The sequence below is a fragment of the Xenopus laevis genome, chromosome 3S (genome assembly GCF_017654675.1).
Source record: "Xenopus laevis strain J_2021 chromosome 3S, Xenopus_laevis_v10.1, whole genome shotgun sequence".
In the NCBI taxonomy this organism is placed as follows: Eukaryota; Metazoa; Chordata; class Amphibia; order Anura; family Pipidae; genus Xenopus; species Xenopus laevis.
The window spans coordinates 89,897,458-90,185,815 of record NC_054376.1 but is presented as its reverse complement, the minus strand read 5'-3'; the positions used below and the strand labels follow the sequence as shown (position 1 = coordinate 90,185,815).

At 38.8% G+C, this 288,358-nt stretch overlaps 6 protein-coding genes and 1 non-coding gene across 14 annotated transcripts; 3 read left to right on the top strand and 4 right to left on the bottom strand.

Annotated features, from left to right (window-relative positions):
* Positions 1 to 37,600: 37,600 nt before the first annotated feature.
* Positions 37,601 to 58,527, bottom strand: lemd3.S (LEM domain containing 3 S homeolog). Of its 4 annotated transcripts, none has more exons than XM_041587541.1 (13): positions 57,273 to 58,527; positions 54,040 to 54,068; positions 53,233 to 53,293; positions 49,485 to 49,552; positions 48,728 to 48,813; positions 48,512 to 48,651; positions 46,731 to 46,832; positions 46,548 to 46,650; positions 44,078 to 44,256; positions 43,893 to 43,974; positions 40,074 to 40,179; positions 39,909 to 39,987; positions 37,601 to 39,826 (listed from the first exon to the last, which is right to left on the bottom strand). In XM_041587541.1, exons 1-13 carry the CDS (start codon positions 58,417 to 58,419, stop codon positions 39,648 to 39,650), a joined length of 2,361 nt encoding a protein of 786 aa, XP_041443475.1. In that variant the 5' UTR covers positions 58,420 to 58,527; the 3' UTR covers positions 37,601 to 39,647.
* Positions 58,528 to 71,645: 13,118 nt separating this feature from the next.
* wif1.S (WNT inhibitory factor 1 S homeolog) lies at positions 71,646 to 100,282 on the top strand (the record flags this gene model as incomplete). Its single annotated transcript, NM_001090751.1, is given in 10 exon segments — positions 71,646 to 71,845; positions 71,977 to 72,116; positions 83,080 to 83,188; positions 86,111 to 86,251; positions 87,730 to 87,825; positions 90,138 to 90,233; positions 91,443 to 91,538; positions 93,945 to 94,040; positions 95,561 to 95,656; positions 99,475 to 100,282. Coding segments are annotated over 10 exon segments (1,125 nt in total). The 3' UTR covers positions 99,597 to 100,282.
* Positions 100,283 to 151,958: 51,676 nt separating this feature from the next.
* Positions 151,959 to 192,523, bottom strand: tbc1d30.S (TBC1 domain family member 30 S homeolog). 4 transcript variants are annotated; one of them, XM_018255987.2, is made up of 15 exons: positions 192,427 to 192,523; positions 191,162 to 192,060; positions 181,172 to 181,336; positions 170,859 to 170,920; positions 169,275 to 169,340; positions 166,760 to 166,885; positions 166,412 to 166,597; positions 161,941 to 162,109; positions 161,236 to 161,404; positions 160,862 to 160,967; positions 160,064 to 160,176; positions 156,939 to 157,078; positions 156,608 to 156,814; positions 154,720 to 154,779; positions 151,959 to 154,167 (listed from the first exon to the last, which is right to left on the bottom strand). In XM_018255987.2, the coding sequence occupies exons 2-15, from the start codon at positions 191,685 to 191,687 to the stop codon at positions 153,413 to 153,415; spliced, it is 2,850 nt and encodes a 949-aa protein (XP_018111476.1). In that variant the 5' UTR covers positions 191,688 to 192,060; positions 192,427 to 192,523; the 3' UTR covers positions 151,959 to 153,412. The 4 variants fall into 4 exon arrangements, with proteins under 4 accessions (XP_018111476.1, XP_018111477.1, XP_018111478.1 ...); XM_018255988.2 differs by lacking the exon at positions 154,720 to 154,779; XM_018255989.2 differs by lacking the exons at positions 181,172 to 181,336; positions 191,162 to 192,060; positions 192,427 to 192,523 and adding an exon at positions 175,800 to 176,226.
* Positions 191,963 to 226,015, top strand: gns.S (glucosamine (N-acetyl)-6-sulfatase S homeolog). 2 transcript variants are annotated; one of them, XM_018254062.2, is made up of 14 exons: positions 191,963 to 192,042; positions 204,454 to 204,513; positions 205,800 to 206,003; positions 206,156 to 206,221; positions 207,850 to 207,948; positions 209,511 to 209,678; positions 210,428 to 210,510; positions 212,222 to 212,340; positions 217,031 to 217,134; positions 217,811 to 217,912; positions 218,255 to 218,362; positions 219,489 to 219,599; positions 220,170 to 220,330; positions 221,802 to 224,709. In XM_018254062.2, exons 2-14 carry the CDS (start codon positions 204,496 to 204,498, stop codon positions 221,878 to 221,880), a joined length of 1,422 nt encoding a protein of 473 aa, XP_018109551.1. In that variant the 5' UTR covers positions 191,963 to 192,042; positions 204,454 to 204,495; the 3' UTR covers positions 221,881 to 224,709.
* On the top strand, positions 221,472 to 221,586 carry LOC121402305. Its single transcript, XR_005966731.1, has one exon. It is a non-coding gene; the product is annotated as a U5 spliceosomal RNA (small nuclear RNA).
* Positions 226,016 to 230,714: 4,699 nt separating the features above from the next.
* On the bottom strand, positions 230,715 to 248,022 carry LOC121402198 (adipocyte plasma membrane-associated protein-like; the record flags this gene model as incomplete). Its single annotated transcript, XM_041588631.1, has 9 exons — positions 230,715 to 231,153; positions 231,724 to 231,919; positions 232,341 to 232,501; positions 232,877 to 232,989; positions 233,829 to 233,978; positions 234,680 to 234,778; positions 237,885 to 238,006; positions 240,441 to 240,530; positions 247,817 to 248,022. Coding segments are annotated over 9 exons (1,344 nt in total), but the record flags the coding sequence as incomplete, so codon positions are not given.
* Positions 248,023 to 252,128: 4,106 nt separating this feature from the next.
* Positions 252,129 to 284,738, bottom strand: rassf3.S (Ras association (RalGDS/AF-6) domain family member 3 S homeolog; the record flags this gene model as incomplete). Its single annotated transcript, NM_001092028.1, is given in 5 exon segments — positions 252,129 to 254,840; positions 255,095 to 255,210; positions 257,744 to 257,996; positions 258,574 to 258,681; positions 284,336 to 284,738. Coding segments are annotated over 5 exon segments (735 nt in total). The 3' UTR covers positions 252,129 to 254,690.
* Between the last annotated feature and the right edge of the window lie 3,620 nt (positions 284,739 to 288,358).

Sequence of the window (288,358 nt, the reverse complement as noted above, 5' to 3'; positions counted from 1 at the left end):
GATAGTATTATTGTTATGGTTACAATATATCAGAGACTATATACCCTTTAATATTCTAATCCTCTGTGTTTATGAATTTTATCTATATAAAGCAGGAGTGCCCATACTTTAATAATGCGGGGTCTACTTATAGTGATGTTGTCCCATTATGATCTACATCCATAATATCACTGTTAGCATTCTGTTCCATGGAAATATTACTTAAATATTATATTGATTTATAATAGCATTTATATTACTATTTTAAAAAACAACGAATTCTTATGTAACCTTAACAGAATAAATATCTGAATGAAAAGAATAAAAACAGAAGGGTAATTTAGTGCAGCTGTTTGTTGACAGTGTCTTGAGATCTACTGATCACCAACTAAAGGTCTACTGATAGATCCCCATCTACCTTCTGGACACCCCTGATCTAAAGGATAAATGTAAAAATGACCAATACCACTATTAAATACAAGTAAAACAAACAACATGCACGTTTTTAGCAAGTCTTGTGTACTGTTTCTTTAAAAATGTACATTTGTAAACCTTTGTCGTATTACAAGCACAGACATTCTATGGGAGGGGATAACTTGCCCCAAGATACTAATCAGTCCTGAAATTTCTGTAGCTCACATGTCACAAGGCCTCACCTTCAATTTTCTAGACATTTTAAACAAGCAAATGCTTGTATTTTCTTGTAACCTGGAATTCACCTCACTTTAAACAAAAAAATAAGGTAAAATCCTTATGAATGGTTAAATGGTCCACTATACGTGAAATTCTATCCCACTTTCCCTACATCAAATGAGTGATGAAAACATGATGGGATGGTTGCTGCAAATGCCAAACTTACAGGGAAATATAGGGGTGATTCATAGACACCAGCATGGGCAAAAGAAATGGATTCTGCAAAACAAAACAGCCAGGATGCACAATGAAAAAGGTTAAACATTTTAAGAACATTTCTGAATGAAATTACTCTAAATGAAATATAAGATATCATTTTCCTTGAAAACAGGAGTCAATCTCTGACCTTTCTCCCTAGATATTTTACATGCAGACCTCAAAAAAAACCCATCCATTTACACAATACAGTAACTGCTTTAAGGAGCCAGGCTGAAACTACAAAGACAGGGAACTCTAGTGAAGCACAGGAAATCCCTTAGGGAAGGAACTGGAAACGAACTGGAAATCCCACATAACACTTGGTAGAGAAATGCAATGAAGTATTGTCACCACAAATGGATAGTTATATAAGTGGCTACAGAATCACACCACACACTAGATGTAGACTGGGATTATTAGGACACTCACAGTAGAGATTTCCACATAATTCCCTAAGATTGATGCTTAATGATGCCCATATGGACCTTAAGTATAAGGTTACTCCATGGTAACTCAATCCTTCAGTTTACAGACAGATTAGCAATAGAGCAAAATGAATAAATAACAAACATGTCATTAAAATATGCATATTATGGTTGGACTGGAAATATGACGTAGGTGAGGGTATAACACAAAACTTCTTCTGTACATCCGTGAAACCATGCTGTCGGCATTTGCATAAACACTGCCACTACTTTCAACAATGCATGTTATGCCTTTTGAACATCTGGAACAACAGGTCAGATTTCATAATAGAATGCAGAATAAAACTACTACAGACTTTCTAGAGACGGCATCTTTTAGAAAGGTTATGCTAGGCTATGTGGAATATAGCAAGGATGTGTCTCACTACCCATGTAAAAAAATATTTTGAATTATTCCATTATTGAAAAGCAGAGGTGCCCAAAAGTGGCTGGAATCGTGTTTTTTTTTTAACCCCCCCCCCCCCCATCTTAATTACACTGAATCGGTTCATTGCAAAATACGAATAGATTGTTATTTCTGTGAGATTCATGCATTACTATGGTAAGACGTGTTGCAATATAAGCAGTTTATTTACATCCAGTGTCTAGAGCTGACCAAACATGGTCCAATATTGACAAACTGACCACTACTCACCCACCTCCACAGCTTAATGGCCTGGGCACAACTATTGCCACCCCAACCATGCCTATCTGGAAGATTTCTAAAAAGATCCCCTGCTATTTGCCTATAATGTCCTCTAATGTACTTGTAAAGTGTAATCATGTCCCCTCGCAGGCTTCTTTTTTCCAGAGAAAACAACCCCAACCTGAGACAGTCTACCTTTATAGACTCATAAGTTGATCCAGAGACTAGGAGAAAGTAAATACTCTACACAGATATTGCCCTTGTTGGAATCAAACCCAAAACCCCATCAGTAATAATATCCACCTTACCACTGCACATGATTCGATATACCTAGTACATGTGCCACTATTTTAGAAAGGTGCCATTGCCCAAGAACCTGCAGTGTAATGCTATTGTGTACCTTTTGTGCTGTAATGACTCATATTGATCATAACAAGCAAGCATATTTACTTGATGTACTGTGAAATAGCTTACAACATCTCAGTTTATGTTTCTGGACCAATATTATTACTTTTTCTTTTATTTCTAAGAATGACCTAATCACTCATTGTTGGTATGCACTAAATCATTCTGTATATAATCCGGATGGCAAGCCTTTGGAGCTGAGGTTTTATTCGTCAGCCAGCTCATTTGTGGGGTTTCAGTGCCAGTCATTCACATTCAGCAAACAGTCTGCTATCCAGAGAAGAGAGCACTGCCATTTAGTTAGACCCCATGTGTGGTAAAGAGACTTTTCAGGTCATGAATGGAAACAAGGAGTTACATCATTAATACATTTGGATCAGAGGTAAGCCAGGGCTTCTTGCCAAGCTCCATGGTATAAATTAGACAACAAAATGGTTAGACCTTGGCAGGCTAACATTCGTGCTGGAATCAGCTGAGACAGACTTTATTCACTAAAAACACTTTTGGAAAGAGAACCCTCTTTTTTTTAAGGACACAGGGCTAGCGGCCAAGGACTAAAGCCATGTGAGGGCAGTTATTGAACATTTTTGACATTCCAACCACAAATGAGCCAATAAATATTTTCTCCACATGTGCTTCAAAAAGAAATTGGAGCAGAGTGGAAAGGAACTAAATTATGCTACCTTCTCACCCAGCCAAAACGTCTATGCTTACAATGACCACCTTCAGAACCAAGTCTTTCTGGCAAGCAGCCACTGTCTGAGGTCATGGTTTTGCTTACTCTGATACCTTCCAGTAAAAAAAACACCTTTCAACTTCCACACATTGTACAGTAAACTAAAAACAGGCCTTCCATGCAGCAAGCAATATGAGTTTCATTGACTGAATGTTCAAAAAAAGAACAGAGATTCATCTTCAGATATTGTATTTTTCTGATTGTGTTAAACTATACCCTAGGTTTAACTACATGTTATTTGCATTCATTTTTGCAAACCCAACAACTGTTTCTTCATGTTTATATGTGTTTATGTGCGATATATATCTTATTTATATGCAAACTCCATATTATACTATGACAACAACTGCACCAGTGTATTCACAATCACTTAATGTGCTATTGCTACAGTATATGTGGATTGTGAGTGTCTCCTCACCATCCACATATAGCAATATAGCAGTATATATACAATGGTGCAAAAGTTGTTTTTGAACCCAGGGTATAGTGCACTTTGGTTCTGTGGCCATGTCATTATGCTGCAGAAAGGCAGGCTGTATTAGTCTCTGTCTCTGGTACTGAAATTCTTTCTTCTCCTCTCTTCTACTCTGCTACCAATTATGTCCAATTTGTCTATGACTGACCATAGGACATTTTAAAACCGCAAACATGCACCCTGCCCCCACCAATTAGAGTTGGGTGGGGGTACTCTCATTTGGAATTTTATTCCAGGTGAGATTACCTACTTGATTTATAACCTTGTATGCTGCCCTGACTATTGCCTGTTTACAAGCCTTGCCTGATGGTATCGTACTTCAGTCCGGTTTGACCAGATCTAGAGTTCTGAAAGCTTCATCTATAATATGATTGGACCTCTAGCCTGCTCAGTGAAGCTTATCCAGTTAAATCTTGGCAACACCTTAGTAGCAGAAGTGGGACTCATTTATCAACAATGTCAGAGGGCCATAGGGGCTTCCCCCACCCTCTCATAGTGAATGCTGGGTTTTGGAGACCTTATGCATGAAAAAATATAAAGAAATGATATTGTCAAGAATTTATTTAGAGTAATATCATGCCTGTGGAAAAAACAACATTCACTTCAGCAACGAGCCAAAGCAATGGTCTGTAGAAAATGCTGCGAAGTTCAGGAACTCATTTGCAGTTTCTGACGGAAATCGCAGACATACAAAGGCTCATAATTCATATACAGTATAAATATAAAAGGATCAGAATCTTATACAAAAATGAGAAAATAGACAGCTTTAATTTCTATGCAACCATGCAATATTTGATTTTTGCATGCTTTGATTTAAAGGTTTATTGTTTCAGGATATGACTATCCCTTTAAAACTGGGCACTGGGTTATTTATCTGGATTAAAATATAGATTTGACAAATTAAAGCTTTCTGGTCAACCTTATGTTTTGTTTTGTTTTTTAGTCAAAAAGAATGGCCGCTATTCTTACCTTTCTGTCCCTTTTTCTTGAGTAACATGGTATTGCAGGGGAGTCAGTCTCTCTCTCTTAATTTGTTGTGAAAAGACAACTTTGCAGGGTTTTTTTCCCTACGTGAGCCTAGAAAACAATGAGAGGATAGAAGGAGATAGTCTTTTAGCTTTAAATACAAAGTAAATTGTTATGTTTCAACAATACACGTGACGGCATCATCCTCAGTCCAAGAAAACAAAACTTTTTTGCAAGAAATAGCTGAAACAGGTCAATGCATTTAATACAAAGCATTCTACAGCTTGTGTGAAACAAGTAAATAATTCTTTTTTGCTGTTTGCTTAAAAATGCAGTGTCCCAGAGTACTACAATAAGGGGCATATTTATCAAGGGTCGGATTTCGAATTTGAAAAACTTCGAAATTAAAAAAGACCAACCAAAATTAAGTTGAAGGTTTTTTTTGGCTGAATAGATCCGTTTTTGATCGAATAGGTCCGTATTCGGCCGAATTCGGATCGTATGAATCGAAGTAATAGCGCATTCGATCGATTTGATCAAAGTTTTTCCCCCGCAGTCCACCAATTGACTCCAGATAGGTTCTAGGAGGTCCCCCATAGGCTAAAACAGCAATTCAGCAGGATTTAGATGGCGAATGATTGAAGTCGAATTTTTAAAGAGACAGTACATGATAAATTTCGATATTCGAATTTTCGAATTTTTTTCAAATATGGACTATTCCCTATTTGAAGCACACAAAAATAGCTGGAAAATTCACCTCGACCTTTGATAAATCTGCCCCTAAGAGTGCCATCTTCTTCTTTCTGGATCTTCTCTATGTGACAGTCCAGGTGTGTGCGCATGCATGGTACAGTAAAAAGTCAAACTTAAGATGCCATAATCCAGCATTTTTACTGCACATAAGCATACAGCCTAGCACTACAAGAGCAAAATAAGATCAATGAACAAAAGAAACTAGGGCCAGTGCACTGGCTCATGTAAGCAATTATAATAACTGTGAGGTGCCTAATATTTGCATGTCCTTTCCGTCTCCTTTAATAAAGAGCAAACCTACCTCTATGGATATAGCTCTATAAGGAATATGGCAAAAGGCATAATATTAACATTTAAGATGAACAACTAACAGATACTACATCTTACCCTGTAATACAAGTATTTTAAAACTTCCCCAAGCTTTTGTCACTGCTGTGGGTCCAAAATTGTAGGGGGACCATCAGTATAATGAATTATATACAACTCTGATATATATGCTCACAAAAACCGCCACCTTTCTACAATTTTGGAGGAACCTTTTTTGTTATTTCCTATGATGTTTATTAAATTCTACTGTTACTTACAAAATTGATTTAATATGGCACATTTAAAAAATGATGTTGAAATGGGCAGAGTTGATTAATACAGAACATGCAGGTGTTTGGAAATTGTTCACTTTTTGTGCAAAAATACCAAAAGTAAATAAAAAGTGCAAAATGCTGCTAATTTCCCAGATAATAATGTCTTGTTATTTACAGTGCCCTCCTTCAAGGACCTTAACAGGCTGGGTTACAAAATGTCTTTTTTTAAGTACAACTCAGGTATTTAGTGACTAATCAGCCTAATACCTGGTTGTTATTTTGTGACTGACTAGTCCCAAAAGTAGCAAGTGCATGGCCACACCACTTCCAAAATGTCAAAGATAAAGTAAGTCATTAGGATTAATTTGTGTTAGTGATTTAAAGAAATCACAACACCAAAATGCCAATGGTAAATATTGTAAACTGTAATACCGGCATCAACAGACTGTCCGGAAGGTATCCCTCATTTGGGAAAGCTTTTTGTGATCTATAGACATGTATGCCCCTCATGTTAGGCATAGTTTTGTTGACCCACTGGCAGACCACAACTGTGTCAGATCAGCAACAAAACTTAACATTTGTATATAACTTAACAGCAACACTTGCATAACACAGTTGTATGCTACCAACCAGTTACAACACCCAAACCTTGTGTTATTTATAAATACATTTATTTTTGTAAATGGCAATAATAATATATTTCTTTTGACATAGCATTATTTCACATAGTACATTCACAAAAACAGGAATTTCAATTATCAGTAGAGGTGAACTGTGTGCTTTAGATTTGAACAGGATTGACTAAAATATTAGTGTTACTAATGTGTGTGTGCACCTATAAACAGGCCAATTGTGTTTGCAAAGTCTTGAGAAGAGGGCTTACCATCTGTATGTCATTTAGTTCAAGAGACGTGACTTCAGGTTTAAATTACATGGTTTTGGATTGCAATTTCCTAACATTTGAAGCTTTTCTGCTTTTTTCTTTTTTTAACGTTAAGTCATAAGGAGTGTTCATAAAAGCAGCTTGGAGCACAGATGCTTGCAAATCATTTAAACAAAGATGTTCTCCATTTTAAGGGCGAAAAGTCAAATATTGTTAGTCACCGAATATTCATTTCAAGTATTTGCAGAAAAAAATCTGAACTCACAACTTGGTTGTAGTAAATAAATAGAACATATTATTCCATTACTATATACCAAAATATAAAATGAGTTTACACAATGTAAGATCACCCAAGATATATTTTTGTAAAGTACACATGGCCAAATATGCCTTTCTAAACCACAAAGCTTTTCTAAATTTGGTGGCTGGTGCTAAAAGTTTTTATTTTGCAGCATCTTTTCTTTCACACCATTAGGTAACAAGATAAAACATCCTAATTCTGAACATCAGCAGTCTATGGAACAGTTTGATGCTCATTTTGCATAGGTTTACCTAAGTATGTGGCATGTAAGGGCCCGAAATATACCTTGTCCTTAATAATTTTATGGCTTACATTTCAACTAATTCAAAAACACACTCCCTGTTTGTTTTTGTGTAGTAAAAATGGCTAAAACATAAGCTGACCCCTGAAAACCATATCTTTTTTAAAAGTACACATTGTGACAAATCCAAAAATAGGTAAATATGTCTTTCTACTCCAAACTACCTTATTGCAATGTTTGCTAAAGTTAGGGGTTTTGATGACATTTCCAAAAAAACTCCTGAAAGCCTTTCTTTTCATTTCTGCAATTTGCAGAATTTGAAACATACAAAAATGTCACCCTAAATATGAATGCCAGGGGCCAACTGAACAGTTTGATGCCATTATGTATATATATATATATATATATATATATATATATATATATATATATATATATATATATATATATATATATATATATATATATATACCAAAATATGTGGTCTGTATGCATATGAATTTTCTTGGCTGCCAATTAATCTTATGCAAACAAAGTCCCCTGCCTGCGTATGATGTGTAATTAGACCCCCCCTAACTGCTATGACCCCTAAAACCAACATGAATCCAACATATAATGATTTCTTCCTACTCCAAACTTCCAGACTGCAATACTTTCCTAGAGTTTGTGGTCTAAAGGGTTGCCTCTCCTTCTATGTAAAAAAAAGTCCTGCAATATTTGTATATATGATCTTCTAGTGTATTTATAAAGAGTGATCATGTCCCCCCACAAATCTTTTCTTTTTTATCCATAACAGGCTTGTCATTTTTAAAAGCATGTATGGCTGAAGATTGAAGCCTATGTTTTGCATCTGGGAATGATGCTCCAGTTTTTGCGTAAATAATTGATGCCCAGTTAAGCCACTTTGTTTTTTCTTAACACTCTGGATTTAAGGATAAAGAAATAACCATAGGTCCATAGGTTACCACTGTAACCTAGGAAATGACAATTTGCAGAATTTGAAACATACAAAAATGTCACCCTAAATATGAATGCCAGGGGCCAACTGAACAGTTTGATGCCATTATGTATATATATATATATATATATATATATATATATATATATATATATATATATATATATATATATATATATATATACCAAAATATGTGGTCTGTATGCATATGAATTTTCTTGGCTGCCAATTAATCTTATGCAAACAAAGTCCCCTGCCTGCGTATGATGTGTAATTAGACCCCCCCTAACTGCTATGACCCCTAAAACCAACATGAATCCAACATATAATGATTTCTTCCTACTCCAAACTTCCAGACTGCAATACTTTCCTAGAGTTTGTGGTCTAAAGGGTTGCCTCTCCTTCTATGTAAAAAAAAGTCCTGCAATATTTGTATATATGATCTTCTAGTGTATTTATAAAGAGTGATCATGTCCCCCCACAAATCTTTTCTTTTTTTATCCATAACAGGCTTGTCATTTTTAAAAGCATGTATGGCTGAAGATTGAAGCCTATGTTTTGCATCTGGGAATGATGCTCCAGTTTTTGCGTAAATAATTGATGCCCAGTTAAGCCACTTTGTTTTTTCTTAACACTCTGGATTTAAGGATAAAGAAATAACCATAGGTCCATAGGTTACCACTGTAACCTAGGAAATGACAGACAGTTTTTGTGTTAATGCATTAATATATGTTGCTTCAGTTATGGTTTTCTTTATCTTTATTCAATCTTTATTGTATTTAAATAGACCTAGATAAATATAAATAATAATGCATGCAGGAGTTTGTTTATCAACTCTCAATAAACTACAACCTAATTTTTAGGTGACTAAGGGGGTTATTTACTAAACTACAAATGCAAAAATCATTGTGTCAGACTTTTTAAAAAAATCACGAATTTTTCGGAATTTATTAAACCCCGAGGATGGAAAAGTTCGAATCTGAAAATCTGGCATCTCAGATCTGTTGAGGTTGCATATAAGTAAATTGGAGAAGTCCCAATGATTTTTAATGTGCGCTGGGTTTTTGCCAATACCCCGAAGTTTTCAGACTTTTCGAAATCGGACAATATGGTGAAAATCTGATTTTTCACGTTTTTTCCAGATTTTTTCCCGCAAACAAATTTTTTGGGAAAGTGTATTAATAATTAAGCTCAAAAAACCCGTGCGGATTTGGTCAGAGTTTTTTTCAGAAAATATTGAGATAAATTCAGACTTTGATAAATAATCCCCTAAAAGGAGCTCATATATAATGTCCGATAACCAATGTTACAATTTTTAAAAAGCCATGGGGGCAAATTTACTTATGGTCGAATATCGAGGGTTAATTAACCCTTGATATTCGACTGCCAAATGGAAATCCTTCGACTTCGAATATCAAAGTCGAAGGATTTGCTGCAATTCGTTCGATCAAATGATTGAACGAAAAATCGTTCGATTGAACGATTAAATCCTTCGAACCGTTCGATTCAAAGTATTTTAGTCCATCGATCGAACGATTTTTCTTCGACCTAAAAAACATTAGAAAGCCTATGGGGACCTTCCCCATAGGCTAACATTGACTTCAGTAGGTTTTAGGTGGCAAACTAGGGGGTCGAAGTTTTTTTTAAAGAGACAGTACTATCAAATGGTCGAATAGTCTAACGATTTTTAGTTTGAATCGTTCGATTCGAAGTCGTGGTCGAAGTAGTCAATTCGATGGTCAAAGTAGCCAAAAAAAAAAAACATTCGAAATTCAAAGTTTTTTTATTCTATTCCTTCACTCGAACTAAGTAAATGGGCCCCATGGTGTCTCAATAATCCCTCACTTTCTCCTTTTTTTCATTCTGTACCCCCACCCTTCATCTTTTCCTACTGTATATATTCTGTTACTCCTCCCTTACCCACCCCCTTGTCTTGATTCTGTACCCCCCACCCTTCATAATTAAAAAACAACTGGATTAAAATTCTGGATTAAAATTACTGTTACCTTTATTATCTCTTTAATTATACAGAATTTCTAGGCATCACATAAAAAATAATAAGAAATGTCAAGCCACTTTGGAGTTCACTGAACTAGATATACAAATGCAACTCCAGAAAATGATACTGCTTTTTCCAATACTTCTTAACTTTAAATACTTGTGCAACATTGAATGGAGAGTATATTATTCATAGATGCCCTTATTATATAACCTGTATACTTTCCTCTCTGTTGTTGAACAGTTTCCATGTTTGCCTTGCCTGTGCTGATCATTATAACACATTTCTGCATCCTTTTTAACTCTCACTCTGCATAAGCCTCTGTCTGTGAAGAGAAGATTAAGGTTTGACATGCAGGAAGGCTGCCTCTGCACATTCGAAAGACCCTTGGGTGTCATTCACTTTAAACCCTTAATTCCCCAACTGAACAAAACACCTTCACAATATGTTAATGCTAGTAACCAATGGCATGAAAGCCCCAATTTTTAGAGTATTTCACCCTTTATAAATCTCAAATGAAACTCTTTGCTCAGTGATGTTATTTGTATCCAGTGGGACTATTTATATTTAAGTCTTTGAAATAGTTTAATTCCAAACTGGAACTTCTGACATTTACTTGTACTTTTTATGAATACCTACTTATTCAATAACCACTATAAACAAATGAATATATATATCCTTTTACATGATATTCCACTAATTTATGGCTAACATTGAAATGATGGAGGTTGTTTATGAATAGCTGGTGAATAACACATTACAAATGTATGCTGGATTTGGTTCAGGAGAATCCTCATATCATAGTTTATTTCATGAGAGTCTGTGGGGAATTCTGGAACTGACTATGGAGACAAATTTTTCTCATTTAATTGAATATGGCCCAATATATATTTAAATCATAAACCTTTTAAAAGCCTTTTGTGGACATGACATGGGATTTTCTTTAGAGGTTTGCTTTAATTTTAGATATACAACTATATTTAATTCTCAAGTCATGTCATGTTATTTTCTATTGTTACAATGTCTGTCATTCCTTGTTTACTGAAGAGGAATTTTGGGTAACAATAACATTAATAGATTGCAAGTTTTCAGCACATTGCAATTATTGCTGCTTGCCTAAAATGCCGAGTTCTGCCACTATGTGGTCCAACCAGTAAAAAGTAATAGCAGACTAAATCTGTAGGAAATGGCATTAGTGATGTTGCAGATGCCACTGAATATAGAAGGCAGAGGGTATGAACCCAGACTGCTTGGCTTGATTTACATAAAACAGGTTAAAAAGCAGCCTGAAAAAGATTGTACCCCCTATTGTAAAATAGAAGTATCCAACTCTTAGGGGCAGATTCATTAACTTCGAGTGAAGGATTCGAAGGTAAAAAGCTTCGAATTTCGAAGTTTTTTTGGGCTACTTCGACCATCGAATGGGCTACTTCGACCTTCGACTACGACTATCGAAGGATTCGAAGTAAAAATCGTTCGACTATTCGACCATTCGATAGTCAAAGTACTGTCTCTTTAAAAAAAAAACCCTAGTTCGGCAGCTAGAAGCTACCGAAGTCAATGTTAGCCTATGGGGAAGGTCCCCATAGGCTTTCCTAAGTTTTTTTGATCGAAGGATATTCCTTCGATCGTTGGATTAAAATCCTTCGAATGGAACGATTCGAAGGATTTAATCGTTCGATCAAAGGAATAATCCTTCGATCGTACGATCGCAGAATTTGCGCTAAATCCTTCGACTTCGATATTCGAAGGATTTCAATTCCTAGTCGAATATCGAGGGTTAATTAACCCTCGATATTCGACCCTTGATGAATCGGCCCCTTAATATTCTTGAACTACAAAAAAGTGTTTGGTCTGCAGACATGACACTCCTTTGTAATATCCTCTAGTTAGGGGGATACATTATTTTTTTTATAATGTGCAAGTCATACTTTGAAGAGTGTGACAGAAATGTCATCATTAAGCACCAAGTATAAGAATCTATTTTTCAGCATTTTTATTGTTTAATACAAGTTGTCTTATTTTTTTCAGAGCAGGGGATGCACCTTAATGTCTAATGTGTAATATAGTGTGGTGTGTTTGTGCCATTTATTACAGTCAGGGAGTTCTAAAGCTATGAAGAGTTAAAGAGCTGCCCGACTTTATTCTTTATATAATTAACAGCAGAGGTAGAATGTTTTTTTTTGTAAATTATATTTTATTTTTCATCAAAGAAAAAATAAAGCATTAACATGTTTGATACAGTCATTAAATATGGATGTTAACCAGCAATATGAGGTCTCAGTTACATATTAATATCCAATACTTATGCTCATAATCCATGTTATACATGTTAGTCTGTATATATAACAGTTGGCATTAAAACATTTATATAGAATCAAACATTAAGTGAAAGAAGGAAAAAAGAGAAAAGAGAAAAAAAAGAGAAAAAAGAGAAACCAACTAAAGAGAGAGCGGGTTGGGACCAGCAGGAGAGCGGGTCCTAGTTTGGTGGATGTAATTTTTATTACTAAACCCAGCGCACATCAAAAAATCATTGGAACTTCTCCCATTGACTTATATGTAACCATGACAGGTCTGAAATGACGATTTTCCGATTCGGACTTTTCCATCCTCGGGGCTTAATAAATTCTGAAAAATTTGTGATTTTTTAAAAGTCCAATTTTATAAAAAAAAATTTTTTTTCGTGATTTTTGCATTCAGAGTTTAGTAAATAACCCCCCAAATGTCAAGGTCACAACAGCAACAAATCATATGTGAAGACTTAGGGGCCCATTTACTTAGCTCGAGTGAAGGAATAGAGGAAAAAAACGTCGAATTTCAAATGTTTTTTTTGGCTACTTCGACCATTGAATGGGCTACTTCGACCTTTGACTTTGAATCGAACGATTTGAACTAAAAATCATTTGACTATTTGATCATTCAATAGTCGAAGTACTGTCTCTTTAAGCAAAAACTTCGACCCCCTAGTTCGCCACCTAAAAGCTACCGAAGTCAATGTTAGCCTATGGGGAAGATCCCCATAGGCTTTGGTAGCTTTTTTAGGTCGAAGAAAATTCGTTTGATCGATGGATTAAAATCCTTCGAATCGAACGATTCGAAGGATTTAATCGTTCGATCAAACGATTTTTCGTTTGATCGTTCGATCGAACTATTTGCGCTAAATCCTTAGACTTCGATATTCGAAGTTGAAGGATTTAACTTCGATGGTCGAATATCGAGGGTTAATTAACCCTCAATATTCGACCCTATGTAAATCTGCCCCTAAATATGTCTCATAAAAAGTAAACATATACCCAGTGGCCCTGTTTTTATTTGTTATATGTTCTGGGACATTTGTTTACATTCTTTTGGTTGAAGTTGATTATTTTCATTTCAAGCTCTGCTGCCACCGTAGCCAGAAGGAAGCTGTGCATGCTGCTTACAAATGATTCATTATCTAAAACACAAAGACATTGCTTTCAAGATAAAATGAATGTTAATGCAGGTACTGCATGGGAACACGCACACAAAAGAGGTTGAGGTTGCACTAACCCTAACTGTAGATGGAAAAGAAAAAAACTCTCCTGGTAGAGTTATTACAGCTATAGGGTCCAAGCAGGTATGAATGCGGGTCTGGGTTGCAGATTGCAGGTTGTGGGTACGGGTTGGGTACGAGTTCCAAAAAATGGACCTGCGCAGGACTCTACCCTGTGGAATGGCCATCAAATAGAATTATTAAATGAAGGTACAGACTTATCTGCTCAAAAGAAAATTGTTCCTAAATATATTTCGGGTGAAGTCCATGTCAACATGAGACGGGGCAAAAGGTATCCATTCCCCATGACCAGTGCTCTCACTTTACTTAAAGAGATACTGACACTGAAAAACTACTCTTCAAAATATTAATGTACATTAAAAGTTTCCTATACTGTAGGTCTTGTTGATCGTTCTTCACAAATAGGTCTGCTTTTATAAGTTATTGGTACTTCCTAAACCTGATCGTTTTGCCAAACTGACTGTCCTTTTGCAACATGTTAGTTTCTAATGCCAACAATCTACTGCTCAAATATGGCAGCCCCCTCATAGAGGAAGATTAGGGTTCACATTGGTAACGTAAAAGTATCAAGCAAATATTTTATGGCAAAATGATAAATAGCATGCAAAGACAATGTTATGATAGATGTAAAGTGTGGTGTCAGTATTTCTTTAAAATATGAATCTACATTGAATTTGCATTCTTAATGATATTTTTATTTCATATCCGCCAGATATATTAGTTTTTGATGAGACATTGTTTTATGTTAGAAAATAAATGAAGAAAAATAAAACATGAAATATGCTGCTTGCAAAAGTATTCAGCTTTAAAGGCACCCTTAGCAACAGCCTTTAGGTTAAGCAAAAACACGATTTGAACACATTTAACTTTGACACATTTTCATGGCTGATTTTCTCCAGGTTAATCACATGTTATTAGTTCACTTCAAATAGTGACACAGATCTTTAGATGCATTCAGATTAGGGTTGCAACTATGTCCGTATTATATACCAGCCAGTACTCTAGCAGGGGCGGCGGTACAGTGACTGGAGCAGGGACTGGCACAATCATGTGTTGGCATAAATAGATAGTTGGGGGAAATAGCTGTGCAGGGTGGAGGGGGCAGGACAGGGAATAACAAGTTTACCAGCAAGTAATTGCCAGTAATTTTGTAAAATTAGCTGGCGATATATCGGCTAAGCCAGTGACGTACCGTCAAGGCGGCGTTGACCCTAAGTAAGATCAGGGTGAGCCACTGCAGCATATTTACATTTTTGAAACATTTCATTTTAACTTGGCCTTGTGGTTGAAATCATTGCTGAAAGATGAGCTTTATTCTATGAATCAGGTTTTATCAGGCTTAAAAAAAGGTTAGGTACATGTAAAAGTTATTTTACATATATTTTGGACCGTCCATCCTTCCTGATAGATGAAACAGATCTGATGCTTTTAATACTTTAAGAATTTAGCAAAGAAATTCAGCAGGGTGTTTTCCGAGTGGAGTGAACACTGTATGTAAAAGGAAAAAGTTGTTTTTTTTCTTTAAAGAAATTATTTGGAAGACAGCCTTCCGGTAATTGAGTGATTTTCTCTCTGTTTTGCATATCTGTTATACATATTTATAATGATTTTCCAACGCAATCAAGGAGACCGAAAGGGTTTCCTTTTTAGCTGCTGACTCTCCAGTCCAGAATCAAGAGTCAGAGTCAGATCATGATCAGTTACTGGATTATGTATGGGACCAACTGATGGCCTGCCCAACCAATATCTGAATATGGATTGTTCAGATATAGGGCATTATGATTGGTTCCACCACTTTGGTGGCCAAATCGAGCAGAAATGTTATGGTGTATGGTTAACAAAATGTAAATATAATGAACTAATATTTATAGAGTGGACAGACAACCAGGCACATCTGACAGATAATGGAGAAGGTAATCATGGAAACCGGAGAAAACTGGTCTATCTACTCCCCTGACCAAACTAATTAACAGCAGGCAAGTGTTTCTGTTCAGATACATTAGAAAAATCCAACAATAAAGTTTCTTAATGGAGCACCCAACCAATGTTTCAGTCATTCTTCATGGATGTAATTTAATATGCTTTACTTCAATAGTAAAAAAAACCCTCTGTATTAAATGGTTTTCAGGCAATTGCTGGATGACCAGGTATTTTGAAGGATACTGAATTGCTCCCTAAGTTTTGTTTTCATTTTTAAGGTGTTTTTTGGTTTACCAAATCCTCCCATGAAAGTAAACTCCAGGTTTTTCTGATTATAAAACAAATTTAGCCCTAGAGCCTTTAATTACATATATTTTTATCTGGAGAATGTACCAGAATTTATCAGGTAACCTTGGCTTTAGTAATTATTCAAGCGTAGAAGACGGCACTTGGATCAGTGCCATAGTCAAGAAAACATGTAAAACAGAAATGCTTTGTTACTTCTGTGTAAATATAAATGTATGTTTTGGAGCAACAACAAGTGGAAATGTATTTCTTTAATGCTTTGATGTATTCAATTGTAGGTACATACTGATGACAATTACTTGACCAATACTAAACCCTTTTAGAAATACATTGCAAATATTTCTTTACAACAAAATCAGCTAGACAATGGTTTGGGAAAAGAATGTTGTTCAATTCTATACCTTGAACTTTTCTGGCGCATGAAGCTCTTACTCCTTCCACTGAAATGTGTAGGAGACCCCTTGAGCTAAACGAGTGAAGGAATCATGCTTGCCAACCAAATGTACCTTACATTTTAATTATTCTTTCTGATGCATTTGTTAAACTCCTTTGACTCATCATCATTTAATGAAAAAACAGTGTATATATCCAGCACAAGAGAAGATATAATAACACCTAGCATAATGGAAAGCATTGAGGAGTTTCTGGAAACCAGTTTCAGTGTCACACCTAAGATGTTGACTGGGAGAGTTGCAAACATTTATGAATGCTTGCCTTTAAAAAAGCCACACCAAATTCTATCTTTTTATAGAGATGAATATTTTATATGCACAAATCTCCCAGTAACATTGCTCCTAGGATATACTGACCAGCCTGTGAACACGGGCCATAGTACAAATATGGCCACTTGTACTGACGTCAGCACACAGTAGTCACACGCACAGTAGAAAATTGATCCAGTGACACAGATTTCATCACACTGTAGCCGAAAATATACTGTTTTCATGTGGTGCAATAATCTTGTTACCATCACCTCCAGTTTTTCCAAAACCTAATGGCTTAGAGGCATAGATTTGACCAGGGAGATACAAATTGAAATTTGAAAAAATGGCAGTTTACTCTACTAATGAATTTTAAGATTTACTCTACCCACATTTTCAGGTGGTGCGTGAGATAAACATGATCGATTGAGACTAGTATAGACAAAATTATCTCTTAGTCCGCACACGGTAATTTGACTTCAATTTTTTAGCCTTCATTAAATTAATTTGAGATCTCCCAGTTCATCAATTGCCCAAAAAGTTCAAAATGAAGTTGTAAAATGCAAAAATGTAGACTGTAAGCCCTACGGGGTAGGGTCCTCTAGCCTTTTGTTTCCTTGACACTGAGCACTTAATCTGTATTGTAATTATATTTTATATTTATGTGAATTGTACCGTATATACTCGAGTATAAGCCGTCCCGAGTATAAGCCGAGGTACCTAATTTTACCTCCAAAAACTGGGAAAGCTTATTGACTCGAGTATAAGCCAAGGGTGAGAAATGCAGCAGCTTCTGGTAAGTTTCAATCAAAAAATTTAGGGTTTCTGCTCCAATTGGAGGTGCCGGCGTCTCGTTTTTGGATGCCGGCGACCATTCTTGGACGCCGGCGAATATTCTTGGAGACTATTCTTGGACGCCGGCGACTATTCTTGGATACCAGCGACTATTCTTAGGCGCCGGCGACCATTTTTGCACTTGACCCGAGTATAAGCCGAGGTAGAGTTTTTCAGCATATTTTGGGGGCTGAAAAACTCGGCTTATACTCGAGTATATACGGTATTTCTAATAAAGCACTTATTGTTACTTTTTATTTCAATGACCCCTTGTTTGTTACTACTAATTTATTGTTTTGCTGTACAAGTGCTTTGCCCTCAAGGAGCGCTATACAAATATAAATATATATACATACAAAACTCAAATAATTAAATCACATGCTATATTGCACATCAAATATCTCTATTAAAGTGCAGAGTGCACATGTTTTGTTTTTTAAAAAATGTATTGATCAAATTCATATGGAAGTTCATTATCAAATTCTGAATTGTACAAAATCACAGCAAATTTCATTCAAATATTAGATTTTTGCATTTTACATTAATTCATTTTGAACTTTTTGGGTAATTAATGAACTGGGTGATCTCAAATTAATTTAATAAAGGCTATAAAATTGAAGTCAAATTACCGTGTGCAGACTAAGAGATGCTTTTGTCTTTAGTCTCAAATAGATTCGACCAGGCTCAGGTCCAGTGACAATGACACCAATGCACGTTAGCTCAATGACAAAATAAATGTAAAAAAGTAATAAAACTACAATTCTCAGCACAGGAATTTGAGTATTGACGTATGTGGAGCACACATTCCTTAGGCAGATGTGTGGTGATGCCACACCATCAATTTTTAATATTAATAATTTTAAGGTTGGTCAAATCTCTGCTAATCCAGTATGCAGTTAAATATGTCACAAAAAGTGGTGTGAAGTTTCCAGTATTAACGTTTGGACAATTTGCTATTATGTAAGTACGGAGCCGTAGCATAATTTACTTTATTCTCTACTCAAAACAAATAACAAACATAACATAATCTCAAATTCTGTGAGAACATAAATGTCTTCAATTCCAAATTGCTACTTGGCAAGTGCTGCTGTTTTTTAAAAAAATGTTTAAGATTGGAGAGACAATATTCAGTTTGGAGTTAATTTGGTTATTTGTGTTACAATCAAATATAATTGCATTGATAAACAATCGTGAAATTCTGTATGAAGCCACTGTTCTTCTATACAAGCTTTCTGATTCAAGGTATTTTTTCAAAGCAGTAGTCCATGCACAACACAAGTGATGCAGGAAAACGTTGAGTGGGAAACACAGAAGAACACTATGGAGGCGAGAGTCCTTAACAAACAAAATTTAAGGAAAATAAATATGGGAAGAGTTCTTTAAAAACCTGGGTGGTCTGCCGCAGAAAACATACCTGAGGAGCGTCAGCATGAACACTGCACAGTGAAATATGTGGGCACAAATAAGAGGAAATAGTGGATTAGCAGGGCGGTTCAGAGGTGGTTGTAATCTCTAATGAACATTGTTTAAAATGAAAGGTGGTTTTCATTCAGTTATTTATTGATAAGTTTTAATGAATCGCAACTGGGGACTTTACAATCCAACTTCCAATAAACTGCATCTTCCTGTGGTCCAACATGGCTGCAAAAATTGCTTGCTACTTCTGATATCTGGAATGCATTAAAGATCTGTTTAGCTACTTTCATTGTTTCAAGTGCTGGAAAAGATCTGTGATATATCAGGAAATAGTCTATTTGTGAGCAAAACTTTGTAAGCATGGGAGATTAACTCTAAAGAATACAAGAATGGAGTCGGTTTTACATACCAGCAGTTTTCTTTGCACTTTAAGTAAATAACATACAGCTCTAGTGCCATCTAGTGGAAATATTTGATATTCTTTAATATGTTTTTTCCATTACACTTTTCACCTGATCGTATTTGGACATAAAACATTGCTCTGTAGTTAATTCTGGTAACTATCCAGCATTGATTATAGATTAATCAGTTTTTTTGCTGAATACTGTAACAGTTCTATATACAAAATGGGAATACATTATGGAGGCATAGAAATTTTAAAGCATTCAAAGGATGCTAGCATATAAATAAAAGTACTATAATTAACCCCTTTGATATTCAAAATCTTGAGATGCTTGGAGTCATGATTAAAACACCCATAGGGCTGTGTGTTAGGGAGGTCTTGTAGGATTATGAAGAATCATATGCTTTAAATAGCACGGACAAGAGCTGAGTGAGAATAAAAATAAAAATAATCAGTATTAGAATTAAAAGGAACCCATTTATTGCAGCAAACGTGAAGGTAGTGGCTTCTTCTAATATATGTACAACAATTAACATTAATCTGCTATAGTCATTTTCAGCTAATACATTTTGTTGAACACATGTTGAATATTTTGTTTAATTTTAACGGGACAAGAACTAACCCCGACCAATATGAATCTCATTTTTATCTATATTTTTCATTCTCTATCAAGAATGATCCAGATAATCATGGCTTGTGCTTATTTAAAGTCTCTTTGCAATCAGCAGTTAAAAGTCAGCAAAGCACAGGATTATGCTAAATATCTAAAGCTAGCTATAGCAATGTTCTTTCATTATAACTGTTAACATCATTAGTTTTAATTTAAGATTATTCTTTGTTTTTGTATAACACCACCACCGCTTCTTGCCATGGATAACTTTCTATGATATTCAAAAAAGTAGTAGCTTTACTGTGGCATAAGGCTAGGGGGTCTCATAATTTTCTGTTACCTTGGAGTGCTATTCAGCCACTGTTACTTTAAAAGATTAAGTCCAGTGTTATATTTACCGCACCCTCACCTTCTCCACTTTCCTGCACTGGTGGTGCTGGTTCACCGCAGGCCCGGCAAGGCCCCTCAACAAATTGCAGTATAATCACGGCTCCGCACACACTTCATAATCAGCAGGTTATTTATTGTTATTTTCACCACCATCAACGTTTCGGGGGGTTTTCACCACCCTTCATCAGGATAAAACACCCAAGTAACACAAACCCTTATAAGTGCAATGCTCCTCCTTCTATTCCCATGATGCAACTTCTGGTTAACCCTTTATATGGGTTAAAACTTTATACATTTCTATTAGTGATATTTACTCTTTTCCATCCTTATTCTCATATATCATCAGTGTTATACAATAATTTAAATCACACACATAAATGTTAAGTTATATAAATAGTATAAAACGTTTATAAAAAATATGAAAGTGCATTAGTGCCCATTACTCACTATCGGTGACCACATTAATTTTCTCTAACCACCACCCATTTTGATAGTCCTCACATGGATATTTCTCATCTAAAACAAAAAATGGAAAAGACACAAAAATCTTAAACTTTTATAATTAAAAGCATATTAAAAGCATTGTGCGTTATCTTATAAAAAGCATGTCAAGCTGAAATTCTCATTTAGACCTCCCGGAGTTAATGTCTTAAGTTGCCAAATCCAGAAGGCCTCTCGCCTCAATAAAAAATTTTTTACATCATTTTCTACATCTTTCCTCACTACCTCCAGTACCTGCCATCTCAATTGAGCAACATTGTGTCTCATCTCGAAGAAATGTTTCGCCAATACTGTTTCTTTATTGTATTTCTCCTTTCCTTTCTTCCTATCAGTGTCAGTATTCCCTTCCTTTTCTTCTGGTTTGAAATTCCTTATTACACTCTTATGTTCGTTCAATCTCGTTCTCACCGCCCTGGAGGTCTGACCAACATAACATAACCCACAAGGGCATTTTAACAGGTATATAACACGCTCCGAGATGCAGGTTGCGAAATGCTTTAATTTTATATCATGCCCTTGGCTCGGATGCTTGCAAATTTCTCCTTTGATGATCCCATTACAGTGGCCACAATTATAACATGGGAAAGTTCCCACCCTGTTATATACTGGTTTTTGCATTGGTTTCCTTCTAAAATCCGTTTTTACTAGTCCATCTGCTATAGTCTTTCCTCTCCTATAGCTAAACAGTGGTTTCTCTGTGAACAATTTACCATAGATTTTATCTTTTTGTAAAATTGGCCAATGTTGTGTTATTACTTTCCTAAGTAGGGTTGAATGGGGCCCATATGTCGTTACACATACCACATTTTGCTTCTTAGGGGTTTTATCCTTATCCCTTACTTTCAAAAGGTTGTCCCTATCCATATCTAGGACATCCTTTTTAACCCCTTGCAGATCGTGTTTATTATATCCCCGTTCATGAAATTTTCTCACCAGATCATCAGCTTGCTGTTCATATAGTTCATCTGAGGATGTAATACGTCGAGCCCTGATGAATTGGCTCTTGGGTAGTCCCCCAGTGACCCCCCTTGGGTGAAAACTGTTTTTATGCAATAAGTTATTCTTATCTGTGGGTTTTTTAAATAAATCAGTATGGAAGCCCCCATCAATCAATGTCACTTGTACATCCAAATAATTTACTATCAACGGACCCTCACACATAGTGAATTTTATGGTAGTGTGGATGGTATTCAGGTATGCGTGGAACTCGGACAGTAAAGCTGGTGGACCTGTCCATACCATGAAAATATCGTCCACATACCTTTTCCATACTGCTATGTGGTGCTTGTAGACCGGATGACTCAGTACAAATAAATGCTCAAAGTTATGCATGAAAATATTTGCATAGGCCGGAGCCATATTAGCTCCCATACTGGTGCCCTGTACTTGTAGATAAAAATCTGAGTCAAACCGGAAGTAATTTCGCTTCAAAATAAAATCCAAGCACTCACAAAGAAAATTCACTTCATGTGATGGTACTTTATCCCTCAGAAGGTACTCCCTACAGCATTCTATTCCCTCATCGTGTATTATTGAGGTGTACAAATCCTTCACATCAATTGTACAAACAATAGGTGATGGTGGCAGTAACGGCGTTTCTCTAAGGGAGTTGAGAAATTGTGTGGTATCTTTCAAGCAAGTGTCCAATTTAGGTATAATCTCCTGCAAAAAGGTGTCTACATATATTGCCAATGGTTGTAAGAGTGAGTCTACCCCCGACACTATGGGTCTACCCGGTGGGTTGACTAAAGTCTTGTGTACCTTGGGAAGGAGATAAAAGATCGGTACCCTAGGGTTTTCTTTCAGTAGCAAGGCTTCTATTTCTGGGGTAATAATCCCTGTCACACATGCATCATTTAAGAATATCTGTATATCCGTTCTCAACCTTGCAGTGGGATCATTACTTAGTTTAAGGTAGTGGTCCGAGTTTGAGAGCTGTCGTTCCACCTCCCCTAAATAATCCTTAGTATTAAGGGCACTAATGCACTTTCATATTTTTTATAAACGTTTTATACTATTTATATAACTTAACATTTATGTGTGTGATTTAAATTATTGTATAACACTGATGATATATGAGAATAAGGATGGAAAAGAGTAAATATCACTAATAGAAATGTATAAAGTTTTAACCCATATAAAGGGTTAACCAGAAGTTGCATCATGGGAATAGAAGGAGGAGCATTGCACTTATAAGGGTTTGTGTTACTTGGGTGTTTTATCCTGATGAAGGGTGGTGAAAACCCCCCGAAACGTTGATGTGTGGTGAAAATAACAATAAATAACCTGCTGATTATGAAGTGTGTGCGGAGCCGTGATTATACTTTAAAAGATTAAGTCATGGGAAGGATTCCAGCTGGTAGTGGGGACTAGTCTGGTGATTATGTAATATATGTATATTTATAGCTGGAGTAAAGCCCAAGCTACAATGTCCTGTTCAAGCTGGCTAGTGCCTTGTGAGTACAGCAGACCCTGTATCAATGGCTTTGCACACAATACATTCAACTGTACTGCAGACACATTTACTGGCTGAAATCCAAGAGATCAGTTAGCTGTATCTGAAAGAAATACATGATCTGTGGGAAGATGTTTAATGCTTTCCCCCTAAAGAACAGAGAGCCATCAACAGTTGCTAAGGCTTGGATGAATAAAACAGTGTTGGCCCTGTTTAGCACTTAACCATACTGACAGGTTCTCCGTGGTGGAAACAAAGTCTTTTCCCAAAATGCTATAAACATTTTAAGACACCAGATGGAGTTTTGAGGCTCAATTTGGTGTGTGCACTTTAAAAACCTGGTGAAAAACTTTCTGAAGAGACGTTAGATACCGGGAACTACTACATAAAAGAACATGCTGCACCATTAACAGATATCTCAGTTCACATGCTGAAGTAACTTCATTGCAGCCTATTTAGAGGATTTTCACACACAACATTTTTAATTCTTTAGCTAATCTATGGGCATGCACATAATATCTAGTGGTGATGTCTGGAAGCCAACACGGAGTGAAAGGGATTGCAAGGGGCTAATGTCTTTTCCTGCCTGAACACTTGATTGCACAAGTATGCTTCTTATCAAATACACACAAGTTGTAGACTGTGTAAACCTACTATAGCCACTCAGGTGTTCAAACATTACCAAATATAGGGTAATCACATTGTGTATGACATCACAATGGAATCTCTTTGTTTACTATGCTATATAAGTTGTAGTACTACCCATAATAAATTGGAACTTGCTTTGTAACACACGAGCCTACTGTGCGTTCTTTGCAAGACCCCTGCACAGTGTATCTGGAGGGTGTAATCAGATGGTTTCTGCCGTGCCAAGACGAACCGGTTCGCACAGGGATAGCACAAAGATAGCACAGTGAAAGCCTGGGATTTCTCCTGTTCCTTTCACGGAGCAGCTTCATTGTCCAATACATTTTCACCTTAGCTCCGAGCTGAATCTGACGCATAGATATACACACATCTTTTATTTGTTTGCGTCTTCTGTATATTCCAGTGCTTACAGCTCCTGTACCTTCTTTGTTCTGCATAATTGTTCAAACACAGCACAAGTGGTCATACAGACATATTACATGCTAAGGATGCTGGGAGTTGTGGCACACAAGAACAAACAGAAGATTACAGTGCTGAAGTGTAGACAGTTTGAGATCAATTTTGTCTCTGTACCTTATTTACTTATCATACCATATCTGCTATTGCACAGGTTATGCATGAGGAATTCAGATATATTGCATACAAAGAGAAATAGTTTAAGCATCAAAGCTTTAAAACATTATAACTGTCTCTATGCATGACCTAGTGGCTTTATTCTACTATATATATATATATATATATATATATATATATATATATATATATATATATATATATATATATATATATATAGATATATATATATATACATATAATACACAAAAGCCATGAATATCCTGTAAATTATATCCTTATAAACGGTGAGTAGTGATGTCATCAGTTATAAACGGTGAGTAGTGATGTAATTTCTGTCACATGGCTCACTACAATTTGTGTATTATAATAAATAAAGTACCCCCAGTTGTAAAATATGAGGATATTAGAAGTTACCTCGGAGTTCCATGACCTGTATAAAAACACATTCGGCCTTCGGCCTCGTGTTTTTATATGGTCATGAAACTCCTCGGTAACTAATAATATCCTTATATTTTACAAGAGGGGGTACTTTATTCACTATATATATATATATATATATATATATATATATATATATATATATATATATATATATATCCACACACATGGTACATTATGAAGGTCTCTTACATATTAAATAACACCTTATACTTGATCCAAACTAAGATATAAATAATCCTTATTGGAAATAGAACCAGCCTATTGGGTTTATTTAATGTTTCCATGATTTGCTAGTAGATCCAAATTACAGAAAGATCCATTATCTGGAAAGCCCCTGGTCCCAAACATTCTGGATAACAGGTCCCATACCTGTTTTAAGAACAACTATATCAGTATTGTATAGAACATAAAGCGCAGTAGCGCTACATAAATAAAGACATGCATTAATACATAGATATACCATACATACATTAGGCACTAGAGTGGCATACAACAATACATCTACCTGAAAATCATATTGTCAATTTGAATAGCAAAAAGGTCACCTCAAAGGAAACTATACCCCCCTCCCCAACAATGTAGGTCTCTATAAAAAGATATGGCAGAAAACAGCTCATATGCAGAACCCTGCTACATGTAAATAAACAATTTTCATAATAATATACTTTTTAGTAGTATGTGCCATTGGGTAATCATAAATAGAAAATTGCCAAAAAAATAAGGGCCGCCCCCTGGGATCATAGGATTCACTGTGCACACAAACAAACCATACATGTTAGGTTACATGATCCAATTAACAGACATTTTTGTATTTTGTTTTTTTTTAATTTTACATTTTTGTATTTTGCTTCCACACTTCTTCCTGTTACAGTTAAAAGAAGAGTTCAGTATAAAAATAAAAACTGGGTAAATAGACAGGCTGTGCAAAATAAAAAATGTTTCTAATATATTTAGTTAGCCAAAAATATAATGTATAAAAGGCTGGAGTGACTGGATGTCTAACCGAACAGAACAGAACTCTACTTCATGCTTTTCAACTCTCTAACTCTGAGTTTGCAATGAGTTTGCAATTGATCCTCAGCATGCAGGTCAGATTCAAAAGCAACAGTTATGACCCATGTGGCCCCCCTCAAGTCTCTGATTGGTTACTGCCTGGTAACCAATCAGTGGAAACGAAGCAAGTTGCAAGTAATGTTCTGGCTATTATGTTAGACATCCAGTCTCTCCAGCCTTTTTACATTACATTTTTGCCTAACTAACTATATTAGAAACATTTTTTATTTTGCACAGCCTATTTATCCAGTTTTTATTTTTACACAAAATCATTTTTTACACGAAATAATTCCATTAAAGCTGTAGTACTTCTGGTCAGGTGATCTCTGAGGCAGCTCACAGACCAACACAAAATGGTGATGAGAGATAAGAGATGTAAAAGGGCAATATTTACTTAAATATATATATACAGGTATGGGACCTGTTATTCAGAATTCTTGGAACCTGGTGCTTTCTGGATAATGGATCTTTCTGTAATTTGGATATTAATACTTTAAGTCTACTAGAAAATAATTTGAACATTAAATAAGCCCAATAGGCTTGGTTTGTTTCCAATAAGGATTAATTATATCTTAATTGGGATCATGTACAAGCTACTGTTTATTATTACAGAGAAAAAGGAAATCATTTTTAAAAAGGTGGATTATTTGGATAAAATGGAGTCTATGTGAGACAGCCTTTCCGTAATTCGGAGCTTTCTGAATAAGGGGTTTCAGAATAACGTAATCCCATACCTGTACCAGTTGTTAAGATTCTTGAATATATGCCACTTCATTTGATATAAATTATCTGTTGCTTAAGTATTCATTTTGGGGTATAGTTTTCCTTTAAAACTTTTTCACATTGTTTAATCCAGTAAAAAAAAATTTTTTTGGTTACTTTTTCATGTCAAATTGTTCAGATCAGAACTTGTGTATTGCCATTACAGTCAATAGCAAATCATTTTATATAATTTAATTACACATAAAATAAAATATATATATAATATAGGTATAGGATTCAACACTGATCTCCAAATACACTCTGACCTTCGCCTCGTTTCTCCTCTTATCACTTCTTCCCATTCTCGTCTCCAAGTCTCTCAGGCCTCTGCTTTTTTCTGGAATTTTCTGGCTCAAGCTGTCAAGCTTCTTTCCTAACTTTCAAATGCTCCTTAAAGACCCCCCTGTTTAAAGAAGCTTATCCAATGTACCTTAATTAATCAGTCATAACTGTATCATAAATTACAAAATTGTTTCTAAAATCCTAATGTCTCAATTGTACCCTAATCTTTAGTTTGTAAACTCTCGCATGTAGGGCCCTCTAATCCTATTGTACTCTGTAAACCCTTGTTTGTTATCCACCATTTATTTCCTGTTTGTTATAAACTAAAGTAAATCACTGCGTAACCTGTCAGCGCTATATAAATTAGATCACCATCTCTTGAAGGAGAATTCAACCTGCAGGCAAAAAAATCCATACCCCCACCCCACGTAGACCCTCCCTTCCTCCTCCCTCCAGACTAACTACCCCCCCCCCCGGGGAAATGCCCCATATTTCATACTTACCCCTCATCGCAGATTCTTCCAGTGAAGTTCCACACGTCCATCTTCTGCGTCCTCTGTAAGCTGACTGCGAGATCGGTATTTCGCAGTTGGAGCAGTTTGCCGATTTGCGACAACTGCGAATGTGCGGAATTACATGAAAATTGCCAATCTCGCAGTCAGTTTACAGAGGACGCGGAAGATGGATGCGTGGAACTTTGCTGGAAGAATCTGCGACAGGCGTAAGTATGGAGTATAGGGTATTTCCCCAGGGGGGTTGTTAGCCTGGGGGAGCAGGGAGGGGGGTCTACCTGGGGTGGGGGGTACGGGGTTTTTTGCCCAGAGGTTGAATTCTACTTTAAGTCTGCTAAAAATAATTTAAACATTAAATACATCTAAAAGGATTGTTTTGCTACCAATATGGATTCATGCAGCTTAGTTACCATCATGGACAAGCTACTGTTTTATTTTTATTATAGTTATTATTATTAATTTTATTATTACAGAAGAAATCATTTTTTAAAAAACAAGAATTTTTTGCTTATAATGGAGTCTAATAGTATAATATGATTCTATGGGAGATGTCCTTTCTGGAAAACAATTTCCTGGATAAGGGATCCCATATATACAGTCCAATGTTAAATTAATATACCCAAGATTTTATTTTATTTATTGCACACACATATTGTTTTTGCTGTTACACTAGAGCAGTCAATAAAGTTTGATAAGTGATTGGAAGTTGCACTTTAAAAAACAGAAGTAGGGCTAAAGAATTTCCTTATATATTTTCAGCTCTGCAAATAGCACAAGGTGCTGCCCCCCCCTTCAAATTTGGCACCCTGAGAAAATGTAATTACGTAGCCAAGAGCTGCAGTCTTTTTGTACTAAAAAGTCTTTCTATGGCATTTCATCAAATACAGTAGCAAGCAGCCGTGTGCCTACCAAGTGCAGCCATGTGGCATATGTGAAAGCCTGCAGGACAGACTACTCTAGTGCAACAGGAATAAATCCAGTGAAGTCAATCTGCAGGGCAGCCAAAGAACAAAGGTGCATTCTACCAGCTATAATGTGGGTGCCCCAGCGTTGTGGCCTCCAAAGAACTCTTACTGGGTAATTTATGATTTTTGTAATACCATTCTATCAACTGCAAAATGTGCTCCCTCTTGTGGACAAATCTCTGTAGCAATACTAAAGAAAAGGCTCACTAAAACACACATGAAGATGTAGACAGTGCACAGAAATGTATTGCCATACGGCAGTTGGAAGGGTACGCTGGCTGGTCAGCAAGAAAAATCTAAGCCTGTAATGACAGAATTCCATGGAAATTGCTCCGAATTACATTTGTAGTTTTGAAGATGCACATGGTCATGTGTGCTGTGATTTAGCATCTTTTTATATTATTTAAAGGCTTTAGTTACTCTGGACATTTTTTCTCACATCGCCACTGCTGCTTTCCTTTAATTTGAATTAGGGATGCACCAAATCCACTATTTTGGATTCGGCCGAACCCCCGAATCCTTCGTGAAAGATTCGGCCGAATACCGAACCGAATCCGAACCCTAATTTGCATATGCAAATTATGGGTGGGAAGCGGAAAACATTTTTTACTTCCTTGTTTTCTGACAAAAAGTCACATGATTTCCCTTCCCACCCCTGATTTGCATATGCAAATTAGGATTCGAATCCTGCTGAAAAATGGCGAATCCTGGCCGAATCCCGAACCGAATCCTGGATTCGGTGCATCCCTAATTTAAACAGGAACCTCTGGATACCGCAATAGTTTTAGCTAGGACTGCATTGGATCCACAATTTTTCATGAAAGATTCAGCCAAATACTAACCCTAATTTGCATAGTGTGCAGAAACAAATTTGTGATTTCCTTGTTTCTGTGACCAAAAGTCACATGATTTTAAGGGTTCAGACATGTTTATATAAACTATAGTAGTGTTTCTGAAGCAAACACATCAGTTTTACCACTGCAGGGCAACACTACATTATATTTTCATTCCTTTAAAAAACTTTTATTTTTTGGTGTTACTGTTCTTTTAACAGAAAGGATTTTTTATACCTGCCCTATAGATGTCTATCAGGGAGGCAGTTGAGGAGGGCCCATACACAAAAAGGTCATATGGAGCTGCAGCTCAAGTTTCCTTAACAGGACCCATAACAACAATATTGTGTTATACAAACGATTTGCCTTATTATATTGCCATCATCTGAATTTGTTTGCATCATTTAGAACTGAAAAGTGCCAATATCAGTGCAATCATGCATTTTCTATTGAAAGTGGTTGTTCATCTTACAAACATTTTTTTTTCAGTTCAGTTGTTTTCAGACCATTCACCACAAAGACTTTTTTCAATTTCTGTCCATCTTTTATTTTTTTACGGTTTTCCTAATATTGAAGTATAAAGTTGAATGTTCGTGTCTCAGTCTGGCAGCTCAGTGATCCAGGAGCAGATTCAGAACTGTGACCATTTCCGCATTAGTTGAAACATTTCTCAGCAGTATCACCAACTATTTAATGAAACTCAGGGATTCTGCTCAGCAGGGACAAATGTATCAATTTATAACAATTAGAGTGGACGACCCCCTCCCCCAGAAAGTAATTGGAAAAAGTCTTTATTTCTGGGAAACAATCTGAAACCAGCTGAACTGAAAGAAGTGTCTGAAGGTGAACAACCCCTTTAAGTGAATAGCAGACACAGTTTTGGTAGTTTATTTGCTAGGAGAGAATGCACATTGTATTCTTTAGCTCTAAGGGCTATTCCACACGGGGAGATAGCCACGCGTTTGCGGTCGCGGCGACAAAGCGCCGCGCCAGTCGCCGCGACCGGCGCAGGCGACAGTTTTGTATGGGCGCCTATGTAAAAACGCCTGTGCTAACCACACGAGGCGATGCGCTTTTCAACAGTCGCCTGAAAATGCCTCGCCAGGCTTTTTCAGGCGACTGTTGAAAAGCGCATCGCCTCGTGTGGTTAGCACAGGCGTTTTTACATAGGCGCCCATACAAAACTGTCGCCTGCACCGGTCGCGGCGACTGGCGCGGCGCTTTGTCGCCGCGACCGCAAACGCGTGGCTATCTCCCCGTGTGGACTAGCCCTAAAGGGATTAAAGGAAATGTTCACCTAATTTGGCCAAATTTCCAAAACTGAACAGCTTGTGCCATTAAAAACATTTTTCCTAACTGATACTGGTTTTCAGTGCCTGCCTGCTAAAAAACAAACAAAACTTCATTATGGTTATTTTGCATTGCTGGCACAATTCAGCCAATTGGATCAATTGCATGCAATTTAAAGAGACATGCTCAATAGCATGTTGCCCCCCTACCCCAGCTCGGTGATAATCACAGAAACTGCAGGACCAGTAAAGAGCAGCTGCACCGGTTGATATCTTAAAAAAACTTAATGAATAAAGCCAGGGTCAAATAAATTTTGTTTTATAACATTTGTTTTCTTATTGAAATTTATTTTGTATACATGAATGTCATAATATGACAGAAATGTTACGCATAGAGATAATAAAAGACATGGATTACTGTGAATTTATGTTAGTATGTACACATATTAGGTAAAAAAAAAAACATACAGCATTCCAGATTTCAAGTCTACAAGAAATTCTAGATTTGTATGTTTACGAGAGATCACATACCAGGTTTTCAGAGAGAACTGTATTGTAGGTGAGTTTGTGAGAGGTCGGGAACTTTTGTCTATCCATGAAATATGTTGGAGGCTTAATAGAAACTCAGATATCTTTATTAAACAGAACTTCTATGGTTAAATCCTGTTGATAAGCACAAATTATGGAGGGTTTAATAGAACAATTATGGAATCCATTATCTGGAAACCCATTATTCAGAAAGCTCTGAATTACAGAAATACCGTCTCCAAAAGACTCCATTATAATAAAATAATCCAAATTTTTAAAAATGATCTCTGTAATAATAAAACAGTACCTTGTACTTGATCCAAACTAAGATATAATTAATCATTATTGGAAGCAAAATCAGTTTATTGGGTTTATTTAATGTTTACATGATTTTCTAGTAGACTAAAGGTTTGAAGATCCAAATTACAGAAAGATCCATTATCCGGAAAACCCCAGTGAGCATTCTGGATAACAGGTCCCATACCTGTATTTATTTATCTGGAATAAATACAACAAAAACAATAAAACATTTTTTAAACATTTTCATTTATTAAATAATGTGTTTTAGATAGGATTTTAACCACTGCGGTCTTATTACTTAGTTATAAAGACAGACCCTTAGCTATAAACTGCGACTCCACTTTTTCCAAATAATTATTATTTTATTATTAAAATGTATGTTTAGTGCGCCAGCATATTTTTCTCTGTTTCACTAAAAATATTCTTATACACTTATTTTTTAGAGTACATTATCCCTTCAATTGTATTTCATAGAGTGTGTTCAGGACCATGGAGAGTTCTCATATTGCAGCGATGCACTTCTGCATCCCTTCTCTTGTGAATTGCATGCAGTGTTGGTGCTAGGGAATCCAGGAGAAATCAACAGGGTTTCCATTGAGGCCTACATCAATTGACACACCAAACTTGTGCTTAAATGAGTATGCTGGAAATTATAACATCCAAACACTAAAGATCTTTATTTCCTAATGCACTTACACTCGCTTAATGAACCTATACATTTTTTTGCATATTTTCCTGATATGCAAAAATTAATTGCACTGTACATTTACCCACCTCAGGTTGCCATTTTGGGTAATCAGGCCTAGGCAACAAATATAATGGCTGAATTTCTTTCCACCTTTCCACTTGAAAGTGGTTATTGCTATTGGTCCACTGACACTATTAGAAAATATGAAATAAGCCTAGATAATAAATTCTTGCCATGAACATAGTTCCGGACAGGCAATTTATGGATTCTGGCAGTTGTCAGAAGGGCTGCTGTAAGATGGCATAGGCAGTCACTATTGACTGGGCATGTGAGTGCTATTTGGACCTCTGCATACATGAAATGACAGGGCCCCTTTTAATCCCAGTCCAGACCTGCTTGTAACTTGTATTGCTTCCTAATTGGCTCTAGAGAGCAGCTCCATTTATTGGCTAAACCTTTAGCCATGTGACCAGCCAAAGAAGGTCTCATTACAGCTGCATTAGCTGACCCAGCTTGCAAATTGCAAATAGTTATAAAATACACACTTTAAAAAAAACAAAAAAAAAAAAAAACATTTTCCATTATGAGCCACTAAGTATATTAAATGGGCCCATATAAAAGAGTCAACTGTCCAGCATTGCTAAAGACATTGAAGCAACACAACAGAACTTTACAAACCACTTATCTTTATTTTCATCCAATGTATTGCCTCCACCGCCTGAGGAAGCTTGATGCTGCTGCCGTACCCTCCCCCGCACACTCACCTTTATGCACTGGAGGGGGTCGAAGAGGGGGGTTGACAACTAGTGAGGCTAGCGTTTGAAAACTGGAAATTCAGCTCTTAAAGTTACAGGAGCAGGATTTTGCTTCCCCTAGTAACTAGTGGGGTGATGCCGCTGAGGGGAGTTTCTCAAGTCGCCTGATGGCACAGCGCCCATGTGCATTTCACTCAGTAAATCCTATCTCTATACAGTAATCTTTTTCAAACATACTGGGCAGTACACAATATAACCAACTCAAGCATGGGATGCATTGCTAGACAATGTAGCAGCAATATCTACTCAAAATAAATGCACACAACACTTATATCGAGCAGCCAAGACCTATAACCAACACTGCTCTAGAGCCAAATATGCTAGGATTGGTTTGCCACCAATATGGTTGCACGCAGCTAAGTTAGCCACCAGTAAAATGAACTGTTGCAGAAATTTCTGGATAATAAGTTTGTAGATAAGGGATACTTTACCTGTAGCATAAAACACATTTTACCTGTGGTTTACCTGTGGCAAAGTTTAAGGGGACCAGTGGCCTAGCTATAGATGATGCAGCACAAGGCTTAAGGGGGCCAGTGGCCAAGCAATAGAGAATACAGAGCAAAGTATAATGGATCAGTTAACTAGCTAAAGGGGATGCAGAGCAAAGTTTAAAGGGGAAGGAAACCTAGTCGGCGCAAACCCAACACCCTCCCTCCTCCCCCCTGGCCTACCCGTCCCGCTGGGCAAATGCCCCTAACTTGTTAATTACCCTTCTGCGCAGGTCCAGTCCAGGGAGTTCACAGATGACATCTTCTTCCACGCGATCTTCTTCCTGCTGTGAACGGCGTTTTGGCGCATGCGCAGTAGGATCATTTCGCCGGTACGGATCTACTGCGCATGTGCCAAAAGTCATGCACATGCGCAGTAGATCGTACCAGAAATGATCCTACTGCGCATGCGCCGTTCAAAGCAGGAAGAAGATCGCGTGGAAGAAGATGACGTCTGTGAACTCCCTGGACTGGACCTGCGCAGAAGGGTAAGTAACAAGTTAGGGGCATTTGCCATGAGTAATTGTGGTAGTTATATATGGAATTGTCACTGTGCAATCCTCCTATGAGTTCTGGGTGTATAATACATGAAATTGTCACAGTGTCTGGGGTATGTGCAATTCTGCTTTAAGGTATCAAGAGTATTTATACATGGCATTGCCACTGTGCCATGCTGCTATGGGTTCAGGGGGATTAATACATGGAATTACCACTATGTAATCCTGCTATGAATTCTGAGGGGGGTTTATACATGGTATTGCCACTGTGCCATCCTGCTATGAGTTCTGGGGGTATTATACATGAAAGTGTCACTATGCTATCCTACTATGAGTTCTGGGGGTATTTAAACATGGCATTGCCACTGTGTAATTCTGTGAGTTCTGGGGTTATTTATATATGGAATTACCATTGTGCCAGCCTTCTATGAGCTCTGGGTGAATTTATACATGGATCGCCACTGTGTCATCTGATGAGTTCTGGGGGTATTAATACATGGAATTGCCACTGTGCCATTCTGCTATGAGTTCTGGGGGTATGTATCATTGTGGTATAAATTATGGCGGTATTTATACACGGTATTGCTACTCTGACATACTGCTATGAGTTATGTGAAATTTATAAATGAAATTTCCACTGTCATACTGCATTGAGTTTTGGGGTATTACACAGTACATGAAATCGCCACTGCATTCATTTATAAATTTCCTGAGGGTGTATCTGAAAAATTGGGCTTGGTTTATTGGACACATGTCTTCCCTTATGGGTGTGGACTACAAATTCATGAAGTGGAACGCTACGCTGAAATTCTTTCCTACCTTAGTTTAACACTGAAGATCTGACTTTTAGGTTTATAGCAAAAAACAATGCCAAGCCTGAGGGGGTGGGGGCATCATGCTACATATATGGTATAGAAGGAATCTTTTGGGGCTTCGTAAATGTGTTAATAGTAATAATCCATATCTATGACTTACACTGTATGCAGTTATATTTTAGCAGTGATGTAGGATATGAAAGAGACACTTGATCAACTTGATGAAGAAAAAATCTGCAGAGACAGATTTTCCCACAGCATCATGCCTCCCTTAAATAAGGGACTTCTAACTTTTAACGTCCTTGGAGCAGTTTCCTACCAGCTTGTCTTTGTGTGCTGTGACCATGAAAAGTCTTTAAGAACCCTGTGATTTCTTGGAGAGTTCAGCATCCACACAGCTCATGTCAAATAAACATCATCTTTTACCTAAAGTGATCTCTGGTAACTAAATTCCACAACAAACTTTCTTATGCTTAATTGTAGTTATATTTTACATTTTTTGGACTATTCTACTATATGGGAGGGAAGATGGTAATTTATGCTTAGGAAGCTTGTGTCCAATTTATTTTACTTACTTTGCTTAGCCATAGATGCCCCACACGGAATGCACCCTAAGCGATTTGAAGAAGACCCTATGTCCCAAACAGTTCTCACTTCTGCAGGTCATATAGTAGGCCAGATCTCTATTAATTATTAAAAGAAGCTCTCAGTGGCTAGTAGGCAAACTTTGCAGTAGATGATGCACCAGCAGAGAATGCCTGCAGCAGAGCATCTGGCACATGAATAAACTGCTAATATTCTGTTTCTTGGCGTGGGAAAGGAGGTCATTTGTGGTGCCACTGTCAAGTGCACGTGCCTTCTGCCTTACACCATAAAATGTCCTTTGGGTGTCATTGCAATATGAAACTATTCAAATAAACTCACGATACTTTGTACAGCTTGTCGGCTTTCAGCCCAGCGTTTCTTCCGATCACGTGACTCAGCGTGAAATACCAGTAGCAGCAACAAAGATAAAGACGCAATGCTGATTTTCAAATGGTGTACCTACGCTACTCCAAATTTTTATTGTGCGGAATGCAGCCAAACGTTTCAAGAGCCTCGTTCTCTCTTCCTCAGTGGATAAGTGCACAAGTGAAAAAAAACAAATACATGCCATACAAATAGCCATTAAGTGCCTCCACCCCCCCCTCACACGTTTAAACTGTCCAATCGGCATACAAAGAAGCTGTGCGTCATTTTCGTTGATGGGGTGTTATATGCAGTCGGCTAACTAGCTAACTGGAAGTGATGTAATGCCAGCCAGGACGTTAGTTTTTCATTCTACACTAAATTTTTTAATTAAAAAAAATTGATGCTACAGGTCCTTTAAGTGCTGGGTAAGCATGAAATGGGTTAGGCTATAGACGGTGTTATTATGGGTTTTAATATGTTTGTAATCAATATTAGTACCTATGTTTGGTCACTGGACAAACTCATTGCACAAATGTATTTACTTTTTTGATAAAGAGGCTTTGAAGCATTCAGTATATCAAAATAATTTCAGACAGGGAGATTTGTATCCCGCAAGCAACAAATCTCACCAAAATGCTTTCAGCAATAAAGTAAATCACAAATAGAAAAACATATGCAACACTTTGTTTTTCGAAGTCGCCTGAAGTTTCCTTGCAACAGCAACAATGGAAAGCAGAGGAACCAAAACTCATTTCATTTAAGTCTGTGAGCCTAAGGGGGTTAAGTTCCTACAAGTCAGACTGTAATTGTTATCCTTGCAATCTGTGCAGTCAGGTATTGTCTGGGTGACAAAAACAAAATTGTAAATACAGTTTTTCTGGGCAGTTAAGATTTTTAAACCCAACTGCACAACTCATTTTTCATTTCAACTTTATACGAATTTGATCTGGAGACTTGAATTTTCACTTGCACAAATTGAGGTTTACCTGCTACAGAGATTTTCTAGACTTTTTAGAATCAAAACGTAATTTGAATACAAACTCTTTTATGTAGTGTTTCTCCACCTTTAAGTTGCAGAATTAGCTTAGCAAGCCAAAAAATATTTAGAATCCATTACGCACTTTGATTTTTAGCATGCACAGCAATTTACAGTATATACTAGAAGCTATTGTTTGAATACAGTAGAATGGACTTTGTACAGATTTAGGAGATGGTGCCCAACAATCTCTAATCGTTTGTCCAAATTTGTCCCCTATGAAAAGAACTATATCTCCTGTCAACAAAAGTATTATGATTATTGTATTATTTGTAGCCATCCGGATTACTGGAATGAAAGCAAGACTGTCAATTGCTGCAGGGACCACCCAAAAGAAGAAATCCTGAAAGGATTTAGGGTGTTGGCCATGTACACAAGCTAATAGAGTTACCCATGGATGCATGAATAGCATTATTGTGGGCAAATTTTAACCAGTCATCACCCTGAGAGAGCCATAGAACCCTAAATATTGTCTCAGCGCTTGATTAACTTATTCAGCAGATCATTTAGCTTGAGGGTGGGTAGGCAGAAAACTGAAGCTTGATCCTTTGGGATTTGCAAAGCACTCTTCAAAACAGACTTGTGTTTGAAAGAGGAGCTCTATCTGTTATTCTCAAAAGATGTGGAAATCCTTGCCACTGGGCCATACAATACATAATGAATTTGTGTTTTCTCTCAGACATAGTTTTGATGTCACTGTTCATGTTCAAAAAATGTTCATATCTTCTTGCAATGTGCTTTGGACAGGAAGTAAGAACCTGAAATTCTGCAGAATTAACTGGAATTTTATTGAGAAAATAAAGGTAATATATAGATAACTTTTTTCTACAAAAATGTATTTTTTTTTTTATACCAAGCACACTGGGCATTACAATACAGTAAATTTGATTACCAAACGCACGGTCTTGTGTCCCCTAAATAGACATGTAAGAAAAAAAAAAAAAGAATACAATAAATGGAATTCTTAATTACAGCAGCATTGCCTCAAAGAAAATCACATGGTCACATTGACCTAAAGGTACTGAATGTAGATGCGGTCTTGTACCATAATGAAGCAGATATGTTCTTCAGATGCTGTGGTCACAAACCAATAAAGAAAACAGCTCACGCGACGGCAAGTGTGCACAAAACCGTGCCTTGTTTTAATGCAATAAACTTTGCATTAAAAAAGAAATTAGGCAAAGCTCTGCAATTTTTATTTTTGTTTGGTTTTTAGTGTGTCAACCTCCCTCATTATATCAAGCTTAGATGTACTTTGAGGGCTGAGTGTGATGGTGGATTTTTTGTTTTAGCCACTTTAAGGAGCCTTGCTTTGGATGAAACAAGACTTAGGGCCACACAAGGGCAGAAAACCACTAGCGGAAATCCACTGTCTGATTTCTGTCATACGGGGGGCAGCAGCCTCCTCTCTTCCACAGTGATTCGGCTAAGCATGAACAGACTGGATTTCGTTGAAGAACCGCAAGTCTCTGCATTGTGAGCCGAAATCCGACAAAGTCTGTTTGCGCCAGGCCGATTTAATGTGGAAGAGAGAGGAGGCTACTGCCCACAGTAGTGGATTTTGGCTAGTAGTTTCTGCCATTTTGCGGCCCTGGCCATAGAGCAACACAAACGCAAAAGACCTTCACAAACCTTTACGTCTGCTGCAGTTTGGTTCTGGAGTTGTCTATTAACACTCAAGCTCTTACTAAAAACCTTATAATATTTTGAATTACCAGAAACTACAAAATGCAGCATACAAGAGTTGCGTAAATTTCATAGGAAATTTTCAGTGCCATTTCTGGAAATATTTTTAAAACAAGTATGTTTCTATGGTTCTTGGTGGTAGATTCAGATCTTAGTGTACAGTTTCAGTTCAAGCTAAATTAGGGCCTTCAACCAGACACTGGCAGAGGCTGCATGCAGCGCTCTAGTTACAGCTGCCTGACCATCCAGAAACGTCAAACGTTTCTTTGCATGAAGTTTTTGGGTATTGGATATTCTAAATGTAATCCAGAGCAGGCAGTTAAACCAGAAAACTTCTAAATAAATACAGCAATTCACAATATTGCCCAGCATCTGCCAATTGTTTCTTTATTGCTCACAATAATTTGAATTTTCACAATTGGTATCAGACCTTGCACAAAACCATTGTCAAGACATTTTATATAAAACCTATAAAAGATATTTTTAAAGTTTTCTAATACTTTTAAAGGTATTTGGCTGTTTGACCTTTAGGGGATGGTGCAGCCAAAATTATTATATAAAATAACGTTATGTTATGAATAAAATAGGAAGCTTATTCGCTGCTTTAAAGCAGACATTTGCACGAAGGACTTTTGCCATTGCCATCACTTACTTTTAAATTAAAAGAAAAAAAGTTCTCCATTTCCTGCAGAATCAGCTAGATTTAACCTGTACTTCAGCTGTAATATAAATCACTATCTACAGCAGCAGAAGTCTAAACAGTTTACCTAAAAGGGACAGTTATAGGATATGGGTAAATATTTGTATAGACAAATGAAACTGTAGGAATTCAATAAATTATTTTCTGCATTTCACTGTAGCAAAAACAGTCATCAGGGTCACAAACCATCCAGCAATATCTGAAAATTGTCTTAAAGAAAGAAAAACACTAAACGGTGCATTTAAGCCATTGCATTTCAATCCATTTTCCTGTTAAAAAAATAAGCGAGGTCTTGGAAATTTCTCCCCACCTTGGAAAAAGTCTAAATGACCTCTAACACCAGAGAAAATGATGAAGATGAGAGTCAGGGGAGGGGGGAAGGAAGACAAATAGTTCCCCCACAAGAAAATTGTTCTGCTGTAATTAACAGTCATAACGAATGCAATATCTTCAAGAGCATGACTGAGAATTTGAAGTGCCAGTCCGAAGATTTAAGTGTAACAGTGAGTTCATGTGTGTGTTTGAAGGCTTTAAAGGAGTGCTGCATGTAAGGGCCTGAGGGAAGCGATGATGATATCGATCTAATCGCAGGTATTTCACAGTCACCAGCTTTCCTAGACAAAGGAAAGAAAAGAAATGACTGTAGTTACACAATCTGGAATGCCTAGTGGAAGGGAAAATGTACACTTACCATCAAACCATGAGCCGTGCAGAGCTTTAAATGCCTTTCCTGCAAATTCTGGAGATAAACATTTCACATATACGCAACCCTGCAAAAAAAGAAAAGAAATAACTGCATGCACTGATGGATGTGGGGTGGACTGAGAATGGAAAAAAGTAAAGAGGAAAATGTTACCTCACGTGAATTCTTATCAACAGCAATGTGAACAATCCCCTCATTATCACTACATTTCTCTAATATTGCTTCTTGAATTGCCAAGTCCCAATGATCTCCAATTTCCCTGAAGGAAAATAAACAATCAATTTCTGATCTGATTCTAAACAACGACATTTTAAAAAGCACAACATCCTGCATTGTTTGAAGGGCACTATCTTTGCATAAAATAGTTCTGCTCTGATAAACTTCAGTTACTCTTTACTGCTGTCCGACATGTTGGAGTGATATCGCCCCTCTCCCCTCCCCCACGATGCCCATCAGCAGAACAATGCGAAGGTAACCAGATAACAGCTCCCTGGTAGATATAAAAACAGCACTGAAGTCATGTCCCACAGACTTCAGTTACATTGAGTAGGAGAAACAATAGCTCAGAAAACAATTCCATAGAGCAGCACTGTTTCTTTCTCAAAGTAAATGACCTGAGCGGTCTACACACCAATATTATAGCTAAAAAAAAAAAAAAAAACTTGTTGGGTAAGGAATTAAATTTTATATTGTAGAGTGAATTATTTGCAGTGTAAACCGTGTAATATAGAAATAAAAAATACACCATAAAAATCATGACAGAATCCCTTTAAAACTAGGTGTTTTTATTCATGTCACCTACGTGAAGCCGACCCTCTGACACTGCTAATGGATCCTCTGCAATTGTTTCAGTCACGCCGGGCTGGGAGTGACGCAATCATTCCATAGGCTGCAGTCCAGTTTTCATTTGTAATTAGCCAATGAAAGGATTGCGCCACCCTCAGTACGGTGTGACAAACAACCGCAGAAGATCTGTTAGCAGTGTCAGAGGGTTGGCTTCACAAAGTTTGCGGTGCTGGGGGTGGCTTTTGGATGAAAATATTTATTGTGCAGCACCTCTTTTATACATACACGATTTTATGATTTTTATAGGGACGTGTCAGTATTACTTAAAAATATTGACAATTCTAAATTTTAAACAAAAGAGAAGGGGCTCTTAGACATCCAGTCACTCCAACCTTTATACATTATATTTTTGCCTAACGAACTACAGTTAGGCCCATAAATCTTTGGACAGAGACAAACTTTTCTAATTTTGGTTCTGTACATTACCACAATGAATTTTAAATAAAAAAACTCAGAAGCAGTTGAAGCCTTTATTAACACAATCACTTCATTTCAGGGGCTCAAAAGTAATTGGGCAAATTAAAAAACTGAAAATAAAATGTTCATTTCTAATACTTGATTGAAAATCCTTTGGTGGCAACGACAGCCTGAAGTCTTGAACTCATGAACATCACCAGATTCTGGGTTTCCTCCTTTTTAATGCTCTGCCAGGCTTTTACTGCAGCAGCTTTCAGTTGGTTTGTTTGTGGGCCTTTCTGTCCAAAGTTTAGTCCTCAACAAGTGAAATGCATGCTCAATTGGGTTCAGATCAGGTGACTAACTTGGCCATTCAAGAATATTCAACTTCTTTGCTTTAATAAACTCCTGGGTTGCTTTAGCTCTATGTTTTGGGTCATTGTCCATCTGTATTATGAAATGCCTCCCAATCAATTTGACTGCATTTAGCTGGATTTGAGCAGACAGTTTCTCTGAACACCTCAGAATTCATGCGGCTGCTTCTGTCCTGTGTCACATCATGGATAAACACTAGTGTCCCAGTGCCACTGGCAGCCATGCACGCCAAAGCCATCACACTGCCTCCGCCACGTTTTACAGATGATGCGGTATGCTTTGGATCATGCGCTGCTCGGATGAGTAGTGAAACGTCTTCATTGATTACTCAGCAAGTCCAGTTGTTTTTAGATTTACCTATACTAGATATACCATGACCTGGATGAATGAAAATCTATAGTCATTTTGGATCATGAGCTGCTCCACGCCTTCCCCATACTTTTTTCTTGCCATCATTCTGGTAGAGGTTGATCTTGGTTTCATCTGTCCAAAGAATGTTTTTCCAGAACTGTGCTGGCTTTTTTAGGTTTTTTTTTAAAGGACCAGTAACATCAAAAAAATTTTTTTTTAAAATTCGTTAGTATACAACGAAAAATAAACACTAAGACAAATTAAATTTTTAAATTGCAAAGCCTTTATTAAGAAATAACTTACCAAAATTCCACTTCCTGTCCTCTTCAGAAACGGCGAAAGGGCGACCATCCTTCCTGCAGTGATTTCTCCTCCCTGGCTATTCTCCTACTCAGTCCATGTCTCCCAGCACTCAGCGCTGTGCTCAAGGTAGAGAGTCGGGACAGCAGCAGCAGCAGCATGTCCAACAGCAGCCCCCACAGCATTCCATCCAACTGGTCCACGAGTCTGGAGGCTGCATGCTGCTGCAGGAGAAGGTAAGGATTCAGGAAAGGAATCCTCCGCTGCGATTGCTTTATTTCTTAATAAAGGCTTTGCAATTTAAAAATTTAATTTGTCTTGGTGTGTATTTTTCGTAAAAATTTGATGTTACTGGTCCTTTAATTTTTTTTTTTTTAGCAAAGTCCAATCTAGCCTTTCTATTCTTGATGCTTATGAGTGACTTGCATCACGCAGTGCACCCTCTGTATTTACTTTCATGCAGTCTTCTCTTTATGCTAGACTTGGATATCGATACGCCTACCTCCTGGAGAGTGTTCTTCACTTGTTTGGCTGTTGTGAAGGGGTTTTGATCCACCATGGAAATGATTCTGCGATCGTCCACCATTGTTGTCTTCTGTGGACGTCCAGGTCTTTTTGCGTTGCCGAGTTCACCGGTGCTTTCTTTCTTAGGATGTACCAAACTGTAGATTTTGCCACTCCTAATATTGTAGCAATTTCCCAGATGGGTTTTTTCTGTTTTTTGCAGCTTGTTTTTGCATGGAGAGCTCCTTTGACCGCATGTTGTCTGTTCACAGCAAAATCTTCCACATATTCGAACCCCCCCCCTCAAATCAACTCCAGTGCTTTTATCTGCTTCACTGATAATGACATAATGAAGGAATAGCCCACATGTGCCCATGAAATAGCCTTTGAGTTAATGGTCCAATTACTTTTGAGCCTGAAATTAAGTTATTGTATTAAAAAAGGGCTTTAGTTCCTCACATTTTTATGCAATCTTTTTGTTCAACCGACTGAATTAAAGCTTATTTTCAGATTGTTAAAAATAAAAGCTTTTTCAATTGGTTTAATGTTCCTGTCATTGGCATTTTAATCTGGCAGCGCAGTGATCCAGGTGCAGATTCTGAACTGTTATAATTTGCTACATTTAGGAGCAGATTTATCAAAAAACAAAATTATGCAGTTACACAGAACCAAGCAGAGATCAGATTCAAATTGCCTGTTTTCATGGATTTAAATGCAAATACATAATTTGCTGATTTCAGTCCATACAAGTCTCTCCACTTCAATAATATTAGTCAGAGAGAACTAGTAGCAAGCACATGTGCCCTCAGCCTAAGTGAGGAGGTCTACAGTGTATACAGTGTCTCCCCTACTGGTTCAACTACCAAAAGAAAACACAATATTGATAGAGGAAAAGAAGTCCTAAATAGGCCTATTCTTAAAATGTTTTAAACTTATCAAAATTGCCTATGTGAAATGGTCCTTCTTCATTAACAAAAGAATAAACAGGTTAATTTAGCAATCATGTGATAGAAGACTAAGCCAATTCCACTGTGTGCAGATAATTATAAAGGAAGGCACTTAAATCCTACAGTGTAGGAGCAGAAACTTCATAGTCCTGTGCATCAAAATATTCTAATAATATGCACCAACACTGCAACCCTATTAAACTTTAAATGTGGGTTTCCCAAAAAAAAAATGTTTTAAATCATCTATACTTACATAACTGGATCAAACATGTTACGTATTTTTAAACAGGGAGTCAGACTATTTGGAGGAGAATTTCTTCTATCCAAATGAAAAGCTGCAATTGGAAAAAGGCAGTGTTTATTTAAAGCACATTTTATTACTACTTTTTACAACTAAATGGAGTTCAGCGTTTAATGGCAGTATTAAATTAGAAATACCTTGTCCTTGCCAAACTTTAGAAGGCATGACTGAAATTTTATCACATGTTGAAGATGGCTGAATCCATTTCCACACCTGGAAGTCTGCTCCACCTATTTTCTGAGTTTCTGTGCGTACTCTAGATTCATTGGCATCCAGAAATTCCACTGCCCGGTCCCAAACTTTCTTCATTTTCTTCCTTTAGAAAAATCACAAAGCAGAAACTACACCTCAAGGAAAGGAATTATTAGGCCTGCAATGCAGGATTAGCTGTAGTTGACATGCTACATGGACTGTTCCCACACAATTATGTAGAAAGATGCTCCTATTCAGAGTTTCTCAGCGCCACCTTCTGCCCATTTGTATCTCGTTGGGTCTCAGAGCCTGCAGGAGCATGTGCAATTGAAGCAGATTCCTGACTAGCCCCTAAATCCTGCAGGCTCTGTGTCAGTGAACAGACCTGAAGAAATACAAATGGACAGGAGATGGTGCCTAGGAACTCTGCTTTGCTGCTCTGTGTTTTGAGCTCAGTTTTCCCAAATAGTTTTCTACATAATACAGTATGCAGGGAGGGAGAGGGGCAAGATGGAGGGCAGTTGAAGGAGGCTGGTGTATCTCGGGGGGTTTAGTTCTCTTTTAAAGGGATTCTGTCATGATTTTTATGATGTAGATTTTATTTCTAAATTACACTGTTTACCCTGCAAATAATTCACACAACAATATAAAATTTAATTGCTGAACCAGCAAGTGTGTTTTTTTTAGTTGTAATATTGGTGTGTAGGCAGCCATCTTAAATCATTTTGCCTGGTCATGTGCTTTCAGAAAGAGCCAGCACTTTAGGCTAAAACTACTTTCTGGCAGGCTGTTGTTTCTCCTACTCAATGTAACTGAATGTGTCGCAGTGGGACCTGGATTTTACTATTAAGTGCTGTTCTTACATCTACCAGGCAACTGTTATCTTGTGTTAGGGAGGGGGGTGATATGACTCCAATTTGCAGTACAGCAGTAAAGGGACTGAAGTTTATCAGAGCACAAGTCACATGACTATTGACACCCATAGACTTTAATGGGCATTGGTGACATTTCGCTGGCGGCGAATTTTTGGCGAAACGAATCCAATTCGCCCATCCCTATTTGTGAGTTTAGTCATGATGGTCCTTTGGAGGGGTCAAACTGTACTAGCCCAGGGGCCATATTAGCGATACATCACGTAGACTATATCCACTAGTGAAAAATTAAAAAGATATACATTAGGGCACCACCTGTGGAGTGAGATAAATCCCTGTTAATTCAGTATTTTTTTTTTTTTAAAGTTTGACTCGAAAAAGTGTTGGCAAACAATTACAATGGCACAAACAGTAAGAAAACTTATTTGAAGTACCAATGGGATTCTTGATTGTTGGCACAACGTTAGGGACCAATTAACCATTCCAGTTGAGGAGGGGAATGGGTGCTTGAGACTAGGGTATGTAATAGGAGTTCCATTTTAAATGTTGTAATACATCCGATTCCCATGTTCCTCTATGAGGGGGGGGGGGGCGCTGCCATATTTGTGCAGCAGGAGTGAGTTAGTATTAGAAACTTTAACTGACAAGCTGAGATGGGACAGTGAGGCTGGCAGAACTATCAGCCCAAAACAACTAGCATAACCTATAGGCAACTTTTAATGTACATTTATATTTTGAAGTGTTTTTTTTAGTGTCAGAATCACTTTAAAGGGGAACTATTGCGAAAATGAAAATATAAAATTAGCGTCCGCATACTGAAATAAGAAACATTCTGGATACAGTTAAATTCTGTACCATTTCTGAAATAATCACGTTTATCTTCACTATTCCTCTCTCAGCATCTGTTTCTCCTCATTCAGGAGTTGGGTGTCAGACGAATGATCCAATATATCTTATAGGGGCACTCATTTTGCCTAGAAGATGTATTAGAGCTCACTATTAAAATCACCGGAAATCCTGCAGAATTTGTGCAAAAGGCAGTTGTTTTGTTAGATTTTGTTTGTACTGGAATCAGTTATTTGAGTGAGCTCTAATGCATCTGCTAGGAAAGGGAGCCCCCCATAAGATATATTGGATCATTTATCTGACATCCAACTGCTGCGTGAAGACAGAAAGAGAAACCGATGCGGAGAGAGGAATAGTGAAGATAAACCTGATTATTTCAGAAACAATGCAGACTTTTTAATTGATCGTATTAAGAAAGTTTCTTACTTCAGTATGATGAAGCTTATAATAAATTATCATTTTCGTGCTAGTTCCCCTTTAAAGTATGAAGATCTAAATTACGGAAAGATCAGTTATCTGGAAAACACCTGTACCCGAGCATGCTGGATAATGGGTTCCATACCTGTATTTCCAAAGATACCTATGAGGGAGACACTTTGGAAGTACAGGCAAGATTGGCACCCCACATTTAAATTTTTCCATCTAAAGATTTACAATGAAAGGAAAACTGGCTTAATTACATTTAAAATATACAAACCTGTCTTGAGGCAGTATTAAAGAATCACGCACATGAGGGATTGGTGTATATGGCTCCAAACCTTTATTTTCTTGACAAGCCTCATTGTGACTTTTTAAGACATCTATTAATAAAATTGAAGGCAATTAACACCAAGTACAAAAAGAGAGCTGTAAGTCAAAATAAGACATACAAATATCATACCTATAATTTTAACAACCATGTCATACATTTGCTTTGTTTCTTCCTCTTCCTTTGCCCAACGATATCTTATGTATCGCCATACACCGAAGAGCACACCAACTCCTAAAAAAAATAAACACTGTAAGAGCAAACACCCAGAACCTCCCTTTGTGAGGAGATATTTATTGCATTAACTTTCAGTACCGTATATACTCGAGTATAAGCCGTCCCGAGTATAAGCCGAGGTACCTAATTTTACCTCCAAAAACTGGGAAAGCTTATTGACTCGAGTATAAGCCTAGGGTGAGAAATGCAGCAGCTTCTGGTAAGTTTCAATCAAAAAATTGAGGGTTTCTGCTCCCATTGGAGGTGCCGGCGTCTCTTTTTTGGATGCCGGCCACCATTCTTGGACGCCGGCGAATATTCTTGGATGCCGGCGACCGTTTTTGCGCTTGACCCGAGTATAAGCCGAGGCATATTTTGGGGGCTGAAAAACTCGGCTTATACTCGAGTATATACGGTAAATTACAGTCAAATAACTTAGTTTAAAAACCAAAGGGAATATTTTGAGAGCAGAAGTAAGAATTCTACATCAGTGCATATTATTTTCAAGAAAACGTTTCACTTGGAACCACAATCGAGATTCTCACCGTAGGAGCAAATTCCCCTGCCTTTGTTACAGAAGAAATCACTAGAAGAGCCATTCAAGGTTAACAGCGAGAAAAGGTTATTTCCAAAGTCTGTTCCAAGGTGGTCCATACTCTTAGGGGCCTATGTATTATGCGGTGTAAAACTAAACTCGCCTAATATACAAGTGTAAAAAGTGGTGTCAAATAAACTGCCAATGTCAGTGTTTTATTTTTTGCCATGCAAACACCAGATTTGCTGCTGTTATTTTACACATCTTCATACCTGTAAGAAAGATCTGGAAGACGTAACATTTGACTCCATTTTTTACATTGCTATGGCGAATTATTTTTTACACCACATAATCTGCACCTTAGTGCAGTCCACTAATTTCTGCAGCTCATAACCAAGTCACGAATAACTGTAACCATAATTTCCTACAGCTTTTAGATATCCAAAACTGTACATTTCTATAGTCTCAGATAGTACCTGCACTGGTCTCCATTTTGATAAGGCCTCTGAAAATAAACCGTATTATTAATGGTTTAGAATGCCTTCTCACCCTTCAAATCCTTCATTACCGTGCACCTCACTTAATCTCTTCTCTAATGTATCCATACGTTTCTGGCCGACACCTCTACTCTCAGAAACTGCTTGGTTGCAATCCCCACTAGTACTGCGGTTTTCCTGCTTTAAGCCTTCTTGTTCTATGGCTCCTTAAATTTGGAAGGGCATCCCGAATTCATCTTGAGAGAATCCTATTGCCTCTTCCAAACTAAACTCAAAGATTACCTCTTGGAGTACCCACATAACACTGGCACTTATAATGTCAACCTCAGTAACCTGCTTCACTTATATCCTCCTATTTGTGTCTGTAAGGTACCGTTGAATTTAGACTGTAAGCACTATGGGACAGGGACTTCCTGACTCTTGTCTCTTTGGCACTTAATTCTGGGGAATCTTTATTGCAACTGTACATTGTATCTATTGGTATTTATAACTGTTATTTCTATCATTGTAATGACCCCCAGATCTATTAATTGTTCTGCTGTACAGTACTGCATACTACATAAGTAGCACTATATATTATATTAGCTGTGTGGTGTGTGTGTGGTGTGTGTGTATATATACATACATACACACATGTAATATTATATATTGAATCCAAGACTCACCAACAAGAAGAATGGATGACCTGTGTGCTACAGTGATAACGGCACGTTTGATTCGGCACATAAATGACATCTTGGGCAGAGTCGACTCTAGGTATTTCACACTGGTTATGTTTAAAATGGAACCAGGATCAGAAACGCACCTATTGGTTTTTAAAGAAATTGTCAACACATATTTTAAAGGATTCTTTTCACTCCAAAGCATAATGAAACACTTACTTGATACCAATATCTCTTGTGGCAGAGTGTTCTAAAATCCATGCCAATGTGTTATTAAATTCATTTTCATATTCCTGACCGAATGTCTGTAAACAAACAAAAATAAGGTCATGAAAACAAAGATGTCTTACAGAAAAGGCTCCCTAAACATCACTCGTGTAATTGAATCGTTAAACCTGAGGAGGCTGGGCTCTCTCTGTGAAGATATGACACAGAACATACTGTAAAAAAAAAGATCCTTCTGACTTAAAGTATGAATATACAAATTATGGAAAGATCAGTTATCCGTAGAACCCCTGGTACCGAGCATTATGGCAAACAGGTCTACTACTAACTACTATGGCAGTTACCCATAGCAACCAGTGATTAACCTACAGATGGCTGAATAAGAGCTAAGCGCTGAAAGCAATCATCTGATTGGTTGCCATGGTTAACAGCCCAGGAGCAGATTTGCCCACTGTTTATAAATTGCCCCCAGTGTCCAGAAAACAGACAAAATATATTTATACATGCAGCTATAGGACGAGTATGGTATCACAAGATGATATTAAATTACATGATTTGGTATGCATAGTACATGATTTAGAGAATTATACATACATCGTTTGACAGAATTAACCCTAAGATACTTGAAAACTGGGTTCAAAATTTACAAATTAATTATTTAAGTATTAATTTGCACTAAGCCTCCTGTACTACTACACAATTTCAGAATAGAATCTGAAGATAAATCTGTCTGGAGCATAAATATACCTACCCTTAAATACTGCTTTGCTTCTTGGACAGATATATTACGGTGATCAGTGTTCCCACATATGTAATCACCTGGAAAGATACAAACTATTAGACAGTTCATATTGAAATGAATGTTAGGAAAAATAGAACTTGTGGAAACATTTTTGCTATCAGAGCTCACGCTAACATTTTTATTTTTGATCAACAGTACCAGGTATGGATATTTAGGTTTTACAGTTTATCAGTACTTGGTGTATAGGTAGTGTGTGTATATTGTTCCATTTCAAAAAGATTATGTATACAAAATACAGGCATGAAAACTTTCAAACTGTTTCCACCAAGACCATCTGTTTTTACAATAGCAAAACTCACATTCCGACAAAAATACCTGTTGGTCATGCAACAAAACACCAAACAAAAAAAAACCTCAGTAGCTTCATATCCTGTGGGTCAAAAAGGAGAACAATTTACTCCTCAATAAATCAAGTCACATAGTTATATAGTTACATTAAAGGGATACTGTCATAGGAAAATTTTTTTTCTCAAAATGAATCCGTTAATAGTGCTGCTCCAGCAGAATTCTGCACTGAAATCCATTTCTCAAAAGAGCAAACAGATTTTTTTATATTCAATTTTGAAATCTGACATGGGGCTAGACATTTTGTCAATTTCCCAGCAGTGACTTGTGCTCTGATAAACTTCAATCACTCTTTACTGCTGTACTGCAAGTTGGAGTGTATCCCCCCCCCCCAGCAGCCTAACAACAGAACAATGGGAAGGTAACCAGATAGCAGCTCCCTAACACAAGATAACAGCTGCCTGGTACATCAAGAACAACACTCAATAGTAAAAACCCATGTCCCACTGAGACACATTCAGTTACATTGAAAAGGAAAAACAGCAGCCTGCCAGAAAGTATTTCTCTCCTAAAGTGCAGGCACAAGTCACATGACCAGGGGCAGCTGGGAAATTGACAAAATGTCTAGCCCCATGTCAGATTTCAAAATTGAATATAAAATTAAAAATCTGTTTGCTCTTTTGAGAAATGGATTTCAGTGCAGAATTCAGCTGGAGCAGCACTATTAACTGATTCATTTTGAAAAAATAGTTTTTCCCATGAAAGTATCCCTTTAACACCACAGCCTAGCTGCTATGGTCATTGAGCACAGTAACCAGGCTACATTCGAAACAGGGGTACTGCAGAAAAAAAACTTCTACAAACCAGGCACATAATGGTAGACTTTATCATACTAGTAGAAAATAATTGGAAAGTTAACCTTAAAGGAACAGTTCAGTGTAAAAATAAAAACGGAGTAAATAGATAGTATGTGCAAAATAATGTTTCTAATATAGTTTGTTAGGCAAAAATGTAATGTATAAAGACTGGAGTGACTGGATGTCCAACAACAGAAAACTACTTATTGCTTTTCAGCTCTCTAACTAGTTAGTCAACGACTTGCTAAGGGGGGTTACACGGGCATAACTGTTCAGTGAGTTTGCAACTGATCCTTAGTATTCAGCTCGGATTCAAATGCAACAGTTATGACCCATGCGCCCCCCTCAAGTCTGGTAACCAATCAGTGGAAACCAAGAGAGCTGCAAGAAGGTTTGGAACAAGGATCATTAACTGTTATTTAAAAAACAACAATATATTCTGCAATAAATGGGTGCCTACATTTAACAGCAATGAAGCATACAAAAACAAACATTAATTAAAACAAAGAAGGGCCCTGTCCAAAAGAGCTTACAATCTAGAATTAAACAAGTTATGTTAAAAAACCATAGCGTAGTGGAACATACAGCCAAAGGCCAACTCTGCAGAATGGTTAAGCATTTAACTGATGTGAATTTCGTAAAGGCGTGTAAAAAGGGCCAAGAGGCCACTATACAAACACAAGACCTGCAATGATGATGCCAAATGTCTAAGCCCATGAGAAACCCAAATTGGTAACTATACGGAGTCTAGGGCTTAAAGGAACAGTAACATCATAAAGTGAAAGCGTTTTTAATCTTTTAATAAGTAATGTAGCGTTGCCCTGCATTTGTAAAACTGGTGTGTTTGCTTCAGAAACACTACTATAGTTTATGTAACAAGCTGCTGTGTAGCCATGGGGGGCAGCCAATCAAGCACAGGACACACAGTAGAATAACAGATAAGCACTGAAAAATTCCATGTTTACTTCAGAGCTTATTTGTTATCTGCTGTGTATCCTGTGCATATTCTCCTATTTCAGCTTTGAATGACTGCCCCCATGGCTACACAGCAGCTTGTTCATATAAACTTAAGTATAGGTGAAGTACAGCAAGATTGCATTAAATCTGCAAGTGCCTGGCTCTACTTCACTTATACCAATATATTTGCCTTCTATGGACAAAGGCAGGGCAGAAGGCACATAAAAGGCAACACTTGGAACCAGTTATTTATACAAACTTAAGTATAGTTTCTGAAGCAAACATTACTTTTACCACTACATTATATTTTAATTACTCTAGAGTTTGGCATGACTTTTGACCTTGTTGCAAGATTCAGGATTATCCCTTTAAAAAAAAGTGTTGGATACTCAGGATTTTGCAATTCAGAATTCAGCCTTCAGAAGGAATTGAACTGAGCCTGGTCTCACTGAAAGCACAGGTGTCTGCCTTATCCATTTCTTTCTAGGAGCAGCTAGTACTCAAAGAGGGCATCGGTAGCCTCCCTCAAGATGCTTCAACCGGAGAGAAATTAAGAGATTCCCTCGAGGATAGAGATGTCCCCTAGCGGTGGCAATTAAAAATAGATACCCCCAACCTTTATTAGCCCTCACCTTTGCCTGGGAATAATATTTGGGACCAACAGGTGCCCTTTCATGACAAGTCAAGGTCTTTTCCTGGGATAAAGGAAATGGGTACTACCTCACCAGTTGCTTGTTTTTAGCAGAACCTCCTCAGGTGGAGACTTCCTGTGCTAAAATATCACTATAATTGTCTCAAGGGAGCATAGGTGAAACTGGACAAATAGGACAATAGGGGAGATGGGTGTTTCTGCCCCCTGATCTTATCTAGTTCATCTACAATGAGCTTTGATTCCTACTTAACCTTAGTATCAGCCACAGAAACCTGCGAGCCACAAGAGAGCAGAAGTAGTACAACAGAGTGGAATCTAAAGATGGTCTGTGACAGCCAGTGCTGTAGATTTCACACACAAAAAAAAGGGGGTGTCGGGCACAAGGGCTGCCAAAAATGAAGTTAAAAATATGTTTATTGTAGATTCATTAAAAAAAGAACAACATCTCTACTGGCCCTACGCGTTTCAAGCCCCCTAGGGCACTTAATCATTTGGCGGCCCTTGTGGGATTTCTCGGAGTAACCGACGCCCCCTTTTTTCATATGTTGCTGGTTTATACGCTTCCTAAGCGGAGGGTCTGGGGCTGGTGCACCTGGACCACCTGTTGTACATGGTGAGTGATCAACAAAAACAATATTGTATATCCTGTGCATCTTCTCTTTTTGGTGGTTTAATACTGTAGATTTCACATGCCATGGTATTAAAGAGGTTGATGGGATACAGAAACGCTACGATATTCACCGAAGAAGATAACCAGGGGGGTGGTGCATTTCTGCCAGCACTATTTTCTAGGGCTAGAGCACCACCCAAAAAAATGAGAAAAGAGAAACTGACCAAACTTCTTGTAAATAAGATAACCAGGGGGGTGGTGCATTTCTGTCAGCACTATTTTCTAGGGCTAGAGCACCGCCCAAAAAACATTTATACAAAGACTAATATAGGATACCTGCTGTTTTTGATAGTTTCTCGTGCAGTTTCTGTAAAGTATTCATCAGGTTTTTCTTACTCTGCTGAAAGAGAATGAGAATTTGATTTTATAAACCGCCACAAGACTTTTGTTGTGAAGACAACCTGTGAAATAAATGGTTTTTTTCTAAATTAATGTATCAAATTGTCAAATGTCTCCAGTAAAGTAGCAAAGGCAATGTGAGAATTTCCTTAAATACCTACTTAAGTACAAAATAAAAACACCAGATAAGTCAATGGAAATTAAACCTCATTTTGGGTGTTATTTCTTTAAGATACTAAGCCAGTGAACCCCAATCTTTTTTACGCGTGAGCCACAAATGCGCAAAACTTTCTCCGTCCCGACATCTAGCTCCTGTTTAAAAAGGTGCTTTCACAAAATTGATTGTTCTGCACATGCGAAGCTTCCAAAGATTATTGCATGACACATGCCCCAGGTCTTGGTCAAAGGGCAGGAGTGCTGCATCATGGGATTTTTTTTCTTTAAACTGTGGAATTTAAACAGGCAGAAGGGTGGAAATACCATCGATGTAATAGGGCTGAAGTACTCATGGGAGGTTTAAACTTTTGTATTTGACTTTCCTTTAAAAACCAAGCTATACCATATCATTCAAAGAAGCTTAGAACTATTATTCAGCCTAATGACCATAAAAACCCACAGGAAAATGGCATGTGACCCCTGGGCTTTCATCTGGATGGTGGTACAAAATAATTTTTGATATTTACCATGAGAAGCTGAAGATAGATTGGTTGTATAGAAAGCTTAATATAACATTTTTATACTTACATCAACATTAAGGTCCTCAGTACTTGTTACTAGAAAAAATAAAAACTGTGTCAATATAAGTGCTCTAACAATTTTACAATAAAAATACAAGTTTCTCATAATAACAGTAAAAAGGGGACTTGCCACCTATTACATAATCCCAAATCCTTTTCTGACAAGGTATTCAAGGCCAAAATCTTGTGGGGAATGTGAGGAGTGCAATGGCAGCTAGGATGTGCAGAACTGAAGGTGATTGCTGTGCTCGAGGATGGGGAAGGTAATTTATGATGGACAGCGAAGAGTTTTAAATACATTTATAAAAAGGTACGAATGTAGGTTTAATTTGAAAAGGACTTTTTATGTATAGCTTTTTATATTTGGGTGGCAGGCTCCCTTTAAAATCCATTTATCTTGATGCGACAGTTTAGAAATGTAATCTTAGTAAAAAGAGTACTTTTTACATTCAAGCAAACAAAAAGCTACTGCCAGCAGATAAATGCATTTAATGACTGCAGTGCTACTTGAGAGCATGTTGTGATCAGAATTTCCATGCAATAGGATGTGATTCAAATGGCCATATTTATATTTTACTTTTTGTCATGAAAATAGCATCCTTAGAATTTCTCAAAATATTTGGATTTAAGTTTAACTTTATGTTATATAAAGAAGGATTCTTCATGCTGATGGAATCAGTACAGATTAGCCTGTAGTCGTCTGGCCCTAGGGCCAAACGATTGGATTACAACAATTGGAATATGCGCCAACATGATTAGGACCACATCAACTAGTCAATGCAGTCCTCGATCATGGTGGAAAATCAAACCTGCCAGATTTTTGGCCAGATATCATTCAGGGAGGCCCATCAGAGAGTCACCGGCAGATAAACTGCTGAATCAATCTAAAGGATGTGAATGGGCTGCTTGAATCTGCGCGTGTATGGCCACTTTAAATGTGGGGGAGCAAATTATGCAGATCACTTAAAATTCATCGAGCAAGAGTCCTAGTGATACCCGTATTCCAGAATGTATATTTAAAGGAGACATTATAAGCAATATATGGTGTTGCTTTTTCATGGTGCAAAAAATTATCTTTAAAAATAGCCCCTTTATTGTAGCTCCCTATTCTCTGGTCCCTGTTTCAAATGAGGGGTGGGCGTGTCCTTGCCAGAAGCACAGTAGGAGGGGGACAGCCAATCACAGCCCTGCAGTCACACAAGCGCAGACAGGTTTCAGTTCCCTATCAGGTCCTGCTAGCTGCTGATTGGTTCCTGTCCTACAGTGCAGTGAGCTGAGAGCTGCTGGCTCCCCTGCACAGCCTGGGAATTCAGGGAGCAGGAAGTGGAAGAGAAGGGAGGGATTATTAGGGTTTTTGCTGAAATATTCAATAAATCAGCCTGAAACACTACTTTTTAAGCTTCATTCTATGTCTAAATAAGTATAATGCACTGGTACATTCTTATTCTTAACAAAGTACTCTCATTTAAGAGTACTTTTTACATTCAAGTGAACAAAAAGCTACTGCCAGCAGATAAATGCATTTAATGACTGCAGTGCTACTTGAGAGCATGTTGTGATCAGAAGTTCTTGTGTGCCAGAAATCCGATATAAATAATGTGGGACATGAGGCAGTAAACTGTAGAACACAACCCTACACACAGCTGCCACCTTTATACCTATCTGCAAGGAGGAATACCCAAAGTTGACAACCACAACTCCATATGATAAAATGAAAAAGGAGACCAATACAAACTATTAGATTATGAATTATAAATCACAAAAGAAGAGAAAGAGCTGACCCATATAACTGCACCCTCCCATCCACAGCATCCAAAACTCATGTGTATTTGTTAATTAAAACGCAACTTTTAATAACACATTAAAATTGATGTCCAGTGTGTGCCTTTGACAAAGCCCACAATTGGCAGGTGAAACGCGTGTCAGGCACACTTTTAGCGACTGGTTAGGCAGGACTACATATAAGGACAAAGAAGGGCAAGCTGTACCGATTAGGAGGGAACACTCTGTGGGTGAAGGGGTTGGAGGCTCTTTGGGATCCGAGGGCCAGTATCAGCAGCAAAACTGTGGTTTTGATGTGCCCGAGGCACACTATATATTTTTCCAAGCGTTGTGGTACAGTCATGGTTTTGGGTTACCGGCATTAACTAATCAAGTGAGCCTAGATTACCACTCTAAGCGGATGAAGGGTTTGGCATGGTGAGTGGAATCCTTCAGTTGACGTTGCCGGCAACTCCATTCTATTCTATCACTAGGACATCTTGAATATGCTAAATGCTAATTTTGGCTGGTAGTACTATCTTATTAAATAGCCGTAATAGCTTACAACCTATAGAACCCACTGATCCTGCCCTGGTCGATCAGTTTTCCTGCTGCTGATTTTTTAATGGCACACACTGGGCATCAATCTTAATGTCTTATTAAAAGTTATGTTTTAATTAACAAATACACACGAGTTTCGGATGCTGTGGATGGGAGGGTGCAGTTATATGGGTCAGCTCTCTTATCTCTTGTGATTTATGATTAATTATCTGACTCTGCACACCACTTTATGTGACTGATGGTCGGTGCTCCCCAATCTCCAACGCTCACGTAGATTATGAATTATGCACCTCAATAAAGTAAGTAGATAGTAACAAATATTTGCCCTTTAGAAGAGGCTACTTTACCTCTGAAAGATAGACGGCCCCTGTAATAGATGGATGGCCTACTCAGGCAAAGTCCCCGCTCATTTACGGACTTCACCAAACGAACGAGCCTTTACCTGTATGACCAGTTTTACTTACACTGAGGCAACACTATTATGACTACTGACACAAGGGGTGCTTTGACTGCTGCCGCCAAAAGGTGGAAACTACAGTAGTAAAAACACCCTTTAATGCCTGTCGTCTTCCCATATTAATCTACTGGAAAAGCAATGCATGAAGGACACACAGCAGTGACAGGGTACAATACTGAAAAACACCCATTTGACAAAGATACCGGCAAGTATTCATAGGACTTTATAGAACCTGCTACATCTGCAGACTTCATAATAACCCAATAAACTCCTACACCAGTGCAAGATGGCATGGGACATACATTATTGAATTACATATTTGTTTTTATTATTGGGATTTTACACCAAGTAGGGTGTGGAAATGTATAAGCAACCTGTGTCTCGCTGCAGGTCTTCAAATGCAGCTGCAGAGCGATGTGCCCACAAGGTGGACATAGAAGTGTGCCATAAGGAATACTTACAGTTTTCATTGGCAGGAAGACTGGTGCCTCTCATCCTCAGGTAGGTGAGCCCTAGCAGCAAGAAAAAGAGGCAGGCAGCTGTGAGGAGGAACATGGAGAGGTAATGGGCACTGAATCTCCCTGCAGCAGACACCTCGTCCCTCTTGAATTGCTGGAGGAGCGCCTCCTCGGGCTCTGCGACCTTATGATGTTGCCTCTTGGAGTCCGGGTAGTGATAGTGCGAGTATTTCGTGTGGTTGGGGGCTGCTGTGTGGTTGGACTGAGGCATCCGTGGGGGGAGGCTGTTGGAGGGAAAATAGACCCTGGGGGGATCCTTGTTGTAGCCGCTCTCCAGGTGATTGTTGCTTTTGCGTTTCAAATTCCCCGCCCCGTCAGTGTCTGCCGCAGTGTGCGACTTCCTGGCGGCTCCGCGATGTCGATGAGACACACCAGCCACCTCCCTCGACCAGCCTGGCCAAGCGGCCAACTCATCCCTGTCCAGACTCTGCTCCTTGGCCTGTTTGCTCGACCCCCGCCTACTCCGGCGGCTCGCTTGCTCGTCCTGCCCCAACTGCTCCTCCTCATCAGTGTCCGAGTAATCCCTGCAGTAAGAGTGCCGGCTGCCATTCATAGTCCGACAATTAGACGCCTCTTCCGTTCCTTCCTCTTCATCATCGTCGTCTTCTTCACTGTCCCCCCGCGGCCTTCGCATTTCCCACCAACCCGGCACCTTCCGCCTATCAGCATTGGCGTCTGCAGTACCCGGCTGATGCTGCACCGGCGATTTCCTCTCGGGCTGGGGTGTGTTAGTTCTGCTCCTGCGGCTCCCGTGCGCTCCCAGCCCTGCGTCTACATCTGACTCATCGGAGCTGAAGCCAAGGATCGGGGAGGGTTTCCCTGCTTCCCTCGCTAGGCTCTGGCGGCTGTATCTCTTATGCGTCACGTCCCCACCGCTCTTGAGAATTCCCTCACTTTCTGAAGGCGCCGCCACTGTGTTGTTGTTCGTAATTACCCGCACTTTCCCGTGCCGAAGTCTTTGCTCTTCCCTCAACTTCTTCAGTTTCTTTAGGTAAACCGGCCGTGTGCTGTCTGTAACAGGGCCGGGCATTATCCCCGAGCGCTTTAACTCGGAAAAGAGCTCCTCATCCGTTAACTGAGCGGCCGCCATTTTGACCACTCGGTCGGGCTCTGTCTGCCCCTCCTTCTACACGCTGGCCCAGGCCCGGAAGTGACGCAAGAGAACGAGACTGTGCACTAGACCCGCCGTTCCCCTATTAGAGCGCATTCACCTGGCGCCTTTGCAGAAGTATCTGTGAAGTAGGGCGGGTGCACTTCAGTGCCATAAAAATGTCTGTACTGCTCGCGTTGTCGTGCCGACTTTTCTACACTATTGGGCGTTGTAAATCAAACTATAATATCAGTAAATAGGCGAGGGTTTAACTTTTAGTATGTTATCAAATGGCCTTTTCTATGCAACTTTTCAATTGGTCTTCATTATTTAAATGCCTTCTTCTCCTGACTCCTTCTAGCTTTCAAAAAGGGGTCACTGACTCTGTCTAAAAAGAAATGCTCTGTAAAGCTATACATTTATTGTTATTGCTACTTTTTATTACTCCTCTTTCTCTTCGGACTCTCCCCTATTAATATTCCCTATTCTCATTCAAATCAATGCATGGTTGCCAGGGTAACTTGGACCCTAGCAACCATGTTGCTGATGTAAACTGGAATGCTGCTGAATAAAAAGCTAAATAACTCAAAAACCACAAATAATAAAAAATTAAAACAAAGGCAAATTGTGTCAGAATCACTCTATATCATATAACAGTATAATATATAATAAAATATTTTAAAATTAATTAAATTGAAATGAAATGAAACGTTAGCAAGCTTTCCTCTATTCTACATGTAAATATACCCCCACCCGCACTCTTCTTGCAGTTCCCCTATTGCAGGGTCAGCAACCTTTACTATCAAAAGAGCCATTTTGCCCCCTCTTCCACTAAAGAAAATTAGTCTGGAGCCACAAAACATAACACAGCTTTTAAACTTTTAAAAGTTTTAACCTTTTTTAATTTTAAGTGCAGTGTGTATGTGTAGGTCTACTATGAAATAAATTAAACACTTAATGGCCCTATTAAATGCTAGTGTTCTCAGGGCTGATCCTATCAAATGTGGGGCCCAATTGGGACCATGTTGGCGGGGCCCCTAGACAAAGTGTTGCTGGCTACTGACACACCAAGTATTTAGGAAAATAAGGGCATACAGGCACAAAATAGAAAGGAAAGGGGCAGACAAGGTAAGAGAGTGAGAGGGATGAAATAGGGGCACATAATAGGGGCACACAGGGTAAGAGAGAGAGGGAGGAAATAGGAGAGTGGACTGGGTCAATTAGTTTGGGGCAGGCTGGGCCGATTCAGCTTGGGAGCAGGCTTGGTTGGATTGGGGGCAGACAGGGCCTATCAAGGTTGGAGGAAAGCTGGGCCTATGAGAGTTGGGGGCAGGCTAGACCTATGGAGTTGGGGGATAGGCTGGCTTATCAGAGTTGGGGGTGGGATGGACCTATTGATTTGGGGATGGGCTGGACTCTCAAACTTGGGGGCAGGCCAGGCAGCATCATGTGCTGAGGGAAATATTATCTGTGCTGCCCTGTGGTACGGGGCCCCCAGAGGTGCGGGGCCCTAGTGGGCCCAATTGGTCCAATAGGCCTAAGGCCGGCCCTGAGTGTTCTCATCTGTTTAATGTGACTTCTGTTTCTGAAGCTCCGTGCTGATCTTTCCTCTCTTGTCTTGAGTGTGTGACCGCGGTAAGGACCATGATGAATCATCTTGCTGCGGCTCGGTCTTGCCTGTCACTCCTGGGACGTCTATACAGCCCTCGCTCCTGCTGGCGGCTTCCTGAGTGTGCGAAAATGAGGTGAAAAAACACTTGGTGATATAATCATTGTGTCTAGAACAGATCAAGGTGCAATTCGGTGCATATCTTATAATATATCGTGTTTGAACAAGTGAAGCACATTAAGGTGCGGCTTTCTTTCGAGTACATTCTGGAAGCGATCATTGGTGTGATATCTTCTCTTCTTCGCATGAGTTCATCAGGCAGCATCAGCTTGGCAGTGACACTCCCTGTCCTAACTGTCCACAGTCCACTGGGTCTGGCACATCATACCTTCTAACTGAGGACTTTACTGGCTAAAACTTCACTGATTCTGAAGCCTCCAATTGAACCCCTTGTTGCAGCATCACAGAAGGTGGCACAGGTACTGACTTTTGGTCCTAGCTAAACTGGGCTTATACTCGAGTCAATACGTTTTTCCAGTTTTTGTAGGTAAAATTAGGTACCTCGGTTTATACTCGGGTTGGCTTATACTCAAGTATATACGGTACATTAAAGTCATATGGACATCTATATTAGAGATGTTGGTGCAAATGTTAAAGTGGCCACTTTTTATTACAAATGTCCAAGGAACCTAAATAAAGACAAAATAGATCATATAATGCCCAAAACATGAGCCCACCCTAAAATGAATGTTCCATACCCCTCAAATGTCTGGGGTAAAATGTTAACCCAAAAAAGTTTAATAGTTAGGAATTTTGCAGGCAATCCCGCTTAAAAAAAGAAAATGTCGCCAGCGTTTTTATAACTTTAAAGGAATTGTTCAGTGTAAAAATAAAAACTGGGTAAAAAGATAGGCTGTGCAAAATAAAAAATGTTTCTAATATAGTTAGTTAGCCAAAAATGCAATGTATAAAGGCTGGAGTGATTTGATGTATAATAAGTCAGTCAGGACACTACTTCCTGCTTTTCAGCTCTCTTGGTTTACAGTGACTGGTTACCCTGGTTACCAGGCAGTAACCAATCAGAGACTTTAGGGGGGGCCACATTGGTCATATCTGTTGCATTTGAATCTGAGCTGAATGCTGAGGATCAATTACAAACTCACTGAACAGAAATGTACCATGTGGCCCCCCCTTCAAGTCGCTGACTAACTCAGAGTTATAGAGCTGAAAAGCAGGAAGTTGGATTCTGGCTGTTTTATTAGACATCCAGTCACTCCAGCCTTTATACATTACATTTTTGGCTAACTAATTATATTAGAAACATTTTTTATTTTGCACAGCCTATCTATTTACACAGTTTTTATTTTCACACTGAACTATTCCTTTAATGCGTTTCCGGCAGACAGGATATGATGTAAGTGACATAAAATTGAGGAAGATCTAGCTTCATTTTAGCAGTTCGCCTGCTCTAAGGTAGCGAAATCAACTCTGGTGAAAGAGGTAACGTTCAGTAAAATTCGCACTTTACTGAATTTGCGGAGTAACGACCGTGCGTATGAACGATTGGAAGTGACATCATTGGAAGTAGGCGTGATCAGGAAAAAAACTTGATATTGAGAAGACCCGTGTCCCGAACCGTGACCTGCAACCCCAGAGAACCACTGACCCTCTTCTATACCTGTTCCCGAAAATTCTACCTGCAACCCACAGGGTACCACAGGTTTTTGCGGGTAATCCACGGGTACCCGACCTGCTGCAGGACTCTAACATGAGTTAGTTCAGTAATCTGAAGAATTTGTAGTTTTCTGGCATCTTTACATCAGAAAAGTGTGAATTTTCAGCTATCAAATCCAAATTGACATCCGAAAAACTTGTATGATCCGTTTTTTTCACGATTTTATCTTTTTTTTCCTGCACAAGAAATTTTCAGAAAAATGTATTGATAAATAGTGGGGAAAAGATTTGGTACGAGTCATTTTCAGAAAATAGTGAGAACTTTTCAGATTTTGATAATTAACCCCCTTAATAAATCAAAAAATTTTAGAGCTCTTTAGAAATAAAGGAAAACCACACCTTTTTTTGAGATTCATGGAAAAAAACAAAATTCGGTTCTTAGTAAATGGGCTACCACATTGTTCATCATGCAAAAGTTTTTGGGTGGAGATGCTCTTTAAGGATGCTCTTTAAGGCAGAAAATAAGCTGTGAGACACAGTCATGGAATGCAAAGTTTTGAGCGATTGTGGGTACCATAACAACCGCAAATGGGCCACGTGTAGAACAGGAAAACATGCAGTTATGGAAACATGCCTCTGAGGAAGCCAGCTGATTGGCGAAACACGTGACGTCACACAGAGACCACAGGAAGAGCCACGAGGGGACTATACACAATGTCACAGGCAGGCCTGGACTGGGAGTCAAAATAGGCCCTGCCATTCCAAGTACGCAGGCCCAAACAGCCCCCAACCAGCCCACTCTATGGTAACTTTCTATGGAACCATACAGCAGCCCTTCTGGCATTTGCCAGGACCCACAGATTGCCAGTCCGGGCCTGGTCACAGGTCTCTACATAGGAGCCAAAATAGCCTGTGAAACATATATCTATGTGTGACTGAACTTCAAACAAATGTGCAAACCTGTTTTTAAATATATTTTTTTAATAAATGGTGTCACACTATTCTGGATTTGTATTTCTTTATGGGAACATGAGAAGTTGACTTGGAAGGAGTGAGAGATCTGCTAATACTACAGGCAATATGCTATAGTTCCAGTTTGTAAGTAGACTTTTTGGCCAAATGGTGGTGGTAACAGATTGGAAAAATCGTGCATATCACCACTAAAAGTGGAAGTTTTTTTTTAAAGTTTTTATTTTTAAATTTTCATAAAACAAATACAAATCAACAGTAAGAAGAAAGGGACAGAGAAGAAGAGAAAGGAAAGAAAGAAGGTGGTAAGAGGAGGCAAGGGTATTAGTTATTTAATACCAGGATAGCACTAAGATAGCATCAAATAGCTTGTATATCCAGCCAGGTTCCCCATATGGCTTAAAATTTTGCAGGGCATCCCCTCATTAAGTAAGTAAGTTTCTGTCTTGGGAGGGAGTCATTTACCAATTTCAGCCAGAACTGCAAAGAAGAGATTTCCAAGACATTAAGATTGCCTTTTTTGCATAGAAGAATAGCTGTAAGTAGCATGTTCTGGAGTAGGACCGGAGTTGTAATTCCCCTGTTAAACCCAGCAGACAGAGCTCTGGGGAACAGATATTCGGGAGAGCGAGTTTTTCATTTATGTACTGGAGAACACTGTTTTTTTCCAGTGCGCTATGGATTTCCCATGAAAGATCATGCCAGACTAATCTGGTTCTGCAACTGTCTGATCTATTGATGTTTTATTCTATCTAAATTTCAGCCAGGTTTAATCAGAATAATCTTTTTTATTATCTATCATAACATTATCTTTGAATGCTATTTATAATTTTGCCATAAAAGTATTTGCCTGATGCTTTTACATTACCTTTCTTACTACCCTGTTCCTCTATGAGGGGGCTGCCCTATTTGTGCAGCAGTAGTCTGTTAGCATTAGAAACTCTGACAGGTTAAGAAGGGACAGTCAGGTTGGCAAAACAGTCAGGTTTAGGAACTTCCAGTGACAATTACTTACAAAAGCAGAACTATCAGCGAAAAACGATCAACATGACCTATAGGTAACTTTTAATGTAGATAAATATTTTGAAAAGAAAATTTTGTGTCAATATCACTTTAAATCATGAATGACTGAACTCAAAAGGTAATGGGATTTATGCATTTTGGCTAGAGGATATACACTGTTATAATCAATAGTGTAATCTATTGTTATGTGAAAAACAAGAAAGTGCAAGTGCATTATACTCTTTTAAATAAATATCGAACATGCTTAAAAGGATAGTGTTAGGGTTGATTTATCGAAAATGTCTGCAAAAACCCTTCTAGTCCCACCCATCTGTCCATTTCCTGCTGCCTCCTTTCCCAGGCTGTGCAGGGCAGCTGACAGCTCTCAGCATAGTGCACTGTAGGATAGGAACTAGTGATGTGCGGGTCGGTGACCCTCACCCGACCCTAACCCGCCCTTCCTCAGCCTGTGCCTGACTTCCGGGTTCCTTTTATGAACCACGCGTCTATAAAAACATAAGTCAGAAACTGGCAGTGCAAGGTGGGAAGAACAGGAAGAAGAGTTCAACCCGGACCCGCCTGCCACCTGAAAATGGGGGTGCGAGGTCGGCCCAGACCCGCCTGACCCACTGGTATCGGGCCGGCCCACACATCACTAATAGGAACCAGGCTGACCTGACTGAAGACTGTCTTCACTTGTGTGACTGCAGGCCTGTGATTAGCTATGCCCCTCCTACTCTGCTTCAGGACACACCCACAGCTTATTTGAAACACAGGGACTGTAGCAAATCCCTAGCAAGCTCCAATAAAGGGCCCTTTCTTACAGAAAATATTAAATTTTAACCCAAAGTATTATTCATTATTGTCTACAAGATTGGGGGGGGGGGTGGCTATAATTATCCTATATGTCTGCTTTAAAGTGAAGGAACTTAAAGGGCACCTGTTAGCAAAATATAGAGCTCACACTCTGGTTGGGGGTAACAATAGTTTTTTTTTAAATGCCCCCGCCAGTGCTAAACCATTTTCACCAGGCTCCCGGTTCGAGCGGCCATGTTGGAGCACATGCATGTGCATAAGTTAGCCAATGCCACAACTTTAGAAGTGGCACGAGAGTCCTAGTGCTGGCGAGGGCAATTTAAAAAAAAAATCTCCCCCCCTGGGGGGGGGTTTGCCTTCCTCTGGATTAATCAACAATTAGGCAAGTTAAAAGGTTGAACTTGATGGACGTGTGTCTTTTTTCAACCCAATTTACTATGTTACTATGTAACAAAATTCCTTTGCAAATAAATAATAAAAAGTAGCAATAACAATACATTTGTAGCCTTACAAAGCATTTGTTTTTAAGATGGGGTCATTGACCCCCATTTGAAAGCTGAAAAGAGTTAAAAGATGAAGGCAAATTGTTCACAACGATAAATATGAAGCCCAATTCTAAAGATGCTTACAATTAGCCATTCTATAGCCATACTAAAATGTTACCCCCTTCAAGCACTGATATCAGCAACAGAGTATATCCACAAGTGTAAACATGATAGCTGTATAAAAAATAGACATTTGCAGGCATCCATAAAGCTTTACAGACAATGTTTAATCTAGGAAAAATCCCAACCGCTTTTCAGAGTTTGGTAACACCAAAAAGTGAAAATATTTTATTTACGTTTAAAGATCTCATTTGTCTATCCAGCGTCTGCAAATAAAGTATTTGTTGGAAACAGTTGCATAATTGTATATTAGAAATATTTTCCTCTTGTTTGTGTGTAGAGAGCTATTAGGGACATCAGACACATCTGTTGTATTTTGTATTCTTTATTTTGTACTGTATTGTATTCTGCATAGTGTATCTGTTATCTGCTTTACAGTTGTGGGACCTAGAGCCCTAAAGGAACTTGAATGGCAGCCCCCATGAGTCCATAAAAACCTATTTGTATACCGGTAAGTTATATGACAGCTTCTAAAGCAAGCCAAGAATTTATAACAGTTTATGATAATAGCATATTTGTATAAGAACACACTGGGTGATTTCAGATTTAAAGTGACACTGACACTAAAAAAATATTATTCAAAATATTAATGTACATCAAAAGTTACCTATAGCTCATTTTGATCTTTTTTCACTGATAGGGCTAACAGACTACTGAAGCTCAAATATGGCAGTACCCGAGAGACACATGGGGGATCATATGGGTAATGTAAAAGCATCTGTAAATACTTTTATGACAAAATTATATATCATGCAAAGACAATATTATGATAGATGTAAAAATGTAATTATCTATTTAAGTTACATATAAAGTTAGTCACAGTGGTCCTCATAATATACATAGATTTTTTATTTTAGTTGTTTATCAAAAATTTGCAGTTTTAGACTGCTAATACTAGATTTTCAGTGTGTCAGTGACCCTAACTCTCTATACACATTCTATGCACTTCCTGTATAGTCAATGAAGTAGCTTCAATTCAAATGCTCTCAAGGGACAATGGGCAACACTGCAATGTACATGTGTATGTGACAACATCCCATAATCAGCTTTGTATCCTCTACACTGCTCGAAATACTCCTGCCCTAGCTGGCCCAGTCGCTGTGCTTCCAGCACATAGCAACTTTGTCTCTTACTCAGGCTCGAACTGACTGTGGTTCTGGCAAATGGTGTGCAGGTGAGTGCTGTTTGTGCCTCTGTGTACTTAAATTGCCAGGGCCTATTTTGAATCCCAGTCCAGACCCGCCTTACTATTCATGCAGAGAGCACTTCTGCCCAGGTTCTGGCTGCGCACTTACCCCCTGCACCAGATAAAAATTCCAGCACAAGGTGCAGAGTTCTGCATTGATGGGTGCAGGCCAGCCTTGCTCTTACGGACAGTGTAAATACCCCTTATGAAAAGTGCAAAAAAATTACAGATTGTCTTTTTCTATTTTGCACATTCTAGTCATAAAAGCCATGGTTTCTGGTAAATGTTTTTTTAATTACATGGACCAGGGCAGTATTAAGAGGTTGAGGGGCCTAGGGCAAGCTATCCAGTGATGGTTGCCCATGTTGATAGAGGACTCTATAAACAGGCAATTCTGCATTCAGCACAGGGCCCCCCACTGTCCTTCTTAAACACAGAGCCTAACTGCCAGTATTCGCCACCCCTAAGTACAGATTGCAAAAAAAAAAAATCATGTTTACGCTCAAAATTCTTTATTGAATGCAAGTGTCCACCAGGTGGCAACAGTGCCTAGTTATTCAAGATTGTAAATCTAGATAATGTACCAAGGAAACTGTCTGCTTCTCCATCTCCTGTTTCCATGTTTATTGCTCTGCATTATTCTTTTTTTTTATCCTTGTTTATTGCTCTGCATTATTCTTATATGCCGCTATATCCTTCAGTGGTGTAAATGTGGTACAAGTGGTTACCAGGAACATTTTATAGATACAGGCAGTCCTCAGGTTACATACTGTACATGCGACTTACATACTGAAGATGACAAAGGGTGTCAATTTCTAAAAACAGAATCAATAGCAATCAATGCTGTAGATAGATAAGGGAAAACACTGTCAGCATCACTTATGTGGCTTCAGTTTGAGTCTGTGTGATTGAGAAGGTATGACTTCAGAAAGACTGGCTTACAGTATATCCTTTAAACAAAATCCTTATAGAAACAATAAATTCTTAATTCTGTTGGTACCAGGAAGGAAACATGGGTTAGGAGAAATAACTTTTGAATGACCTCATTCAGTCTTGCTCTAAACAAATCTGAGCTTATACTGTTGAACCTCAGACTTAACTGTAGCAAAGTAGTTCTCTAGCGACTGGGCAGAGTTTTCTGTGGTATTTGTGCACTATCATGGTTACAGAAAGAAAGAACACTCTCCACAAAGTCACTAATTGAACATGGCTTGTGGCTGTAAAATAGCTCTACTTCAAACATACTTAGAGCTGCCTGCTCTGTCTAGGAATTTCATCCTCATCCTTCTGGATTTAATTATCTTCTTTGCATTCCCATTAAAAACAAGCAGGGGTCCAAATGAATGAACTACATACACTACTAACAGCTATGTTCTGGCTTCCTCACAAAATAGTTTCTGCAGAATATTGATATCACCAATAGGTGGCGAAAGCAGCAGCATAATTCCACTAAAGATAGAAGTATAATTTTATTTATATTGCACTATTTGTGTACAGAGTACTGCACTTTATTGCAATACAATAGAACAGATAAAATAATTAGGGATGCACCGAATCCACTATTTGGACAAACCCTGAATCCTTTGCGAAAGATTTGGCGAATACTGAACCGAATCCTAATTTGCAAATGAAAATTAGGGATGGTAAGGGGAAAACCTTTTTTTCCTTATTTGTTTGGTGACAAAAAGTCTCGCGATTTCCCTCCCTGCCCCTAATTTACATGTGCAAATTAGGATTCGGCGAATCCTGGCCGACTCTGAACCGAATCCTGGATTCAGTGCATCCCTAAAAATAATACACTATAAATGAATTAAAAAAACACAATTACATTCAAGATTTAGGGGGTTATTTATTAAATATTGATTTTTTTCTGTTCAGAGTTGTAAAGGGAAAAACAATTTTTTTTGGAGAAAAAAACTCCCTGAGGCTGCAAAAAGCCAGAATAAAAAAGTAATCCATCTCAACCTTGCCGAGGTCATATAGAAGTCAATGGCAGATGTCCTTTTACAATTGTACAATTTAGATTAAGATAGGATTTGATCAAGTCTTTTCCTGTACCAGATTTTTTTTTATTGATAAATAAGGTAAAAATGTGCTCTGCGGTTTGTTTGAAGTGGATTTAATAAAATAATGATAAAATGTTCAGATTTTGGTAATTAGAGAAGTGTGGAGACATAAGAGAAAGGACACAGATACTGTAGATAAATAGATACATAGACAGACAGATAAACACATCAACTTTGACTCTTTGGGAGAGAAAATATGTAATGTTTTCTACAAACTTTGCACTTTCAATATAAATTAACAATTATTCACTATTGACGAATACCATTTTGTCTGCAATACCTTGTTAATTGTGTTAGGAAATCCATAAATCCCAAATCAAAATCACACTGGATGACATATCCCATTCCTACAGTATATTAGACAATGATACGGTAACTTAATAATTGTATTGTCCAAGACCAAATCCAGCCCATTGGTAGGGTTGCTTTAAAGAAAACTATATGCCAACATATCGTTGTGGGGCTTCCTAGTATGGCTTCCTTCCTTAAAAATAAGTCCACTACAAGGATGTTACTATGTAAAACATGATCACATTTATATCCAGTGGCGGAACTAATGGGGGTGCCCAGCGGGGGGGTGGGGTGGTAGTTACAATGTTAAATCGGTTTGAAAAAAGACAAAGTCCATCAAGTTCAACCCCTCCAAATGAAAACCCAGCATCCATACATACACTCCTCCATACTTTCACATAAATTATATATACCCATATCTATACTAACTATAGAGTTTAGTATCACAATAGCCTTTGATATTATGTCTGTCCAAGAAATCATCCAAGCCATTCTTAAAGTCATTAACTGAATCAGCATCACAACATCACCCGGCAGTGCATTCCACAATCTCACTGTCCTGACTGTGAAGAACCACTGTAAGAGGCAGATTTATCAAAGGTCGAAGTGAATTTTCAAATGAAAAAAATTAAAATTTCGAGCTAGTTTTTGTGTACTACGACTAGGGAAAAGTCCAAATTCGATTCGAATTGGAAAAAAAATTGAAAACGTGAATATTTATCATGTACTGTCTCTTTAAAAATTCGACTTCGACCATTCGCCATATAAAACCTGCCAAATTTATGTTTTAGCCTATGGGGGACCTCCTAGAACCTATTTGGAGTCAATTGGTGGACTTTGGGAAAACATAGAATCGAATTCGATTGAATGCGCTATTCCTTCAATTCATACGATTCGCATTCAGCCGAATACGGACCTATTCCACACAGTTTGTTTTTGCACAGTTAAAATATAATGTAATTCCAATCAGCTTTTCAGAACAGATTCATTTTAAATGTGCAATGGTTTAGAGTTTGTAAATGTAATTGCAATTGAAAGCAACATTTTTCTGGTCCTTTCCATACTCTTCTGACTCTGAGGTTCTGACTATTGAAACAACGCAGCAGATGCCAGCTGATTAACAGACCTGTAAGAAGCATGCAAGGAACTGTGGGAAACCGAGTGTAGGCTGCAGGGTCGTATTTATATATAGTCATCCAACTAACACCAGTAACATCTGGAAGTAGTATCCCAGAAGTATCCATCATAGTGGACCCCTCTCCCCAGGCCCGGTGCCTTGGGGTTATCCTAGATTCTGTCCTGTCATTCACTCCTCATATCCAGTCACTTATTAAATCATGTCACTTCCACCTAAGTAACATATCCAAAATACGGTCATTTATCACCCAAGATGCTGCCAAAATTCTTATTCACTCTCTCATCATATCACGTCTAGACTACTGTAACTCTCTTTTAATTGGCCTTCCCCTCCAGAGACTGTCATCTCTCCAGTCCATAATGAACACTGCTGCGAGGCTGATACACCTCAGCAACCGCTCCTCCTCTGCCTCGCCATTGTGTCAATCCCTGCACTGGTTTACGTTACCTTTCAGAATCAAGTTCAAATTAATGACACTGATTTTCAAAGCACTTCATAACTCTGCCCCACCCTACATCTCTGAACTCATCTCTATATACTCACCCAACCGCTTACTACGCTCCTCTACTGACCGGCTACTCAACTCTTCTCTCATTACCTCCTCACATGCTCGCATTCAAGACTTTGCAAGGGCTGCACCCCTCCTCTGGAACGCTCTCCCACGGTCTGTCCGACTTTCTCCCAACCTTTCTGCTTTCAAGAAATCTCTTAAAACGCACTTCTTTCGAGAAGCCTACCCTCACTCTGCTTAACTACCAACCGCAACACCACATACAGTACCACATTTCTCACCCACTTAATTCGATCTTGCCCACTCCCACACCTTGTGTATTACTCCCTTCCCTTTAGAGTGTATGCCTATGCATAGGGCCTTCCTCACCTTTTTGTACCTGTATTGATTGTGATGTATGTAACTCCATATGTTCTATGTATATAATTCATGTGATTTAGTTGTATAATCACATTTACTCTACAGTGCTACGCAATATGTTGGCGCTATATAAATACATGTTAATAATAATCCAAGGGAGGCAGTTTAAGCGGGTGGCCCTCGGGTGTCTATGTAATCTCAAAAACAATTTTCTTTAGAAAAATAAAAGACCTCCCCAGCCACCATTAGAGATTACCTGAATAAATCTGGAGGCAGGGCTGGGGTGAGGGAGTGAGCCGGCTATTCCTGGGGACATGACATAATTCGTAGAAAGTGTGACATCATTTCCACAAACTGGTGGCGCAGTTAGATCTGGTGCATAGGGTGGCACCAGACTTAAATACAGCACTGTTTTGCTGGAGCATTTAAAAATTGCAGATATCTTTGTAAAAAACTTTAAAATCATTAAATAATGTGTATTGCAAAGTAGCTTAGAATTACATTTTCCCTTATTAAGCAAAAATGTAAGGGCAATTTACAAGCAATTTCAGGCAAGACCCAGGGTTACCCTGCGTGCAATTCAAAAGATGAGGACTGGTGCCTCAGATTTTGCCAACTGCCAACCTGATTTAAACCAACAACCAACAACAACAAAAAAATGGTGCGCAAAGAATGCACACATTGGCAGAAGGTGCTGTATATTGATGCAGCTGATGTGACTTCCACTCCCACGTGTCCAGTTCTCGTACAGAATGAGGAGCTCTAGCAACCTCTGGTGGCCAGATTAACCCTGCTCTTCCTCTCAGCTATTTGTAGCCAGGCACCTCCCCTGCCTCACACACCCACCTTTCCTTTACTACTTCATTGATTCCAAACAGCCAAAAGCCAACCCCTTCAGTCAGTTCAGAGCAGTAAGCGGCACTGTTCAGCTACACACACAGGGGAAAGTAAATAGTGCCCGAAAGAGCCAGAGGCAGAGGGAGATAAATTGAAGTTGCTGCTCACAATGTCTCTAACAGGCTACTTTGCAGCTCCGCTATGCAGCATCTTTCTGTTTATTCTTGCACATGCAGATGCTGGGCAGCAGGAGGACAGTTTGTACATGTGGATTGATGCTCACCAAGCCAGAGTATTAATAGGTAATTGTGTGTGTTTATAGATATTATTCATACTTTGTCATAGTTTATATTGGGAACGTAGATTTCTTCATATTGAGCACAGAACCCTTTGCAATTCCTGATATTATATTCTTCTTTATTTGTCTTAACAGGCTTTGAGGAGGATATTCTGATTGTTGCAGAGGGGAAAATGGCACCATTTACGCATGATTTTAGAAAAGCCCAGCAGCGAATGCCAGCCATACCTGTCAATATCCATGCCATGAATTTTACTTGGCAGGCAACAGGGCAGGTAAGAAACAGTATGCTTACATAACATAATTATGCCTCTTTATAGGTCCCTGGTAAGGCCTCATCTGGAGTATGCAGTTCAGTTTTGGACTCCAGTCCTTAAGAGGGATATAAATGAGCTGGAGAGAGTGCAGAGACGTGCAACTAAATTGGTTAGAGGGACGGAAGACTTAAATTATGAGGGTAGACTGTCAAGGTTGGGGTTGTTTTCTCTGGAAAAAAGGCGCTTGCGAGGGGACATGATTACACTTTACAAGTACATTAGAGGACATTATAGACAAATGGCAGGGGACCTTTTTACCCATAAAGTGGATCACCGTACCAGAGGCCACCCCTTTAGACTAGAAGAAAAGAACTTTCATTTGAAGCAACGTAGGGGGTTCTTCACAGTCAGGACAGTGAGGTTGTGGAATGCACTGCCGGGTGATGTTGTGATGGCTGATTCAGTTAATGCCTTTAAGAATGGCTTGGATGATTTTTTGGACAGACATAATATTAAAGGCTATTGTGATACTAAACTCTATAGTTAATATAGGTATGGGTATATAGAATTTTAATTAAAAGTAGGGATGGGTGTGTGTATGGATGCTGGGTTTTCATTTGGAGGGGTTGAACTTGATGGACTTTGTCTTTTTTCAACCCAATTTAACTATGTAACTATGTAACTATACAGCACTAAATCCCCATGTACTACATATGTGTGACTGCCAAACAGGACCACTTGTCATTTGTGACCTATATGCTACAGAAAGGTTAGATCTGTCACTTGACTCCATAAACTGTAGGCTTCATTATTTCCAGTGTAGTGTGCCTCATGGTCTAAAATACTTTCACTACTAGATACATTAAAACCTATTTTTAACTTACAACAAGTAGCAGCTGCAAGTCTCAGTATGTGATAGGGACGGGTTGTCTGCTCATGTTGTTAATTATTGTTGATGAGTTGATGTCACCCACAAATGTCGACCAATTCATTTATCTGTTCATCTCTCTGTATGTCTGCTCTGTCATCTATCTGTCTGTGGGGCTCGGGTGAAGGCCATTTGGGGTGACAATATGGGAGGATGCCTACTAATTTTCCTAGATACTTTTATCTTCAATCAATTTATTTGATATATCTTTATTGGTATGCTTATCTATCTATCTATCTATCTATCTATCTATCTATCTATCTATCTATCTATCTATCTATCAATCTATCTATCTATCTATCTATCTATCTATCTATCTATCTATCTATCTATCTATCTATCATCTATCTATCTGATATATTTGTATTTTTCTGCATGTCTTTCTACCTGCATATCTATCTATCTATCTATCTATCTATCTATCTATCTATCTATCTATCTATCTATCTATCTATCTATCTATCTATCTATCTATCTATCTATCTATCTAATCTGTCTATCATCAATTTACTGTATTCTTTATCTCTATATCTATCTGTATGTCCATGTACATGTACCTGTTTATCTATCTATCTACATCTGTCTATAGACTCTCTACTTACTTTGCATGCACATCAAATGCCCTCTCATAGAATAATTCTTGGCAAATGTATCTGTTTAAGTATGAATTCCCCTTGCCATTTCATATTTGAAATGATGAAACCTAACACTGGCTTGTAAAAATGATGGTAAATGTATTATGTTATAATAGCCCAATCCCTCCAATAATAAAACATTCTAAGTGTAAAAATAATACTAAATCTGATATTTAATATAAAGAAAATCAAATGAACAGGGAAGCTGAATGGCTATACAGAGGTTTATATTACCTAGACATCACTTCAGTTAGCATTTTTTCTGCTTGTGCTTCTGCTAAACACCTGGTTCAGTTCTGATCTGTCATGTAAGAACATTTGTAATAATATTCAGAACTTCTGAATATTATTACAAATGTTCTTACATGACGGATGAATGGAATCGCGTATTAGTACAAAGTGAAATACAATCTAATGTTCCAGACTTGTATTTGCTCTGGATTAATGTCTCTGGAAAATGCAGCCATTTTTTCTGTCTGTCAATGAACATTTTTCCTTTTTTAAAATAATAAAAGGAAACAAACATTTCGGCCTATTATATGTTTAATCATTGGACTGGTAGCAAGAGTAATACTGCTGTGCTTCTTTTTCTCTTTTTTTATTATGGGCCCTAAAATAAATTGTCTACTTTTATCAGGTTACAAATAGAGACGATCAATTCAGAAAAGATTTCATTCAGTCTGAATAAAGGAGTGTTATATATTGAAAAGCAATTTTGTAGGTTTACCCCTTACTAGAGAGCAGATTGACAACTTGATTTGATCTTAAGATGATCATTTACACTCAGCAGCAGGTATAGGTCATGACGGCAGTGGTTTCTACTTTGAAACATGTAAACTGCAGGGTCTGCAGAAAATATCAGCCTGTATTCAATCAAGCTTCTCATGGAATTACAAATTTTATTATAATGTTCTTTATATTTAAGCCACTGGTATCCTTTACAGGACATATCAGAGAAACCCCTATACTCACCCTTTCTGTACTTTGCAAAGGCTTCTGGAATATTTTCATTCTCTGCATCGCAGCCCGACCTCCAATTTTCATGCACTTGCAGCTTCAAAGCAGTTTTAGAGGCACCCAGAATCTATAACTGTGCATATAGATGGGATATCTTGCATTCTATAAGGGCATGAGACTTTCACATCATTTTTGTGAATGATACAATATGCCCTTATGCATTAAATGATCTAGTCATCGGAAAACATGTTTTTTTTAAAAACGCATCAGTTAATAGTGCTACTCCAGCAGAATTCTGCACTGGAATCCATTTCTCAAAAGAGCAAACAGATTTTTTTATATTCAATTTTAGAATCTGACATGGGGCTAGACATTTTGTCAATTTCCCAGCTGCCCCTGATCATGTGACTTGTGCCTGCACTTTAGGAGAGAAATGCTTTCTGGCAGGCTGCTGTTTTTCCTTCTCAATGTAACTGAATGTGTCTCAGTGGGACATGGGTTTTTACTATTGAGTGTTGTTCTTAGATCTACCAGGAAGCTGTTCTCTTGTGTTAGGGAGCTGTTATCTGGTTACCTTCCCATTGTTCTTTTGTTTGGCTGCTGGGGGGGAAAAGGGAGGGGGTGATATCACTCCAACTTGCAGTACAGCAGTAAAGAGTGATTGAAGTTTATCAGAGGACAAGTCGCATGACTTGGGGCAGCTGGGATATTGACAATATGTCTAGCCCCATGTCAGATTTCAAAATTGAATATAAAAAAAATCTGTTTGCTCTTTTGAGAAATGGATTTCAGTGCAGAATTCCGCTGGTGCAGCACTATTAACTGATTCATTTTGAAAAAAAAAATTTCCCATGACAGTATCCCTTTAAGGTGAAACTTAAGCCGATTAAAACTTGGAGTGATTTTACATAAGGTTGTAATATGATCTCCATAGAAAGTTAATGTTGTGCTCCTCTGTGTTCCCATTTCTCCTTGGTGTCCTCTTAATTTTCTGCTTTCTTTTCTGCCAGCATCATCATGCTCATTGCCTATTTCAGTAGTCAGTATACATGCCAGCCACATACACTGCTGGGTGCCAATCTTGCTACTCCCTCTGCCATCTCCATCATGGAGAGGAGGACTGATGCAAAGGCAAAGGTGTATACGGTGAGCATATGACCTTAAGGGGGTTATTCACCTTTAAATTAACTTTTAGTATGATGTAGAGAGTGATATTAGAGACAATATGCAATTGGTTCTAATTGTTTTATTATTTGGGTTTTTAAATTATTTAACTTTTTATTCAGCAGCTCTCCAGTTTGCAATTTCAGCAATCTGGTTGCTATGGCCCAATTGCCCTAGCAACTATGCATTGATTTGAATAAGAGACTGGAATATAAATAGACTGGAATATATATAGGAGAGGGCCTGAGTTAAATGGAGAGTAAAAAAAAGCAATAAAAATAGATTAGTTGCCTTACAGAGCATTGTTTTTTAGAGGGGACCTTTGACCCCCATTTGAAAGCTGGAAAGAGTCAGAAAAAGAAAGCAAATGTTTCAAAATCTATTTAAAAAAAAAATAAAGACCAATTGAAACTTTGCTTTGAATTAGCCATTCTATAACATATTAAAAGTTACCTTAATTTTTACAGGTTTTAATAGCCTGACAGCCCTGTACATTTTCCAAATGATCTTCTTGCCAAAATCTAACCTTATGAGAAAAGAGTATAGAAAAAAATATAAACTCCTGGCATGAAGTAGTATAAAGAAGCACTGTCCATTTAACCCTATTATCAGGAGAAGACATTTTGTGATATTGCAGTGCTATAGAGGGCTCTAGAATATTCAAGGCAGTAGGAACAGACAGTGAAAAGTGTCTCTAAGCAGCTGCTTTACCCAGCTGCTCAGCACCCCACAGGCTTTCAGTATGTCACACATAGTAACTTAAAGGAAAAACAAAATGTATGTATAACCTTTCTAGTAAGTTCATCTAAAACAAGACATTGATCAATTACATTGAGGTGTGAATACAGCTTACCCTTTGAGTTCTGTTATGTGGTTAAGCCGCAAGGCTTGGCAGGAATACTGGGGTTTATTACATAAAGACTTTTCTGTGGAAACCACCAACAATCTGTGACACTCCACTAACTACAGCTACACCTATGTATTTCTCTTTATAGCCTCAGCTTGCACAGATTTGTCATTTTACCTTCATCACAAATGCAAACAAAATATTGCATATGTGAGTTCATATAACCTACGTATTACAAACTTGCAGACTGAGGTTACTGTGAACTGCAACTTCCACTACTGCCAGCTGAGAATGCTGGGATTAAAAGGGTTACAAAGATATAAAAGAAAATGCAGTTCAATGAGTAATTACATTTTTTTTTTAAATGAACATTGCCCTAATTGCATTAGCCATATAATCTAGATTCTTTCTATTAGAACTGTGATTATCTTGGAAGCTAATATAACTGAATTTTTCCATACTTGCTCCCTGGGGACTTTTATTAATACCTTCACTATGGTGTATGTCACCAAACATAGGAAATACCTTGTTTTATGAGCTCTAGAGGGAAATTTCCAGCGCGGAATGTGAAAATGTTTACATTTTGTGGGCATGAAATTTTTTCAGATTTTTTCCCCTCCTCTTCTTTCCAAAGGGGGGTTTGCATATCAAAAGTGCGGCTTCCAGTCTTTAATATTGAGATCCTGTTCATCTGTGGTATTTTGCATCGTGGTGTTGTAGACATGCCACCAGGGATCAAAGCATAATGTTGCTGAGATCCCACTTCATTTGGTAGAACAAGCATGTGTCTGCCATCTGTTGTATCTGATAGAAAACAGTGCTAAACGTCTGAAACTTTGGCCAAAAAAGACTTTAATGCTCAGAGAAGAGTAGATGCAAGGCACCTTGTAAGCTACATCTGGTTTCTATAGAAATTTACGTAGTATAAATGTAACATACACAACCTTTGTTCTCCCAACTGATTTAAATACTATCCTGTATGTTACACAAGCACAGAGATTATGTGCCGGGATAAACTATCAATAAGCAAGTTGTTTTGTGTCATTTTAAAATCTCTTTATGTAGTTGCAAGGTAGGACATTTTGAAAAGATATGTGCTTTATATACTGTATATGCTTTCTGGCTCTCCTTCCCTTTTTCTTCCCTTCCCTTATTTATATTTTGGCATAGAATATGCCTTTGACGATCCCCACCTCTGTTACTCTGTACGTAGGTTGCAGAAACAAGTGGAGGGAATGTTTCTCGGCCTGCACTTTTATTGACATATACAGCCAGTGAAACAGCCCAATGCGGCAGTAGTTGTAAGCTTTGGCGCTTATAGCTCCTAGTGTCCGCAGGCAGCAGTTGGCTGTTTAAAGATAGTCATACATAGGACTAATAACTGGATAACCATCTCATTGGTCTACAGGTTGTATACTCTGCAATATGGCCACACACATAAATGTTCAGGTTTAATTGACATGGCCAAAGAAGCATGGTCCCTTGCTGTTGTTTATTTGTTGATGTTGGATCGTGTGACACAAGAGAAGAAGCAAAGCAGTGCTCCATCTGGAATTTGAAAACTCTGGTTTAGGAGAGCAGTCTAATATCTGGTTATCTGTTAGTTTACCATCCAGTTTCATCCTAATCCCTTTTCTGTCCCTGCTTGCTGCTTTGCTTCACCTCCTTAGATGGATACTAAACTGCCTATTGCATTTGCTTTAACTATGCAAAAACACCATTTGATGGAGTTGCCATTAAGATCCAGTGTTACAAATCAATTCACATATATACCAAATAATATGGTGTGCCCACATTTTAAATATTACCAGGCTTGGTTCAACTTTTGTGATAAAATAGATTTATGTGTTTTGAACTGGAAATACATATATAATCTGAATAAATAGCCACCTTTAGAAATGTATTGATTCTTTTCCTTTAAAGAGATAGTGACACCAGAAAATTAACCTTATTTACATCTACCATAAAATTGACTTTGCATGCTTCTTAGCATTTTGCCATAAAGTATTTGCCCAATGCTTTTATATTACCTGTCTAACTCCCTGTGATCGACTATGAGGGGGCTGCCATATTTGTGCAGCAGGAGTCCGTTAGCTTTAGAAACTGACAGACTGAGATGGCACAATCAGGTTGGCAAAACAGTCAGGTTTAGGAACTTCAACTAACAATTACTTACAGAAACAAACCTCTAAGCAAAAAACAATCAGCATGACCTATAGGTAACTTTTAATGTACATTCATATTTTAAAAAGTAGTTTTTTAGTGTCAGTATCACTTTAAGCACAACTTCTGTTTAACTTTTACTCTATCACACTAGATTGTGTTTTTGTAATTTTTGTCATTAAGAATGTTGGATTAAGTTATATTTTGGGTCTGTGCAGGCATAAGCACTGTTTAATGAATTCCTGCCTGTTACAGTCTGCAGGGTTAATGCTATGAAACTGAATCTACATAGAAACAGCACACAATACAGTTCTTACATCTTACATACACATTTCAATACAAATAAATAATTTTACTTGTATTATATCCTATTACAATATTAGTTAATAATATTGTAGGTGGGTTTAAATCAGTAGTCAGTTTAAAAAATGCAAATAGTAAATTACATGTATTAAATTCTATGTAAAACATGACGACAGAAAATAAATTATTTATGAATGGCAGCACATGAGGAGCAGCTGTCATAATTCTGTCCTCACTGATGCCACCAATGTAGAGGAATAGATACACTGAAGCAAATTCAAATTAGTGAACTATCTCTTTATCTGTCTTGTTCTTTCTATAAAAGTGTCCATACACAAGCAGATTTAAGCCCCTCTAGACCAAATTGACAGCTTATCTACACATGTATGTGCCCTTCCAGACAGCCCCCCAACAGATATATAGTGAGAATTGGAAGATATCTGTCAAAATAGTTTAAAAATCTTTTTGGGCCAGGACTGCATGGCTTGTTGATGCAGTCCTCTCCTGACAAACCTGCATAAACCTCTGTTATAAACAGACTGTTGACCTGGTGGCAAAAAGATCAGATCAGCCTAATCTGGCCTGACATGTAGGTTTTGGCAACCTTTCCAAATAAGTCGATCTTGATGTGTATGGCGAGCTTGAGAATCACCATGATTTACACTGATGATGTTGAAATCATACTATATATTCAGTGATACTTTATGTGCTAGGCCTATATGTGCAGCAAGTGCATCCTGGCAAAGTGAACCCATTTACCCACTACTCATTCATGGCAATGGTTTAGTTTCTTAGAGGCTATTTTGTTGCATTGCTGCATTCCTCCCTTGTCTTTAGTCTTGCCTTGTAACATAGCCCACAGTTTGCGGATGGGGACATAAATAGAAGTTAAAAAAAGGCACCCCTCACCTCCGTCGCTTCCCCCCCCTCACCTCCGTCGCTTTCCCCCCCAATCTGTGCTTGGTAGTTGTCAGTAATTGCTGTCACTGGCCCTTAACAGTTTTCTAGTTCTGTTGAACAAATACCCTGCAATGCGTACAGTAAAAGTCATTTGACAAAAAAGAGTTAAATAAAGCATAAACAGTCCATAAAGGTTTAATTACAAAAGCATTTTAATTTTTGCCTTTTAACTTACGTGCATTTTAGATTTGACTTTCATTAGAAGAGAATCAGGCATTTAGTCTTTAGACTGCCCAGAGTGTTTTATCCAAGACATCAAAGCCACTGTGTAATTCTTAAGAACAAAGGCTTAATAGCTTGAAGCCTGTCCAAAATGATTCTGTAGCAGTTAGCCTTGTGTCTTACCTTTCATGGCTGGACTTAACCTTTTTTTTACAAACTGATAACATTGTTTTCAGTTTATCATCTCAGGAGCTATCACTGGGCAATAAAAGAAGAAAATTTTTTTAATATTTCAAGTTGTCTTTCACTGAATGTGTTACCACTAAAGCACGTTTTCTAAATGTTCTAGAGCAGTGCTGTCCCACTTCGGTGGTACCAAGGGCCGGAATTTTTCTGGCCTACAAGGTGGAGGGCTGATAATGGAAGTCAGTGTTGTCCACTCCCTGTTTTTAAAGCACACCCACTTTAAAGCACACCCATGTTACCACAAGACCATGTCCACATTAACGGTGGTAGCACACCAAAAAAAACAAATGGTTGGTGCTCATTGCAGGGATATAATTTATCACTCATAAAAACGTTGCCATATTTAGACCTACCCTTAAAGCCATATGCCTCCTCCTCCAGCACATGATTAAACACCTTAGGAGCTGGTAAGAATAATTTTAAAATGCTAACAAACCCCAGAACAAATACCAGGCTTATGTTCCACAGGCAGAGCAGGGCACACACAGGCAGAGAATGGCACACCCAAGGACCATAGGGCAGGCATAGTATGGCACACCCAAGGAGAATAGGGCAGGCAGAGTATGGCACATCCAGGGAGCATGGGGCAGGCAGAGTATGATACACCCAAGGAGCATAGGGCAGGCAAAGTATGGCACACCCACGGAGCATGGGGCAGGCAGACTACAGCACACACAGTGAGCATGGGGCAGGCAGAGTATGGCACACCCAAGGATCATAGGGCAGGGAGCATGGGGCAGACAGATTATAGCAAACATAGGGAGAACAGGGCTTTAGGGGTACGAACAATAGAGGTGTTAAAAGTGTGAACAATGCTGGGGGGATTACATGTGTGAACAATACAGGGGATTACTGTCTGACTTTGAGGTTTAAACAATGCAGGGGCCAGTTAATCTCTGTAGTGATACCTTTTAAATCTTACACATGGTAAGCAGACACAGCAGACAGACTTTCATGTGGGGGGCCAGTTGGACAGCCCTATTCTAGAAGAGGGCTGTCTTGGCCACATTTCTCTGTCTTCCATCAAATGTTAAACTGTATGAGCAATGGCATATTTTAGGAACTGATGCAGCAATATCATTTGTCTGATTTTCTAGGAAAATTGCAAGATATACATTTTGCTAGGCTATGGATACGTAAAAAATAAATCATAAAACTGAAAAAAGCCCCGTTTTCGCACTGCCGCGCACGTGTCCTCGTTTGCAAACGGATGCGAGGGTGCCGGGGCATGACGTAGCCGGCCAGGTTGCCTTGGGTGTCCAGCCGGCATTGCCCGGCACTGAACTACATGTAAAATTTTCCATCTGACATGACACAACTGTTGGATGTGAATGCAGCATGCTGCGTCTTCATCCGAAAAGATAAAAACGGATGGAGTCAGAAAGACTTTTTTTCCTTATTGGAAGATACTGATTGTCGGATGTAAATGCATGAATAAAAGATTCCATCTGACTTTATCTGACTATACATTGTAGCCGAGGGGGATCAGATTTTGGAGCATCCTACAAAATCTCTTGCTGTTGTGTGGCATTGTGTTGTGTTACATGGAGGATCAGATAAGATCTTACCCACAAAATCGAATGAAAAGCCCTTGTGGAATTTTAACCTTATGGCTTTTCTAGATGGTGCTTGGTAGTACAAAAACCTTCAATGTTAAAAAAAAGAATTCCCTTGCCTTTTACAGTATTTTAAGTATTTTTATGCATTTATGAACCTGGCATACATTATTTTGGACAATGTTAAGAAGCTGGGCAAATTTGGCCTGGGCTGTAATCAAGTGATTAAACCTTTCTCCAGATCAATGTAGTCATGTAAACAAAGATTAAATTCGGAGGGTTTGGTGGCCCTTTAAGTTCACCTTTAAGTTAATTTTTAGTATGTTATAGAATGGACAGTTACAAACAACTTTTCAATTGACCTTCACTATTTATGTTTAATAGTTTTTAAATTATTTGCCTTCTTCTTCTGACTCTCTACGTCATACTAAAGGATAACTCAAAGGCAAACAACCCCTTTAGGAAATTACCATCCCTACACTTGCCTTTTTTGTAGTAAAAACACTTACAGCATTCTAATTGTAGAATTAGTTTCCTGACCGGAATAATTAGATCAAGTCTAATTTAGAGCATGACCATTATACTGTTCAACCTGAAGATATCCCTGTGTATAATTATTACAGTAACAATTGTTATCTAATGTTCACACCACTGAAAAAGATATTATTTAAGGCTATATAACCTATTTGCTATATTCAAGAAACCTAACTTAAAATGTGCCCCAGCATCATAACAAATGTTACCCATGATTAGTTATCTTTTATAGGTCTGAGTTCTATAGAACTGGGCCTAGCTGTTAAATAATTTTTTATGTTGTTTTTTTTATGTTAAGTGAAGCAAGTCTGCCAAACATGACAGTATGGCCACAGGAAGACACCAGTCTTTGAAAATCAAAGTATGCGCTTTCATTTATTTAGATCAACTGGTATGGGAACACTCAATGGCAAATATAAGAATACGTTTTAGTATAATTGAATTGTTATTTACTAGTTTAATCATTGATGTTATGATCTGATTTTCACTGTTGTCTTTCACAATATATTTGCAAACTGTGTTTCAGGCAGAATACTTTTATGAGTTTTTATCACTGCGGTCACTAGATAAAGGAATCATGGCTGATCCAACTGTGAATATGCCATTACTGGGAACAGTGCCGCACAAAGCTACAGGTGGGTTCCTTTCGATTTAGTGCACTGGTTCAGGATCTCACAGTCTAGGTGTCACGTTCGGCACCCTATATCCAGAACCCAAACTAAGCTCCCTGGTCACGGCTCTCACTTCTGCCTATAACCGCCGCCTTTCACCTCGGGAGGAGCCCTCGGCTAATCGGATGCCGCCAGGTCTTATTTGAGAGAGGAGCAAAGCTAACGGTTCTGGACGAGCAAAGGGGCACGATCGTCTCACCAGGATACTGGAAGGAAGAACTCCACCAGGAACAGGCAGGCCGGGCCAGCACAAGCAGAGAATCGTCAGACAGACCAGAATCAGGATTGGAGATCGTAGAATAGTCGGAGGACAGGCAAAGGTCAGATTGGAGAGGTCAGAGTAGTAACAAGCAGGCAGGGACAGGATTGGAAAGATCAGAGTAGTCACAGGCAAAGCAAGGGTCAAAACCAGTAATAATAGATAGAATACAAGGAGGAAAGGCACCTAGGAACTTTACAAATAGAACCTAACAACGGGCAGTGAGAAATTCAAAAAGGTCCCTTTAAATAGTTTAAATTTCGTGCGGCCACGCACACCATAGAGGAACCGGCACTGCAAGAGACAGGAGGCATGCGGAGGGCGTCCCCGCCGAAGGCATGGCTGGCGCCCCCGCAAGCAAAAGGAAACACCACTAGACCACCAGGGTAAGCGGAGCTCATTACATTAGGGGTATATTTTTCAAAGAGTGAAGTTACTCTTCCGCCACTCTCCATTCATTTTTATGGGATTTTGAAAGACGTATTAATCAAAGGATGAACTTTCACTTTCAACCATTGATAAATCCCATAGCAATGAATGGAGAGTGGTGGGATTTCACTCTAGAGGTCTGTGGAGACCTCTAACTTCACTCTTTAAATATACCCCTATGGAAGACTTAGGAGAGGTGTAGCAGAGCCCAGAATCAAAGGCAAGACTTAGACAGCCTAGTATCAAAAGCAAGGAAGGCCTAGGTAAAATAAAGATGGCCAAAAAAGACAAGATCTGGACCAGTTGAGGCAACTTAATAACAAGGACAGAGGTGATGAGGCTGATGAGGTTTAATGATTGTGAACACTAAACATTGACTATAATGTATTCAAAAGTGAGTAGTCATACTTCCGGAAATTCACAAAAATAAACTTGTAATTATTGGTGGCATCTGGATATCATAACAATGTTAAAGTATGGATGACACTCAAGATTCACTGGGGCGAACTGCCTCCGCTGTGTTTTATTGGAGCAGTTAGTGAAGATACAAAATACACATATTTTGGGAGCTTTCAGCCTCTTTATCAATGTTTCCAATCACCATCACTTAGTGAACATAACATAACAAGAACATCAGTGTGTGCACTTGAATAATTGTTTTGTTTTATGTTTATTCCACTTAATGCCCTGTCAAATGAATTCCATATTTATTATGCCGGGGACAAGCAACACTGAGAATGAGGGTAAAGAATATTAAAAGGTGCTAATTATCTCTATATTATAACTTATGTTTCCACATTAAGTGTCAATGTTAACCCTACTAAACTTGTAATGTTTGTTAAAAAATAGCATCTTCTAACTAAAAGAATAGACTAAATACATTTTGGAACTATCCCGCATTATTTGTCACATGTTAACAGCATCATAAATAGAAGTTATTGGGCTCCACGTTAGTTTCTTGGGGTCTGCCATCCAGCACTCAAAGGTCTTCTCCTTCTATAGTTATGCCCTGCATGTTGAACATAGTTGTACATTGCAGCTGTAATTGCATTATTGAACAACACTTGCTTCCAACTAGAATGATTTTCCTTTAAAGTCCAACAGTAGAGCCTGGATTCTCTCAAGCTACTGCTTCAGAAAGATGGCACTGTATAGAGCATTATCGCAAGAATGATTCTCTCAAGCTACTGCTTCAGAAAGATGGCACTGTATAGAGCATTATCGCAAGAATGATAAGAACAGCTGCTCACCCTTAAAGGAGAACTAAACCCTAAAAATGAATGTGGCTAAAAATGTCATTATATATACTGAACTGATTGGACCAGCCTAAAGTTTCAGCTTCTCAACAGCAGCAATGATCCAGAACTTCAAACTTGTCACAGGGGGTCACCATCTTGAAAAGGGTCTGTGACACTCACATGCTCAGAGGTCTCTGAGCAGCTGTTGAGAAGCTAAGCTTAAGGGTTGTCACTAATTATCAAGCAGAAAATGGGGTTAGCCTCTAATATAAACTTATGCTACAGGGCTGATTATTAAATGCTGATGCTAATTGCAGTGGTTTCTGAGCTTTCATGTAGTAATTATCTGTATTCATTACTAATCAGACTTATATTGTGATATTTATATTTTATGTCTACTGTATATTGTGAGTGGGTCCCTAAGCTCAGTAAGTTGCAGCAGCACAGAACATGTGCAGTGAATCAGTAGATAAGAAGATGGGGAGTTACTGGGGGTTATTTAGAGACAGATCTTTACTGCTAAAGGGCTGTGGTTGCCGTGGGCTGGTACAGAAACCCAAAACATAATGTACAACGTTTCTAGCTACTTCTTTAGTTAAGCTTTAGTTCTCCTTTTAGTCTTATGTTATCGCCCAGGATTACTATGCACCCCACCTTCATAATAATTACATACAATCTACTGTACCATTCAGGGATCACCTCTAATATCCATTTATGCCAATTGTTTGTTGTACATCTGACAGCCACTTTAGATTTGTTGCTCATCTTGTCTGTTTTGGTAAAAATAATGTACATTTTAGACCCACCAAAAAAAAGAGTTTTTGATTATTTTTCCTTTATATTATAGTTCATTTTTTTTTTTTTTTGGTAAAATAAATGATATAGCCTTTTCTTTGTTTAATGAAAACAATGGTATTCAGTAGCAGTTCTTTTTCTTATATTTCTTATGATGTTTTCTAGTTATACAGGTTGGGTTTCCTTGCCTTGGAAATCAGGACGGTGTTGCTGCCTTTGAGGTGAATGTAATTGTTATGAACTCAGAAGGCAATGTGATTCTTCAGACTCCACAGAATGCTATCTTTTTCAAGACATGCCAGCAAGGTAATCAAGATAGAGAAATGTATTGTCTGTTATTTTTGCAAAATGTTTATAGCGATCATATATAGTCATTGTTATGTAATGCAGCTGAGTTTCCCTCGTCTAGATTGACTAAATATATGAGATTTTGAGTCAGGAGAACCAGGAATTACAAATGACTGCCTTAACAGACAGAAAGTGACAATACATTAAAACATTTCAGACCAAATTAATCATATAACCCCAATAACCAGAATCCTCTCTGGAACTAGAATAGAAGTTGAAGTAGAAGAAATTGTCTCACAGGCTGTGTCAGGATTGGGAAAATCAGCTTAGGCCAATGGTCAAGAGCAAGCCACCAAATAGTAAATTCCAACTTTTTGGGATTCTTGGGATTTTTCTCTTTGTTAAAGAACAATCATTCTGATTTAGCACCAACTTCAAAAATATATTAAAGTTTACTTACAAACCCAACCAGAGACATGTATGCAAAATATAAAACACAATTTGTGTTTTAAATAATTGTTTATTATAAGGTTGTTGAAGTTTGCAGTTGTGAAGAGGAAGAAGGCAAAAGAACTGTTGGAGTTAGGTTGAGGTTAGAGAGTCATGGAGGGAGGCTGTTTTATGAGTTATGAGGCAATGGCTTCCATCGAGTGAAAGGAATTCAAATGAATGGGTACAGAAACAGAGAGAGATAGAGTCCGTATAAGTGAGAGACGATGTCCAGTATATGAATGTAGTGATGTGCATGTGAGGATTTGTTACATTTAAACCATAGTAGTGATGGGAGAATTTGTCCCGTTTTTGTTCGTGGAAGCAACAATTTTGATGACAGTGTTAAAGTTAATGGGCATCCGAATAATGTTGATGCGCGACACTTTTGACGCAAGTAACTTTTCCGCCAAGCGGCCAAATTTTTTTGGCGACAGCAAATTTTCGCGCCAGTTTAGTGAATTTATTCGCTGCCGGCGAAATGCGGGAATTCGCCATCACTAAATCATAGTCTTTAAAGCAGGGGCACTGCCGCCATGAGTTGAGTTGAGAAACTTGCTTCAGTAGGCAGCAGCCTGCAAGTCACCAGGGGCAGCAAAAAAACTGATCCTGGTAACTAAGGATACAGTTACCCGATTGTTTTTACCAATGCAGAATGCCTAAACTGTGTCAAGCAATATGGCAGCAAAGCCGATTTTTGTATTCTATTTATTAGAATAAAAAACTCTAACATTTTTGTGGGAGCAGAAATCATACATCTATATAAATATACCTGTTTATATAATAGCTTTTTTGCTAAACAAACACAATTTATATATGAAGAGTTTTATATACTGCATATATTGCAGAATGGTGATTGGCTCATTTTGTTCCTTAACGCAAAATAGTTTGATAAGTGAAGATGGAATTCTGTTGATTGTATAATGAAGCCTAGCAATAACAAAACCTGATCTATTGCTTTAGAGATAGATAATGTATTTTGACCTATTTTGTTACTCTTCTTTTAGCAAAATGTACAGGAGGATGCAGAAATGGAGGTTTCTGCAATGATAGGCATGTCTGTGAATGTCCTGATGGCTTTTATGGCCCACATTGTGAGAAAGGTAAGGCCTTAGATCATTCAAACCTTGCAAAATAAATTTGGCAGCAGATTTTTTTATAGGTCCTGGTGCCCAGAGATTGGTCTCTCTGCAGGCTCTGCACCCCTCCTATCTTTTCTACAGGCTCCAGTTTTCCTGCAGTTTCCTAGCTCACAGGGTAATCTCATACTGTAGCTGTGCCCTCATACTCTTGTACAAGCACATTTCTTCACAACATATATAAGCACACTGAATATATAACTTTAGTGATGTACAGTATGTGAGTTTGTAGTCTTCTGTATGTTTCCACAGGATATTACCCACAGCATGATTGCCCTATATGCAAGGTTACTAATGTCATAATATTATAAAGGTATCTCCAATGCCTGCAACGTCCCTGGTAGAAAGAACTCTTACCAGAGATTATATAGACATGTACAACTGACTGGCTGTGATTGACAAAAAGCTGGTATGAGTTGGCCTGAAACTTACAGCATTCATGGCACTGGATATAATTTGCCAGAAAGCCTTCTGTAGATATATTTACTCTCATTCCTCACCAGACCACTACAAATTGTATTTGCTAGATCAAGTCATGTTGTGGCTAAGCCTCATGTGTGATAAAGTGCTCTTGCAGTTCATACTATTACTCTTCTTGTTGCAAGTGTTCAATGAAGTACTATGGTCAACACTCAAGATCTTCGTCAGTTCTGTAGCAACTATCACCAGTCAAACATTGCCATTAATGTGACTACAGATTAATTAGAGTAGTAGGTGCATTCATTAAATGTAGTGTATTGTGCAGAGTTTAAAAACTGCAAAAAAAAAGTCATCATTTGGGGGAACAGCCTTCATACCCATACACTTTTGGTACATAATTGGTACCGTTTTCATTATGTGTGTGGCGGGCTGACAGATATCCATGTATTATAATATCAATTACTCTTCGTTTTTTATTTTGAAATGATTTGTGAGCATAATGGTGTGATTTTTCTGCAGATAATTCTGGAACAATTTAAAGTTCTGCGGTTTGAAAATGATTTTAAGAAAATGTGCAAATGTAGCCTTCTGTTTTATATTTTGTCTTTTTGTCAACAAAAGAGCTGAGCAGAGCAACAATGTGCTGGCCCAAAGCAATCACTTTTTATAACATTGCCAGTGCCTGGAGTAAAATACAGCTTGTGTGCTTGCATGTGGCATGTCAAATTTAAGATAACAATGGCTATTGCTTCAGTACAATTCCATATAAGCGGGGGAGACGCCCTATAATTTAGCTGTAATCTCCATGTAATACCTTCTCCAAATTACAGGAACCATAGCATTCCTGGCACTCCAAGATATGCAGCTTCTTCTGTATTTTTGATGAGCTGACAACATACTGGATTTGATTAAAAGATGGTCATAATATTATAGCAGTATGACAACATTTAACTTTTAATATAGTTGCATGGGATTGAAGGATTCGGTTACCAACAGCAAACACCAACACAGGTAGTTAATTTACTAAAAAGAACAGGACTAAACTGGATTGAAGATAATAATGTAATGGACATCAGGATCAGTCAGTACACAATACTTTGATGTAACTTCTTATAATTTATGTTAGAAAGAAATATATGAATATAAGAATATGCATTCCCAATGCCTGTCTTAGAGGGTTGGGCGTTTAGAAATTGGAACTTCTACTGTGCTCTGTTGCCTGTCCAAATCCATTGAATAGATGTCTGTGCCAGTTGCTTTATACTGTGTTTCCTTTTTCATAACAAGGAACATGCCATGTTTTACTACCCAGCAAGATTGGGTGGGGAGTTTGAAGTGAGGGATGAAGCACAATCATTTCTATTATGTTGCTAGAACAGGGGAACCCCAACCTTTTTACTACCTGTGAGCCACATTTAAATGTAAAAAAATATTGCAATTGCAATTGGTTATTGGTAGCCCCTACGTGGACTGGCAGCCTATTCAACTTAAGCTTCCCTTCAAACCAGGAACTTAAAATAAGCCCCTGCTTTGAGGCCACTGGGAACAACATCCAAGGGTTGGAGAGCAACATGTTGCTCACAAGCCACTGATTGATGATCACTGCTGACCTGTTAGATACAATGCCAGCATCAGCAGAATTGTCTTCAATAATACATTCCTATTTACAAGTCATGGTCCAACCAGATGAAGTACAGAATATGGTTTGCAACAATAGGCTGTATCTAAGCTATACATTTTTACTGATTGGGAATTTTGGATATTGAACAATCTTGCTTTTGCCAACATTTCTATTAAACAGATGCAGAAATAAATACGAGCACATTGCTTTTTCTCTTTCCATTTTCCGGCTGTAGCACTCTGCATGCCACGATGTATGAATGGTGGGCTCTGTGTAACTCCTGGATTGTGCATCTGTCCACCTGGTTATTATGGCATCAACTGTGATAAAGGTACTTATGTTAATGGACATAACCCCACCCCTTATATCATATTTCCTGAACTACAGCTGTACTAGTTTATTAATAGACTTTATATATCACAGACAAGTGCTTTACAGGGAATATTTAATAGTACAGTATATGTTCTCATAACATAATTCAATGATTGTTGTTAGGAACTGGGTATTGTACCATTCAGCCAGTTGTCTTAAGCTTAGCCCTTCTGGGTCATCAATACAGTCCTGCATATAGTCCTGTACTAGAAAGCATGTGCCTTCATTGTTTTACTACATTGCAGTTAGACGACTGGCTTTTATAATTCTCTACAGTTCAAAAAACAACTGAAGTGTGAGTCAGGTGTCCTGATAGCCAGAACACCTGTCCTACAACTCCCAGCAACCCGGTTCAGACCGCCATCAACAGTGCTAGTGATAGCTTAACACCAGTTCCCCATAGCTTAAAACATAACTTTTAATAACTTAATAGTTAAAAACCACACACACCCTTAGTGTGCCAGGCTTCCCACGACCAAACAAACCCACTGCGTTAACTACGTCAGTGCTGGACAGTGTCCTTAAAAAACATTAAATAAAATTGCCCAGGTGGACGAGTGGATGGTCTCGTGCCAACTTGCAGCGTGACCAATTACATCAAAGTGTTCCCAAAAGGAAAGTCTACCCCATTCAGGACAGTAACCCCCTCCCTTCCATTTTCCAGGAGTACCTGCCTATCTACGTAGGGAGCGGTCAGAGCTACTCTCACCACCGTCCACCTATGCTGCCCAGCACTGACGTAGTTAACGCAGTGGGTTTGTTTGGTCGTGGGAAGCCTGGCACACTAAGGGTGTGTGTGGTTTTTAACTATTAAGTTATTAAAAGTTATGTTTTAAGCTATGGGGAACTGGTGTTAAGCTATCACTAGCACTGTTGATGGCGGTCTGAACTGGGTTGCTGGGAGTTGTAGGACAGGTGTTCTGGCTATCAGGACACCTGACTCACACTTCAGTTGTTTTTTGAATGTGATATATTGTATTCAACCTTGCAGACCAGCCATCAAGCAAACACTGGAACGTAGTGGATGCTGAATTAAACAATTAATTCTCTACAGTTACAAAATCTATAGATTGTAGATGATACAAAAAAGTAATCTACTCCTTTGTATATACTAAATGTGCATTTTATTATTATTATTATTATTATTATTTTATATTCATTTCCAAAGTAAACTGCACCACACATTGTCTGAATGGGGGAACCTGCTTCTATCCAGGAAAGTGCATTTGCCCCTCAGGATATGAAGGAGAACAGTGTGAAACAAGTAAGTGACCATATTACTTCAGTGGTGTGAACGTAATAAATGCAAGACAATTTAACCTCATTGTAGAGTAAAAAACTTTTATTTTAATGTATGTCATGATCAAGTCGATGCTTACAGGATTGGCAACTGTACTCATCTTTACAGAGTACTTTCTGAAGCTGGAATTTTGTAGATGCACTTCTCTAATGCTTTGCAGTGAGTAATATACAGTAACTCATGAACTTGGTCCAGTCCCTGTTTCACAAATGTTTTCAGTCCAATGTGAACCACACTATTATGTCACTGCAAAATTTATTTAAGGATGGTATTTGCAGCATCAGCATGGCAGTAAGAGCATTTGAATTGGACCTCCAAGCATAGAGAGGCCAGTTGAAAAGAGGGAATCAGTGATTAAAATGCATATTATATATTAATACATTGTTAATGACTTTTGTATATTATTTAGGTTTCAGCTGTTCAACCTGAGGCTTATTAGGTGCTACTGAACATGTCAATATAATGGCAGGTGTTATATGTATGTTTTCACACTTTACTTGTTAGGCATATTCAGGGGCGCTGCGCCAATGAGGCGAGTTGAGAAACTCACCTCAGGCAGCAGCGCCCCACTAGGTACCAGGGGCAGCAAAAATGCTGTTCCTGGTATATTAAGAGCCGAATTTGGCTCTACTAGTGCAGAAAGCACAATTATGCTCTCTGCACTAGTGTTCTGGCCCTCTCCACTGCCCTCGTGGTCCCCCAGTACCCCCTCTGGCGCAAAAAGGTGAGCGCACGGGGGAGGGGGCGGCAGCAACACCAAGCTGCCTCAGGTGGTGATGGGGCCAGGATCCCTGGGTATATTATGCTTTCTTGCACTTACTAGGCCCCATATTTTGCAATCAAAACATACAAGGGAGCCAAATGGCAAGCTCAGAGCAGGGAAAGTATTTATGCTATTTGTATCAAATGGTGGCAGTCATGCATAGTGTTTAAAGACTATAAGCCGTTCTTTAGGTGTAGTCTATAACAGACTGGGACAGAGAGGTCATCCATATATAACCCTAATTTGTTTACTGTCTCTTTAAATAGCAATTAACCCTTGGCAATCCAGGGCCCTGAGTCCCTTTTGCATATGAAAAATACTTGGAACTTGATGCACCAATTGGATGGCTCTCCAGCCTGTAACCGGGCTGGATGATGTCACAGACAGAAAAATAGGGGAAGGATTGTCTGATCCCCTTCATATAGATTAGTTCATAAGGTTCAACCACTTCCTTGAAGATTCTTTCCACTCAGTGTTAATTGAAGTCTATAATACTTCAAGTGGGGTAGAACATGGAAACCTAGATAACCTGTAAATATAGAACAATACACCTTTAGAGTTCCATGACCATGATATCACAAAAACTGTTGCAAATATTTATATACCATGGAACTCCTTGGTTTGAAATCCTCATGCTTTACAATAAGGTACATTATTTCAAGGGACAGCATTTTGAGCAGCTTTTTAACTGATTCAATCATTAGGCACTATTTCTAATAATAGACTGCTCATTATAAACGAATGTCCCAAAATTATTTGCTTAAATGCTGAAATGCCACATTGCAAAATTCTTATGAGTCCATAAATCGTTGAATGTAATTCTTTAACTTCAGCTCTGTTTTTATTTATAGCTATTTAGAAATTCATCACCTAATCCAAGTTTCCATGATCCATTTCAAAAAAAGATTTAGCCAACTATAAACCTGCGTGCAGATTCCCAAGGAATTTAATAAGAACTTAAAAAAATTACAGATTTTGGTTGGGGGTTAAGTTTTTAGCTGGAAGTGAGTAACTATGAGACCATTCAGGATGTGTATGGCTAATGCCCCAGAATTTCATCGCTTGCTACCTCTTTGTAATGAAGTAGATACATATGATTGTTGTGTAGGCCCAGACTGGCAATCTGTGGGTTCTGGCAAATGCCAGAGGGGCTGCTGTAAGGTCCCATAGACAATCACTATTTAGTGGGCGGGTGGAGGACTATTTGAGCCTCTGAGTACTTGAAATACCAGGGCCTATTTTGACTCCAGGCCAGGTCATTGTTATGCAAATACATATGATATCAAGAAAAAGAAAGTGAGTCAAGTTTTGAAAATCAAATCCTGCATCCAATGAGCATAAAATGCTTATATACAAGAGCACTGTAGTCTGTGGTAGGTCATGTCATTCCCTCAAATTATAAACAATGCATTTAACTATGTCTTAAGCATGGCCCATCGAGCTACTTCAAAGAAATTAAAATAAATGCACTGAACGAGACACCTGTTTTTAACTAGATGCCCTCTGTTCTTTGAGGGATGAAGAAGATTGGTGTTTACTTTAACTTATTTATTTAGGAACATAATGTTGAGGAACAAAAATAATTCTGTTTGTGTGGCATTCCTTAGGTAAATGCCAGCAACCCTGTAGGAATGGTGGAAAATGTAGTGGAAAAAACAAATGCAAGTGTTCCAAGGGATACCAAGGAGATCTGTGTTCAAAACGTAAGTTCAATTTAATCAGCAGAAAATTAATGTGTGTGGATTCAGTGATTGTGGTGACACTTAAAGGCTTTCCTTTGTTGCATAATGATTCTGATGTTGTAACGTAGCAAAACCAAACCAAAATGCAGTAACAACTTGGTTTGATACAAGGATCCTTATTTAATATGATGGGAAAGATTTAACTCTTTGTTAATTATGCGAATACACCAATGATATCTATGAATAAATCTGAAATTAAATTAAAAGATTCTTTATTTTTATTGTATTTATTGTATTGACTCTGGCTCAAAATCTGATACACATTAAAATGCAAAATGCACCTGGACACCCGTCTGTCTAACATTTCATTCCCAAACCAAGAGTTTATATGAACATGGTCCTCCCTTTGCTGCTAAAACAGCCTCAGTTCGGCTCTGCTAGGTGTACACCATATTTTGGAATATTGCTGGAAGGATGGGCACTTATGGGTTTCAGGCATGGCTTTGACTTCCAATTAATTTTAAAGTTTTCATTTGGGTTGAAGTCAGGGCTTTTTGAATCCTAGTTGGGTTCTTCCACTCCCATTTATGCAAGCACATACCATAAGGACCTCTTTGTGTACATGGGTACATTATTGGGCTGAAACATGAATGAACCTACCTTAACTATTGCCACAAAATTGTCATGAATGTCATTGTTCCTTCATAGCAGATTAATCCCTGCTCCACTGCCAACTCCAGCTCCATCCATATAACACCCTAATTCTGCCCCTGTTCCATGGTAAACACCACGGGGCAGATCTACTAAAGGGTAAAGTTGCCTTCGCTAGCGAAAAATTGGGCAGAAATACCATCCACAGAGACATTGCCAATTTACTAACAGGAGTAGAGGACAACCCAAACATCTCTGATAAAGACATATATATATGACCTATATGTACCTGCCCTGTTCCAATTGACTTAAGCACAAGTGTACTGATGAAGTTTCGCTAGGCAGAAACGAACGTTAGCGAAAGTTCGCTATGAAATGCTCATGCTGATGAACTTACATGAGTGAAAGTTTGCCAGTGTTTGGCTGCACAGACGCAACCTCGCATTTAAGTGAATTAGCGAATTTGCGCCTGACAAAGTGGCGCGAAGTGTGGCGGAGCCTCCGCAGGTGAAAATTTGTCCTTTAGTGAGTTTGCCTCCATGTCTCATAGTTTTAAGCATGTAATTTAAATATATACTTTATTTCTTACTTGTTTGTATGATCATCTTTCTGTATGAAGAGCCCTAAACAAGGGTTTGGCCAATCAAACTTAATCAGCCAAAAATCAAAACTGGATGGAAGAAACGTCACATAGTTCATGTGTGTAATTATCAGCCTAACCAAAACTGCTTGCTGCAGTTAACCTCACATATTAGTCTGATGGGTCAATACAATTTGCATCTCAATGTGTGGCTAATCCATACAGTATCAGTTCTGCACTGTCGATGATGTAGCATATGCCTATAAAATCATAATTCATGATGTCATATTTTGGTCTTGTGTATTTGCAGCTGTTTGTGAACCTTCTTGTGGAGCTCATGGAACCTGCATTGAACCCAACAAGTGTCAGTGTAAAGAAGGCTGGAATGGAAGATACTGCAATAAGAGTAAGAAATGGTTTTTACCCTAAATAGAGTCTATATAGAGTATTTAAAATATAATGTACTGTTGTCCTGCACTAGTAAAAGTTCTGTGTTTGCTTCAGCAACTATACTTTAGTTTATATAAACAGCTGCTGGTTAGCTGAAGGGGCAGCCATTCAAAGCTGAAAAGTGAGAAAAGGCACAGGTTACACAGCAGCTCTGTAATATACAATGGGATTCTGCAGTGTTTATCTGTTATTTACTATGTGCAATCTGCTTGAATGGCTGCCCCCATGGCTACACAGAAGCATGTTTTATAAACTATAGTAGTGTTTCTGAAGGGAACATGCCAGTTTCACTAGTGCAGGGCAACACTACATTATTTATAAATTACTTTAAAACACTTTAATTAATTTATTAATACTATTAACTACTGCATTTTGAAAAAACATGTTTTTTCCCATGGCAGTATCCCTTTAAGTTTTAATCAATAACTCAGTATTGATCTGTATTTGTATGTTTGTATGCACCCATCGTATGCTATCGTACAGCACTGCGCATTAAAAATACTAATAATACAGTAGCCAGCACAGCTACTTATACATACAGTACCCAGGAGAAGCATGTTTTATTTCTGGGCCAAAATCAAGTATGTGAAGTTATACAACAGTGGCATTGACTGAAAGTAGGTTAGTGGCCATACTTTTACAGTTTTTGTCTCTTGCCTTCCAAACTGGCCTTTCAATGACTGTTTGCTCACTGACCCTAACTAGTGAGCAGTGGATAGACTCCAAATCACAATGTAACATTACTGGTGTGAAAAAAGCACATTTGGCAGCAGTACATTTTGTACATTTGTTTTCACAGCATGTGCACAATTTCAGATGAATATGTATATACAATGTTGAAACAAATGCAAGTTGTAAATGTCAACAAAATAATTTTCAGTTGAACTTCCACTTATTTATATACAGTAGCTTAATATCATGCTTAATGCATCCCCTGTTTAGAATGAGAGCAGGAAAAGGGAATCATAAAATGTATTCATCTGTGGTGTTTATTATGTCCCGGGTTGGCAATACAAAAAGCTAGAATCACCCTCTATTTTCTGCGAGCGGTTAATTCCCCAATGTTCCTCAGAATTGGGGTCCTGTTACCTCTATGAGACCTAACAGGAGCTGGCCCACCACCTCAGGAGTTTAAGCTGGCAGATACATATTGGTTTCATGCCAAGACAAGCTTTCAATTTGATCATGCTGGCAGATAATGAGAGGTTCTATTATGGAGTGTGACAGATCATGAAAAAGAACTGTGCTTATATATCCTTGCACAGAGCCAGACTATTTACAAAGCCTGGAAGTATACTGAGCAAACAGTCAGACAGTGTGTGAGATAGAGTCTACACACATCAACGACACAACAAGGAACTACTTTAAAAGACATCATCTGGGCGTAAATGCTGGCAAGTCAGTACTATCTCCAGCCCAGAGGATTTCAAGTTAAAGGATTGCTGGAACAGTAAAAAAAATTAAAACGTTTTATTAAATAATGTCCAAGGATATGTCAGATTGTGCTTATTAATTCTGCATCAGGCATTCCAGAGTTCAAGTTACGGACTGCACAGCATCATTTGTTACAAAATGATGAAATTTGCGCTGACTTGATACAGTGCTGAGAGGGCTTCTAACTCTAAGCACCTTCAGGGCCAGGCCATGCCGGCCAGGCGCCCTAGGCAACCTGATTGTCAACCTGCATTCATGCTTGCCTTCCCAGCATGCACACACAATGACAGTGGGGGTTGGGGTTGGAGAGCTAAGGAAGCAGAAGAATCTGGTCAGTGAGTGGCCAGTACTGGGGGGAAGGTGCGAGGGCCTGGACTGGGGGTATGCACCTGGACTAGTGCTGGCCCTGAGCACCATCGACATGGTAGTATACTGTATTTAACATCTGAAAGCAAAACAGGATAAACATAAGAACTTGGTGGTTTTGGAATGGAATCTATATGGTTGCTTGTTTTCATGTCCTTATCTGACATTGCATCTGTGCTCAGTGTATGAAATGAAATAGTGTTAATGAATATAATTGTAATTCTCTCTGTCAATGACTCTCCAAAGTGGTCTCTCTCTCTCTCTCTCTCTCTCTCTCTCTCTCTCTCTCTCTCTCTCTCTCTCTCTCTTTCTCTCTCTCTCTATATATGTAGTTCAGTTTTCAAAACTAAAGAGCCTTAAACAGCCTTGTTGCTTTTCTCCTTATAGCTTTGAGCACTGAAGTACCACACTGCCATTATCACACCAATGAGACACAATTCCACCTTTATATTAAGCAGTTTAAGAAGAGGGACTAGAAACAGTTGCAACATAGGACAGAATTACTTGGGATCTGTACTAATGCATGAAATTAGAGTATTTGTGTTGCTATGAGTAACTGTACCAGGGTATAAAAATTGTCAATAAACAATAACAGTTTACTAAAAAGTGCTATTAAGACCAAGACTGTTATACTCTTATACAGTATGTTGCAAAATAATTTTTCTTGGGATGAAGTCTTATCAGCTCAGTGTTGGTCTTAAGCCTTCAATAACCCTTGGGCACATTTAAATTACCCCCAGACTTTAAGACGTTACATGTTCCATCAAAACTAGGACCTGCTGCCAACAAACTGAAGAGTTTTATTTAAAGGAACATGTATAGGTAATTTAAGGGACTTGGAACTAAAATCATACATTATCCTTAGATTTCCTTATATCTCAGCGAAAACCTTTACATAACTTTGGTTATGATTACTGTTCTAAGCTGCCGTGTATATATGATTTCACCCATGTTCTTAGTAATTAAGACAGTGTATTAGTCTTAGCCAAGTTGTGTTCAGCAACGAATTGTTTTTTAAATCCATAACTAAATTGTGTACATGCCTTTTAATAGCCTTTTAATAGCACCAAATCAAAGAACTCTTATGAACTCTTATATTGTCTTGCATCTTGCAAAAAAAAAAGAAAAAAAAGTGCTTTAGGGCACAAATGTACTGAGTACAGAAATACCCAGAATACTATGATTTGCTGTGCCAAACAGTGATGTCACAAATGATTCCAGATGAACTCCTCTTTGGTGCTTTGCTTTCATCTGACATAACTAAATATCAATTTAGGTACGCCAAATAAAATCAATATATTTATTATACAACTGGCTAAATGTGCAAACTGTAATAAAAACAATGCCTTGCACGTCAGAGATGCTACAAATGAAATCCAATATATTTAAAATAATGATTTAAATGAGAGAGATTAAAAAAACAATACAACATTAAAGCGTACTCTTGCCTCAGTACAAGCTTTTTCTGCCCTACTTTTGTTTCAAGTCTTTGATTTGGGGTTTTGAAGTGGCTGTTATGAACTTCATCCGTACTGAAAAATCTGAAATGTTTGTGGACCCTGGGGGGTAGTTTACGATGCCAACACAACTATGCAAATCCTAAACCATGCTACACTACCCTACACAAGAAACTATTTTGAAATATTGGTTAAGCTATAAGCACAGCCATCTGTGAAATCTGCCTGATGGCTGCTCATAAGTACAGATGAGAATCATTTAAAGCACAGATGATCCTCCAGCTATTATGAACTACAGACCCAGGCTAAACTGTTGTGGATAGGCTGGACTTGTAGTTTAAAACTGTTGGAGGGACAAAAAATGTAATGTTTGTTTTTGTGCCTTGTATATTGTGCAGCTAAATGTAAAAAAAGATATATATAATTTTTCAAGAATTACTTTGGGTGAAGTGTGAATAATGATGAAAAATGTGCCTTTGTATTTCATGCTCTCTTAAACTCTGGATAATATTTACAGAATACGGATCCAATCTCATGAATGCCCTAAGGCCAACAGGGTCCAGAAACAGACAGCACACGCCCTCACCAAAACGGACTGAAGACAGGCAAGCCCTACCCGAATCCAATTATATCTGGTGAACCCATATATCTGAAATATTTTTACATTGCACAAAATGCACCACCTTCATAAACCTTTTATGTGTTGGATGATACAGTGCTGTTTATTGAGACTCGGCCCAAAAAATAAAACCCACTGATATAGTTACTGCTCCTTTCCCAAACTTCCAGTGTGTCTTTAAAAGAATCTCTCTGCTATCGGTGGTTTCCAGAATAAACATTATATATTTTTTACTTCTGCATCCCATTTTAGGTTTCATTTATTATGGCTTACCAATTCCAAGCACAGTTAAGGTCAGGGTGTTGTAGATTTTAAATACATGAATTGCAGAAGTCTGGCTTCCAGTGGGTTGTTTATTTCTTTGCGCTTGTGTATTTACTGTAGTTTTGTATTAATTACATTTTATAATTTAAAAAGTCAGCTCGTTATTGTTTTTGTAATTGCTGCCAGTGCCGTGGATTCCTACTGTGCTGTAGTCTGCGGGCTGACCCAGCCCTACAAGAGTTTCTTTTGTACTTTTTTTCATAAACAGTCCATCTCTTGATCTCTTGGTAGAAAGTGGCTTAAGCTAAGATAGTATAGCATATTTTGCAGAGTTTGTATTAACGTCTTTGTGAGCTTCAAATCAATATGATATATTGATATCTTAATAAATATCATTGTTATGTATAAAATAAAAATGCCACTTACTGTTGAATATAATGTCCTTTGTGTCTGTGTTGCAGTATTATTGATCTGGTAAGTTTAAAATACAGTCTCATAGAGGCCATGCCTAGAATGTTGCTTAGAAATTCCACAGAAGGCTTTTGTGCCCTTTATATACTCTGTATGCCACTTCCACAAGTTGTTATTTTCCAGTGCTACTGATTATTACCCTTTAGGAATCCGGGTGGGCCGGCAGGATCTTATTGGCTGACAAGAAAGTGGGGCAGAAAACCCATGTCAAGGCCCCACCTTACCATCTGCCAAAAGGCAGGCAGTTTAGACAGGGCTGTGCCTTATAATGTTTTCTCTGTATGAAGAGATGGTTTTTTTTATCTCTTGCATAGAGTACATAGAAAGCAAGGGCTGAGCTCTTGTACTTGCATACCAAGGGTAGTAAATCACCCCTTGTGTTTATCAGCTTGTACAGGGACAGATTTCAAGATGCTGTGCCTCTAAGCCCAACCAATCCTCCCCCCTTCTCCTGCGTACCCAATACCCCCAACACTCGCACCCCCAATGCCCCCCGCTCTGTCCCTCCCAGCGCTCCTTGCACCAATTTGCTTCACCTGCCAGCTCTCCTTCTGCCCCATTACATTCCCTTGCGCTGGGGACTGGGTGGGCAGGAGACTCAAACCACTGTCAAAATCTCCCATCCAGTGCCCAGCGGTGTTTTAAGCCGCATGCCGCCCCCCAATTTTTGCTACATTAGTCCCAGTCCTTTGTGGCCTAGGGAGGCCATACTAACTACCTTGCTTGTCAGCACAATACATCAAAATAAGCTCTCAGACAGAAAAACTGACAATTTAGTAATTTGTTCAGGAGTGATGGAAGAAAGTCCTTTCAAGCAACAGTGTTAATTTGTTTTAGATCCCCATTCTTTCATTGTAGGAGAAGGCAAAGATTTTTAGTGTAAGGAAATTCTAATTCTAGCAGCATTCAATGTACTAACAAAAAAAATGGGAGAGTAGCGTATAAAGTTGCAAAGGTAAAATATTAGCTGGGTCACTGGGAATGTCAACATTTATAATATTTTCAGATAGGGTTCTGACTTTGTGCCAAAATGGCTGAATTTTAAGCATTCCCAAAAAATGTGGCACAGCAAGCCAACCATTTCCTTGCAAAACTACACAGTTCTGAGTCAGAACACCAAATCCTTTTCATTTGAAGTGGGGTTTAGTAGCACTTTGACAGTATTTTATAATTTATTTAATCCTATAACATCTAGAGCTATTCATTAAATTACAGATCACTATTCTGCCTGCCCCTCCTCAATATCTATGCCAAGGTCCCTTCTCCAGGCTTGGATCTACTGAAGTTGGGCAATATTCAGGTGCTGTTTGCAATGTTTTTGCAGAGGATGTTCTGAGGAGCAAATAGACTCCAGTCTGGCCGTCTCCAAGACTATAACAGAAGATTTGAACTTGGGAGAATGTAAGATGGTCTTCTTGGGAAAAGGAGGGAGAGTTGCATGCATTTCTCTTTGTTTACAAATTTACTGTCTTCTAGGGTGTATATTAAGTGAAGTGTAGGTTATTGTGTATTAGTCAGTTATGGAATTGGACACAGTGGCACCAACAGAAACTATGCCATACAAGGAGAAGCTTTGGCCACAAGTACATTTACTAAATGGCTTTGAAGAAAATCCCAATCCTTAGAACTCCTAGTTATATTTGTTATTATAATGTAACTAAAGCTACAAGGAGTGTCATAGCGTGCCCAGGAGATGTACTTCATTGGAAGGGACTGGTCTTTGACAAAGGAAGTGCAGACTGATACACATAGAAAACTCAGCTCAGTGGATTTCATTACCTCCCTTTCAGTTTAGCGGATGATTTAATGCAGCTTCTTATTTGGCATGGCATATAGGGGTGCCTACTGAGGGGCTATTTTCTTGTCTACTGAATAGAGCAAAATGTTAGTTTAAAAATTCTGTGGCTTTGCAAAATGTAAAGAATTCTACACATACGCATCTGACTAGCAACACCTAATAAAAGTACCAAGCACATTGAGAAAATTGGCAAGGGCAGGCTGGGAAAAGTCACATTTTTAATGCCACAAAAAATAATAAAACAAGAAGAACAGAACATTTTAACTGTTATATCAGCCAAAGACTCCACTACACCCGCTAACTCCTAAGGAATTTATTGTCATGCTTTGAAGAAAAATCCAATAGATTAAAATGTGACTGATTCACTGGTACATTGTGCTTTGAATAAAATCGCAGATCACAAAAGCTTCTATTAGCTCTTCAGCTTTTAACAAAACACACACTCCCGTCTCCAGTGTCTTCGACTGGTAATTGCTGTATTCTTGGAGTTTTCAGTTCTTGTTTTCTATGGAGAATGTAAATGACTATGTTTATGCATGTAGCATATACCTCCCCCTGAATCAAAGGAGTTGTTCACCTTCAAAGAACTAGTGGTTTTCAGATAGATCACCACAAATAACAACTTTTTCCAATTACTTTCTTTTTTCTATGTGTAACCGTTTATCTATTATTGAAGTGTAAAGTGTAATTTTTCACCTTCTAAAGCAGCTCTGGGAAAGGGGGGTCGCCGACCCTGTAAACTGTTCTAAACTGATACATTTAGTTGATACATTTCTTATCTTTGTCCCTGCTGAGCAGAATCCCTGAGTTTCATTAAAGGCAGCTGTTACAATTAATACAATAGTTTCTAATGTTCCAGAGATGCTGCTGAGAAATGTGTCAACTAAATGTTGCAAAATTGTAACCGTTCAGAGTTTGCACCTGAGCTGCCAGACTCAAACACCAGAGACAGGGACATGCAACTTTAAATTTGGATTTTGGAAAACCAGTAAAAAATAAATAATGGAAAGTAATTTAAAAAGGTCTTTATTTCTGGGGAACAATCTTAAAAAACTGAACCGATGAAAGTAAAACTGTAGTTTAGGGTCAGCAGGTAGAAAATGATAACTCACCACACAAGGAAGAGGCCCAGGTGCACCGCTCTGAGCCCTCAGCACGGGGAGAGTGCACATTCACAGTGAAGAGTTTATTGTGTCCACAGCTAAAAGAATGCACTTGCATGCAATCCTGGGGACGAGAGGGGAAGAGAGATGAGGCGGGGGTGGCCAGTATTGGCTGAACCTAGAGCTGCAAGGCAGCAGTATTAACCATAGCAAATACATATTTACACTTTTTAAAACCATTGACATGTAGGCAAAATGTTATTGTTAGGGTTTGGATGACATGGAATGGAGTCCATTTAAGGAAAATGATGGCTAGTATTATAGAACTATAAGCCTTCCAAAAATGTTGGTTATTTGTTGGCAAAAGTATGGATAAGTCCCGATAAAGGCCTTGTAATGAACAAGGTCATGTGTTGGCGTGATAGCAATGAGTTATCCAATATGGTTAATGTTCCAATGGTTGAATATATTGATTCAAATTTCGGCCTGGTCAGTTAGTGACCCCAATGCATATTTTGAAGTTTAGTGTAGTTCTTTCCCAGCTCTCCTGGCATAAAAGCCAGGTATGATGGTTATATTGGTGCTCTGGCGGTAATGTCTAAATATGACAGTTCAAGCTCGATTGAATTAAGTACCCATAGGCAATATATTGCATTAAATCCAACGACTGAATTAGCGAAAATATAATCGCAGTGTCGCATACTTCAGTTTAATTAAGGTCTACACCATAGGTGTGGATATTATGCCAATGTGATTCCAGATACTGAAAAAATGTCCCGCTCAAGCATGAAAAAATCGATATTGATATTGCCTCAGATCCTCTATTCCGCTGTTCGTTGTGCACGCCACAGGTCCTCGGAGAGGGGCCCCGTCTCCCAAGTGCAACACCACGTCTCAACAGACGTTTCGCTACCAACCTCATGGTTTTAACTTGGTTTTAAATATGATTATGGCATGGTTGTGAATAAATATTGCCTTTTTATTTACATGGTTTGATTACTCATGTGCTATTTATGGGCTAATGGTTGAAGACAAGGTCCCAATTTTTTGTATATATATATGATTGAACTTACCCTTTTGCATCATGTATACTACAATGTTGTTTGTCGAGGGAACAAACATTACTGGGGATCAGCACCCCAACAAGTTATGTAAGCAATATTCTTTCAATTTAAAATTAATCTTTAATTTTTGCCTGCAAATTAAAACGGTAATCCCATCTGTATTTTAATAAAGCTTTGACAATAATTCCGCTTTGTTGGTTCTGCATACTTTTTTATTTTTTTATTTAAATAAACATTTTTGGATTTTGAGATTTTTCCAGTCTTCCTTGAGTTTTATTGTTAGTACTAAATTAAACAATCCTGCTTGTAATATTGTTATAAACCAATGGATATTGGTCTTGGACCTCTTTGTCTTTGTAGAAGTGCCAGAAGATGTAATTTAATGTGTAATATATTGCCAATCAAAGAAAAAAAATCAAAGATGCTATAGTAAATGGGCTCAAGTTGTAGTCTCACACTTATGCAGTTTACTGCCAAGAACCAGCTTCTGGCATGGAAATGCACATTGTATCCAATTGAGTCTAATGGGCTGTAAAGTCTTTCAGTGCATTGCAAAAACATAGACCAAATCAGTCAACATGTTCTTGTTTTGATGCATTATAATACTTCCAGGGACAGAGTTGCTAAGTCCAATCAGGTTTTTGTACATGCAATGCAAGGAGAGATGATGCTTTGACCCAGGGTGTTTATCAGAGTCTGCCTTTCTATTGAGGTCTCTGTATTCTGACTCCTCCAACAAAAAAGAATACAGAAGCGACCTATTGCTATACACATGTATATAAACTATATATTGTTAAAGGCCATAATACTTTTACCATTTACTTATCTAGCGTGTGCTGGCCTGCCTGCAAAACTATATATATATATATATATATATATATATATATATATATATATATATATATATATATATATATATATATATATATATATATATATATATATATATATATATATATATATATACTGTATATATATATATATATATATATATATATATATATATATATATATATAGTAGGAAACCCGTGTACTGTTTCACACAGACAGTAGACAGTACACGGGTTTCCAGCTGATCTTACGTGTGCATTTATTTAACACAGCAGCTTAAACACCAACAGATGTACTGGTAAATGAAAATGTCCTTCTCTCAAAGGTCTCACAGTCTCCCAATTGGGCAATAGACGTCCAGAAAACAAAACAAACTGTTAACTCACAGTCCTTTGAAAGATTCCCTGTGCTTTTCTCCTGGAAGCAGCACGCTCCCCAAGCACTTGAGGCAGTAGCTGGTAGCCAGTCCATGCTACCAGAGAACTTGTCTCCTTCTGGAAAACTTGTGCCCAGCAAATAAAGTCCTTATGCTCCAAACACAAGTAACATGCAGTTACAATGAGAACTTTTTAATCCAGCCCTCCAGTAGTTCCCCTTTCCCTCTCTCAGACAGGACAGAGAGCAGCCTAAATTAAGCCCCCACCTTTTACTCCAGGTGAGGCTAACCATCCCTCACTGCTGCTCATGGCCTCATTTTCACAGCCCTCTGTACTGCTTCATAGAGGATTCTGGGAGGGATATACTTTCCATCTATGGATTTTCCAAACCATGCTACAATATATATATACATATATATATATATATATATATATATATATATATATATATATATACTGTATATATATATATATATATATACTGTATATAGAGAGAGAGAGATATGGAATATTTTCTGCATTCACATTCTTTGCCCCCATAATTTATTAGCAGTACTAAGCAGTGTAAGGAAATTTGCTATTTCATTTTATTGGTGCCCTTGTGCAAAACAATGGCTAAAAGCCTTTATATTTAGCAGTTGCTGAATATTTGGGAAATTGCAATAGCACTTGAAGGACTACAGACTTTCTGCTGTATTTCATTTAATGTTGCTGCCCTTTAAACCTATGCCACAAATTTACTATTCTACTACAAAAAAGTTGGTTCAGAATTCACTGGCATATATGTAAAACTAGATTTCCTGGCTTTCATTTAAAGTAGCAGCTTTGTATTTTTCCATCTCGCTTGTCACCAGAATTTTAATAAATATGTTGGCCATAACTGTGTAAATTGCTAGGCTAAAAGAAATTCCTAAAAGTAACCTCAAGAATTAAAAAAACTTACATCGCATTGCTGGCAAATTGGAAGAGGTTGTAAATTAAGCAGCAAATCGTAATCATATGTCTAAAGCATGCCAGAAGGCCATCAATTATTGAGGGTATAAAACAGGCGCAATCCATTTTCAATAAAAATTCTTAAACAACTGTAGAGCCATTTAGGCATCACTTGTGTAGTAACATCTAAATACTGTTTTGTTTAGTATTCAGATGTTTTAGATTATAACAAAATATAATAAAACACTCTATATATTGTACTTAAATTTTAATGGTTTACATTTTTTCCAGGTTATGTTATAAATGTTTATAAATAGTAGGCTGTTGAAAGCATCATGTCCATGACCCTGTAAGCTGCCATCTTGGATTTCTAGAAGAGTCTAGAAGGTCTTGCTGACTTTAGAGCATGTGGGACTATTGAAAGCCAATTTGTACCATGGATGGCAACTGATGACAATATTGTATAATGCATGAGAATAATGTATCTCATTTGAGAGGCATATTAAATATGACAACTACCTCTGTTTACAGTGTGTAGAATGCCCAAAACTGCCCAATGATCATAGGCAAAGCAAGTTCCAAGTCACAACCTGCTACTTTTTTCAGTCATCAACAATTATTCCAGGGAAATCATGAAGAGCCACTGTAGTGGTCTGTCATCACAGGATGAAGTAATGGCATTGTGTTGCTTCCCCTTGATAGGGTGTATATACTGTATATATAGGGATGGGGTGTGTTATCCGGAAACCCGTTATCCAGAAAGCTCCTAATTATGGAATTCCTGTCTCCAATAGACTAAATTCTTTCAAATAATCCACATTTTTAAAGTGGACCTGTCACCCAGACACAAAAATCTGTATAATAAAATTCCTTTTCAAATTAAACATGAAATCCAATTTCTATTTTTTATTCAAGCATTCATAGCTGTTGTAAGCTCATTTAAAAATCTCAGCTGTCAATCAAATATTGTCTGCCCCTCCTCTATGCCCTTGGCATAGAGGCAGGGCAAACAATTACTTTCACTTTCCATTCAGCACTTCCTAGATGTCAATGCTCATCACATACAGTATTCCCCCATTCTCTTTACCATTTAATTGTGTAGCCAGGGCATGGGGATGGACATCGGGTCCCCCATTCTGTGCACAAACAAGATTCTGAGATGATGCAAGGCTTTCCTTAATAACAGTGTGCACAAAATGGCTGCTGCCTTCTTGCTATAATATTGAAATCCCAGTCTGAAGTAAGCAAGATTCAAATAATTTATATAGTGTAATTAAAGTTAATTTTGCTTGACTAATGTGATAAAATAGGATTTTGAATAATTTTTTTGGGTGTCGGGTCCCCTTTAAAAATGATTTCATTTTTCTCTGCAATAAGAAAACAGTACCTTGTACTTGATCCAAACTAAGATATAATTAATCCTTATTGAAGCAAACCCAGCCTATTGGGTTTATGTAATGTTTTAATGATTTTCTAGTAGACTTGAAGATCCAAATTATGGGAAGATCCGCTATCCAAAAAAAAACCAGGTCCCTTACCTGTATACAATATATATATATATATATCTGAGATGTAATTTTTCATGTAGGGAAGTTTTATGAAAAGATCAATGAAAGAACCCAAAATGATGGTCAACAAACATCACAAGGAAATGCAAACGTGTGACTTTATTACTCCAAGATATAATGGAATGTAGGCTATGCTATTCTATCACCTGCTAGACGGTGCCTCCAGCTGCTTTATATGACATAAAATACATCTGTTTGTGTTTCCTATGAATTATGAATGTACACATTGCTAGGAAAGTCATTCATATCATTCTTCATGGCAAAATATTCAGCAGGGTCATCATTGTAGTTTTGTTGTGCCTGCATTCATCCACGGCATCTTTCACATTATTACTAGTTTCCTAAAAAACTGAGGCTTGATTTAATTATCCATGGCATCCTTCACTATTACGAGTTTGCGAGGCTTGATTTAATTATACTTGGCCTGATAGCTATAAATACATGTCATTAATGATTAAATATGAAAATGCATAACGTGTGCCTGGAATATAATTGCTGAAACAGTAGTTTTAGCTAAACCTACAAGTGACTGAGAATTCTAGAAAGGTATTTTTCTTAGAAAACTGGGCAAGCAATAAAAGTGAAACAAGAACTAATTCTTTTTGCAAAGATTTTGTTTTACTTTGATTGCCAATTCAAACAATAACAAATTAGACAAATAATCAATCTAACACCAATCCACTTTCAATCTGCTCCTCAATAGTCTGTTTTTGTTTTGGAAAAACTATTTATTGCAGCTTGAGATCGAAAAATGGAATCTATTAAGCAAGTGTCTGTAATAGGTGCAACACACGCAGCCTTCCAGAAAGGACTTAGGAAGTTCATGACCTTTCATTGGCAGTACAGATTTTGCCACATGCATATAGAAGTCAACCACTATTTCCCCCCATTTTTCAGAATATTAATATGTACTCATATTAATCCCCATCTCTCAAAAAGGGTTGTTTGCCTATAAATTAACATTTAGTATGGTATAGAAAGTAATGATTTTAGATCATTTGCAATTGATGTTCAATTTTTTTAAATTACTTAGCTCTTTGTTCAGATGCTCTTCAGCTTGGAATTTTGGCAGCTATCTGTTTGCTATTGTCCACATCAGGGCCGGAACTAGGGGTAGGCAGAGTAGGCACGTGCCTAGGGCGCAAAGCTGAGGGGGCGCCAGGCACGTACCTGCTCTGTCGCCTACCCCGTGTCCGGTCCTGTGTCTCCCTGACTGGCGCCGGTAATGTCTGTTTCAAATGCGCTTGCGCGCATGCGCGTAGTTTCGAGCATGCGTGCTGGTGCGTAGTCTCGCGCATGCGCGATTGAGCGCACACTAAGCCGGCTCCGTGCCCAGCCAGTTTGCCCAGGGCGCCTGGCCGGGTTGGCCCGGCTCTGGTCCACATTACCCTAGCATTCAGGTTGTGGTTTAAATGTGAAGACTGAAATATTAATAGGAGAATACCTGAATAGAAAGATAAGTAACAAGAAAATTACAACAATAAAATTCTAGCCTCACAGAGTTACAGTTTATGGACCCCTCTTTTGAAAGCTGGAAAGAGGCAGAAGATGAAAAACTATATAAAAACTATATAAAAAAAAGAATTAAGACCAATTGAAAAGTTGCTAAGAATTGGCCATTCTAAAACCTACTATGGGGCACATTTATCAAGGGTCGAATATCGAGGGTTAATAAACCCTCAAACTCAACCCTTGAATTTAAGTCCTTCGAAATTTGAATATCAAATTCGAAGGATTTAGCAAAAGTCCTTAGATTGATTGATCGAAGTAAAAATCGTTCGATTTTAAACTATCGGTCGAAAGATTTTTCTTCGATCAAAAAAAGGTTAGAAAAGTGCTGGGGAAGGTCCCTATAGGCTAACATTGTACCTCGGTAGGTTTAAAGTGGCAAAGTATGTTGTCGAAGTATTTTTTAAAGAGACAGTACTTCGACTATCGAATGGTCGAATAGTCGAACGATTTTTACTTTGAATTGTTCAAATCGAAGTCGAAGGTCGTAGTAGCCTATTCGATGGTCGAAGTACCCAAAAAATTTACTTCAAAATTCATATTTTCATTCGAATCCTTCACTCGAGCTTAGTAAATGTGTCCCTAAAAGTTATCTTGAACATTCCTTAAGTTAATCTATGAACAAACAGCAAGAAGAATTTCTGAGAATCTGAAGATCCCATAGAAATTACCAGAAATGAGGGCAACAGAGTTTTGGGTACAATATAAGACCCTTCATTGATGCTTAGCTGTACACTGTGGCAATAAGGGGTTTGATAAAATATTTTAATGTGTGTTACACACAGACAAACCTGCAGTTGTATTTAAAATGTTTTCCTATCAATCCTATGTTACATAGTGAAAGAAGTCCTGCAGCCTCTCCCAGGGGCGAATTTATGCACAGGCTACGGCTACCCTACGCTATAGCCCAGAGGCCCAGTGTGATCAGGGGCCCATCTCTATTTTTTTTTCCATATTTGTTTTTATTTGTGCATCACTTAGAGGAGAAGGCAGGCAAGGCCTGTGTGTACGTCTGCTTTCTTTTATATCCAGTGACGTCTCTGGTGTGAGCCAAACCCGACCCAGCGTAGAGAGCTCTTCATGCATCCAGACCCAGGAGTAGCCTAGAAAAGGGTCCCTGTGTGAATGTAGCCTAGGGCCCTACACAGGGTCGGACTGGAGGCCCAGGGTCCACCGCTGCTGCTGTCTCAAGGCCCCCCTCCCGGCAGTCCCCAGGGGCCCCCTCCTGAACTGCAGCCCCCTGCCTGTGCTGCATGCCTCCATGAATGTGCCATGCAAAAGACAAGACGCGTATAAGCAAAAGATGCAATGCGACGTGGCGTTAACAACTTTCCTTTCTGGGGCAGCTGGGCTGGTGGGGGCCTATGAGGGCCGGGGCCCACCAGGTTTTTTCCCGGTTTTCCACCGGCCCAGTGCGACCCTGGCCCTACGTGTACTTAATCCGCTACTGCCCTCGCCCTATTGTCAATATTTTATTCCAGAGTATGTCCGCAAACCAGTTTACTTTGACAACGTGCAGTATAGACACTTGTTTATGTTGTTTATAATACACAAAAGCCATGAATATCCTGTAAATTATATCCTTATAAACGGTGAGTTCTGATATCATCAGTTATAAACGGTGAGTTCTGATGTCATTTCTGTCACATGACTCATTGAAATTTGTGTATTATAATAAATAAAGTACCCCCAGTTGTAAAATATGAGGATATTAGAAGTTACCTCGGAGTTCCATGATCAACTAGCTACACTACCAGAGATCTAGACCAAGCCCTAAGTCTATCACCTACCTTGGACTCTTGCTGATACAGCAGTTCCATTTCTAACTCCTATTAACAAAGGATTGTTTTCCTAAGTAATTTTGGGCCACTGCAAAAAATGCTAAGGCTGCTTGACTGCCTGTCATGTACTGTTCTAACTAAATATTTGTTAGGATAGCCTGATAAAGAGTGGAGTGCCAATTTAAACATCTTTTCTATGGTTTTAATTACAAAAACAATATATTAAGGGGACAATAACTTTTTTGCTAAAAATAAACACTGATTTGTAACACCTGTTTTCTTGGGGTGAGATTTGTGTTTCAATAGAGAACTGCTTGAAAAACCATGTATGCAATAAAACTGTCATGCAGAGCAATTGAATCCATCTAAGATGTGCCTCCTTGTGGGGGACATATCAACAAGTTGGTGATCTGGGCAACTAAGTGGCGGATGACTCAGTTTAATTTCAATAAATATAAATTTCCTTTGAGAATTGAAGACAGCTTCAGATTTTTTTCTGAATCAAATGGAACTTAGATGAGTCTGACTTGTGCAAAATGTTGAACTTGATGGATTTGTGTCTTTATTCAACCTCAGCTGCTATGTAACTATATGATCATATGATTCATAAACTTAACACCATCAAGTGGCTGTAAAATCAACCTGATGATATAGAAAAAAAGAAATGCACTCTTCAATTCCATTTCAGGACCCAAACACTTGTAGATGACCACTAACGGATTGTTTACTACTTGAAACCAATATGTTATGCCTATTCTAATGTGTTTCTAATTTAAATGTGTCTCTGTTCCCATTTATCTCATTAGTAACTGAATCACTGCTACAAAGCCTATTTCTATATTCCTTGCCAAACAACTCTGTTAAGTTTTCCAGTAATTGTAATATTTTACCTCAATTTACAGCAGGTGTTAAGCAGCCAGTATACTGATGTACTCATGGCTTCTGCTGTGCGCCCAGTATTTAGGAGAGTACATTTTGTTCATAATGTTTCAGCGCATAGTCCAATAGATCCATTTCCAGATACAGATGTGTCTGGTGAAACATTTCATCTGAGTAGGCGATAGCACAAAATATAAATAAAAGTACCCCATCTGAATTCTGACATGCAAATTGCATCACAGATTTGCTCCATGTATGACTTTATAATTGGGCTGCTCTTGGCATTAATTTTTGAAGTTGCAGAATTTAAAAAAAAACATGTATTTGGTTCATCCCTAGTATTCAGATTATTTTTCGTAACCCTTTCTACCCTTTTATATAACTAATCTTGAACCGGATTTTCCTGTCTAAGATACTGTAAATTCAAGAGGCCCTGCCAGGTCTAGCAACACCAGCTATAACAGCATAAGTAAAAGGCCATCTTTAGGGTTGACTAAGTCCTGGAAAACAGATTCTGATCTATGGCCCTTCAGCTGTGGGCAGATTTATCAAGGGTAGAATTTCAAATTTGAAAAACTTAGACATTCGAATTCAAAAAGACCAACCGAAATTAAATCAGAGTTTTTTTGGCCAAATAGGTCAGTTTTCGATCGAATAGGTCGGTTTCCGATTGGTTTCGAATCATATGAATTGAAGTAATAGCGCATTCATTCGAATTCGATTCAAAGTTTTTCCAAAAAAAACCTTACGTTTTTCAAAGTCCACCAATTAACTCCAAATAGGTTATAGGAGGCCCCCCATAGGCTAAAACAGCAATTCGGCAGGTTTTAGATGGCAGATGGTCGAAGTCAGATTTTTAAAAAGACAGTAAATGATAAATTTCTAAATTTGAATTTTTTTCAAATTCAAATCAAATTTGGACTATTCCCTAGTCGAAGTATACAAAAATTAGCTCGCAATTCGATTTTTTTAAGATTTTTACTTCGACCTTTAATAAATCTGCCCCTTAATGTTCCATCACAGAGAATCATGAGCAAAAGCTTTTGTAATGTTTAACAACAATACAAGGCCCACAAGACTGATAAGATGCTTCATGTTGGCATCTTATCCTACTATACCTTCTACCCACCTCACTTGCTACCATCCTGCACAAAATGTGGGGCCCACAGAAGAATTCTTTGGGCAGATCTTTCTCTAAGACAAACACTACATTAGCTGTACAGACATGTGGCTTCAAAATACATACTATGTCTTGGGCCCAACTTTGACGTTAACAATTTTTGAACTAATGCCATTGCTTGGAGAATACAATCCTGAGCTGTAGAGAGTAAAATCAGGAAAATAGTCTGTGTGTTACCATGAGCAGATTGAGAAATATACCCAGTACACTTAGTACAGTAAGGGCTGGCACTTGTGTAACTGGCAGGGATATATTTACTGCACTAGTGTGCTATGGAGCGATTCATGTCTGCTAAACTCATCAACCTTTCTCTCTGCTATTGAACCCGTGTGTTTTTGTCATCACTGCTTTCATCTGGTTTAACTCCCTCTGAAGTGATGGCATGGTCCTTTTATCTGCCTTGATTCGCTGTGTATAGCATTATTGCAAATTCTCTTTATTGCTTTTGATTTGGCTTTGAAGTCCTGGTAACCAAAGGCAAAATATATATTTTTCTTTGACTACTCTACCTAGGCAGCGAACACTGACAATAACTCCAAGCTTTGTTTTGTCTCAGTCCCATTGCTTTAATCCAATGCTCTCAGGTTACCTGGAATCCATATTCATCATAACAGTGCTGCCATGTGAACACCCCAGCTGTACAGTTCACTTTATCATGTTTGCCCAACCACTGCAAAGTATCCAATGAGAATTTTGGTACTCAGTCCAACATAAAGCACCAAATTGACCTATGACTCCAGTATATCAACAGATAAAATAAGGCAGTGAGATTCCCAATGTTATAGATATGTAAACCCGAAATGATAAAACCCTATGTGTATTTATATACATGATAACTAAAACAGTGGTTCCCCTGAACCTAAATTGAAGTAATAAAGATACTTCTAGCTGGCAATTTGGTTGTACTGCTATGCATCTATCTATCTATCTATCTATCTATCTATCTATCTATCAACATCTATCTATCTGTGTGTCTATCTATCTATCTATCTATCTATCTATCTATCTATCTATCTATCAATCTATCATTCCATCCATTATCTATCTATCTATCTATCTATCTATCTATCTATCTATCTATCTATCTATCTATCTATCTATCTAGTGAATAATGTACTCCATGTTGTAAAATATAAGGATATTATAAGTCACCAAGGAGTTCCATGACCATATAAAAGCACAGTGCTGATAGCCGAGTATTTTTATAAAGGTCATGGAAATCGGAGGGGACTTCTAATATTCTCATACTGTATTTTACAGCAGGGGTTACATTATTTATTAAAATACACATGACACAAGTTTCAGTGGGCCATGTGCACCGATTACAAGTTTCATAGGTCATGGGCACTTATTATAACTGATGACTAATGAAAGCACTGCATATATTTACAAATGAGTCTTTACTCCATATTTATCTTTAGAAACAGCCCAAGCCCATATAAATGATAAAATATGGTCATATAACACCCTATATATTACATCTGTTTTAACATAAGGGAATATATACTCATTTAAGGGCTATCCCAAGATTAACTAATAGAGCTCCATCAATATAACAAAGGACTCTAACCCAAGACACACACACTAGCTACATCTTCTAGGCAAGAGGAGCCCCCTATAATATATATTGGATCTAACTGTCAATGATTATCTGACACCCAACTCCCACATGAAGAGAGAATGAATAGAAACAGATGCTGAGAGAGGGATAGTGCAGAAAAACGTGATTTTTCCAAAAATGGTACAGAATATTTGATTGATTGTATTTAGAAAATGTCTTATTTCAGTATGCTGCAGCTTATATTAAATGTTCATTTTTGTGATAGTTCCCCTTTAATTACTATACATTGATGCATTTTGTTTACTCCTTATGATATAATGCCCCTGAGTTGCCATGGAGCTTATTCTTTTGTAATAAAAAAACAGGTTGGATGTATCTATACTACAGAACATCAATACATAGCATTACTATCTATATAGAAATAATTGCCCAGAACACCAAGAAATCTTTCGGTTCCGGCACTATTTTTATTGGCATTTGTAATAGAAAATATAAGCTATCCACAAGCCAGCCAGCCAGTACCACATCTCCAATTAGGTAACCACTTGGCAGGTGGGGATTTTTTTGTGTTCTTTAACTAAAAATGAATCCTGTTACCAACCAACACATTGCCTTCATAGGTCAGTCGGTAAAATCCGGCATTTGGATGGCATAACAACAATGATAAATTTACCATTTAGTTTACACAGCTTTTTACACCATATTTTGGTGATATTCATTTCACACAGTATAATAAATAGGCAAGGGTTTGAATAAGGCACTACACACACATACACAAACAGAGATTCCTCCTGTAAATATGCACTTGCTTGATTCATTTAGGGAATTGTTTACCTTGAGTCAACTTTTAGTATGATCTAGAGCAGGGGTCCCAACCGTTTTTACCTGTGAGCCACATTTAAATGTAAAAAATTTAAAAAAACAAAAACAAAAAAACTCCCTTGGGATACCAAGTTTTGGAGCTAATTGTAACAGGTGCACCACTAATAACCAGATATGCCCCATGTGTCTCCACACATTTGAATAGAATAGAATTCATTCAATTTTTTTTACATGTCACTTTACTATTTACTCTTAAAATGCATTGTTATACTTGTGTGTTAAAATTGGTCTCCAAGTGGAACTCCCAAATGTGATTTCCTTGGAGCCCATTAGTTGGAGGCATATACGTGCCCATTTCCCAGCCTCTCCCACTGCCAGTGTATGAAGTTTCCACGCTGGCCTTACTGTCCTATGCTACATTTGAGTGTAATCCTGCTTTTGAAAATAGCACAAGGTGGCATGTTTTGTTAGAAAAGCTCAGCTGCTTAATGTGAAATGTATTGCTGCCAAGTATGTCAGTGATATCTACAACCTAGAGCAGCTGGAGAATCAGTGAACCGATTGACTAATTTGCAGGTCAGCACATGTACAATTTCTACCTTCTTTCTCTAGCAGACCTCCCAGGAGGGTGGCAATGAGGCAGCCATGATCAATGAATGGAAGAAAAAGAATGTTTTGAATGTGTTTCAGTTTGCTTTGGGACCTTTAAAAAACATTGACTCAGTACTCCATCCAGAAGGACTTTTGATCAGTCATTGCACCAACTGAAGCCTACAAAGAGCCAATGGATTTGATTCATTAAGTATAGAATAACCTTTTCAAAAGCAAGTGTGCCATTAAAGGTTTGATGTCTTGGTTCTTCTGTTTAGCTACCATGAACTTCCTGACCCATCCTTAACTGGATTGTAGCAAAGCCCTTCTGTTACAAGCATAGGATTTACACTTTCAGAAGTATAGTGATATTATAATATATTTAGGGTAGCTACACTACACTCATAGGTTTATGTAATCTCCCAATCATTGAATTGTCTTTATTTGATAAGTTTGTTTAGTGTCTTAATTCTTGGTTAAATGTACTGGTATGGCATCCGTCATCCGGAATCACGTTATACAGAAAGCTCTGAATTACAGAAAGGTTATCTCCCAGAGACTCGATTTTATCCAAATATTCCAAATTTTTAAAAGTTATTTCCCTTTTCTCTGTAATATATAAATGGTACCTTGTACTTAATCCAAATTAAGATATAATGAATCCTTATTGGAAGGAAAACCAGTCTATTGTGTTCATTTAATGCTTTAGTAGACTTAAGTACGAAGATCCAAATTACGGAAAGATCAGTTATCTGGAAAACCACAGGTCCGGCACATTCTGATTAACAGGTCCCATACATGTACTATATGCCTATGAACTTTTGTATACTTTTATTGCTAGTGTGGTTTAAAAAGGGCTAATATGTGGGTGCATTGTAAATGTGTATGATCTTCCAGTATCTAGTAGTATTAAGTCAAAGGCAACTGGACATTTAGAGTTTTTCTTGAAAATGTTTCACCGCTCATCCATGTTAATAAGTGTATGATCTTATTAACTCTTACAGTGTATGTTCTGTTAAACATGGAGAAGTGAGCAAAGTTTGGTGGCATGGGTCCATCAGCATGATTTCCTTTATAGCAGAATCTCACATTTTAATTGCACTCACCTTAAAGTAAAAGGGATAGAACCTTTTTTGTCCATCCACTGTTTACCAAGATTAATATAATCCCCCCTTTATTTATTCTTAGTATCACTTTTATATATAGTAAATAGAAGCCCAGGGGGCTGCACCAATGAGGTGAGTTGAGGGCAGAGCCCCACTGGTTACCAGGGGTGACAAATATGCATCTCCTAGTGCAAAGAACACAATTGAGCTTATCTGCCTTAGCATCATGGACACACATCAAGCCGCCCCAGGACAGCAGAGGGGCCAGGATTGCCCCTGTTAAGGCTAGCTTTATTGGAGCAGACAATCTGGAAGTCATTAAAAACTTTGTTAATTGCACATTTATGATCTTAAAGGAGTTGTTCACCTTTAAATTAACTTTTAGTATGATGTAGAGAGACAATTTGCAATTGGTTTTTATTATTTATTATTTGCAATTGGTTTTTGAGTTATTTAGATTTTTTATAATTTTTAATTTTTATAATTTTTTTTTTAGCTTTTTATTCAGCAGCTCTCCAGTTTGCAATTTCAGCAGACTGGTTGCAAGGATACAAATTACCCTAGCAACCATGCACTGCATTGAATAAGAGACTGGAATATGAATAGGAGAGGATTGAATAGAAAGATGAGCAATAAAAGTAGCAATAACCAATAACAATACATTTGTAGCCTTAGAGAGCAGTTGTTTTTTAGATGGGGTCAGTGACCCCCATTTAAAAGCTGAAAAGAGTCAGAAGAAGAAGGCAAATAATTCAAAAACAAAAACAAATAAATAATGAAGACCATTTGAAAAGTTGCTAAGAACGGGCCATTCTATAACATGCTAGTGCAAGTTAACCTAAAGGTGAACCACCCCTTTAAACCACTGTTTTTAAGTTTTACATGGCTCCCATTTTGGTCTCAAGCCCCTAGCACAGCTGTGAGCTGAGGGTGCAGCTTGTAGAAACAGTACCAAACTGTGGAAAACCTATGCTCTAAGGCAGTCCTTATCCAATGTTTTTTATTCAACGTCCCCTTTGAGTTCCAACATTTTGTCAGCCTTTATTATCTTTTTTTTTTTGTTCAGGTAAGTTTATTGGAATTGACATGGTTATACAACATTGTGATCATCATCATGGTATGCATAAACATATTGTCCACATGTTATCAAGTCAGGCATTTAGTACAAATAAAAGAGAAACATAAAAATTACAAAAGCATTTGTGACAGCCTGTATCTAGCCCCAGTAGTTCTTTACTAAACCTCGAGGAAACATCTTCAACCAGTGTCAGACCACCAATACTGGTGAGGGGGGAATTTCACTAGCCAGGGGTCCCAGATCCTATGGAACTTGTCCTGGCGGCCCTTTCGCTTAGCTAAAAGATATTCTGTATTGGCAAGGCTAGCCATTGCTGCCACCCACTGGTCCACACATGGGGGTGACGCCTGTTTCCAATTCAGGGTGATCAGTCTACGCAATTGGATTAGAGCTTTGCAAATGAATTCTGTCATGTGGGAATCTACTCCCAGCCCTATCTGTATACTTAGTAGGCATACTCTTGGATCATTAAGAGTTTCACACCTTGTCAGTTCACCTAGAATCCCAAGGGCCTTGTCCCAGTAGTTACGCAGAGCCGGGCAGCTCCAGAGGGTATGAATTAAGTCCCCTACAGCTTGGTCACATCTAAGGCACTGAGAAGATGTGATTGGGTACATTTTGCTTAACCTGCTTCTTGTGTAGTAGGCCCTGTGTATCAAGTATAGCTGCAGCAATTGGTGCCTAGGGAGAAATGAGACCTTCCTGGGGGCTCTAAGGGCTGCTTCCCACTGGGTGTCAGTAAGAGCACCGAGGTCACTCTCCCAGAGATCCCTGCACTTTAACTGGGTGCCCTTAGATCTGTAGGCCACCATGAGTTTGTACACCTTGGAAATCATACCCTGGGGCTTGAGCTTACCAAGCAAAGAAATGAGCGGATGTGCATTGAGATCAGTAGGTTTGCCTTTAAGCCACTCCATCAGCTTACCCCTAAGTCTCATGTAAAACAGCCAGTGTGAGGACGGTACGTTCCACTTATTTCTTAGTTCCAGAAAGGTAAGAGGGCCCCTGAGACCCCAAACATCTGCTAAGGTACAAATCCCTGTATCTATCCAATAATGGGGGGGTACGAGATCCGCCACTCCACCCAGTTTAGAGTTGTGCCAGAGGGGGGTGGATGGGTCAATTTGAGTAAACCCTGTAGTTTGGTTAATTCTGGCAAATATCCATTTGACATTCCCCAGGACTGGGTTGAGTTTTGCCCTGTTCGGTCCTGTGGGAACCACTAAGAGGGCTTGCACAGGGGATACCCCTGGGGGGAGTAAAGTATGCCATACCTTGAATAAGGCCGAGCAAGGGCCATTCGGTTTGAGAGCTGTCAGATGTGAGATCTGAAAAGCAAGATAAAGGGCCTGAAAGTCAGGCAGAGCCATCCCTCCCGCTTTAACCGGCCTTTTTAGTGCTACCATACTTAGCCGGCTCCTGCCGTTCCCCCAAATGAATTTTCTCATTTTCATGTCTAATTTAGTGAAGATACTGAGGGGGAGAGGCAGTGGAGCATGCCACAGCGCATACATTAGCTTAGGTTGTATAAACATTTTGATCAGTTGAATTCTGCCAACTGGGCCAAGAGGAAGGGCCTCCCATGCGTTTAGCTTCACGTCCACCCAGGCTAAAAGAGGGATAACATTCAGTTCGCAGTAACTTGATATCGGTAGTGCAATTTCAACACCTAGGTACGTAAACGTATCTGATAGCTGTAGGGGGCAGTTGGTGAAATCCTCAACAGCAGTTGGGGGGTCCACCTAGAATAGTGTGGATTTTGAGGGATTTACTCTCAACCCTGAGACTCTCCCAAACCTCTCAGTCAGGTTAATAATCTCTACTAAGGACTGTCCTCTGTCCCCGAGGTATACCAGGGTATCATCTGCGTATAGCTGAATTTTATCTTCCCCCGCCCATCCGGTCATACGTGTGTTTTGCCTGACCGCCACAGCAAAGGGTTCGATGGCTATTGCAAACAAGAGCGGGGACAGCGGACAGCCCTGCCTGGTGCCTCTAGTCAAAGCAAAAGGAGTAGTCAATGCAGCACCCACCCGCAATGCAGTAATTGGTTTGGCATATAGCAGCTGTATAAGGTTTATGAAATGGTCTCAAAAACCCATAAGTCTTATCACGTTCCACAAATACCCCCACTCCACAGTGTCGAATGCCTTGGCGACATCTAATGCCGCCACTGCACGACCTCCTCTGTTGGAGTGCTCCATAGTGAGGTTAACCAATAATCTGCGGATGTTCATGGCAGTTGTCTTGCCTGGCATAAACCCCAGTTGATCATCTGGTATTAGGAGGTGAATTACTTTTTTTAACCTATTTGCTATGATTTTAGCTAGTATTTTTGCATCTGCTGTCAGGAGGGAGATTGGCCTATATGATTCCGGTAGGGTTGGATCTTTACCTTGTTTAGCTAATAGTATTACCGCTGCTTCATACATAGACGGGGACAGAGCTTTCGCTTCTAAAGCTTTTTCAGACACCTTAAGTAGAAAAGGTGCTAGCGTTTTGGAGTGGCATTTATAGAGTTCAACGGGGAGGCCATCAGCCCCCGCAGCTTTCCCGTTAGGGAAGGAGTCGATTGCTTTGTGTACCTCAGTTAAGGTCAAATTAGAATCTAGATATTCGCTATATTGAGGGTCAAGATGGGGCAGCCTTAGCGAGCCAAGAAAAGATTCCACTTCTGGGAAATCTGCTGGAGTCAAAGTGGAGGTGTATAGCCTAGAGTAAAAGTCCTTGAGAATATTTTGTATTTCTAACGGATCCGAGGTTGGCTTACCGGTGGCGTCTTTTAGGAGCGTGATGGCAGGGGGGGTTGAGTGTTGCCTAGATAGGTGTGCTAAAAGTCTACCGGCCCTTTCCCCGTGCTCCAGGATGTTAAGTTTTGAGAATAGGTGTTGGTGTTTGGCCTTTTCTGTCAGATATATAGCAAGTGCATCCTGTGCCAATTGCAAGTCCCTGAACCCTTGAGTATCAGGAGCCGTGGTTACAAGAAGTTCCAATCTCGTTACTTCCCCTTCAAGCTGTTGCTGCCTATATGCGAGTTGGGCCTTATAGGCATTTATTTCTGAGTTAAAGAATTTTCTGAGGTGGTCTTTCATTATCTCCCAGGCTACAAGATGGTCATTGGGGTCATCCAGTGCCTCAATTAGGTCAGTAATGATTTCCTCTACTCTATCATGGGTCTGGAGGATATTTAACCAGATCGGATTTAGTGACCACCTGGGAGTATTCTGGTGGGATTCCATTCTGAGCACTAGTTCTAAAGGGGCATGATCTGAGATGCCTCTCGGGAGATATTTAATGCTTTTCACCAGGGGGAGAGCCCTATGGTTTAAGAAGGCATGGTCAATCCGAGACAGGGCCAGGTGAGAGGTGGAGAAACAGGAGTAGTTTCTTTCCCCTGGGTGATAATGCCTCCATGCCTCCTCCAAGCCCGCCCCTCCCGTTATGGCTGATAAGTTGTGATAGGGTGATGTGCCGGGTTTCCCATCCCTCCGCAACCTGTCTAATGTGGGGTCTAAGACAGCATTATAATCCCCCATAGCCACTACTGCGGCATGCGGAAATTGAGCAACAAATTGTATTAATTGTACGCTGATTCAATGCTCAAGAGAGAGACAATAATCGGAGTATATGGCGTCGCACAATCTAATAGTAACCTTGTGTTGGTATTGTGTCATTCAAAATTAAAGTAATCAACTGTGAGTGTACAAATTAAACATTGTGATTTTGTGAACGTGTCCTTGGTGTTTATTGAGTAGAAATTAATTAAGATAAACTCTTATAAATAGTGAGTAAAAATGATTAAAGTGCTTAGTGCTTGATGTGAGCAAGGTGGCGTATTAGAACCCACGACTCGGAGGTCAATATGAGAACCAGATAAAAAATAACTTTTATTTACTCCTTTTAAAATTCATGAACTGTGAAAGGGAAATAATTGATGAAACCATTAAAAACAATTAAAAGAAAGGGTGGAAATTCGATCCAATATGTGGGTGAAATGGGAGTAACAATAATTGTTACTCCCATTTCACCCACATATTGGATCGAATTTCCACCCTTTCTTTTCAATTAATCAGCTTTCTATTTACATAGGAGTAGTCAGCACATCTACACCGAGGTGTCCAGACCCTCGGTCCAAGGACCTCCCGAGGTATAGACATTAGGTTAGAAGGTGCGGCAAATACCCTCTTAATTTTTTGTATTAATTGTACCACACAGTCATCAGAATATGGGGGAGGAATATATATGGATGCAAACACTACTTCCTGAGCTTGGAGGAAGCCATGTACAAACACAAATCTGCCTAATTTGTCCGTTTTTATGGTTTCAAATCGAAATGGTACTTGTGGATTAGGAGCGCCACCCCCGAGGAATGGGTAGAATAAGGGGCATGGTACATCCAGCCAACCCAGGGGCGCTTAAGGGCCAGGTGAGTTTCTTGCAGGAACATAACCTTAGCGCCGGATTTTTTAAGGTAATCAAGAGCCAGCCTACGCTTAATACTATCATTCAGGCCCCGCACGTTCCAGCTAATGCACGTCAAAGACATTTGTACGAGTTGACATATTATATACCTAAGAGAACACAAATCTAGCAAACATGATGACATACCTGAACCATATGCAGCTGACACAGTCTAAGCTACAAAACATACCCCATTCCCAATCCACCCTCCCCACCCCTTCTGCCCCTTCCCCCAACTTGTGGCAGAATTTTACCCAAACTTGCATAACTGCTTAGGAGCGTGAACTCACGCTGGGCCAATATAGGCCGTGAACTGGCAAAAACACTTCACCCAGAAATTGGTGATAGACACTTGTAATCCAAAGTAAATGCATCTCAGTCTCGGACGCTAAAGGTGAACAGCACTAGTGTTGCGAAATAGGATTTTTTTTTTTTTTTTTTGAGGCAACACCTAGGGCAAAAAGGTCTTACCGTCCCCTTCACTGTCCAAGCTTTGTGATATATGATAAAATACTATTTTAAGGGCTGTAGCGGGCCTGCTGGTGCACCCGGTACTCAGGGTGGTATGGCACAGTCCCGACAGTCGCTGAAAGATGTGGGGCATTTTAGGAAAATGATTGCTTGGGAGATAACGAGAAAAAACAAACTAAGTGGAAGGGAGAACTCCCCCACCCACCCCAAAACAGTACTCACGGGGCACTCTCCAAGAGCCGGATTACGCCAGGAGGATGTAGTGTGGACCCGCTCCTTCTAAGGGCCGGCCATTTCATGCCCGGTTCTGCTGGGTATCCAGCCAGGCACTCAGCTCAGTGGGCGAGGTGAAAAAACGGGTCTGGCCTTCTGCGATGACTCGTAGCCTGGCGGGATATAACATCGCATATTGCAGATTGAGGTCACGTAGCCTCCGCTTCCCATCAAGGAACTTCGCTCTTTGGTAGTGATGGGCGAATTTGCGCCGTTTCGCTTCGCCGAAAAATTCGCGAATTTTGCGCGAAATTCGCGAAACGGCGAAAAATTCGCGAAACGGCGCCGGCGTCTCGTTTTTGACGCCGGCGCCCGTTTTTTCGACGCCGGCGCCCGTTTTTGGCGCCGGCGTCCTTTTTTCGGAAAAATTTTTTTTGACGCCGGCGAATTTTTGCCGCGAATTTTCGCGGGCGTTTCGCGAATTTATTCGCTGGCGGCGAAACGCGCAAATTCGCCGCGAATTCGCGCCTGGCGAATAAATTCGCCCATCACTACTCTTTGGCGCTGGACCTCCGCAGAGAAGTCTCCAAACACCGAAATCCGTGCATCTTGAAAGTTGAGGGCGTCCCGCTTCCTTGCCATCGTCAGTACACCGTCGCGATCCCTGGCGTTGAGGAGGCGCGCAATCAAAGGGCGCGGTGGGGCCCCCGGTATCGGGGCTCTGGTGGGGATCCTGTGGGCCCTCTCGATGGCAAACATTGTGGAGAAGTTGTTTCGCCCAAATTGATCTATAAGCCAGGCTTCTAGAAAGTTCTCTGGGGAGTTGCCTTCAGCCTTTTCAGGGAAGCCAATAAATCGAAGGTTGTTGCGCCGCAACCGGTTTTCCAAGTCATCCGACTTGGAGGTGCATGCGACCACCGCTTGTTGTAGGTGCTGAATACGTTCAGGCAAGGGATGACATAAGTCCTCCACAGAGGTCACCCTTTGTTCCAAGGCCGCCGTCCGTTCCCGCACCTTTTGCAGATCAAGCTTAATAATAGAGAGGTCAACTTTGATTTCCTCCGTCTTGGAGCAGATAAGGCTGTTGCTAGATTCCGTTGATGCTCTGATTTCCGCCAGCAGGTCTGCTAGGGTCGGTTCTTGCGAATTTCCATCTGCGTGGCTGTGGCCTTCCCTTGCATCTGGCCCGGGAGACTGCTCTCTAGCGCCATTTTGATCAGAGAGATTCTCCCGCGCATACTTTTCAAGCTTCGATGCAGCCTCCGAGGCTCTCTTTACTGCCCGGTTTTGCCCCATCAGTGTTCTCAGGGGTAGTCCGTCGGTAGGGGTTGCCTCTGCTGCCGTGATTCTGCTGTTCGTTCAGGATAAAATCAGGGATAATGAGACCAATCACCGGAGCTGCACTAACTCACGTCTGTTCACATGCCGCTCCAAGCCACGCCCCCAGCCTTTATTATCTTTTAAAAGAGCAACTGTTATGAAAATATTGCTGTGCTGAGTTTCAAGAAAGGCTGGGCCACCCTGGGCATCACTCAGGATCCCCTAAAGGGTAATCCCACCGTTTGGGAGTTAGTAAAGAAAGCCATACTTATAGCAACCCTCCTGGTATCCGACAAACAGAAATCCATATGAGGAAACCTATTGTTCTGCTTGTTCAGGCTGACTGAACACTTAGAATGTCACGGATCAAAGAAAACCAAAATAGATGCAGCTTCTTCTTATTTACATTTGGTCAATTTACAGAGATTTTCCATAGAGGTTGATAATCCGTAAAGGGCACCCATTTGGCAAAAATATTATCCCCAACCAAAGGTGCGTGCTAGTAGATCCCACTTTTATTTAATATTACCCCCCACCAACACTAGTCCATTGGGTAAATTCACTAAAGGGCGAATTTTCGGTAGTGACCACTTCGTTACCAGTATGCCAATTCACTAAAATACGAAGTTGCGTTTCAGCAGCCGAATGATGGTGAATTTTCGCTAGCGTTACTTCGTCTATGTGAGCACTTCATAGCAAATTTATACTAGCGTTAATTTCTGCCTAGCGAAACTTCACTAGTACTCTTGTGCTTAGGTCAATTTGAATAGGGCAGGTACATAAAAGTCGTATGGACGTCTTTATTAGAGATGTTGGTGCAAATGCTTCTAATGGCCAATATTTATTCCAAATGTCAAACAAAGCAAAATAAAGACTATAGCTGGCCATAGATGTTGAGATTTTTAAAAGATCCGATCATCATCGTGAGACCACGATTATCTCGGAACGATCGTACGAATTGTCCATCAACTAAAAAGACCAATTTGCCAGGAAAACAAAGGGGAGCTGCCTGCTTGGCCCTGCAAACACAGATAGATTGCACTGGGACCGATAAAGATTTTTTGACCTGGCCGATCAATTTCCTGACAGATGTCGGCCGAAAAATCGTAAGATGTTCGATCGTTCGAATCCCACTAATCGCACGATAATTTCGAAGGATTGGTCGGACTTCACTAAAATCGGTCGTTCGGCAAGAGAAATCTTTGCATCTATGGGGACCTTAAGACTAAAGAGATCCTCTAATGCCCTAGACATGAGCCCACCCTTAAACAAATGTGGCATCCGGGTAGGACTGGGGGGCCCTGGGCCCACCGGGACTGCTGACCAGGGCCCCCCCCCGTCCCCCTTGCACATATGCAAACGGCGCCCCATTGGCACACATGCGCACATGGCGCTGCGCGCTGCCAAAAATAATTTAAAAAAAACCGAGCATCAGGAGAGGGGGGTCTGGCCTGACGGGGGCCCATGAAAAGTCATCAGCGTTTTTTAACACTTTTATGAGTTTCCAGCATACAGGATATGATGTCACTGACATAAGATTAGAAGATGCAGCTTTGTCTTATCAGTTTGCCTGGTCTGATGTGGCAAAGTAAGTTCTGGTGAAAGGGGGAACGTTCAGTAAAATTAGCATCTTAGTAAATTTGCAGAGTAACGGCCGTTTAACAGAGCGAAAAGCTGCCTGGCGATAGGGTGCGAACAAATGCTAACGACGGTCAGTCGTTAGATGGCGTAGACGGTCCTCTACGCCTGTTAGTGAATTGCGATTTCCCTGCAGATGAGATTTCCTCCGAATTTTTACTAGCGACGGCCACTTCGCCCTTTAGTGAATATGAGTCTTGCATAGCGCATGCACATAATGCACTTCTGACATCACATGCATGCGCATAATAAGCAAGTCCTGGCATTCGCTCATTATGTGCATGTGTGTGCCCCAACATGGCTCCACGCACTGGGAGCACTCTCTCTGTAATTATTTGATTAAAATGGAGTCTATGGGAGATGGCCTTCCTGTAATTTGAAGCTTTCTGATAACAGGTTTCCAGATAATGGATCCCATATCTGTACCACAGATTTACTACAGCATTTAGGCTGATGATACAATGTTTTTTTTCAATTAGATAAAACTCACATGAAGGTGACCCCCCTCACCTCATATTGACTTAAATGGGAAACATTGCTATCAAAGGCATTAAAACATGTCAGCGGTTTACGAGGCAAGACTTTAGCGTTGATTTATTTTGATCTAAGAGAAAAGATTTTTTACTACCGTATGTAAAGGGTTAATGTATTTCTGGTGCAGTCACAAGATGTGAATACTATTTTTTCCAATACGAAAAATGAAATATGTGGTTCATTAGTCACATTGGGTTGTAGTGTAAGTGGGCATTAACAGCACTAAATGCCATAACAGATGAGTGAAATGGCTTTGGTTAAACTGTAAAAGAGACATCTAAAGAAACTGGAATATTGAGTCATTTACAATACGGGAATCATATGGCTTTGTCCAAACATCTTTTAGTCCTTACATCTTCCAATAAATGACTGGAATCTGGCTGCTACAGAGACTACAATTTCTTATTGGGGCCTTGCAAATCTGTTTCCATCTCTTTAAAAACCTAAAAACAAATTATTGAACAGCAAGGTACAGATATAGTAAATAGGTTTGCCACCTTTTCTTGAGGCCTTCCTATATTTTTCTGCATTTGCCCTGTTACTAACATTGGGACCAAGCTTCATTTTTACCGGCCAGGCAGGTGGCAACCCTAATATTAAAGCAAGACTTTTTATTTTAGATATAAGGAAAAGAAATTATTTTTTTTGAAAAAAATGCTGCTGTACTGACTATTTAGAGGAGTTCTAAAGTATTCTGTTTTTCATCTGTGACCAGTAACTTAAATTGTATACAAAATATGCCCTTGTTATGCCCACATCACGCACTACACATACCTTTGGACTATAGGCTTGTCTCGCCTTTCATCTTCCAATTGTGATATCACATGCAGGTCTGGATTAACACAATTCCCCACAGTAACTAGCAATTCAGGGCAGACAGTTTGCTTCTCCAGTGTAACTGTCCAGTCTTTCTTCATAACTAGACCTTCCATGCCTTTTACCAGCTTAGTATCCTTTCTTTGGACTTTCTCTATTTCACTATTATCCCTTGTAAGCAGGGATACAGGACAATATTCCTGCCGCTCACTGGTATTGCTTTTTAAAACAACGTTTATTATCCCCTTATAAGTGACTTGCATATTTTAAAATTCCAAATATATGACCTTGCTTTTATCAACTCTGAATCTGACACTAAATCGTACACTATACCGCTGGACATTGCTGGTGTCTTTGCAATGTATTGTATGACAGCCCATATGTCAAAACTGCTTCATCTATATAAAACATTTAACAGAATATATACCTTTCTATTATTACCGGTACATGCAAATGGATAATCATAGCAGTAAAACTGCTATTTTAAAGAGGTAGTTCATTTTTAAATAAACTTTAAGTATGATGCAGAAAGTATTTAAGACAGCGACATTTTGTGCATACTGCTACTAAAAAATGCCTTACCCTTTAAACAAAATAGGGATTGTTTGTCCATATATTGCAATATGTTTAAGATGGCCAACTACATCAAAGTCATCTCATATCTGGCCAGTCCTATGCTCAATTTTCATCTGATTCATTAAGAATTCTATTGCTTCATTATACATTTTACAAAGGGACTAAGTTTTACCTGCAACTTACTTGCTGCTTTCAACGAAAACCTCCATACTTGGCTGCCCTTTTATTAGACACCAGTGGGATCACCTGACTATAGCTGGGAAGCATGGAGCTGGACACTGCTCCTGTATAACTATAACAAACAAGGGAAAGTTGTGCTCACCAGTTGTGCTCACCACAAGGGCAGCCAAGTATGGAGGTTTACTTTGAAAGCAGCAAGTAAGTTGCAGGTAAATCTTAGTCCCTTTGTAAAATGTATAATGAAGCAATAGAATTCTTAATGAATCAGATAAAATGAAGCGTAGGACTGGCCAGATATGGGATGACTTTGATGTAGTTGGCCAGCTTAAATATATTGCAATGCACAAAATGTCGCTGTCTTAGATATATTGATAATGGGTTGAGTGCAGAGGACTCTTGTATTTGTCTATATGTATTTTGTGGTCACAACCTCAATGGTTTTAAAAAATAGTGGTGAGCATAACTTTCCCTTGTTTGTTCAAATGTTACTAGCAACCATGCCTTGATTCGAATGAGAGAATCTTAATAGGAGAGGGCCTAAAAAGTAGCAATGATAATACATGTGTAGCCTTACAGAGCATTTGTTTGTTAGATTGGGTGAAAGGCCCCCATTTGAAAGGTGTAAAGAGTCAGAAGAAGGAGGCAAATAATAAAAAAAACCTATAAAAAGATAATTAAAAGAAAAATTGAAAGGTTGCTTAGAGTGAACCACCCCTTTAAGCTCAATGTCTAGGGCATGTGGACCCCATTCTTTGTCTATTGTATTTTCAAAATTCACTATTTTTTATACATTTTTCAGTATTTTTTTTCCTTTTTCAGTGTCTTAAATGATTTTGTGTTTTTATTTATAGGCACATTACTCTCCCTGTGTAAACCCTTCAGTTGGAAGTTCCATAACTATAAAGAAAAATAATAGCTGACAGAAAGGTATTCCTTAGCAGACCTATAGTACAATCTATTGCATGTACCTTTGCACACACACTGAACTTTCCTATTGTAAAGGACTACCCTCTAATGCAAAAATCATCTTTGGGTATTTGTTATTGTTCGCTGCTAATTTATAGGGTGATTATAATCAACATTTAATTATTCCTTATTGATAGTGTATGTGCAGCCTGCACCTAGAATATTATTCTTTTGGGGAAAAAAATCTCAAAATTGAAGCCTACCTTTTATAAGTATAAGTTTCCAGCCTAAGTCATAGTTTCCATCTTGGTGAGGTGTAGCAAGATCACACCTCTGCCTTCCAGACCTTTCCTTTGCCAGTCCCTAGACATTAAGTTACTTTCTTGCGTCAGTCAGCTCACAGACGATGCTATGTTTTTGAACATGGCACGCTTTACATTCCAAACACATCATCACCTTAATACTGAATATGGAAAATACTTTTTCTGCTCTTAAGTAATATTGTAATGTTTTAATTTCATTTTAATATCTCTCTATTTTAAACAAGACATGTCCAAATATATGGTGTACAAATATTCACAGTTTTTACACTGCTTATTTAAATGTAAATAATAATTTTTATATGTATACCTCTTTTTCAGGAGCAGATACACAGAATATAGCAAATTGCTAGGTTTCTCATCTATTGTGTGATGGAAAAATACTAGGAGGTAATTGTTTTTGTGTCTGCTCCAACTAATATAAAAAAAAGCAGAGGGAATAGCTTGAATTTTAAGGATAAAGTATTACAAGTTTGGGACCTGGGGTTTTTCCGAATAATGGATCTGTTCGTTATTTGGATTTTCATACCTTAAGGGGCAGATTTATTTATTTATGAATTTCGAGTTTATGGGAATTTCTAAAACTCCCATCAACTCCCATAAACTCGAAATTCGAAAAAAAAAATGTATTTAAAAAATAAATTATTTTAAAAACTAGTGAATAGTATCGAGCTGCAAATTTGAATCAAATTCGAACCGAATTCGAGGTTTTTCACCCAAAAAAAATTATATTTTTTTTAATTTTTTTATTATCAAAAGTCCACCGAATGACTCCAAATTGATTGTAGGAGGTCCCCCATAGGCTAAAACACCAATTCGGCAGGTTTTAGAAGGCGAATAGTCGATTTCCAATTCTAAACCAGACAGCACATGATACATTTCGAAATTCGAATTTTAAAAAAATCTAATTTGGACTATTCCCTAGTCGAAGTACACAAAAATAACTAGAAATTCGGATTTTTTAAATGTAAAAATTCACCTCGACCTTTGATAAATCTGCCCCTCTACTAAAAAAACATGTAAATTTTAAATAAACCCAATAAACTGGTTTTGCTTCCAATGAGGATTAATTATATCTTAGTTTGGATCAAGTACAAGGAACTGTTTCATTATTACAGGGAAAAAACAATTATTTTAAAAAAAATTTGATTATTTTATTATAATGGAGTCTATGGGAGACGGCCTTTCCTTAATTTGGAACTTTCTGGATAATGGGTTTCTGGGTTAATGGATCCCATACCTGTACCAAAATACCAAGTTAGGTCACTGGAGAGTTTGAAATGCAATTGTGAATAAGTAGTTAAAGAGAGATTCATATCTTGGCTAGGGACTGGGGAATAGACAATACTGGCCTTTGAGCAGTCAGACTATTGATGATGAGTACAGTACAAGAACATCCATGTTGCTTTGACTTATATTCTGCCTCTTCTACTTCTCAGTATCTGGTTTTAACAAGAAGTGGCCAACATGTTGCTTTCCAACTGTATATCCTACACTTTGCTCAATCCGAATGCAGCAGCCTCTGTAAGCTAAGGTTTATGCCCCGCCATGCCTCTATGTATAAATAGTAAGTCATATTCCCAAACTAGCCAATACATTAACCTGCAATTCAGCCATGGCTTTGTGAACATTACCTTTACATGGTTCCATATGATCAAAATTTGATGCAATTCACCTAGAAGTTCATATCTGCCCATAAAATCACATATGATCCGATCAATTACCCAGTGGCTGGATTTTAATGTCTGCTGTTGACCTGCATTCGGTCATCTGACATTCATTTGTGAATGCAAAGAATTATATGCATGGAAATTACTTCCAAACAAAAAAATGTTTAATTATCAGTAGGTGGGCCGACAGTAATATATTATTATCTGTACCAGCTTCAGCATCCCGATACTCTAGCCCTTTGCTTTTTTTGGAATACTTTGTATGTACTCGAGTGTTTGAAGTTGCTGGAGCTACATCAATCAGCATCTGTCAAAGAATTCTGCAGAGGATTAAGCCAGCCTGGCTATGAGTGTTACTATGGACGAGATGCAGTGTATAAAAGTGCTGCCATAACTCATCATCAAAGTTAACCATCCAGTTTCCCCTGACCAATATACCCTAGAGTGCCAGCTTTAAGAATTTCACATTAATATCACAGATCATTTACCTTTTTTTCATTCACCGTTATTCCTTTCTTTTCTTTTGTTTCATTCCATGGAAATTAGACAAGCATTTGTATATACTGACCCAACAGAAATAGCAAAACTCCATGTGTTGGTTAAAGACTGTTGAGGGTAAGACACAGTCAGTGAAAGAAATACAAGCCAATCAATAGAAAAGTAAGGAAAGTAAGTACTTCCACTTTGCAAGTGATACATTTATGTGGCCCATAATGCATTACTCCATTGCACTGGAGCTTATAGGGAAACAAAACAAGAGGATGCATGTTTGGTAATAATACGTGGCAACTGGTCAAATGCAGATAATTACTGCAAAATTTCAAGCGATTTAAACAAAAACAAAAAAAAAAAACACAACTTCTAGGCTTTACTGGATGGAAGCGGTGATATTGGTCTATAATAAAGCACTGAATCCTTATTTTTTCCATTATATGAGGATGCATGTTTGTGCTGGTAGCTAATGGCAACACCATCATTTTGGTTGGCTTTATGTAACATTTAATAGCAAATCAAACATTTGAACCAAATGTTTAGTAAATTAAGCCAGATCATGGTTGGGATGGTCGAATTAAAATTTTTAGGATAATAGGAACAATTCCAATAAATAGCCCCCAACGTGTATATATATGACACAATCCCTCAGTAATTGTGCTTTGCAGAGCCAAGTGGCAGGTTTGTGTAATATCAGGCCCAGATACACACATATGTTTGTACATTTGTTGGGCGCTACATCTTTAAGCTTGTGGAGTAATGAATTCTACTGGCAGGCCCTTTGTACATTATTGGAACACATTCAAAATGGATGAGAGGAGACCCTGTCGGTGGGATGGCTGGCATTTTTTGAAAGTATTGTGTTTTGTGGCTGGTATAATATTATGGGCTCACACTGCAATTTGGTAGTGCCAGATATCTTCCATATTACCATAGTGCAAGAAAGAAGCATTTCCTACAATGTCCCATGCTACTGGCGACTGCAATGGCCAAACTGATTTCCATATATCACACGGTAAAGAAATATTCGTATGCTTCTCTATGATATCATATCTCTATGATATTGCACTTAAAGAGAATCTGTATCAACATTAGTATTATTTCAGTTGCTGGAAATGGAAATTGCAATTTTTCTGATTTCATGGTACAGGTATGGGACCTGTTATCCAGAATGCATGGGGTTTTAGGATGCAAAAGCATCCAACGCTGCCTTTATGTTCACACAGCACATGTTTTAGTACAGCTATTTGCTTTTTGTGTGACTGGATAGAAATAAAGTGAGTGAAGGTGGTTAAGACTGATGGGGTGGTACTGCTAGCGGGGCAAGTAGCAGACATACAGACCAGCTACAAGTACTAAAAAGCAGCCCTGGCAAAAAAATCAAAGCAGCCCACCTATAAATTGGCAATCAGCCCCCCTCTACAAGTTGAAAAAAAATAATGGTAGTCAGGTTCGGCCCACCCATCAATGTTAAAAAAAACATTGGTGGCTAGTTCCCTGTAAGTTAAAAAAAAAAACACTGGTGGCCAAGGTTCCCCCCATAAAAGTTAAAAAAAACATTGGTGGTCAGGTCCTCCCCCACAAAACTAAAAAAAAACACATTGGTAGCCAGGGCCCCCCCCCCCATAAAAGTATTGGTACCATTGTTATTCAGTGGAAACTTACCTTTGAAATGTGGCAGCCAGTCTTAGTCCTCCTGGGCTTTTTCTTTCTCCTATGTGCTTTCCTCTTTGGCTCTTTACATCGGCTTTGGATCCCATTTGGTGGTCTTGGCTCCCATTTGATGGCTTTGGCTCCCATTTACCAACTTCACTTCAGCTGCCCATCACCAGCTTCTCTTTGACCCTGCGGTTCCCGGCTTCCACACTTCCCCGGCCCACTTAAAATAAAATGAAATGGCCCACTGGACATTTGCCCAAATGGACTGATGCCCAGTCCAGACCTGCTTAGTATTCTACAGTTGCATGGGAAGCACCATGAGGATTCACAGCAACATCCAAGTACTACTAGAGAATTAAACATGTCCTGAAGAACAAGATCAATAGGAAAAACAAGATCCAAGCCATAAAAACGTTCACCCTGCTAGTTATCAGATAAGGAGGACATGGCGGCTCATCACAATGTATGGAACTTATCACTGCAAAACACCCAAAGACTGTACACCAGCTGAAAAGAGGGCTGAAGGGGTCTGGATGAAACCCAGAGCATCCAGAAGTAAATCAGTAAAATGGCACCCTAAGATGAGCTGGTGAGAGAATGCCTGAACCACAGAAAGGCGTGGAATATTACAGGGCTAAGATTCTGTGGGACTTCTAAATGGACTGGAACTAGGGGAAGACAAAAAAGGTACATGCCTAGGGTAAAAAGCTTGGGGTGCACCAGGTACGTACCTTCCCTGTTGCCTACCCTTAGTCGAGCTGAGTGAGTTCCGTATTGCAATGTGTGTCTGTTTGTGTATGCTGTCTGTGCGTGTATGTTCCGGTATGCACTAGATAGATAGATAGATAGATAGATAGATAGATAGATAGATAGATAGATAGATAGATAGATAGATAGATAGATAGATAGATATTATCTATTTTGGGCCACACCTAAACTGCTTGTAACTTTCAATAACTAAATTTCATAGAACTAAACTGTAAAATATTACACAATACAATACAATTATATTCTAACCTTTACTGTCAGTGAAAACAATAGAATATTTGTTCTATATTCTGTGGGAATAGCATGTCTATTTTAATGGAGCGTATCTTGTGATTTGATGTGATTTGATGTGGAACAGATTTTGGTGTTTTATTTGATGGTATCTCAGCCTCTCATCATTGTTTTAGAAGGAAGATTTGTATCCACCAATGATGTATTGTTTAAAATGAATTACACCAGCGAGTGCCGGCCCATCCACATGCTTCTTTTTAGTGGTTACATTAAAATAAACAGGCAACACTGGCAGCAGACTGGAGGGAGCCAGAGAGGATGTGCCATCAGCAAACCTGTTAGAAGCAGAATTAAACATTAAAGAGAGGTCACAGAGACAGAGCAAAGTAGGGACTGAGATTATTTAATTACGGGGGTCAAATGTTTCAGTAAGGAATTTCATTATGACAATGAGTGAAAGATTACAAAGTTTATAAAACTAAGTGTATGGTAACAACAATGCACATGGAATCTAACAACTGATGCCAATATTATATAAATATTAATGGGACCGTGGGCTAACGCTAATCGTACAATTACTCAGGGCATACAACTGTGCCACCTATGTGCCTACCACCTGCCTTTCACTTCATAAATTAATATTATTATTATTATTATTATTAATATAACAAGATAATCTCCCACAGCAGTTTACAGAGTCAATGATCCCTGTTATATGTTTTTACTTGTACAGCATTAAAGGGGTTGTTCACCTTTGAGTCAATTTTTAGTATGATGTAGAGAGTGATATTCTGAGACAATTTGCAATTGGTTTTCCTTTTTTATAATTTGTGGATATTTAGCTTTTTATTCAGCAGCTCTCTAGTCTGCTGTTAGGGTCCAAATTACCCTAGCAACCATGCATTGATTTGAATAAGAGACTGGAATATGGATAGGAGAGGGACTGAATAGAAAGGAAAGGAAAGTAATAATAAGTAGCAATAACAATACATTTGTAGATTTACAGAGCATTTGTTTTTTTTCATTTGATGAATCGTTCCTTAAATAACGCGTCTTAAATAATGCACAAAACTGTGCGTTTAGGAATATCGACCTTTTGTGAATCAGCCCCTAAAAGTTAACTTTAAAATATAACATAGCACTTTCCAGAGAGTTTAGTTGTGCATATCAGTTCCTGAACAAATGTTATGTGGGGCTTAGTTTTCCCTGCCAAAGGCCTATGCACAAACAAAAGTCAGTTCCATCAAACACCAATGAATATCCTTTGAGACTATAGAAGGATACCATACACTAAAACCCATAAAAGCCAGGGAGAACATCCAACTTGAGTGTAGTTAAAGCTATGGCCTCAATCAATTCCAGACTCGAGCAGTGTAAATCAGCAATGCTCACACCGTGTTACACATACACACATTAATCCCGATATGTACAAATCTATCCAGCAGTAACATTACAGTTGTGCGTGGGTTAAGTAAGGTAGGAGGTTAAATTGTGTGTATGATGTTGGGCCAACCAATGACATCTTAGCCCTAAGTCCGCAATTGCACACAGAATTCATACCTGATAATATCATTAGTCAGTACAATTTAATTTTTGGAATTAATGTGACTAACATTTTATGTATCGTCTGCATGTTTTAGATAAATAATGTCAAATGATAATTGTATCCAAAGTATCCCGTGGAGTCCTTTATTGCATTTGCTTATTTCAAAAATACCTGTTCCAAGTATGTTGGATAAGATCTCTATGACTTGCTATTGGTTCGGCATACAGTATACCCTGTATGTATGTATGAATACATATATTTGTATGACGTTACTATGATGTGCAGGGTATTACAATGTAGGGTATTTTTTTACAGGAAGGACAAGCATTTTAATTAGTAAAATAATAAATACATATACGGTAGATACTGAAATTAAGTGCCATGTGGTAAAAGATACAGTAGGACTCTGTCCTGTAGAGCTTACAATTTATGAAAACTTGCAAGATCTTATTGGTTATTTTATGTGTGGCACCAGAATTATTTTTTAATATACAGTATCTATCTGGTGGCCCCCATATTTTATCTCTAACCCTGTAATATAGCTGTCAGTCAGAGGCCTTTCATTTTCAAGTCATTAGACAGTATATGATAATATGTCTTTTAAGCAGTCGTTTTAGTAGGGCTGGTCTATTTCTCTCAATACATTGTAATTTACTAAAAAAGCTTGGCTAATTAAAGGCTTTGTTCTTCTTTAATGTTTATTAATGCCTTGTGCAAAAACATATATTCAGCCTAAATGCAGCCATACAGAATGGCCTAGGGAGGTTTGTTTTTATGAAATTTTCCTATATTAATGGTAGGACCCTGGCATATTACTGCATCATACATGGGGAGTACACACAAAATCAATACAAAAATAAAAAAGGTTACAGGTCAATCTAGTACTTAGAACTAGGAGAAAATCTGAGAATATTTTAAACTGCCGCTGGAGGATATAATGTTGGCAAATGCAAGTGAGGGGCTTCTTAGAAAGATAATGATTCTGGGAATCTGTAAAACATGGGGGAAGCAAATTTGGATGCTGCCAATACACCAATACTATTGGCCCTTTTTATGCTCTGTCTTACTGAGTCTATGAAATACAACCCACAGATGTTGTTTTACAGCTATCAGCAACCTCAATGGCCTTTGTATGTAAATGCGGTGCTAGCAGTTGTACTGTAGTCCAACAAGATCAAGAGGGCAGTAAATTGACTATGACTTGGTTAGGGAGCCATTACAGGTGCCACAAATTCAGTCAGGGTTACAAGATCTCAACCTGAAAGTGGAAGAAATAAAGAAAATAAAATAAGTGCTGGTTTGAGAGCAAATTTGAGCTTCAGGGGCAGCATCTGGTATAATAAATTCCATGAGGAGAGCAGGAGAAACAGCAGCCTGCCAGCTGGAAGATCTATACTTAACATCCCTGTGCTTTCAACCTCTTTTTCCCTTGATCACCCAAGTGCAGCAAGAAGATCACAGGAAAGAAAAGCCAATCTTAAAGTACATAATTGTTTAACTCTGCACCCGATGGTAGAGAGATAGTATATACTGTATGTCTGTTTTTTGCCCACATCACTGGCACTTCAGTGTATTGAATATAAGCTCTTATAATCAAGCTGGTAATGTACCCCTGTAGTAAAATAGAATAGGATTTCTAACCAGTTAAAAAAACAATAAAAAAAAGAAATGAAAAAGCTTTGTATATTATGTCTTTAATAAAAGTTGAAAAAGCATCGGGTTTCTACATTTCAGTGCCATAGTTTGTTCAATGTATGATGTCCCAGCAAAAGTAAGCTAACTCCAGTGTAAGAAATACTAGGATACCCTGAGAGGGTGGGGAACTACGCACCCTGGTGGTCTAAGGGTTCGTGGGGGATCAGTGGGGACACCTGCCGCACCCTCAGCAGGGACGCCTGCCACTCTGATCTTTACTGCTGTATTGGCAGTTTTCTATGGGGCACGCGTGGCGCGCACGTCCTCCTCTAAAAGGTGGAGCGACGTTGGCGCGTGACGTCTGCGCGCATGGCTCCAAATTCAAACTGGATTTAAAGGGACTTCAGTACTGTGTTCATTGCCCATTATTTGGTTCGTCTTTGTGAGTTCCTGGGTACGTTCCTGCTATTGTCTTGTATCTGATTCCTGTTTTGACCACTGCCTGCCTGACTAATCTGACTTCCGTGATCCTGACCCCTGCCTGGTAACCGACTATTCTGAAATCTGTATTCCGACCTGACTCTTCTTATTGATATCCTGGTTTTGACCCAGCCTCGTTTTGATTTTGATTTCTGTCTGCTCCCTGTACTGTGACCTTCTGCACAAAATACTTTGCTAATGATCGTGCCCCTCTGCTTGTCCAGAACCCTTAGCTTGGCTCCTCTCTTTATAAAACCTGGCGGCATCCAATTAGCCTAGGGCTCCTCCCGAGGTGAAAGGCGGCTGTTAAATGGCGGAGGCAAGAGCCGAGACCAGGGAGCCTAGCATTGATTCTGGATTTAGGGTGCCGATCTTGACAATATGTCTTTCTCTTTCTACAAACAGGAACTCATTTATGGCAAACTTTGCCACTGACAATTTTGGGGTGGGCGTGGCATCACTTCCAGCCCACCAATACTATGGAAGAGTTCCAAGTGTCAATAGGCTCACTGGCACAATGTTCATCAGAGCAGACTGTGGGGGGGCATTGACAGTCAGCACAAGTGTGCCATAGTGCAGAAGCAAGTTTGGCCACAAGTACCTTTAATGGATCACTTCAATACATGCGCTCATTTGCATCCAGTTCTCTTGTGGTTGCAGTTAGCTTTGTAGACTGTGAGGCTTCTGTTTTCTTATTCATATATGTCATTGTCCATCTTTCTTAGCATGCACTCTTCTATTCATCTAATATTCTGACTAATATTCAAACTCCAGACTGGTTACTAGGGTAATTATGCCCTAGCAACTAGCAGTTCAAATTCCAAGATTATTAGATTTAAAGATTGTAAGAAACTACACAAATAAAGACAGATTGGAAATTGTCCTGCTATATTAACCATACTAAAGGTTATTATAACCTAAACCTAACTCCTACCTGTTTAATACAGGTTCCTTCTGCTTTCTTTACTATCATTATTATTCTTTGACTAGGACATACTAATAAATAGTACATATATGATTGGAATGCCCCAGAGTAAAGAGATACTGGGCCAGAGTATACAAAATGATCTACTCAATAACAGGAATACATGTACACAGGCCCTACTAGGGAATATAATTACAAACATAAATAAATATATGAGAAAACGAATCACTCGCCCACATATTTACAGCAAAGTTAACTATAGGTAAGGCTTGGAAGTCCCCCCTGCTTCCAATTTAACAACTCAAAATTAAAAAAAATTGGAAATTAAAGAGTATTCTACAAGACAGACAAATATAATTTCAAAAAACATGGGACCACTGGGTACAATATGCCACCCCATCTGGCACGGGCCATGTCCTCTTTTTCAGTAGGATAGTTAGGCAAGAGTGGGTTCCACTGATACTATGAAGTGAGGAGGGAACAGGATACTACTGAACTATGAAAAGGAGAAACTATGATATAGGGCAAATGAGAAGGAAGTGGAGAAATAAAATAAATAATAAATAAATAAACAAAGTTTATATCTACTAAGTACCCTGAAAACTAGAGAAAAGCTAAAGGAGGCACCCTGTTGTGTTTATTTTGATTTTGAAGTTAATTATGATTTTGATCTTGAATTTGATTATGAAATAATCTCTGCTTTAGCATTAATTACTACTAAAAAATGACAAACAAATGAATCATGCACCCTGATCATTTTAAAAAGGCAGATAGGTAGGTAGTAGGCCAATGCAACATTCTAATAAAAAAATATATATATTAAAAGTAAATACCCATAAAGCCCTTGGCACATAAACTGATGCTGATAGAGGTTGATATAATTACACTAAAAACAGACATTCATGTTATTGGAACTGAAAAGAGCATCAAACAGGGAAGTAGAAGAAAATGGCAAGCATCTGTTCCTATAGCAGGAATTTTATTTTCATTCTACTTTAAATGTCTATATATAAACTCACCCCGTGTGTTTTACTGGCAGGAATCTGTCCGATCAAAAGGCACAAAATTCAGTTGTTCTTAGAAGTCGATGCTAAATTTGTACATTATTGCTATCATTAAAGTTTATTTATAAAGCACCAAAAGCAATGAAGAACTGGGGAGAAGACAAACACTACGACAGAAACAAAGCATTTATAAACCATGGGAAAAGCATAAACCTGAGCTTACAGGGCCATGCCCTCAGCAGCTTACAAATCAGGGGTTGGACATCTAGTGTAGATGTTTGGTTCTTATATCGCTGTGTGTATTATATTTCAGCTTCCTGGTTGTAAAACTCACCCCTGTAGTTTTTTTACTGGCAAATAAGTTGAAGCCATTTCAGTTATATTATTCCCACTAGGAGGCTTGTACACAGGTCCACCTGCTTCATCACCCAATCCCCCCCTCCCCTCTGTAAACATGAAACAGGTGAAATGAGAAGGACAGTTAATCGAGATCAAAAGGCAGTTTTAAAAGAACGGGTTAATCCATCTGGAATCCCTTAGAGCTGTCAATCACAGATACAAGACCCCTTGGAATTTTAAGTGGAATTTTTCTTTCCCTTCTTTTCATGTTGGAGGAAGTTCACATGAACACTTGGCTACCAGTTGGCACTTTTTTTTGGTTTTTGAAAGAGGGAACTATCATTCAGCTAGACCTGCACTCATACAAGCGTTTAACTCATTAAAGGTTCTGCAGGGACTTATCTGGCACACTCAGGGTTAAGGGTATTCCATGCAGATATTTGTCTTTTGCCCTTTTTTTATTTAAAGAAAGTAAAATCATTCCCTGTTTTATTTTATTGCTTCCTGCTTCACACAACCCCTACACCTTGTGCTAATGAAGCAGAAAATTCTCTTAAGGAAATTGATCTTGATTTCTAAAATATGCAACTGTGGCCCCTCCCCCGTTATTAGGATAAAACACTGCTGCTAAAACCATAACACAGTTTCTCATTTTATATTGTCGAACTGAACAATAACACAACATTTCATTCATCTGTTATATCTGTGATGTATTATGACTTCACAGAGCTCATATACTAATTAGTGATGGGCGAATTTATTCGCCAAGCGTGAATTCGCAGCGAATTTGCGCGATTCGCCGCCAGCAAATAAATTTGCGGCAAAAATTCACCTGCGTAAATTTTTTTTTTCAAAAAAACAGCCACCAGCGTCAAAAACTGACGCTGGCGTCAAAAACGGGCGCCGCCGTCAAAAAAACGGACGCCGGCGTCAAAAACGAGACGCCGGCGCCGTTTTGCGAAATTCGCAAATTTTTCAGCGAAACGGCGCAAATTCGCCCATCACCAATACTAATGGATCCCTAATCCTAAATCGCAGAGCAATTGACATACTAAGATTTATAGAAGAGACAATGTGAGACACACATATAAATTGACATGTATAAAGTTTGGACACATCAGCGCTCTCTTCATGATCAAAATGTGTCTTTTACTTTATACCATTCTAGAAATAGATACACAAATAGAAAGATGAAGGCAGTGGTGCTAAGTGCAACTATACTGGAGAGCAAGGAGCACTTATGGTACCATTAAAAGGGAAATTTACAGTACTGCAAGTGCAGTGCAATAACAGACTGTTATAGTGTAACATAATTGGTGCAAAAGATTGCTCCATTTCTAGTAACCCAGAGCAATTGCTAAGCAGGGAGCATTTACTAACTTACTGCTTGAAAACTAACACCTGATAGTTGCTATAGAATGCTACACCCTGAGCAAATATTGTTGCTGACTGTGCAGTTATTTGCTTTTTTTACACAGTATATCCAGGTGAAAGAAAGGTGTTTGAAGATTTTTTTGCCATCATCACTTTCAAAACCTAGAGTCTTTTAGAGTAACTGGACCCTTGTAGTGAGAAGCTGAAACATAATCTAGTACACAAACTTCCCAATTTAGCTAAATATTGTTGTCTACAATAACCACGTACAGCATTGCAGCAGAGCAGATAATGACAATAAAAATACAAATGGAAAACAAGGTGCTATTGTCATGATTTGCGAAAAAACTGAATGCATACTTATTAACAGAACAGTCTTTGAATTTGACTAATTCCTGACATCAAGTCCATGGACTGTTGTGTGCCACTCATAATAAATCTGTGTAATTCCTCTTACACAACATTGGGATGAGTATGGTCCCTGTAATGGTTCCTCATCACCGATTTGTAGAGACATGAAACAAAGGGATTATTGACGACTTATGAACCACATCTAACGCTATATAATATAGTGAATAAAGTACCCCCTCTTGTAAAATATATGGATATTATAAGTTACCGAGGAGTTTCATGACCATATAAAAACACGAGGCCGAAGGCCGAGTGTTTTTATACAGGTCATGGAACGCCGAGGTAACTTCTAATATCCTCATATTTTACAACTGGGGGTACTTTATTTATTATAATACACAAATTTTAGTGAGTCATGTGACAGAAATTACATCACTACTCATCGTTTATAACAGATGACATCACTACTCACCGTTTATAAGGATATAATTTACAAGATATTCACGGCTTTTGTGTATTATAAATGTAATTAATCATTATGTATTATAGGTACTTGAGAAGATATCAGAGCTCTGATACAATGATCTGAAGACTAGTTTGACCAAGGAGCAAATAGAGATGAAGAAGTTCTTTGTGTTGAATTGTATCCTCTTCAGCAGGACATTTTTGGATCTCATGTCTTTTCCACCTGTTCAGTTGAAGAGACTGAAGGATTACTGTGGGAAGTATGAATATATATGGAAAAGGTCTGTAATCATTAGGTAACTAATAACGTAATAAGAAAAAGCCATAAGGCACGATGACAGAAAGAGGAGGCTCCTCAATTTTGTGAAGACTTGCCAGGAATCTTAAATTGTTCAAATTCCAGTAAAACATCAATGGGGAAACTGCAGTGGAAAAGAACTAGCTCAGTTCAGGTGCACCTCAATTCAATGAGGAACGCAGAATGCGCACAGATGTGTGCCTGCTGGATGTGATCAGAGGAGATGAGATTACATTCAAGGAACATTTCAGCCACTGTATAAAAATAACTCCCCATCACTGACATAGTTTATGTATTACATTGGGGAGTTTGCTTTTTAGAACCTGCTCTTCTTTAGGTGAGGATTGTTTCTGAAAGCAGGGGTCTCTGTGTGTTCAGAGCTATCATATGGCAATACTTAGAACAGTCTTTGTTGGGCAAACAGTTCTATCATACCTTTTAAGCTAAAATTGAATGGGCTATGGCTATGTAATATATATTTCTCAGAAATCCTACAGATTTTTTTTAGCAGTAATTTTTCTGTTTTGGTGCAATATTGTAAATAAAGTTCCATCCCTCATATACTGTAGACAGAAGCACTCTAGTTGGCCACTTACTCTTTCCCAATTGTTTAAAAAATGTAGGCTATTTTAATTATGTTTGTGAAGTAATATTTTCATAATTTAAAGCTCCATATACAAAAATTACAGAAAACACATTTAACCTCACCATTTAAATTCAAGATACCAGAATGCTGGCTTCCTGGTTATTCTTTGATCTATGCCACATGACATTGTCAAGCTAGATCAAAGATCCCTGTGTGGGAGTTAAAAAATGGAAAAAGCAGCACAACAAGATTAATGCAGAATTAGTTGACATATATATATATATTTCTAATTTTCGTTCTGTACATTACCACAATGAATTTTAAATGAAACAACTCAGATGCAGTTGAATTGCAGACTTTCAGATTTAATTCAGTGGGTTGAACAATAAAGATTGCATAAAAATGTGAGGAACTAAAGCCTTTTTTTAATTTAAAATTCATTGTGGTAATGTACAGATCCAAAATTAGAAAACAAGTTGTCTCTGTCCAAAGATTTATGAGCCTAACTGTGTGTTCAGGACTAGAAAATTGTGCATAACAAACATACCTATTTAAACTCCAACATGGCGCCAAGGGTTGAGTGACATACTTGGTGGGCGTGCTCTGAGCTTCTTATACACATATATATATATATATATATATATATATATATATATATATATATATATATATATATATATATATAAATAACAAAAAGAACCGCACTCACAGGACTTGATTTGGTGCAAATAAAGTGGTTTTATTCCGACGTTTCGGCTCTGACACTCGAGCCTTCGATGTTCATTTCCTGAAGAAGGCTCGAGTGTCAGAGCCAAAACGTCGGAATAAAACCACTTTATTTGCACCAAATCAAGTCCTGTGAGTGCGGTTCTTTTTGTTATTTATATTATTATATAACCAGCACCCAGGCAGTTGACCCAGTTTTCGAGTGAGTGCTCCAGCTTGCTTGTTATATATATATATATATATATATATATACATACACACCGTAAAACTCTGCACACATCGTTATGTAATCATTCACCATGTATAGATTGCCAAATCCAGAACTCCAATAAGAAACGCACACCGTTTCTTTCGTCATGATTTATTTAGAAAAGGTAATAAACATTGCATCGACATGCATATGCAAATTAGGATCCGGTTTGGTATTTGCCCGAATCTTTTCCCACCAATACAACGCAGGGTTCCCAGGTTTGGCACATTGCCAGCAGGTAGATGCCATTCTGAAAACCTTGTCATCCAATACACCCAAATCATATTACTATGTCTCCTAAATATAAAGGTGCTTTAAAGCCTCTATAAAATTTTTTGGGTGGATATAGAGTTGTAGACAACTTATGGCTATTGTATAATGCTTAAAGTATTAGAACAAAATGTATTTAATGATCTACCTTATTGCTTCCAACTAGGTTAGTTATACAAATCATTCCAAGCTGCTCCCATACAGGTTACTTTTACCACTAGTTCTCTGTAGTGAGTCTGCCATGGACATGCTCATGAACCTAAGGGCCTGCATTGGCACTACTCAGATTGTATTATCAGTACATGCTTTTCTCATTTTCTGGGGCTGTCTAGGAAGACATGTCAAACTCTCATTTCAGTTTAAATCTGGAGAAGATTCGCTGGCAAACTGATGACATGTTTTAAAGGTTTATCTTTCATCAGTTTGGGATTTAGAATTGCAGCAGGGCATATCAAACAGGGGTCAATCCCCTTTCCAATCACACGCTTTCCTACATTTTCTTCCCCACTGTTGTGTCACTGCTTAAAGGAAAACTATACCCTCCAAACAATGTAGGTCTCTATAAAAAGATAGTGCATAAATAGCTCAGGTGTAAAACCATGCTTTATGTAAATAAACCATTTTCATAATAATATACTTTTTTAGTAGAACGTGCCATTGGGTAATCATAAATAGGAAACTGTCATTTTAAAAAAATAAGGGCCACCCCTGGGATCGTATGATTCACGGCGCACACAAACACACCAAATAAACTTTACTTGTTAGGTCACATGAGCCAATTAACAGACAGAGTTCTGTCTTTTGCTTTTAATATGCTGCTTAATTTGGTATAACCAATCTGTTGCTTTAGTATTAATTTTGGGCATATAGTTTTCCTTTAAGGCCAAGTACAGTAAAATGGAAAGTTCAGCATAGCCCCCAGTTCTCATTTAAAGAAGCATTTAATGCATATTTACTTTCATTTTTTTAGAGGCTCTTTTTCAGTTTAAGAGAAGATCTCCAATGGAAATCACACATTGATTGCAGGCTGCTGACAGGTATTTGACTGGGCTCTGGAATAGAATAACCTTTACTCTCTACTGTGGTTTATACGAGCCTTGAAGATGCTAAAGATTTGCTGCTCCTTAATATTTGCCAAAATCCATCTATCTCGTTGCTGGCACCATACTGAATTTAGCTTAATCTTGAATATCAGCATGTTACTCATCAATAGGCCTGCAAACTTGTCAGTAAGGTCAGGGGCGATTCTAGCCATTATGCCGCCTGAGGCCGCCCCCGCCCCTCCCCACGGCACTCACCTTTACAGCACGAGAGAGGGCAGGGGCGGTCCATGTCGCTTAGTGCAGAAAGCGCAATTCCGCTCTCTGCACTAGAAGAGCTGAATTTCCGGGTTGAAAACCGGAAATTCAGCTCTTAGTTACCAGGAGCGGTATTTTTGCCGCCCCTAGCAACCAGGGGGGGCGCTGCCACCTGAGGCGAGTAGCTCAGCCCGCCTCATTGGTGGAGTGCCCCTGAGTAAGGTGGTCATGTGTCGTACTGGTAAATGTATAAACTGGTGATGGTAAAGCTGATTACATACAAAGATTTGGTTGGGCAATTTGGCCAGTTTTGACCTTACTGCCATCCAACTATACCTCCATTATAATTTATACAACAAACTTCAAAAGCATAAACTATATATGTGCATTTATACATATGGAGATGCACACGCAAAATAATTAACTTTTCTAAATTTCTTCCCAAATACCCAAAGCTGTTTCAGTATACATACAAGCTGGGGCATTTTATGGGCAGAGACACACATGTGGCAATTGGGGGAGATTAGTCGTTTCTTCATGAGGCAACTTCGGGCTACTCCAGAAAATGAAGTGCTCCGAGTGCCATTTTAATTCTAGCAGGTGGGAAGGCAGTTTGGGGGAAATAAGTCGCCCTGAAGAAGAGATTTGTCACCAGGCATCTAATCTCCCAGAATCTGCCTGTGTGTCTCTCTGCCCTAACACTAAAAAGACTACAAAAACATGCACCTACTACTTTGACATTTGAGTAGATAAAGTCCCAGATGACATATCACATTCTGGCTGAGCCACAATTGTGCAGCAGATGGGGTATAATCATTCACACCAAGCCATTCCCAGACATTCCAGTCCAGAGGAACACAGGTGGGAATTATCTATGCACAGAATAATCCCAGACCTCGAACTGAAAACAATACATGCAATTCTCATGGATCAAAGCATCTGATTATCTGAATGTCAACATTTCTACAAAAGGTTATACGTTTCCAAGCATGGAAAGGTACTTCAAAGGCACAGTCATTTCAAGAAATGCCCAGATTCCCAAAACAATTTTAATAAGGAGGAGCAGATGGGAAATATTTTCATTGAGCAAAGTTAAAAGTAGTTTAAAATAATTTGAAGCAATACTAATAGTGGCCTGGCAAGCCTCAAACTGAAATCATTTTCAAAACCTTCAGAATTCTGCTTACATGGTCACAGGAATATCTAATATTCATTCAAGCTGGGTGAAATCAACATATTTTCAGTAAAATGACACAATGGTGACCTCTGCTGTTCCAAACTTGAAAGGCAATTTAGCAAAAAAAAATCTGTTTTTAATGAAGCCTTCTGTATAAACTGACTATTCTTTAAGACACATTTCTGTAGTGCTTCACAGGGATTATACATTATTCCCACTAGTCCCTGCCGCAGTGGGAGTCACAGTCACACATACTAGGGTTAGTTGTATCAGAAGCCAGTTACCTGTATAACTTTATGTTTTTGTGCTGGGGGGAACTGGTTCACCGAGAGAAACACACACAGACACAGGGAAAACATACAAACTTGTTGCAGATCGTTGCATCCTGGCCAGAATCAAACTCAGGACTCCATCACTACATGTTACTGTACTACTTTTTGATGGGTACTTACTGTAATGCATTTCACAAGACACCGTTACCTATGGCCAGCCCTGATTAGATTAAATGTTAATCTTCTTTGGTTTACTCCCGTTGCCAGAAACACAATATCATTATACACTGATTGAAATGTATAATGAGTCATTTGTTGTTGTTGTTTAAAATCTAGGTTGGATGCTCTATTCTGGAGCCAGCAAGAAATGTTTTCCTTTCTATTTGCCCTTCTTTGTAGATGATTCAGAAGAAGCTGGAGAGATCAGCATCTGTGATAATGATCAGGAAATGACTAACCAGGGTCCGTGGGACATTATGGTTTTAAAAAGCCAGCAGGTTTTTGGATCTATAATATTTAGGGTATGTTCCTTCATTGTGGAAACAGGCTTTGATCCTCTATCCACCATTGCAGAGAAATTCTTGTTTGAGGGGAGAGCTGGACCTTCAAGTTGGACAAACAAAAGTTCTTGTTCCAATCTTCTGAACAAATGGAATTGTGTAAAGAATATTACAGGGCATATTTATCAAGGGTCGAATTTAGAGTTTATGGGATTTTATAGAAACTCCCATTAACTCCAATAAACTCGAAATTCGAAAAAAAGACCAATCAAAATTTAAATTTTTTTTTAAAAAAATTCAAAAATGTTTAAAATGACATAATTTTTAAATTTGGGTGAATAGGATCGACCTGCAAACTCGAATCTAATTTGAGTCCGTTTCGAGGTTTAAAAAATTGAATAGTCGAATTTGAATTCGTAAAGAGACAATACATGATAAATTTCAAAATTCGAATTTAATTACTTTTTTTTAAAACTCGAATACAATTTGGACTATTTCCTAGTCGAATTACACTAAAATAAACTCAAAATTTGAATTTAAAAATTGGGTAGATATCGAGTCTAATTTTGTTAGTGATCATAATCTGTTACAACTTTTCTGGCTACCTAAGAGACTCCGGCCACCTATTACTCACATGTTGCCGACAACTCGGACCCTGTTACATATCTGGGATGTCATGACCAAAAAACTTAACCTTACCTCTTTTCCATCGCCTCTGACTCCCATTGCAGCCTTGCACCGTTTGATCCCTAACATCAATCTCCAAACATGGATTACTAAAGGTATCACTGATATTGGACATCTGTACTTTGCGAATTCCTTGAGGAGATTTGAAGATTTAGCTGAAAAGTACGACTTACCACTCTCTCATTATTACACTTACCTCCAGGTAACTCATTTCCTCAAATCTCATCTTCCGAATGTGAAAATCCTACGTCCTAAGACTAGAATGGAATACCTTTGCAGTAAAGCATGGGACGGTAAAGCACTCATTTCAGATTGCTACCATCAGCAACTCCAGTTACCAGATGACTTCCTCTTTCCGTATATGCAAAGATGGGAGGACGATCTCCAAATTCATTTTGCCCCTGGTATTTGGCAGCATTCCATATTGGCCCCCAAAGGTGCAACTAACTGCACAAACCACATCGAAACACATCTGAAAGTGCTTCATCGCTGGTACCTTACTCTGCAAAAGATAGCAAAAATACACTCCCAATATTCTCCTTTGTGTTGGAGGCAATGTGGGGAAGTTGGTAACTATATTCATATGTGGTGGCACTGTCCGTCAGTTAAACCGTTCTGGTCTGCCGTCTTTTCCTTACTAAACAACAGATTGGACTATACCTTGCCTTGCCTGCCCCAAATAGGGCTCCTACAAATATATCCTGAAAACTCTCCTAACCTTAACAGGAAACTCTTGTTTCACATTTTCAATACTGCAGCTACGTTAATAGCGAAATCCTGGAAACAAAAGGAGACTCCTAATATACAGCACTTACTCCAACAATTGGAATTCAGGGAACATATGGAGAGAATGATTGCAAGATCATTGGAGTCCAAACTCAAATGTAGCCAAATTTGGGATCCGTGGCACTCTCTATGACTCTTGTGAGGTTATGCCCTCTGCCATTGCTACTTCTGGTGGCAGTTGGATTATGGGGAATAGGCTACGTACCCTGCTACCTTGCCTAATATGCCGCATATGCCATGTACTACCTAGGATTTTTCTTTTATTCCATGACGCCTTTGTTTTGCTTTATTTTACTTTCTTTTCTTTTTACTTTTCTTCCTTCTTTCATGTACCAAACAGTTTGCATATTGTTTGTATTTATATGTGCTTTCATTATGTACCATCGAGTCAAGTGTTTGTTCTGTACTCGTTTATTACATAATAAACATACAAGTTTCAAAAAAAAATTTGAATTTAAATATTTGAATTTTCAATTTGACCCTTGATAAATCTGCCCCTATGAGCCCTGAAAATTTCCCCAAGTAAGACGATCATGAGTCCTGAAAGGCGTATTCAGGTGTTTGCTGAATGTACCTGGCTGGGAAATGGGGTTTATAGAAGTGAAGGAGATGGGCCATTTTGCAGTGCATGGAGTCCCTGAATGAACTACCATTTCCAGCAAGAGAAACTGAGAGGGGGGGCCCTAAACTTTTATTTGATTCAATTTCACCATGTTGCCTTAGGTTAATATTATACTTTACATAGTTCCAGTTGGACATCTGGTTAGTGGTAACATTGCAGACTGGATTCAACAAAAAATACACTTTGTACATTTGGTAGAAAGAAATACAGATAGTAGGTGTTAAAAGTAAAAGCTGTTGTACTGTACAGTGGTGGGGTTTGTATATACTGTACAGGTATGAGACCTGTTATCCAGAATTCTGAGGACCTGGGGGTTTTTGGATAAGGGATCTTTCCATAATTTGGCTCTCCCTACTTTATGTCTACTAAAAATTCATAAGTATTACATAACCCCAATAGCATTGTTTGCCATACTGTTTTATTTATACAGGGAAAAATAAAATCATTGTTAAAATTCTGAATTATTTGAAAAAAAAAACGAGTCTACGGAGAGTAACTCTGAGCTTTCTGGATAACGAGTTTCCAGATAACAGATACCTGTATGCTTTTAATTACAATTGCCTAGTGCCACTTAATTACAAATGTGTAAACCACAAGTACACATCCCAAATAGATCAAGAAAAAAAGAAATCTGCTGTTCACAAGAACTTGCTACTGTGTCTTGTCCTTGCCAGTATGAAGGATTAATAAGGAGCACTGCTTAAAAGGATGATATCATTTACTTTTTTCAGATAATTGTATCAGAAATCAGGAGATCCCATATTCCAAAGTGATTAGGAATTAGCACTAGCATTTGTGACGGGAGTTGAAAATTTAGGAGCCTACAGGGATGGCATAATAGGGGCCTCTTTAGTCAGGACATGCGAGAATCGTGGCAACAAAAAAGCATGAGGTTAACAGTCACTGCTGTCTGTGGCTAAGTATGGAAAATGCTCTGTATGAAGGGCACTTGGGGGTGACAGGCAACTTATAATTCTAATTCTGCTTATGATTGCTATATTGCAAATGTTGGGTATTTTGTCAGCTGCGAATCTCCTGTTGAGCTCTGTGGCAAAGTGTCCCTTGTGCCAGAGGCTTGCCTATAGCAGTGTAAAGCGTTTATTTCTGATTTCTTTTTAGAAAAACAAACACCTGTGTTTATAGTTATATTTGCATGCAATTTTTAGTGATTTAGACATGCAATTGTTAGTGATTTAGACATGCCAAGTACAACCTGTTCTTGGAACAAGTGGGAACTGTTGCTGTCTTACTCTATCATCCACACTGCCATCCACGTGAGTAGGGTTTAACAATTGCCTCCGAAATCTACTAGTGATCTGAGTATGATTTACTTCCCTGTCCTAAATACACTGTTTTTTTGTTTTATACTTTCAGAAGTGTTCGACTGTCTAGTGCAGTGATCCCCAACCAGCATGCGAGTAACATGTTGCTCTCCAGCCGCTTGAATGTTGCTCCCAGTGGCCCATTGACTTTAATGCAGCAGATGCTGGAGAAGGAAGTAGAGTTTTGGTTTTGTGTATAACATACAGTGACAAACTACATAGGTGTAATCAGCTTGTTCCTTGTATTTTTCTTTTGACATTAAGTGCTTGCAAAGTTAAAGAAAACACCACAAACAAAGATGCTTAGGTACTTTATTACCAAGTGGTGCCTGGCCAGACAAAAACATAAGCTGTGACATAGATCACCATATTTCGTTTCCACCATGCATTTTGGCACTATGATTATGACAGGACGGAGGATACACAGTGGTGGAGACAGGTAATGAAATTGCACCTGCAGGAAAGTAAGTTTGTAAGTGGATACAGACTCAAGATAACTAAGAACATATTATCTGCATTCTAGAAGTCTCTTTCCAAAAATATGCCAGAACACAGAAGCACAAGATGCAAAAAAAATGCATGCAGAACTGAGGCAATCATTCCCATATGCAGCAGTGTGCAACCCTACCTATTGCGCCTGAAATAAATAATGGCACGTTCCAAGCTCAGCATGGTTCAAGACACATGATAGCGCTCATGATGTCCCAGGAAACACATTTCAATAAAGGTTTCCAAAACTCATCATTATGAAATCAAAGGACATGAGCATCCTAAATCAGTATCTGTATCACTGTAAATTAAACAGCATGTAATATAACAATAAGAATATTTTACTCCTCAATCAAGGTGCAATATTGAAATATTATATCATGTTTTCCTCTGGGGAAAATCCACAGAAATACAGGTCTCCAAAAATGTTCATTACTTTCTGTTTGTGTAATAGGTTTGTAGTAGAACAGATAAAGAAAATGTGTATATGGCTTTTGTGTGTCTATTACATTGTTGGCAACAACTGGAGTATATACACAGACATACAGTTGACTGGCATCATCATGTACTGTATGTCTGTATTATTAATAACTGAAAGGAGCACAAAACCAAACATATAGAGCAAGTTCATGACAATGAACAGGATTTTCAGCTACAATTGGTCAGTTTCTTTGTTTTAAATGTAGAAAAGCTTTGCAGTGTTGTGCATGCTCGGAGAATTTACAGCTTACTGTGTGGCAAGGATGTGTGTATGAAACATTGTCTAGTATTGTATAAGAACTTGGATATATACTGGCCAGGCGGGGAATAAAACTTCCAGGCCTCTGATGCCATACATTTTTGTGCTCTAACATGCTGTCTATTATAATAGCAAGCAGTTCCTGCAGCAGTGCTCCTTTAGCATGTTCATACATTTGAAAAATCTAAATAAAGTCCATTTTAAAGTTGAAATGTGCCATAAATAGTAGATGGACTGTACCAAGAAAAAAATACAAAGTTCAACCCAATAATATACATGATCCGCACGGACTGTATTTTTGAGAAAAGTATCTGATGTATGTTTCAACAATTATCTTTCAGAGATGCAACCTATATTAAATATCACCCACAAGTCCCATAGCCCATAGGTGGATAACAAAGAACCACGACTCTGCACCACTGAAAACACCAAACTTTGCCATGAAATGGATGAAACAACAAAGGCTTCAGGCCTATGAAGGAAAAGAACAGTGTCTCTGCTAAACATACAAAACTAGCACCATGTTACCGCTTCTTGCTACCAGTGGTACCATTTGCAGCTTTGTTGAAGGTTTTGCTCATATGTGGGAAGTGAACCGTTGGGGTTCTACCGTTTGGCCCATACAACCCCAAATTTCTGGCTGTGGCAGATTTTCTAAGTGGTTTGACATTTGGGAAAGGGCTAAATACTTGCACCTTGGGAGATTTTTTGAAAGATTCACATTCACTAGAGGAACTATGGCAATCAGATTGCGACTCCTGGAATGTCTGACTCATTTCCAAACTGACTTCTGTTTTAGCATCTGGGCTCAGCTCCAGTGCCTCCAGCTTGCTCTGCACAACAGTTACATTTGCATTTTCATCCTGGTAAACAGGCTCTGGAGAGTGGCCATCAACCTTCATAACAGTTCTGTCCAAGCTGGTTTCTTCCCCTGCCAAGGAGCAAGGAGGCTGTGCATTTTCCTCAGTTTCCTTTGAGTTATCAGTTTGATCTTTGGGGACCTCGTTCTGCTCCTCTATAAGTCCTATGGTGTCCCCATGGCCAAGCTCTCCTTTGGCCCTTGCAATGTTTTTTCGATGAACTCTTATATGGGTACGCCAGGGAGAGTTCTGCTTAGCTTTGGTTTCTTCATTGGCCAGGAGGGATGATTTGGATGCTGGCAAATGGACTATATTTTTAGACCGGTTTACTTGCTTCAGTTTCTTACCAAGTAATAAATGATTAATGACCGGAGAATGATTAACCTGAGATGGCAGAATACAGCTCACTGGACCTTTGTCTGAAACAAGAACAACAACAAAAAATGCATCAGAACAATGTAATATCGCCCCATATTGCAGCAATAATTTGCACTCATGCTTGATATTAGACACTTAACCCAAATCACACAACCGAAGGATTTCAAATAAATATTCTTTATTATACAATGTTATACAGCTATGGGACCTGTTATGCAGAATGCAGAAAACACCCAATAGGCTTGCTTTATTAATTATATCTTAGTTGGGATCAAGTACAAAGTACTGTTTTATTATTACTGAGAAAAAGGAGATTATTTTGATAAAATGAAGTCTATGGGAGACAGCCTTTCCATAATTCGGAGCTTTCTGGATAACGGGTTTCCGGATAATGGATCCCATACCTGTAGTACATTAATTAATTATTAACACCACCACCACCAAAAAAATTTAATAAATTGATTTTATTAGAAACTTTATGCAGTCTTGATTATTTGAGTCTCAATACAGAGAGCTCAAGAATAACTTAGTATATGAGCTACAGAAAGAGATCCAAGACCCGACATATAAACAAACAGTAACAAAGTGAATACCAGTATTTGGCTGATGCCTGGGATCTAATGGGATCCCAGAGGCTTTTTCTTCTTCATGCCCTGATTAGATAAAAACAAACATTAAAAATATATCTAATGGTTTTACATTCTTATATGTAATGTGTTTCTAGTAATGGCATTTAATAATCTTTCAGTTATGTGCCTATTAGTTCTGTATATATTACTTATATGCGTTTCTAATAAGACATTCTATTTGATGGGCATAAAGCAAGGTGCACATTTATAATTATCATTCTATAACCCAGTTTCCAAAAAAGTTGGAACACTGTGTAAAAAGTAATTAAAAAGAGAATGGGATGACTTGCAAATCATAATTTATTGCTTTATGAAAAAATCTATGTTCATTTTTAATTTGATGCCAGCAACACACAAAAAAGTTAGGGTGGGGCAACAAAAGACTGAAAAAGTAGTGCAATCCTTAAACAAAATAAAAAATATAAACACCTGGTGGAACATCTCACCAACTGGCAAAGTCAGTAAAATGATTGGTTATTAAAGGAGCATCCCATAGAGGCAGCGTCGGCCAAAAAGCAATACTGTATGGCCATGACCTCTGGGCCCTCAGGTGGTACTGCATTAAAAACATTCAGGACTCTGTAGTGGAAATCACTGCATGGTCTCAGAAATACTTCCAAAAACCTCTGTCTGTAAATACAGTTTGTCACTGCATCCACAAATGCAAGAAAAATCTCTACTATAACATGAACAAACCATAAACATGACCCAGAAACACTGTTGTCTTCTCTGAGCTCATGCGCATTTGAGATGGACTGAGGCAAAGTGGAAAACTGTCCTTTGGTCTGATGAATCAAATTGTAAAATTCTTATTGGAAATCATGGATGCCACGACCTCCAGGCTAAAGATGAAAAGGACCATCCAGTATGATATAACATCAGGGCATGATGGTGTGTGGGTGCATTAGTACACATGGCATGGGACATCAGGGAAGGCTCCATTAATACTGATTGATATATACAGGTTTTATAGCAATATGTGCTGCCACCCAATGTCTTTTACACTTCAGCAAGACAATGCCAAGCTGCACTCTGCCCATATTACAACAGCAAGGTTCTATAGTAAAGGAGTCCTGCTGCTAAATTGGCCCCCTGCTTGAAATGCAGAGCCAGGCCCGGACTGGCAATCTGTGGGTTCTGGCAAATGCCAGAGGGGCTTCTATAAGATGCCATAGAAAGTCAGTATTTAGTGGGCTGGTGGGAGATGTGTGTGCTTCTGTGTGGGCTGATTGGGCCTCTGTGTACCTGAAATGCCAGAGCTTATTGATCTCCTCAGGTCCCAAGTGGTTACAAAGTGTTGTTAAAAGAAGAACTGATGCAACACAGTGGGAAACATGCCCCTGTCCCAATGTTTTTGGAACTTGTTGCTGGAATCAGATTTAAATGAACCATATATTTTCTTGATTTCAACATTCAATATGTTGCCTTTGTACCATTTTCAATTAAATATATGGTTTCAATCGTTTGCAAATCATCCCCTTCTCTTTTTTTTTTACATTTGACACAATGTCCCAACTTTTAGAAACGGGGTTGTATATTTATGTTGGAATAAAACTCTTTACAAGTTGTGGTGTTTATACAAATGGCCCGCGGGTGTCACTGTGCACAGGACTTGTACTGTGCATACACAGGACTTTCTGTACAGCTTGAAAGTGAAAGCTTACTGTTGTGTAATGGCTGCATGACTCTGCTAATAAAGCACTGTTATACTCTACTCATCCTCGGCTACCCCATACATAACACAAGTCACTCAGTAGCACCTCTTAGTAAAAAGGAATACAGTAAATAAAATAAATAACGATGCTCCTTTAACAGAGGTAACTGCTTTTATACCATTACATTTGTGTATTACCTGCTGCAATGAACACTTGGTTAATTTGCTGAAGTTGTCTTTTCTTAATCCTGGAGTACTGCTGCTTAAGAGCATTGATATCGGTGGTCATGCGCTCCATCATCATGCTATTGAACACTGCGTGATATTCACTCCGGCAGGAATCAATTGCTCCTGGACTCAGTTCAGCAATATTGCTAGCTTTCAGGCTCTGGTCTTCTTTTTGATCTGAAGGGAGGTAATTAGGGAACACTTTAATGCAAATAAAACGATACATCAGCAACTTACAGAACGTTCAGACACCTACTTTCAAAGTAAAATAATACTGTCATTTTCATTCGTGCAGTACTACCTTTGATTTGCTTCTGGTATTTCTGTAGTTCTGGAGCCAGAAAACCACTGAATGGTCCAAGGCAACCAACAGAATTAGCATTGAAATCATCTTCATCGATTTCATTTTCTTCATCACTGTCTCGCATTTTGATTGTCCGTCTGTATTTCAAAGGCAATAAAGAAAAAACAGACTATTCACATACTTTAAGTGGCTAGCGATGACAAAGTTAAGTAAATACAAAACTATTTTAAAAATGTTTCATATTTTAATGTTTCCTTAATAAATTAATTTCTTGTTTTGAAGTGAGATAATGAGCCCTGTATAAACAAATCACCCCTTTTCCTAAGCTGCAGCCTTAGAGCCTTACAAATGGAGGAAAATCCGCCGATTTTATATTGGGGCTATTTGTGGGCTAGTAATTTTATTTATTGCCTGTGATTAGAATGTGAAAACATTTCAGCTTTTTGTTCAATGGAAGAATACAAACCATATATAGTTCTGAATTAAAAGAATAGGTAAAAAGTAGTAGCAAAAATGGTCATGTTGAAAAGGGGGGGGGGTATACTGGCCCTTTAACAGATCAGCAAACAAAAATTCCAGGACAGATTTATAAATCATCAATATGTTACATTTATTGGTCAAAGAAAATGTGACACTGATAAAAAAAAATGCACTAATATTTTTAAAAGGTATGGTTTGTTTAAAGTTTTCCAAACACCCCAGTTAAAAGTGCTATTGAATAGGGATGCACCGAATCCAGGATTCGGTTCGGGATTCGGCCAGGATTCGGCCTTTTTCAACAGGATTCGGATTCGGCCGAATCGTTATGCCTGGCCGAACCGAATCCGAATCCTAATTTGCATATGCAAATTAGGGGTGGAGAGGGAAATTGCGTGACTTTTTGTCACAAAACAAGGAAGTAAAAAAAAATTCCCCTTCCCACCCCTAATTTGCATATGCAAATTAGGGTTCGGATTCGGTTCGGTATTCGGCCGAATCCTTTGCTTAGGATTTGGGGGTTCGGCCGAATCCAAAATAGTGGATTCGGTGCATCCCTGCTATTGAAGCAGAATACTGAGCTCAAATCCGTTTTACAACAGTGAAAATATATATTTTTATAAATATTTAAAAATTTGGCATGAGGCAAGCCATTTTCTTAAATTTCCCAATTCACCACCACCAAATGTTTTTGTAAAAACTTTTTTTTAATTTATAGGGGGCCTGACTACCAATGCTTTTTTAAAAAATGTTATGGGGGCCCTGGTGCCAATGATTTTTTTTTTAAAATTGTAGGGGGCCCTGACCACCAATGTTTTTTTAAAAACTTTTATGTGGGACCCTGGCCGCTAATTTTATTTTTTTTTAAATTATAAGGGGGCCATGACCACCAATGGCTTTTTATAACTTGTGAGTAGGGATGCAACGAATCCACTATTTTGGATTTGGCCGAAGCCCCGAATTTTTAGTGAAAGATTCAATACCAAACCGAATCCTAATTTGAATATGCAAATTAGGGATTTGAACGGGAAATTTTTTTCACTTCCTTGTTTTGTGACAAAAAGTCCCCTGATTTCCCGCCCCCAATTAGCATATGCAAATTAGCATTCGGTTCCGCTGTGCAGAAGGATTCGGCCGAATCCTGCTGAAAAAGGCTGAATCCTGGATTCGGTGCATCCCTACTTGTGAGTGAGGGGGTTTAACATTTTTACCGCTGGTGTCTGGACTTTTTACTGTGTGGAGTGGGCGGGGACCAGGGGGCCCACAAAATTTTGCTGTACAGGGCCCCGTGATTTTAGATGGTGGCCCTGCTTCCTGGTCTGTAGCAGACAAGAGTGCTACCACAAAGTCTACACCACAATAGCTTGCACTGCCTAGACTCCAGTTGTTGGTAGTGTCTGTAATTTTTGGAGCCCTCTGATGTGTGAGGTCAGGGCTGGAAATAGGGGTAGGCAGAAGAGGCACGTGCCTAGGGCGTAGTTGCAGGAGGGCGCCAGGCACCTATTCTGCTGCCTATCCCTGTTCTATGCCTTTTCCCCTCACCGCTTGCTGCTTCCTCTCAGCCCAACTATGCGCTTCCTGGTTATCAGTGCTCAATATCACGAGCATCAGCCATTGGCAATCCTTGCCTTTTCACTGCCTGAGGCGGCCTTCCTTTGCTGCCCCCACCCCTCCTCACGGCGCTCACCTTTTCAGCGCCGGAGGGGATCGGCGCGGTGCATGTCGCTAGTGCAGAGAGCGCACTAGAAGAGCCGAATTTACAGGTTTAAAAACGGAAATTCGTCTCTTAGTTACCAGGAGCGTCAAAACTCGCCTCATTGGTGGAGCGCCCCTGCCATCAGAAACATGTGTGCACCCAACTGTATGCACAGGTGTGCCATGAGGAGGGGACTGACAGCTGGCTGGGTTGCCTAGGGTGCCCGACCGGCTTGGCCCGCCTCCGGCGCAGGTCAGCAGTAGTTATTAGAGCTTGAAAAAAAAAGGCTCCGGTATAAGAATAACACCCATTTGAAGAAATTGGAGAAGCTGAGTAGTAGTTTAAGACCTGAAGATAATTAAAAAGCTGAGGCACGGTCTGACTGAAAGTATTATTTGCATTATTTGCATTGTGCTGTGCTGGCTGTTTCTGCAAGCACAGGATCATGCATAATAAACAGAGATGGCTGCCTATTAAAACATTGTCTGAAAATAAGATTTAAAAGTTAGATTTTTTTTAACAGTTTTATATAATGTTAAAAACGACACCGTTAGGGTAGCGGCACACAATCTAGCCAGCGGGAAGGCTTTTCAGGGAAATTAGTTGCCAAAAGAAGAGGCAGTTTGTCACTGGGCGACTAAATCTCCCCGAATCTTAGTGTTTGCCCTTACCCTAAAAGTCATGGCAGTATCCCATTTAATTAGGGTAGTGTAATAAACTAGATAAGCACTTAACAAGATAACATTACAGAATAAACAGAAAGAACACATTTTAAGGCCATGGAATGCATAATAGTTTTGGGTGCATTGCCGCTACATTTTTACCTACTAAAAACAAAGAATTAAAATATCTTCCTACAGTTCTATTAAATATGCAAAAATGTTCACATTTACATGTCTGTGCTGAAATTATACAGTGTGCATACAGATATTACTTTCATGTTACTTACCCAGAAAATGAAGCTGACTTAACAGGTGCTGGGAAAGGTGTTATATTATATGTGTATTTTTCTCTCAGTTCTGCCAACTGTGGGAAGGGAAACTGGGCCATCGAGTAAACAGTCTAAAGGAGATTAAAGAACCAATTATATTTCAGACTCAATAGGAAAAACAATAGCAATAAAATTCTACCCTCTAACTCCCTTAGAGAACATATACAGCAACAAAATTTATTTTATCAACTAATATAATCAATATAATAAAACAAGTTTATCTTATTCTGCACATTTTCATTGCCACTGAGATAGTTATTGTTATATTTATTCTGAGAATTGATCAAAAACTAAAAAACAGTAGACACAAAACATCAGTATGGTCAATAGATTTACTAGAAGTCACATAGCTGCTCCCACAGACCCCAGACCTTACAGAAGATCTGAATCACTCACACATACATAATGGAATTATATTGGTCATGCCAACCTGTGGCAGCTGCTGGGGATGAAATTTCTATTGAACTCCCTTGGTACCAGCCTATGATTAAGTGTCCATGTGTGACACGAAACGCATCAGGCAATACTCTTTTAGATGTAGTATAAAATAAAGCATTATACTGTATTTAATTTCTTGGCTCTTGGATTCCATTTCTGTTGGATGTTCCGGATTGGTGCCTGCCTATTTACCATTTTTGTCCCTTGGTACCAATATGTAACCGTGATCATCCATTATATGAAAAAAGCATTTAAGCATCAGTTTGAGATAAAGGAGTATATTAACACAACTGTAGCAAATTATAAGCATTTATTTACCTGCATTAGATCATTGCTGTCTATAAGACTGTCTTCGAGCATCTCCTGAGTCAGTCTTCCCATGGTACTATAGAAATCATCTGAATTCTGACAGCACTCCATCTGCCTAAAAGAATGAAAACTTCAAAAGTGACCAGTCTGCTATTTTAAATGTTTAAAATACTGAATCATGTAACTTCTGCCATGATTGGGAACAGTGAGGGATGCAGAGCAATCTATTAACAACAAATACATGCAATTAGATTATATGTTTGGTGCCGTTTATTGTGAAAAGCAAAGTGATGAATCAATATTTCTGAATTAGAACATATGCATTTGAGATATCAGAGATGTAAAAGAAGAAGAGAAAACAAAAAATACTTTTCTGCACTTACTCTCCTAATTTGGCCCAGATAGCAAGAGATACTCGCAAAAGGATCTCAGAACCTTCAAAGAACACAGAATCCCAAATCTTCAGAACAGTGTGGTTAGGAAGGCAGGTTGCAAACAGTGTCAAAAACCACTGCATGGTAAAGACATTTGTAAGAGGGGGCTCATAACCTCCTGAAAAACAAAAGATTACACAAATGAGTTGTATTAAAAGACCAATAAATGACAAGGATATTTGTCATTGAGTAAAACTGATGTGTGGTTATGTGTAGTAATCTCTGCACAGGAACTTTAAGCTACATATAAATAAATATAAATTGGCTTGTGGAATGGCCGTGATGAATCCGGCTCCAATATCAGGTTGCAAATATCGTAAAAACTTGAACTAAATAAGGATTTATTAATTTATTAATTAACAATGCACCAGAAATGTGTAGATCAAGGCCAACAAAATGTAGCACAAATTACTAAACACACTCAAACACTTTATTATTAACCTATAAACATGTAGATGACTATATGTATTTTATGATCAAAGTAATCTTAATGCTACTGCAATAGTGTATCTGGAAATCACAGAAAATGTTACTATGGTACCCAATGCAAGAACCATAAATGGTCTGTGAATCTAAACTACTGTGTAATAGAAGCTGTGTAGCCTTTAGAAAACCAAGCTCTGCTGAGTACTTATCCAAGGTAGATAAACATACCTCCGCTTTCTTTGTTTGCAGTCCTCTGAAGCACATCCAGGTGCTGGGACAGTTCAGGCAGTTTCATTGTCAAGAGATCCCTAAACACAGCCATATCCACCGATAATGCTCGCAGATTGTTTGCAAAATAGCTATCTGGTAGCACTTTGTCTATGAGGTAAATCATTACCTGAAACAACAATCTCTACGTTAGGAAGCAAATATCTGTCAACTTACATTATCGCATTGAAAAAGAATGTGTTTTGTGAATCATACATATTATATGTTATATTTGAACTTCTTCTGCACACATACAGTACTTATTCACTATGTGTCAAACATACTTGGGTAAATGCATTTGAAGTAAAACTGAAATGAATATCTACAAATACTTGTGAAAATGGTACTGAAATCCCTGCCTGGGAAGCATAGAATCTAGAGGGACAAGTTACTCGGTAACAAGTGAAACACAAACTAAAATTAGCCTGCGGCATAACCATTTGGCATGCTGGCTTAAGTAAATGCTGTTTGTTAATGTTGAAATTTGAAATTAAAGGGGACCTGTCACCCTACTAAATAATTCCAAATTCTTTTCTATCACGTTAGTTGAGCAAAATAAACTTTACTCACACTATATTTATTATTTCAATTTTGTTTCCTTCAGTCTTGGAATTACACAACCACAGCAAGCAGACAACAGCCATTTTGTGGACACTGTTATTAAGACAAATTGTGTATTACTCCAAAATCTTGTGTATGCACCATAATGGGGGAACCTAATGCCCATGCTCAGTGCCCTACACAATTATAGGGCTGAGGAGGGAAGGGGGAATGTAATGGGTGCAGTGACATGTAGGAAGTGCTGAATGGAAAGTGAAAGTAATTGAATGCCCCGCCTCTATGCCGGGGTAGATGATATTTGATTGACAGCTCAGATATTTAAATACCTTTATAACAGGTATGAATGCTTTAATGAAAAAAATTATTTGTGTTTCATGTTTAATTTGCAAAGGACTTTCATTATACAACTTGTTATGCGTAGGTGCCAGGTCCACTTTTTATTATTAACATTATTATTAACATGTATTTATATAGCGCCAACATATTGCGTAGCACTGTAGAGTAAATGTGATTATACAACTACATCACATGAATTACATACATAGAATATATGGAGTAACAAACATCACAATCAATACAGGTACAAAAAGGTGAGGAAGGCCCTATGCATAGGCATACAGTCTAAAGGGAAGGGAGTAATACACAAGGTGTGGGAGTGGGCAAGATCGAATTAAGTGGGTGAGAAATGTGGTACTGTATGTGGTGTTGCGTTTGGTAGTTAAGCAGAGTGAGGGTAGGCTTCTCGAAAGAAGTGCGTTTTCAGAGATTTCTTGAAAGCAGAAAGGTTGGGAGAAAGTCGGACAGACCATGGGAGAGCGTTCCAGAGCCCTTGCAAAGTCTTGAATGCGAGCATGTGAGGAGGTAATGAGAGAAGAGTTGAGTAGCAGGTCAGTAGAGGAGCGTAGTAAGCGAGTGGGTGAGTATATAGAGATGAGTTCAGAGATGTAGGGTGGGGCAGAGTTATGAAGTGCTTTGAAAGTCAGTGTCATTAATTTGAATTTGATTGACAGAATGGCGAGGCAGAGGAGGAGCGGTTGCTGAGGTGCAGTGTTCATTATGGACTGGAGAGGTGACAGTCTCTGGAGGGGGAGGCCAATTAAAAGAGAGTTACAGTAGTCTAGACGCGATATGATGAGAGAGTGAATAAGAATTTTGGCAGCGTCTTGGGTGATAAATGATCGTATTTTGGAAATGTTCCTTAGGTGGAAGTGACATGATTTAATAAGTGACTGGATATGAGGAGTGAATGACAGGGCGGAATCTAGGATAACCCCAAGGCACCCGGCCTGGGGAGAGGGGGTGATAGTGGAATTGTTAACTATGATGGATACTTCCTGGATGTTACTGGTGTTAGTTGGAGGAAAGAGAACCATTTCAGTTTTAGAGAGGTTTAATTTAAGGTAGCGTTGCGACATCCAGGTAGAGATAGCGGACAGGCAGGAGGAGACGCGAGGTACTTTAAGGTAGTTTTTTACTAAGCATAAGGTTTAAGCAGGGCAAGAGTTGCAGACAGTCTAACATTTTAGTTCATTAGAGTATCCATTATATTTTAAATTTCTTTTTCACCTTACACCTGGGGTGCCCAAAAGGTAGATCAGGATCTATCAGTAGACATTTAGCTGGTGATCAGTATATCTCAAGACGCGGCCACATAACTCCTCGTTGACTAATAATATATTTATAAATTACAGTAGGAGGTACATTGTCCACTATATAAATTCTCTTATAAATCAATATAATATTTAAGTAATATTTTCCATGGAAGAGAATGCTATTGCTTTTATGGATGTAGATAATAATTGGACAACATCACAACAAAAGTAGACCTCACATTAATAACCTATGGGCACTCCTTCCTTACACATTGTGCATGCTTTCTAGCCATTTCCCCAATCATACTAATAGTGGGTGCTTGTGTATGAAGCAGAATTAAAATCTAATAATAGGCCAGCAACACAAGAGGCAAAAATGTGCCAACCTGGCAAATACAATTGTTCTAATGGATGTCAAGGGAGTACTGACTGTCCAGTTCACATAAATTATGAAAAACAGAAAAGGATAGGCTGGGGAAAACAATGCAGGCTCATTTGGCATGATAATATTATGATGATGCAGATAATCTACCCACTGCTTGGGAAATGCTGAACAGCAAGATTAGTACAGTTTAGCACAGCAGTAACACATTATACTGCCTCTCTGGTAAGGGTGTTAAACATTTCATGGGACTGAAACGAGAAGAGATTATTATTGTCAGAAAAGCTAATAAATCTACAGCTATTGTACATGGGAAAATACAAGTACATACTGGGACAGCACATACTGCAGTAGCTGCAAATACTGTAGATACAAATATAATTACACAAGTTAAAACACAATCCACACAAAAAGATCTATATACAGTTGCATCCTGGTATGATAAAGAGGGAATAAATTGTAACGCCTGGCATTGTTAACAAGAGGTAATATACAGTCGCTTACACCAGGGGTCCCCAACTTTTCTTACTTGTGAGCTATAGTCAATTGTAAAAAGAGTTGGGGATCAGCACAACCATGGTAAAAATTTCTGTGGGTGCCAAGTAAGGGCTGTGATTAGCCAATTTGTTAACTTCTGTGCAGATTGTTAGCCTGTGGTTGACTCTGTTTGGCAATGTATCTTGTTTTCATTCAACCCAAACTTGCCAGATATCTAAAAATAAACACCTGCTTTGTGGACAGTGGGAACTACACCCAAGGGTTTGTTGAGTAACACATTGCTCACAAACCACTGGTTGGGGACCAATACTTTTCCAGCCAGTGATCCTGGCTGGAAAAGTAAACTTGTGCTCTGGTAAGCAAAGACCATTGTCTGAGTCATCATGTGGATGTGGCTTAATAGTATCTAAAAAAGGTATTGAAAACAACAGGCACTTCCAAAGACCAATCTTCCAGACAGACTTGTAAGATCATTTGTAGTTTATTTCAGTACACAACCTTACGCATTTCATATCTTTTAGACACTTAATCATATAAGTCTCTGAAAGATACGAAACGCGTAAGGCTGTATCCTTTTGTACCGAATTAAACTAATCATCTTACAAGTCTGTCTTGAAGATTGGTCTTTGAAAGTGTCTGCTCTTTTTCAATACGGTTATATGCTCCCTCAGCTGAAGGTTCAGGGTGGTGCACCTGGACCTCTTCTTACAACTGGTGAGTTTTTACACTTTGAGACCCGAGAACTTCTTTCTAACTGCTATCAGCTTGTGTTCATTATATATCTAAAAAGAGTGTCAGTTTCTCTGGCTGCTATTGATTTTTCTATTATGAATTTAAAATTATTCTCATTGTAGTTAGAAATAAGAATCAGGTTGTGAACCCATTAGAAGGCCAGATATATATTTATACAGAAAAATGGTAAGTTACTGGGATTTTTTATACAAAATATGTAACAATATGAAACTATGGGTTTGTGCTACACCTAGGTTTGTTGGCTGCAACCTTTTCTAAGAAGCAGGATGCCCAAAAACGTTATGTTGCTCTATGTTTTATGTTGCTTTATGTTACTTAACATTACTCATGGAGACCCATCTTAATTATCCATTCATCAAAGCCTTCATTTTTGCCAGCCTCATCACTTATCCATATATCTAAGCTTTGGGTTATACAGTTGGTTTGTTGACAGTTATTCTTTTATACTTTGCTTTATTTTTTGCTGTATGTATATTAGTAATTTCATAATGCATCTGTTATTAATATCTGGTTGATATGGACTACCTTTCATCATACCCTGTAGAGGTAAGGTACCATAAAAATAAGTGGTATGTCTCTTTATGGTGTACTTACAGACAGTTTCTAATATGATGATTTTATGATAAACAGCAATAATTTTACATACCTTTAAAGCATCTCCTTCATTCCCTTCCATGACCTCAAGTATAAGTGCTGCCAGTATATTAAATCCTTGGCAGTATCCAATGGTTTTGTTCCACCTAGCATAGGCAAGCAACACTCGTTTCAGTACCACTCGATCCTGTTCAGCCTCTTGTCCACAATAAGAGCTACAGCCTGTTCTGTGAAGATCCTGCAATCACAAGACATAAATTAAGAGTATACTAAATGTTCAATACTAATCCTTAAAGCATTACAGATCTAATGGGTGTTATGGACACTCCCTTGGGCACAACTAGCTAATACTGTATGTTGCATTGTATCTACAGTGATAATACTAGAGCCAAGAATTTACCTTTACAATTTGTATTCCCATTGAGTCATCATCTGGATTACTCCGGTCATTAAATGTGAAGCGCATTGTTTTATCCCAGTCAATTGAAATGCTGTGTAAATAGTGATCGGCCAGATTGAGCCATACCTGAAAATTAATATAATGCAGTGGGTTAAAGAGAACATAAGAAGCAAATTATGTATATTTATACATTTTTATATAGAGGACTGTGCAGAAGTCTTAGGCACTTTAGCTCTCATTAAAGTTTGCCCTAGATGTTTATTTTATGTCTTCTGCACTGGTGTGTCAATGGAAAGGAACATATGTTAAATCTCCAAGCCTTCTTTTTACACATAAAGCAAAGTAATACAATAAGGTATTCCAATGTCCCTAATGGCAATGGCACACAAGGAGATTAGATGCCTGTGATACAAACTTCACCTGACTTTGGAAAAATGAAGCCATGCATATGGTTTCCCACCAGCGATTAACTTTATAGCTAATGGGGAAGCATTTGGAGGACATTAGTCACCCAAAGAAGAGGAGATTAATCCAGCAGCAACCCCCTACTGTGTAAGAATGCTTCATTACTTAAAGGGGTTATTCACTTTCCAAACACTTTTTTCAGTTGGACAAATCAAAATGGAGCAGGCACTCAAAGAATCAAAATGGAGCAGGCACTCAAAGAAGGCAGACTTCCACCAGGCAGTAGTTCAAAGTGAAAAGAATTTATTGTATCCTCAGCCTACTTTTTTCAGTTGAGTTGTTTTCAGATTGTTCACCATAAACAATTCATTTTTTTAATTGCTTGCCATCTTTTATTTTTTACAGTTTTCTTAAAATGTAAGTTTAAAGTTGAATATTCTTGTCTCTAGTGTTCCAGTCTGGCAGCTCAGTGATCCAGGAGCATTCTGAACTGTTACAATTTACTACATTTAGTTGATACATTTCTCAGCAGTATCTGTGGAATATTAGTAACTATTGTATCAATTCTAACAGCTGCCTTTAAAAGGGGATCGCCATACAAACATAAGCTTTTTTAAAAGTAAACAATTTCAAGCAACTTTGCAATATACATTAATTAAACAATATGCAGATTTTTCATGATTTTTAGTGATTTGGAACAGTTCCCTAAGCCTAGCCCCCTGCTCTCCTGCTGATCTTTCTGACTACTTTGCTGAGCTGGCTGACTATTGTTACTCTGTATCAGCAGCCATCTGTCCTTAGCCTGCATCCTCCAAACCCCACAATTCCCTGAACACGTGATTTCAATAAGGAAAGGAACATCACAGTGCAATGCATTATGGGTTATGTAGTTCATGCATGCTGTCTGTAAGCTGTGGAGAAGTTGTTACAATTTGTAACATCAGTGTTTAGACCCTCTTTCCCTGCCAGGATTTGCAAATGATGCAGAAAGAGAAGAACTGTTAAACAGCTGGATTTCAGCATAGAAAATGGCATTATTCATACGTTTTGAAGAAACAGGTAACTGTGATGGGTATATTATGGGTTTCTGTGTTATGTGGGCCTCTTTATCAAATTTTGGTTTGGAAGCCGGAGTTCCCCTTTAATGAAACTCAGCAGGGCTAAAGATAACAAAAGAAGCAGAAGAGTTCAACCCCAACCTGCCCGCGACCCGCAAGAGGAGCAGCAAGGTCCGCCGGGTTCCGCGAGTATTGGGTTGGCCCACACATCACTCCCTCCTCCCAGAGCTGGTTTAGAAGGTGAAAAATTAAACTTTACATTTCAATATTAGAAAAATGGTTACAAATAGAAAATAGAAAGTTATTGGAAAAAGTCTTTGTTTATGGCAATCTATCTGAAACCAACTGAACTGAAAAAAGTTTTGAAGGTGAACAACCCCTTTAAGTAGCCAGAAAGAAGACTTGGAATGGCAAATCAATGCAGGGCATGCTCGGATATCACTATGGGTAATCAAACGTCAATTGGATTAAAGTAAGGACAAATCCTTATATTTTCTTACAGATACATACAGAAATATACAATATTCTGCAGACTTAAGTGGTCAGCAGCACAATTTGAGAGAACAGTGGCCCTTCAGCAGGGCTAGTTACCACAGAAGGCTTATGGGCTTCCTTCGGTTTCTCTTCCCATTCAATTAGCTTTTGTTCTAGTTACTGTGCAACATGCAGACACACACCCACTAGCACAGATGGCTGTGTTCTGCATAATATGGCTAATGTATTATTTATATAATTACACCACTACATATATGCTATAAACACACAATTTGAACTACTAAAGGAGGCATTTTATGTGAAGTCAATTATTATATATAACATTAAATATCCCCCAATAGCTTTTTGCCTCCAATAACGATCAAGTAAAAGCTGTTTTATAATTACTGAGAGAATATTATGTTGAAAAATATGAATTATTTTATTAAAATGTACTCTATGGGAGATGGCCTTCCCATAATCCCCACGTATATATTATTTGACACAGGAAATTAAAGGAATGCTTTTAGTTGCTTCACACAAACTCTCTGAAGTCAAAATATCCCCAAAACACTTACTCTCTTCCTCCATTCCTTTGGTATCCCAGTTGGCAATCTGGCCACAGCTTTGAGAGCATCATACCACTGTAAGCAGAAAAGTCGTTATAAGCCATAGAACTATGAACAGTGGACGTGCAGTGTTATCACAACTACCCAAAGCATTCAGCAGAACTGTACGCATGCTTGATTTGTACACTGCCACAGACATGAAACAATGAGATAGCCAATAGGTGTATCTAAAGTGTGTTTAAGATCACATATATAATTAAGAAAAGTGTAACTTTAAAAACTGAATTGAGGGAAGGCTTACTGTCCCAAAAGAGAAACCATCAATTATATAACCATTAAATTATTATGGTCTGTTACCAAATTGCCAACAGTCTTGTAATTGTTCACTGTAAATTATTAATATCCAATGGTTCTTATATTGAGTTCTTTTTAGTTTATCCCAAACTCTGCACATACATTAAACTACCTATTTCTCATCGACCCTGAAACATTCAGAAACGTAACAAATACACTTTTACTTAAATAATAATAATTTGATTTCCTTCCTCCTTGGATGACTTTAAATCATAAAAAAATGTATTTTTCAAAAGCAGCCTCTCAGAGTTATTTTTGGTTTTACCTGCGTAAGTAAGGATTTACAAAATAGTCAATAGCAGTCCGGTACTTACATTGTTAATCCTTTTATTTCATCTACCCCAAAAATGGTTAAATTAGGATGACGTAGACAGGACTTAAGCCCACTAAAGGGAAATCTATCAACCCACCAGTATAAAACCACTAGAGGAGGCAAATTCAAATAAGGCTTTAAAGTTAATTAAAAATAAACCACACACCTTTCAAAATGAACTTATGATCTGTACTATTATTGTGTTTCTGGCAGTCTTTGTTTCTATAGGGTTTTTGTGTAATGAAGGAAAGCATTCATTTTGTGTATCTGATCATGCATGCAAGGCTGCCCAAGCAAACAGTTTTTTCTACTCCAACTGTTCACAATAGGAGGACTATGATTATATAAACAGAAAGCTTAACATACTGGTAATCAAATTACTTCTGAAAGCCAGGGGAAGAAAGATGCACAATATACTCTGCACTATAATAGCACAGATAATCAAAAGTAAACATTTAGGCCAGTGCTAGTCCTGCTAAAAGAAGCGTATGGAATTACGTCATGGATACTAGTGGAATAACAGCAAGATAACTGGTATGGTAATGTTTTCAAGATGGGACCTGACCAAACAGATTGTATTGTAAATACAAAAAGTACAATTTAATCAAAGCAACACACAAAGTGTGAATATGCAATATATTTTTGCTTCCCCCACAGTGTTTAGTTATGCAATAACTATGGCTATGATTTTTCATTTATACTGTAAAACACTAACCACTAAATAGAGATCAATCAATTCTGTGCTTTCATAGATTGTAGCATTTTTCATAACGAGGGTTTGAATTGAAGAAAAAGGAAACCTAGATAGAGCAATTCATTCCACAGCCAATCAATCAAATATATCCATATATTGACCTGCTCATCTGGAGCACTTTCAAATGATTTCCACAGTTTTTTGTTTTTTTTTAAGAAAAAGGAAACTGTACCTGCTGAAATCCATTCTGACCCAGAGATGGCTCAAGAGTAAACTTCAATTTGGTGTCCACTCCTGTGGGAGATAAAAGGAGTTTTTGAGAAAACAGCTTATCAAACATGTGAAAAGTTGATAAACTAAGACAGAATGGCAGTTGAGAAAACTGATTTTGTTGGTTTTTTTTTTTAAAATAAGGAATGAAATTATATTAAAGAAAATAAGGAACAGAGAATAAGGAAAATAAGGAACAGAGAAATAGGAAAAGGGCAAAAAGAACATATACTTATGTATTAAATTAACTTATTCACCATGTGTGTTAAATTATAGCTTTTTCACCCTTATTTTAAACAGGAAGAAAAGAGAACAGACAAGGGTGGGTGGGTCCGTAACTAAGGGATAGTGAGGTTAGCAACACAAATCTTACTAAATCTTACTAAATCCGGATTTGTGTTGCTAACCTCACTATCCCTTAGTTACGGAACCCACCCACCCCTGTCTATTCTCTTTTCTTCCTGTTTAAAATAAGGGTGAAAAAGCTATAATTGAACACACATGGTGAATAAGTTAATTTAACACACAAGTGTATGTTTTTTTTTTTTTGCATCACAGTAAAAAAGTGTTTTAGTAAGGTTTGGAGAACACTGTGGGTGTATTTTACTTAATATTGAAACTACTACACCAATTCTCTAGTTGAAACTCACTCCTTGTGAGTATATAAAACCACCGGAAAGCAACAATCTGAATTTGTGTTGCTAACCTCACTATCCCTTAGTTATGGACCCACCCACCCCTGTCTGTTCTCTTTTCTTCCTGTTTAAAATAAGGGTGAAAAAGCTATAATTGAACACACATGGTGAATAAGTTAATTTAATACACAAGTGTATGTTCTTTTTGCATCACAGTAAAAAAGTGTTTTAGTAAGGTTTGGAGGACACTGTGGGTGTATTTTACTTAAACATTGAAATTACTACACTATATAAATTTTCTGTTATCTCCCCCCTCCTCTCTGAGGGATACAGCAACATCGTTTATTTCTGTGAAGTTTTTGTTTGGGCAGAGGAGGGCCCTAAAAGAAGTTGCTGGATTTTGGGGGAACTTCAATCCCGGATTCGTTTTTTACATTAGGAAAAGGGCAATACAGATTTTGCAAATTGTAGATCAAAAGCCATCTGTTATCTACAACTCCCATAAGTCAACAAACGGCTGTTAAGTTGTGATGGGAGATGTAAATTATCCAAAGGTGATTTTATCTGGACTTTTATAACACACCTTGTTCCTTACAGTGAACATGTCTTTTCTGTGGCTCTGCTGTTGTTAAACCACAACTGCCAGTGGTTCTGACAACCTTTAACATGAGTAGTTTTAAGGACTTGGATATTTACAAAATAGGCAAGTCTACAGGATGAAAATTATAGCTACAGCCATTTTTAGGCGTTAAATATAAATATAAACGTAGGAGTTGCATATGGTATTTTGCATTGATAGCCCTAAAGAATTTTCACAGCCATTGTCTAGAATTTAGCAAAGAATGTTAGCCAAGAACAGAAGCAAAACTAGTACAATTCTCTGAGCAGGTGAGAGGTGCTGTCCAGTGCTGAAATCTTGCTCCTATAGTCTGACAGTACTACTGATAGACATCAATGGTATAGGTCCAGTGCCCTAAGGCGCCAAACTTGGCACTGCCACTTCAAACTTTTATAAAACTTCCTATTATTCGTTACCTTTCATAGCCTTCCTCTCCTCTCATTATGAAAAAATTGAAAGCCATCAGGAGAAGAGCAAGGCAAAACTTACCACTACCCCAGGTTTTACATAATAAAAACTGCCTGTATCTGTTACACATATAGGGTCACCTACTGATTTGTGCTACTGGATAACAAATCATTTTCCTCCATTTGAACAGGTAGCCCTCCAACTGATAAAGAACATGCACTGCCTGTGCACCCAGTGGCTTGTGGTTGTTATTCAGAAATGCTGGAGGCCCACCTGTTTACATGGGGTACATACTTTCTTGTCATTATTCATATGGTGATTTCCCAGCTGTTACATAGCAAAAACTTCCTGCACCCTTGGATGGAAGTATTCAGAAACATCTGGAGGATCATCTTGTACTACATCCCACTGGAATATGGCAAGAAAACATGTGATGCAGATGCCCCTCCACAGCTGTTGAACTGCATACACCCTTGGCTGGCATCAGTAGTTCCTACCTAGTAGTATTATCTACGATATATCACAGCAAATGAACCCCTGCCTGTAAGATCATGGTTTAAAATAATAATGGATAAGAAACACAGTATTAATTCCAGACATACCTGTGAGATGAAAGTGAGATGAATCCAGACAGTAAACAATTTAACCCCTTACATGCCAGTAATATTTTGTTGAATGCATGCTTCCTATAATTAAGAACAGCAGAAAGGCAAAACGTGGAGGCATAATAGTCAGCAGGCACAGACTGTTCCTGACCCTGATCATGGCCCTATTTCCACAGGCTCAGCTACAATTATAGTTCCAGATGGCTACTAACAAAGCTAATGACTGTTATCTATGCCATGGGATGACAGTAGAAACAGAACCATCTCCAATGTTATCTGTATCAAAATGGCCAAACAACATAGGTCCAATCTATATCTAGAACCTGATGGATGAGCAGCACAAGCAATAGTGTTTTAACTGGTTCCAGAGTGCACAGCAAATGGGGGTAGTCCTGGAGATGCAGTTCCTTTTCTTTAGCACATTGCTCAGGATATAGCCCACTCCTCCTGTGCACTGCCTGCTCAAAACACTTACCCCCATGTCGGAGAGTGCAAGCCAGTTTCTTGTACCTCATCAGGGAGCAGTACTACCCACACAACTCACTTTTCTCTGCTTCCTTAAGGCAAAAGTGCTACTGCTTATTCCTTTAATGTCTGGCATCAACCAGACAATAAAAGGAATAAGCAGTGTCTGGTTGATGTAGTGTGGTTTCCAAATGAAGCCTAGGCATATTTAGTTCTCTCTGCAAGAATCACTGGCTATTAAGCCGGTTGCGACAGAGTCAGCAAGTGTGTGTGTGAGAATGGCTGCTAGAGAGAGCGAGAGAGAGAGAGAGCATCTGCACTGCAGAGGCAACCAAACAGGACTGCAGGAGCGACAACTGCTCCTCCTCCCACCAATGATATCACCAGCCTTCACTCATCGCTCTTCCCACATCCACACACCAGTGGGAGAGGTAGAGCTGGGAACTGTGTCAGGCTCCATTCACTACAAAACAGTTTCCAAGCAATGAAAAACAAAAATTTTGGACACTGCACCCAGGCAAGTTGAACCTAGTGACGTGAGTGCCGACTCTTGCAAAGTCCTTGATAAAGGTCCTAATGTGGACCAAAATGTTAGACACAAGTGGTATGTGAAATAAAGAGTTTTTTGTTTTTTGAACAGAAGATAGTGCTGGTCCTTACAGCGATACCGCCACATTCCTATAAAAATCATAGGAACGTGTCCATATCTAGCAGCTGCTGCATGCAGAATATTTTCAACTAAAATCCCCCCCAAAGAATCACTTTAACAACTACTTTCTACATTCTGCAATAACCTTACTGGCAGGTGTGGAGTTAATTTAGTGCTCATTCCGTGCAGTGATCTTACTGGAATGTCAAGGAATAATGCCATGATTGTTATAAGTTTTGTAGTGATTTCACTGGCATGTCTAGGGTTAATGCTGTGATTAATCAGTGATTTTACTTGAATGCCTACAGTTAATGCAATTTTAATCATCTATTTTCTATAGGGATGTTACTGGCTTATCTTGGGCTAATGCCTCAAATTTCAGTGTGGCACATTTTTTGGGGCCCCAGTATAACATTTGCTTTAGGCCACATATTGTGCGATAGTGCCTGTATGATATTCTCTACATATACTGTACATTTTGTAATCACTCCTATGGAGCCAAGAATACATAGTGCACATTTTGTACCCATACTTGAAGCAAATGGTTCTGCCAATATTCAAAACATGTACAGGAGCTGTGTTACCAACTTCCTCCACTGAAGATAAAGATTTGCAACAAAAGGAAGCTTTGCCTTTGCAGCACAAAGAGGTAATTAGAAAGAAATCCTTGACAGATGCGGAGGGGATTAGCTCTCATGGATATTAAACACTGTATTAACCCTGTAAATGCCTGTAAGATCATTGCTAAAAATGGATAACGATGACAACATTAACCACAGACATGTCAGTGAGATTGCTGCAAAAAATGAATAATGATCATAGCATTAAGCCTAGACATGCCAGTAAAATTAGTGCAGAAAAGAATTATAAACTGATTTAATCCCACACACAAGTAATATAGTTATATGCACAGATCCAATCAAGAACAGCAGAAAGGCAAAACAGACAAGCATAATGTAAGCCACAGATATTAGCACGCTCTTATTGCTCCTGACCCTAAGTGTGGCCCTGTGTCATGTGAAATGCCACCTTGAGGTCGAGACACTGTGTGTGCAATGGCCCCTCTGCCTGTAAGGTTTGCCTTTGTCCTTTCGTGATGGCTTTCTTTTTCCTACCCTGGGTATCTTATGGAGATTGTAAAGAGCAGAAAGGCAGTGAGAAAAAGCAAATGGAGAGAAAGGCAATGAAAGGAAATGGAGAAAAGGCTGTTTGCTAAAGGGCTCTACAATTCAGGGCCTTAGGCATCTGCCTCAGCCGTCTTGTCTTTCAGCTGTCCCTGTTCGTTTTCCAAAGGCTCAGCCCCAAATTTAGCACCAGATGGTCATCAGACATAGTTAAGCACCACTCTCTTCCATTTGCACCAGGTAATGGTCAGTACTTTAACTCTTCAAGCTACAAACAGATCCATCATTAATTCCAAATGTATGAATCTCTAAACAGCATAAAGATACACCGGGCACCACAGCTCCTGCCTATGCATAGAACCCAGTTGATCAGCAGTGCACAGGTGATAGGGTTTTACCTGGTTCCAGAGTGCAGAGCAAGCGGGGAGCAGTCCTGGAAATGCAGTTCCTCTTCTTCAGCACATTGCTCAGGATGTTGCCCACTCCTCCTGTACTCTGTCTTTTCATGCACCTACCCCCACGTCGGAGGGTGCAAGCTAGTTTCTCCTGCCTCATCAGGGAGCAGTACTACCCACACAACTCACAATCTTCCTCTGCCTTACGGCAATGGTGCTTCTGTTGATCCCTTTAAAGTCTGGCATTCACCTTTAGTGTGGTTCCCAAACAAAGCCCAGGCTCACTCAACATGTCAGTCGGTGAGAGGGTGGCTGCTAGAGAGAGAGAGAGCATCTGCACTGCAGAGGCAACCAAACAGGACTGCAGGAGCGACAACTGCTCCTCCTCCCACCAATGATATCACCAGCCTTCACTCATCGCTCTTCCCACATCCACACACCAGTGGGAGAGGTAGAGCTGGGAACTGTGTCAGGCAGCAGGGCCATTCACTCTAAGAGACTGTATCCTAGCAATAAAAAGGATGTAAACCTACGCTCAAACCAAATATGCACAATGGACTTCATGCAATGGCTTCACATTTGAAAGAAACAATAAACATTGTTTATTTTGCCAGTACATGTAGCAAAGGGTTTCATTATACACTGGACTAGATTATGCAGAGTAGTGTAGGAAGACACATTTAGGCTTGTTTCCCACTCAGATGATTGCCCTGTATAATATTTTTTTCCTTTATTAATGTATCTAAAAACAGAACTACCACTGGGTGGATAGGGCAGCTCATTGCACAAAAATAATCTGAATAAATGTGGAACTAAGTCATTCCTTTGACCAAGGTGTGTTCCCATATAAAACAGACCCAAATTGTGAAAGTTCCATATTAGCAAATGATCTAAACATATAAATATGCTGTTTGCTTACATATTCAAGCACCCAATAGGGCACTCAACAGGGTAACCAGGAGGTTGTTTATACTTCAGTTTGCTTACAAGTGTGTGTCCTTCCTATTTTTTCGCTACATTGTCTGAAGGAGAACTGACTTTTGTTACATTCAAAAGTTAGAATGAGGAATGCAGAAAGGGACAGGCAAATACTTCTTTCAACTTGCAGTCAGGGCTGGATTTCGCCTGTGGGTGGCCTGAGGCCGGCATTATCCACCACTCATCGGCACATGCCTGCTTGCACCTCTGCCCCCCTCAGGATGGCGCACATGCATGCAGGCAGAACATGCAGGCAGGTATACTTCACCATCCCCCCACCTCCCCAGGAGGTGTAATCATTTACAGAGGGGTCAGGAAGCACAAAGACCTTTGCTTCTAGACCCCAGAGTTCCCCACATGTGGCTGGGCGGCATGCTGCCCCTTTATCTGTATCACCCTACGCCCGGCCCTTTGTGGCCTTGCCACAAATCCGGGTCTGCTTCCAATCACTTTAAAACCATTGAACATGCTTAATTAATGTATACTGGAAAGGTGTTTACAATAGATTCTTTCATTAGACAAAATGTTATATTTGTGTTTACATCCCCTTTAAAGTGAAACATTGAAAGAAAGTGCTTGCAGTGACTGCCCATCAAAGGCACACCAGCAGTTTCTGAAGCTATCACATAATAATAAGGTGTATAACTGCAAGTATTAACATTAGTAACATACTGTATATAAAACTCTAAATCACACAACGCACAACTTTGGTTTCCCGGTGTGACATTGTCTGTTGCACTGAGAAGTAGGGATACCGTAAACTTTACTTGAGCCTACTATCAGTCTAGACAGGTAGTTACGTCCCTTCGCCAGAGTACAACTTCGCTAGGTGTAAGGGAACGAATTACTGCTAGAGTCTATCTCCTTCGCTAGCGAATTTTCACTAACGTTAAAGTTAGTGACTTTGACCTTTAGTAAATCTGGCCCTATATGTTAGCCAACTATTCCTCTGTGCATAGTTATGGCATAAAAAAATAATAACATTATAGGGCTTATTTATAAACGGTGGGAACATTTGCACCTGGGCAGTAACCCATAGCAATGAATCAGTTATTAGTTTTTTTCAACCAGCTGCAAGTTGCACAATTAAAGCAATCATCTGACTGGTTGTCATAGGATACTGCCAAGGTGTAAATTTGCCCAGTGTTTATAAAAGTGGCCCGTAGTATGTCCAATTTTATGACGCAAGTTAAAGACAGTGATTTTATTAATTATGACTTTCCAGCCAAGAGTTTAATGAACACAAAGATGAAGCAGGTATTATGGAAAACTGCCCAGTTTTATGATAAATAAAAAATTGACACTTATCTAAGGATCTAGTGTTTTCAATAAGGTTGTTAAATGCATTTAGTAGAAGCTAGACAATGGAGAAATTAGGTGCTTGGCTTCAACTGATTTTATTTTGTACATTATCACTTCCATTAATCACGGCTTCCTCTTTATGTCCATTAAACAGTCCAGCAGTGCACTTTAGCAATGAATCAGAAGCATTAGGCTTTTTTTCTGGATATGCTGCAGCATCATATAAAGTCGCTTCTATGGAAACACCTGCTTAAGTCTATAATTGAATTACCCATCCTGTTAATTTTGGACGCCAGACGCTTAGGGGCACATTTACTAAGGGTTGAAGTGAATTTTCGAACTCAAAAACTTTGAATTTCTAAGCAAAATTTGGGTACTTCAACCATCGAATTGGCCAAAATTCGATTTGAATTGAAAAAACTTCAACTTCGAAAATCGAATAACTGTCTCTTTAAAAAAACTTCGAGACTTCGCCACCTTAAACTTGCCGAATTGCTGTTTAGCCTATGGGGACCTCCTCTAAACTTTGGCTAAGTTTTGACTAGTCGAAGTAGTCTTTCGTAAAATCGTTCGAATCGTTTCATTCGTATGATTTAATCGAACGATTTTTACTTTGAGCGAAAACGGCCGTTTTCGATAGAAAAAATACTTTGACTATCGAAGTATCAAATTCGATGGTCGAATTTCAAAGTTTTTTAACTTCGAAATTCGACCCTTAGTAAATGTGCCCCTTAGAGTGCTAAAATATGGAGAGTCATACCACAAACTAAAAGTTATAAGAGGGGATTTATTTGATCTGTTACATATGAAAAACATTAGGGCTAATATTCCCTCTAATACCTTCTCTGCTATAAGCGCGAAAAACTAATCTTTTGTACACACATTTTAAACTTGTGTGAGCATTTTTTAAAAACAAAATTGTGTTTTCACAGAAACTGCCCATCAGAACAACCTTAACTTGAAATTGACATTCTCCCGCTTGGTTAGACTCAGACTGTGTGGTCTTGACCCCCAACACTGTACTTCTATAAATATGACAGAATTTGCAATCAGTGTGAACAATACCCTACATGTGGCCTCACATGGTAAGATATAAGAATCCAATAATAATCCACTAGACACTCACAAACATAAAACATTGTACACAAAATCATGCTTTCTGTTGAATTATTACTATACCTTACATAACTTTCTGCAAGGCTGCATGGCAACAGAAGAAATACAGAAATGTTAGTGGCATCAGTCTTAGACTTAGAATCTGCTTTCTCTCTACAACCTCAATTGATGAAGCTGAATATGTTCTCAGCATTAAATACATGGCCGTAAAATTTGCAGGAATAAAAGTCTTCTTGGTCTAAAGAATTTGCCCTCATATGTTGGGTCATTCTCCTACTGAGCAGTAGGAGCAGTTTAGTCTATGGGTGTTGTTTGGTTTGAAACACACAGGAATACAATGCTTCTTAGATCCTTGAAGCTATGGGCAGATACGCAATAGGCTGTCTGAGATCAGAAATCCAACCACAGTCTGTGTAAGTGCACCCAGGAATATAATTCAAGCATTATTTCACTTTGCAGTTTACAATTGGATGTATACAGGGCTAATCACTGCAAGAATTAATTTGGGTTGCATTGCAGTTTATAAGTAACTATGATGTCATTCATTTCCATAATGATTATGAAGAGCAACCTTGTGATGACTTTTTTTCGTCTGTCACCCCAATTATTGTTTGGTTTCAAATTGAAGAAGAAGCATCTAGAATAAAAACCTTAAGGGCATGGCTTTGAGCAAAACTTGTGTCTGACTTAGAGAACTTTTTTCTTTTTAGTGAAGCAAAGCATTTGGATTAGTGGGGTGTTTGCAGTCAGTAAGGAGCTAGGGAGGGGAAGAGTATGGATTTCAGATGGCCTACCACGTATCTCCCCATAGCTTTAGGAATGTTAGTACCTACACTTTTGCTGGTACATTTATATTGGTCAGTTTTGTATTCAGCATTTTAGTGCCATTTTACTTAAACAATTACTTAAGGGGGTTGGTTAGCTTTTAGTATGATATAGAGATTGATATCCTTAGAATTTGATATTGGTCTTTTAATTATTTGTGGTTTTTTTTTAAATTATTTCACTTTATGTTCAGCAACTCTCCAGTTTAGAATTTCAGCACTTATCTGTTTGCTATGGTTCAAATTACCTTCGCAACCATGGAGTGGTTTGAATGAGAGACTGGTATATGAGATAGAGAGGAGCTACATAGAAAAATAAATCATAAAAGGTAATATTAACATTTAAATTGTAGCCTTACATAGCAATAGTTTTGGAAAGCTGGAAATAGGCAGAAGAATAGAACCACCTCTTTTCAGTTCACCCCTTATATGGGGTCACTTTAGTTTGCTTATGTTTTTCATATAAGATTTGTTTTAAAATAATACAGTACTGTAATCAAAATAGCTATAATTAAAAATCCTTATGTGGAAATTTGGGAGATGCCATTAGACTATTTAAGGTGTTGTTTACCTTCCAATACTTTTTCCAGTTTAGCTGGTTTCAGGTAGTTCACTTTTTCCAGTCACATGAATTTGTGACTGTTTTTCAAATATTGTAGTGTCAAATTTCATTTTTCACCTTCTTACATGTTTGTAAAGCAGCCCTGGGAAGGGGTCACGACTCTGTCAATTGTTGTAAATGAATACATATTTTGATACATTTCATATATTTGTACCTGCTGAGCAGAATCCCTGAGTTTCAATAAAGGCAGCTGTTAGAATTGATACAATAGTTGCTGATATTGCACAGATGCTGCTGAGAAATGTATCAATCATGTAACAAATTGTTCAGAATCTGCACCTGGATCACTGAGCTGCCAGAGTGAAACACCAGAGACAGAAACATTAATTTTTAATTTTGTAACAAAATAAAAAATGGAAAACAATTGGGGAAAAAACTATTTCTGGTGAACAATCTGAAAACAGCTGAGCTGAAAAAAGTGTTTGGAAGATAAACAACATCTTTAGGATCATCTGGTTCGCATTCATTTTCTGAAGTGTTAATAGCACATAACCTTTGCCGTCTCTAGCAATACATGACAAAGTAATACTTACGGCGTTTTTGTGATACAGCTTGCAGACATGCAGTAACAATGTCACAATTCTTTTGCAATTTGTGCTGAAGTCTATCCTTTTGCTTCACTTGACGCAGCAGTTTTGCCGACTGAATTGCAATGCGGTGATTAAGTTCTTCCTTTATGGCTTTTAACTCATTGGGTTCTGAAAACAGCAAAGTAAAAGTATTAATTTCTACAAACCAAAACACTGATGCAATATGTTACAATGCTAATTTCAGGAAGCATAGCATAAGGCCCATAATTTGCCCCAAAATATGTCAGAAATTGCATATTTTTACAGCATTTTCCAGTCAGCAAATAACCACCCCCAACTGCCCGGTAAGCATTTTTGTACCAGCACTTCATGATATTTATTTCATATTATTCAAGAGATTTTGTTAAACTGATCTTTTATGCTCTTATTTCTAACATTTCAATTTCAGCCCGGACCAGGGGAGTGCAGAAAAACAGTGTGGGACTGGAAAGAATAAGAAGAAGAAAGTGAGTAAATCAGGGCAGTGCAAGAGTTGTCTCGGTCCTGAAAAGGCAGACTATGCAATTGCATTAAGGCTCTTACAGACGAGCGGCTTTTTCAATGGGGCTGTACTCACACAGGCGCATTTAGGCGCCGAAAGCAGGTTGAGATGCAACATGCTGCATTTTTCCTCTATTCGACACCTACATGCGCCTGTGTGTGTACAGCCCCACTGAAAAAAACTGAATGCGTCTACTCCTGCGATCCTGCGGCTGAACACGTAAAAACGGAACGCAGGGGAGCGCAGCTTCAAATGCTTGTCTGTAAGAGCCCTTATGGTAGTGCAGAGAGGTTTTAGGGACCTGACTGAATACTGTGTGGGGAACACGATACCTCACATAAGCATGAAAAACTGCCAACCTCTATGTGTGTTGTATCACCTAGTGAAAGGGGTTGTTCACCTTTGAGATAACTTTTAGTATGGTGTAGAGCAGGGGCCCCCAACCTTTGTCATCAGTGAGTAAGATTCAGATGTAAAAAGAGTTGGGGAGCAAGACAAGCAGGAAACAAGTTCTTGGGTGGTGCCAAACAAGGGCTGTGATTGGCTATTGATGGCCCTATGTGGACTTGCAGCCTACAGGAGGCTCCGTTTGGCAGTACATCTGGTTTTTATGCAACCAAAACTTGCCTCCAAGCCAGGAATTTAAAAACAAGCACCTGATTTGAGGCCACGGAGACCCCAAGGAGTTGGGGAGCAACATGTTGCTCACGAACTACTGGTTGGGGATCACTGGTGTAGAGAGTGATATTCTGAGACAATTTGCAATGGTTTTTGAGTTATTTAGCTTTTTATTCAGCAGCTCTTCAGTTTTTAACCAAACTGGTAACTAGGGTCCAAATAATACATTTGTAGCTTTACAAAGCATTTGTTTTTTTTTTTTTTTAGAAGGGAGTCATTTGAAAGCTGCAAAGAGTCAGAAGAAAAGGGCAAATAACTATAAAATTATACAAAATAAACAATCAAAACCAATTGAAAAGTTGCTTAGAATTGGCTGTTCTATAACATAATAAATGTTACCTTAAAGGTGAACCACCCCTTTAAGGAGCTGACATTGCCATCTGGATAAAAGAAACATGGTTTTCTTAAATGGCCATGATTTAACATCTCCAGGGTCAGACTGCCCCTGCCACAAAGTCCCCTCCGAACCTCCGCCACAGCCCCCCCGCACCCTGTTTTGCCGTGAACAGGGTCAGAGAGGGAGGTAGGGGGCAGCAAGGGCAAGTAGTGGGCCCGGGCTGGTCAGAGCCCATAAAAGCCAATCCCCACTGGGATCGCAGCTGAAATCAGTGCATAGAAGGTATTCACTGGGGGGACAGAGGGGGATTTGCTCATGGAGCAGGGGCATTGAGGGTAGCGGAGGTAGGGAGGGGGGCCCGCGGCAGGGGTGCAGGCCTTTGATATGGCAGCCAAGGTGGGCCCACCATCCCCAGTCCAAATCTGTACACCATCAAATGTTATGTATGATGCAGCATGCAGAGTTCCCCTTCAACAGACTTGTCGTATTGGATTGCAAAGCTTCCATGTAGTTTACACATCAGATTTTTTATTAGTCCAATTATATTTTGACCCATATGATAGCAGGATGCCATCTGTCGATCAGACACCATCCTACCAAATATTCTGTGTAGTTTAACCCTTAGATGACTATTAAGTGTTTCTGTGGCTTGCCATGTAATATGTGTTTGTTATATTCCCATATACGACACAGCTCCATTCAGGAAAATAACTTTAAAAAGCCTTTATTTGCACATGGCTTTTAGATCTGCGACAAACATGACGTTTCGGGCTCACCTGTAGCCCTTTTGTGTTTGTTATATTAACGGAGTGACACAGTTTGCTGACGCAGTTCAAGGTCTAGAACTGTTGCAAATGTTCTACAGCAGTACAGACATCAGTAGCTTCCCGGTTTCCAGTTGCCTTACACATACTCATAAGGCAAACATTGTTTGTCTAAGTGCGTATCAAGCAGATAAATCACTGGTTTTAGGTAACATATGGTGAGTTTGGTGACCTTCTCCGTGTCTTCTAATGTCATGGTTACAGCAGCATTATTCTTAGAAAAATATATTTAACACGACATGAGTATTTATCAATTGTGAAATAATAATTTGCTGACCTTCTAACATACTGTAGCACCTTGCAATAATACTGATAATATGCTGTTGAGAGGAGGCTCTGCTTCAAGTCAATTACAGTATTTATACCAGGCACATATTTCAATAGGAGTTAAGTGTCAATGCTCAATTATTAAATGGAAGTCACATGTACCAAAATAAATGAAACAAATTTACAATATTGATTTAGATTCTGATGCAAATCTCCGTTATCATGAAGAAGTATACGTATATATGTGCTGAAATGTGTACTACAATTGTATAGGGACAGTCTTATACGGACCATCAAGAAAAGACAAAGATGCTGTACAAAATGAGCACGGATTGATGTTTTCCATTAGCTGGCATGAGCTGCTACAAAAAGGGATCACTTATCACCTTCATATACACACACTTAGGTCTATATGCATTCACAAAGGTCACCCAGCTGTACAGCCTGCAAGTCATACACAACTGTATCTAAAAAATATTTCCTCCTCTAACAATTCCCTTGCTCTTTCATCTTGCTATTGTCCCATCTGTGTGAACGTTGTGCTTAGTGTACAGTAGCAGGGGGAGAAGAGACTGCCAGGCAGAATAACACAAAGAAACAGCAGGATGTCAGAGACAGAAATATTGTTTATTGAAGGGATTCGGTCATAATTTTTATGGTGTTGTTTTTATTTCTATATTACACTGTTTACACTGCAAATAATTCGATCTACCATGTAAAATTTCGTTCCTGAACCAGCAAGTGTATTTTTTTTAAAATTTATAATATTGGTGTGAAGCAGCCATCTCAGGTTATTTTGCCTGGTCATCTGCTTTCAGAAAGAACCAGCACTTTAGAATGCTAAACTGCTTTCTGGCAGGCTGTTGTTTCTCCTACTCAGTGTAACTTGAACATGTCTCAGTAGGACTTGGCTTTTTATTATTGAGTGCTGTTCTTAAATCTACCAGGCAGCTGTTATCTTGTGTTAGGGAGCTGTTATCTTGTTACCTTTCCATTGTTCGGTTGTTAGGCTGCTGGTGGGGGGGAGGTGAGTCATATCACTAACTTGCAGTACAGCAGTAAAGAGTGACTGATGTTTATCAGAGCTCAAGTCATAAGACTGGGGGCAGCTGGGAAACGGAAATGTCAGATTTCAAAATTAAATATAAAAAAAAATCTGTTTGCTCTTTTGGAAATGGATTTCAGTGCAGAATTCAGCTGGAGCAGCACTATTAACTGATGCGTTTTGAAAAAAACATGTTTTCCCATGACAGTATCCCTTCAATAGAAACACAATATAGAAACCTATTACACACACATGTATTGGGAGAATGTCTATGACTGATAGTGCTCCTCTTTCCCCCTCCTCTCCTGTTGTGTCTGCCCGGTGCAGATAGTAATCAGGAATTGATACCAAACACACAATGGTGTCAGTGATGTAACGTCATGTCTGACGAAGGGGCAGGTCCCTGAAACGTTACATCACTGACGCAAATAAACATGCAGGGGTTAACCCCGCTACACTAGCATTTGTGAGAATGTCTACCCATTACTCTGATAGATATTCTCCTCATACAAAAACATAGATGTTGGTGCCGGGCACACTGGCAAACTCACGTATTGATCAGACCAGGAAAATAGTAGATTAAAAATTGAAGCTTTATTATATAGTCATCTCTCGCCAGATGACTATATCGAAAAGCTTCCATTTTTAATCTACTATTTTCCTGGTCTGATCAATACGTGAGTTTGCCAGTGTGCCCGGCATTTAATCTCAAAAAAATATATACGCTTTAGATATCTTGAAAACATTTTATTGTGTATGTGAGACAATGTTGCAAGGTGCTTCACAGGTAATGAACCACAGGATCCTAGAGTTTTTAATGAGGCCCACTAGGATTCAGAGCAGAGAGCTTGTTGTCTTAACTGATATAACGGAGGTCAGGATGCATCCAATGTTTTGTACTGGGATACTCAAACATCTTGTATCACCCCTTTGTGTTATCTAGCCTCCCCACCACTTAGGGTTGCCACCTTTTCTGGACAAAAATACAGGCCTTCCTATAGATTTATATTTTTTTCCCTATTAATAACATTGGGATCAACCTTCATTTTTACCTACCACCACTGCATAATTTTGGGACAGGCTTTGATAAAAAAGGATGTAACAGTAATATCTATGCCTTTTGCCTGAGTTCAGAAGTGTGAAGGCTTGTGAACACTTGGGACTTATACTGTATTTAAACATGAAAAACACTATACGAAGAGTATATAAGGAAAGATAAATATTTTAAGTCAAATAAATGACCATACCACAGAGAACAGTCATAACTAAACCAGAAAATGACTAATCCTTTCACACTAATCAATATGATCAGTAGAATCACAGACCATATTGGGCAATAGCAGTACCAGAACAATGTTTTGAACCCAAGCTTTAATAATAGATTTTCTGCTCTGGAATGATTTCTCTCTACATGCCATACGCACCAAGGATTAATGATTCAAATGGCTGAGCAGCATTAAGCATTGCTACCCCATAGATCAGAATGGTGGTTGACTGCTCAAAGCACTCAAATACATTCTGACATATTGACACTGGCATCATCATAGATAAATGAGTCAATTTGTTTCCCATCAGGCAAACATTACATTATAGGTAAAAAAAACAACAGATGATTATTTGCATCCAAATATTGCACTTTCCTTTGCATTTATAATGAGTCATGTTGTAATACTACTAAAATGAAGTTGTGCAGGAAGGGATTTAAGATCCTATCTGGTGTGGTTTCAAGTGTCCGAAAATGTATTCCCTTCAAAGGGTTGTTAATTTAATATGTTTGCCCATGCATTCTCAATATGTAAATCTTATTTGTATAAGGTACATTTACATAAGAAGTGCTGCTGGTTTTGCAGGATATCTGAGATGTACAGAAAACTGTGATGGTCCATATGTCCCACCCTTCTAGAAGTTCCACTGTATATTCCCGGCATAGGTTATACTATGTTTGTAAACCATCCAATCCCAGCAACATGTTGGACTATCCTAAAAGAATTTAATTAAATCAATAATACACAACATCTCACTTCCAATTACATATTTGGGACAATGATCCAATTTTTAATGAAGGACTGAAGACTTTTTGTATGCTCTGGGATTATTTGAGAGCCTGCAGGCTACTTTTTGTAACTTGAAAACTAATTTTTAAAACTAAAGCTCCACATTCCAGTGGGTGTACTTAAAGCAAATAAAAATAAAACAAATGGTACAAGGGGAGTTCTACCTCACAGCTTTTCAACAGAAAATGTTACACGTTTCTGCAACTAGTTTTATATCACTAAAGCACGACTCCGCATTCCAGTACTATTTGTCAGCAGAAGTGCCAGTCATAGATAACACTTTTTACATTTAAAAGGCAAATTAAGGTTTGATTAAACATATTTTACTTTCTCAACTATATTTCAGCCAGTAAAGAGCATGGGAGACCATCCTATTCTACAGAACTGAAGAACAGGTGGGTTTAACTGAAAATGCCAGCACTGGCACTATATAGCTTCATTAAGACAAGATTTGGTGGAGACGGTGTATAGTTAAAAATGATGGGATTGTCATTTCACATTTTCAGATTAAAGCATCTCTAAAAATGACATACAGTATGTGTATGTAAAAGATGTGATTCAACCTCTTAAATGAATTCAGTTACTGCACATGCACAGAATGTGAGCTCTGCATAGGTAAGAAGACATGAAAAATGAAGGGTGGGGACCCTCACACTGACTGGTTAGGAGGTGGTATTAAGCTCCCCATAGACGCAAAGATTTTTCTTCGAATCCTTCAAAATGATCGTGAAGTTTGTGGGATTCGAACGATTGTACATCTTACAATTTTTCGGCCGACATCTGTCAGGAAATTGATTGGCCAGGTTAAAAAAATCTTTATGGGTCCCAGTGCAATCTATCTATGTTTGCAGGGCTTAGCAGACAGCTCCCCTTTGTTTTCCTGGCAAATTGGTCTTTTTAGTTGATGGACAATTCGTACGATCGTACGATCGTTCCGGGATAATCGTGGTCTCACGATGACGATCATTACACATTAAAGAGATGCCAATGTTACAGTCTTCTAAGTCAGCAAACTACAATTGCTAGAGTTAACTTATATAAAACTGTGACATGTAGTTGGTAGTAGCTGGGAAGGAAATCTGACAGCTGTTTAAAAAGGGAATTAAAGAAATAACAAGATGGTCTCCATGTTTCTCTTAAAAGTTGGTTACAATGAACGAATACTGTCTCACCCTCAAAATCCAGAACACACGTTATTCCTTGCAAAGCAGGAAGTATTTTTCCCTACATTTTTAACAAAACACATTTATTTTTCCACTAGCTTGGCAACTTGGTGTTTGGAGTTGTATTATGTGCCTTTTTCTGTTTGGCCTTGACATCCTGGTGACAGCACGTATATTCTGTACCTACACTGCAACATTTAGCTGGCTCCCAGCCACATGCAAAGAAAAGATGTGGCCAGTGGTCAGACTCTTAGGGTCAGGGTAAACAGGCAGATTCGGGGAGATTAGTCGCCCGGCAACAAATCTCCTCTTCTTCGGGGTGACTAATCTCCCCGAATTGGCTCCCCTGCCTTCCGCCTGCTATAATGAGAAAACGCCAGTGCAATGGCACTCGTGGCACTTCGATTTCCAAAGTTGCCTCATGAGGAAACTTCAGGTGACTTCGGAAATCGAAGCACCGCGAGTGCATTGGTGCAGGCGATTTTTCATTTTAGCAGGCGGAAGGCAGGGGGAGATTGTCGCCCCTGAAAAAGAGGCGATTAGTCGCCAGGCAACTAAATCTCCCCGAATATGCCCGTGTGCCCCTGCCCTTAACGTCTGCTAAATGCATCTTGCACTCAGCAGCTAAAGGTATTGATAAAAAAAATTAAGTGCCCAGATAACAAAGTCTTCATGTTCTCATCAGTGTCATTATCCTCCAAAAGGTTTTTCTCTGAGCAGGCCTAGGAAAACTCAGGCATTGTGTTTTTCAAACACATAGATCCATACCTATTGTCTCATAAGAAAGCCTACTCAGAAAATATGGGCTTCTAAACAATGTCATTTAAGTTTACTTTTTGTGCTGTAAAAAAATTATAATTTGCTCCACCATCAGAAGTGTTGGTTATATTTAATGATATGTAAGAGGTAAATATGTTTTTGCTTGTTTTATAGTTCTGGAGGCAAGGATGCTAATAAATGTACATTGGTATGCATGATCTCTGTTTAGCTTCTTTATTTACATAATCTGTTAAACAGAGTTGAGAGCAGTCACTCATAATCACAGTACTTATGATCATAATATACAAAAATAAACTTATAACATTGGCATAAAAAAGTAAATTTCAATTGAAATATCAACATCAAGTTTAACGCACAGATTTGCTGCAAGACTTCTCACAAACAGTAGAATTATGCAGGTAAAGTTGTGCACACCTTCTGCCACAACCTGGGGCACAGTAAATGTCAAGTTTACGGTGATGTGTATTCTAAAATCAGCTGTAAAAGATTTAACAATATATTTCACAAACGATATGGTCTCCCCCATACAACCCATCCTATATCATGTACCCAACTGACATCCATATGCTCCATACTGAGACTTCTGTTACCTGTTTATTTGTAAAAAGCCTATAAGTTTAAGCCTATTCCATATACAGGTATGGGATCCATTATCCGGAAACCAGCTATCCAGAAAGCTTCGAATTACGGAAAGGCCGTCTCCCATAGACTCCATTTTATCCAAATAGGTACTTGATATAAGATATTAATCCTTATTGAAAGCAAAACCAGCCTATTGGGTTTATTTAATGTTTACATGATTTTCTAGTAGACAAAGTATGAAGATCCAAATTATGGAAAGATCCATTATCCAGAAAACCCCAGGTCCCGAGGATTCTGGATAACAGGTCCTATACCTGTGATAATCATTGGCGGGCAGCGCTTCAAATCACCTTCTGCAAGAAGTAATGAGGTGCCCTAATCTCAAGTTCACAATTTATTTGCTAGAGCACCACTGCTGGTTGATAGGGTAATTAAGCTATAGCAATCAATTAGGAACTGATATGTGAATTGCAGAATAAAAGATATTTAAAAAAAAAATAATAATAATTGCAAATTATCTTAAAATGCTATCTAGAGCAGATTAATTAGCTATTCAAAGCTTTACACCTACGGCTTTGTGCCTTTTTTTCTGCCCAAGAACACTTAGGGCTCTTACACATGAGCGTTTTTACCCTGTGGCTGAACGCCGAAAAACGTAACGCAGGGGAGCGCAGGAATAGACGCATTTCATTATTTCAAATGGGGCTGTACTCACACAGGCGCGTGTAGGCGCCGAACGCAGGAAAAATGCAGCATGTTGCGTCTCAACCTGCGTTCGGCGCCTACATGCGCCTGTGTGAGTACAGCCCCATTTGAAATAATGAAATGCGTCTATTCCTGCGCTCCCCTGCGTTACGTTTTTCGGCGTTCAGCCACAGGGTAAAAACGCTCATGTGTAAGAGCCCTAAGTGTTCTTGGGCAGAAAAAAAGGCACAAAGCCGTAGGTGTAAAGCTTTGAATAGCTAATTAATCTGCGTCTATTCCTGCGCTCCCCTGCGGCTGAACGCCGAAAAACGGAACGCAGGGGAGCGCAGGTAAAAACGCTCATGTGTAAGAGCCCATAGTCTTCATATTTAACAAATGCCACGTCCTTCTACCTAATTGTATGCATTCCCCAGGGGAAATTTGTGTACACAGAAGGACTGCAACTGGTGCATAAGTGTATATCTGGCATATAGTATATTTTCATGTCTATATTAGTATACGGTATATATTATTACTCTGCCACATACGCCTGAAATGAGCATGTGGAGGCCTAACCATCCAAAGAAGGGGGTAGTTCACCTTCTGGACATATGTTCATGTCTAAAATTAACTCTTTTAAAAGATAACTTTTCTAATTGATTTTATTTTTTCTTGCACCATCATAAAGTCGTATTAAAAAGAAAACTTCTTTGTTTTGTATCCCCTTGCTTATTCTTTTCATTCCCTGGTAGAACAACAAAACAAACAAGGGCACGTAGCAAACAGCACATGCAATTCTATATATCTTCATGTTTTATGATTATTACAATGCTTGTGTCTGCAGAACAGGATATCTAACCTGCAGGTCTCCAGCTCAGGCGTTTTGGTTCAACAAGAGCTAGAGGGTCACAAATGTAAATTTTTGCTGTAGGAATTGCAGTTTATTCATAATTTGCAAAAAGTTGGACTTTTAACCACAAATCAGAGAGAGAGAGAGAGAGAGAGAGAGAGAGAGGGAGAGAGACCTAACACACTCACCTTTCTGCCTCAGGTACTGCATCTGGTGCCTGCTGCTCTGCCGTTCACTAAGCTCTTGCAGGAATCCAGACTCGGGGTTGCTCCTGCCCAGGAAGGCATCAGATCCAGATGCTTCAGTTGAGCTGTCCACACTATCCTGTTGGCGAAAATAACAAGAGCCTGCCCCACCACGATAAGTATCATAGAGCTCTGTAAGTAGCCCATTTACTAGCGATGACGTGCGACTGCGGCCTTGCTGCTGGGAATCACAGAGGGAGATATCAATATCATCACCGCCACTGTTATTCCCATTGTCTTGTGTTTCACTTGCCAAATCCTGATGATTGGTAAGTGGCCAGGCAACTTGGAATGCACCAGGCCAGGCACTGAAGTTTTGCTGGAAAGCAGTCCCTCCATGGCTCTCATTGACAAATGCATCACTCTCCACATCTCTGAATAAATCCTCGGCTTGCTCGTCCATCGTTTCTCTGAATAAATCCTCGGCTTCCTCGTCCATCATTTCTTTTAGAGTTAACTGTGCAGACATGATTCCAAATTGCTGCCCTGGCAAATGTTACCAACATGTCATCCAGTGAGACGCAAACATGAAGCAGTGACACACACACCACCCATGCCTGAACTGTTCCTTCCTTTTTCACTCCACAAGCAGCTCCCAACTTTCTGACTCCGATAGCAGTTCCTGGAGCGTACTAAACAAAGCAACAGGGGGAGCTGACACTTCCAAAACCGTCCTCTCCCTATAAAGCTCCTTTATTTTCTTTCCCTCGCCTCCCTCTGACTAAGTGGTGCAAACCAGTCTGGTAACTTTCCCAGATACTTGTCTAACAGGTGAATAAGAAGCAGTGTGACGTGTGCATCATTCCACCTGCAGCAGCTCAAAGGTATGCATGTCAGTCTACCTGCATTGGATAAGGAGGGAAACACAAAGCAGCAGTTATTAGCAAACATTTCAAAATAATTCCAAATAAACCCACTGGGACTTTAGTTAATGTATTGTTAGTATTATTATCCGGAGTCCTATCCTATTTTGCTTCATTGTTTTACAGAAATTCTTCCCAGAGAAGCTCACTTTTTAGCAGAGATACAGGCAAAGTCGTGGGTAACATAAAAAAAAAGATATAATGTAGCTGTTATATAGGGATCAGGGAATTCCTGTAATGGTGCTGCACATCCTGCTTCCTTCCCAAGAAAATTCTGAAAGTCAGCTGGCACTTGTGCAGCCCAATCAGATATTCACACATACATACAATATCTACGGCACTTACTGCCACTGCTTTGTTTGGAGGCGACAGATAAGAAGGTGAGATTTGCGTCCCAGTAGCAGCAAGTCAATGTGCCCAAGCCTTACAAACCTTTGTGGGAGGGGCCAGGGATTTAGGGGCTGGGGGAGGGGGAGTCAGGGGTTATAAATTGGGTGGGAATGGTTTGAACTGCAATGTACATATTAAATATCTATAGAAGGCTGTACTTATGGAACTAGCCTTGGGGCTCAGCTACATTGCATTATGTGCTACTAGGATATTCAAATCTTCTGTAAACAAAGCTACACCCCTCTGCTTGTGACTGGGTAAAGGAAAAGTATTCTGGAGAGCAGTCACCTTTACTTTGTGCTGTTTTGGACATCTTTATAATAATTCCAGCTATCAGGCCTTAGCACGTAGAGGGGTGTTTTGTTTTCCATTTAGGGTTTACATAAAATCAGTTCATTTTTTATAGGGTTCTCTCAACCCTCCATGTGATGTGATTTATAACCCCCAACAACTGAAAGCGATACATTTTTTCCTCCAAGTTATGTAAATTAGGCTTATCCAAACACTATAAATTTAGTACATGTCTATTTCCATTGCTGGCAACACTGCCACATACACTTGAAATGAGTATGTGGAGGAATAACCACCCAAAGAAGGGGCTAGTTCACCTTTTGGATATGTTACTAGATGTTACAGATGTTACTGGGCTCCACAGAAAATACATTTTAGGGCCCCCAACATATCCAGAGATTGTCCTGTTTTGAAATATATGTCGAAATTGCTCATTTATAAAGGCCCCATGGGGCCCCCTATACCTCCTGGGCCCCCCTGCAGCCACAGGGTCTGCTTCCTCTGTAGTTACTGCCCTGCTGGCAGATTTCACGTGAGTTTAATTATCTATACAGCTCTAAACTGTACATGCGCACACACACTCTCTCTACTCTCTCTATCTATTATCTGTGCTGCTGGTTCGGATTCTTGAAATAATGTAGCAGAAGCCAGCGTATTAATAAATCTGGTTAGACGCACTTAAGGCATTGTGGATAGAGGAGTCATACTGTAGCCGGAGGATTGCAGGCTTCTGCTTCTTTGCTTTAAGAGTAAAAGCCAGCAGTGCAGAAAGCAGCAAGGCTATTCTACATTTGAACAAATACTTAGGCTCAGTGCTCTTATGCAATGTAAAACCAAGAACTATAACCCTTTTGAAATAAGTAGCCCATTGGCTGCCATGCTAAACACAAGGAAAAGTGTAGCCTACCCCTAGAAAGAGGATGGGACTGGGAGCATACATAATGCTAAATGTAGATCCCTTCATAAGCTTAAATCTGTTTGAATATCTGAAATACTATCCATGATTAAAAAATAATGTTAATCGGTATTTAATTAAACCCTGACCTTTATCCAGGAAGTATGTGTCCTTTATATACTTTATTCTTGGCATGTGAGTATTTGGTCTGATGATTAACACTGCACTACTTGTTTCCTTTAGTCCTTCTTTTCATACTTTTTACTTCCTCCTGCCTATGAATTTTTCTGATTTACTTGCTTAACCTGTGTATTTTTTCCTTGGAAGATGGAATATGTTAAAACTAATCAAACGAAAAAAGGCTAAAACACACCATCCACCATAACCAAACGACAACTTAATACAACCTTACAACCCCCCTGTAGAACCTTTGATAAAGCAGGGTCAGTATACAATTGGCTTTCCTCGTGAGGGACTTGGCCATGGCAATACACGGGCAGATTATGCATGGAATCATGGGTTACCTGTGATTTTGTCTTTCTCAAAGGACACACACGACCCTTCCTCATGGGCCCCCTGTTCCCCCCGTTTGGAGCTCTGCCCCCTCTTTAGTTATGGCCACTACATATAGATGGAAATATACCTGTGAAATTAGACCTTGGGCATATATAGTAATGCACTGCCACTTAAAACAATTATAGGACATAAAAATATATGCAAAAAAACATACAATAGGGTGGGATTTGGAAAACAGTGGATAGAGCAACTGTTCTCCAAATTGCTTATTCATAATATATCTATGGTTGCCATAAGAATAAAACTAATTGGTCAGGCCCTTTCTTGCCTGCACAGAAGTAGGTGGGCCCAGATACTATGTAGTATAGAAAAAACAATTTAAAAAAATTAACAAAGCGTCATTGGTTCTCATTGTTCCCCCAAACGAGTGAATCTTTCCTGATATGTCCACATTGGGGTGGGTGATTCAATCGTGGGCCCTAGGGTCGATCGCATCACATCGAGGAGTATATCTTCCCTTTAAATTGTCTTACTGGGCACCAGTGTTAAAATTAGAAGGGTCTGGTCCCCCTAGCAAAATCATTTTAGGGTCCACATAAACATTGGGAACAGGGCAGCAGTCCCATCTGTTTTTTTACAGTGGACTTTTGCAGGCTTCACATTGTTTATTATGTGAAATGAGAGGTTGGCCCAAAACAACACAAGGGGACCACACATGGGCTCAGTCTGATTGTAAGTTGTATGGTACTTGTCCAATTCTCATATTATTAGCAACTGAAGGTGCATATTGGAAACAAAGTGTTAAAAAAGCATAGCGTTTACGGTACAATGTTCAGTAATCCCATTTCCTAGAATAAATAAGAATAACAACAGGATAGCACATACACGTAACACTTTTTTTTTTCCATACGTGGGGCATCTTGCCTTACAAGTCTTCACTATTTCAGCAATGAAATGCACTGTTACTGAATCACAAGGTAATTGTAATCTTGTTCAAATAATTACCTAGGTTGTGTGTGGCTCCTACTGTTAGTGCAGTAAAAACATAAATCTTGTCTGTGGCAGCTGTAACATGAAAACGTTGTCTACTGCAGCTATGAAACTAAAATAATGATTACACAAACTGTACTTTTGAGACCAGATTATTTTCATTATCTGCAATAAAATATTTTATCAAAATATATAGTAATGATGGGCTGTGTATATGCAACATCACTGACCTTTTTCCTCTGGGAATAAATAAGGATGAATGAATTGGTTAAATAATGAATGAATTGGTTAATTAATGCATTGATTAATTAAGGGTTGTACAGTATTATGAATAGGGTTACAGCCTTTGTGGTTTTGTACTGGACAGGTTAAAGTTAGGCCCAGACCTGACAGTCTAAAAAAAAAATAAGTGTTAAGTAGTAATTCATAGGTATATGACTAATGCAAATGTTCAACCCAGGCCACATCCCTGACGACCATACTCCCTGCTCTGACTGGTTAGGGAATTTCGGATTTGTGAAAATTCTGACAGTAGGTGAGAGGTTTGGTAAGAGGTTGGCATACCAGATTAACTTCCAAAAAGTTTGGGTGAGTTAACGTGTACATGTCTGCCTCTATCATTCAAGCACATGGTTTTCTCCATGCCAAACAAACGTGCACTCACGTTTGTATACCAATGGGCCCCCTTTCTGCCTGGGGCTGCCGACTGCTATAGGATTGGCTCTACTGGTGAGCTCTGCACTTTTTGGGACATGAGGAGTTGCCATATTATTAAGTACCAAAAAGCTGTGTATTGCTGAATCACACAGAACTTGGTGCTAGGTACTAAAATGAGAGCAGTCCCAGGGCACCTAATAACTAATTATTAAACAAATGATCAGATGGGTGTATGATGTTTTCCAAAACTGTGTTTTCTACTAAATGTGTTGTTGGGTAAATAAATCAAAACTTGAAGTTTGGTGCACTATAGACATTACCGCCATTGGTTTGACATTAGTAACACTAAATGGCACCTTGAAATGCCCCAAAACTACGGGCTAGTTCAGTTCAGTAGAGAACAGTTTCTCCAGCCACTGTTTTCCAAATCCCACCCAGTAAAATCAAATTAATTGGCTGCCATGGTATTAGAAGAGAGCCCAAAAATCTAGAACCTACTGAGCTTGGCATTCATGCACTTGACAAACCATTTCATCACTTATGGTAGGGATGTCATTAGAGTAGCCAGATGGTTCCTGCTGTGCCAAAGATGAGTTCAGACTTTCAGTTTATACAGAAAATGTGCATCAAGAGTAGTCTTCACCCTAGCCCCAAGGCGAATAGGTGGCAATATGAGTATAAATTCTTGCCAAAATAAGCAAAGAAAAACTTGCTGCAAGCACTTTTTTGTAACGTGTCCGCAAGAATCTGGATATACAGTATGAACACAGGGTGAAAAGAAATGCATAAAAATACAGATAAGATGCCAATTACTATCTAAAACATGCAGATGTCACGCCAAACATGCAGATGTCTCCCAGATATGCCCACCGCCAACAATCGAATCACAACGAGGAGAATACAGGCGTTGATGCGGTCCTCGATCCAACGGGATTTTCAAACCTGCCCAATCTGGCCAACTTTCGGACAGATATCGATCGGGGGAAGTCAGTCAGAGGGCCCATACACTGCCCATTAAGCTGCTCTCTTTGCCCAGTTCTCTTGCATGGGAGCAGGTCAAGGGGCCACATTGTTAATGATAGGCAGGAATTAAATGACTCAGTAAGCCTAATGTCATCAGGAAGTGGTTATGACCAACAGGTCCGGACTGAGAATTAAAATAGGCCCTGGCATTTCAGGTACACAGAGGCTCAATCAGCCCACACAGAGGCCCAAACAGCCCACTAAATAGTGACTTTCTATGGGACCTTATAGCAGCCCCTCTGGCATTTGCCAGAACCCATAGATTGCCAGTCCGGGCCTGATGATCAATCAGAGATAGACTGTCATGGTTACTTTCAATACATGGAATCAGGTGTGTCTGTGTAAAAATACAATTATATTTATTACGTTTTTAAGTTCAGGTAATATTTTTGTACCTTACTCCAATCACGGAGCATTAAGGGGAGACCATCCTTTTATTTTCAAGCGGATGGCCTTTTTTTGTCCTGTGTGCAAAGATGTTTTTAAGTAAGCGATGTTCTCCTCTTGCTGCTCCGTGATTCAAGTATGTTTTATAGATTTTGGTAACTGCTTGGGATCTCAGTACATGTGTAACATGGAGGAAATGTACTAGCCAGTAAGTGCTCCCACTAAGACTGTTTTTTGGACAATATTTATGCACTTTTTCTACATAAGCCCTATTGAATGAATGAATCAAAAATGGGGTATATTTTCCCGTTAAATGGTCTAAATAGTCTTAAGGTGGCCATACACGGGCAGATAAAGCTACCGATATCGGTCGTTTGGACCGATTTGACAGCTTATCTGCCCGTGTATGGGGGCTTCCGACGGGTCTTCCCGATCGAAATCTGCCCACGATATCGATCGGGAAGGTTGGATTTTTACCCGACCAACCCGTCGGAGCCGCTTGGCGCATCGTAATTCGTAATTACGGCCGAACGCTCGAATTACCCCCGATATAGCCACGCAGTTTAGTGGCGATGTCGCCAAACGAGCGGATCTTTGAGTCTATGGCCACCATTAGTCCCAGCCCTTGAGTCCTGTGCACACCATCAGCCGCTTGCCACTCCTACCCCCTCCCTGGCTGAACATCAGTTATATATAAGTATCATCTAAGAATCACAGAGTTCTGCCAGATTGGCTTCGTTTTGCTGGCATAATAACATTGGTTTCAGAAACTGGCAGAAACACTCTCATTCCAACTTTTTTTTTTAAGTTTTTATTTTTAATTATACCATGAAGACAGAAATTGTTCAACATTGGAGGTTATGACATAGGATAGGTTTAAGTCAGGGCTTTGCCCCATTGTGTTACTGCAGCACTAACACTGGGTCATTTTGTCATATCTTGACAGGGGTAATTCAACCTTACACACTTTGAACTTTAGTTATGATATAGGCAACACGCAGGCCCGGACTGGCAATCTGTGGGTTCTGGCAAGTGCCAGAGGGGCTGCTGTATGGTTCAATAGAAAGTTACCATATAGTGGGCTGGTAGGGGGCTGTTTGGGCCTCTGTGTACTTGGAATGGCAGGGCCTATTTTGACTCCCAGTCCAGGCCTGCAACAGTGTCCTTTTTTCAGAATAGTTGGCAATTAGACTTCATTTTTTAAGGTTTTTACATATTTACATTTTCTATTCTGGAGCATTGAGCTTGGTTAAATTTTTCTAGAAAACTGCCACTGGTTTGAACTAAACAGTCCTGGATAACTCAATAGCATTTTCATTTGCAGGCTGGAAATAGGCATGGGAAGGCTGTTAATTAAAAAAATAATAATAATAATACATAAATACTAAAGGCCAACTGAGAACTACTAAATACAAAATACTAATAGGTTGCTATTCCCTTCACAGCTGTGGCTAAACATTAGATTGTGATACTGAGTGCTCAAGTGCAGCTATATCAGCATACCTCCCAACTGTCCCGTTTTGAGCGGGACAGTCCCGCTTTTGACAGCTCAACCCACTGTCACAGATTTGTACTGATAAGTCCTGAGTTTCTCTTTGATCTGCTGCACTGAACAGCCAGAAACAGATACAAAGTTTCTAACTTAATTGGGTCTTGGCAGACAGTCCAGAATATATATATACTTAACATACTTTTGTAACAGTTTTATAAGATAAGAAAGAAGACTTTCATTTGCAAAACTGTAATAACACATAAAAACCACAGAAATGCGTTCAAACTTTCTTAACCTGCCAAATTATGTAAAATGAACATTGTAATTAGGGGGAGTGGCCACAAAAGTGGGCATGGGCTAAGCGCGCCAAATCTTTTTGTCCCTCTTTATGTTTCCTAAATGTTGGGAGGTATGTATCAGGGGTGTCCAAAAGGTATGTCAGGATCTACCAGTAGACCTTTAGTTGGTGATTAGGATCTCAAGACACTGTCAACAAATGGGACAATATCACTAAAAGTAGACCTCACGTTAATAAAGTATGAGCACTCCTGAGCTATATAATCCCCAGCACTATATAACATGGAGGCAGTGTCGGACTGGCCCGGGGGGACACAGGGAAAAAATCCGGTGGGCCCCGACTCTTAATGGGCCCCGCCAGGTCAGTCCCCTCTCCCGATCGGATTAGGTAGGAGTGCGGGGTCGGAGGGGGTCCTAGACATTAGTCCTGGTGGGCCCTGGGCCCCCCAGTCTGACCCTGCATGGAGGGAATATGCACTTTAGGGTAAGCTATAGCCCTAATGAGAAGGCACCCTGGAAAAATTTTAGTATGTTATAGAATGGCCAATTCTAAGCAATGTTTGAATTGTTCTTAATTATTTTATTTTTTATAGTTTTTTAATTATTTACTTCTTCTTCGGACTCTGTCCAGCTTTCAAATGGGGGTCACTGACTCCTATTTCAAAAACCAAATGCTCTGTATTGCTACAAATCTATTGTTATTGCTATTATTATTATTTTTTTTATTCAGGCCCCAGCCTATTCATATTCCAGTCTCTTATTCAAATCAAGGCATGGTTGCTAGGGTAATTTGCCCCCTAGCAACCAGATTGCTGAAACTGCCAACTGGAGAGCTGCAGAACAAAAAGTGAAATAACTCAAAAAACAGACACATAATTCAAACTAACTGCAAATTGTCTCAGAATATTATGCTCTGCATGATACTAAAAGTTAACTTTAAAAAGAACAAGACTCTGGGCTGGGGCAGCACCACATTACTACATATGACACGGTGGAAGAGGCTAGCTATATTCTACAAGAGTTAGCTGTCTAGCTATATTCTACAAGGCTGAGTGTTAGCTGTCTGAGTGTTAGCTTTGACTGACACAGGATTATACCATCAACAACATCTGGGAAGCGTCACATGGGGAGAGATCCTGGTTTAAAGGAACAGTACTGACCTAAATACTCAGGAAAGGACAACAGAGAGGGCCCCTTCTGCTTTAATATACAAGAGCCTCTCCCATACACCGCCCCTTCTCCGCTTTTCACTCCTCCTCCAGCTCGCAAGGAGCACGTGATCGCTGTGTAAGAGAGCAGCTGACGATGTGTGTGTATTGGGGAAGAATCGCAGCGATGAGATAGAGAGAGAGGATGGCTCGGTGTTTACTGCGCACTATGCTTCGACCTGGCACCGAGGCGCCGCGGATCTACCTGCTCCTCCTCCTCCTGGGGCTCCTGGGGCCGTCACTTCTCTATGTGGAGGGGAGGTCTCGGAAGGCAAATATTGTGCTCATTCTGACAGATGATCAGGACGTGTCTCTGGGCGGCATGGTGAGTTCTGCGGCCACTGCATTAAACCATATATATATATATATATAGGGCTTGTAATGGATAAGTACATTGGCATCTCTTTGGGGTTCATTGACCTCGGTGTGACTTGTATTAGTTAGCAGCTCCTGTATTCATCCCAAATAGTTATTGGGAGCAGCTCAACTAAACTCTTCTAGGCATCACTACAGGTGTCACATATGGGGCCCCTGTTTTATAGATTTCCATAGCCTCAACCACTTACTGGTGGACCCCCTGTCTACATTGGAACATCCCACACCTTTAGCCTATATCCCTCCCCAATGATTGGTTCCCTATTTACTGTATTTTCACCTGTGCTAAATATCACTGTCATAGGGAAGTCAGGTGATTTGTTTTCATGCTTCCTAAAAGCACTGTAAATAATATGTTGTAGTAATGTTAGACTGATTAGGTATTGACTACACTCGCTCACCCACCAGAAAACGTCATTATTTTAGTTCATTTACTGGTTCAGCTCAATGCTGTGACCCTGCAGCTGCTGGAATGGTGACTATAGAGAACTGATGAAGACTGATAAGAAGAACAATGGGGTATCTGATACTGAATGGAATACAATACCCGTGGCTTCTAATCTAGCTGCATTGTCTTACTGAGGACAGATAGTGTCCCTGGATGGCTGAATCAATTTATTGGGTGCATGCAGTTTTTATTACTACTGCTTAATAATGTTTATTTACAATGGTTTACATAGCTGCCCCATTCAACTTTATGACTAAGACAATTGTCATAAATGTATACTGAAATGGCATATCAGTATTTATTATTATTATTAACATGTATTTATATAGGGCCAACATATTGCGAAGCACTGTAAAGTTAATGTGATTATACAACTAAATCACATGAATTATATACATAGAACATATGGAGTTACATACATCACAATCAATACAGGTACAAAATGTGAGAAAGGCCCTATGCAGAAAGAGCTTGCACTCTAAAGGCAAGGGAGTAATACACAAGGTGTGGGAGTGGGCAAGATTGAATTAAGTGGGTGAGAAATGTGGTAGTGTTTGTGGTGTTGCATTTGGTAGTTAAGCAGAATGAGGGTAGGTTTCTTGAAAGAAGTGCGTTTTAAGAGATTTCTTGAAAGCAGAAAGGTTGGGAGAAAGTCGGACAGACCATGGGAGAGAGTTCCAGAGGAGGGGTGCAGCCCTTGCAAAGTCTTGAATGGGAGCATGTGAGGAGTTGAGTAGCAGGTCAGTAGAGAAGCATAGTAAGCAGTTGGGTGAGTGAGCTCTACTAGGCCCAGAGCAATCATGGGGTCTGTTTATAGTTGCACTGCAGTTGATAAAATTTACTGATACTGTAATTATGGTGAAAGACCTACACCCATACTGTCCTTACCTTCTCTTAAAGGAGACATTTTGTGTAAAAAATAAGAATGTACCAGCGCATTATACTCATTTAGATATAGAAGAATTGTGCTTACAAAAGTAGTGTTTCAGGCTGATTTATTGAATATTTCTGCAAAACCCCTAATAATCCCTCCCTTCTCTTCCACTTCCTGCTCCCTGAATTCCCAGGCTGTACAGGGGAGCCGGCAGCTCTCAACTCACTGCACTGTAGGACAGGAACCAATATTAAAGATAATACTCATTTTTAGCACCATGTAAAAGCAACACCATATATTATTTATAATTGCCTACAAAATTAGGGGTTTTTCATTTATCCTATATTTCTCCTTTATTTAATGCTTTTAACTTTCCCTGGATAAAGAGCCCTCAGCATGGAGCAGCCAAGGCTTATGGTGTGTGCAAATATTACATCTATTAAATCTCATTTTTGGATGCATTCAAAGTAAAATCGTTTTAAAGGGACAGTATACCCTTACAAGCCCTGTATTCCTTATGTTCAAATCTCTTTCAGTTGCTTTCTATTTTACAGTTGTTCTAATATTTAACTTTTGAGAATGAAGTTTTTGCTATGTTTTTCCTTTCCCATGTTTCTCAGTAACAGCTCAGTTAGCCATATAGCTGACATTCTCAATTGTTACAGTACAGTTCCCCAGGTTTACTTAGAAATTGTTGCAAAGCAACTGTTACAAAAGCGTTCTGGGGAAATATATGAACTAATGGATCATATTTTAACTATTTAGAAGGCCAGTGACCTGTGTTGCGTGTGATTTAGCAGAGGCAATTCTCAGTATTGTCAATGGCAGGGTATTTTCTGCTGTTGTGTAGCAATGACAAGTAGCTGCTACTAAGTAGCTCTGCATGTCTTCACAGACATTTCACAGACATTTCTTATTCCTATTGGGTATAGAAATAAGCGGTTCCAATGTGAGGCCTTGAAAAACCTATAGAACAGGAGCCCCACATATATCTGTCACGCAGGCCCGTCTCCCGACCGTACAAGGACCAATAAGCTGTTTGCAGCTTTTATCAGCCTGTGTATGGCCACCTTTAGTGCAGTGACTGATGTGGAGATTTGTTGCATGCAATTATTTATGCACTACTGTAAACAACATATCTCCTGAAAATGCATCTTCATAGGAAATAATGGAACTCGCTGGCGGTAACATCACTATATCGCAAAGTTTTCTCCTGAGGCAACTTGGGGCAATTTGGAAGAATGAAGCATTGCATTGGCTTTACTGCCGGCAATTTCAATTATTTCCAATGGAGAGGCATTTTCAGGAGATTTGCAGACGTGCACTTTTATCGCAGGCAACAAATCTCATCGGTCACTGCCCTTAGACTTTGGACACTATGGGCACATTAATTCCTATACTGTACTAAAATTGAAACTGTAGAGATGCTGACAAACTAATTCTGAACCAATCATTACATCTGCGTTGTGCAGCTGCTATCAGCAATTAAACACTGACCGAATGTATTTGTGCTGTTCAATGACGAGAGAGCCCTGCTCTAAGATACCCTAAAGTTCTCTGCTCCTCAACGATTGACTAAACTGTAAAAAGTTCACATAAAAGTTCACTGAGACTATTGAACCTTTGATTCTAGAAGGGTTTATTTTAAATGCTGTATACATTTATAATAACAGGCGTTGTCATACTGCTGTCATAAAACTATATATCCCCCATGAGCTGTTGCAAAGCAGTTCCCTGGCAACCAAATTATAATAAAACATGGTGGGATGCATGTTTGTCTTTATCCCACCAGCAACTAGCTCAAATGAAAACAATAACCGGAATCATGGTCCTTCTGGAAAACGAACCACATGGTAAAATGCCTTTTAAAGCCCAGAGATCTGGTACATTTTGTAAGTTGACTTTAGCAGATGGGAAGGATCTGTGGCTACAAAAGAAGCCGTGGTAGAATATCCATGTTATGATCTTCTGGAAACATTTTCTCATATAGGTTAATTACATATTGGATGAATGAATGACTTGTAGTGGCAGTTGTGTAACAACTAAGCAGAATCCACAAGGTTTTTTTTTTGTTTTTTATAGACCTGAACTTCGTAGTTTAATTACAGAAAACAAAATTTTGTTCCCAGTTGCCTAATCTGTTTTGGTTTATATCGCAGTAAAAGCCTGATACACCAGTGAGTCTTAATTATCATAAAGCTCTCCTAAGCGATGTCCTTGTTATGTTTCAATCAAATATCAGAAAGCAGTAATTCTTTTTATATTCCTTGTATATATGAAGTGTTTTATTATTGTTTGAAGATTTGTAAAGAAATTTTAAAGATTACACTGCGCCAAGACCCATATTTGTAATTCCAGGACTTTAAAAATGACTTTTGTTACACTAAAAAATAGTTTGTGATTTTTTTGCATCCCCAAAAATGATTTGGCTACAGACTGGCATAGATTCATTACACAGCTTTAAAACATCTTGTGTATCCAAGTGTCGCCTTTCATCCTGTAATACGTTTGTGCCTTTTTTCACTGTAGACCCCGCTGACGAAGACCAAGGAGTTAATTGCAGATCATGGAATGACCTTTTCAAATGCTGTAAGTTTTTATATTTTTTTTTTTTACTGTTGATTTTTCTTAATAAAGTAAGATCATATTTGGTAACACTGTACAATTGTGATCAAAATTACAGAAGCTTACAGACTAAAAAAGATGATACTGGGCTTTCAGAGGTGAACACCCCACAATGGTTAGTGACTGTGGTTATACAAAGTATAGGCCATGAGTAGACTAGCTTACTTAAATTGAGGCAAGTAATCCTGCTTCTTTCACTTTTATGCTGCTCCCATGCAGGCCGAGAAACATCCAGAGAGCAGAGTTCCTGCATCACCCGGGGACAGACACATGGAGTGGATTTTAATATAAGAATGGTTGTGAGTTACAGCCCTAAAAGCCACTCTGTGTGTCTGAACGCTGGCTGATGTAGTGCCTTTAGATCAGTGATCCCCAGTGGCTCATGAGCAACATGTTGCTCACCAACCCTTTGGGTGTTGCTCCCAGTGACCTAAAAGCAGGTGCTTATTTTTGAATTCCGGGCTTGAAGTGAAGTTTTGGTTGCAATAAAACCCAGGCATAATGCCAAATAGAGCCTCCCATAGGCTGCCAGTCTGCATAGGGCTACCAAATGGACATCGCAGCACTTATTTTGCACCACTCCGGAACATTGTTCATGCTTGCGTTGGTCCCCAACTGTTTTTCCATCTGAATGTTTCTCACGGGTTAAAAAAGTTTGGGGACCCCTGCTTAGATGGACAAGATAGAGCAGATGCCAGCGTTTAAATGTAGGCTAGTGTGGCATTAGGTTTTGGAGCAACATATGCTGCCATGCAGGAAACATCTTTTTTTTACAGTAAAGGCTTATTTCAGCAAGACAATGCCAAGCTGCATACTGCATGTGTTATAAGAGCATGGCTCTGAGGTAAAAGAGTTTGGGTTATAATTGTCTGGCCTGCGGTACAGACTTGTCACCCACTGAAAACATTTAGAGCATTATGAAATGAAAAATACAACAAAGGAGGCCCCCAAACTGTTGAGCAGCTGAAATCCTATATCAGACAAGAATGGCACAACATTCCACTTTGAAAACTACAGCAATCGGTCTCCTCAGGTACTAAATGGTTACAGAGTTTTGTTAAAAGAAGAACTGATGCAACACAGTGGGAAACATGCCCCTGTCCCTATGTTCTTGTAAAGGTAACTGGCATCCATTTCTTTCCTATTTACACTTTACTCTATTTGTACCAACTTTCTTGGAAATGGGTATGTGCAAACAATATGTAGCACTGGTTTTGGTGGAGAAATGTTAATGAATATTTCTTTTTTAGTATGTAGCCAGTGCCTTGTGCTGCCCAAGCAGATCCAGCATCCTGACTGGGCGATATCCACATAATCACCATGTCCTCAACAACACTATATCAGGAAACTGCAGCAGCAAAGCTTGGCAGAAGACTCAGGAGCCGTACACTTTCCCTGCCCTCCTTTACTCCATCGGCTACCAGACTTTCTTTGCTGGGAAGTATTTAAATCAGGTGCTTGTTCGGATTTTTTTTTTTGTTTAAATCTACTTTCACTCCCTACAGCTGTATAATAGGCCTTTATCAAAGGTAAAGAAACCCCTCTGTCAATGTGGCCACTTGTTTCTGTGTGTTAACATGAATGTATTTAATGTTTTTTATCTCAGTATGGCTCAGAGGAAGCTGGAGGGATAAATCACGTGCCCCCTGGCTGGAGTTACTGGTTTGCGCTGGTGAGTACTGTCCTACCCACATGATCTGTTGCTGTAAAATCTTTAGATAATATTCTGGAGAAAACAACTTCAAATACAAAGTTGTGCTAAATGCCAACAGCAGTCACTAATTTAGTAATTCTGTCATACAAATTGTTTCTTGGGAAACAGATGTGACTTTTCAGTCATTTGTTTTTCTATTGTACGTTAAAATATTATAATATGCGTGTGTGTTAACCTTTACATTAACTGTTAGTATGCTGTAGAGAATGATAGTCTGGTTTTTTTTTCAATAGTGTTTTATGAGTTATTTAGATTTTTATTCAGCAAGTATCCAGATTGCAGTTTATGTGATCTTGTTGCTAGGGCCCTAATTACCCTAGCAACAATGCACTGATTTGAATAAGAGACTGGAATAAGATTTGGTGAGGGCCTAAATAGGAATATGAATAAAAAGGTAACAATAAATGTGTAGCCTTACAGAGCATTTGTTTTTAAAGAAGAGGCCAGAGACCCCTGTTTGAAAGCTGGAAAAAGTCGATTGAAAAGTTGCTTAGAATTAACCATTCTATAAGATACTAAAACTTAACTCAGATATTTATGCTATATGTCAGGCACTGTCTTATTTCTCCTTGCAGCTTGCTGTTGAGTTATTATTATTATTACCATGTATTTTTACAGCACCACCATATTGCGCAGAGCTGTAACATAAACGTGCTTACACAAAGAAATCACATGAATTACATAGATATAACATACAGAGTTACATATATAACAACCAGTACCAGTACAAAAGGGGAGTAAGGCCCTGTGCAAAAGAGCTTACAAACTAAAAGAAGAAGATAAAGAGACACAAAGTGTTAAAATAAAAACACAATTTCGTCTTGTACTTTAAAGGGGTAGTTCACATTTAAGTTAACCTTTTCAAACTTCTTTTTTAATTATTTACCTTCCTTTTTCTGCTCCTTTACAGCTTTCAAATGGTGGTCACTGACCCCAGCCGCCAAAAATACTTGCTCTGTGAGACTACCTTGTTATAGTTTTTTGCTTATTTTTTTCACTACTTGGCTTAGCATTCAGACCCCCTCCTATTCATCTTTCAGTCTCACGATCAAGCCACTGCCCGTTTGCTAGGGTACACTTGTCCCTAGCAACCAGATAATTGATGAAATTTCAAATCTGAACAAAAATCTAAATCATTCTAAAAACACAGATTAGAACTGTCTACATAACACTGAAAGTTGATATAAAGGTAAGCTACTCCTTTAAAATCTGCTTGTCCTAAGTGCTTCAGTCTGTAACTTTGCCAGCAGCTCCTTGTGTGATACTTAGATGCGCCAGCAGAATGCAATTATGGGCAAATTGTTTGGAGTGTTTGCTTTCCTAATGCACACTATTGTGTTTGAGAGGTGAATCAGAATTGGTTAATCATAAATGGACTATGGACAACAAAGACACAGTGTTCTCATTGTAATCTAATGGCCCTTCTGTATTTGTCATCTAGCCTAATATTAACATTTGCTAACAATGTATAACCATTTTTAGTATGTCAAGCTGAGACTTAGACTTAGAGACAGTAACAAAGTAAAGAAATAAATTGCTTTACATTCTTTTAAATATAATTGAAATCTGTATATTTTATTTTATAGGAGAAAAATTCAAAGTATTATAACTACACTCTGTCAGAAAATGGCCGACCAAAAACCCATGGGGAAAACTACAGTCAGGATTATCTGACCGATGTCTTGGTGGGTGAACAGTTTCTTTTACCTTGGTAAAACGCATCCTCAGCTAACAACAGGGGGATATCTTCTGTCACATGATGTGCTCTACCATGTTGCACCATGTGTGCCCTAAATCATTATACACTGCCTTCTGGATTAATATCAATTGAGTCTTCTCTGAATGGTGTTTTTATATGTCCTAAAATGTTGGTGTTTTGAAAAGAGGTTTCATGTCTTGCACATGAAGGGCTTTTTTGGTCCTTTTAGCCCTTCTCACCCTAACCAGGTTTGGTTCTCTACCTCACTACTCCACAAGTCCTACTATTCAGAAGCAATGTTCTAATATCTTGCACTGATGAGATCTAGCAAGACTGAAACAGGCTGTTTGCAAGATTGTATATATGACTGAACTATTAGGTTGTATCTGTGTTATATGTATAGTTGGCCACTGGGACATAAAGGAATGATTTGCATGTCTCCACCCATCATGCCTTATGTGAGAATTAAATTCTCATTTTTGGTATTAAGGCAGTGCTCTGTATATGGCACGAGGCAAGTAAATAACTTCTGTTTTCAGAAGGACTTATGCTGCATGTCTTGCACATGAAGGGCTTTTTGGCTCATTTTAGTCCGTCTCACCCTAACCAGGCTAGGTTCTTTGCATTCGTTAAAGGAACTAACAGACAAGCAAACTCTAGCAACTCCTTACCACCACAAATCTAAAAGTGTGTAAATAACGTATGGCAGAAATAAGTGTAGAATAGTGTAAATTATTAAACGGTATATTTATCCGTAAAGAGGCAGTATGCCGCCAGTTCAGTTAACAGGGCATGTGCTGAAGATACTTTTGCTTATTGATCTGTTTTGTTTTTTGTTTTTGTTATTTCTCAAGCTACACTGGGAAACTGAAGTTGCTCTATGTTTGTGCAGAATTTACATTAAACTATTTATAATAAGGGTACACTAATCGTCCATCATTCTACATTACCCCTTATAAATAGAACATGGATCCTATTTATAAAGTTGCTTAAAAAAACCAAAACATAAAACCCATCACACATGGTAAGCATTTGATGCACAGCTTTTTATACATTGGTTTTGTTTTACAACACTTCAATATTGGGCAGCATATCGGTTACCAAACATGGTGTTACTTTTTGTAGCACAAAACCTACAGTGTCTAAAGTAGTGATCCCCAACCAGTGGCTTGTGAGCAGCATGTTGTTCATCTGCCCCATGGCTGTTGCTCCCAGTCTCTATATGCAGGTGCTTCTTTTTGAATTCCAGACTTGGATGCAAATTTTGGTTTCATAAAATCCATGTGTACTGCCAAACAGAGGCAGCCCTTCTTTGGCACCCAGGAACTTTTTTCATGCTTATGTTGCTTCCCTACTGTTTTTACAATTGAATGTGGCTCATGGATAAAAACGGTTGGCTCTAAAGGGACGTATTTCTTGGTGATCTCAGAAAGAATTTTAACATATTTATCAGTATTTAGCATACAAGTTTTTTATTTGCGTTTATAATATTTCAAGTGAAATGCAGCTGTGCATGTTAAGTATACTTCTCCATATTTGCACTTACAGTCCAATGTCTCGTTGGATTTCTTGAACTACAAATCTAACCATGAGCCATTCTTCATGATGATCGCAACACCAGCCCCACACTCTCCATGGACTGCCGCCCCTCAATATGAGAATGCCTTCCTGAATGTCAGTGCTCCCAGGGGAGGCAATTTCAATGTTCATGGAAAGGTATGTTTTATATCAGAACGACGTCTCTAAACTGCCCCACCCGTATTTTTTAGCACAAACTGTTATTTCACTATATCACAGTTAGTACCAGCACTAGGCTATTGTGATTAAGGTAACAGTGGAAGGGGCTTTTTTAATTTTTTGGACACTTTAATAATGTATTCTATGACTATCCACCCTCATCTTACTTATGGAAGACCCACTTTGACGTCTGTATTTTGGACTGGATACACTTCATTTACTTACTAACTGTGCAGTTGAATCATATTTTAAATGTAACAAACGGATTCATAAAATAATTTTCAGTTAATCCGCAAGTTCTTACAGGCCGAATTTGCTAGATATAACCTCTGTGCAAGGCGCATAATATGCAAACAAAATTAGATGCAAATTACAAAAATATTCCTTGTTTTGAAAACTCAAGTATTCCAGATAATAAATTCTATATCTGTACTTGGAGTTGGAGTTCAACACCAGCTGGAAGACTGCAGGATAAACATCCCTGTCATAAAGCAACTCTTTTTATGTTGTTTTACAGAGTCAAAGTAGATATACTGTGTGTAACCTCCAAATAAGGGAAAGTTGTGCTCACCACTAATTTTTAAAACCATTAGGCAGGGGTGCAATGAGGCTGTGACCACACAATACTTATAGACAGAGGACTTTTGTATTTGTCTAACCTCCAGATAAGCTTCTCTCCACAGATGCCTGATTTGCTCTTACCACCTTTTATTTGATTATTTTTAAAGGACAAGCACTGGTTAATTAGACAGGCCAAATCACCAATGAGCAATTCATCAATCCAGTACTTAGACAATGCATTTCGGAAAAGGTAAGAAAATGTTACACGCTGCAATCTGCTGATGAATTATCCGTTTGTCACCTGACTATGCTGGCATAATTATTATTGAATAGATATACAAAGCTTTTATTACAAGATAGAATGCTTAGGGATCCAATCAGTTTTGCACAAATTGCGCTTATCTTGTTTTCTGAAAGTGAATTTATGATAAACCATTTTTATTGCAACAGTAGTATGCGATCATACAGGGGCAATGTTACATACAGGAACACTGTTACAGTTCTTCAGATACAGCCAGCATCTTGTTTGGGAAATGATGTATTAAAAGGAATCTGTATTGCATGCCTGTGCAAGAGGGAATTCATTTTGCTCATCCAGTAATTGCCATGTTTTGCAGAACTTTTATTTTAGTGTTCTTTATGTTGAGCTTCATGTACATATTTGTTTTTTAAAAAAAAGCTAAGCAGAATCTGTCATATTGTAAAGTGAGAGGAATTATTCTATCAAAAGCATTTCTCAGTTCTAGGAATATCCTGTATAAAATATCCTTTACTCAGCATGAAAAGTATTTAGCTTTTGTTCTTTTCTGGGACAATAATTAAATACAAATTCTTGAATACAAATAACGAGTAACTTCTTAAAAGGGATCTGGTCATCGGAAAACATGTTTTTTTCAAAACGCATCAGTTAATAGTGCTACTCCAGCAGAATTCTGCACTGAAATCCATTTCTCAAAAGAGCAAACAGATTTTTTATATTCAATTTCGAAATCTGACATGGGGCTAGACATTTTGTCAATTTCCCAGCTGCCCCTGGTCATATGACTTGTGCCTGCACTTTAGGAGAGAAATGCTTTCTGGCAGGCTGCTGTTTTTCCTTCTCAATGTAACTGAATGTGTCTCAGTGGGACATGGGTTTTTACTATTGAGTGTTGTTCTTAGATCTACCAGGCAGCTGTTATCTTGTGTTAGGGAGCTGTTATCTGGTTACCTTCCCATTGTTCTTTTGTTTGGCTGCTGGGGGAAAAGGGAGGGGGTGATATCACTCCAACTTGCAGTACAGCAGTAAAGAGTGATTGAAGTTTATCAGAGCACAAGTCACATGACTTGGGGCAGCTGGGAAATTGACAATATGTCTAGCCCCATGTCAGATTCCAAAATTGAATATAAAAAAATCTGTTTGCTCTTTTGAGAAATGGATTTCAGTGCAGAATTCTGCTGGAGCAGCACTATTAACTGATTCATTTTGAAAAAATGTTTTTTTTCCACGACAGTATCCCTTTAAGTAGAGGTTTATTTTCTTTATCAAACGCATAATTAATTAGCATACCCCAAGGTGCTATTTTTAGTAATTTTCTCTATTTTATCATATCACATGCATGTTTTGTTCATGAATGCACATTTGAAAGATTTATAGAAATCAATTTAGAGAATTAAGTTGGGTATGACCATGTTGTTTTCGGCTGCAAAATGGATGACACTTCTTTCACCTAAACTCCATGTTTTCCCACTCACTTGAATAAATCTACACCATGCATAGTAAGAGAAGTGCTGGGGTATTAAAGGAAGACTGTAAAATACTAAAGATATAATTTTGTTGGTGCTTGACGGCAATGTTGGCTAGAGTAGTGTATGTGCGTTCGTGTGTGCCAATAGTTTTAAAAATGCTTTATGGCTGTGTCCTCCCATTACTTGATGTATGCTGGTTGTTTAGGCATATAACTAGTCACTTTATTATACAGATGGCAAACTCTTCTGTCTGTTGATGATCTGGTAGAGAACCTTCTGAAGCAGCTAGAAGTCCGCGGTGAGCTGGATAACACCTTTATCTTTTTTACATCAGACAATGGATATCACACAGGTAAGGCCATTCCATTTTAGAGTATATGAATTGGAAATAATTCTTAACTGCCACTTTGAAGCAACAGAAATATTGTATGAACCATTCGTATCCAGCATGGCTGCTGCAAATGGAAATAGGGCTAAATTAAAATGTTGCGGGCTAAAATTTTTCTTGGACAGGTTTTACAAATATTTTCTTCAAACGTTCCAAAATAAATCTTGCTTTACACTGTAGAGCAGGTTTTAAACCCTTTTTTGAAGTCCAGGGAACCAGGGCCATATGTATTGATAGGCACCCAAGGGCCTGTGCCTATATAATTGAATACATTTATTTGAGAAAAAAGCAAAAAACCTGCCAGCCATTGCAACTCAGCTCTCCCCAGTGGCAGAGCTGAGGGAGTAAGGAGTATAGGGCCTACTGAGCTAATAATAGGAAGTGATGTGTGACATCATACACAGCTGTATGTGTGACATCATACACAGCTGTATGTGTGACATCACTTCTGAAAGTTAGGTGTGCTTTTAGGTCAGGGGCCTAGGGTGGCACTGGACCTAAAACCATTGCTGCAGGGAACCCCATAGTTCCTAACAAGGTTACAGCTATAGCAAGAGCCGTAGTTTCTCGAACATCTAGTACGTTTATTATATAACCCAAATTACACTCTAACTGGCCTTCAAACTAGGGGTCATTTACATTGTGCAAGGAGGATACAACAATCTAGTACAGTTTCCAATAATCCTATACAGTTTGTAGAATGGTTGCCAACTGAGGCTACAACTTGGAGGGGTCCACACTTAGAAGAGCAGAATTTCTGTTTTAAAAAAGGTACTTTGGTTCTTTTTTTTTGCCCCTGCTAACTGGCCACTTGCTGCCTTCTGAGCCAAGGTTCTTACTTATGTGCCCCTTAACGCTACTGGACTTGCAGCAGGGGCAGTTGTTAATTCCCCTTCATGAGTATCTAGGAGACCAAACATCAGATATTGGGAACCACCACTGTAGAACCTGCATGTGCATAACCTGTTCCATTTCTAACGAAGTGAGAATGATCTCATTCTTTGAGAAGCCGTGGAAGATGAGGAAGTAAAAAAGGCAAAAAGCCAGACAGACTGTCCCTAATTGTATAACAAGGAAGTGAGACATGCTATGTTTTCTGTTGTAACTAACATGGGTGTGCACTTTCATTTCTTATCTCAGTGCCCGATAAACACATCCACCATTATTGTAACTCATTATTGTAGTTGCAGACAAATACTGTTCTATAAATAGCCGCAATGGTTTGAGCTTTTTTCAGTAGCAAAGGGTTTGAAAAGAGCTTGTAATGTATTTCTTCTTGTTCCTCTAGAATTTTAATGATACCGCTTGTTTTATGGGTCACTGGCTTAATGTTCTCTACTGGTATTTTTTGACATTTTGAGATTTGCTTTTAGTATATGTAACATTAATCTTAGCTTTAGGTTCTGGGTATTTAAAGGGATGGTTCACCTTTCAGTTAACATTTAGTATGTTATAGAATGAGCAATTCTAAGCAACTTTTCAATTGGTCTTCATTTTTAATATAGTTTTTGAATTATTTTCCTTCTTCTTCGGGCTCTTTCAAATGGGGGTCACTGACCTTATCAAAAAACAAATGCTCTGTAAGGCTACAAAGGGATTGTTATAAGTAATAAAAAGTAGCAGGCCATCTCCAATCCATATATTCAAATCAAAGCATGATTCCTAGGGTAACTTGGACCCTAGCAACCAGTGCAAACTGAAGAGCTGTTGAATAAAAAGCCAAATAACTCAAAAACTACAAATCATAAAAAATAAAAACCAATAGGAAATTGTCTCAGAATTTCACTCTCTGCATCATACTAAATGTTTATTCAAAGGTGAACAACCCCTTTAGAGCGGTGGTTCACATTTAAGTTAACTTGTATATGTTATAAAATGGCAAATTCTGAGCAATTTTCAATTGGTCTTCATTATTTATGTTTTTTAAATTATTTTCCTTCTTCTTCTTACTCCTTCCAGCTATCACATGGGGTGTTACTGACCCCATTTAAAAACAAATGTTCTGTAAGGCTGCAAATGCATTGTTATTGCTACTCATTACTCCTGTTTCTATGCAGGCCATCTCCTCTTCATATTCCAGTCTCTTATTCAAATCAGTGCATGGTTGCTATGGTAATTTGGACCCTAGCAACCAGGTGGCTTGAATTGCAGTCTGGAGAGCTGCTGAATAAAAAAGCGAAATGACTCAAAAACCACGAATAATAAAAAATGAAAACCAATCGCAAATTGTCTCAGAATATCGCTCCAACCCCTTTAAAGGAACAGTTCAGGGTAAAAATAAAAATAGGATAAATAGGCAAAATAAAAAATATTTCTGATATAGTTAGTTAGGCAAAAATGTAATGTATAAAGGCTGGAGTGACTGGATGTCTAACATAATAGCCAAAACACTACTTCCTGATTTTCAGCTCTGAGTTAGTCAGTGACTTATAGGGGGAGCACATGGGACATAAATGTTCAGTGAGTTTGTAATTGATCCTCAGCATTCAGCTCAGATTCAAAAGCAACAGATATGACCCATGTGCCCCCCCTCAAGTCACCGATTGGTTACTGCCTGCTAACCAATAAGTGGAAACCAAAAAACAGGAAGTAGTGTTTTGTTCTGTTATGCTACACATCCAGTTACTCCAGCCTTTATGGATTATATTTTTAAGAAAAAGTAATGTAATTGAAGTATACATAATATGCTATTTCCCTTATTCTCAAATGCTAATGTTTCCATCTCCAAAAAGCTTCACTGGATCAAAAAGCTGAAATACTTCCCTTAGCATAACTGCTTGGCCTCCATATTGCTTCTCACCTCCTCCTCACTTGTTATGCAAGCACACTTCATAGCTGCTACCCATTGACCATTCACATTACAGCCATGTAGGTTGTAATGCTTAGTCCCAAGCCATGGTTACTGCATATGCAGCAATGTAAACATTTGTAGGGGTGGATAGAATAGCAGGGGAGGTTTCTACCTGCTGTGAGGAATGCTGGTATATTAAATTAGGATGCTGGATTCAAACATTGTGACACAAAAGTGTAAGTAACATAGGAAAGCAGCATTTACATTGGCCTTTTGTTATATTTACTTTTCCTGTAACGTAAGTATTCAGCCATATGAAAAGATGTGGCATAAGTTAATGCATGGCTAGGTTCAAACCAGTTGGATTCAGTAAATGTCTTAGCAATGTATGCTGGTTGAGAAAGGCGTTTAGCGAATTTTCAAGTCTAGGGGTTGATTTGCTAATATTGCTACTGAATTGCAGTATTGCAGTAGTTGTCTGTAGCACCTAAAGTTTAACACCTATGTTAGGAAATCAGCCCCTGATATTTAAAAATAGTTTATTGATAAAAAAACAAAACCTTTAACTTTGTATAAGGACTGAGTTACTATAGACTTCAAACTGATTAAAGGTATAATAACACCAAAAAAATGAAATTGTTTTAAAGGAAAGATAATATAATGTAGCACTTCCCTGCACTGGTACAGCACTACTATAGTTTAAGTTAACAAGTTGCTGTGTAGCCATGGGGACAGTTATTCATGCGCAGGACATGCAGTAGATAACCGATATGTTCTAAAGAATCCCATTGTATACTACAGAGCTTATGAACTGTGTATCCTGTTCAGCTTTGAATGGCTGCCCTCGTGGCTACACAGCAGCTTGTTTAAATAAACTAAAGTTGTTTTTCTCAAGCAAACACACCAACTGTACCAGTGCAGGGCAACACTGCATTATATTGTCGTTCCTTTAAAACGCTTTCTTATTTTTGTGTTTCTGTTCCTTTAAGTAAGTAATGAGATCTATTTAGGCCCGTCACAGAATTTCCATTTAACACAATTAGTTATTTCATAAAGTAAACACAAGAAATAACTCAAGTAGCATGAACGAGGAAGAGATTTACGATAAAGAGTAAAGATGCCAAACTGTGGCTTCTGGGCAAGGAAGAACAACAATTTTCCCTTGAGCTACAAGGCACTTTCTTGCAGTTTATATTCATACAGGTGCAGCTCATGATATTTTCTCCAAATCGTGAATAGTGCTTTTAAAATATCTTTTTGATGCCAGAGCTCTTTCCTGGGTTTCTTTAAAGGGTAAAATTATACGACTCAAGATCATTCATATGTAGAAAAATGTGCATAAATACTATGTGGGCTTCCAAAGATAAATAGAAATGTTTTTTACGACCATAAATAATTTTTCAGAAATTCTGGGAGTTGTCACTCTGCTTTTCATGGAATCTGTGTATCGCCCACTATAAAAAGCAGAGGGACTTCAAGTCCCAGAATCCATCACTTTACAATGGAAAAAGGTGAGCGGTGTGTTGAATTACACTGTCGACTTAAGAAGGATTGGTAAATGGTTCCTATAAGACTATCACGGTCCTTTCAATCTGAGGAATCATGTACTTGTGTCTGTGTAAAAAATTAAAAAAAAGTTCAGTGTTTATGCATCTTTTCTATTTCTATAGAAACCCAACTGAATAAAGTCAAGTCAGATAAGGGAGTATGTTTTCCTGTAACACTTCTGTGTCCCTTTCACTTCTGTGTCTTGTTAAATTTCTCCCATCATGATTTATAAGCTATTTGTGATTGGGGCAAATAGAAAACTGTGTTTTGAGTCACATCAAGTGTCTGACTTAATGATTGTTTCCTGTATTGCAGGCCAGTTCTCACTGCCGATAGACAAACGGCAGCTCTATGAATTCGACATCAAAGTTCCACTGCTTGTTCGAGGGCCTGGGATCAAACCTAACCAAATAACTAAAGTAAATAGGAGACCCTTCTGTTGGTGATATTCACTGTTTTTTTAACTCCTTTGCCAGTTAATAGTTAGGTCTCACTGTATTATAGTACAGGTATGGGACCTTTTATCCAGAATGCTTGGGACCTGGGGCTTTCCGGATAATGGGTCTTTCTGTAATTTGGATCTTCACACCTTCAGTCTACTAGAAAATCATGTAAACATTAAATAAACCCAATAGCCTGGTTTTGCATCCAATAAGGATTAATTAAAACAAGTACAAGGTACTGTTTTATTATTACAGAGAAAAGGGGAAATCGTTTTTTAAAAATTTGGATTATTTGATTATAATGGAGTCTATGGGAGATGGCCTTTCTGTAATTTGGAAGTTTCTGGATAACAGGTTTCGGATAACGGATCCCATACCTGTATAGAACTCAAGATTTAAGCAGATTGTTCTTAATTCAGTTTTAAATAAACGGGGCAATGGCACACAATTTTGGGAGCTTTGAGCACAATTTGTTTAGTAGCCCTAAACGTTTGCATTCATAGAGTAGTCATGTAATCAGGAATGTGATGGCATAAAGTAATTGTTGTAAATGAGAACATGCAATCAGCTCTTGTTACTGATGCTCTTGTTACGTAGCAATACGTAGCAATATTTAATCAATACCTGATCATTTTTTACTCTTCCTTTTTAGTCACTGGTTGCAAATATTGATCTAGGCCCAACCATTCTGGACATTGCTGGCTATGACTTGAACAAGACTCAGATGGATGGGATGTCATTCCTTCCACTTATGGCAAGTACAAGTATCAATATATCATTGAATGTAAACTAATTAAGAGAAATGACAATTGTGTTTAGAACCAATAAGCTTCATATCCGTGTGCTTGTGGTTTGTGTCAGAGATACCTGCCTTTGATTGGCAGCAAACAGCCTAACCTTGTATCCTCTCCGACCTTTTTTTAAAAAAACGATTTTTAGATAAGGACATCAAGCCCAAGTAAGCAGTGGCAACATAAACAGAAATGTGGTTAGACATTGTAAACATAATCATCAGCATTTCATTGGTGCAAAAGACTAGGACACCATTTACACAAGCATCGTCAAATGGTATTAAAATGTTCCATTTCTTTTTAAGATAAATAACACTAATGTAAATTGGCGAACAGATATTTTGGTTGAATACCAAGGGGAAGGAAGCAATACATCAGACCCAAACTGCCCAACACTGCGCCCTGGAGTTTCTGTAAGTATACTCTTATGTTCTCTAACCAATTTCATTTGTATTCCACTTGCTTGTTAAAGAGTGTCCAGCATAGCTGGTCATTTTCATTATTCATTTTACTGGAAAGTGCTATGTCTATAATTCAAATCTTTTACAGACTTGACAAAATCTAAACTCAATAATTGACCCATCAGTCCCATCACCTTCATTCCAGTCCTATGAGAAATGGAGGCAGGAGCTCCTGAACATGGATTCACAATACTCTGATGAGAGAGCACACAGTTTATCTTTATTCAAAGGAAGAACTATACCCCCTATATACTTTAGCAACAGAGAGTTTATATCATATTAAGTGGCTTTTTAACAAACTGTAATATTTAAGTAAATAATGCCCTTTTACATTTTTCCCATGAGCCCACATTTTATGATATTCTCTGTGATCACCTGACCAGAAATACTGCAGCTCTAATTCTAACAGGAAGAAGTGTGGAAGCAAAATATAGTACAGTGTCCATAAATTGGCTCATGTGACCTAACATCTATGGTTTGTTTGTGTGCATTGTTGGATCCCAGGGGATGGCCCTTATTTCTTAAAATGACAATTTTCTATTTAGGGTAAGCTAATGGCACATACTACTAAAAAAGTATATTATGATGAAAATATGGAGACCTACATTGTTCGGGGTATAATTTTCATCTAATAGCAAAAACAGACAAATTCAATTTGACATTTCGCTGCTTTTATATTACTACCCAGTGCCTCAACCAGTTCAACGGTTGACTTGTTAACCAAGCACGGGGGAAATGGGAGCTACCTCTTGCTGAGCTGTAAACATTAAGCATTCTTGTGAACCTGTAGCACTTAGATGGAATGTATAATTGTTGCGCTTTATGTATTTTATAGTTCCTGCACCCTCTCCACCCTCCCACGTTCTCCACCATTAATTTCTCATTTTAATTGTTTTATAAAAAAAATGTATTAAAACATTTGGAAAAAAATATATCTATCAGTAGAAGAGACGATGCAACCCAAAGGCCATCATGAATAGGATGAGTGGTGCCTCAATATTTTTTACGTTTGTGACCTTATCATGAACCGTGTTTTGTTTCCTGTGGGTGTAGCATCTGGAATTTTCTTGTTTCCTAGCAATGTTTTCCTGACTGTGTATGTGAAGACTCGTACAACAACACATATGCCTGTGTGAGAACCATTGCAGCTGCCTACGACTTGCAGTACTGTGAGTTTGATGATGCGGAGGTAAGGAACAAGCACGTTAATCATAATGTTCTGTAATTGGGACAAGATATTTATAATATTTATTCATAATATTACATGGGAAAGAAGGTCTGAGCAAATCCTGTGGCACTGCAGAAAACAAGAATTTTATACAAAATATTTTCTGTTTTCGCTTCTGGTTCTGAAGATTGCCTACTGATGTAGGTGTAGCCAAGTGTATCATTGTATAATTATAAAATGACTGCACTGTATTTACATTATTTGGGTCTCTCTCTCATAGGAACTATACTACATTCTGCACTTCTGAGCTGTGTGCTAAAGGGAAGCCATTTCCCTTCCAATTAAATGGCTTCCAGCAGGGATAGTTATCAAAACGCTTACGTGCGATCAACCATAGCTTTATCATTTTGTGATCAATAGTCATAATTTCTTCCACCTTCTACTCACTCATTCCTTTCAAGCACAGATGCCCTGGCCTGATAGCAGCCGGCATTGAATAAATATATTTGAGTTCTGCATTTCATATCTGCAGTTCCTGTATGTACAGCTATACTAACCTTGTGATAATCTCATTTAAATACTGAAATGCAGGTCTTTGTGGAAGTGTATAATATAACCGCAGATCCAAACCAACTAACAAACATAGCAAAAACCATTGACCAGGAGATCCTGGAGAAGATGAACCATCGCCTTATGATGTTACAGTCTTGTTCTGGGCCATCATGTCACACCCCAGGAGTGTTTGATCCAAGGTAAGCTGTTTATGTCAGCTGCTAGAAACCATGCTTTATACAATAGGGGCTCTTCAATCTCATCCACCATTGATGGAACAGGGCAGGGGCTTTTTTTTAGCTTGCACATAGTTGGGCAGATTTCCAAGAGAAAGTTAATGAGGAGTAACTTGTTTATTTCAGAAACGGTTCAAAATTGATTGATTGTAAAAAGTTTCATATTTTCACAAGATTAAGCAGAAATGTAATGTTTGTTTTATTGAAAGTTCCCCTTTATGGATCCTCTGTTGTTTGGTATATTGTTGAGAAACTGCACATATAGGAATCTATATGTCAACCAGTATAAATGCCTGTAAAGATGGCTGCTTTGATATAAAAAAACCTTTTCTTTCGAAAATGCATTTATAGTTATTTGTCAAGCCAGGGCTGTGGGAAATCCGTTTGCACTGGCAGACAGACAGGCGTGTCTAGGTTAAAGGAACAGTAACACCAAAAAAGTAAAGTAATGAAAATGTAATGTGCTGTTGCCCTGTACTGGTAAAACTAATTAGTTTGCTCCAGAAACACTACTATAGTTCATATAAACAAACTGCTGTGTAGCAATGGTGGAAACTGAAAAAAGGCTATATGGCACAGGTTAAATAGTGGATAACGGATAACACCATTATGTTCTACAGAACTTATCTGCTGTGTAACCTGAGCCTTTTCTCCTTTGAATGGCTGCCCCCCATTGCTACACAGCAGCTTATTTATATAAACAATAATAGTTTTTCCGAAGCAAACACAGAAGTTTTACCAGTGCAGGGCAACACTAACTTATTTTCTTTATTACTTTAAAATACTTACCTTTTTTGATGTTAGTGTTCCTTTAATGATTCTCTGATCCCAGAGCTTCTATTTCCTCAGAATGCAAATATTCACCACCTAAAACCTGCCGAGTTTGAGTACAAGTCAATGGCAGAGGTCCGTTGAACAATTTGAATATGTTTATTGCCTTCTTGAAATCCGGAGGAAAACTCGATTTGTACGATTCAAAATTCGATTCTAATTTTCGGGTCAGGACTATTCGATCAAATATTAGACATTCAAATTTTTTCTTGAATAACCTCCCATTAGAGTTGTGAGTATATTCGAATTTATTAGAGTAAAAAAAAAATTCAATATACTCTGGTTTCTCTTCAAATCGAATAAATCTTTCGCCTTTTACTAAAGGTTTCCGTGGAGAGGAACGACCATGAGTTTCGTTCAATTTTTTGAAGCCTGGTTCACATCAGGCTATTGGCAAAGGCAGACAAAAAAAAAGGGGGGAGGGAAAGAAAAAAATTCACATAAATTCAAATTCGACCTTTGATAAATCTGCCCATAAGTGTATTATTTCTATAGGTCTCCTGCTTCCCACTTGTTATACTTTATCAGAAACCTTGCTGATTTAACCATTTACCTATGTTTATTGCCATTTCAAGCAGATTAACAGACAAAAACACTCTTTTAGGTACAGGTTTGAGCCTCGGTTGATGTTTAAGGACCAAGTGGAACAAGGACACACCTTAAGCAGAAAGACTTTGCGGTAACTTGCACGTGACTTAAGAATTCTGCTGGTCCCTGTCTGCTGGTCAGTGTTGGGATGGCAGTGATTGGGATCATTTACTTGCTGGCTGCCTGTGTGAATTGAAACACTTCAGATGTGTTTTTTAAATGACTGGTCCGAACTTCTGGCGTTTGTCTTCTCTCGCTACTGGATTTTTGGAATCTCTTTTTTTAATTTTAAATGCAAATCCTCCCCTCAGATAAAAGAAAATAGCACAATGCCATATTCCGTTTTCTTTTATAGTCATGGAGAAATGTTTTCCACTTTAGTCAGAGGAAGAGAGAGGATAATAGCCAGGCCCTGTGATTATATGCAGCGCTTATACTTTTATAGTTAAATCATAATTCAATTATCAGAAAACTATTTTAGGAGTGTAACATAGAAAATCACCCCAATGTTGCATGATGCAAGTACAACTGGCGCCATTGCTACATGGTGGTAAGTTACTGGGGCAAATTGACTCCAAATTGCAACATATAAATAAAAATGATATCTCCCTCCTCCCCAAGTGACCTCACGTTGCCTTGTAATTAAAGGTTTTAAAAGGAAAGGCCCAATGATTTTTTTTTTACCTTCCTGTAACTCACAGTGCTATCAAGCATCTAAAATATGATGTTAAAGGGATACTGACATTGAATTATATATACAGATATGGGGTCAGTTATCCGGAAACCCATTATCCAGAAAGTTCCAAATAAGGGAAAGGCCGTCTCCCATATACTCCATTATATTCTCATTTATTACATCATAAATTGTGACACTTGTTTTCTGTAATGATTTCTATTTTCCCCTGCCAGCCAAGATTACCAGCAGCAGCTCAGCAAGCCACATCAGTGACTTTCTAAATTGTTACAGTTGAATACATTGGTTGATATATTTTGCGACATCATACTGAGCATGTCATTTATCTGATGCTACTAAGAAATGTATCGCTTTGTAACAAATGAGAAGGTTGGCTGTTTGAGAGGGAAATTCCTTTTTGAAACCTACATTTTAGAAAAACTACAAAATGATTTAGCAAAAGTCATTATTTGTAGTATGCTATTTTTAAAGAATACATATTGTAAAGGTGAACTGCCTCTTAAAAAATACATTATGCAGTGGTAGTAGTGCTTGAAAACAAATCTTTGGACAAGGTCTGCGACTTCAAAAACCATAATTCTTTGTACACTGCAGATGATTTTCAATTTCTATTTTATTGATTCTCTCTCTCTCTCTATATATATATTTTTTTATCCCCTGAACATGTTGTATTTCTATGCATCCTATGAAGTTTGAAGAGATGCAAAGCCATAAAGCTTTAAAGGACAGTACCTAGCAATAATAACATTTTATTGGTACAAAGACATTATGTAGTTGCTGGCCTGCACGGTATCTCTTTCACTGCCTCTATACTCATTGGTATAAAGCAGGGCACTGCTTGTAAGCAATGTTCCAAAAACTTTGGGTTGTCTCCTGTGGGTGTATGGTGGGGAACAAAATAATAGGGTCCAGCCTGAAACATAAATATTTCAGAAACAGCAGGATCACTGATGCAGGAATATTTTATATCTATTAAGCTTGCTATATACTATCTGGGCTTTCAATAAATTCTGTACCCCAGTGAGGGGGTGGAATGGAAAAAGTTTTTATTTTTTTATTTGAATAGATAGATACAGTGTACATTATACTGATTTTGTTTAGTGTGTCCTGCTGCTGTAGGCTCCAGTATATCCTGCCCTGTTGTAGGCCATAAATATGTATTGTATGTCCTGCTCCTCGGAGGCTTGAGGGGAATGTAGATACAGTTACAAAATGAATATAAGTTGGTGTAAAGTTGTTGGCTATCTCCAGTATATACATCAGGTATGTCCCCACATAAGTCACAGAATTACTGAGCATAATGTTATGTTATTGGGATCTGTCCAATCAGTTCTTTAAAAGTCATTTTTTCGGGACATTCCCAAAGAACCTATGGGCTAATATACAGTATATGCTATTAGAGGGTAACTTGGTTTTGAGTATATTATGATTAGAAATGCTGAAGACTGACTATTAAATTGTTTAAGTAATTTCGTTTAACAATATATTGGATATATACAGTTGATATTTCGCTAAAAGAGGTTTTCTTTCTTTCACTACCCCGTTATCTCGTTATAATATATTGAATCATTGATTGCTTTAAACTTGAGGATTGGCTTTGTGGAAGGGAAGATCATATAGTCAGTAAACTATATTCATCTATGTTAAGCTATAATTTACTTTTAATTGTGAGTTTTTGTTATTATTTAATAAAAATGCATATCACCTTAGTTACCATAGACTAGTGGTCCCCAACCAGTGGCTTGTGAACAGCATGTTGCTCTCCAACCCCTTGGATATTGCTCCCAGTGGCCTCAAAGCAGGAGCTTATTTTTGAATTTTTGGCATGAAGGCAAGTTTTTGGTTGGATAAAAACTTGTACTCTCTTGGGGCAGCAATAAACATGTCTGACTGCCCATAGTGCACCATGACTGCTTACTATTATTGTTCAGAATAAGATGGGGGCTGGCAGATGGTGAACATATATAAAAGAGCCTGCAGTATGACTATTTGCCAATTAAAGACTGATCAAGGTGTTAATCCCTGTATAGCCCAGTCATATCTTACCATTCATTGGCACAGGTTGCCTGCAGCAAGCCAGTTGTTTGTATGCTTTTAAATACAGCTAATAACATAACTAGCGTGAATGATTGAAGAGGGCTGGGTTGTGGCTGAATGTGCCAATATCACTTTAATGTGTAACTTTTGGGCAAAACCTCTTATCAACAGATGCACTTTGTATGTATTGGATTGCAAAGCCTCTATTATAGACACTATTGGATATGTGAAAGGGAATTGTGTTGCTTATGGGAGAGCCTGGTGCTATTCTTCAGCTGCAGGATGGGTGGCTGGGCACAGTGCTACCATATAATGGAACTTGGCTGACAACAATGCAATAACCAGATATAAGGGTCATGTATAGATCTATAGCAGTTCCTTTTCATACACCATGCTATTTAGATAAACAATATAATTCCATTTAGATAAACAATATAATCTCTGTGGTAGAGATGCCTAAAGCTGGCCATAGATGTTGAGATTTTTAAAAGATCAGATCCTGATCGTGAGACCACGATCTTCTCAGAACGATCGTACGAATTTATCATCAACTAAAAAGACCAATTTGCCAGGAAAACAAAGGGGAGCTGCCTGCTTGGCCCTGCAAACATAGATACATTGCACTGGGACCGTCAAAGATTTTTTGACCTGGCTGATCAATTTCCTGACAGATGTCGGCAGAAAAATCGTAAGATGTACGAATACCACTAACCGCACGATAATTTCGAAGGAGCTTAAGAAGTCTTAGATGGGGCCCCTGTGTGACGAGTTCCTCTAGAAAATCCTCCAGTAGCCCTACAGTGAGATGAAGCTGCAGCCTAATTTGTGTTTCATACCATGGTTGCCTTTTAAATCTGACCTTTATACAGCCTCCAGAGGAAAGAGTGCACTGGAATATCAGTTAAAGACCCTATCCCCTTTACATTTCCAGCTAAATTATCCTTACTATAGAGGAATGCCCTAGCTAGTTCTGACTTCTGTAATCTCTCAGTACAGGCCCAGGGATTTTCCCTGTGATGAAGTGTGCAATGCAACCTGCTCCAACTGACCATTGGAAATATATCTATGCAAATCCAAAGGGAAAATAAAACTGAAAAAAATTACACATAGCATAATAAGACATGTAGACAGATGTGCAGCAGGACATTAATAAATTGTGGCAACAAAATGATCATTATAAAGTGTAGAAGTACAGTAATGCATTGGAGTCCTTCTCCCAACACTTCTAAAACCCGACCTCCCTATAAGGCACCCAGGTGTGTGTCAGCATACAGGAAGCACCATTGTGCACAACATTTGATTGCACTGATTGCACTAGTAATTTGTAGCTGCTAGAAGTTGAAGTTGTTTTTCCTTTTGAATAATGAATTTTTTGTTTTCATTGAATCTATTGTGAAACCTGCCTTTGTGTGTTTGTGTGTGGCCATTTTTTGTAGAAAGTGCCATTTGACTGACCCTGTTCACTGCTGCACTTTTTCAATAAATGATAATTAACTCTTGTTGTGGACTTTGTTTTTTAGGATATGATGGGAGGAGGGGCTGGAGCAAGGAACCAATTACAACTATGCCCACTCCCAGAATAACCTAGATATTATTTAAGGGGGACATGTTCTGTCTGAAGCAGAATACTTGGAAGGCTGTCTTCTGCTACTTGTGGCCAGGCTAACAATACTCCTGATCTTTCTGTTTACTTGAATGGGAAGTGGCAAGTATTACGCACCCACCATATATGGGCTAAAAAAGGGAAGATTGTGTCATATTTACTGTGATCTTCCTTTCCTAGATAAATTCCATTTCAGTACTCATCCGAAAATACAATGTAAAAAATACAGTCTCTTGAGGCTGAATTATCACATGTGGATTTGCAACTTTTGAGACCTGTTCGTTCACTCACTCTTTCCAAGTGTCGGATAATCTAGAGAGGGCTACAGTTAGGCCCATAAATATATGGACATAGACTTTTTTTCTTCTAATTTTGGTTCTGTACATTACCACAATGAATTTTAAATGAAATGAAAGTTGAACTGCAGACTTTCAGCTTTAATTCAGTGGGTGGAACAAAAAGATTGCGTTAAAAAAAGGCTTTTAGTTCCTCACATTTTTATGCAATCACTTCATTTCAGGGGCTCAAAAGTAACTGGACAATTGACTCAAAGGCTATTTCATGGGCAGGTGTGGGCAATTCCTTCCTTATAGAAGCTCTCTATTCAGGTGACTCAAGCCATTCTTAAGCTGCAAAAACAGAAAAAAAACCTTCTGCCAACTAGCGGACATAGCGGACAAACGGACATAGTATGAAATTTTGTTATGTCACAGTAAACACCACCATTTTTCACGTACATCATTTTTACCTACTACAATTGTATGGGAGAAATATACTGGTAAATTTTCAGAGAATTTGGAAAAATTCACCACATTTCTCTTGCAACAGTATACTTACAATTTGAGATATATGCCTGGTGACTGAGGCATCCACTCCAGAAAACTTAATTGAAAAACCAGAGATGGAGAGGGGCAAGTCAAAACTCCAAGTTTTGGGTTAAATCATTGACTGATTTAACATTACACCATGCACACACTCATACCACCACACACACACAATGCTTTTGGCGAGAGGTTAACTAGGAAGTAGAATTTTGAGTAAAGCACTTTCCTGTACTTAGCATGGCAGTGGGCCAATAAGGGGTCAATCCCCCGCCGGAAGGCAGCACAGGAAGTACAATAAAAGTCCATCCGGGTCCCCCCGCGCCCATCTCAATTCTCCTGTCGAAGTTACCCCCTATACCAGAGGTGCTACTCTCTCCCTCTAAAGCGCTTGGGACAGAGGTCTTTACCTTTTGTGTGTTCCAGGGGAACCCGGCGGGCTTCAGGCCTTTGTTGCCGACGGCACAATCAGCCGCAATGCTGCCTTACTGGAGGTAGCGCATGCGCGATAAGACGCCGAGCGCCCATCCACCTAATGGCGCCTCCGTTATAATGCTCCGGATTTGCGCATGCGCCTTTTCACGCTGTTTCAAAATGACGTGCGCATCACAGGTTAGTCGCTCAGACGAACAGGCTGGCGTTCTTTTCTCTGGCCAGATATTTCAGAGGCTGAGGATTTCTGTGTGCACCTGTACTCTCAATTGGTCCCAGGTGTAAGTGATATAGAGGTTAAAAATGCTGGGAGCCTTTATCTTTTTGAATTTCACCTAATTACTTGACAATGTTATCAGTTTTCCTCCAGACTTTGAATCTTGAGCTGCAGACGCTCCACGGGGAAATCAAAAAATCCTCCAACTGGAGGGAACTGAAGGCCATTCTACTAGCGATCCTGCACTTCCAAAAACATCTCAGGAAAAAATCTATCCTGATCAAATCAGACAACCTAACCACAGTGAGTTACATAAACAACCAGGGAGGAACCAGATCCAAACAACTGTTGCACTTGACCACAACTATTCTCGAATGGGCTCAAAACAACGCGGACAACTTCACAGCCTCCTACATACCAGGGCCATCGAACTCTCAAGTGGATCTTCTCAGCAGGAAATTCCCGGCTATTGGGTGTCAGGACTGCCAGAAGTACCCGACGGCGCTGTTTACATTCTCGGTGGTCAGTGCAGATCCAAGGTGGCGGCGCACATGCTGAACACATGGCTGCAGTATCGCTGCATGATGATGTCATCTCTGGTGCCGGGATCTCGTCATAAAAGGGCGCCCAAAACACTGTGACAGTGCCCAAGAATAGGATTCAAATCACTACTGATCCTGGGTTCCAGTACTGCCTGTTTTCCAGCCTTGATCCCTGCTCCAGCCCTGATTCCTGCTTCCAGCCTTGATTCCTGCTCCCTGTCCGTGATTCCTGTTACCTGCCTGTGTTATTGAACTTGCATCTGTTCTGCCTGCCCTCGTTAACTCCTGCCTGTGACCAATACTACTGATTCTGCTTAACCCTTCGGATACCGCGACCTTGCTCCCACTAGAGGGCTTCCTCCTTGATCCAGACTACCTCCCTGGAAGGAGCTCCCGGCTCCCTGACATTGGGGAGTGGGAGTTGAATCAACAGGTTTACGACCTAATCTGCCTAAAGTAGGGCCGCACATCCATAGATCTGATGGTTTCCTTTCAGAACAAGAAGAATCCAGTGTTCTGCTCATGGGACAAGGACCCCAGAGTAACCTTCTGGGAAGCCTTCTCCTTCCAATGGAACTTCCAACTAGCTTACATTTTCCCTCCAATTTCGATGTTAGCAAAGACCATCAAAAAAATTCAGGAGGACAAAGCCCAGGCCATCCTTATAGCCCCCTGGTGGCCAAGAAGACTCTGGTTCCCCCTTCTACTCCAGATGTCTCAAGAGGAGTCCTTCAGACTCCCTGTAACTCCGAACCTGTTACACCAGGGATCTCTACTGCACCCAGATCCAGGGTACTGGACCCTGACTGCATGGAAATTGATAAAACTCAGAACGGAAAGCGCAATCAACACTCATATCATCAAGAAAGATGTCTACCTCTTCCAAATACAACAAAATCTGGAAAAAAAATTCCAGTTGGGGGTTAGAGAAGTTCAGATCTCTTTTCTCCATAACAGAGGTCATCATCATTGAATTCCTGCAGTCAGGATTAGAGGCTAGACTCAGCACTTCTACTCTGAAAGGTCAGATTTCAGCCATATCTGCTTATATGGATATACAATGGTCTTCATATCCTCTGATTAAAAAGTTCTTCAAGGGATTTATCAGAATCTGTCCTCCAGTTAAAGACACAGTCCCTCCCTGGGACCTCTCCCTAGTGCTTGATGCACTAACCAAGGCACCATTTGAACCTCTAGATGACATACCGCTAAAAATTCTGACGTTAAAGACGGTCTTCCTACTTGCCATATCCTCTGCAATAAGAGTAGGAGAACTACACGCTCTATCATCTGATGAAACTAAGATCCAGTTTCTTCACGATAAAGTCACTCTAAAAACTCGAGATAACTTCATTCCCAAGGTTGCCACAAAATTTCACATGTCTCAAGACATAGTGCTTCCTTCCTTTTTTGAGAATCCTAAAAACGAAGAAGAGAAAAGACTCCATAATCTCGATGTGGTGAGATGCCTAAAGCTCTATCTACACAAGGTGTCAAGTTTCAGGAAATCTGAAAATCTTCTTCTCTTCAGAGGTCCCAGACGAGACATGGGGGCTTCCAAAAAAGTGATCTCAGCATGGATCAAAGAATGCATTCTCATGGCCTACTCCTCTCAGACAGTACCTGGGCCACCATCAGTCAAAGCACACTCCACCAGAGGTATAGTGGCGTCTTGGGCCTTCCATGCCCCCCACGAGATCTGCAAAGCTGCTACCTGGAAAAACCTACACACTTTTTCAAAACACTACTGTTTTGATGTTTACTCTAAAAACCAAGCTGGATTTGGGCTGAGTGTCCTTTCAGCAGCTGCAATAAAAGTTCCTGAGTAATCCCTCCCTATGTGTTCTGCTTTTTACATCCCCTTATTGGCCCACTGCCATGCTAAGGACAGGAAAACATAAAATCTTAACATACTTACCGTGATTTTCATTTCCTGGACTGAAGCATGGCAGTGGGCAGGGGTTTCCCACCCTACTAGGGGGTATTGTCTCCAGTCGTTGAGAAGGGCGCGGGGGGACCCGGATGGACTTTTATTGTACTTCCTGTGCTGCCTTCTGGAAGGGGATTAACCCCTTATTGGCCCACTGCCATGCTTCAGTCCAGGAAATAAAATCACAGTAAGTATGTTAAGATTTTCTGTTTTCTGTCCTTAAGGAGCTGGGATGTGTGGTAACTGCATTCACCAGTAGAACTCTGGACTAAGGGGCCTATTTACTAACATTTAAACTCCCCCCCCCCACACACACACAAATCTTTAAAAGTTTGTGGGTTTTCTATAAAAATCTAAAAATCACTAACCAAGAAAAACTGCCAGGTAAAAGGTGTCAAGGTCCTATAGAAGTCAGTGGGAATTACACTGATCTTACTGGACTTTTAGTAGTTTTTGTGGGCCAATAGACTTTACTGTCTGTATAAAGGAAAAGGGAGTGTAAAAATATATCTATTTTCCTGTTGCTTGCACTGGAGTTCACAGAGAAACAAAATTACTTGCACTTCAGAAATGTGTCTTCTTTGTCCGGTTACTTGTATTGGTTCAAGCCATGTATATTAGTCTGCCTTTGAAGGAACAATAAAGACCCATGCTACGGTTACAGTAACAATTTATTTAAAAAAATAACTGTTGAATTGTCTAGCCTTCACACTGGACTGTTCCAGGACTTTGTAATATAAAATGTGGAGGATACTATGTACAGAGAAACACAAAAAATAGACAAACATTTGAAGGTGCATTTGATCTTTCAGTACTGCTTCAGCAACACACAATAACCTGAAATATTAAAGATTATTTTGTAACAAGAGTGTTCTAATGTGCAATTTATTGCGGCCGAGGCAAAATCACTAGGAATGGCAGTTCAGTATTGCCTATATACAGGTTTTCTCCATGCTCAAAAACATCACTGATCGCCCAGGTTACAGTACCATCGGGGTCATGGAAGCTTGCCAAGATCTTTCCATCATCACCTACTTCCAAAAACAAGCCATGCTTCCTTAGAAGAATGCTGTATAGAGACAGTGGGATAACCTGCAAAAGCAGCGGAGGACAATGTAGTTTTATTAGAAGGTACATGGCTTGAATAATTAACAGGAGTAGAAGGCGACAATACCAAGAAAAGTTGCCTGGACCCTCCAATTTGTACCAATAACAACTCTGCTACCCTATTCAAACTCACATACTGTACCTTATCCCATGCACATTACAGTGTTCTTTGGTTCTTGTGTCTAATGATCTATTCTTTGTACCTCCACTGCCTGCTTGTTTTTTTATTGCCCGTAACCTAGTGCAAGTTAAGGCAAGTGCATCAAACTGACAAGTGCTTTTTCAAAGATAATTACAGAGTGCAATTTGGGATTCTTTTGTTTTTGTTCTAATGATTTGTATTGCTTAATCTCATGCACCGTCAGCTACTGCTGGCTTTGTAATTATTTATAATTGCATCTATGTGCACAGCCACTTAAATATTTCAAAAAAGTGCTTTTTCAACCTCAGATACTTTCATTATGGATATGTGACATATTTTACAACATTGTTATTGGGAATAAAATGTTAAGAATCATGCTTTAGTAAAGCAGTTGTGAAGGGCTGATTGATTACCTTTACAATTAGTCTTTTCAGCACAGGATAAGGAGCAATGGCATCTAGAAATGGTGTAAAACGCCCAGGGAATCGTGTAGTAGACAAGCCGACTCTGTACGTGCCCATAGAGGAAATCCTGATATTATCTGGATAGCCAGGTAAATTGTCCACAAACACTTCTTTCATACCTGCTTTAGTGCCAGTTAACCAATACCTGTGTGAAACATGCATAATTAACTGAAAGAAGAAATTTACTACAAAATGTTCCAACTATCCCAGTTTTGCTTGGGCAACAGGGTGTGACTCACTATGTAAGGTGATCACTGGTTTGACCCTTGTTACTTATGCTCTTGTAAGGCAACCACATAGGGGCCAATCAAGGGAGAGCATACACGGCTGTGATACTGTACACCTCCCCACATGGCTCAATAAACCAGTTTAAGAAAAAGAAAGGGCCCAGTTGATTCAGGGTCCCCATATCATAGATGATTACTGCATAATCATCTTATATATCTAGAATTCAATAAACTAGAGTGCAACTGTGCTTTACTGTAGCAACACTAGTTCTATCCCCAGTCATCATTAGTAGTCTCTCAAATTAAAAAAAAAAGAAGAAAAAAAAAGTTTCCATGTACCGTACAATTCTGCATATACTGGTCTCTGCTACTAAGATAAAATCCTCCTCTGGAGAAAGTGCTATCCCATTAGCCATGTAGAGATTGTCCAGGAGACTCCTTGCTTTCTGTGTCACAGGGTCATATTGAATGAGTCGGCCCAGGTGATTCGTTTCTAATACCTGATAAAAAACAGACTGTCTATATAAATATATTTAAAAATAGTTGAAATGGACACTAAGGGCAGGACTACATGGCTGATTCCGACGCGCTGCGCAAAATCGCAGGCGTCACGTCGGATGCGACGGAAATAAGGTAAGTAATTCAATTGTCGCATCGCTGCGTCTGCATCCGACAGTCGTGTCGCATCAATGCAGCGACACGATGCGACAATTGAATTACTTACCTTATTTCCGTCGCATCCGACGTGACGCCTGCGATTTTGGTTCCCTGTAGTGTAAAATATATGCTACACACACACACACACACACACTCTCTCTCTCTCTCTCTCTCTCTCACTCACACACTCTCTCTCTCTGGGGTAAACGATTTATTACCTCATATCTATGATGCCGTCTACCCCATTTACTGCTTGAGTCTGTAAAATAGATGGTCCCATTCTTGGAGACTTCCAGTCCATTCAAAAATCTAAAAGGAATCTTATCCAGTCCTGTTAAGAAATAATAATAAATGATACAAGCTTAATTGTTTAAAACAATTATTTTAGAATAGTGGAAATCTGCATGATATCACAAATGCTATGTAGTCTGGAAACGTGTAATTAAAAAATTGGGTTCTGTACAATGAAAATCAGTATGAGAACGTGCTAATTGTTTAAAAAGAAGCAGTTCTGGGATTCATTATTGGTAAGACATTTCTGCCAGCCCGTTATTGAAAATGTATTATATGCTAAGAAACATATTAGATATTTAAACCAGCATCCATTTAGACGTTTCTAACAAAGACAAGAATAAAATATATCTTTTTATGGTAACATTAAAAAAAACATGTTAAAAACAAGCATAATTAACATTTAATATCAATAAACTTTTTCATATTTTCACTTTCTGATGCCCTTCTGTGATGCTTACGCTATTGCCGAAAAAACACTATAGTAATGGCACATGGCGCGCTTTCCCTCCCATGCTGTTTCTAGCTTGTTGAGCTGCAAAACGGTCAAATTTGATTTCATAGACTATTATGGGAATCACTCTGGCCCTGCTGATAAACCCACTGGTAAGAGAGTGACTGATAGAAATGCTTTTAAATGTCCAAGTTGCAACCACCTGAATGGCAGGATCACCACCGTTTTTGTTAATGCAGAGGTATGCAAACTAGAAATTGTGTGGACACAAAGGGAAATCTTACACCAGGCCATTTCTGTTGCTTTGTCACCTAAGCAATTTCCATCTTAGATGGCAATTGCTTGGACATGAATCAACAAAAACCTTTCTCCATATACAGCAATTTCAATAAAGAAGTACAGACATTTTGGGCTTTCCCCCTTACCGTCTTCATTTGAAATCAGAAGGCTTTTCTCTCCAGTCTGTGGGTGTACTCTATACAATCCAAAATAGGAATCTGCCACAATCAGGTATCCATCAGGAGCCATTCTAATCCCATGTGGCCGCCCACAGATAGGTTCATATTCTGGGGTGCCTGTGGAACAAAATGCAAAATAAAATGTACTCTCTCTTTACTGCTCTTCGAGTGCATTGCCATTATGTTACAGCTCCTAGGACAATACACAATGTTGTCTGTAAAGCAACAACACCAATTTATCAGGTCTTTGATCTTGCTATAATACTAGAAACTGGAACTGACTCTTGGATCTGCTGCTGGTCATTGAGCCACCTTACCAGATAAACAAAAACAGGAAGACTTTTTTATTAAATTGGATACTGTATTTGTATGCACCCAACCCTGAACTGCCAAATACCCCTACCCTTGAGGTTCTGAGAAGTGCCTTAGGGCATATATCCTATACTTGGCACCAACACCACCTATATACAGTATGTTGTCCAGAGTACTAGGTAAGGATTGGAAACACACTATGGTGAATAGTTATAGCCTGTGCTGTCTTCTACTGGCCAGTGTCTACTATAGTAATCCTGGGAGACACCATCCATGACTTTCCATTCTGAGTGGTTAACCTCAGAGTGAGATAATTCCAACACTGCAAAATGATTGGGGCAATTGTGAGTGACCATTGTTTTCACCTTACCAACATTTGATATACCTCAAGTGAAATGGCTATGCTATAAAGCTAATGCCCATCAAAAGTGATTCGAATGTTTTCTACTTTCTGTAGAATGTAAGAATGTGACTTATTTTCCCCCCATTTGCTGTGCTGCACCTACCACACTCTGACACGTTCTGGCCCATCTGTGTTATGAAGAATAGCTGTTCTCCTCTGATCACCCACAGTTTCCCATCCACAGTACCAGTGTAAATGTCTCCTAGGGGGAAAAAAATCATTGCATATAATACATACAGTATGTTGTGCTTTTCATCTGGTCCTAAAAGGGAGGCTGTTATGTAAGTTAGAATTTGAGAATTATTTAAATGGTATTTTAATAAATACCGTATATACTCGAGTATAAGCCGAGTTTTTCAGCACAAAAAATGTGCTGAAAAATTCTACCTCGGCTTATACTCGAGTCAGTGGCAGTGCACATTCCGCCAAAGCTCCAAACAAGCTTTCTCCTCCTCTGTGGGAAGGTTCGCAGCAGCACATTTGATCTCGCACCCCCAAAACAAACAGCGCAAAGGTGGGAGCAGCAGCGCGATCAGTGGGGAATCTACATCAAAACCCACATGATCTGTAACGTCAGCATGCGCGCCACCTACACTTCAGCCGGTATCGATATGGCGCCACACTCCTTGCGCAAAGTTGTGCACTGCTGCTCCTCGGGTAAGCATCATTGTATCTGGCAGGGAGGGGGGTGTTCTCCGTTGGCTCCTCAGGATCAGGGGGCCCCATGGATGGGTTGCGGGCCCCAACCGAGGTGCAGGGGCATGGGACTCAGTAGCGCACACGCTGATTCAGTAGCATACGCTGACTCAGTAGCAGACGCTGACGTCACTGATCATGCTGCTGCTCCCACCGTTGCGCTGTTTGTTCTCACCACGTTATTTTGCCATTTATTTGCACACAAAAACAGATGCAGCTACAGTGCTAAAATTGTAAAATATTGCAGGTGCTACTTGTCTGCTTTGTCTGTCATTTTTAACAATTCTAATTTTCAAAACATAAATCACAATGTTTATACTGGAACTCACGTGAGAATGACCAGAATACACTTTGATATTGATTTGTTTGCAAGTTCTCAGTCATACAAAGCAGTAAAATACCTTGGCAATTTTAAATTAAAAGACTAAACAAAGGAGATATCATTTTAACATTTTTTCTTTTATGAAACTACAGAATGGTATTAATGTTACCAAGCCATGGATGCTGCAATCCCATACTGTTTTTTTTAAAACGCAAAGGTTTAAATAATATTATTAAATATATCTATCTACAAATACAAATAGGATCCTGCTTATCTAACGGTCTTAGTTGTGTCTAGGCTTATACTTGAGTCAATAAGTTTTCCCAGTTTTCGTAGGTAAAATTAGGTACCTCGGCTTATACTCGGGTCGGCTTATACTCGAGTATATACGGTATGTCATAGCATCCACAAAGCCATGCAAAAATGTACAGTCCTACAGGGATTACTTTTTAACCCAACTAAAGGTCAATTCCTGCCTCTAGGTGGAAAATTACCAAGTCTCCCCCAAAAGGGAACTTTGTTTTTGTTGCCGATTTGAATCATAAGAATCTGGAACATCTGAAAAACTCAAAACAATTAGTGATATGCTTGCAAGAAGGTGGGCACTGCCTGCATTATAGTTTCAGCTGTTAGGGAAAGTAGAAGCCAAAGAACCAGTCTGGACATTCCATCTATACTGGCACTTCACATGAGAAACAGCTGCCAGACAATCTGAAATGTACTGATGGGAAATAATAAGTGGTGGTTTATAAAACATATCAAAGTTCTATGTACAGTTCGTGACATACACCCTTCTGTACACTGCATCAGAAGCAAAGATTACAATAATCAAGAACATTGCGCTCACTTGAACTTAAAGGTAACAGTAACACCAACAAATGAAAGTGTATTCATTCAATTAAAATAGAATGCACTGTTGGCCTGCACTGGTAAAACTGGGGTGTTTGCTTCAGCAACTCTACTATAGTAAAGGTATGGGATCCGTTATCCTAAAACTGTTATTCAGAAAGCTCCACATTATGGAAAGTCTGTCTCCCATAGACTCCATTTTATCCACATAATCCAAATTTAAAAAAATTATTTCCCTTTTCTCTGTAATAATAAAACAGTACCTTGTACATAATCCAAACTAAGATATAGTTAATCCTTATTGGAAGAAGAACCAGCCTACTGGGTTTATTTAATGTTTACATCAATTTCTAGTAGACGTAGGTCTGAAGATCCAAATTACGGACAGATATGTTATCTGGAAGGCCCCAGGTCCAGAGCATTCTGGATAACAGGTCTCATACCTGTATATATAAACAGACTGCTGGGTAGCTGTAGGGGGCAGCCATTCAAATCTGAAAAATGAGAAAAGGCACAGCATACACTGCTGATAGATAAGCCATGTAGTATACAATGCGATTCTACATAGCTTATCTGTTATCTACTATTTGTCTTGTGCTTGAATGGCTGCCCCCGTGGCTACACAGCAGCTTGTTTATATAAACTATAATAGTCTTTCTGAAGCAAACACCCCAGTTTTACCAGTGCTTGGCAACACTACATTATTTATTCATTACTTTAAAACCCTTTCATTTTTTTGCTGTTCCTTTAAGGGACAATAACTGCCACAAAGTGATCTTACTTTAGCAATCTGTTTTGTATTTAAGAAAAACCTGGAAAAAGTAAGGCATGTATTTATTTGGCGCTAAAAATGTTGTGATATTCTGCATGCATTACACAGTGGCTGACCCAGAAATGTATATTGGCCTATTTCTTACAAGCTGTATCCTCTAGCTGTAAAATGTAAGACTACAACAGAGTTCCTATTGGTTAAAGTACAGGAACATTGGACAATATTCCCAAGAAGGTCAGCTGATACACTCAGGTTTGAATCCAGCAGAAGGGATCTTGTCTGTGACTGCACAGTGTTAATTGTAAAGCACATGAACACTGTCACGTATTTTTTTTTTTCAGATAAGGATCATGTGCACATGTACCATACTTGGGCCTCCTGATGAAGGTATTTGATGACAATTTCACATGTTGTGTCATCACAACGTTTCTAGATTAAGGTAGCTGGTTGAAAATACTATCAAATAACCTGGTGTGTCATTAGTCTTAGCTTTGACTTGCTAATTAGGCTTGAGTGGACATAGTAATGTAACTCAACTAATGTAACTTATTGAGTAGAAGAAAATAAACACATCTATGTAGTACAAGTAATCCCCATTACCTTACCTGCCCAAAATTCTGCATTTAAAAAAAATAATGATCATAGTAGTCACTAAGCATGAGACAGTACCTTCATTGTCAGTGGTAAATGATTCGGGGCCTTTCAGCTGCCCATAAAATATCCTTCTTCCTTGTTGAAGTTTTCTGTTTACGGCCAAAGACCCCACTAGCGGAGGAGGAGGTTTTTCAAACCTGTACGAATTAAATATCTATAAAATGTCTTTCCCCTGGACACTATTATAATTGCTGTTAAACACAAAGCTGTAAATTCTGGCATAATTCTAACTTTATATAAACAGTGTTTGGTAATGTAACATTACATGACTTATTGAAGGTTATTATACTAAATAATGTACCCATTACTGTACAACATATATAAAAAGTAATCTTGGGTGACCTTTGTAATAACTCTCTAAGGACTTATGCATTAATGTTTTGAAACTCTTTGGTGACTTTTAATATTTTACAAAAGAGAGTACATAATTCAGATTTTTTTTTTTTCCAATTTGTTTTTATTCAAAATCCAGCATTAATAAACAGATGGTTTCACATTTGCAATGAGTCGTTCATGTTGTTAGATGTTATATATGTGTACATACTTAATAAAACAGTGTTTTATATAAAACTCTTGAAGGTTAATTTTTTCCAACATATATATTAGGGATGCACCGAATCCAGGATTCGGTTCGGGATTCGGCCAGGATTCGGCTTTTTCAGCAGGATTCGGCCGAATCCTTTTACCTGGCCGAACCGAATCCGAATCCTTATTTGGATATGCAAATTAGGGGCGGGAAGGGAAATTGCTTGACTTTTTATCAGAAAACAAGGAAGTAAAAAATGTTTTCCCCTTCCCGCCCCTAATTTGCATATGCAAATTAGGGTTTGGATTCAGTTCGGTAGTCGGCCGAATCTTTCACGAAGGATTCGGGGGTTCGGCCGAATCTAAAAAAGTGGATTCGGTGCATCCCTAATATATATTACATGAATAGGTATCAGAAAATAAGGTATTTAGTAAAAGTCTAAAATCTATTAGGATGAGGCAGTGATATTTACACATCTACATACACCACTACACCTAAGTACGATAGGTGCTGGAGATTCGTTTTCTTTATTTTTGAAAACAATAACACAAACAAAATGGTTAACTTAAAATCAAATCAAACATGTCCACTATATGCCCTGGATGTAAAGATGTGGAGCATCCACAATTACCCATATGAATTATGATTTTTTTATTCAAGCACCCCTTTGAAATAGAACATTCTTCTGATCTCATAACATGGTAGTAACTGTTTTATAGTTCCATTGATATAAAAAAAACATAATATGAGTATTTACCCTCAAATTTCATTCTAACTGCCTTCTAACTGAACTGTCAATCTAACTGCACTTGTTTGGGCCTGACAGTTTGAGAATGATAATGGAGGACTATTGTGAAAATATCCTCATGGAAATAAGAATTATTTAAAAAAATAAAGTTAGTTAATTATTCTGTACCATTTTTGAAATAATTAGGTCACAATTTCCCTCTCAGCAATCTGACTCTCTACAGTTCTGTGCCAGTTGGTTATCTTGAAAGACATTGTCTAGGCAAGGAAGCTCACACTTATTTGCCCTAACTGTCAATTCAAAATCAGACTCTTATGGAGAGAGACAGATTGCTGAGAGGGGGAACTGAAGAGTAACTTGATTATTTTACACACATTATAGAATTTTAATTGATCATATTTAGAAAGTACCTCTTTCCATGAGATACAGCGTATATAATAGTTTTATATTTACATTAGTTTCCTCTTTAAGGTCTAGAAGTTTCTAAATCTACATTTGGGTATTTAATGATTTGGGTAGTAATGGTTTCAATGTACCTAAATACAGTAGTATGTTCCTATCAAGGGATAACTAAATGGGACAATGTTCTGTATTTCTGAGTGGTTGCTATAGTAACATATTGACATTTTTAAGCTAAAGGGGGTGTTCACCTTAAAACACCTTTTTTTTCAGTTAGTTTTTGATTGTTCACCTGAAATAAATACTTTTTCCAATTACTTCTATTTGTGACAGTTTTCATAACATTGAAGTATAAAGTTTCATTTTTAACCTTCTAAAGCAGATATGGGGAGTGGGTGGTCGACCCTTTAACTGTTTTAAATTGATACATTTAGTTGATACATTTGTTGTCTTTGTCCCTGCTGAGCAGAATCCCCGAATTTCATTAAAGGCAGCTGTTAGAATCGATAATAGTTGCTAATATTTCACCGATTGCTGAGAAATGTATCAACTAAATGTAGCAAATTGTAACAGTTCAGAATCTGCACCAGGATCACTTGAGTTGCCAGACTGAGACACTACAGGCACACACATTAAACGTCTTCCTAAAACTTTAGTTCTTTTTTAAATGGAAGTGCATACGGTCTACTGGTGAGCTGACAGTGAGGAGTATATACATGGGTGTGCCCTCCTGGCATGACCTACACTGCATGTGAATTCACAAGACTACAAACATTTTCATGTAACAATGAGGCCCCATTATTACCATTACCCAGTGGTTTCATTTCAGCAACTTGAATAAGGCACATATCAATATGGTCCTAGCTACAGAGACATACAGAGACATACAGACACTCACGTAAATGGCTCTGGATCAATGGGGGATGGCAACAAATAAACACCCACAGCAACTGCAAGCAGAGCAATTGAAATTCCACATTTGAGATACCTGAAATTGACAAGTCTTTCATTATTCATGGGAAAAAAGCAGATGTTACATGCACATAATTGGCAGCAGTAGCTAGAGATGTATGTTAAGCTAATAAGACTATGAAGATTTTCATTCATCCAGGTCATGGTATATCTAGTATAGGTAAATCTAAAAAACAACTGGACTTGCTGAGTAATCAATGAAGACGTTTCACTTCTCATCCGAGCAGCTTCTTCAGTTCAGTATTAAGCTAATAAACAAGTCTACTTCCGTGTAAGTGCAAATGATGGAATATTTCCATTTAACCGCGTCCTCTGAACAGAACAATGCCACCCCCTCTATTTTTAGTGCTGGGTTTGTAAAGGATTCAATAGAAGGAACAGCTATATCCATATAAACACTTGGTGCCATAATAACCACAGATAATGAAGCTTCTTACGTGACGATGCACAGTGCTTTCATTGCCACTGTAATACACTGCGATATATAATGCAACAATGTTAATAAAATAACTTGGAATATAAGTAGAAATAAACATCCGGCCTTCAGGTCCAACAGTTTTAAAATCGTTTTTTTTTATAAAATTTTGAAACAAGTAACCTGGTTCATTAGAAAAGGCCCAGGCCTATGGCACATGGGGACATTTCCAGTGTTTTGCACCCAGAGATCACGGAGAGAAAAGTTACTATGTACCACCCACCCTGATTAAACCTCTTTGTGATTCACAGGGAGGGATGGAACAGAAATGAAATCATTCTTGGGATTTGCCAGTTTTCTTATTATGCAAGTCTTTCCAATTTCGTGCATCTCGGTGGGAATTTAATGAATACGCTGTATCGGTTATGCCTTAGGAAGCACAGAAAGATTGATCTAATGTAGTATTGTTTTTTTAAGGATCCAGACAAACAATAAGAATAAACAGCACATTAAAGGAACAGTTCAGTGTAAAAATAAAAACTGGGTAAATAGATAGTATGTGCAAAGTAAAAATCTTTCTAATATAGTTAGTTAGCCAAAAATGTAATGTATAAAGGCGGGAGTGACAGAATGTCAAACATAACAGAACGCTACTTCCTGCTTTTCAGCTCTCTAACTCTGAGTTAGTCAGCGACTTGAAGGGTAGGCACATTGGACACAAATGTTCAGTGAGTTTGCAATTGATCCTCAGCATTCAGCTCAGATTCTAAAGCAACAGAATGATCCATGTGCCCCCCCCCCCAAGTCACTGATTGGTTACTACCTGGTAACCAATCAGTGGAAACCAAAAGAGTTTGAAAAGCAGGAAGTAGTGTTCTGGCTATTATGTTAGACATCCAGTCACTTCAGCTTTTATAGATTACATTACATACTAAATATATTAGAAACATTTTTTATTTTGCACAGTTTTTTATATCTATACTAAACAAATTCCTTTAAGATTTATTTATTTTAACTAATGGCCAAATGAGAGGAACAGTAGCTTGATCATTTATGTGAATAAGCCAATGTTTGGCCATGCATCACTATATTACAAAGCAGGTATGAACCATTAGACAATGTTTACATTATTATATTATCATTATAGATAAAAAAAATTTAACTGCAATACACATTCCCATTGGAGAAACACCCCATACACTACTGTTACCATACACCACTTTAGTCCTTTAAGTGCTATGTGTTTAATTACACAGTTTAATCAACCAGAAGGGGTGAGATGTAACAGCCAACAATTTAATGAGGAGAACTCAATTCTAAATCCTGTTATACCAGGAAAAACTCCCAGCACAATGGGTTTCCATTGCCTGCAGGGTTTGGGGCTTGGCATACAGCTCAAGGCACCTCCCAACTATTGTTTTTGCTGTACTTTGATCCCAAGTACTGTCTGTATTTCTTGTATTCAATATAATTGCTGTTTCCATTGAAACTTTGCATAGTTTTAAACTGCCCATCTATGCAGAGGTGATTAAGTGAGTACTGCCCAGTTTCATGGTTACATAGTACATGAGACTAAAAGTCAAACATCCATTAAATTCCTTCCTGACACCAACCCCAAAGAAACCATTTATTTTTTCACTTGCAAAAAAGGCATCCAACCTCTTTATGAAATAAATGTACAGTGTTGCGACTACCACTTCTGGGTGAGAATTACACAACTTCACAGCTCTTTTTGTGAAAAAAAAACCCTTTCTTACCTTAAAGGAGAAGAAAAGCTACGGAGGCATTTTATTGCCAATAGATTAACTGCATTAGTGCAAACTAGAATGCTATATTTATGTTTTACCATACCTGAGTAAAAAGCTCTAGAAGCTCTCTGTTTGTTTAGAATAGGAGCTGCAGTACTAACTTGGTGTGACATCACTTCCTGCCCAAGTCTCTCCCTGCTCACTTATAGCTCTGGGCTCAGATTTCAGCAGAGAAGGGAGGGGGGGGAAGAGGAGCAAACTGAGCATGCTCACGCCCAGGGCAAGGAGGATAAAGCTGAAGGCAGGAAGTCTGATACAGAAGCCCATGTGTACACAATAGAAGAAAATGTAAATAGAATAATCAGCACAACTTCTTACACCTTTCCTTCTTACGATATGGTTCAGGTTCCCCAGTGGCCACTTATCACCGGTCAATATTGAAGAAGTTGTAATTGAACAGCCATACTCTGTACTCCATACTCCTCCCCAATGGATAACACTCCCCCCCAGAATAAACCCTACTAGGCTTATGTCCCACAGGCTACAGAGTAGGGCAGACAGTGTAAGGCACACACACAGGGAGCATAGGGCAGGCAGAGTATGGCACACACAAGGAGCATAGGGCAGGCAGAGTATGGCACGCACAGGGAGCATAGGGCAGCCAGAGTATGGCACACATAGGGAAGACAGAGTATGGCACACACAGTGAACATAGGGAAGGCAGAGTATGACACACAGGGAGCATAGGGAAGGCAGAGTATGGCACACACAGGGAGCATAGGGCAGGCAGAGTATGGCACACACAGGGAGCATAGGGCAGGCAGAGTATGGCACACACAGAGAGCTAAGGGAAGGCAGAGTATGGCAAACACAGGGAGCATAGGGCAGGCAGAGTATGGCACACACAGAGAGCTAAGGGAAGGCAGAGTATGGCACACACAGGGAGCATAGGACGGGCAGAGTATGGCACGCACAGGGAACATAGGGCAGGCAGAGTATCGCACGCACAGGGAGCATATGGCAGGCAGAGTATGGCACACACAGGGAGCATAGGGAAGACAGCGTATGGCACACACAGGGAACATAGGGAAAGCAGAGTATGGCACACACAGGGAGCATAGGGAAGGCAGAGTATGGCACACACAGGGAGCATAGGGAAGGCAGAGTATGGCACACACAGGGAGCATAGGGCAGGCAGAGTATGGCACACACAGGGAGCATAGGGCAGGCAGAGTATGGCACACACAGGGAGATAGGGAAGGCAGAGTATGGCACACACAGGGAGCATAGGGAAAACAGAATACAGCAGGAGACCACTTTAGGATAAACAGCTCATGCTGTGCTACATACAGTGACACAGTGCTGGTGCCCCTCCAGCAGTTTGTCTGAGATGTGAACAGGTGAACAATATGGGCACTTTCAGTCTGGGTCTGAGGCAGGCCCAAACTGGCAATCTGTGGGTTCTGGCAAATGCCAGACGGGCTGCTATCGGGTACCATAGAAAGACATATTTAATGGGCTGCTAGGACCTGTTTGGGCCTCTTTGTACTTGGAATGCCAGGGCCTGTTTTGACTCCCAGTCCAGACCTGGTCTGAGGTGTGAACAGTACAGGGATTTAGGGGTGTGAACAATGCAGGGGGGGCTGTGGGCCAGATGTGCTGCCAGTTGGACAACATGCCATGATAGTAATGGTCTGCCAACTCAAGCACATCATTGAGCAATAGTAGTAAGACAAAACAGAGGCGCCAAAAGGATAAAAATAGCTAAAAGCACTTAAAAACCCAATGGGTAATTCAGAGGAGGTAGTAATGAACTTACCTCCTCCAAGCAGACACCAACGAAAGTGGTAATTTTCAATAATAGTTTATTCACAAAACAGTATTGCAACGCGTTTCGCAGGCATTTCCTGCTTCATCAGGCAATATGGAACGGGAGCAAAAACAACTAAAAAAACAGAGACAGGCAAATTTGTAAAATATTATTGTATACAGCTGTTCGGATTGTGGGGAAGTGTGGATACTGAGTGATGCCCTTGGACCAAGTATATGGGGGGAAGGGGAAACAAGGGGAGGAGAAATAGTTCACAGCATGGGGAAACAAGTGCTGATGGACATGGGGGATAGGCTGCAAGTATATATTATCTAAATTGGAAACCAAGTATCTTGGTGGGAGACATAATAGGAGACATAAAATAGTAACATACCGTATATACTCGAGTATAAGCCGAGTTTTTCAGCATCCAAAATGTGCTGAAAAAGTCTAACTCGGCTTATACTCGGGTCAGCGGGCAGTTGCCGATATTGCAGTCACTTTTAATCATTCCTATACCAACAGTTCACTTGGGGAGAGACTGCAATATCCCACAATGCCCTCTGTTGGTTTTATGAAAGAATAACAGTGCGCCCTCTGTTGGTTATATCAAAGAATAACAGTGACTGCAATATCACACAGCGCCATCTGTTGGTTGTATCAAAGAATAACAGTGACTGCAATATCACACAGCGCCATCTGTTGGTTGTATCAAAGAATAACAGTGACTGCAATATCACACAGCGCCATCTGTTGGTTGTATCAAAGAATAACAGTGACTGCAATATCACACAGCGCCATCTGTTGGTTGTATCAAAGAATAACAGTGACTGCAATATCACACAGCGCCATCTGTTGGTTATATCAAAGAATAACAGTAACTGCAATATCACACAGCGCCATCTGTTGGTTGTATCAAAGAATAACAGTGACTGCAATATCACACAGCGCCATCTGTTGGTTGTATCAAAGAATAACAGTGACTGCAATATCACACAGCGCCATATGTTGGTTGTATCAAAGAATAACAGTGACTGCAATATCACACAGCGCCATCTGTTGGTTGTATCAAAGAATACAGTGACTGCAATATCACACAGCGCCATCTGTTGGTTATATGAAAGAATAACAGTAACTGCAATATCACACAGCGCCATCTGTTGGTTGAATAAAGGATTAACAGTGATGGCAATATCACACAGCGCCATCTGTTGGTTATAAGAAAGATCAGTGATGGTTTTATGACACACAGCACTCTCTGCACAATTCTCTGTCACCATCAACTTTGCAAAGAAGTCCGGTCGATCGCTGGGGGAGTCTCTTTGGCGGAAGGTGCGCTGCTGGGAGACAGGGCTGTAGTTGTGTCTAGGCTTATACTAGAGTCAATAAGTTTTCCCAGTTTTCGTAGGTAAAATTAGGTACCTCGGCTTATACTCGGATCGGCTTATACTCGAGTATATACGGTAATAAAGGACGTGACCTAAGGTATATTTAAAGCCAGGGGATGTAGCACAGATGACTAAACCAACAAAAGAAATCAATGAAATTAAGATAGAGTGAAAAACTTACCAGTGTCTTTGTATATAGTGTGACTAATTAATGGGAAGTATGTGGGGGGAGGGGAAAACAAGGGAAAGAGGAATAATTCACAGCATGAGGAAGCAAAATGCATCACTCAGTATCCACACTTCCCCACAATCCGAACAGCTGTATACAATAATATTTTACAAATTTGCCTGTCTCTGTTTTTTTAGTTGTTTTTGCTCCCGTTCCATATTGCCTGATGAAGCAGGAAATGCCTGCGAAACGCCTTGCAATACTGTTTTGTGAATAAACTATTATTAAAAATTACCACTTTCGTTGGTGTCTGCTTGGAGGAGGTAAGTTCATTACTACCATCTCTGAATTACCCATTGGGTTTTTAAGTGCTTTTAGCTATTTTTTATCCTTTTGGCGCCTCTGTTTTGTCTTACTACTATATCGAGTCCACCCCGAGTGGAGGGGTATCATCCCCTTTTTCTTTTTCTACAGAGAGCGACGTTTTATTCCTGAGTGGGGTCAGGATAATCTCCCCACCTGCCTATACAGTGGTTGCCTATCGGTAACCCTGGTTTGTGAGTATTAATTTGTTTACTCTACCATTACTCCCTGTTAAAACATATTACACTATTGGGGCTTCCTTTTTGTCTCCACATCATTGAGCAACTTACTGCCACAACTGTGCTGCGCTTTCATTTCATCAGTTTTAGTATTTTACAAAAACAAGTGTACCCAGCCATTTATTGGAAACAAGTTTTTTTTCATGATGATACATACATTATTATAATACACAAAAGCCATGAATATCTTGTAAATTATATCCTTATAAACGGTGAGTTCTGATGTCATCAGTTATAAACGGTGAGTTCTGATGTCATTTCTGTCACATGACTCACTGAAATTTGTGTATTATAATAAATAAAGTACCTCCAGTTGCAAAATATGAAAATATTAGAATTTACCTTGGAGTTCCATGACCTCTATAAAACCACTTGGCCTTCAGGGGTACTTTATTCACTATATAATACACAAGAATATGGTATATATAATATATATAAATGTATAATGTATATATATAAAATGTATCCTTTTAATCTTAAATGGAGATCATGAAATTTGTGTCAGAACTCACTGAAACTTGTGTATTGCACATGAAAAAATGATGCACCCCCTATTATAAAATATTATAAGTGACTTTGGGTTTCTATGTATAAAAGGCCTTCAGCATTATATGGTCCCAGAACTCCGTGGTGACTACCAATATAATTATGTTACAATATAAGGTACATAAACCCTATACAATTAACAAACATGGTGCATTTTTTTTAGCATTAAGAATGTCAAACTGGAGTTACATTAGGTGAAGCACTGTTATCCTCCCAACTTCTCAACCGTTTTGTGGCGTAAAGAAATAATTTACTGCTAATTCCATGTTGTACATCCCGCCTCAATGCCGGAGGATTAGTGAACACGTGACTAGCCCCAGGTAAGGAAAGGACACAATGCGCGTCTCCCGAGTCCCAGCTGCCGCTTTGTTGTTCATCTCTGACGCAATTGTGCCGGTACTACTTGTGTCCTCCCCTGAGCCTGTCCTACTAGCGCCGCCGCTGCGTGTGCCCGGGACTCTCTCACAGAGCTCTGCACTTTCATGGCGCGGTTACCATAACTATTAGCACCGAGGAAACTCTTCCTACCCCACCTACGACTCAAACAGCCGAACTATAACTCTCACAAATGTGTTTGCAAACATTCATATTGCATGAGTATCAAAGCGCTGCGCCTCCTCTTACATGGCTCCTGGGCGGTGTGAGGACTTCGGGGATCGGGACCGACGTGCTGAATTGGATGAGATCGCTCTGACAGGAATGTGAATGACAGAATTCAGGAAAGATCGCACAACATAGTCCGTGCTGGAGCTACAGAGGAGGAGCGAGTGCGGCTGTGCGGAGGGGTCACTCAGAGTGCAGGGCTGCGGCTCACTGTGGGCAAAGCTTTCTCACACACAATAGCCTCATGCGCAAACCCCTTCCTCCTACATCTCAGCCAGTGTCTCTGCTTCACTCCTGCACACCTGTTCTATTCTGCTTCACTCCTGCACACCTGTTCTACTCCCACAGCGTACTACTGCCTCTATAACCCCCAAATACCGACACTGCCGGATAATAGCACCTGTTGCTTCCAACAGCTGCTGGGCCTCAATATGAACATTTTAGGCTACACATTTTCAGTTGTATATTGAAAACAATGACAGGGTCAGGTCACGTGCTTTTGAAATGGCATCAAATTAACCTACTGCCCCAGGGTCACAGACGTTCCAATGAAGGAAAAATCATTTTAGGGGCTGCTTCATTTAAGTAAAAACCATTTTAATGAACATATCCTGCCTGAAATGGGTTCTCACCAGTAGAGTTGCCACCTCTGGAAGAAAATACAAGCCTTCCTATATATTTATCTTTTTTCCCTATTAATAACATTGGGATTAGCCATCATTTTAACGGGCCAGGCCAGTAAAATACCAGCCAGGTGGCAACCCTAGTCACCACTGACCCCTATACCATCCAGCAGTGGCGGGCTTGGCTGCCTCTAAAACTCCATCTCTGCCGAGACAAAGCTAGGTTAATACAAGCAGTATTTGCCATTAGTGATATGGGGCCCAGCCTCTCACACCAGCTCCCAAACTTGCTATTGATAGCAGTGTCTTCTCTGACTCCACTTGAAGCAACAGAACAGGAGTCAGGACTCCCCCAGGCCTGTTAATCAGATGCTTCTGCTGAAACTACAATTGATCCATTTTTAGTATATCACCCGTTCGTTCCCTGTGATCATTTTATATCAATGGCACGGAGCAAGTCAGGGAATTCTGATATAGATGTAGAGTGATTTTGGGCAATCAGACATTGCATATTTGGGATACAGCAGGCAAAGTGGCATTGCCCTATAATTGTTTTATAAAGACCTGTCCCGGCTTAGCCGATAAGATGAGTTTTGCTTCCATTTTGTTACAGACGACAGAGTTAATGAAACTACTAACTGGTTGCTATGAACAATTGCAGGTAAACAGTTTAGCACCTACAGTTGTGTTCAGAATAAGAGCAGTTCACCATCACTAACCTGATCAATCACTGTTTTCGGTATAAATTATATTTCAACATGGCAAATTATTTACTAGTATGTGTAATACGAAATCATTAATTGAATCATTCATCGAGGCTTATTCCAAATTGAAAACGAACAGTCAGGACATGCATGCTGCTGATTCTGTCATTGAATCATTCATCGAGGCTTGTTCCAAATGATAAACAGCCCTTATTTAAGGAAGGGAGGCAGCAAATGTTTTGCATGTTGGTTATAGAACATTTCTCTCTGAACAGTTTGTCAGACGCCAATACACTGTGAAGCATAGTGGGACAAGCATCATGATATGGGGATGTTTCTCATGCTATGGTGTTGGGCCTATTTATCTCATTTCAGGGATCATGAATCAGTTTCAATACATAAAATACTAAAGGGGGTCATATTGCCCCTTTAGGTTTGGGGCAGATGGGAAGATTCGGGGAGATTTAGTTGCTTGGCGACTATTCGCAAGTTAGACTCACAGCTTAAGGGTTGGGGCAGACTGGGAGATTCAGTCGCCTGGCAACTTATCGCTTCTTCTGCAGGACGACAATCTCACCAAACTGCCTTCCGTCTGCTTGAATGAAGAATCACCTGCGCTAATGCACTCGGGGCGCTTAGATTTCTGAAGCCACACTTCGGAAATCTAAGCACCACGAGTGCATTAGCGCAGGTGATTCTTCATTCAAGCAGACGGAAGGCAGTTTGGTGAGATTGTCGTCCTGCAAAAGAGGCGATTAGTTGCCAGGCGACTGAATCTCCCAGTCTGCCCCAACCCTTAAGCTGTGAGTCTAACTTTTCCCCAAGGGACCTGTTATCTTATATTGTTACAATTACTTATTTGCTTATCTCAAAATTGTTACAAAAGTATCTTATCTCCAGCTGTGGCTGTTCTGGGCTCTCTGCCAAAAGCCAATTAAGTTAGAAACTTTTTCTTTTTCTGGTCTGTTCAGTGCAGAGAAAAACAGGACTTTCCAGTACAAATGAGGGACTGCAGGTTGAGCAAAAGAGGGACTGTCCCTCTAAAAACGGGACAGTTGGGAGGTATGCCAAACACACCAGTAAACAAATAACATCTTGGTTCCAAACCAAGATTGACGCTATGGAGTGGCCAGCCCTTAATCAAATAAAAAAACTTGTGCAGAAGGGGAGATTAAAAATGCTGTTTCTGAGGCAAAACCAAGAAATGCAGAAGAATTGTGGAATGTAACAGGTGCCAGAAGTTGGTGGACTCCATGTAACACAGATGTGCAGCAATTCTCAGAAACACTGATTATACAACTAAATATTAATTCTGTGATTCAAAAGAAAGCAAAATATTGAAATATTTTTCAGTTTTTATACAGTGAATGCGAGTTTGTGAAGAATGCAGACATTACTAATATTCCCTTTTCTTTACTTTCTGTAAAGGAATGACACATTTGATACATTTTTCTTCATGTTTTGATTAGGAATAGAATGCGCAGTGTCCCCGATGCATTTGTGTGTATGGAAATAAAAGCTATTATAAGGATTTTGAGCTTTATTCACTTTTTAAAACGCACTGCTATTATTCTGAACATAACTGTGTTCACAAATGAGTGTATTTTGTGTATAGGGCATTAGGCAGAAAACTGTTCTAGTGGCATAGTACGCTGGCCTTACAAATTATCTTTGGGCTAATGATTCATGCTCAGCCAAATATTCTGTGCAGTAGAAAGGGCACTTCATTAAATCCATTTGGTTAAGACTGCAGCAGAAGTCAAACTTCTCTAGTATTTGTAGTTCACCTTTTAAAGGAACAGTATCGTCAAAAAATAAAAGTAATGAAAATATAATGCAGTGTTGCCCTGCACTGGTAAAACTGATGTGTTTGCTTAAGAAACACTAATATTGTTTAGATAAATAAGCTGCTGTGTAGCAATGGGGGTAGCCATTCAAAGGAGAAAAAGCTCAGGTTACACAGCAGATAGCAAATAAGCTCTGTCTGTCTAATGGTGTTATCTGTTATCCATTAGTTCATCTGTGCCATATAGCTGTTTTTCAATTTCCGCCATTGCTTCACAGCAGCTTGTTTCTATGAACTATAGTAGTGTTTCTGAAACAAACACAGCAGTTTTACCAGTGCAGGGCAACACTACATGATATTTTCATTACTTTAAAACACTAATTTTTTGGTGTTACTGTTCCTTTAAGTTGATGTTGCATACATTCCAGAATGTCCTATTCTTAGACTTTTAAAATAGTTCCCAAATAAAAATTTAAAGGACAAGGAAAGTTAAACTAAAGAAGTAGCTAGAAATGTTGTACATAATGTTTTGGGCTTCTGTACCAGCCCAAGGGAACCACAGCCCTTTGGCAGTAATGATATGTGTCTCCAAAGATGCCCCAGTAGCTCCCCATCTTCTTTTCTGCTGATTCACTGCACATACTCTGTGCTGCTGTCACTTATTGAGCTTAGAGACCCACTCACAATATACAGTACTCATAGAATAGAAATGTCACAATATAAGGCTGATTAGTAATTAATACAGATAATTACTACATGGCAGCACAGAAACCAGTGCAACTAGCATCAGAATTTAATAATCAGCCTTGTAGCATCAGCTTATATTACAGACATTTTCTGCTTGATGATTTGCAATGACCCCTAAGTTTAGCTTCTCAACAGCTGCTCAGAGCCCACTGAGCATGTGAGTGTCGCAGACACTTTCCAAGATGGTGACCCCCCTGTGACAAGTTTGAAGTGCTGGATCATTGCTGCTATTGAGAGGCTAAAACTTTAGGCTTATGCAATAAGTCCAGTATATAAAAAAAAGACATTTTAGCTCTTCATTTTTAGGGTTTAGTTCTCCTTTAAACCAATTGAAAATTGTCTCATTATATCACCCTATACATCAATAGTCTCATAAAATCACTCTCTAGATCTACATACATAAATGCTGACAAGAATTTACCTCATTTTCAATGTACACGTTGCATCATATCACAAGAATAAATAAGACAAAATGCAGATTTCAGTCTTTATTTCATTGAACACATGACAGTTCATTTGAGTGGAACCAGATGAAAGACAACTGTATTTCTAGAACAAAAAGTATGCTGATCATGAACATTACATTGTCAAAATATATGAATAGTACTGTCAACTGCAAATGTAATAATAACTGAGCCGAGACTTACTCTGGGAAATCAATTCCCTATAAAAAATAAAAATGAAAAACTTCTCTTTAAAATTATAAATATTATAACTATTAAAACTGCTCTTTCAATGCACTCCAAAATCTTACATTTCTTTCTTGTACCATCAAATAGTATATATTAGAAATAATATTGCATCGCAATTTCCATTTCAGTATTTAAGACCTGAATTGCAACGGAGAAATACTAGCTAGTTATTCCCAATGCCCAATTCCATTCTTGTCGCCAATATTCCCAGTGTGTTCCATCTTGCAGCTTGTGCAGATTAAGTTCATTTCCAGTGCTAATTTCTGCTGCATAAAGCATCACACCTAGTGAATCACTTCAGAGGACCATGGGTAAGACATTCAGTTAAAGTGGGGGACATATTAATAAAATGGCTTTGTGTTTAAATGTAAAACTAGGGCTGTGTACATGACCAGGTTAATACAGTAATTTGCCCACATCCAATGATAAGTAGTGCATATAATGAGCTTTATGATGAATTATCGGATATGCCACAGTCAACTTCAAGTAAAAAAAAAATGAAATAAAAATTCACAGTTGATAATTCTATAGAATATTGGTTGAAACAGTCTGCTTAATAAATGAACTACTGAATTAGGCATGCAAAAAAACAAAACAAAAAACATCCTTCCTTCCCTGAGCCAAATTTTCTTTAGCAAAGAAATCTTTTTTTTTTACTGCAGCTACAACTTCATGTGCTGAATAGTGAACATATATGATAAATGACGGGCAGCTTCATCTGTCATTCACATGGGCAAGCAGGATATAGTAGTGAAAGGCAGACAGCACTGTATTATCATCATTCATTTCTCTCATTCAAGATAATAAAAGCAGCTGGCACCTCTGGAAGTCTATGAAAGACTGGCTATTAATTGCTAAGGCGCTGTTGGCAAATGCTGTTCTTGACGATAGAATAATCCAGTGGAAATGCCAGTTCAAAACCATGATAATGGCTATGTCCAGCATGTCAGTTCTCCAGATGCGGAGAGCTGTAGTTCAACAACAGCTGGAAACTTTTAGAAAACGAAATAGTATTGAAACCAAAAAATACAGTACATAAACACGTTCTTTCTATAAAAATAAACTGCACAAAACCTGCCCCACTTCCCTGTAGCAGTAATGCCTAATGATCTGAAATGTTAAGAGATGAAGGCCCCGCTGATCCTCTGCATAAAAACAAAAGTGTGGCCACCAGGGGTCAGACAGAATTCACAGTTCTACAGTAATAGTTATATATACCCTAAATCTGCTGTAGAAAGATTAAAGTTGAACAATCCCCTTTTACACTGGAGTCTTATTTTTGAACATAAAATGTAATTTTGCAAAATAAATCATATATTGTTGGGGGGAATATAGCCGATTCAGATATGCTCATTCTTTGGTTTTCCTCCCAGCATGCATGTTTTCATGCGATAATTTCTAACTTAGCACAATCCTTGTACTCATGCTGATCTATATGCCCATCTGATCCTGCCACTGCTTGTCCAATGACATGATGGTGGTCACAGCCCACGCCTCTCCCAAGAAACGTACACACTTATCCAAGTCTTTCCACTTAAACACTGCTGCCCTACAAACACATTGTCGTTTCTTCCCTTTCAGAACACCTTCGCTTCACTACATGCTAAAACCCAGCAACTCACGGACATTTTCCTTTGTTACACTCTCTGTATTGAACAGCAAGAAGTCTGCAATACAATGCAATGTTCCCTTCCTAACATCATTCTGCATCTAACATCTAAAACATTCATTGCACTATTGGCTTAGCAGCTGAATAGGCAGAAAACAACTTGTCATATCATTTTGCCTAAACTGCATAGATACATATCTGCACAGTACTCTCAATCCATCTTAAAATAAGACATCCCAGCACCCACCTAAAATATGTTGTTGTGCTGTCTGCCTCACATCCCAGCATATGAACATACCTGATCCCACAGAACTACCCTGCTTCGTAACCTTCATCAATTCTTTGAATCTTCAGGTTCCTTGCTTGCCTAACTTCACAAAAAACATTCTCTTTAGAAACATGAATTCATATAAATACCAGTTTCTGACTTTTTAACACAGTCTTTAGAAACTTCAGCAGACTTAAAGCTGTAATAATTTACATGAAAATTAAAATATAAAAAACATGTAAAAATGATTTCAGTTTTAGATTGTCTATTGCAGAGACACCACCCAAGTAGTGGTCATTTGCAGTGTCCTGATGAATGTCAGTATATACCTTCTAATAGCCTTCAGATCGGTCTCCTTTGAAGGGACAAGTCCCCATTAGAGTCTGTTGAACAGAGCTGCCCACATTTGTCGATGTTGCTCAATACTGTAACAGAAGACTGCATTAGAAGCTCCATTGACCAGGTATTAGCCAGGATTGTGCACTCCACTCAAAGCCTCTTCTAGCTTTTCTCTGTATGATGTGTAACACCTTTTTAAACTCTGCAACTGCTCATCTTCTTCTTTGTCTAATATGCGCAAGAAGTTCTGCAGCTCGGGGTGTGTGAAGGCTTCCCACTGAGGACAGAAATTATTGGTAAAAAATGCGTTTGAAATGATAGGAAATAAAGACCTTCCTAATAAATCACAACTGGAGATACAGGCAGACATTTGGCTCAAACATTGGTTGTTTAAAGCAACACAAGCAATTTCCATTGCAGTGCACAAATACCAATATAGAAATGGGTTTATGCACAGAATGCATAATTAACAACAATGAAATGTAACAAAGGGAAAATCATGAGCTATACCCACTTTAAATAAATACTGACCATAACATCTCCGGTTTCATGCTCACGCAAAACAAAGCTGAGGCATTCAAGGCTGGGCCCAGCTACCAGTCTGAGATACAGAGGGTGCTCCCTGTCAGATAACCTACACATGTAAACTGCAGAAGAAAGAAACAAAATGTTAGTCAGTCAATAATGGTCCCTTTTTTTCAGTTACAATATGCAGAACCAGAGCTGTGGAGTTTAAGTAGGGAGAAATTTTTGGTATCTGGAGTCGCCAAAAATGTAACAACTCCAACTCCTAATAGCTTTATTTACAACACTAAAATGAATCAAATCAGATTTAAGAGCTTCTATGAAGCAGTTAGTTAATTTTGGAATTTATTTAACAGCTATTCTACAGCCAAGTTCAATGTGCCAAGTATTAGGCTTTCTGATTGTTTTCGGTTTATGCAGTTTAACTTTGATTTTGGTTTAGAATCACAAAAGGATGTGGTTTTTTTTTTGAGCTTTTGTAGTGATAAAATGCCTTGTATGTTGTGTACTTCTTTCTGTCAACATGGAAAATGCTTTAGGAATAGTAACACCAAAAATGTAAAGCATTTTAAAGTAATATATAATATACTGGTAGTATGCACTAGTAAAAGCGGTGTGTTTGTGTCAGAAACACAACTATAGTTTAGATAAACACGCTGCTGTGTAGCCATGGGGGCAGCCATTCAAGCTGTTGGAAAAAAGGCACAGGTTACATAGCACATAACACATAAGCCTTGTCCAAATGGCTACCAACATGGTTACACAGTAGCTTATTTATATAAACTATAGTAGTATGTCTGAAGCAAACACACAGCTTTTACCAGTGAAAGGCAACAGTACATTATATTTTAAATTACTTTGATACACTTTCAGTTTTTGGTGTTTAAAAACAGAGGAGTCGGAGGTACCATAAACTTAAAACTCCCCAGCCCTGTGCAGAACATTTGTTATTATGAGGAGACTGGCTTCTTATTTAGGCATGCCTATTGGATCTATTTGTATATCCAATATTCGGGATCTACTTGGCGTTGTCCTTAACATGAAGAGTTTTCTCTACCTTCTTAGTCCAGCTGACCCCCTCCATTCATTTGAAAGAAAAATCATGACCCATCACTACTGGCTTCACTCTGGCCTGAAAACACTCACTAGAGCATCTTCTAGCTTAAAGGAACAATAAGACCAAAAATGAAGGGGCATTAAAGTAGTGAGTAGTGTTTGCTTTGGAAACACAACTACTAGTTTATATAAACAAGCTGTAGCCATGGGGCAGCCATTCAAAGCTGAAAAAAGGAGAAAAGGCACAGGATACACAGCCTATAACAGATAAGCTCTGTTTAATACAATGGGATTCTCAAAAACGTACCAGTTATCCAGTATGTATTCTGTGCATTGAATGGCCGACCCCATGGTTACACATCAGCTTGTTTATATAAAACTATAGTAATGTTTCTGAAGCAAACACACAATTTACCAGTGCAGGGCAACAAGCCATGATATTGTCATTCCTTTAAACCACTCATTTATTTGAGGTTACTGCTCCTTTTAATACTGACATCAATATCAGGATAGTGAATGGGTGGTAGAGTCCAGTGGGTGAAAAAACAAACCTCATTGATTCCCGATGACTATACATCTTTTATTCAATGCTAAGGCACATTTTATTACCATGCGAGTGAACAGAGGAACAGGAAACACATGTTGAGGATACAGGGAGGAACTAGGTCACAAGTTAGAAATAAAAGTCCTAGACACAGAGCAGCCCCAAAAAATTAGTAGACAAAAGGAAATATTTGCACAAAGAAAATAAACGAGCAGTTTGGCCATTGCTGATCACCTGTGCAATTTCTGGTTATTTTTCGGATAAGTTAACTGGAAACTGAGATGGAATACATTAAACGTGCTCACCGCACTTCTCCTATTATATTATCAATGGTTACAGAGATGTTACTGCAAATACAAAGCCTTCAATACGACAGCTATCATTCAGGGCATTATTTTTAATCAACTATTGAGGCAGCATCTCCAATAGATATAGCTTTGCACATTACAGTGTTCACTTTGAATTAAAGCCGATAGCTGGGCCAGAATAACTTTTTATGTCTCCCACACTATAAATGAGGTCATGTCAGCTGACATGGACCCAAAGGGCTTACTCATAGCTTTAAAAAAAAAAAAAAAAAAGTTAAGCTTTGGCTCAAAGATTTAATTTACAATGTCTGCACCAATAAAAGACTCCACCATTTTTGTATTCAAAAGGCAGCACATGTTAAGTCACATACACAATTAAACACATATCTTGGTCATATAAAGGACATGGGGTTTTCTGTTTAAGGGATCCTTCACTAGGTGTATGCATGTACAAGCTGGGACACTGGGTAAAATGTAAATAAAAAGAGTGGGATGGTTTGAAAATCATTGGAACCCTATATTAAATTGCAAACAGTACAAACAGCCACATATCAAATATTGGAAAGGAAAAACATTATTTTCTCAAAAATATATGCTCATTTTGAATCATTTAAAAAAAAAATGGAAAATTTGTGTAATGCTTAAAGAGAAGAACCCCGAGAGGCTGGGTCACTCGGAAGTAGAGATGGGGAGAGGTACATAACTCTGTGACACACTGTATAAATAAGGCCTGTTAAGCTTACATACCTTGATCTTCCTTCTGACAACGTTTGTAAAGTGCAAATTTGGCAGGATTGTCAGCAATCAGGAACTTTTTCAGCAAGGCCTCGATGACTTCTCGCACAGTGTTTGTACTACTGATGTGCAGTATGTTTAGGCTGCCCTTGGGCAAGTAGAAGGCAGTTTCGTTGCCATTGCTGTGTGCACGTCCCCGTACAGTGATAGGTCGCCGGAGCTCCATTTGCACTTTGATGAAGCCTGTGTAAATTCCACTGGAATTCTGTGCAACAATAAAGCACAATCCAATAATATTAATTATGCGGGAATAAAAAATATTGCATCATCAAGTAACATGAAAAAATAAATAAAAGGATTTTCCTGTACTAAAAATTACACCAATATTTTAAAAATATACATTAAAATACATTTCTTGATAATTCATATTGTACTAGTAGCCCTACATGGGATGTCTACCTATTGTTCTGTTTTAAGTAACAGTGAGGCACAAGTCACAATGTTTTTTTACCTCTAGTGCAGCTTTGACACAAGTAGGATTTAAAATGCACTGAAAATCTTTGGTGTGTGGATGTAATTTTTGTCACGTCTGCCTGTCAGGCCCGATCTATTGAAGCGGGCTGTTGTGGGAAACCTGGAACAACCTGCAGCTGAAGGGTTCTGCTGTTATAATGATGTACTGTGCATGACTCATCAGAAATGTCTAGCATTGATGCTTCACACCAAAACTTTTAGTACAAGAGGCAGCTTTAGACACAAGTACATTCAATAAATGGAACCTATGCAATAACTGCAGCCATCTTTGTGCCAACTGTAGTTAAATAATCCATCAAGTCTCTTACCAAGGTCATCTTCAATTTGTCAGTAACTGCTGCATTGTAAAGCTGGATCTTGTCTTTGGTTTCTTCCTTACTGAGGTATGACAGGGAATCCTTTTCTTTTTCAATATCCTGAAAGAAATATAAAAGATGCATTTTTACATTATAGGCCTTGGTGTGATAAAAGTGCAATATTTACCTTTAAGCATAACATTTTACACAAGATGCCTTTTATTTATAAATTACTAGATCTACCACGTACCTCATTTAACCTCAAACTTCCCTGGGCATCCCTGAGCAAGATGCATGAGATTCTCTTTGGTGAGTGAGTTATTACCCAACTTCGTAGTTGACTTTCATTAAAATATCTTTTTATCCCCCCATTCTAAAAAGAACATTTAGATTGTAAGCTTGTGCGAGTAGGGCTTTCTGATCCTATTTTTTCTCTGTGACCCTTGTTTAATTATTGTAAGATGCCGGTTTGTTATAAATAAATGTTAAGCGCTGCATAACTTGCTGGTGCAATATAAATTCTGATGACAAACTGTAATTAAGACAGTTTAGAGCAAGAGCACATTTTGTATGCATTTTTCATGTAGCCCAGGTTTTCCCAGAAGTTGGTTACGTAGCCCAAACTGACCTGAATTGGTGTTGATAATTATTCCCCCAGAGGGAGGTGAAAGAAACCAAAGATCCCAGTTCTGAGAGACACCAATGGCAACCAATGCATCAATATGTTGCCACTGGGTTTACACTTTTGTGAACACCCTTATGGGGAAAAAAACAATACTTTTTCCTAGCAATTGCACCCAAACACTTCATTAATCAATAAGGTAGATAGGAAAATGGACAGTGTACAGTGAGAAACATGCACACAGTATCAAAGTGTGTGCACTTCATTTGAGGGCTTTGAGCATCCTGTCCTTATTTAGGGTTCTTAGGAATGAGTATAGTGGCTGACGATGCACAGTAAAGGACAGCCATCAGAAATCATCAGGTCTCCATGGTACTTGGTAAGGCCTGGTTAGTAGGCTACTGCCTTCCAGACCCCCGGGCAGGTAATGGACTCCCCACCAAAAAGAAAAAAAAAAAAACTCATCTATATAGCACACACCCCAACTAAACTGACCATTTCAAGGCACTGTGCAATTTGCTGGCACTATAAAAAATGATGCTGTAGGTGTTGTTTGATTGTACAGACCTTAATTTTCACAGTACAGAAAGCGGGGGACCCAAAAATGTCACTGTTCAGGGTTCCAGGCAAGCAACTGATTTATTAACAGCAGTCCTGTTGCTAAAAAATGGCAAGCCACCCTTGATCTATAACCAAACATACAAGCAGTCTGAATACATCAATGTAAATAATGATATTAAAGGAAGACAAATCACTCCTAGTTGTTCTCCCTACAGGCTTTATAGAAGAACCCAGAAATCTATATATTTAATTCTCTTTGAGAAACACAGCAAAATACTTGCTCACTGGCTTTTCTGCAGCTGCTTTCATGCTTAGCTTCACAGTTAACTATAACAATCTCAGTGTAGAGCTGGATGGCTTCCAAAGCAACGTTTTTTCTGACTGCAACTGCTCAAGCAAACCAGTGTTATAAATATAACCAGCAGAGTCACAAGTACCCAAAGCCCATATATAGTATGGAGCTGGTTGCCCCCCAGCTGGGAACTGGATTTCAGGCATGTTTGTGCAAGCAAGGCAACATGGTAGTTATAAGAGACTGGCTATTAGGAGGGAAGAGTGTTTATTTCTACTTAACATAGAAATACACCCTCAAAGTAATGCTGCTCTGAGTCCTCTGTCAAAAGAAACATCACATTTCATTCCTTCTATTGTGTACACATGGGCTTCTGTATCAGACTTCCTGCCTTCAGCTTAAACCTACAGGGCTTGGGCATGCTCAGTTTGCTCCCCCCCCCCCCCGCTGTAATCTGAGCTCACAGCTATGAGAGAGCAGGGAGAAACTCAGGTGGAAGTGAGGTCACAGCAAGCTAATATGGCAGCTGCTATCCTAAACAAACAGAGTGTCTAGAGCTGTTTACTCAGGTATGGAAAAGCATTCTAAAGAATAACAATGGCATTCTAGCTTGCACTGTTGTGGCTAATCTATTGGCAATAAACTGCCTTGGTAGCTTTCCTACTCCTTTAAAGAGGGAATGGATTAACTGTATCAAGTGCACATGACAGATCAAGGAAGTTTAGAATGGAGAAGCGACCTTTGGCAACTTGAAGGAAAGTTAGTAATGGGAGATCACAATACGTTTCAGGATTTTATGTGTAAGTGGTAGAAGGGAGACAGGAATAATTAGAGATACAGGAAAGTTCGACAGCCCTGCAACAGGGTGTATTTGCAATACAGGTACACTTGCCAGAATGTGGCAAGGAGTTAAGCTGGCCTTTCACATGATGATAAAAACTTACTAAATGAAGTATCATATATTTCAGTAAAATTCATTGATTGGGCATGTTTGGAAATGCCATCTGCTGAAGCACAACGTCTGCTGTAAGTTCAATGTGCATTACCAGATGAGGAAGTGAAGAGGAGACAGCTGTCTGCCCAAACCAAAGGAGGCGACAATAATAGCAGGCCAATCAGTTGGATACAATACAGAACATTCAGCTAAAGTTCCAGAAATATTGTGTTCAACCAAAATATCACTCTAAACTGGACCATACACATATAGACCCACTCGTTCGAGCAAGACCTCCTTGTTTGGCGACTTCACCAATTTGGCCACCTATAAGCTGAACCAAATCAGGCTGACCCAACAGTTTAGCCCCAGGTTGAACAATCAGCTCTAAATTGGGGCCTAGAGAAACCCATTTAAAAGTGAGTGCACGTATCCATGCAACCCTCATCTGACCAACCCCATCAATTTCTTGCCAGGAATTGGTCAGACACCATTTGGAGGCTTCCATAGAAGCTGCTGGATTAGTTTAGAGGTGCAGTGTCATAATTAGTCAATTGTTTTAAAGCAGAGAAAGAAGTTATTTGTAAGGCTAATGTTTAAATAAATTATAAGATCATATCTTACAAGAAAAGCAGAAACTCCTACATGAGCATATTATACTTTCTTAGCTTGCCAGGACACGCTGACATACCTAGCCTGTGGGGCTTTCACACACTTTACAAGACTGCCAGTTTCTGCTGTCTAGGGTAATAAAACTCTTTTTGTTCATGTTGTGTGTACCTCCTTGGTTTGTGAACTATACTTTGTCAGTGACATAACGATTTATTTACCTCATATAATATCATGTAGAATGCTACATTATTTTACTTTTATTCACACCTTATTGCAGGGTTTAGTATGTGATTTTTAAGACTAATCCCATTTGTAATAAAAGGCAAGGTGTGCTTGGTGTAGTCACCCATAGCACAATAAGATGTTTGCTTTTAAACAGATGACCAGTAAATGCTTTTCTAGTAGACTTAAGGTGTGAAGATACAAATTACAGAAAGATCCATTATCCAGACACCAAGCATTCTGGATAATAGGTCCCATAACTGTACTAGTTTCCCCCCTTTTCCCACATACTAAAGCTCCACTGTTTTTCTTCTTTCTATGTTTTTAGTAGCTTCATTTACCTACTTTCGCCCAGATTTTATTCATACACAGGGATTTTTCATTGGTAATTCTATCATAGGACATTAGAACTTCTCTTTCTATAACCCACCAAAATATTGTTTCACTGAACACCAAAGAGCTTAATGTAAAACTATACCCCCAAATTAAGTGGCATATTAAAGAATCTTACCAAACTGGTATATATATTTAAGAAAATATTGCCCTTTTACAACTTTTGCCTTGAACCACCATTTTGTGACGGTCTCTGTGCTGCATCAGAGATAAGAAATCTGTCTGTTAATTGGCTTATGTGACCTAGCATTTATGGTTTGTTTGTGTGCACTGTGAATACTAGGATCACAGGGGGCGGCCATTATTATTTAAAATGGCAATTTTCCATTTATGATTACCCAATGACACATACTACTAAAAACTTTATTATTATGAAAATGGTTTATTTGCATGAAGCAGAGTTTTACATATGAGCTGTTTTATGCAATATATTTTTAAAGAGACCTAAATTGTTCGGAGGGTTTAGTTTTCCTTTAAAGCCTCCAAGCTCATATTGACTTGACTTGTCAACTCTCCTACAATGCTTGGATTTATTACTTGGGACCATGTCAATGCTAATACAGACAATTATTGTTATGAGAAGAAGCAGTAACCTTATCAAATGTTAATACTTGGGGCTATGTCCCAAAAAAACTAGACGAGTGAAGGAACATTACGTTTTTTTACAGTATTAAAGGTTGATTTTTTTTTTATAGAGCAAAGGACATATGTTACCTCTCTCTTCTGTAGGAGTGTCTGACTAGTTATAGATTTAAAAAAACACAACAAAAAAAAATGGTTTATATTATATTGTCTAACCAACAACTCTAACTACAGCACTTACTTGATTACATTAAATAAATCTGTCAAAATTGGATATTTTAAAAGTGGATATTAGCTTAAAATTAAGACAATTAATAGTTTTCCAGCTGAATATACCTGCTGCATAAACACACTAGGAGCAGAAAACTGACCTGAACATACTGTATGTTTACATAGTTAATCTACAAAATACGCATGTCAAGCTCCAAGGACTTACAGGGAAAGTTCTCTGAAAAATTGAGTTGACAAAGACTCCATAAGCCCCTGTACTTTACAGTGACCAGAGGGTAAATACTGTGCTTTCTTGCACCCACAGAGCTTTATATGCAACTGAAGGGCATACAAGTCTATTCCCATGCCCACTGATGCAAGTGCAATAACATTTTGCACCCACATCCTAAAACACACAACCAACAGCAATTAATGCATTTTCACATTCATATTTTCTTGAAGAAGGGCAAAGGCACATGTGAATTCCACAAGCAATTTGTTGGGGTCAAGCACTATACTGCTCAGTCACAAATGTACATGTTCAAATACTTGTAGAGGGTACAGGTTTCATTATTATCAACATAAAATGGTTGTGTCAGCCAAAGGACTAATCCCCAACGCATTTATCCTTTATTAAGAGGAATTCTGTTATGATATAAACACTGCCTCATCTAAGCATCTGATGTCACTTCCTGGGCACAAGAATCACTGCCAATCACTGGTGTCATCTAACAGCACTACTTTTGTACATGCTGGTTTCAGTTACTGGAACCATTATATGGCAACGTTTACTCGTAGCATAATTGTAGCCTCATCCTGCGCTGTTTTATATAAGCACAAATAATCCACAACAGGATCAAGGAGCATGTGCAATGCAGGGTATATGCAAGACAAATATGTTTTCTGTATGAAAAGATAAGCATAACTATTTTCAGTGAAACCGTCTTTTTCTCTTCATGAGATGGAAATTAGTCTGAAGTCCAGTGATGATCAGCTGAACGGAATAGTTCAGCTACCTCCCTCTGGAAAGATGACTCAATCCCCTGTGCTAAGATTTGAAGGCACAGAACAATACAACACAAATCCTAAACATTCCGGAGGCTTTTCCCTTGCAATGAATATGTAGGAAGTCCTGCTCCGCCTTTCCTTCATCCAGTTAGATTTTTTGAGGTTAGTGGGGTTCTTTGTGGTACCGATCTTTGTTCTTAGGAAATAGCCGTACTTGCGTCTATACACCAAAATTTCCCTGGTACTAGCCACCACAAATACTACTTTTATAGACCTTTGTGTGTAGTGCACCACTGCTGTCTGCTGTTACTCAACAGGATAATAGGTAAGAACGCATTAATGTAAAAAATTTAGACGCTTAGGGTATAACAGATTAAAATGTAAGGTACAAAGTATCTAAAATGACATAGCCAAGTTCACAATAGATTTAAATATATTTTTATAGAGACCAACAATGTTTGAGGGGTATAGTTTTCCTTTAACAAGTTAAGCCTTCAAAACTAGTACATGCAAATGAATGCAGAAAGAACTACCTGTTACTGTAATGAAACCAGACACACACACACCTTGGTCTACAGTTGTCAATAGATTTTGCCCTTCGCTTGTCTTATTGTGGAAAAATAAGTACATATTGCACCCTGACCACTTGATCTCTTTAAAAAGCCTCTGGCAATAAACCTATAAGTATAATACCTTTTTGTCACTGAAATCACAAAGCTTGAAAAAAACAAAAACAGTTCCAAGTTGAATGAGAGTGATATTAGGATATCGGGCAAGAACGACAAGACTACAAAACAGTTTAAAAAAAAAATCCGGTTATAGTATACACTACTGATATAGAATGTATATTTTTGGACAATACACCAGTACTTATTCAACCAACAATTGCCGTTTCCCTTCAGTTTAAAAAGTAATTTAGATTGCAGTTAAACTCAAAATGATATGCCTATTGTAAGAATTCAAGTAGAAACCCTTCAGCAAACAAAGTTAGACTGTCTTCTGTGTTTCAACACTCAAACAAGAGCATGTATAAACAAAACCTTAAAACAATTGTTGTACACTTCAATGCTGTGTGACATTTTATATGTAGCAGGCCATTTTAATCATACCAAAAGTTTATAGAACAAAGAACAGCTATAGGATGTATTGTCCAGAATGCTGGAGCCTTGGGGTTTTTTGGATAAGGGATGTTTCTGTAAATTAAATCACCACACCTAAAGCCTGTTCAAAACATTTAAACATTAAATAAACCCAACAGGATTATAATGTCACCAACATGTAGCGTAGTTACCGCAAAGTACAAGGTACAGTTTTATTTAAGAGAAATGGGGAAGTCTATGGGGGGGTGAAATGACTCCATGGTAGATGGCATTCCAGTAATTTGGGACTTTCCAATAATGGGTTTTCAGATAAGGGACCCCATATATCAATAAAAATTACATTGCACAAAAGGACTATGGGGAACAATCAGAGCAATAAACATCCTTTGGAGGGCCACATCCAGTGATGGGCCTCCACATGGACAGCTTTGTATGTACACAATATAAATAAAGGATAAAGGATATTCTAGTTCACAAGATCAAGCCTGAAACAAGAAAACACTGTATAGTCAGGAATAACAATTAGGGGCAGATTTACTAAGGGTCGAATATCGAGGGTTAATTAACCCTCGATATTCGACTAGGAACTAAAATCGTTCGACTTCGAATATCGAAGTCGAACGATTTAGCGCTAATCCTACGATCGAACGATTATTCGTTCGATCGAACGATTAAATCCTTCGAATCGAACGATTCGAAGGATTTTAATCCAACGATCGAAGGAATATCCTTCGATCAAAAAAACGCTGGCAAGCCTATGGGGACCTTCCCCATAGGCTAACATTGACTTCGGTAGCTTTTAGCTGCCGAAGTAGGGGGTCGAAGTTTTTCTTAAAGAGACAGTACTTCGATTATCGAATGGTCGAATAGTCGAACGATTTTTAGTTCGAATCGTTCGATTCAAAGTCGAAGTCTTAGTCGAAGGTCGAAGTAGCCCATTCGATGGTCGAAGTAGCCAAAAAAAACACTTCGAAATTCGAAGTTTTTTTAATTCGAATCCTTCACTCGAGCTTTGTAAATGTGCCCCTTAAAGTCCTAATCCTAAAACATCAGTTTAGCAACAAACGGTAGGCAGACATTGCTAGAGTATGGGGAAGAAGCTGGAACAGGCATACAATGGAAAGAATTAGCTTTGCACATTCTCTATACCACTATCACTGGCACAACATGAGCTTCAAGTCATAAGAGGAATAACATTCCACATGACACCAAATAATGATGAAAACTTGCTGCTAAAATTAAAATTAGGTTTATTCCCATTTGCTATAAGGCAGCAAAGAAACACCAGCCTTTTTAATTCTAATCCTATTAGGCAATGATACACCAAAAGTTAAAAACAAAATGTAACCAGTCATTTATATAATTTTACTATCAAATGGAGAAAATTCTGTCAATTATGTGCATCATTTTACTTGTACCCTCTTCTTAGAGGAGCATCTAATATGAATTTGCAGTAGTGAGAACTGAAGGTTGTCAAAATATTTAATTGTCCACATTTTACCATCATAAACCTAAGAGCACAAGATTAAAGCAAAGGAGTATGAAAGGTCATCTTAGGGAATATACATCAAAACATTATTCAGTCTTTGTAACTGTAAAGCTGGCCACAGACGCAACGATCCGATCGTACGAATCGCGGATTTGTACGATTTTCGGACCGTGTGTGGAGAGTCCCGACATTTTTCGTCCGGCGGAGATCGGTCGTTTGGTCGATCGGACAGGTTAGAAAATTTCTGTTGCCTGCTGATAATATCTCTGCTTGTATTGCCGATCGTACGATTTTCAGTGGGAGACTGTCACTAGCTTTATCAGACATAACTATCGTACGATTGCGGTCAGAGGTAGTACATTGGCTAATCTGTTCTTTATTTGATCGGAATGGTAAGACTTTGTTTGATCTGAATGGTTAGTGGCGGGTCGGGAGATGGGAAAGTCCGATCATACGTTGATTCGTACGATCGGATCTTTGAGTCTATGGCCAGCTTTAGAGCAGAGGCCACAGTAAATAACACTGTACTGTTCCCAAACACCTTGCATTATTCACAAACCTTTTACATTCCAACAAAAAAATTGATATATCAGTTTCAGGTGCATGAGTTTAACCATAGGAGCAGGAACCATCACTGTTATGTTGGGTAACACATCTTAAAGAGAAACAGATCACATAAAGAGCTCTGCCACATGGGAAGTTTGTTGCCTGTGCTTAATCAACTCGAGCTCAGTGACAAAATGTCCATCCCACCTTTAAAGGACCAGTAACAAAAATTTGCTTTGCCAGACCCCACGCTGACACGACGGGCCACTTGATTTTCCCTGGTCTCCACGAGCAAGCCAGCAGCCACGCTTCCCCCAATGTTGTGAATGGACAGATGAGGCTGGGCTTCGCGGGGGACATGCTGTCAGAATTTTCAAATATTGACAGCACCAATTATGGATTTCTTTGCTTAAAATGCCTGGGCCAGGGAAAATCAAGTGGCCCGTCGTGTCAGCGTGGGGTCTGGCAAAGCGAATTTTTGTTACTGGTCCTTTAAAGGTGGGATGGACATTTTGTCACTGAACTCCAATTGATTAAGCACAGGCAACAAACTTCCCATGTGGCAGAAGGGAATACATGGTGGAAACCGTTGTACATGCACCAGGCTCTAAGAATTGGGAGGTTACAGGTGCTGACTAAGAAACCTGCTTGGACATGCTATCAGTACAATAGCCAGGGAGGAAAAATCAAGTGCAGCAGAATGGATGGTCGCCCTGTCACCTTTTCTGAAAAGGAGGGAAAGCAGAGTTTCTGTAAGTTATTTCTTAATAAAGGTTTTGATATTTTAAAGTTTTATTTTTATTTGTCTTGGTGTGTTTTTTTCAATGTATGCCAACGAATTTATTTTTAATTTTTTTTTTGATGTTACTGGTCCTTTAAGTTAACTTTGAGTATGTTATAGAATGACCAGTTCGAAGCAACTCATTATTTATATTTTATAGTTTTTAAACGGGAACTATTGTGAAAATGAAAATATAATATAAGCTTCCTCATACTGAAGAAACTTTCCAAATACAATCAATTAAATTAAATTAAAAAGCAATTCTGCATCATTTCTGAAATAATCAAGTTTATCTTCACTTTTCCTCTCTCAGCATCTGTTTCTCTTCATTCTGTCTTCATGCAGCAGTTGGGTGTCAGATGAATGATCCAATATATATTATATGGGGGGGGGGGCTTCCTTTCCTAGCAGATGTATCAGAGCTCACTCAAATAACTGATTTCAGTACAACAAAATCTAATAAAATAACTGGCTTTTGCACAAATCCTACATGTAGAGAGACATGATGTCTGGTGATTTTAATAGAGTGAGCTCTAATACATCTTCTAGGTAGGGATTCGCCGTGTTTCGCCGACAAGTCGTTGTGCGTCAAAATAAAAAGACGTGCGTCAAAAAAATTTTGCCACGCGACTTTACTGGGCATCGGCGACATTTTGCCGGCAGTGAATTGCTGCCGAAACTAAACGGGTCAAATTCACCCATCCCTACTTCTAGGCAAAAGGAGCCCAACTCCTGAATGAAGACAGACTGAGGAGAAACACATGCTGGAAGAGTTTAAGCATGGGCGACAAAATATCCCATGCGATAGGGCCATAATAAGGACAATATATGTTTGCTGCTTTCTTTCCTCTCAAAACAAAGGCAGTTTGACTACAAAGCTAAACTCCAAGGCCTGCCACATGTTATATCCTGCTACCAGTCAAGATGGCACATGATTTTTGTCTAATAATCCAGGCATTACGCTAGATGCAAACCACAAATGGAAGGGATGCCACACATAAATGATGTAGATACACTTACCAAAGGTGTCCAGGTGCACAGTTCCAGATCAACTTGGGGGGGGAGGGAAATAAACCAATGGTTTAACATTGTTTGGGAGGGGGGGTGCAGGCACTCAAAGAAAACCATGGGGCCTAAAAGATATAGTATAAAAATTTAAAAAGTGAATATTACCCACAGGCCCTATGCATTTCATGCCTGTGCCTCAAGGGCACAAAACACGTAGGGCCTGAAACCCCCTGACGAATGATATTTCCATTACACTAGATGCCACAAGTGTAAATAAGCTCACAGTTTTAACAGATTTTGGGACAGCTTCAAGTCAGGAATACACAAAGTTTTATGGCACAGCATATTAATTATAACTTTTAAATGTAGAATTTTTATTGTTGTTGAGAAAATGTATAGTTATATTAAACATCTATTTTTTATCCAACTAACAAATATCTGAATGAAAAGCATGAAAGAGGAGGGTGATTTAGACAAGCTGATTGAGATCGACTGTTGACCAGCTAAAAGGTCTACTGGTAGATCCCGATCTACCTTTTGGACACCCCTGATGTAGAGAAATGGCTATGGTACAACTCAGCAGATTATCCCAGAACTATATGTTCAGAGGCCAGATTAAAAGTCATTACTTCATACAAGAAGTTATTTGTTTTGCAGGCCTCCAGATGGGAAGCCCAGCTGTAGCATATGGCAATCATGCAGCTCCCACAAAAGCCATATTAGCTACCATGTAATAAAAATCATATTGGCATGAAAAAGCTAAACTATTGGATTAAGGACCATGTGCATAGTACAATTTTTTAGCATTCAATCATACAAATGGAAGATATATAATGGCAAAATTAAACATACTAGAAATTGAACAAACATCATTTATTTTTCCATGAGAGAGTTAACTTTAGTTGGTCCCCTTGCACAAGAGACAAGTCTTGTGCTACAGTGGCAGATGGCACTAAGATGCCTGTAAGTCTGTCAAATTTTCCTGTGGGCTTGGTGTCCAGTTACAAGACATAAGGTTTTCCTTTTCACAAACTGCCCTTTAATCTAGGAAACATGTTAGAATTACCTTAACAGCTGCAAAGGGGGAAGAGAAAGCACCAAGGCTAACACGTTATACATGGTTACAAAGTTACATATTAGCTAGCATTTCCAAGAGAAAAGGGAGCCAACTGCAAAGAAATGAAGGTCATGTTTATCTCTTCAAAAAAAAGGGAAGGGTAAGCAAAGCTTTATCGGTTACTCACCATGTGCAAAAGTCATAAATTGGCTACCCCTATTTATTAGTGCCATAAAGTACAGCCCTTGTGTTTATCTTTCTGTTTGCTATACCAATAGTATGTTCTTCGCCTCAAATGTCTTCCATCATTTTATATATCATATTATGTTTAAGTATTTTCCCAGCCTGGCATGAATGTTGCTACAAATTCTTTGTTGTATCTCTGGTTTTCTGCAGTTTTAGTTAACACAAGAGCTCAAATCTGAGCCAACATATACCGATACCAAATTAGCCAATAACCTATTTGCCTCAGAAAATCAGACCTGCCAGATATATCTCGCTTATAAAAATGGTTTAGTGATAACTAATTGGCAATAAAAGCCTTTTTTCAGGTAGCATATGTTGGAATGCCTGAGTATATTCCTTCTCCTACCATTAGACCCCCTTCAGAACTTTGTTCAAACAAAAATATTTCTTTGCTGACATAATCTCAGGTGTTTACTTAATGTTTTGGCTGCACTATTCTGTTAAGGCAAAATGTCTGAAAGCTAACGCCTTACTTATACACTTCTATCTAGAGAAATACAATATTGCCATTTGCAATAGTGTCCTATTGATACAAACAATTCTTAATCAATGAGTACACAAGACCACACGTGTGGTAAAAAAGACTTGTTATGGTTGGTGTCACACAAGTCTATTCCACCGTCACACTAGGAGAGAAAACACAGATCAGCTACTGTGCACCCTGAATTAATGTGCATTGACAGGCACATCATCAGTCAGTCAAGGTGCAACATAGCCCTGTGTATGCAGGTGGATGCCGGCATATTGTCTCCAGTGGAAAAAATAATGTGGGACACTAGCCCAATACTTAAACAATTTTAGTAGGCTAAAGCTGGCCATAGATGTGCAGATATGTCCATACGAATCTTTGTTTCGTACGATTTTCGGGCCATGTGTGGAGTGTCCCAACATTTTTCATGCCATGGCGATCGGTCGTTCAGTCAATCAGACAGGTTAGAAAATTTCTGTACTGATAATATCTCTGCATGTATTGCCGATCTTCGATATCGGTGGGAGACTGTCACCAGCTTGTCGGACATAACTTTTGCATAATTACCGTCAGGGCAGAACATCGTCTGATCTGTTCTTTTACTACTTTATTTAATCTGAAAGGTTAGTGGCAGGTTGGGAGATTGGGACGTCCGATGGCCAGCTTTAGGCTAGGGCCAGACTCCCCGGGATGAGTTCAGCCCCAACTGCTAGCTGAATGCTCTTTTGTTTTTGGGTCCGGAAGCCTTGGTTGGCTCCAGTGCAAATGCACTCAGCGGAGAACTAAAGCTTAACCAAAGAAGTAGGGTAGAAATGCTGTACATTATGTTTTGGGTTTCTGTACCAGCCCAAGGCAACCACAGCCCTTTAGCAGTAAAGATCTGTGCCTCCAAAGATGCCCCAGTAACTCCACATGTTCTTTTCTGCGGATTCACTTCACATGTTCTGTGCTGCTGTCACTTACTGAGCTTATGGACCCACTCACAATATACAGTACACTCAGGGGCAGATTTACTAAGCTCGAGTGAATAATTCGAATGAAAAAATATTCGAATTTCGAAGTAATTTTTTGGGTACTTCGACCATCGAATTGGTCAAATTCGATCCAATCGAATGATTCAAAGTAAAAATCGTTCGACCATTCGATAATCGAAGTACTGTCTCCTTAAAAAAAAAACTGACTTCATACTTCACTACTTTAAACCTAACGAAGTCCAACGTTAGCCTATGGGGACCTTCCCCAGCACTAAGCTTTTTTTGGGTCAAATAAAAATCCTTCCATCGATCACTTAAAATCGTTCGAATCGTTCGATTCGAACGATTTTATCGTTCGATCAAACAATTTTTATTCAATCGTTCGATCAAATGTTTTGCACTAAAATCCTTTGAATTCGATATTCGAAGGATTTTACTTTGAGGGTCGAATTAGAGGTTTTTTTTAACCCATTGATAAATCTGCCCCATAGAATATAACTGTCACAGAATAAGGCTGATTAGTAAATAATTCAGATTGATACATGGCAGCTCAGAAACCAGCAAAATTAGCGTCAGAATTGAATAATCAACCCTGTTGCATCATCTTATATTACAGGCAAACCTAATTTTCATCTTGATAATTTGCCACAACCCCAAAGCTTAGCTTCTCACAACAGCTGCTCAGAGCCCACTAAGCACGTGAGAGTGTCACAGACACTTTCCAAGATGGAAACATCAAGGTTGAAGTCCTGGATCATTGCTGCAATAGAGAAGCTGAAACTTTAGGCTGGCACAATAAGTTCAGTATATAAAATGACATTTTTAGCCATATTCATTTTTAGGGTTTAGTTTAAGGTATGGCCCTCCAAACAACAAAGATCCCATATCTGGACCCAAATCCCAAGCATTTTAAATAACATATTCCATACCTGTACAAGAAAAGGACTGTGACATAACTCGAATGTTAATTACATGACTTTTGAACAGCATCGCTCTCTTAAGATCTCGCCAAGGCAAGGACACATTATAGAGCAGATTTGAATATTGAATATTGTTTTTGAATTAGCACTCCATCCTGCATCCTATCACTGCCAGCCAAAAGTTAATTCCCTTAACATTTAAATCATCTGCAGGGTGCAAACTTCATACATGGTCTGACCCAAAAATATTTTATTTTAAGGTTCTACCTGCACATTTCAATTTCCCAAAAGGCAACCCCAACCGGGGAGGCTACAGAAGAAACCAAATCCCTCCAAAGTAACTTGAATAACTCACATGCTTGAAATATTTTCTTTTATAAAATATTTTTATATTGCATAACCAAATGGGAAGAATCCATGTTCTGTCTATTATAGCTACCTCAATTGATCACAGAGCACTTGTCGAGTCAGTACTGTAATGAAAAGGAGTCCTTAGGAGAACTTTGCGTAGAGAAATACATTATTCCTTGGGCTCCTGCGGGCTCAGATTTCTCAGAAACTTTGGAAAGCCTTTTGCTTTTTCTAATTTTTTTTCATCTAGAATGATGTTTGGCTTTATTTTAATGTTCACGCATATGTGAGTACTGCGAGAATATGAGAAAAAGGTATCAAGATTGGGGTTGTTTTCTTTGAAGAGAAGGTGCTTACAAGGGACATGAATACTTTACAAGAACAGAGGACATTATAGACATATTGCAGCCTGGGGCACAGAGCAGATTTCAAAAATGTGGCAACAACTTTCATTTAATAATACTACATTGTTAAAAAAAATTGAGGATTCTGTGTAATTGCTGGAGTGACAAATACTGATTTATAATACTAAACATTTTTTACCTACAAAAAAAAAAAAAGTTAAGTATATGTGAAAACAAATACATGGAATAATGAAGCATGGTGCAATGTGATAAACACACTGAGAAACTAGCTGTGAAAGGCAAAATCTGTACAATAAGCAATACTGAGCCTGAAAGAAACAGGAAACATCGGGAACAGCACATAATGGCTGAGGGTTTAGTACTTTAAAGAAGTGAAAGCAATGTGTAGGAAATACACAAGTCTGGCTGCACAACTCTATTCCCAGTTTATGTGTGCTGCTCGACAAATGCTATCTCTATGAATCCTATTCATCTTTCAGACAAGAAGAGAGGCCGGCCATACAGTGGAATGATTTATGGATGGGTTTCTGCTGGGAGGAGAACAGTATCCTGTAGACATACACTAGGCAACTCTGCAACAGGTCTTTGTTAGCCATTCAGTTGTTGCTCTTCAATTATAAATGCTACCTGGTTGCTGAGGAGATTATACAGTATATAATACACAAAAGCCATGAATATCCTGTAAATTATATCCTTATAAACGGTGAGTAGTGATGTCATCAGTTATAAACGGTGAGTAGTGATGTCATTTCTGTCACATGACTCACTAAAATTTGTGTATTATAATAAATAAAGTACCCCCAGTTGTAAAATATGAGGATATTAGAAGTTACCTCGGAGTTCCATGACCTGTATAAAAACACTCGGCCTTCGGCCTCGTGTTTTTATATGGTCATGAAACTCCTCGGTAACTTATAATATCCTTATATTTTACAAGAGGGGGTACTTTATCCACTATATATTATATAATACACAAAAGCCATGAATATCTTGTAAATTATATCCTTATAAACGGTGAGTAGTGATGTCATCAGTTATAAACGGTGAGTAGTGATGTAATTTCTGTCACATGACTCTCTAAAATTTGTGTATTATAATTAATAAAGTACCCCCTCTTGTAAAATATAAGGATATTATAAGTTACCTCGGAGTTCCATGACCTGTATAAAAACACTCGGCCTTAGGCCTCGTGTTTTTATATGGTCATGAAACTCCGAGGTAACTTATTATATCCTTATATTTTACAAGAGGGGGTACTTTATTCACTATATATTAGGGCCCACAGCACAATGTAGCATGATCTGAAGACTGCTGCAGAGACCAACAGCTAGTTGCTATGATCACTAAGCTTAGAAACCAAACCAATTAAATACCAAAAAATATCTACCGTTTCTATGAGAGAATTTATTGGCAAACTAGGTATGGCGATTGCTGCAATCTTCTCGGGGACAGTCCAGTGCAGCAATCAAACCACCTTCAACTGCTGTCAAAGTGATGTGATAATAAACACTTGATGATTGAAAATACGGAGTTTCTGAATAATCTTATATGAAAATTTGACCAAGCACCCACCATAAGAAAAATTTGGGAGAGTGCGGGTACTTTCTTAAATAGTGTGTGTGTGACGACCAAGTTTGTAGTAATATTGAAAGGAGAGTCAGCACACTCTGTATAATTCAGGTGAAAACAGCAAGTGTTGGAAAGTCCAATGTGCGTGTATATATATATATATATATATATATATATTATATATATATATATATATATATATATATATATGTATATATATATATATATATATATATGTATGTATGTATGTATGAAGTCCCACAGTGCCCGCACACTAACCAAAAAGTAAAGCCAGTGGTGCTCGATCCAAATGTGGTTCATGTATATGGAAAGAAGATCAAAACTACAGTGAGTGCTGATCTTCTTTCTATATATATATATATGCAGCCCATTTTGTAGTGTTTCAGTACAGCTTTTATGCCACTCTAATCTCCTAAAGGTAGAAAGGCACAAAAAATTCTTTGAAATCAACACATTCTGATTTTATCTGGAATGAAGAGATGTGCACTGGTTCATGCGTTTGCTACTGCAGGAAACAGAAAAATAGAAGATAATAAAAGTCAAACATGATGCTCATTCAAGCTTCATTATGGGCAACAGGCAGGTAAACAAGTCCTTGGGGGAAACGAATGTGTGCAAGTGCTTTTGAAAGAAGATTTAACTCCTAAAAAATAAAAATAAAAAAAAAAAACTTGTCACCAGCACTTGTTTTCCAAAGAGGAGAAACTCCATTCATGAGTTTTATACTGTATCACCAGTTTATAAGACAAAGTCCAAAAATAAAAAACACTTGTACATCATAATTATGACCACATTATTGATTCCTCTGAGGTTCTGGTCAAGCTGATATCCTTAAAGCAGGCCCTGCAAAATGCTGATCTTGGAATTCCCTTCAAGCCAGATGAATCTTATACAAGTACTTTGGCCTAAAATATTAACACAAATTATTCTGTGGGCATTGTAATGTAACAGCCACTGAGGGAATAACTTTTGTTGTGTTCCTTAGCTTCATATAACAACAAAATATGTAAATGGTTTATCATAAATGTAACTGCATTCGAGAGCAGCATTTGTCTTTCTCTAACTGGATTGACTGGTTTCCAACAAAGGAATTATCAGCGTATCCCCAATCCTTATGATAATCCTTCCACAGGTCACACCGTATAGACCTCAAATATCATCATTGAAAATAGTGAAGGAAGCCATAGACTGCAGGACTCTGCTGCTTAGTGCTTTATTGTACACACTACATGTTTCGGACCCTTTCTCAAGTGTCTTGTCAAGTGGATTGACTGGTTCTGACTCTTAAAGGATGCAGCCCAAAACAGTTCTCTTCCAGCCAGACATGCATGTTCACAGGTCTGTACAGTAGAAGTTACTGTTTTATTACTACAGATCATATTTTACATATTTGAATTTGATTAAAATGGAGTCTATGGGAGATAGCCTTCCTGTAATTCTGAATAACAGATCCTATACCTATGATTTGCAAGAGTTTGCCCAGCATCTTCAAGTAAAAAATCAGCAACAGTTTTATTGATGTTAGAGAGCCGATAATTACATTTTGACTTGTCAGGTACAAAGCTTTATATACAGTTCTAGTGTCCCACAGAAAACAATAAGCAGACGGGGTTTATTGGCCTGTTTATTTCCCCTAAAGTACTTAAACCATTGTATTCCAAACAGTTTATCTTTTATCTGATGTAGGCAATTCAGCTCTTCTGAAACTTGCCCATTTAAACACAGGGAGCAGAAAATAGGATTAGCCAATGTTTTTACTCATGTTCTTTACTTGAGATGGTTTCATGAAAGGGTGTGGGCTGATAATGTAATAACTGCAACAACAAATGATCTCATCCTGTACACACCTACAACTGTAACCTGTCAGGTGCTCAGTTAGTGACTGCCTACAGAAACACAAATGATACAAATTCACATATTCTGTGAACAACAGTGCCTTGTGAAGTAATACAGTTTATTAGATGTTCAGCTTTGTATATAGTGCAACTCATGGGTGTCCAAACAACAGCACGCGGGCCAAATGCTGCCTGATATCCATTTTTAATTGGCCCGCAGCACATCTCCACTCACTACCTACCCCAACAATACTAATTCCCGCCTACCCATTTTGCTGACAGAGAATTGCTTATCACTACCACGTGACTACTCATTCTGCCTGGGTTGCCCATGCGCAGAAGCTGATAGCACCTGCCCGTCAGCTTCTGGAAGAAAACCACCATGGAGTCATACGTTGTGATTGGGTGTGGCAATGAAAGGGTGTGGAAAACATTACTTTGGAGCGTTCAGATTGGCGGAGATAGCTGACGCTCAAACTACGGGTGGCTGGCTGGTGTGAATGAGCTTAGCGGGTCGCACCCTGCTCTGATTGGTACCCGGCGTGACGTGCAGTTTATCGTCACTGGTCCATTTTCGTGGAGAGGCGGAACCATATGGACCGGGTGTGGGAGGATGGGTTGACTGTAATGTGTATAAAGACAGCTTGTTATGTATATTTCACTTCAGCGTTTCCATGAGCCCTTAATGGTGTAATAGAAATTGTATTTGTCTGGAAAGCTTACATCAGTAGTGTCAGCGAGAGTCTGGGGGATGTACGTCATCAGTTCCAAGGCTGAGCATTTCCTGTTTCACCTCGAGTGAGTGGCCCTGCTGTTTGTGTATTTTACCGCATTTGGCCCTTGGTGAAAAACGTTTGGACACCCCTGGTGTAATTCTACATTCAGAAAGTGGAGAGCTGGCATCTTAATAAAAAGTCAGTTAGCCTTCTTTCCCACCATAAATTCAGTATGAGATACAAATGTTTCTGACTCATGTATTTTGGAAATTATGTCAATGACGGCATGCGAATGATTTTACTTCAGTTGGATATAAAATATAATCCATAGCATCCAAGCATTTCCTTTCAAACAGATTATGTGTAAATGCTACATGCTGACCAGGTGCGATTGGATACTAGATAACTTGCAATTTTTAGTACATATTCCCCCTCACCATACAGGCTGAGCAGCTCTCTACAATCCTAGTGTTCCCTAGCAACCAACTAGCAGACAGCATGTACTGTTTGAGCAAACATTGGATTGGTCGCCATAGCTTCATATACCTGAAGCAGCCTTTGTCTAAGTTATAAATTGTTGATATACAGTGCCCTCTTTGCTGAACTCAGTTTGATGAAATGTAAAAAAAAAAGCCTTTTTTCTTCAACCAAAGAAGAAATATTGTCCCACTTTCATAGCACATTTTAGTCCCAAGGCCAAAATACTTTCCTACATACACTGAGAGAAACCAAAAAAATATTGAGAGAATAGCATTATCTGCGCCATTCAAGTTTCCTGTGACATAGGTCCACACTACACCTGAATACAGACCACCCGGGGACCCTGCACTAGGCCAACGTAATGGTTCTGGGTGCAGGCACAGATTAGCACTGATTTAAAGGAACTGTAACACCAACACATTAAAGTGGTTTAAAGGAATGACAATTTAATGTTCCGTTGCCCTCCACTGGTAAAACCGGTGTGTTTGCTATAGAAACACAACAAAAGTTTATATAAAAAAGCTGCAGTGTAGCCATGGGGCAGTTATTCTGGCACAGGCAATACGGTAGATAACAGAAGAATCCCAATGCATACTACAGAGCATATCTGTTATCTGCTGTGTATCCTGAAACTTTTCTTCTTTGTCAGCTTTGAATGGCTGCCCCCATGGCTACACAGCAGTTTATTTATATAAACTATAGTAGAGTTTCAGAAGCAAACACACCAGTTGTACCAGTGCAGGGCAACAGAACATTATATTTGCATTACTTTAAAAAAACTAATTTTTTTGTTGTTACAGTTCCTTTAAGAGTTGGGGCTGATTTTCAGCCTGAGTTTAGGCCAAAGCCTAAGGCCCTGGGCACACTGAGCGTTAAGAGTCCCGTGCAGAAGCAATTTCTAAGACCCGGACCGGACCCGAAACCGCGACTGGAAACACAACCCGCTTATTTACCCACTTTTATCCGATTACCAGACCCACAACTGCCTTATCCGCAACCTGACCAGCAACCAGCCGACCTCCATCAAACAGGAAGTGATGGTGCTGCAAACCGGAAGTGATATCATCAAAAGTGGGTGGGGACAGAAACAAGTTTTGTAACGCTTTAAAATGAGTAAAATAGAGACAATATTACATAAGATAAGAAATTTAGATGAGACCCGCAACCTGACCCGCGACTCCACAGACCTGCAGGTATTCCCGCACCTGAAAGTCCTACCCTCATTCCGCAGGAGGCCTGCTTTTTTTGTGGGTACCCCACAGGTACCCGACCCGCTGCAGGACTCTATTGAGCGTTGGCTCTGCTGCTCTCAGCCTGTATTTTTCCTGCAGGCTGTGAGAAAAGGATCAGTTCCCTTCTACATCTCACTGTAGTTGAACTGAAAATCAAAGCTTCCACCTGCTTGTAGCTAGTGGAGATTTGCCTGAAAACACAAAAGCAGGCATTTTCAGGCCTATATCTGCTTACACTCCATATTGCTACAAGCAGGTGCAGCTACAGAGAGATGCAGAGGGGAGTGGAACCACTCTCAGCCTGCAGGAAAAAAATGCAGGCTGAGAAACAGAGGAGCCAATTCTCTGTGTGCCTAGGGCTTTAGATTAATATCCTGACATAAACCAGTCAATTTATCTGCAGCATTTATATAACATAAAATCTGTACAGAGTAAGGAACTGTGTTTATTACAGAGTAAGGAACTGTGTTTATTATTTTAGTTGATTATGTAATTATGCTGGAAGGCAAAGTGATTTTTCCATGTTGACTAAATGCCAAGGATGGAGCGAGGTCACCAGCTCCCAACAAACATTTATGTCAATTAGAGGACTTGTATGCCAAAGACAAAATTAGTATAATATGGCCTGCAGCCTAATGATTCAAGAGCCACATTACCAGACTTAAAACGTTCTCACAAAAGTTTCTTTGGAGTAGCAACCAAGACAGCGCAACTAAATACACATTACACACTTCTAAATGGTAGGGGCGGCCATTAATTGTGACAGCATAGAGCAGCCTGCTCATGGCATGATGCCCTCCCAACCTGTCCTCCCAGATGGAATTTCATTTTGTAAAGCAGAAATGCGCTGTATCAGTATATAGCAAAGTCAATGATGTGTATCAGGCTGTTACAGTTGACAGGTATTGACAAAACAAAAACATCAGTGGCACTATTGATGCAGTTGAACTGGTGAAGGTGGTTTATTGGCTCATAAAGAAGTGGCAATGTTTTGGGCCTATACAATGGTCCAATGGTGTATTACACACAAAAAACTTAAGCAGTTAAAAGAAGGCTTGGCCCTTGGAAGTTTTGGGCCCTACACCTGACACCAATGAGGTGCTGTAAATTGATAGAAGCTCTCCACCCTGGGACCTGTAGAGTTGACAGGTTTGACACGAGGACGGGATTGCCTTACACACCTCCGAAACAGTGTATGGATGTAGATATGGTGTCATGCTGAAACTTTGTGTATGGGCGTGGATATGGAGTCATGCTGAACTTCATAGAATAAACCCTCACTTTTGATTGCAAGTAAGAAAGCAGTCACTTGCCAACTTGAGGCATCTGGATCAAAACTTGCCAAACTAAAACATGGTTTAATGTTCAAGTAGTTTGTCTACAATGACCAAATTCTTCGGCTTATGCCCCACGTGTGTCTAGTAGCTGTCTAACCAAATAACAAATATCTGACAGACATGTCCAGTGGGGCATCAACAGAGAGAGAGGAAAGTCCAATTAGCATCCCAGCTCCAGACATTACACATAATGCACCTACTGTACTTTATATTATTATTATTATTATTATTATTATCATCAACATTTTAGAGCAGTTAGTTAGAGCAGTCTAACGAACAACAAGAAACCTCATATACATGCAGACACACTTGTATCAGGTGGCTGAATAAAGACTTGTCAGGGCCATCCAGAGATGATCATGTTGGATGTTGCTCCCAGTGGGCTCAAAGTAGGTGCTTATTTTTGAATTTTTGGCTTGCAGGCAAATTTTGGTTGGTAAAAAAACAGGTGTACAGCCAAACAGAGTAGGTTGACAATACACATAGGGGTTATCAAATGGCCAATCACAGCTTATTTGGCACCCCAAGAAGATTTTTTCATGCTAGTGTTGCTCCCCAACTCCTTTTACTTCTTAATGTTGCTCATGGGTTCAAAAGGTTGATGTAGAATAAACTAGAGTTCTCAAGTTTTGTCTCAGATATGTCCAACTATGTTCCATAGAATGTGCCCAGTGCAGGTTTAACTGTTCTAAATCTGGTCTTTAAACGATACCATGAACATATACCAGCCATCTTATGTGCATTCCGTACAGGAAAGAAAACACCATCTACTTTCCTCTCAGACACAGAAAGCAGTCCATCTTTCTAAAGTATTGTGCCTTGTCCCATATTGCTGTTTGCTATTCATTTCATTTAACCTTGAGACGGGGATGCATGCACTTGCCAAAGAATGATAGTTGCTAAACATTTGGTAAGTACAGCTGAAGAGTCCTTTGCTTTAGCAAACATTGGATTACTGATATTTCCTACCCTGTATGACCCTGCTATCTAGCCAAAGAGAGAACATAGAAAGTCAAAGTTTCTTTACAACTGGAAAACTGCCTAAATATTCATTCCAGTTTTGCACAGGCAAAAAGGAAAAGGTGCGCTACATGCATTATGTTGATCCAATGACATTTTCTGAAACAGCTTCTATCAGAAAATTGCAGACACTTATATTGTATATTTATGACATGTAAACTTGCATAACAAGGACATTTGTAGGAAAAATGTAACTGCCATTTAGGTGACAAAGTGCAGGAATACATCTCATGGCTTCTTGGAACAAGAGGGGGAAACTAATGACTACACTGCCATTACCGACTGTTAAGCTGGCTAAAAACAGACACATCATATCCTTCCACAGCATACAGTTAAGCTATTGCTCCACAATCCTTCATCTTGCATACTGCAGTTTTCCTTGTATAGAGATTGGGCACACTGAACTGTCAAATTATTACAGCAAAGTGAGCTTGAAGCGTACCGAAGGATTATAAGAGAGGCACAGAAAGGGATAAGGTTTATACAATCTTATTCCATGGCGTGTGGGTACCACATCTCACTCTATATATGTCTAAACAGGTTTATCCATATAAAAAAAGGGAGTGTGATTCAAAAAAATATATTTAACAAAGTATAGACTGATTCACAATAGAACAATGATTTTACACTTTGCAGAGGACCATGATACATGTTATAAAAAAAGTAAAAAGTCAGATCTGACTGCATTTCAAATCCAGTTAGATATCTGTCCCTTATGCTTAATGAAAAGGGAACAGACAGGTGCCACTGTGGTTAGCGCTGGGGGTCCAGAGTTTTAATCCAGCCAATAACTAAATGCAAGGAATGTATATGTTTTCCCTGGGCTTTGGAGAGTATCCTCTGGATACTTGGTTTACTTTTATACCCCAAAAACATACAGGCAGGTTAAATGGTTCCTAAATAATTGAGCACAATTTGTGCATGTTTAAACTTTAGGGAGCTTTTAATTGCATGCTAAACTATAGCAAGGGGTGATGCATAATCTCTGTAAAGTTTAGTGGAATATTCCTGTACTATATAAAACGATAATTATAATACACATTGCATAGAGGTAGATCCCACAGAACAACAGCCTTCTGTAGCAACAGGTTCATTAATCTGTATAACCTAATCAGCTTTTGTGCAATATGAATGAAAGAAAGCCTTAACGGGTTGCTGTGGGTTACTGGACTGTCAGGCCGTTTGCCTATGGCAACTATAAAGCTCTGGCAAGTCTCCAGTACAGCTTGAGACTCTAGCACACCAAAAGACATAGTCCAGCATCGAGTTCTGAAACTAGCCATACAAGGCCTGATTAAGTTAATCAATTTGCCCATGACTAGTATATGATACCTTCCCATGTGTGGGTGGAAGCTGACTTCCCCATCAAAATATGCTATACAAAAGAACTGGGGTTTCCTTTCAGTGCGTAAAAGGATTTGCATAACCGATAAACCGATATGCATAACTGGTTCTAAAGTCTAAAGACTAAAGTCTACACACTGAACAGACATAAACGATGTAAGAGTGTCTTGGCAATGAATACATTTAAGTGGGTTGAATTTGTTTATTACTTTAAAAATCCCTAAACACGCCCATTTTTTTATGGTTCCAGTATAAGTGGAGGAAAATAAATAGAGGCTAGAGCCTGCTTTGGACCAGAAGATTCTACTCTATGAGTTCTGGTAAACTGCAATTAACATTTAAGTGGTCTTCCAAGCTCAAAACTGATTTTACATAATAAAAGTTAATACTAAGCAACTTTCACGTATACATTCATTTAAACATGTCAGTAGTCTTAAAACATTTTTGTAAATGTAATGGCTATTGAAAGGTGCATTTGTTTATGCCTCTAGTTCCCTCTTCTGTAACAGAAGTCAATTCTCCTCAAGTTTGTTAATCAGCTGGATTCTGTGGCACTGTTTTAGGAGTCAGAACCAGCACTGCAGAGAATATAAAAGTCACTGCTTCTATTAGCAGTCACATTTATAAAGATCTATAAAATGCTGTCATTGAAGTCAATTGGAAAGTTGCCCAGATTTGTTATTTCTTTCAGTATATAAAAACAGTTTTTGGCTGGAGTAACCACTATAATGAATGCCTTAATGGTGCCGTTATTGCTTGAAACACAGACAGATGTGCTTCGGGAAATACCCGCAGAATGGAGCCAACTTGTGTGCATATAAGCTTGTTCTTAAACCACTGGCCTATGGCTTCAACTCAGATAATGTATTCCATAATAATTCATTTAGGACCACCCTGAGAAAAGTCCAAAACCATAACATGTTAATGGATATATTAAAAGAATGAATATGAATCAAATTGTTTTTTCTCGCTATACACACACACACAAAGATTACCTGTATATGAATACACACACCATAGAGATACACCTGCAACTTTCGATCTATTCAAACAGTAAATAAAAAAGAAATCCCACCAGAACTACTAGCACTTTAATCAAGTAAAGTAATCCCTTGGAAATTAGAAAAAAAATCCTATTTTCTGGAGTCCTAAAGTGCTGTTTGTGGTTTGGGCAGTTTGAAGTTGAGATTTGGGCAAGCAAGGTGGGTGTGGGTCAGGTACGCTCCTCCTCTGTGGAGTGCGGGTCCAACAATGACATTTTGTGGGTTAGGGTCCTGCGTGGGTTGAGATTTTTCTGATCTTACACATCACCATATTGTAAGTGAGATGCAACAATACACCGGCTGCCAGTTAGTGCTAAAGTCCAGATATAGCGCACACTGCACTGGGAGTTGTAGTTCAAGGGCAAGGTAAGTGCAAGTAAAAGGAATGCTGGGGACACCGTGGGCAATGACAGAAAAGATAGGAGGGTCACTCACATGTTGCCCCCGGACTGCCCTCCCTGGGGGTTTCTTGAAGAAGGAGGTCCTGGCGGTGAAGTAAAATTCCTCCGAGTCCTCCTCCAGGCTGCTGTATCCGCTGCTCATGTTGCTGCTCCACGTCATTTGCCCAGTGGCTGGTGTTCCGAGTGTCCCGTACTTTTCACCGGTACATGCTCACCCACCCGGCCGGGCTGCTCCCTCTCTGATCCACACAAACCCTCACATGGCTCGCTGAGCCGAGTAAGGAGCGCTGGGCCTGAGCAACTAGTACACCAATCGAAGTGGCGGCTCCACGTGAGTGTGTCCCGGCCGGGTGCGCGGAGAGATCCCGGGGTAAGGCGATTTACAGCGCAGCGCTCTGCGGCCAACCGTGTCCGTCCGTGAGCAGTGTATTTCCTGCTGTGTAGCCTGAATAACTGCGACTCCTCCTGCTGTTGCCGGGATAGTACTGCTCCGGCCCGCCCCCTATCCCAGGAGCCAGGTGATTGCACTACTCACAAACTCTGCAGGACACTAAAGCCCGCTCACTGCACTCTACTGCTCTTCAACTACCTCCACACGGGAGGAATTATACTTTTTTTCCCCACAATTCCAGTGGAAAAAACGTATTAAATGTTAACAAAGCGGCCCATAAGAGTCACTAAATGCAGTGCAGTATTATGTGCCATGTAGTTCTCCCATATTGCATTGCTTCGTGCTAGAAATTTGAGAAACAACTTAAGTTACAGATTTTTGGGACATTGAGTAAACTGCGTGCAATGAATCCCACAGACAAACACGTATGAATGAGGCAACTCAGTATTCAGGCAAAGGCAATAACTGAAAGCAGCTTTCAATGCACAGGGGGACAATGACCATATATATATTTGTGACGTTGTCTGCTGGTGACGTAATTACACTACATATTGACGTCTGGCTACATTTTGCATGTACATTGCTTTTCCACTTGGTTTAGATGGGTTGTTCACCTTCCCAACACTTTTTTTTCAGTTCAATTGTTTTCAGATTGTTTTTTTCAATTGGTTTCTATCTTTTATGTTATACTGTTTTTCCAAAATGTAAGCAGGGTTGCCACCTGGCCGGTAAAAATGCTGGTTGATCTCAATGTTATTTATAGAGAAAAAAAGTAAATATATAGGAAGGACTGTATTTTTTTCCAGAAAAGGTGGCAACCCTACTGAAGGCACTTTTCGCGGTGCCTATTTTTTTTTAAAAAAAAAACCCTCCCTACCCTCTGCCACAGATTTCCATAGGAAATCCAGTGACGGAGGGGTAGGGGGGCCATGGACGATTGCGGAAGTGATGTCACGCGCACGGGGCGCTGATGTCACTTCCACTGAATATGTTGCGTGACATCAGCGCACACGAAATGGGGGCGTGTTTAGTTCCGATGCCTAAATACAGCCCCGAATGTAAGTTTAAAGTTGAATGTTCCCGTCTCTAGTGTTTCAGTCTGACAGCTCAGTGATCCAGGAGCATTCTGAACTGTTACAATTTACTACATTTATTTGATACATTTAGTTGATACATCTCAGGAGTATATTTGTAATATTAGCAACTATTGTATCAATTTTAACAGCTGCCTCTAATTAAACTCGGGGATTCTGCTCAGCAGGGAGAAAGATAAATTTATCAACTAAATGTATCAATTTAAAACAGTTGAAGAGTCGGTGACTCCCCCTTCCCAGAGCTGCTTTAGAAGGTGAAAAATTAAACTTTACACTTCAATATTAGAAAAACAGTCACACATAGATAAAAGAAATTGGAAAAAGTCTTTATTTCTTGGGAAATGTCTGAAACCAAATCAACTGAAAAAAAGTGTTGGAAGGTGAATAGTGATGGGTGAATTTGGGGCGTTTTGCTTTGCCGGAAACGTCCATTTTTTTATGCGGCGGCGAATAGCAGGAATTCGCCATGAATTTGTGCCTGGCAAATAAATTCGCCCATCACTAAAGGTGAACAACCCCTTTACTAAAATTCTTCAGAGCGGAATTGTGGGGAATGAAAAAAAAACAAAAATGCATGTTGGGAAAAGAAAACACCAGGCTAAAAAACGCACATTATCATGTGCATTTATAGTTTTTTTCTGGCATATTTACACTTGAAAGCATGTTTTTTTTAAAAAAACGCAACTTAAAAACACCCCCTGTGACTTCACCCTTAAGCGCAGCTGCTTTCACTTTGGCATTTTTTTTAACACAATCTCATATTTTTGCATGTTGAACTCGCTTCTATTTTAGTAAATGAGACCCTAAGTATGTCACTGGCCTAACTCCTACATGGTGTCGCACAAATGTACAAACACCGAAAGTGTTTGCAGAGAGCTGCCCAACTGTGCAAACACTCCTATGCAAATATATGGCTGGAAAGAATACCTGGCTAAATGCGTCCAGTTTGATCAAGTAGTGTGTTTTACTGAATTAATGAGCCACTTCCAAACATAGTGGGTCAATTGCAATTCAGCCAGTTGCAAAGTTTTCTTTGTCACAACAAAGTTTTTTTGTTCTTTTTTACCAAGATGCAAAATTTATCTGCTATGTGGAAACCCTTTATCCAAAAAGCTCTGAATTATGGGACAGTTATCTTCAATAGACTTCATTTTAAGGCAATAATTCAGATTTTAAAAAATATTACATTTTTCTTTGTAATAATAAGACTTGTACTTGATTCAAACTTAGATATCATTACAGAGGTTGTTCACCTTTGAGATAACTTTTAGTATGATGTAGAGCGATATTCTGAGACAATTTGCAATTTGTTTTAATTTTTTATTATTGAAGATTTTTGAGTTGTTTAGCTTTTTATTCAGCAGCTCTTCAATTTGCATTTTAGCCAATCTTGTAACTAGGGTCCAAATTACCCTAGCAACCATGCATTGATTTGAAAAACAGACTGGAATATCAATAGGAGAGGGCCTGAATAGAAGGATCAATAACAATACATTTGTAGCCTTACAGAGCATTTGTTTTTTAGAAGGGAGTCAGCGATGCCCATTTGAAAGCTGCAGAGTCAGAAGAAAAAGGCAAATAACCATAAAACTATAAAAAATAAACAATGAAAACCAATTGAGAAGTTGCTTAGAATTGGCTGTTCTATAACCTAATAAATGGTGAACCACCCCTCTAATCCTTATGGGGGCAAAACAATCCTACTGGGTTTAATTATTCGTTTTATAGTTTGGAGATCCAAATTACGGAATGACCCCTTGTCTGAAAAATCCCAGGTTCTGAGCATTCTGGATAACAGGACCCATACCTGGATTTGCATTGTATGTACAACGGTGCACAATCTGTGTGAAGTAAAATATTTGGTTAAAGGACCAGTAATTCTAAATATGAAAATAAGTCATTTGACTTGACATGCTATTTCTCCCTATAATGTACGTGTAAGAAATGTTTTCTTTGAAGTAAGAATCCGAATTTATATTGCAGCATGTTTGCTTTCATCTTTTACCTGTTGTCTAAACAAATGCCAAGCCAGTCTGCTCTGTGCAATGGTGCGTTAGGCCTAAAACTTTAATTTATTGAACCATCACATTGGAAATTTTCCATGCCTGTCCTAATATTTTAGCTGTTATGGTCCACTCCCTCTGGCTGTAGGTTTGGGGCTTGGCACCAAAACCCAACGTTTATCTGTGAGTAAACTTCCTACATCTATGGGATCATGGCCTTTCTACATCTTTTGCATGTTGTCTCAGGGCTGGAACTAGGGGTAGGCAGATTAGGCACGTGCCTATTGCACAAAGCTGGGGGGGCGCCAGGCACGTACCTGCTCTGTCGCCTACCCCATGTCCGGTCCCCTCTCTCCCCGACATTTCAGCATCTTCTTGCGCTTCTGCGCATGTGCACACGCTGATGTGCGCTTCCGTGCAAGCGATGAGCGCTTCTGTGCATGCCATTGTGCGCAAGCATTAAGTTGCGCACAACTCAGTCGGCGCCATGGTTGGGCAGGTTGCCTAGGGCGTCTGCTCGGTCTGGCTCGGCTCTGTGTTGTCTAAACAAATCCCAAGCCACTCTGCTC

Excerpts from the sequence above, each read along its gene's own strand:
- lemd3.S (XM_041587540.1), bottom strand. The coding sequence starts at position 58,419 with ATGGCGGCCGCTCAGTTAACGGATGAGGAGCTCTTTTCCGAGTTAAAG. Across the intron at positions 49,553-53,232 it reads GAAACTATCAAAAACAGCAG|GTGATTACATATGTGGGAAC; the intron begins GTATCCTATATT and ends GTATCTTTCCAG. Across the intron at positions 40,180-43,892 it reads AACATGTTTGATCCAGTTAT|GGAAATTGGAGATCATTGGG; the intron begins GTAAGTATAGAT and ends ATTTTCCTTCAG.
- tbc1d30.S (XM_018255987.2), bottom strand. The coding sequence starts at position 191,687 with ATGTCTGCACAGTTAACTCTAAAAGAAATGATGGACGAGGAAGCCGAG. Across the intron at positions 161,405-161,940 it reads TGCAAACAAAGAAAGCGGAG|GAGGTTATGAGCCCCCTCTT; the intron begins GTATGTTTATCT and ends TTTGTTTTTCAG. Across the intron at positions 154,168-154,719 it reads CAGGCATCAGCCAAATACTG|ACAAAGGTCCAGTGAGCTGT; the intron begins GTATTCACTTTG and ends TTCTTGTTTCAG.
- gns.S (XM_018254062.2), top strand. Across the intron at positions 209,679-210,427 it reads ATTTCAATGTTCATGGAAAG|GACAAGCACTGGTTAATTAG; the intron begins GTATGTTTTATA and ends TTATTTTTAAAG. Across the intron at positions 219,600-220,169 it reads GTGAGTTTGATGATGCGGAG|GTCTTTGTGGAAGTGTATAA; the intron begins GTAAGGAACAAG and ends ACTGAAATGCAG.